The sequence below is a fragment of the Zophobas morio genome, unplaced genomic scaffold (genome assembly GCF_036711695.1).
Source record: "Zophobas morio isolate AGI-343-1 ecotype UQ-CSIRO unplaced genomic scaffold, CSIRO_AGI_Zmor_V1 ptg000008l, whole genome shotgun sequence".
NCBI lineage: Eukaryota > Metazoa > Arthropoda > Insecta > Coleoptera > Tenebrionidae > Zophobas > Zophobas morio.
The window spans coordinates 8,437,224-8,663,531 of record NW_026972113.1 but is presented as its reverse complement, the minus strand read 5'-3'; the positions used below and the strand labels follow the sequence as shown (position 1 = coordinate 8,663,531).

General features: G+C 32.8%; 3 protein-coding genes across 7 annotated transcripts; 2 read left to right on the top strand and 1 right to left on the bottom strand.

Moving 5' to 3' along the window:
* Positions 1-7,083: 7,083 nt before the first annotated feature.
* On the top strand, positions 7,084-213,226 carry Fas1 (Fasciclin 1). Of its 3 annotated transcripts, XM_064050637.1 has the most exons (13): positions 7,084-7,288; positions 192,322-192,466; positions 195,411-195,601; positions 200,440-200,570; positions 200,933-201,032; positions 201,518-201,698; positions 201,863-202,023; positions 202,228-202,296; positions 204,155-204,415; positions 205,125-205,336; positions 205,388-205,550; positions 205,603-205,777; positions 211,237-213,226. In XM_064050637.1, exons 1-13 carry the CDS (start codon positions 7,172-7,174, stop codon positions 211,425-211,427), a joined length of 2,097 nt encoding a protein of 698 aa, XP_063906707.1. In that variant the 5' UTR covers positions 7,084-7,171; the 3' UTR covers positions 211,428-213,226. The 3 variants fall into 3 exon arrangements, with proteins under 3 accessions (XP_063906707.1, XP_063906710.1, XP_063906711.1); XM_064050640.1 differs by lacking the exon at positions 202,228-202,296; XM_064050641.1 differs by lacking the exons at positions 202,228-202,296; positions 204,155-204,415.
* Positions 213,227-213,293: 67 nt separating this feature from the next.
* On the bottom strand, positions 213,294-216,069 carry LOC135124786 (uncharacterized). Its single transcript, XM_064050002.1, has 6 exons — positions 215,641-216,069; positions 215,417-215,592; positions 215,192-215,370; positions 214,677-215,145; positions 214,457-214,628; positions 213,294-214,410 (listed from the first exon to the last, which is right to left on the bottom strand). Exons 1-6 carry the CDS (start codon positions 216,007-216,009, stop codon positions 213,307-213,309), a joined length of 2,469 nt encoding a protein of 822 aa, XP_063906072.1. The 5' UTR covers positions 216,010-216,069; the 3' UTR covers positions 213,294-213,306.
* Positions 216,070-218,085: 2,016 nt separating this feature from the next.
* On the top strand, positions 218,086-222,428 carry LOC135125215 (PHD finger protein 14). Of its 3 annotated transcripts, XM_064050631.1 has the most exons (12): positions 218,086-218,268; positions 218,589-218,753; positions 218,805-218,935; positions 219,215-219,693; positions 220,256-220,530; positions 220,593-220,897; positions 220,946-221,069; positions 221,118-221,210; positions 221,290-221,840; positions 221,888-222,126; positions 222,177-222,285; positions 222,353-222,428. In XM_064050631.1, the coding sequence occupies exons 1-12, from the start codon at positions 218,214-218,216 to the stop codon at positions 222,362-222,364; spliced, it is 2,538 nt and encodes an 845-aa protein (XP_063906701.1). In that variant the 5' UTR covers positions 218,086-218,213; the 3' UTR covers positions 222,365-222,428. The 3 variants fall into 3 exon arrangements, with proteins under 3 accessions (XP_063906701.1, XP_063906699.1, XP_063906700.1); XM_064050629.1 differs by having other exon boundaries at positions 218,087-218,268; positions 220,946-221,210; XM_064050630.1 differs by lacking the exon at positions 218,086-218,268 and adding an exon at positions 218,368-218,454 and having other exon boundaries at positions 220,946-221,210.
* Positions 222,429-226,308: the final 3,880 nt, after the last annotated feature.

Here is a 226,308-nt window from a genome sequence, read left to right as displayed (position 1 = left end):
TCAGATTTTCGGACTGCATATTTTTCTTTTGCTAAATTTTCAGATGACCAAATTTTCAGGTTTCCCTGCTTGATTATAGTCAAGTTATGTCAAGTTTTCCGGCAACATGTTTCCAGATCAAAGGACCAAATTTTCAGATTTCTAGATTTTCATGTTTCCAACTTAAAATACTTCTAGGTTTCATGATGTTCGGATTTTTAAATTGCCAAGTCTTCAGGTTTCCATATTTGGAAGATAGTCAAATTAGGTCAGTTCAGGTCAGGTCAGATTTTCCAGGTTTCAAATTTTCTGTATTTTCAGATATTCAAAATCCCATATTTGTAGGTTTGGATATAGATTTTCCTGTTGACAGGTTTTCAGATTCTAGATTTTCAATTTTCCACGTTGAAATAATTCTAGATTTCATGATTTTCCGATTTTCAGATTGCCAAACTTCCAGATTTTCCAGGCTTCAACATTTCCGGATTTTCAGATTATGAAAATTCCAGATTTCCATTTTTGGATATAACCAAAGCAGGTCAGATTTTCCGATTGTATATTTTCCTATTGCCAGATTTTGAGGTGGCTAAATTTTAAAATTTTTCAGATTGTCAAAATTCCAGGTTTTTAGGTATGGATATGGCCAAATTAGGTCATATCTTCGAATTGTATATTTTCCTATTGCCAGACTTTCAGATTTCTATATTTTTAGTTTTCCAAGATTAAATAATAATTCTAGGTTTCATGATTTTCGGATTTTTAGACCACCAAATTTCCAGGTATCCATAAAAATCCCCGATTTCTATTTAGGTTTATTTATAGCCAAGTCAGGTCAGATTAGATCAGATCAGATTTTCGGACTGCATATCGTCCTGTTGCCAGATTTTCAGATGACGAAATTTTCAGTTTTCTAGATTTTGAGTTTTCCATGATTAAATAAGTCTAGGTTTTGTGGTTTTTTGGATTTTCAGACTGTCAAAATCCCAGATTTCTAGGTTTGGTCATGATCAAGCCAGGGAGCTTCAGATTGGCCGAACTGGAGTTTCCATAGTTGTATACAGTTAAAAACCTTAAAAATTCCAAAAATTCCAGAGATTTAAAATTATTAGGTCCTCGAGATTTATTGATCATAGAAAGTCCAAAGATTTTAGAATCTAAACGATTCTTAATCTTGGAGATCGTAGACACATTTGCGATCCTAAAGTGGTACAAATTGTCGGGATTGTAAAGATTCCGGAAATCCTAAAACGTTTATTATCCTAGATATTTAGACACCATAAAAAAATTCTAGGATTTTTAGACTAAAAAAATAAATATGGGACTGTTCATGTGTAATTAATACGGAAAACATTCCAGTGAAAAGCATTTTTGAATTCTATTTAGTTTTGGTTGAATTTCATACAATACATCCCTTTGTTGAATTATTATATAACAGGCTTAAATGAAAATACTAAACAAGTGCATTCCCATTCAATTTAAAAATTTCCTTTACAAAATATATGTAAAGCCCAATAAAACATTTTCGAACTGAATCGACTATTTTATTTTATTTTTTCTAAAATTCCTGCATTCCTCTCTTTCAACAATATAATTCAAACCATTCTATAAAACAAAAATTGCTCCAAAGTGAGTCCGCGATCTAGAATTTTAACGTACAAACATTTTAATTAATTTCAAACAGCTATGAATAACGGGTCAAGGATAATCCTAGTCGATTACTATCGACAGTGTCATTATTTCGTTAAAGAAGATAATACAGTACTTAATGACAGACGTAATTGTTATTTAGTGGAAAGAGACACGAATTTTTGGAAGCGATTAAACCGTATTTTACAGGAACAACTTGTGAAAGATGTTTACTCAGCAGGATTAATTTCCGGTGTGTAATATTTTTCTTCTGACGTATAAAATCTTCATACTACTACTTTTCACCAGTAAAATACGACGTTTTTCATAATCATAATGCTTCTTTTTTAACTAACAGGAGATTACATATTTGAAGCGGATATTGAACACAGGACCCACGTATCCATGAAATACGAAGATTGCAGTGTGAGAGTGACAAGTGCATATAAGTTTATGGAAGTCGAGAAATATAAAATATTTTCCATTATTGTGTGGCTGAGCGTGCGCTTGCAAAGAAAATGTTATAAATGCAATAGTCGAGAAGTGAATCCACACATGAATATTCACTCATGAACTTGAGCATAATTTTATAAAGAAAATATTATTCTCGATGTCGCATTACTCATGAATGCTTAATATAGAAAGTCGGATCTGTTGCAAAAGAATACATACAAAAGTTTACCTGAAACGGGGCTCACAAAGTTTTAACTCTAAGTACGTCTAATTTAATCCTATTAGAGAGTTCGTTAAAATAAACAAGAATTCGCATCATGAACTCGTTTACAAAAAATTATGTGCTGGTGGAAAAAACTGGAAAAATCCTCGTCACCCGGTCTTATTTTTTAAGGAGATTAAACAATTTCTACTATATTGCACGATATTGAAGTTTTTGCGATAATGGGGATCCTCAAAAAACTCAAGGTGGATTCATAAACCACAAGTATAAATGTATGTGATTTTATAAAATGTAAATAGCGTTTACAACGCAAAATTTGTGCTGTATTAGAAACTTTTCGATGTCGTGTTTTCATTTTAGTTTTCTCCGTTTTTCAGTTTCCCGACTTCCAAATTTTCCAGTTTTCGATTTTTCAGTTTCTCAAGTTTCAACTTTTCGATTTTTCAATTTTTCTTCCGAATTTATAATTTCTCGTTTATTCAAATTTTCAATCTTTGATTCTTCATTTCCTCGATTGTACAATTTTTAAATTTTTCAGTTTTGCAATTTTTGGATTTCGCAATTATCGGATTTTCCGATTTCTTTAATGTTCAATTTTTCGATTTCATAATATTTCGTTTTTTCCATGTTGCAATTTTTCGATTTATAATTTCTCAATTTTTATTCTTTTGAATTTTCAGTTTTTAGATTTTTCGAAGTTTTCATTTTTTCATTTTTGATTTTTCAATTTCAAAATGTTGCAGTTTTTTTCATTTTTTGATTCGAAAAACAGAAAAAAAAATTGAAATTGCAAAATCGAAAAATCATAAAAAAATCATATCATATAAAAAATAAAATTCCCGAAATCAAGTCTTATAATTTTTTGAAAAATCTGGATGTATTTACCTTCAACCGATTTTTCATTTTCTCAACTTTCAAATTTTTAGATTTACAATTTTCCAATTTTGCAATTTTTTATATTACAAATTTCCATTTTTGATTTTTCAGTTTCAGTTTTTAGTTTTTTGATTTTTCAATTTTTGAAGTTCTTAATTTTTATTTTTCATTTTTGCGCAGTTTTTAAATTTTTCAATATCTCGTTTTTTCGATTTTGCATTTTTTCGCTGTTTCAATTTTTTGTTCCTTCATTTATTCAAGTTCCTGATTTCCAATTTTTAAATTTTCAAAAATTTTCATTTTATACTTTTTGGTTTTTTCATTTTTCATTTTTGGGTATTACAATTTTTCATTTTTCGATTTTTCAATTTCTCAGTTTTTGATTTTTCAATTTTTCAATTTTTCGCTCCAATTTTTCAAGTTCTTGATTTGTATTTTTCGTTTTCGCGATTTTTTTAATTTTCATTTTCTCAATTTTATATCACAATTTGTTTTTTTTCAATTTCCTTTGTTTTTTCAATGTCTCTTTAGATTTTATAATTTTCTTTTATTCAATTTATTAAATCTTCGATCGTAATCTTTCATTCCCTGGATTTTCCAGTTTTTAAATTTTTCAGTATTTCGTCTTTTCGATATTGCATTATTTGGATTTTTGAGTTTCTCAATTTTAAATTTTTCGATGTTCCAATTTTTTGTTTCTTCATTTTTTCAAGTTCTTGTTTTCCAGTTTTTATTTTTTTAAAAGCTTTCATTCTATACTTTTTCGTTTTTCCATTTTGATTTTTCAGTTTCAAAATGTTGCAGTTTTTTTCATTTTTTGATTCGAAAAAAAGAAAAAAAATAGAAACTGCATAATCGAAAAATCATAAAAAAATCATATATAAAAAATAAAATTCCCGAAATCAAGTCTTATAATTTTTTGAAAAATCTGGATGTATTTACGTTCAACCGATTTTTCATTTTCTCGGCTTCCAATTTTCGTATTTTTTTTTATTTTTAGATTTGCAATTTTCCAATTTTGCAATTTTTTATATTACAAATTTCCATTTTTGATTTTTCAGTTTCAGTTTTTAGTTTTTTGATTTTTCAATTTTTGAAGTTCTTAATTTTTATTTTTCATTTTCGCGCAGTTTTAAAATTTTTCAATATCTCGTTTTTTCGATTTTGCACTTTTTCGCTGTTTCAATTTTTTGTTTCTTCATTTTTTCAAGTTTTTGAATTCCAGTTTTTAGATTTTTAAAAATTTTCATTATATACTTCTTGGTTTTTCCATTTTTCATTTTTCGGTATTACAATTTTTCATTTTTCGATTTTTCAATTTCTCAGTTTTTGATTTTTCGATTTTTCAATTTTTTGTTTCTTCATTTTTTCAAGTTCTTGTTTTCCAGTTTTTAGTTTTTTAAAAGCTTTCATTCTATACTTTTTCGTTTTTCCATTTTGATTTTTCAGTTTCAAAATGTTGCAGTTTTTTTCATTTTTTGATTCGAAAAACAGAAAAAAAATAGAAATTGCAAAATCGAAAAATCATAAAAAAATCAAATCATATAAAAAATAAAATTCCCGAAATCAAGTCTTATAATTTTTTGAAAAATCTGGATGTATTTACCTTCAACTGATTTTTCATTTTCTCAACTTCCAATTTTCGTATTTTTTTTAATTTTTAGATTTGCAATTTTCCAATTTTGCAATTTTTTATATTACAATAAATTTCCATTTTTCGATTTTTTCGTTTCAGTTTTTAGTTTTTTGATTTTTCAATTTTTTGTTCCTTCATTTATTCAAGTTCTTGATTTCCAATTTTTAGATTTTTAAATATTTTCATTTTATAATTTTTGGTTTTTTCATTTTTCATTTTTCTAATTCAAGAATGTTCATGAAAAATTATGAAAAAATCATCATAAAAAAATAAAATTCGAGATATCAAGTCTTATAATTTGTTGAAAAATCTGGAGATATTTACTTTCGAACAATTTTTGATATCACAATTTATCGTGTTTCCATTTTCTTGGAGTTCACAATTTTTTGATATCACAATTACTTTTCGTTTTTGGTTTTCTTTAATGTTTCCAATTTTTCATTTTTTCGACTTCAATGTTTTTTGATTTTTCGTTTCTTCATTTTTTCGGTTTCAATTTCTTAACTTTGTAATTTTTCGGTATTACAATTTTTCATTTCGATGTTTCAATCTTTTTTCATTTTGTAAAATTTTCAATTTTACAATTTTGCAAATTTTCATTTTTTTATTCGAAAAGTCGAAAAATCGAAATATTGAAAAGTCAAAAATGAAAAATTGGAAAAAACTGAAAAAATGAAAAATTGAAATAGTGGAAAATCGAGAAACCTAAAATCGAAAAAATTAAAGAGTCGAAAAATTGGAGAACTCAAAAATTGTGAAATAGAAAAATTATGGAACTGTCAAAACTGTAAAGCTGAAAAACTGGAACATGAAAAATCGAAAAATTAAAAATTGAAAAATTGAATAAATTTAAAAATTTTAAAAATGGAAACATTCTAAAAATGTAAAATTGAAAATGAAAATTTGTATTCAGGTATCATTATTATTACATATTTAAAATGAAAAGTTAGAGAAAATTTAGGTCTAAAATTGTAAAAAACGAAGAACTGAAAACCTAAAAATTGCAAATCGAAAAACTGGAAAATGCAATACATTGAAAAAAAGAAAAATGATAAAATGATAAAATTAAAAAAATTTGAAATTGAAAATTAAAGACAATAAGAAAACTGAAAGGAAAAACTGCAAATCGAACGATTGAAGAAATAAAAAATTGCAAAATTCAAAAATTGTAAAATTGAAGAAACAAAAAATTATAAAATCTGAACATTTAGAAAGCGGAAAATTGTAAAAATAAAAACTGAAAAATGGAGAAATTTTAAATCGAAAAATTTCAAAACCTAAAAATTGAAAATTTCAAAAATTGGAAAACTGAAAAACTGAAAAATTGAAAATCGAAAAATTGAAGAAACAAAAAAAATAAAATTGAAAAATTTAAGCAAAAAAATTTTTAGATCACTGATTTCGACTTTATAGAGGTTATCAGAAATCAAAAATCGCTCTTTTTTATAGTTTTCCCAAGAAGCGGGATTTGTTGGGCTGTAGGGAATTCTCTCGAAAAAACCTTCGACCAATTTTTGTATGTTGCATTTGAATAATAATATTTATATACAATAATTAGCAGTATAAAACAATATTTGAACAATGAAATGAAAAACTCATTTATTTATACTGTTTGGCTTTGCTATTCCATAAAATTAAATTAAATATTTGGTTGTAAAATGGAGCTTTCAGGTTTGTGTATAAATTTTATTACGAAACGTTGGAAAGTAATCATTCGTTATAAAATTCGCGTATAATTTATTAAAATTGTAACTGGAAAGTAGATTTGAAAGCACTAGAACTTTCATACAGAATTTGTTCACTGTTTCAGCTTTTATTAGGTACTATGAATAGTAAAATCTAGGAGTGTACTCTGATCTAATCTGCTTCGTACTACAATACCAATTAACGATTCGTTTACATAAAAAATCTAGGTCCTCAACTTCTCACAGCATCGGTCGATACTATTCCGGAGTACGCCCGGACCCTCTTCACTGAGTCCTCCCGGACCCGACCATCACCTTCTTTCCTCACCCATACCCAGCTCAAAACCCCCAAACCGACCAAATCCCCATCCTGGGTGTTCCAAAACGCATTAACTCCCAACCCCGCCACTGAAAAGTGCATATCCCCCTCTAGATGCACACTGCAAGCAAAAAAACCGTCGAAATCTCCTCCTCCGGGCGCTGCAGCCGCCAACCCGGAATTTCCGGACTCTTCCTGCTTACCTTACGTCGCTACGTTGCGCTTGCGTCCCGTCCGGCGCGCAATTCCAAACTTTGGAGGGGATATCCGTGCAACTCCAGTCTTCTCCGACTTCTTGCAGAGGAAAGACCGTTCCGACCCGACCGATCCTCCTCGTTTTCCGACGCTCCATGAGTCAATGAGGTGTTAGTGCAATGCAAAAACCGGCGATGTTTTTCGCGGTCCGGGCCTGCTTTTTGGCGGCCGTCATCGCAGGGACGCTGGCCGGCACCATCGAGGAGAAAATCCGAAACGATCCCGATCTGTCAGAGGTAAAGTTTGTTTATGCGTGTTGTTGATGGTCAAGGTTAGCTGGTTGGATGGGTTGGGTGTTGCGTTGGGTTAAGGACGTACAGGAAAAATCAGTGAATGGGGACGGTTTTTGTGGTAGTACTGGGTGTTGCGGGTGGGAGCAGGGTGTGAAAGCGATTAGTGATGGGTTTGTATGGGTAAGAGTTGTGGTTTTTAAATGAATGGTGGCTAGTACTGGTAGTACCATTGTGGTAATAGTGTTGTTGGCGAGGAAATCGTTACTGCAGCGGTGAAAAATTAATGCGATATGATCTTGATGGATTATATCGTGTAGAACATGTAAATAATAGGCTTATGTGGCTGCTGGTGGGTTTGTTATTTCAGTCATATTACTGAAATAATACGAGACAAAGACATTTCTACCTTAAAATACCAGTTGTGGAATTGCCATTTTCGAATTTCAAGTCAAATATCAAGTCATCAAATTTGACTACCATTTCATACAAGGATACTGCTAATAATAATAATAGAAATCTAAAATCTCACTTATTTATGAAATCATTAATTTAGTTTTTGGTTTTTTATTCTTTAATGGCACGAGTGTGATCGTAATTTATAACAACCCTGTTCGATTTATTTTCATGGACACTAGCCGCCATTTTGGATATGCACCCTACAAACTGTGTCAACACATATTACGTGACTGCCCGATTTTAAGTGGGGGATAATTTTGTTTCCCTTATTTTATTCAAAAACTGCCATTTTTATGTCTTATTATTAAAAGAAAAACACTCGTTTTCCTGTTTGAAGTCAAATCGTCAAATATGTATTTTACAATTTTGATTTTTTTCCAAAAATCTGGTTGTCTAGGGTAATAAATAAATGCAGATTCAGAATTTACAGAAAATTTAAAGAACTACAATGCAAAATTTTGAGATAAGATCATTAAGACAAACTTTGGTTAAATTTGGTAGTTTTTGAGGTTATATGTCCAACAAAATCGCCAACAGAAGATAAGGAATTCTAAAAAATAAAAAAGATATTTCCAAAACATAAACAAACTTCATTTGAATATTATAGAGTATATAATTGGGAAAAAAGTCGTCTAGTGTGCCATGAAATTTATTTTCAAAATAGCGATGTTAATATTAACGTCATTTTTTATTATTAAATTTCAAAGGTTGCTGGACGATTTTTTTTCTCGATCGTATGGTACGAGTAGTTCATGATTTTTGGGAATAACTTTCATGGTGAGATGAATAAATCAATTTTAGGCATTCTAAAGCACTAAAATAGGGGTCTCTAGGGACCTTAGATATATTTTTATTTTTAATTTAAAGTACCATGTGATCGAAAAAAAATCATCTGGTATGCCATGAAATTTATTTTTAAAATAATTGTGTTGGTATTAACTGTCAAAGCGTACAAGGAATGCCAACGTAATGTTTTCAATATTAAATTTCAATAATTGCTAGATGATTTTTTTTCTCGATCATGTGGTAGTTATTTTTTTTTAATGATATTAACTTTCATAGGGAGGGGAGTAAATAAATTTTGGACACTACAATCAACCGTCAAACAGAAAACGGAACGCGTTGTGTTGCCAACTTTTTTTTTAACACTAAATTTCATGATTGCTAGATGATTTGTTTTCTCAATCATGTGGTAGTTGGCGATTTTTAGGAATGACGTAAACTTTCATAGAGGATGAAGAAATAAATTCTAGACATTCTACAATTTTTATTGTTGAAAATTTGACTAGATTATTATACAATATGTTAAAAAAAAAAGATCTAGTTTGCCATGGAATTAATTTTTAAAATAATTATGTTGGTATTAACTGTCAAACCGTACAAGGAATGCCAATGTAGTTTTTTCAACATAAAATTTCAGTCGTTGCTAGACGATTTTTTAATGTCCTAAATATTACTGCATTATTAAACTAGAATAAGGGTGTAGAGGTACCTTAGATATATTTTTATGTTGGCTTTAATAACAACAAATTTTTAACAAATAAATTTCATAGCATACTAGACGATTTTTTTTCTCAATCATATGGTTATCAATTTTTTTTTTTTTTAATAATAAATTTTCATGATTATACGAATAAATAAATTTTAGACACTCTGCAATTTTTTAATATTCGAAATACTACTGCATTATTAAACTAGAATGGGGGTGTAAAGGTACCCTAGTTATATTTTTATTTTAACTTTATAATGGCAAAAAATCGAAAAAAAAATCAACTAGTTTGCCATGAAATTTACTTTTAAAATAACTGTGGTGGTATTAAATGTCAAACAGAAAAAGGAACGTGTTGTTGTTGCCAATACAATTTTTTAACATTAACTTCCTGGTTGCTAACAAGTTTTTTGTCTTTATGATTTTTAAAAATGAGGTAATAAATGATGAAAAAATAAATTTTACGCATTCTGCAATTTCTTTTGATGTTAAAAATATGATTACGTTATTATTAAACTAAAATGGGGTTGTAAAGGTACCATACATATAGTTTCATTTTTATGATACCATATGAAAAAAAAGTGATTTGGTATGCCACGAAATTGGTTTTTAAAATAATTTATGGTATTAACTGTCAAACCAAACAAGGAATGCCAACGTAATTTTTTTCAACATTAAATTTCAATGGTTGTTAGACAATTTTTTTTCTACATTAAAATAGGGGTGTATACATATATTTTTACCTTTAATTTATAACACTATACGATAGAAAAATCGTCTAGTAGGCCATGAAATTTATTTTGAAGTAATGTTTCAATGCAAAGAAATTGTAGATGTTGCCAATATCATTATTTTACAAATAAATTTCATAGTTCACTAGACATGTTTTCTTCGATCATACGGTACTAACGCAAGAATAGTGTTTCAAGCAAACTGTAACCATATAATGTTAATTAATAATAAATTAATTCTCTAATCGAAAATTGGCCAAGCTGACTAATGTATAAAATTATACACAAATATATATTTTGGGAAGGGTACAGCATATTTACTGACCCAGAGAGATAACAACCGAGCACAAACAACTAACTGGTCCAAGTTATCAGACACCACAGCGGAATTTAACGATGCAAATTTTCAGCATATTTATTTAGATTCTGCAATAAATTTTCATAGACTGTAGTCGACTAATTTCTCTGGGCGTAAACTAATTAATATTCTTTTCATCAACAAAATCTCTGCAGTTTGACCTACATTTTGAAGTCTCGACATCGTAATAAAGAGTTCCATTTGGCTAATTATGCGTGTCACGAACTGGGAAAATTTAAATAAAAATACAATTTTAACAATTACTCTGTGTCTAGTCTGACGAAAAAAATTTCATCGAACGTATGAAACTGCGAACTTTTTAATAATAAAAAATAAAAATTCTGCGAACACCGAAATGTCAGTGACTTCGTCACTTTGATGTATCACCTTCAACGTTCTAATTTTGTTTTCTAAAAACAGACGCCTTCGAACACTGCATATATATTTATGTTTTGTATTAGATTATGTTGTAACAACCATCCACGTTTTTCAGAAAATGTAATTTACTATTGCTATTTGTCATTTCATCATCGTCTATGGAAATTGAAAATCGATGTAATTAAAATGTTGTTTATTATTGAACGAATAATGCTCGTCAGTATTTAAATTTCATGTTAGAGCTAATAACGAATGTTTGTTTATCGATAATGGTAAAGTTTATTAATATTACAATACACAATCCCGCATTATTGAACTTTGAGAACGTCATTTGACCCATATTTTAATATTAAACGTGAATTAAATAACGTTGGATTAAAAAAAAGTCAAAATTCAACTAAAATTAATACTTAGTCTTCAAGTTGGCAAGTGAAGCGACCTCGAGCATGAAAACTCGCTGCACCTCCATCAAGACCTCATAAAATCGGCACCTGTGCAAGGTGCATTGTAAACCTCCAACAATAAATTTCTCCTGCCGGTGTTCCCAGCACTGAAACACGTAATGCTTCTGTGAGTAAGAGCGGATCTCCACTCGACAGATTCGACGGTATAAACACCGCATCTTCCGGTATATTCCTAACAGTACTATAATGACACACTACCGAATAATTCGTGATCGGAATAATGGAAAACAACAGAAAAAATCCGAACAAAACTGAATAATAGCTTTTAGCACCATTAAATTTGTCCGCTCGATCCACACCTCCGGCAAAAATGAGCACTCGACAAACAAATAAACCTCGTTTGAAATTCTAGTTTGCGGAAAAACAAAAACCGAACGCCATAAGAGGGTGCAAAAATTCGATTCGCACAAATATCGCAAGTCAGGGGTGCAGATTTAACTGTTCGAAGGCGCAGAATGTACTCCAAATCCACGGAATATGTGATGAGTAGGGGATGATGGAAAATGCAGAATATTGATGGCGAGGGTGCAAACGGAATTATGACTCGAAAGGGCGACGAAAATGAGGTTTGCTATTCGAAACGTGTGGGGTAATTACGGAGTTAAGCCGATGTCGGTGGTTTTAATGGTGTTACAAGACGGGAAAGCTATACAGGGTGCTCGCCTAACGAGGTAACAAATTTTACGTGATGAAAGATCATCATAAAAACAACGCAATTTTAACACTTAAGTGTGGTGGAGCACCAGCTTGTTTGCTATTCCCTTCAATAGATTTTATTTTATCAAGTTCCTGCTTTTCAGAAGCATAATTTCAATGGCAAACTTGGTTTCAATAGAGCGTTATTGTTTCAGAAAAACCGAACTATTAAGAACTTTCATTAGTTCTTCATTGTTTTAAATAAAAACTTCAAGTAAAACTAACCCGGAATTTCACAGATTCGTATTTTAAGAGAGTTTCAATTAAAATTCTCGCTCTAGTTCTGGAATAATAAGAGATGAGTTGAGTTAAGAAACACTAGGGTCGATGCTGAGCTTTGAACTAATTATGTAAATACTGGCACGGAAAAATCCGTCTGAAGGATTTTTACAGTGCCCAGAGCGGTGACTTGATGCTTTCAAAAAAGTTAAAAAATACATTCATATGTTTGGATCAATTGTTAATCTGTGTCCTATCATGGTCCGTCCAGACCAAATATAGATAAGTGTGTTTTCCTAATGCGCTCGAATCAGACAGTGGCGGGGCATGGGTGATTAGAGTGTATTACACTAGTGAATTCAGAAAAACAAGTTCTAAAAATTCTGAAAAAATATATAACGTCATTAAAAAAAATAAATTAGAGGATGTCAAAAGTCATTTATCCTGTCGAAATAACCCTCGACCAATTTTTTCAGAATAATTAATCTTCACAGGGACGTCTGTAGGATTATTATAATAAAACAAACTTAAAACTGCATGATGCTAAAAAGGACTGTTAAAAATGCGAGCGCAGCGAGCCCGTTTAGGTGTCATTAAAAATTACTTGTCAGTGTCCATGAGATCTAAATTATTAATAACAGAATTTTTTATTTTCAAAAAAAGGTGAATCCTAAAAATATTGAGGAGACTCTAGCAATCTAAACGTGCTCGTGGCGCTCGCATTTAAGGTTGTGTTTCTACTTCCCGAGTTTGAACTAAGGAAGGGTTGTAATAGAGTCCATCGGGAAGTTTTATCGTAAAATTAATATAAAATAACATACTCATCCACATGCAGTTTATGAATCCGTGTTAAGTTTTTACTCTAGGCATATAGATTTTTGTTAAAAAAAAATTAAAATTGTATAACAGCATTTTACAATTTAACTTTGAAATTGCAAAACCGAATACTCCGAAACCGTTTTTTCAGAATCCCTCATTGAAATATAGCTATTTTTAAAAATTTCAAAAAGTTCTAATTTCACTCCGAATATTTGGAAAATATTGCTCCGTGACCCTAAACGCGCTATATTTTTGAAATCAACACGTCAAGACCTATAATGCCGAATTTTTTGAGAATTTTTAGACGATTTTTTCAAAAATGAAATTTATGCAAATTTCGACCCATTTTCGACGATTTTCCAAATTTAACTAAATACATTATCTTGTTGATTTCGGGCCCCAGAAGTCACTTGAGGCCTCATTTCTTCGATAACTCCAACCGTTTTTCCAGAATCGCCCATGTTACCTTAATTGCAATGAATGGTATTATTATTACCATTATTATTTTTAATCAGCAACTTCAAAATTTCAAAATGTAAAAGTGAAACATTCAAAAGTTGGAAAATTGAAAAACTGAAAAATTTAAAAATGAAAACTCGAAAAATTGAAGAAACAAAAAAAATAAAAAGGTAAAAAATTGCAAAAGGAATAATTGAAGGAACGAAAAATTCAAAAAACACAAAATTATAAAATCCATTGACTGAAAAATCGAAACATTGTAAAAATATAGAAAATAAAAAACCGAAATGAAAAATTGCAAATAGAAAATTTTAGAAAAAAGAAAAATTAAAGCGAAAAATTGAAAAATTAAACATTGAAACATTGAAAAGTCGGATAAATGCAAAAATTTAAAATCCAATAATTATAAATAATAGTTTAAAAAACTAAAAAAACACGCTTTTATTGCTAATCGAACTAAAAACTAGAAAATAATTTTTAATGACAGAGTTTAATATTACAGTAGTAGAAGATCAAACAATCAATCATAATAAATCACCTCAAATTAAAATTATAATAAAATTTAAGTTATTAACAGAATAATTCAATTCAGAGTAAAAAGCGTGGGGTGCTTGATATTTTAAATATTACAATCATTCTATTGGCAACTATCTATGAGAGGATAGTTATGAACCGCAGTAAAATGCACCCCACGCTTTTTACTCTGAATTGAATTATTCTGTTAATAACTTAAATTTTATTATAATTTTAATTTGAGGTGATTTATTATGATTGATTGTTTGATCTTCTACTACTGTAATATTAAACTCTGTCATTAAAAATTATTTTCTAGTTTTTAGTTCGATTAGCAATAAAAGCGTGTTTTTTTAGTTTTTTAAACTATTATTTATTTTTCATTTTTTAGTCTGCGACAAATTCATAAATTGGGGAATTAATTACTTATTTAGATTTTTCTAGAAAGAACCACTCAGTGGTCTCCGTAGGATCGAGGATCCTGGCGGTCCTAATAAGGATAATGGGAAACTGTTATCAAATTATTGCATTGTCATCGATCCTTGAGACGTGTGCAAAGTTTCAAGATGATCAGACTTTTAGAAACCGATGAAAATTAAGCTCAAAGATTCCGTTACATACATACAACCCAAGCTAATAAAAGCGTGATAAAAATAGTAAAATTGAAAGTGAAAAATTTTAAAAATTATTGTCATTATTTATTTAACATGAAAACTAGAATAATTTTCAATACAAAAATTGACGAAACGAAAAACTAAAAAATCATGAAACTGCAAAATCTAAAATTGAAAAACCGAAAAATTCCAAATCGAAGAATTTTGGAAGTTTTTCCAGAATCGCCCATTGAAATATCGAAATTTTAAAAATTCCAAAAAATTCCGATTTCACACCGAATTTTACAAAAATATTGGTCCGTGATCCTAGACGCTGCATTTTTGGAATCAGCACCTCAAGATCTACAACCCTGAATTTTTTGAGAATTTTTAGACGATTTTTTCAAAAATGAAATTTATGCAAATTTCGACCCATTTTCGACGATTTTTTTAAATTTAACTGGATATATCGCAGTTTTAAAAAATTTAAAAAAATCGGATTTCACACCGAATTTTACCAAAATATTGGTCCATGATCCTAAAGACGCTATATTTTTGGAATCAGCACCTCAAGATCTCACACTGAATTTTTTGAGAATCTTTGGACCATTTTTTCAAAAATGAAATTTTCCACAACGCAAATTTCAACGCATTTTCGACGATTTTCCAAATTTTACTAAATACATTATCTTGTAGATTTCGGGTCAGAAGTCACTTCAGGCCTCATTTCTGGGATAACTCCAACCGTTTTTCCAGAATCGCCCATTTTACCTTAATTGCAATAAATGGTATTATTACCATTATTATTTTCAAACTGCAACTTCAAAATTTCAAAATTTAAAAATGAAAACTCGAAAAATTGAAACAAAAAAAATTAAAACGAGAAAAATTGCAAATCGAAAAATTGAAGGAATGAAAAATTCAAAAAGCACAAAATTATAAAATCGATAGACTGAAAAATCGAAACATTGTAAAAATAAAGAAAATAAAAAATTGCAAATAGAAAATTTTAGAAAAAAGAAAAATTAAAGCGAAAAATTGAAAAATTAAAAATGGAAACATTGAAAAATCGGACGGTTAAATGCAAAAAATTTAAAATCCAATAATTAGAATAGTAAAATTGAAAGTGAAAAATTTTAAAAATTATCGCCATTATTTATTTAAAATGAAAACTAGAAAAATTCTCAATACAAAAATTGGCGAAACGAGACACTGAAAAATCATGAAACTGAAAAATCTAAAATTGAAAAACCGAAAAATTGCAAATAGAAGAATTTTCCACGTTTTTCCAGAATCTCTCATTGAAATATAGCAATTTTTAAAAACTTCAAAAAATTCGAATTTCACAGTGACTTTTTTGAAAATATTGCTGCGTAACTCTAAATACGCTATATTTTTGGAATCGGCACGTCAAGATCTATAACCTTGAATTTTTGAGAATTTTCAGACGACTTTCAAAAATGAACTTTATGCAAATTTCGACCTATTTTCGACGATTTTTGAAATTTAACTGGATACATTTTTTAAAATTTTCAAAAAAAATCGGATTTCACACCGAATTTTATGAAAATATTGGTCCATGATCCTAAAGACGCTATATTTTTGGAATCAGCACCGCAAGATCTATAACACTGAATTTTTTGAGAATCTTTGGACGACTTTTTCAAAAATGAAATTTTCCACAACGCAAATTTCGGCGCATTTTCGACGATTTTCCAAATTTAACTAAATACATTATCTTGTAGATTTCGGGTCCTAGAAGTCACTTCAGGCCTCATTTCTTCGACAACTCCAACCGTTTTTCCAGAATCGCCCATGTTACCTTAATTGCAATGAATGGTATTATTATTACCATTATTATTTTTAAACAGCAACTTAAAAATTTCAAAATCTAAAAGTGAAACATCCAAAAGTTGGAAAATTGAAAAACTGAAAAATTTAAAAATGAAAACTCGAAAAATTGAAGAAACAAAAAAAATAAAAAGGCAAAAAATAGCAAAAAGAAAAATTGAAGGACCGAAAAATTCAAAAACCACAAAATAAAGAAAAAAAATTGCAAATAGAAAATTTTAGAAAAAAGAAAAATTAAAGCAAAAAATTGAAAAATTAAAAATGGAAACATTGAAAAATCGGACGGTTAAATGCAAAAATTTAAAATCCAATAATTAAAATAGTACAATTGAAAGTGAAAAATTTTAAAAATTATTGTCATTTATTTCAAATGAAAACTAGAAAAATGTTCAATACAAAAATTGACGAAACGAGAAACTGAAAAATCATGAAACTGAAAAATCTAAAATTGAAAAACCGAAAAATTGCAAATCGAAGAATTTTCGACGTTTTTCCAGAATCGTCCATTGAAATATCGACATTTTTAAAAATCACAAAAAATTCGGATTTCACACCGAATTTTTCGAAAATATTGATCCTAGACGCTGCATTTTTGGAATCAGCACCTCAAGGTCTACAACCCTGAATTTTTTGAGAATTTTTAGACGACTTTTTTAAAAATGAAGTTTTTAGAATTTATACAGGGTGAAATCAGAAACTGCAAAACTGAATGTTGTGAAATCTTGCCGACGTTTTAAATTTATCGTAAGCATGCTAAATTTGTAATCAAAATCTGTTTATCCCCTCCAAAAAATTGATGACGTCGTCACAACATTTTGCCGAATGAATTCTAAAAAACTAAAATTAGTTACGTTTTCCGTTTAAATTGACCGTTTAATTGCAATAGAACGCAATCGAGTGGAATAATCCCGTCTAATTTTAAGAAAACATCAAAGGACTGCGTTATTATTCAACAGCGATCAATATATTTAACCCCCTTGTGGCGATTTTTCGATTAAAAACCGCGGTTCTGGACAATAAAAACACCAATTTAGCGTCAAAGCGCGCCTAATCACGTTACTAGAAATTTCGATAAAAGTTATAATTAGCTCGAAAACTAATCACCTTTGTTCGTTTACATTGACATTATCACCACGTTAAAGCTGTCACAGTGATTTCATGACTTCTGTTGACTCACATTCTTTGTCACCGTAATCGCATTAAACACACCTAATGATCCACTTCAAGCCAGTTTTTCGAATTCCATGCACAAAAACCGTAACAGCTTTTGTCCCAAACCGCCTCCCTGTCGCACTTAAAACAATACTCATCCGTGACATCAGCGCATCTCCAATAATAATAATTGAAACGAATAAGATAACCTTGAAATTGTTTTTATAAAACCCATTTTTCTCGGCTCGAACCGAATTGAACAACAAACAGAAAAAAATAATTCCCCACTTGACTAACTCATCTCGTAATTGGATTTCGAGCACGCTTCCTGCAATTCTTTTGAGAATGGAAATTTAAAAATGTTGCCTTTGAAAGCAGGGCTGGAAATCGAAGTTCATTAAATCGTAAAGATGGGAGATGGACACACCCAAGCCGGGTTTTGTTGACCCCGGTGGCGGTCGATTCGGCTCCGTTGGGCATGGGTGAGTCAGCTGGGTCACTTACCACCTGTCACGGCAAAAAGCGGAAGGTGGTCACAGACGACACGTCAGACAGTCGTTACAATTTACAATAGATATTTCAGTTTTAAATGATAGGGGTACGGAAATCGAGCTTTATTAACGACTTCGTGACGTCATCAATTTTTCGCCAGGATTAATAATTAATTTTATGCCGCAGCTTTTTTGTGTTTTCTTTTTCATTTGTTAGTTTGTTCACCGTTTCGTGACATCGACTTTAATATCTTTGCAGTGCGTTTCAGCGTTGCCAACCTAATATGGATTCAGTTCACGACCTTTCGCGACGGTACAACACCCGACTTTACTTTTTTATTTTTAGATCATCGATTGGGGATGAGTTTCACGCCAGAGGGTTGCGTGTTCCCACCCTGAATTAGGGTAATTGAAAATTATTTGTATTGCTTGTAGAGTATCGGGATTAAATCGATTCAGCGGTAGAAAAAATAAAAATGTGAGTTAAACGGGGAATTGTGAGTTTTCGCCCCTAAGTGTGTTTGTTAAATACGGGTTCAAATTGCACACAGAGTGAGTATTTGAGTAACGTATAGTTTAATTAAACTTTACCCGCAGTCGTAAACATAACTTAAAACGTCCATTAGTAATGCAAGAAAGTTTCTAATTTAATATAGTGCGACTTATGTTTTTGCAACAAAAAAAGGACGAATTGCCACTTTCATGTTTTCTAGACGTTTCATGGCCTCTAGAGCACGAAAAAACTGGTCTCCCGTTTCCGTCTGTCTGTGGTCTGTATCAGTTTTCAATAGAAACATAATCTCCGAAACTACTGGACCCATTGTTGTCAAATTTTGTATGTATATAAGGAATATGGATGGTAAAATATCATTCAAAATTTGGCTAATCAACTCCACCACCAGTGGGATGACAACATTTTGAAATTTGACTTTGAAACTGCAAAACCGAATGCTCTGAAATCTTGAAAACATTTTAAGGTTCCCGTTTTTAGAATTACTTACACAGGGTGATTCAAAAATTTTATGAATGAGGTAGTTTATTGTGGTGATTAAATCAAGAACCACTCACTCCATTTTCCCTAAAATTTCCGAATACAGCACTGTTATTATTAGTATTAAGGGTTATTATAAAAAAATTAATTTTATAATTTTTCAAAAAATCTGGATATAAGTATTTACTTTCCTTTGTTTTCGATTTTACAATTTTTCTTCCGACTTTATAATTTTTCCCTTATTCAATTTTTCATTTCTTCGCTTTTACAGTTTTTTAAATTTAGTTTTAAAATTTTTGGATTAAACAATTATTCGATTTCTTTAATTGTCAGTATTTGGTTTCACAATATTTAATCTTTAATTTATGCAATCAATTTTTAATCTTTCGATTTTTCAAAGTTTCCATTTTATATTTTTTCTTTTTTGATTTTTCAATTTCTATATTTTGCAATTTTTCCATTTTTTTGATTCGAAAAGTTGAAAAAGTGAAAATCGAAAAACTGAAAAAAAACGAGAAATTGCAAAATCGAAAAATCATAAAAAAATCGTATCATAAAAAAATAATCAAGTCTTATAATTTTTTGAAAAATCTGGATTTATGTGCCTTCAACCAGTTTTTGATATCATCGTTTTTGATTTTCTTCAATTTTTTTCAACTTTCCAAATTATTCACTTTCCCGAGTTGTGATTTTTCAATTTGGAATTTTTAAATTTTTCAAATTTTCGTTTCCTCAATTTTTCAGGTTCTTGATTTTTATTTTTCATTTTCCCGATTTTATATCACAATTTTTAGTTATTTCATTTTTCGTTTTTTTTATTTTTAAAAATTTTCCATTTTTAATGTTTTGTTTCAAAATTTTTCCTTTTTTCGACTTTAATTTTTTGAATTTTGCAATTTTTCGATATTACAATTTTTCATTTCGATTTTCCAGTTTCTCAATTTTTAGTATTTCGATTTTTCAATTTTTCGTTTCTTCGTTTTTCCAATTTCTTGATTTTTATTACACATTTTCCCGATTTTTTAAATTTTTTATTTCACAATTTTTCGTTAGCTTAATTTTTTCAAAATTTCTTTCTATATTATTTTTTTTTCTTGATTTCCAATTTTTAGATTTTTCAAAGTTTTCATTATATGTATTTTTTTGTAATTTCATTTTTGATTTTTCATTTTTATAATTATGCGATTTTGCATTTTTTTGATTCGAAAAGTTGAAAAATTAAAAATCAAAAATCTAAAAAGTTGCCAAAAATTGAGAAATCGGAAAACTGTAAAAAATGAAAAATTGCAAAATCGAAAAATCAAAAAAATAATATCACAATTTTTCGCTTTTGATTTTCTTCAATTTGTTCAACTTTTCATTTTCTCCACATTTCATGTTTCGATTTCATAATTTTTCGTTTTTTCAATTCTATTTTTTTCAGTTTTTCAGTTTCCTCGCTTCCAAATTATTCAATTTTAGAGTTGTAATTTTGCAGTTTTGAAATTTTCCCGTTTTTCGATTTTTCAGTGTCCGAATTTTTAATTTTTCGATTTTTCAAATTTTCGTTTCCTCAATTTTTCAGGTTCTTGATTTTTATTTTTCATTTTCCCGATTTTATATCACAATTTTTAGTTTTTTTCATTTTTCGTTTTTTTTATTTTTAAAATTTATCCATTTTTCAATGTTTTGTTTCAAAATTTTTCGTTTTTTCGACTTTAATTTTTTCAATTTTGCGATTTTTCGATATTACAATGTTTCACTTTTCGTTTTTCCAGTTTCTCAAGTTTTAGTATTTCGATTTTTCAATTTTTCGTCTCTTCATTTTTTCAAGTTCTTGATTTTTATTGCAAATTTTCCAGATTTTTTGAATTTTTATATCACAATTTTTCGTTTTTCTCATTTGCTTAATTTGTTCAAAATTTCTTTCGATTTTATTTTTTTTTTCTTGATTTCCAATTTTTAGATTTTTCAGTTTTCATTACATGTATTTTTTTTGTAATTTAATTTCTGATTTTTCATTTTTATAATTGTTTTCCATTTTTTTGATTCGAAAAGTTGAAGAATTAAAAAATCGAAAAATTAAAAATCAAAAATCGAAAAAATCGCCAAATATTGAGAAATTGAAAAACTGTAAAAAATGAAAAATTGCAAAATCGAAAAATCATAAAAAAATTAAATATCACAATTTTTCGTTTTTGATTTTCTTCAATTTGTTCAACTTTAACTTTTCATTTTCACGATATTTCATGTTTCGATTTCATAATTTTTCGTTTTTTCAATTCCAATTTTTTCAGTTTTTCAGTTTCCCGCCTCCAAATTATTCAATTTTCGAGTTGTAATTTAGCATTTTTGCAATTTTTCATTTTTTAGTTTCCGAATTTTTTATTTTTCGATTTTTCAAATTTTTGTGTCCTCAATTTTTTAAGTTTTTGATTTTTATTTTTCATTTTCCCGATTTTATATCGTAATCTTGAGTTTTTCATTTCCTTTATTTTTTCAATGTTCCTTTGGATTTTATGTTTCCTTTATTCAATAATTTTTCAGATCTTCAATCCTCGATTTTTCAATTTCCCGATTTTCCCGTTTTTTAATTTTTTAATTTTGCCATTTTTGAATTTCCAATTAACTAATTTATCTTTCGATTTTTCTATTTTTTTTGTAATTTCATTTTTGATTTTTATTATTTTGCAATTTTTCCATTTTTTTGATTCGAAAAGTTGAAAAATTGAAAAATTATAGAATCGTCAAAATTGTAGTCGAATAACTTATAACACTTATGGAAAAATTAAAAAATTAAATATCGAGAAATTAAAAAATGGAAAAATTCTAAAAATCGTAAAATTGAAAAAGTGAAACATTTTAAAAATTACAATTAGTATTACATATATATTTAAAATGAAAACTAGAAAAATTGCAAATCAAAATTGGAGAAACGAAAAATTGAAAAATCAAGAAATTGAAAAATCTAAAATTGAGAAAACGAAAAATAAAAAAATTAAAAGTTGGAAAATCGAAAAATTGAAAACTGAAAAATTGCACATCGAAAAATTGAAAAAGGCAAAAATTGACAAATTTCACATTGGAAAAAAGAAAAATGATAAAATCAGGATATTGAAAAAGCGAAAAATTCCAAACATGAAAAACTGAAAAACTGGACAATTAAAAATTGAAAAGTCGTGAAATTGCAAATCAAAAAAATGCAAAACCTAAAAAATGTAGCATTCAAAAATTTGAAAATCGAAGAATTGAAGAAACGAAAAGCTAAAAATATCGAAATTGTAAAAACAGAAAATAAACAACTGAAACGAAAAATTGGAAATCGAAAATTTTAAGAAATGAAAATCTGAAGTCGAATAAATGAAAAAGTTTTAGTGTTCATTACATATTGAAAATTAGAAAAATTACAAATCAAAAATGAAAGAAACAAAAAATTAAAAAATCATGAAACCGAAAAATCTAAAATTGAAAAAACGAAGAATGAAAAATCTAAAAAAAAAAATGAAAAATTGAATACCGAAAAATTGCAAATTGAAAATTGAGGAAAAGAAATTTTGAAAAAAATTAAAATTGAAAAAACAAAAAATTACAAAATTGAAATATTGAAAACTCGATAAACTCCAACAGAAAGACTGCAAAACCTAAAAATTAAAAAATTTGAATAATCGAAAAACTGTAAAAAATGAAAAATGCAAAATCGAAAAATCATAAAAAAATTTAAATATCACAATTTTTCGTTTTTGATTTTCTTCAGTTTGTTCAACTTTTCATTTTCTCGACATTTCATGTTTCGATTTCATAATTTTTCGTTTTTTCAATTCTAATTTTTTCAGTTTTTCAGTTTCCCCGCTTCCAAATTATTCAATTTTCGAGTTGTAATTTTGCAGTTTTGAAATTTTCCCATTTTTCGATTTTTGAAATTTTTGTTTCCTCAATTTTTTAAGTTTTTGATTTTTATTTTTCATTTTCCCTATTTTATATCGTAATTTTGAGTTTTTCATTTCCTTTAATAATAATATTATTTTTTCAATGTTTCTTTGGATTTTATAATGTTTCCTTTATTCAATAATTTTTCAGATCTTGATTTTTCAATTAACCTATTTTCCGATTTCTATAATATTGAATATTTCGATTGTACAATATTTTGTTTTTTAAATCTCTCAATTTTTTATCTTTCGATTTTTCATTTTTTTGATCTTGATTTCCAATTTTTAGATTTTTCAAAGTTTCTATTTTTTTGTAATTCAATTTTTGATTTTTGATTTTAATTAATTTGCAATTTATCCAAGAAATTGGAGAAAATACAAAAATCAAAAAATTTCAAATGGAAGAACTGAAGAAATAAAAAATTGAAATAGTGAAAAACTAAAAATCGGGAAACTTAAAAATTGAAAAAAAGTAATGAATCGAAAAATTGGAAAGAAGAAAAAACGAATCGAATTGAAATATTGGAAAACCCAAAAATTTTAAAATCGAAAAATTATAGAATCGTCAAAATTGTAGTCGAATAACTTATAACACTTACGGAAAAATTAAAAAATTAAATATCGAGTAATTGAAAAATGGAAAAATTCTAAAATCGTAAAATTGAAAAAGTGAAACATTTTAAAAATTATAATTAGTACTACATAGTACATATACATTTAAAATGAAAACTAGAAAAACATGCAAATCAAAACTGGAGAAACGAAAAATTGATACATCAAGAAACTAAAAAATCTAAAATTGAGAAAACGAAAAATAAAAATCGGAAAATTGAAAACTGAAAAATTGCACATCGAAAAATTGAAAACTCGTGGAATTGCAAATAAAAAAATTGCAAAATCTTAAAAATGAAACATTAAAAAATTGGAAGATCGAAAAATTGAAGAAGCGAAAAATTAAAAATATTGAAACTGTGAAAACAGAAAATAAAAACCGAAACGAAAATTTTAAGAAATGATAAACAGAAGCTTAAAATTGAAAAATTAAAGATCGAAAAATTGAAAAGTTGAATCAATCAAGTTATTACATATTTAAAATGAAAATTACAAAAATTACAAATCTAAAATGAAAGAAACGAAAAATTGAAAAATCATGAAACCGAAAAATAAAAAATATAAAAGGAACAAAATGAAAATTGAATACCGAAAAATTGTAAATTGAAAAATTGAAAAGTCCAAAATTGAAAATTTTCACATTAAAAAAAGAAAAATTATAAAATCAGAACATTGAAAAACCGAAAATTTGAAGAAATAATCCATAATTTTCAACCGAAACGAAAAATTGAAAAGTTAAAAATGGAAAATTCGTGAACTCCAAAGCGAAAAATTGTAAAATCTAAAAATTGAATTATCCAAAAGTTGGAAAATCTGAAATCTTTAAATATGAAAATTTTGCAAATCGAAAAATTGAAAAAACGAAAAATTGAATAAAGTTTATTGATCATCATTCAACTGGCAAATCGCCCACATAGAACATATAGTATAAAACGTATAAAAAATTGTAAACTTAAAAAATAAAAATCTGAAACGAAAATTTGACGAATCGAAAGATTGAAAAATTGGGGAAAAGAAAATTTGAAAAAAATTAAAATTAAAAAAAACAAAAAAATTACAAAATTGAAATATTGAAAACTCGATAAACGCCAACAGAAAAACTGCAAAACCAAAAATTAAAAAATTCGAAAAATCTAAAAACTGAAAACCTATAAAAAAAAGAATGAAAAATTGAAGAATTGAGAAATTCAAGTCAAAAAGGAACGAAGTTTAGTCGAAATTCGACCAATTTTTACATTGAAGTATTAACATAATCGAAGCAGAAATCGCAATAATTTCCAAATTTCCCTCCACCTGTATTACAGTTACCAATGTTACCATTAACACCCCCTAGATCAGAATTTATCGGCGACAAGATTTAAACTTTAATCGCATCAAGGCCGCTATTTCAATGTACACAGCCTAGTTTCCTGTGTACCAGTGAATTGTTCAAATGGAATTTAATGGCTCAGTATAATTTCGGACTCACCAGAGCAAATAACTACGTCAAGAGAAATTACGACCGTTTTTGAGTCAAACATTCGTCCTGCAAGGTTGGTAGAATTTTTCGGTCCATTTCGGTGTCTCTCCAATTATAGAACCGATTTGTGGGTCGTCCAGGAAGTGATGAACGCCCTGTATAATTCGACTTGGCGATGACGTCTTCGCTCTTTGACGAGGGTTAGGGGTTATTGGATTGGGCGAAAATTGGGTTCAACATGATGTAGGATCCTGATGTTATTTTGTTTGACCTTGGAGTGATCCTGGAGGAATGGCTTTGTCTATCCCGGGAAAAGTAAGACGGGTCGGGGAGTCATATCTCGAACTAGAGTTAAAATTAAGTTTTGCAAGGGTTTTCTCCGGTTTGAGTGTTTGTGTGCTTTGTTTCAAGTAAAGAAATATTAGTCTAGGATAAGTTCTACACTTGGGATTTTTGCTTTGTGTTGAGATAAGCTCAGAGATTTCCTCTTGTAATGGAAGTGTGTTGTTTTAAGTTCTCGTGTGTTTTAGGGCGGACGCGCCTTCGCTCAATTGTTTATTTATATAGTTTTTATTCTAAAGCACGGCTAACATTAATGGAGATCTTGGCTCTGATTGGTGAAGTCAAGGTCAGTTTTCAGCCGGTGCGCTTTTTCCGAGCTTATTATTTTTCGAGTCAAAGCCACGAACTTCCTTGGGTCTTAGTTTTTAATTAAATTAGTAAAATCCGCAAATAAAACAACCACTACCTTTGTGGATCCCTCCTGAGCACCTGGGGTTCGGGTTTTTCTCCTAATTAAATTAACCAAACGAGACTCTAAGACTTCGTTTGTGAAGCTAGATCGGCTGTTGAACCTTAATTACTAATTGCTTGCTCGACCAAAGCTTTATTAATAGAGTAGTCACTCTATTAGTAAAGACGTCAGCCTCAAGGTACATTTTACCTCCGAAATACCCGCATCTCCTGTTATAAACAGACCCCGGTTTGTTTCTTTGAATAACAATCCCAGAAGAGGTTACGTCTAAGATACTAAAGCTAGATGAAATTGGATTTAATAAAGACGTTGTGTACATGCATTTAGGTTTTATTTATGTTCGCTTCTAGCGTCAACACAACAGCAAATGAGCACTGTAAACCTGTTACTAGACCATTACTGTAAATAATCCCCTAAATGGGGTGACTTTGACGACCATAATTGTGGTAATTTGGAATCAGGTTTTATTGCTTTGTGTCACTGAGCATTCATTGTACTAAAGGGATTTGATGTGTCTGAGAAAAGGCGTTGCCATTTTATGACTTCTTAAAGTCTGTACGCGGATTATGACAGTCGATAACGAAACACGTTTTTTCTATTTCAGACAAAAACTCAGTATTCACTTCTGGTACACCCTATACATGCATGTGGTGTTAATTACGATAATAATTAGCCCGGCTAGGCATATCATGTTCATAAATACTAAATTCGAACCATAGTTCATGTTTCTTGTTGCATTATTTAGCGTTTACTGTTGTTTCTGTTTTGTAATTCCCTAGTAAATATAGATTGGGGCCCTAATTTAACTGGATTCAAAGCGTAGGTAGTATTAACTCAATTTAATGCAAACTTAAACGAGTGTAATTACTATGTACGTGTAAATTATTCAAACTATCATCTTTATTGTTCAGACTTTACGCCTTAACGTATTATCTTGTGTACAGGATGTGTGTATGGTGTTTCATCTCAAATGGTGGATCAAATTAATCAAAATTACCATTAAACATGTTAGGTAGCAGAGCGTCGACAAAGCTAATTCTATTTAGAAATGTAAATCGGCGCTTGACACTAGATTTTGCTGAAAATCTGTGCAAGTTTTATATTTAGGTGCGAAATTTGTATCAAGTTGCATAAAAAAACGACTGCTCTGCGAATTTTACTTTTTGTTGTAATTCCTAATAAGAAAAAAATCATAGAGCTTGTTTTTCTGATTCATAATGTTTATACCCTAAACACCCGATTCCGCCACTGCCTTTGTTTCGAATGCATTATGTTATGTTTTGAATTTTTATTACACAGATAATCTCCGGAACTATAACGCGTTGGGGAAATTTCAGTTTTTTTATTATCCAATTCTTTAATTTCTCGGTTTTCAATTTTTGGATTCTTCAGTGTTTCAATTTTTGACGTTTCTAATTTTTCGATTTTTCAATTTTTCGATTTAATCGATTTTTTGGTTTTTCGACTTTTCGATTTCCCGAATTTTTGATTTCTCGATTTCTCCGTTATTCAATTTTTCGATTTTTCAGAGTTCGTGATTTCTCGATTTTTCAATTTTTCTATTTCTCAGTTTTTCGATGTTTCAGTTTTGGGGTTTTTCAATTTTTCGATTCTTCAATTTTTCTTCGGTTTTTGCAATTATTCGATATATAAGTTTTGCAATTATTCGATATATAAGTTTTGAGATTTTTAATTATATAATCTTTCCATTTTTCGATTTCAATCTTTCTATTTTTTACTTTTTTGATTTTTCAATTTTTCGATATTCCGACTTCCGATTTCTCGATTTTTCAAATTTTCGAATTCTCAATTTTTCAAAGTTTCAGTTTTGGATTTTTCAATTTTACGATTCTTCAATTTGTCTTCGGTTTTTGCAATTATTCGGTATGTAAATAAGTTTTGGAATTTTTCATTATTTATATTTTTAATTTTTCAGCTTCAATTTTTCGATATTTTACTTTTTCGATTTTTTTACTTCTTGATTTCTAAATTTTTCGACCTTCTGATTTTTGATTTCTAGATTTTTTCTTTTTCGATTTTTAAATTTCAGAATTTCCAGTTTTTCGATTTTTTGGATTCTTTAATTTTTCGATTCTTCAAATTTTCGATTCTCGATTTTTTCATTTTTCGCTTTTTCAATTTCCGAAGTTTCAGTTTTCGGATTCTTCAATTTTTCGAGTTTTAAATTTTTGGATTTTTGAATTTTTCAATTTTTTTTAGATTTTTCGGCTTCTCAATTCCTCTATTAATCGATTTTTTGGTTTTTCGACTTTTTTTTTCTGATCTTCCCGAATTTTCAGTTTTTTAATCACAACTTTTTTCGATTTTTGCGGTTTTTTTATTTTGCAACTTTTCGATTTTTTCAATTTTTGATTTTCCGACTTCTCGATTTCTCAATTTAAGTTTTGGAATTTTTTGATTCCATTTTTAAATTTTTCGACTTCAATCTTTCGATTTTTCGACTTATTGATTCTTAAGATTTTTTATTTTTCGATTTCTCGATCGATGTTTTGATTTTTCGATTCTTCCATTTTCCGATTTTTGAATTTGTCGATTTTTGAAATTTTGGATTTATCGACTTTTCGATGTTTGAATTTTTTGTTTCTTACATTTTAAACTTTTCAATTTTAAAATTTTTCTATTTTTTGATGCTTCAATTTTTCAATTTTTCGAGATTTTAATTTTTCAATTTTAGATTTTCGATTTCGCGATGTTTGATTTTTCAATTTTTCAGTTTTCCGATTTTTTAATAAATTTCCACTTTTTCAATTAATAATTTTCGATTTTGGGCTATTGCGATTTCTCAATTTTCCGATTTTTCAACTTCTCGACTTTTCGATTTCCCGATGTTTCAGTTTTTCAATGGGTCGAAGTTTCCATTTTCGGTTTTTCGATTTTCCGACTTTTTGGCTTGTCGATTTTCCAATTATTTTTGGCTTATCGATTTTTCAATTTCCCAATTTTTCGTCGCGTCTGTTTTGGAATTTTTCAGTTTTTCGATTATTCCATTTTCCGATTTTAAATTTTTTAAAATTTTAAATTTTTCGACTTTCCGGCTTTTCGATTTTTGAATTTTTTGATTCTTTAATTTTAAAACTTTCAACTTTTCAGTTTGTCGATTTTTTGGATGCTTCGATTTTTCTGTTTTTCGCTTCTTCAAGTTTTCGGTATTTTAATTTTTCAATTTTTCAGCTCTTGGATGTTTCTATTTTTTAATTTTATTCGATTTCTTGCCATCTCGGTTTTTCGATTCATAAAATTTTTCGACTTTTCGAATTTTACATTTCTCAATTTTTCAAGTTTTAGGTTTCTTAATTTTTCAACATTTCAATTTTGGGAATTTTTCAGTTTTTAGATTTTGAAATTTTTCGATTTTTGATGTTTAAAATTTTTGATTTTTCGATTAATCAATTTTTCGATTGCTCGATTTTTCAGTTCTTCGATATTTCTATTTTCAATTTTTCGATTTTTTGATTTTTCAGTTTTTCTAGTTTCCGAAGTTTCGATTTCCCGGTTTTTCGATTTCCGCTTTCGGCTATTAGATTTTCCAATTTTTTATTGTTCCGATTTTTCAATTTTTCGATTTCCCAATTTTTTGTCATTTCAATTTCGCAATTTTTCAGTTTTTTGATTCTTCCATTTTCCGATTTAAAATTTTTCGTTTTTTTAAATTTTGGATTCATAGACTTTTCGACTTTTTGATGTTTGAATTTTTCGATTTTTAAGTTTTAAATCTTTCAATTTTTCAATTTTTCTCTTTTTGGATGCTTCGATTTTTGAATTTTTCGATATTTAAATTTTTCAATTTTAGGTTGTCGATTTCGCGATTTTTGACTTTTCAATATTTCAGTTCTCGATATTTTGATTTTTCAAGCTTTCGATTTGTCAATTTTTCAACATTTCAATTTTGGGAATTTTTCAGTTTCTAGATTTTTCAATTGTTCGATTTTTCGATGTTTCGATTTTACGACTATTCGGATTTCGATTTTTCCGTTTTTCGGTTCTTCGATGTTTCAAGTTTTTGATTTTTCGATTAATCAATTTTTCGATTTCTCGATTTTTCAGTTCTTGGATATTTCAGTTAGATTTTCAAATTTTTCATTGTTTCGATTTTTGAATTTTTCGATTTCCCAAATTTTTGTTAGTTCAATTTTGCAATTTTTCAATTTTTCGATTTTTCCATTTTCCGATTTTTGAATTTTTCGATTTTTAAAATTCTGGATTTATCGACTTTTCGATGTTTGAATTTTTTGATTTTTAAATTTTAAAACTTTCAATTTTAAAATTTTTCAATTTTTTGATGCTTTAATTTTTCAGTTTTTCGAGATTTTAATTTTTCAAGTTTTCGATTTCTTAATTTTTCCACATTTCAATTTTGGGAATTTTTCAATTTCTAGATCCATCGATTTTTCAATTCCTCAATGTTTAAAATTTTTGATTTTTCGATTATTCAAATTTTAGATTTTAAAACTTTTCTGTTTTTCGATTTTCCAATTTTTCATTTTATTGATTTCTCAATTTCTGGACCTCTTCATATTCCGATCTTTCAGTTTTCCGGTCGTTTGATTTCTTGGTATTTCGATTTTTCGAAAAGCATTTTTCCCCTGGGTTGTCTGCCTTAAATATATTTCAATTGTCTGCACTTGTACTGGTTTTGTGGACTGGTCTTCAGTTCGATCGAAATAAAAAAAATAATGTGAATCTTGTAACAAGTGTATTTTCATAAAATAATGCGTTCGAATCATAGACGGTGGCGGAGCATAGGTGATTAAAGCACGATACATTAATGAACTCAGAAAAACAAAGTCTACAAGATTGTGCCGACGTCATTGCCCTTCTTGTCATCCATCAAACACGAAAATGTACACTAACAAGAAATCGATATGAATAACTAAATCAGATGCAATATAATAGATAAAAATGACAGTTAACTCTAAATATAGATAAATCATAGCACGCGATATGTTTGAGGACCTAGAACTAAGAGATGAATGAATAAATGAATTCTACATGACAATGAAAATATTCACGAGCGAGTAAAACCGTAAAGCTAAAAATACAACACACAAAGAGCGATATTTGTAAAAGATGTTAATCTCTCAAAGAGAACTTCAAATGGGACGTCGTTGGTACCAAATCCCCAATTAGTTGAACACAGTACGATAATTAACATTATGTAATTTAGATCTTCTACATTAAAAAAAAAGAATGTGATCAAGTCAGCGTTAGAAACGTGTGTGTGAACTGCATGCAGCTGATAATTGCCCGTTTTTCCTAGTAGCCTTTTCCATGCTCTCTCCATTCGGCATTTCTGTGTATCGTCCCAGCCGATAGAAAATCTGTTCTCTTTCGATTACAAAAGGTCGTATCATTCGGCCAGCAATCTCAGACAATCGCTCGCAATCACTTTAAATGCTTTCAGAGTTGCCTTAGGAATTCGCCACTCTGGATATTTGTATTTAAATGGACGATTAGCCGCTTCTTTTCATTTTCCGGATCCCCAGTTAAAAGTATTAAAAGCTGCGAATGCGTTTTTTAAACAAATCGATCGACTTGCAAGAAGCCATGAGGAGTAATACATCATCATCAATGTACCATTAGACAAGACGTCGCAGTTTTCAACTTTTTCGCCAGGTTATGATTGACTAAGCCGGCGTCGATCAATCATCACAACGAAATAAAAAATAGTGGTGTTCATTAATTTCCGCCGAACTCAACAACGTTTTGTTATTGAGAGAGTGATTTTTCTCATGTGTTCCTAATTACGCGTTCGGGCCTTTCCGCTTTCACCGATCCCGCTCTATTCAACCCGACTTTTCCTTCTTTGTAATCATATCAATCAAAAAACAGAAATTATGGTGCGCTATATCTAGAACCCCAAATGAGATACGCCCGATGATAACGCGCATTATGCGAATCCACGCTTTGTATTTACTTCGTCCGGAAGTTGAACCCACTTTCATCAACAGTCACTGAGCATTAGCTTTCACAATGGTAACAGAGGTAGTATTTTGTGTAAAATAATCCACGGATTTAGCTTAAGCGCATTTGCTCGAGGGGATGGAGTTTTGTCATCGGAACAATAGTTTTTTATGCGAATTTAGGGGCTGTTTCTTGTTTGTGCCACACGTATCGTCTACAATTTGTGAGAGATTGACTTTTTTAGATCTACACATGTGCCGGCTGCGCGCAATTAGACTAGGAGGAAAAGTCTCGGAAGAGTTTTCTAATATGGGCAACATGACGCCGCTATACAATTTTACTGGAGCTTTATTAATGATAATGGGGGCCACCGGACTGGAGAATGCGAAATTACGAGGTGGCGTGGAGAGTGTGCGGTGTGAGTCACATGAGAAATTAAAAGAGTGTGTATAAGCTGATTGGAAAATGACGAGTCTAATTAACGAATTTGAAAAATTAGACGGAGTTGATGTCAAAGGAAATGCCGTGAGGAGTAGCTGTTTGTGGTTGCTAAAATTCAAGGATAAGCTTCAAGAAAAAATTTGGTTTAAATCCTGGAATCAGATTTCAGTTTATTTAATTCCTCTTTGTGGACGTCGGGTTTTGTTGATAACATAAACTAAGCCGCGGGCTCCCGTTTCGTTGCAAAAAAAATTAAACCTCTATAAAGCAAAAACCATAACACCCCCTTAGATTTTTTGACTAGAATTTTTCGATTTGCCATGTTTTGAGAATCCAAGTTAAAATGTTTCAGTTTTTCGATTTTCCAACTTTTGAATTTTTCTATTTTTCGTTTCTTCTATCTTTAAGTTTTCATTTCTTCAAATTCTCGAATTGCAATTTTTCGTTTTGGTTTTATTTCCCCCATTTTTACAATTTTTTGTTTTTTCAATTTCAATTTTAATTTCTCCAATTTTTCGTTTCTTCAACTGTTCGATTTGCAATTTTTCAGTTTTTCAGTTCTCCGATATTACTATTTTTCAAATTTTTTGAATTTTAAATTTAGTTTTTGATGTTCCAATTTCTCGATTTTTCGTATTTCGACTAGCTTTGGATTTTTCGGTTTTTCAATTTTTCGTTATTTAAGATTTTTGGATTGATTTTACAGTTTTTCAATTTTTCCCATTCATTTTTTCGATGTTCCGATTTAAAAATTTTTGGATTTCCCAATTTTTATCATTATTTTAGTTTTAATTTCTCGATTTTTCTGTTTTTCGATTCTTCTATTTCTCGATTTTTCAATTTTTCGTTTTGGTTTTATTTCCCTCATTAATACAATTTTTGTTTTTTCAATTTCAATTTCTCCAATTTTTCGTTTCTTCAATTGTTCGATTTGCAATTTTTCAGTTTTTCAGTTCTTCGGTATTCCTATTTTTCAACAATTGGAATTTTTAAGTTTTTAATTTTTCAGTTTGATTTTTCATTTTTTCGACTTCCTGATTTTTCATTCGATTTATTGACATTCCGCTTTTTCGATTTTTTCAGTTCTTCGAATTTTAGGCATTTAGAGTTCTCGATTTTTGAAGATTTCGATTTTTTAATTTTTCCGTTCTCCGATGTTACTATTCTTCAAATTTTTGAATTTTAAATTCAGTTTTTGATGTTCCAATTTCTCGATTTTTCGACTAGCTTTGGATTTTTCGGTTTTTCAATTTTTCGTTATTCAAGAATTTTGGTTGTTCTCTTTTACAGTTTTGTCGATTTTTCGTTTTCTGAATTTTTCGGTTTTTTGACTTTTCAATTTCTCCATTCATTTTTTCGATGCTCCGATTTTAAAATTTTTGGATTTCCCAATTTTTCATCATTTTAGTTTTAGAAATTTTCAATTTCTCGATTTTTCTGTTTTTCGATTCTATTTACCGATTTTTCAATTTTGCGATTTTTTAAATTTTGGATTTTTCGATTTCTCCGTCTTTCGATTTTAAAATTTTAGATCTTACGATTTTTCAATTTTTCGATATTTTAATTTTACAATTTTTTTAAATTTTCGATTTCCTATTTTTTCAATTTTTCAGTTTGATTTTTCAAATTTTCGACTTAGCGATATTTTATTCGATTTCTTGACATCCCGGTTTTCGATTTTTCTAATTCTTCGAATTTTAGATTTTTAGAATTCTCAATTTTTGAAGATTTCGATTTCTTAATTTTCCAGCATTTCAATTTTGGAAATTCTTCGGTTTTTTAATTCTTCGATGTTTAAATTTTTCAGTTTTTCGAACTTTTGATTTTTTCAATTTTAATTTTTTTCAATTTTCGTTTCTTCACGATTTTCCGTTTTTCTTGTTTCGATTTTTTAAATTTTGGATTTTTCGATTTCTCCGTCTTTCGATTTTAAAATTTTAGATCTTACGATTTTTAAATTTTTCGATATTTTACTTTTACAATTTTTTTAAATTTTCGATTTCTCATTTTTTCAGTTTTTCAGTTTTTCGATATTTCTATTTGTCAAATTTTTAAAATTTTAATTTTCCAGTTTGATTTTTCAAATTTTCGACTTTGCGATATTTTATTCGATTTCTTGACATCCCGGTTTTTCGATTTTTCTAATTCTTCGAATTTTAGATTTTTAGAATTCTCAATTTTTGAAGATTTCGATTTCTTAATTTTCCAGCATTTCAATTTTGGAAATTCTTCGGTTTTTTAATTCTTCGATGTTTAAATTTTTCAGTGTTTCGATTTTCCAACTTTTGATTTTTTCAATTTTAATTTTTTTCAGTTTTCGTTTCTTCACGATTTTCCGTTTTTCTTGTTTCTTCAATTTCCAGATTTTGCAATTTTTCTATTTAATATTTCTCGAGTTTTTAATTTTTAAATTTTCAATTCGTCGAATCTCTAATTTTTCATTTCTTCAAATTGTCGAATTGCAATTTTTCGTTTTGGCTTTATATATTTTCCTCATTTTTACAATTTTTTGTTTTTCGATTTCCAATTTTTCATTTTTTTGTTTCTTCAACTTACTCAACTTGCTCGACTTTTCGTTTTTAAATTTTCAGTTTTTGATTTGCCGAATTTTTCAATTTTTAGGTTTTCCAATTTTTCATGTCTTTCGTTATTGCAATTTTTCGATTTTTCAATTTTTCATATCTTCAAATATTCGATTTGTAATTTTTCGTTCCGGTTTTTTATTTTCTTTAATTTTGCAATTTTCCATTCTTCAGTGTTCCAATTTTATAATTTTTTGTTTTTTCAATTTTTCGATATGCAATTTTTTTGTTTCTTCAGTTGTACGACATGAAACTCTTTAAATTTTCATTTCTGAATTTTTCAATTTTCGATTTTTAAATGTTCTGATTTTATAGTTATTCTTGTTTCAATGTGAAAATTTCCAAGTTATAAATTTTAAAATTTTTCGATTTGCAATTTTTGGTTTTGAATTCTTCGATTTTTCAACTTGAGTGGATTTCAATCTCAAATTTAGTAGTTTTCATTTTAAAAATGTAATAATTATAGTTTCATAAATTTTTCACTTCTTCAATTTTACGATTTTAGAATTTTTCAAATTTTCAGTTATTGGATTTTAAAAGTTTTTCAATTATTCGATATTTAATTTTTCAATTTTTGGATCATTCAATGTTACAGATCCTATAATTTTTCGATTTTACAATTTTCGGTTTTTCCAATTTTCCGATTCACTAAATTTAATTTTATCGATTTTTGAGTTTCTCGATTTTTAACTATTCAAAGTTTAAATTTTTTGTTTCTTCAATTCTTCGATTTGTTCATTTTTTCAGTTTTTCGATTTTTAAATTACATATTTGCAATTTTTTTGTTTCTCGATTTTTCGTTTCCTCAAATTTTGATTTAAGGTTTTTCTAGTTTTCATTTTAAATATCTAAATAATAATTATAATAAAAAAAAAAATCACTTATTCTATCTTTGGATTTTCAATTTTTTAATAATGTCTTGATACTTTATTTTTTAATTTTTCGATCTTTCCGTATTACGGTTTTTCCACTTTACAATTTTGACGATTCTATAATTCTTCGATTTCACAATTTTTGTGTTTTCCAATTCTTCGATTTCTTTTTCCAGTTTTTCGATTTTTAAGTTTCTCGATTTTTAGTTCTTGAGTGTTTCATCGGTTCTTTAATTTGCGTTTTTTCGATTTTTAAATTTTTTCAAACATTTTAATTTTCCGATTTTTCAACTTTCGAATCGAAAAAATGGAAAAATCACAAAATTCTAAAATTGAAAACGAAAAAGTATAAAATGAAAACTTTGAAAAATCTCATAATTGGAAATTCAGAACTAAAATTAAGGCATCGTAAGATTAAAAATTGAGAAACTTAAAAATCGAAAAAGTGCAAAATCGAAAAAACGAAATATGTATTGTAAAATCGAAATATTGAAAATTAAAGAAATCGGAAAATCGGATAATTGGAAATCCAAAAATTGAAAAATCAAGAAACTGAAAAATCAGAGATTGAAAATTTGAATAATTGAATAAACAAGAAATTCGAAATCGAAAGAATTATTGAAAAATAAAGGGAATGAAAAAACGAAAAACTGTGATATCAAAAAATTCAAAATTGAAAAACTGCAAATCGAAAGATTGGACAAATGAAAAACTGAAAAATTTGGAAGTCAAGAAATTAAAAATTTATAAAATTAAAGTTGAAACAACGAATAATTATGAAACCGAAACATTGAAAAATGGAAAAACAGAAAAATCTAAAATTAAAATATCGAAAAATTGACGAATTTAGAAATTCCTAAAAATGGAAAAATTAATTAATAAAAAAATTAATAAATCGTTAAATCGAAGAACTAAAAAATGTCAGATTTAAAAAAACGAACAATTGATAAAACGAGATCTCGAGAAATCTAAAAATCTAAAATTTAAAAAGTTTAAGAATCGAAAAATTGAAAAATCCGAGAAATCGATAAATTCCAAAACTAATTTCTAGAACAATTATTGGTAAACGGAAATTTCAAAAATCGAACCATCAAAAACACGGAAAATCGAAAAATTGAAAAATTTATGTTAAAAAAACGAAAATGTAAAATTTTAAAAATTAAAATACCAAGAAATTGAAGGATCCAAAAATTTAAAAATCCCAAAATTCAAATACCGAAATTTGCAAAATTTGAAATCGAAATGTCGAAAAATCGAAAAATCAAAAATGTGAGGAATAAAAAAATTGAAAAACTGAAAAACTGAAAATCGAATAATATAGAGAAATCGAGAAGCCTAAACATCGAAAAATTAAGAATTCGGAAACTGAAAAATCGAAAAATGAAAAATTATAATATCAAAAAATTTCAAAATTGAAAAATTACAAATCGAAAAATTAAAGAAATGAAAAGCTGAAAAATTTGGAAGTCGAGAAAAAACCAGTGAAAAAATTACAGTCGTAAGAACGAAAAATTATGAAACCGAAAAATTGAAAAAATTTAAAAAATAAGAAAAGTGATATAACTAAAAATTGTGATATCAAAAAATTTGTTGAAAGAAAGATTGATAAAATAAAGAAAATGAAAAAACGGAACATTGTCATATAAAATCGAGGAAATAAAAAGTAAAAGATCGGGAAAAGAAGAAGAGAATTAAAACAAAAACAAGAATTTGAAAAATCGAAAAATTAAAAATTCAGAAACTGAAAAATTGAAGAAATGAATAATCGAAAAATTTGGAAGTCCTGAAATTGCAAAATTGAAAAAATTAAAGTTGAAAAAACGAAAAACTATGAAATCGAAACATTGAAAAATGGAAAAATTGAAAAATACAGAAAATGAAAAAACGAAAAATTGTGATTTAAAAAAAAAAATGGTGTAAAGTAGATGAATCGAGATTTTTCGAAAAATCATAAGATTAATAATAAATTTTGATTAACGATTTTCCATGATTACGATAACCTTAAAAATGTTGTTATACAATTTTGATTTTTTTTTTTTCAAAAATCTGGTATCTAGGGTCTAAGAGTATTTTATTTTATAAAAATAAAAAAATATCATTGTAAATTTTGGAGTTTGATTAGCCAAATTTTAATTAATATTTTACATTTATTCTTAATACACATACAAAATTTGACAACAGTTGGTCTAGTGGTTTCCGAGATTGTGTGTCTAATAAAAATTAACACAGATGACAGATAGATAGTCAAACTTTTTCCGTACTCTACAGGTCATGAAACGTCGAGCAAACATAAAAATATCCAGTCGTCCAAGTAAAAACACACAAATAAAAAGTCTAATCCCATGCATGTAGCTTTCACAAACATTGTAAACCCACCATAAAAAAATTAATCCGGCATCCTTTACAACGATGCTTAGATTATAAAAAGCATGCATTATCCCTAACCTCTACATCGATAAAACCCCTATAAAAATTACTGAAACATCAGCACAAACTACATTTAACGTACGTCGTAACCCTCCCGTTAACCATCTCGCACGTTTATTGCAAACCACAGCGGCGTCTCAAACGTCTGAATTATAAATCTCGAAATTATATCAAGGCCATTTTCGGGTTTTAGTGAACGAGGGTCAGAACTCGAATAGTCCGTTTTAATAATTTAAGATGTAATTTTTCGAAGCGATTAGTCCTTAATGGAACGTAATCGTCTTGTTCATAATCCAAATTGAAAGCTGAACCCTTGAAATAGAGTGTGTTTAATTACTACAATAAAATTAACTTCGCCATTCATCCGACGCTTTAGCAGCAATTGTACTTCTTTTGGATGACTTAATTAAATAATATGTAATAAAAGATGAAAGAAAATTTATTACGTGGAGCGTAATATCCAGAGTCTGGAGAGTAATAACTGTGGGTCATTATTTGCTAACACAGTCTGCTGTGAAGTTCGGAGCGAGGAGGCGGTCTGCGACGTATTTTTCTAGTGGATGGGTTTTTATCGACGGTTGGAGTTAGTGCCATTTATGCTTAACAGTTTTATAGATATGGTGTACTTTCCTTGGTCTTATCTCATCTTTTATTAAGCACTAAATTTAATTAAGGGAGTATTATATCGATGTACTGTGATGATTAAACTTGCTACTTGTGCTTTGCACAGATTTTTTTATTTACTCATACATAAGAAACCAAACTGAAGTACTAATGCTATGAAATAACATGCTTCTATACTTGTGGTTTATGAATACGCTTTGATTTTCTACTAATACACAATAGCAAGCTATTTCAACATTTAAGTGACACTCGAAATATTGCACACTAATTTTTGGTAAACTAATTATGATAAAAATCAAGGCGGATTCATCAACCACAAGTACACAACTAAAATTTAAATAGGACTTATACACCCACGTCCGAACCTAGTAAACCCAATAATAATCAATCGTAAAATTCAGTTTAATCATCCTCCTAATGATCTCAAGTCTCCGATAAACGATCAGATTTTTTAGGCGGTTTGTTTACAGTCCCACTTGTAATTCATCACCATTAACCATCGCTTCCAGTCCGAGCCTCCCGCCCACCTTCTTGCTCCCGTCCAAGTGAAACTTTATGAACCAGAAATAATTTCCCATTAACTCAATAATAAACGAATTCCGCAAGCATCCCTAATTCGCCTTTCCACTTACCCCACGTTCCCACTTTGTTTACGATTTACAATTTTGTGATTACGCGAATTTCGGGCCCATTTAATGTCCGAGCACGTTTGGGATTGTCAAATAAAACAGTGCGATGTCGTTTGTGGCGTTTTATAACGGCCACTATGAAATCAACGGCCCCAAGACCGCGATTTTTGAGTGAAGAACACAGGGAAATGGGAAATCAATTGGCCACTGGGAGGCTATTAAGGGACTTAATCGATATGACCTGGATTGCGTCTTTTGTTGCGAAACGGTCCGATATAAAAGTCTTATTGGTGATTTGATTTCATGGGGATGTGCTTATTAAATTTCGGCCTGGAACTTGGCGCTATTGACACATCCGGGCTCCCTAGGGACTTGTGTTCGCCGTAATTAGGCGCTACGTTGCTAGACAATGGCTGAAGCGAATTCGAATTATTTATTGGGGGAAAAGTGCTACCAGAAATGGAATCTTCAAGATTGCTAGATGCTGTATCGGGAAAATCGCGGTCGTGGAGTTGGGGAGTTATGATTTTTTTAGCGGTTGGGTGATTGATTGAGCTGGCTCGACTGTAAATGAAAAGTTTGATTTTATTAAGTTGCTAGTATTGGACTGAGAGGAATGTTCGAACAAGGAACTGTCCAGATTTTTTACTTCCTAAGCGATTATGTTTTCTCGACGTTTCACGAAACTACTGGACCGATTGTGGTCAAATTTTATATAGGTATGTATTAGGAATATTTATATTAGTATTATGATTCTATAATTGTGGCTTATGCACTCATAGGCTTTAGAATTACGTATACAGTCTGACTCAAAAAAACAAAAAAAATTAAACATGTATTTATCCAAAATGACATACGTGTCCTTGTAAAAAAATCTCACAATTTTGAAATGAAAAAACTCAATTGAAACAAACCTGTAGCATGCTTCTTTACATTTACTTTATTTTTATTCATATATATCTTTATTTAAACTTATAAAAAAATAAAACTCGATAAATCTGGATTTACCTACATTCGACCAATTTTTTGGTTTGAAAATTTTTCGCCATTTCATTTGTTTTCAATTTTTCAATTTTTCAATTTCTCCATAGTACGATTTTCATTTTTTCTATTTTTCAGTTTCTCCAATTTTTATTTTTCGATTTCTCAACTTTTTAAAGTTCTTGATTTGTATATTCCATTTTCTCGATTTTTTTAGTTTTCATTTTCTCGATTTTATATCACACTTTTCCGTTTTCCCCTTTCCTTTATTTTTTCAATGTTTCTTTCAATTTTTTAATTTTTCGCTTAATCCGTTTTTCAATTTTTGATTTTCCAATTTTTCAATTGTATAATTTTTGAATTTCGCAATTATTATCCGATTTTCCGATTCTTTAATTTTCAATATTTCGATTGTAGTTCCTTTTTCGTTTTTGTACCTTTTGATTTTGAAGTTTCTCAATTTTTTTTTTTCAATTTTTCCAGTTTTTGTTTTAATTTTTCAATTTCTTGATTTGCAATTTTTTTCAGTTTTCATTTTATACTTTTTCGTAATTTCATTTTTGATTTTTTGTTTTTACAATTTTGCAACTTTTCCATTTTTTTAATTCGAAAAGTTGGAAAACTGAAAAATCGAAAAACTGAAAAATTGGAAAAAATTGAAGAATTGAAATGTTGAAAAACTAAAAATCTAGAAACTTAAAACTCAAAAAAAAAAATTGAATCGAAAAATCGAAAAATTGAAAAATTTGCAAATCGAAAAACGAAAAATTATAAAATCCAGAAGTTGAAAAACCTTAACATTGAAATCTGAAAAATTACAGATGAAAAATTGAGCATACAATTTTTCGTTTTCTCATTTCCTTTATTTTTTACTGTTTCTCTCAATTTTATAATCTTTCTCTTATTCAACTTTTAAATTTTCAAATTTTGTTTTTCCAGTTTTTAAATATTTCAATTTTTCAAAATTTGAATTTTTCTATTATCGTCCGATTTTCTGGTTTCTTTAATTTTCAATATTTTGATTTTACAATATTTCGTTTTTTCGATTTTGCACTTTTTGATTTTGAAGCTTCTCAATTTTTATTCTTTTAGTTTTTTGTTACTTAAGTTTTTCAAGTTCTTGGTTTCCAATTTTTAGATTTTTCAGTTTTCATTTTATACTAAGTACTCTCTAATTTTATTTTTGATATTTAATTTTACGATTTCCATTTTTTTAATTCGAAAAGTTGAAAAACTGAATAATCGGAGAACCAAAAAATCGAGAAATTGCAAAATCGAAAAAATTGCAAATCTAAGAACTGGAGAAACGAAACATTTAAACATTAAAAAACTAAAAATCCAGAAACTTTAAAATCGAAAAAAATTGAAGAGTCGAAAAATGAGAAAGAAGAAAAAACTAATCGAATTTGAAAACCCAAAAATTTTAAACTCGAAAAACTGTAATATTGAAAGATCAAAATCAAATTTTGATTTTCCAGTTTTTAAATTTTTCGATTTTGCATTTTTTGATTCCTAATTTTTATTCATTCAGTTTTTCTTTTCTTCAATTTTTCAAGTTCTTGACTTCCAATTTTTAGATTTTTGAGTTTTCATTTTATATTATTTCGTAATTTCATTTTTCGTCTTTTAACAAATTTTTTCAATTTTTCAATTTATCCATGGTACGATTTTTCATTCTTCGATTTTTCAGTTTCTCCATTTTTTATTTTGCGATTTCTCAATTTTTGGTTTCCTCAACTGTTTAAAGTTTTTGAATTTATAATTTTTCGTTTAATCAGTTTTTCAATTTTTGAAGTTCGAATTTTTAAATTTTTCAGTTTTTGAATTCCTCAATTATTATCCGATTTTCCGATTCTTCAATTTTCAATATTTCGATTTTAGTTCCTTTTTCGTTTTTGTGCCTTTTGATTTTGAAGTTTCTCAATTTTTTTTCTTTCATTTTTCCATTCTTTGTTTTAATTTTTCAAGTTCTTGATTTGGAATTTTTTTCAGTTTTCATTTTATACTTTTTCGTAATTTCATTTTTGATTTTTTATTTTTACAATTTTGCAACTTTTCCATTTTTTAATTCGAAAAGGTGGAAAACTGAAAAATCGAAAATCTAAAAAGTTGGAAAAAATTGCAGAATTGAAATGTTGAAAAACTTAAAATCGAGAAACTTAAAACTCAAAAAAAAATTGAATCGAAAAATCGAGAAATTGAAAAATTTGCAAATCGAAAAAACGAAAAATTAAAAAATCCAGAAGTTGAAAACCCTAAACATTGAAAACTGAAATATTGCAAATGGAAAAATTTATTTTTTACTGCTTCTTTCCATTGTATAATTTTTCAATTTTTCAAATTTTGAATTTTTCAATCAACCGATTTTCTGGTTTCTTTAATTTATAATATTTCGGCTTTTCGATTTTGCACTTTTAGATTTTGAAGATTCATTTTATTTATACCAAGTACTTTCTAATTTTATTTTTTATACTTAATTTTACGATTTCCATTTTTTTTATTCGAAAAGTTGAAAAACTGAAAAATCGGAAAACCAAAAAAACGAGAAATTGCAAAATCGAAAAAATTAAAAATCAAAAAATTGCAAATCGAAGAACTGAAGAAACGAAACATTCAAATATTGAAAAATTAAAAATCCAGAAATTTTAAAATCGAAAAATTTAATGAGTCGAAAAATGGGAAAGAAGAAAAAACGAATCGAATTTGAAAACCCAAGAATTTTAAACTCGAAAAACTGTAATACTGAAAGATCAAAATCAAATTTTGATTTTCCAGTTTTTAAATTTTTCGATTTTGCACTTTTTGATTCTCAATTTTTATTCATTCAGTTTTTCTTTTCTTCAATTTTTCAAGTTCTTGATTTCCAATTTTTAGATTTTTCAGTTTTCATTTTATGTTATTTCGTAATTTCATTTTTCATTTTTCGTTTTTGTACCTTTTGATTTTGAAGTTTCTCAATTTTTTTCTTTCAATTTTTTCCATTTTTTGTTTTAATTTTTCAATTTCTTGATTTGCAATTTTTTCAGTTTTCATTTTATACTTTTTCGTAATTTCATTTTTGATGTTTTTTTTTTACAATTTTGCAACTTTTCCATTTTTTTAATTCGAACAATTGAAAAACTGAAAAATTGGAAAAAATTGAAGATTTGAAATGTTGAAAAGGTAAAAATCGAGAAACTTAAAACTCAAAAAAAATTTAATCGAAAAATTGAAAAATCGAGAAATTGAATAATTTGCAAATCGAAAAAACGAAAAATTAAAAAATCCAGAAGTTGAAAACCCTAAACATTGAAAACTGAAAAATTGCAAATGGAAAAAATTATTTTTTACTATTTCTTACCATTTTATAATTTTTCTCTTATTCAATTTTTAAATTTTCAATTATTGATGTTCCAGTTTTTAAATTTTTCAGTTTTTCAATCATGCGATTTTCTGGTTTCTTTAATTTTCAATATTTTGATTTTACAATATTTCGGTTTTTCGATTCTGCACTTTTAGATTTTGAAGTTTCTCAATTTTTATTCTTTAAATTTTTCTTTTCGTCAGTTTTTCAAATTCTTGATTTCCAATTTTTAGATTTTTCAGTTTTCATTTCATACTAAGTACTTTCTAATTTTATTTTTTATATTTAATTTTACGATTTTAATTTTTTTTATTCGAAAAGTTGAAAAACTGAAAAATCGGAAAACCAAAAAAACGAGAAATTGCAAAATCGAAAAAATTAAAAATAAAAAAATTGCAAATCGAAGAAGTGAAGAAACGAAACATTCAAATATTGAAAAATTAAAAATCTAGAAATTTTAAAATCGAAAAATTTAATGAGTCGAAAAATGGGAAAGAAGAAAAAACGAATCGAATTTGAAAACCCAAGAATTTTAAACTCGAAAAACTGTAATACTGAAAGATCAAAATCAAATTTTGATTTTCCAGTTTTTAAATTTTTCGATTTTGCACTTTTTGATTCTCAATTTTTATTCATTCAGTTTTTCTTTTCTTCAATTTTTCAAGTTCTTGATTTCCAATTTTTAGATTTTTCAGTTTTCATTTTATATTATTTCGTAATTTCATTTTTCATTTTTCGTTTTTACAATTTTGCAGTTTTTTTCATTTTTTTGATTCGAAAATTTAAAAAAATTAAAAATCGAAATAACTAAGAAATTGGAAAAAACTGAGAAATTGAAAAATTAAAAAACGAGAAATTGCAAAATCGATAAAATGAAAAACCGAAAAATTGCAAATCGAAGAATTGAAGCAACGAAAACATTGAAATATTGAAAAATTAAAAATCGAGAAACTTAAAAATAATAAAAAATTAATCGAAAAATTTTAAAGAAGAAGAAACGAATCGAATTGGAAAGCCCAAAAATTTTAAACTCGAAAAACTGTAATATTGAAAGATCGAAAAATTGAATATCGAGAACTTGAATAATGGGCTAATTGAAAAAAATTTAAAATCCAATAACTGGAAAATGGAAAAATTCTAAAATCGTAAAATTAAAAAGTGATTTTTTTTTAAATTATAGTAATTGCAATTGCAATATTATTAACATATTTAAAATGAAAGCTAGAGAAATTCCAAATTAAAAATTGAAGAAAAATTAAAAAATCTAAAGTTGAAAATCCCAAAAATTGAGAATTGAAATATTTGCAAATGGAAAATTGAAAATACAAAAATTGAAAAATTTCACAATAGAAAAAAGAAAAATTATGAAAATCAGAACATTGAAAAACCGAAAAATTGAAAAAATAAATAAAAATCGAAAAATTGAAAAAATGGAAAACTGTAAAGTCAAAAAAAAATCTAAAAATTGAAATATCCAAAAGTTGGGAAATTGAAAAACTGAAAATATGTAAATGGAAACTCGAAGAGTTACAACATAATAATGACAAATTTGACGAAACAAAAAAAATCAAAACTGAAAAATAGAGGAAACGAAATTCTAAAAACAAAAATAATAAAATTGGAACTTTGAAAATGGAACAAATTATAAAAATAAAGAGAATAAAAACAGAAACGAAAAATTGCAAATCGAAAATTTGAACGAATGAAAAATTAATGAATCGAGAAATTTTAAATCGAAAAACTGCAAAATCTAAAAATTAGGTAATTGAAAAACTGAAAAATTTAAGCTTGGAAAATCTAAAAATTCCAAATCGAAAAACTGAGGAAACAAAAAAAATGAAAAACTAAAGAATTGAAAAACTCAAGTCAAAAAAGTTGCCGAAGTGTTATTTACACTAGTTTTGACTTTATCAGGAAACAAAAATCGCAAGAAAATGTTATAATCTTTGAGGGAAAGTTCTGTCAAAACTACTTTTTTCGCCCTCAACACCACGTGGTGTATAACAGCTAGAGCTTACTAGTTTCGGAGTCATCCAATTATATTATGAGGATTAAACATGTTATGAGCCGCAACTCTGAAATTAAGCAAAGATTGAATATTAGAGCAACCGCGTACTAACCATATTACAACTCCTCTTCTAATTAATTAAGAGGGAAACGATGATAGGTCTTACACAAACGGTGAGTTCACTTATATTACTGGAAGTGATTCTTGATAATAGAGTTCATCGGCGGTTCGCTCTTCCCTCTTAAATAATAATCCCCAGACGGGAACTAACGAAGCAGAAAAATTATAATTGCTTTTTTGGTCCGCTATTTTTACCACACTTTGTGATCGAGCCGTACCGCTACTGTGCTTGACAGCACACTGACGAAGATTGGCATTATGCAGGTTAAATCTATGTGTAAGCTAATCTTCAAATAATATCGTAGAATTGAAATGGAACTGACACAATTTCAGCAGAAATTCGCTTCAGCATGAAAACTAAACCGGTTCGTAATGATATAATAGCGTGTTGATCGGCGGTTCAATGGAGAAACAACATGTGTCTTAAATGGGAGCCTTGATCAATAGTTTTTTTTATTTTAATGCGAGTAGTAAAAATGAGCTGAAATATACGTAATTACAAAATAAAGAATAAAAATTCTTTTACATATTTCGTTGAAATAACGCAGGGTTTTTAAAAGTAGTCCATTAGTGAGAACTGTTGAGAGCTCTAAAACCTCTCCATTTTGTACCGGCAAAAAGCAGCTTCCATCAAAACAGAATCAAACAAGTTTAAAATGCACTAACTCGCTCCTAATCACCTCCTTCCGCAAAAACGGCTCCGAATAAAATGCCGTAATACGTGGCGCAGCTGAAATGGGGTTTATCAGCTTGATGGATTACCGAAGGTGTGGTTTTACCTTATTTTACTTTACGGTCGGCTGGTCTCGCAGATTTCCCATCTGCCATTTGTGAAGCTCGTGCAGTTTTCATGACCATTTATAACTCACAGCTATATGGTTTCATCAAGTGAAAAACCCGGATGCTCCTCACTTCCGCGCGGATTATTATTTTCGGAAAATCGTACGGATAGCACTTTATCATTGAAATACGCCGCCCTTTTACGTCCATCAGTTACGAAATGAAAACGTGCCCCGAAGGGTTACACAAGAATTTAAATTATTCAAGGAAACAACGCAGGACAGTTCCTTTGGTGGTGAAAGAGGGAAAGAAGGAAGACGGGGATGAGGCGGTTTAATCTCTTCCAAATTTGGGGGTTTTAGGGGAATTAGCACGTTTTATTTGTTGGTGAAAGCTGCAGCGGAACAATTCGGTGAGCATTTAATTAAACAAACTGCCGAATTAACGGTATGAATTTTATCGCTGGGGAGCCGCGGATATGATGGGCCCTAATGGAAAGTGGACATGTTTACGAGAATATTATTTGGTCGGGAATTTAACAAAATAATTTTCTGTTGGGGGCCTTTTCCGGTTTTTTAATCTACTTTCTACTGGTATACGAATACTCGGTTTCATACTTCTCGCCGTTTCGTACCTTCTACGATATGAAAAAGTAGGTTTTCCGTTTCCGTTTGTCTCTATCCTTTGCGAAAATCTGGATACCTAGGGAGAAAGTTCAAGACGGATTCATAAACCACAAGTACAGAAGCATGTCATCCTCTCGATATTCCTAACGTACATATAAAATTTGACAATAATAGACCCGGTAGTTTCGGAGATTGCGTCAAATGGAGTGCAGCGAGCATGTTTAGACTGCGTTCCTGTGATTTGAATAATCACAAATATACCGGACGTAATAATTTAACATAATTCGATGTAAATTCGAAGGTCGTAGAAAAAATTTGCGTGCTACGCTTGCTAAAAGTTCATATTACACGCGCGATCATTACTTCCATAAAATTACAAAAATATATTAACTTCGTAATTCATATCGTCACAGCAGGCTGTAGATTCTGATTAAACCGAACGCCAGCAGAGATAGTTCCTTTTAATTACCCTTAATTTTTATTAATTTCGTGGCCCTACATTATACAAACTTCTCCCATTTAAGCTTAATTGCAACTGATGAAGAAATGTGTTCTTCGGTGAGGTCAAAGCTATCCAAGAATCACCCTTGATAATTTAATCGTTTCAACACTCAGGGCGGCCACCAGTAATTATAGCAGGATTAACCCAAGACGAACCGTTTCATTTTTACGACTTCGTTCAGGATCAATGAATCCTATATCTATAAATAAGTGTCCATTTCGATTCGAACGAAAAATTGCGCTTTTAGTATGTATGAAGCGGCACATTAATATCTCAGGTCAGTTTTGGAGTAAGCGGCACGCTTTTTGCACATTTTTATTTCTCAATAAATCGTTCTAATTATGCTCGTTTGTTCCAGGTGAGTTGACAACTGCGCATTGAAACCAAATCCAGGTAATAACTAACGCTAAAACCAACCCCTCTTAAAATCGAATTACAGCCTCATTTGCAGAATTCGTGATTGATCATGTTGCACGGAACCGTGGCGATAAATCACACAGCTGCATATCAAAATCGATTTCATTACGGTCTTATTAAAAATTCAATTAGTTTGGGCAAAATAAATCAAAAAAAGTAATTTGACACATGACAAATTGACTTAATCGGGTGTCATTTTAAACGGTTTTACTGCAGACACCGGGATCAGATTCACTTTAGGTCGAACTCAAACTGGAAATTGCTTTCATGAAACTAATATCCAGGACAGCCCGGGGTTGAAAATAAAAAAATTATTTCGGAAATGCCCAATGCGGGAGCTTTTTGCTTATCGCGAGGAAATATTTTTGTCTTAGTTTACCGCTATAAAATCGATGTTGTTTTTGTGGATTTCTCTTATTTATTTCAGCTGGGAAAACAGTTGCTCTGGCTAAATGGAATTTTTATCTTGTGAAAACAAAGCTTTGGATGTACGTGCAATTCGCGCGGTTGTAGTCCGGCGTTTGATAAAGTTACTTTTTTGCTGGGGTACAATAAATAAGTTTGCGATATAGCTAAAAATGCCCCGACCTCGAAAAACTACCCTCTTTGCAGAGTCAATTCTGATTCAAATCAAAGCCGACACATGCTAATCAAAGTCAAAACGCGCACTCCTCTTGTGAAGTCACTCATGCAAAATGTCATCACGACCACCGAATGCCCCATAACACGCTTGTAAAACTGCATTAACACCTCTTCAGCTTATTTTTCAATCTGCGTAGACCCACAGCCTCTTGTTACACGGCTGTTTTGCCAGCTATTGTCATGTTAAAATAGGGTTGACAAATTCTGAAGGGAACATGTGTCGATGTTGACAACGTTACTAGGACACTGCAGTGACTAAGTGGTAGGTACATTGTGTAATGAATGTGAAATATATTTGTATTCTTGGGGGGTTGCCACCCTTCTGTTTGACGATTACGCACCCTTCCGACCGGTGCGCTGTTGAAATGCTACCGTTATCTAGGAAAAAGGGTTGCACGATACTTTACGTGCTGGGGTCGATGGTGCATGTCGATTTAATCGGTTTTAAAGCAACTGTGCGATGACTAATGGGAAAGTGCCATAATAACAAAACTCATTTGAATATGAGGTTTTAATGTTGGTATAGTTGGATATAGTTTGATGAATATTCAAATTGGATAATTCATTGACAGAATTTGAATGAAAAATGTATTAGATTCCTTGAGCCAGCACTTTTTCTATATTACCACATACTCGTACCGCACACGAGAGCTGTGTAATAAATTCAAGACATATTTTTGGTGTCACTACGTTTTTCAAAAAAATTAAGAAAATTAAATTACTACTAATTTTTGCTTTTTGAAATTAATTTGACACAATTAGATTAAGTAAATCTCTAAAAAGCGAGCGCAGCGAGCATGTATAGGTTTTATTGCACTGACTTTTTAATAGTCACGAATATACCAAAAGTTTTTTTTTTCTAGAATGACAATAAAACCACTCTAATCATAAAATCGATAATCTAACTTCCCACGGACATTTTCTGCAACATCTGAACGTGCTCGCTTCGCTCACATTACAGCATACGAGAGTTGTTTATTAAATTCTAGGCTTATATTTTTAAGTTAAGTTAAGACTATTTCTGGCAAATGATATACGCTCGAAGAAAACAGAGGGCGGGTGGGCGGGGCTACTACTTGCTTTAGATAAGACTGAACATTATTAAAAGTAGTCATTGAAATAAAGAGGGGGTAGGTGGGTGGGGCTATTGCTTGCTTATAATTTAGAAAAAAGGCAAAGTCAACTCCGCCCACCTTTTTTCTCGATGTTATTGACTTATTTTATTTACTGTAAAATGGGAATTGAATTCTATTTTGACAAGTGGTAGTATCTAAGATTTAAAACAAAGTAAAAAGTGGTGGTTAAATTTTCACCAAATTTCATTTTTTTTTCGAAAAATTGTTTTTAATTTTTAGATTTTTCAAATTTTGATTTTCAATTTTTCTAGTTCTCATTTTAAATATGAAATGATAATAATAATTTTTAAAATATTTCACTTTTTCAATTTTACGATCTTAGAATTTTTCCATTTTTTTTCCACAGAGTTGTTTACTAAATTCTAGGCTTATATTTTTGGTGTAATCTGAAAAACACCACTCTTATGTCTTCTACGAAGGCTTTTCAAAAAAATAACAAAATCAAAGTACTACCACTTTAGTAACTAGTACTTGTTAAGTTAAGACTAATTTTGGCAAATGATATACCTTCGAAGAAAATAGAGGGCGGGTGGGCGGGGCTACTACTTGCTAAGATAAGACTGAACAATATTAAGAGTAGTCACTGAAATAAAGAGGGGGTAGGTGGGTGGGGCTATTGCTTGCTTATAATTTAGAAAAAAGACAAAGTCAGCTCCGCCCACCTTCTTTCTCGATGTCATTGACTTATTTTATTTACTGTAAAATACGAATTGAATTCTATTTTGACAAGTGGTAGTATCTAAGATTTAAAACAAAGTAAAAAGTGGTGGTTAAATTTTCACCAAATTTCATTTTTTTTTTTCGAAAAATTGTTTTTAATTTTTAGATTTTTCAACTTTTGATTTTCAATTTTTCTAGTTCTCATTTTAAATATGAAATGATAATAATAATTTTTAAAATATTTCACTTTTTCAATTTTACGATCTTAGAAAGTTTCCATTTTTTTCCACAGTCCTTTACTAAATTCTGGCTTATATTTTTGGTGCAATCTGAAAAACACCACTCTTATTTCTTCTATGAAGGCTTTTCAAAAAAATTACAAAATCAAATTACTACCACTTTAGTAAATAGTACTTGTTAAGTTAAGACTAATTTTGGCAAATGATGTACCCTCGAAGAAAATAGAGGGCGGGTGGGCGGGGCTACTACTTGCTAAGATAAGACTGAACAATATTAAGAGTAGTCACTAAAAATAAAGAGGGAGTAGGTGGGTGGGGCTATTGTTTGATTATAATTTAGAAAAAAGGCAAAGTCAGCTCCGCCCACCTTTTTTCTCGATGTCATTGACTTATTTTATTTTCTGTAAAATGTGAATTGAATTCTATTTTGACAAGTGGTAGAATCTAAGATTTAAAACTAAGTAAAAAGTGGTGGTTAAATTTTCACCAAATTTCATTTTTTTTTTCGAAAAATTGTTTTTAATTTTTAGATTTTTCAAATTGTGATTTTCAATTTTTCTAGTTCTCATTTTAAATATGAAATGATAATAATAATTTTTAAAATATTTCACTTTTTCAATTTTACGATCTTAGAATTTTTCCATTTTTTCCACAGAGTTGTTTACTAAATTCTAGGCTTATATTTTTGGTGTAATCTGAAAAACACCACTCTTATGTCTTCTACGAAGGCTTTTCAAAAAAATAACAAAATCAAAGTACTACCACTTTAGTAACTAGTACTTGTTAAGTTAAGACTAATTTTGGCAAATGATATACCTTCGAAGAAAATAGAGGGCGGGTGGGCGGGGCTACTACTTGCTAAGATAAGACTGAACAATATTAAGAGTAGTCACTGAAATAAAGAGGGGGTAGGTGGGTGGGGCTATTGCTTGCTTATAATTTAGAAAAAAGACAAAGTCAGCTCCGCCCACCTTCTTTCTCGATGTCATTGACTTATTTTATTTACTGTAAAATACGAATTGAATTCTATTTTGACAAGTGGTAGTATCTAAGATTTAAAACAAAGTAAAAAGTGGTGGTTAAATTTTCACCAAATTTCATTTTTTTTTTCGAAAAATTGTTTTTAATTTTTAGATTTTTCAACTTTTGATTTTCAATTTTTCTAGTTCTCATTTTAAATATGAAATGATAATAATAATTTTTAAAATATTTCACTTTTTCAATTTTACGATCTTAGAAAGTTTCCATTTTTTTCCACAGTCCTTTACTAAATTCTGGCTTATATTTTTGGTGCAATCTGAAAAACACCACTCTTATGTCTTCTATGAAGGCTTTTCAAAAAAATTACAAAATCAAATTACTACCACTTTAGTAAATAGTACTTGTTAAGTTAAGACTAATTTTGGCAAATGATGTACCCTCGAAGAAAATAGAGGGCGGGTGGGCGGGGCTACTACTTGCTAAGATAAGACTGAACAATATTAAGAGTAGTCACTAAAAATAAAGAGGGATAAGGTGGGTGGGGCTATTGTTTGATCATAATTTAGAAAAAAAGGCAAAGTCAGCTCCGCCCACCTTTTTTCTGGATGTCATTGACTTATTTTATTTTCTGTAAAATGTGAATTGAATTCTATTTTGACAAGTGGTAGAATCTAAGATTTAAAACTAAGTAAAAAGTGGTGGTTAAATTTTCACCAAATTTAATTTTTTTTTTCGAAAAATTGTTTTTAATTTTTAGATTTTTCAAATTGTGATTTTCAATTTTTCTAGTTCTCATTTTAAATATGAAATGATAATAATAATTTTTAAAATATTTCACTTTTTCAATTTTACGATCTTAGAATTTTTGCATTTTTTTCCACAGAGTTGTTTACTAAATTCTCATATTTTTGGTGTAATCTGAAAAACACCACTCTTATGTCTTCTATGAAGGCTTTTCAAAAAAATAACAAAATCAAATTACTACCACTTTTGTAACTAGTACTTGTTAAGTAAAGACTAATTCTGGCAAATGATATATCCTCGAATAAAATAGAGGGCGGGTGGGCGGGGCTATTACTTGCTAAGATAAGACTGAACAATATTGAGAGTAGTCACTGAAATAAAGAGGGGGTAGGTGCGTGGGGCTATTACTTGCTTATAATTTAGAAAAAAGGCAAAGTCAACTCCGCCCACCTTTTTTCTCGATGTCATTGACTTATTTTATTTACTGTAAAATGGGAATTGAATTATATTTCGACAAGTGGTAGAATCTAAGATTTAAAACAAAGTAAAAAGTGGTGGTTAAATTTTCACCAAATTTAATTTTTTTTTTCGAAAAATTGTTTTTAATTTTTAGATTTTTCAACTTTTGATTTTCAATTTTTCTAGTTCTCATTTTAAATATGAAATGATAATAATAATTTTTAAAATATTTCACTTTTTCAATTTTACGATCTTAGAATTTTTCCATTTTTTCCACAGAGTTGTTTACTAAATTCTAGGCTTATATTTTTGGTGTAATCTGAAAAACACCACTCTGATGTCTTCTATGAAGGTTTTTAAAAAAAAATAACAAAATTAACTACCATTTCCTAGTTTTTGAAATTAATTTGACTGACCGATCAGGTTAAGTCAAATCTGGACGAGGCAAGTTCTTCCATCCATGGATCAAGTTAACATCTAAAATGCGAGCGCAGCGAGCACGTTTAGATTTTATTGCACTGGTTTAATAACCACAAATATTTCAGAAGTTTGCTTTACTAGAATAATAACAAAAACCATTTTAATTATAAAACTGATAATCTAGTTTCCCGATCACATTTTCTGCAACACCTGAACGTGCTCGCTGCGCTCGCATTATGATCTACTAGCAGATAATGGGTGTTCAATTAAAAACGTCATCAACTTGACTTGATATTTTGTAAACATTGTGAAGTATGTCTACAATTAACCTCAAATTTAATCGATGACAGCTGACAACGCGGAAATGTCAATTAGAGTAGTATGAATCAATAAAACACATGCGTTTTTCTCTACGTTCGCTTCTTTCAAAAAAGCAACCCCAACTAATTTTTACTTTTTTTTTAATTAACTTGACGGAACTATCAACAACAGCTTAACACATAATAAATGATTTTATAATATAATAAAAAAAATAATAAATTGTCGTTGCTTCTAAAAACGTGCCGAGTTCCCTCTAACTAAGAATAACTTTATAACTTTCCTGAAAAGTTTTCTAAAGTCAGTTGCGACATTTTTGGGGATATTCTTTCCATTGTAAATATGTAGTGTGTGTGTATAAATTTTCTGACTGCTCACGGTTTTATTGATTCCATTTTACCATATTCGTACTCTTTGAAATGCTTTAATAAACCGACGTTATTAAAATTTCAGCTTTATTTTTAACGTGTTTAGAATTGTGTTTTAACAAATTAATTTTTCCCGAGAAAATTTCCTACTTCGTGTAAAAAACATCTATTAAATTCGTGATTAAGAATTGTGAAAAGCAAACAATTACGCTTCCGCAAACAAAGGTTACTTTTTTTCTAAAGTTTGTTGTTATTATTCGTGAGTATTGAAGCACTTCCAATTTTCTCGAGTTCATTTTTTGTAAATCCAAATATTGTTCAATGAAACAATTTCTTATCTGTGGAGTTATACATAGATTTTTTTCAACGTATAATTCTATAAATATTTTTTACCTGCTCTTAATTTAGCGATTGCCGATACCTAACTTTTGTAATACATTATTTCATGGAAACTGAATTCTGCGGACGCTTTTAAAGCATTATTAACATGGCCTAAAGCAAAAATAATCCGCTAATGGGTTGATATTACATGAACAAAAGAGTTATCTGAATATGAAATATTATCGGTAGAACTTTTCAATCATCTAGTTCGATAATGTATGGCAGTAATCAGGTAAACCGATTAATACAACTCCTTTTGATGTATAAATGTATGTATACTTGGTAAAATCTATGACGTCACAGCAAGATCCAACCAATTCGGGATACGTGGTAAAAAATGCGAATTATGCTAATAAATTCCGCGTTCAGACACATAAAAATCCCCCACTGAAGAAATATGAAACCAACGACCCACACATCTGTCCACATATTTGCGGAGTTTAAACTCGCCCGTTTTTCAAACGCGTTCCGCTGATAATTGGACATACCCCAGCGTACGCCCTTTCGGCAGAATTGATAACGAAATAGGTTGAGCAATCACATAACGCTTGGCAAGTGCTCATAATTAGAAATCTATCACAGAGCTGCAGATTCGCTCGCAACAACAAAGGAAACCGAGATCTCATTTCAAATCCAATTAAAATTTTTTATTTGCGAATCTACCAACAGATATTTCGGGCAATTGTGGTAACTTTTCGGGTCACTTTCAACAAACTCGCGTTTCACAGCCACCAAATCCGATTCCTTTTATCTGAAATATTAAAAAAGCGGCAGCGAACATTCTTCTTCTGTGTGCTGTGTTTTGCTTAAAATGCGAACTGATACGTGTCCTCTGGAACCTCCAATATTTCACGAGTTATGAATGACGCAGTTTTATGAAAAGTGTATGCCGGAGTCGTTACTATGCCGGCGTCGGATTGCCGCTATTTTAAAAACATTTTTTATTTTTCACGAAATTTGTTGTCGAACTGAATTCCTAAAAATGGGTTTTCCATTTTTTTCATATCATTCGCCAAGTGCGCGAAGTAAAGCAGACCTAAGTTTGACCCCTGCGGCCACAATACGCAGGTTTGCGCTCCATGGATTTATAAACTCTTTGAGGGATGATTGGATTATCGAAAAATACAAAAAAATAATAACATGCTTTCTGTTTTCCTCGTGTTGTGTTTATTCTAAATAATGGGCTTCCAGGTCTGGAATATTGAGGAACGGGAACACTAACCAATTGAAAGGTAAAAATATCGACAACCTCTCCATATCTTTATCTTGTTTACAATACGATTTCCTCTCCAAACTTTTCCTTCGAACGCATTTCAGCAAATCAACAGAATTTCAGTCGAGGAAGGACATGACCCTTTTTAGCGTCCGAGGAAAGTTGAAACAATAAAGGAAAAAGCCCAAGGATACCTCAGGGGTCCAGTTTCTGACATTTATCCCCGCCGCTCGATAAGCAGGTTTATTAAGTCGGTCTGAGAAATATTTGAATTCGTATAATGTTAAGCAGACACGTGAATTCGAGATAGGGGTTGGAGATAAGTTTACGAATACGGAGTGCGTGGGCGGGGGATTTATTTAGGGAATATTAAAAAATGCGGGGTTGAATGGATTTAATAAATTTGAGAGCAGATATCAACGAAATTGTAGGGATATCCAGGCTGCAAAGCAAGTCAGTCGTGAAGAAAGAGGGTGTTTTTATGTAATGAAATTTGTTTGGGGTTGGACGATGGAATAGGTATTGTGCATTGATTGTGTTGGCAATATTTGATTGTGACTTGTGTGCTTTACAAGAGGTCACCGACCACCACCAAATGGGACGCTTTTAACTCGAAAGTAGTGTTTGTGGGATAGGATGTAACACATAAATCCGTATTCAGCTGAACTTATTTTATGGATGGTTTTATTGGTACTCGAAAAAGAGAGTTTTTGTGACAGATCCAATAACGGTGACATGTACAAGTTGAGAAACATCCAAAAGCATGTGTGGCAGGATATTGCTTTACGAACAAACGATTTCAAGCTGGTACACAGATTCTGGTTAATGTTCGTCGAATCTGTCAACAAAATATTGCTCGAAAGTAAGAAGAATATATAGAGCTTCCCTGGATTCTAAAGCACAACAATGACACGTTGACAAAAAAATTCGTATCCACTTATTAAAATTGGTTACTTAATAAAATGGCACCACTACACTTGAAGCTTTCGCAAGTGAGTCAGAACCCCCACTATATAACTACAAAGCCTCCAAGGCAAAACTGTGTTCAACAAATCTGACTAACCTCTTTATAATAATGTAATTTTAAATAATATTAATTCAATGGCGTTTAGGTTAAATTTTTCCAAAAATACAGTATTTTTAATTTTTTAGAATAATTCACTGTCAACCATTTATAATTATTATTATTTTTTAAATTCATGATTTGGGTACTTTTTTGAACTCTTCAAAATTAATTTTAGTAAATGTTAAAAAAGAATTTTAATGTTATTTTCCTTTGAATAAATGAAAAAACTTCTTATTTTTCCGTAAGGCAAAATGATATCGAACGAAAGAAACTCAAAACGTATTCTCGTGTTACCGTTCCAGGTCATTCCGCAAATAATCCTCAAACATAATGTTTATAAAAAGTACGTAATTTCCATTAAACAATATCCTGTTTCTCTAACTTTTAATTAAACTGGAAACGACGTTTGTTATTTTCTGGAAATTCTAGGAAGTGCCGTTACATTCCATTCAGAACAAGTAATAGTTATCTAGTGGGAGTTCTGGCTCACTTGGTTCTGTGCATTCGGGGTTGCATTCTGTCGGGAAAATTTGGAGTAAGCCTGTACACGAATTCAGATTTTCCCGCAACAAATGTGGGTTAAAACCCCCAGCATATAACTATCATTCGCTGTCACACCTTCCATGGCCCAGGGTAGAAGGGACCACAGCTATTTAAGGGCTGCTCTCCTTCTAGTCAAGCGGATCACGCAGAGAGATGCAATTCCACTCCACCCGAGGCAAGAGGATTAAGAAGGCTTACGAATTGCACTTACTGTCACTGCCGCGATTACGCCGACTGACGCAATTTCTTCTACGAGGAGCGGATCACTTCGGGAGCCGCAATTCGACTCTACCAGTGACAAGAAGACTCCCGAGGAACGAACTTATCCCCTGACGTTCATCAATCCCTATTGACTTGTACTCGTACATAAAGAAAAGTTTAAAAAATTGGTCGAAAGTTATTTCGACAGAACTTCCCTCGTTTCTGAAGTATAGTCGAACTTCACATTGCTTCTCTGAAAAATGATAAAATTTGATTTTGCGGAATTTGACTTTTTCGTGATATTCCCTATGGAGTAAAAACAATATGGGAGGTACTATTCACAGTGTAATAGAAAAAAAGAAGTTTTCACCTCCTTAAAGAAGGTAGTTGGGACCCCCGAGAAGGTTTCACAATCTTAAAAGAGACAATTGGGACCCTCGAGAAGGTTTCACATTATTAAAAAAGACACTTGGCGCCTCGGGAAGGTTTTATATTCTTAAAAAAGACAGTCGGGATCCTTGAGAAGGTTTGACATTAAAAAAAAAGACAGTTGGGACCCCTGACGTTTCATATTCTAAAAAAAAAACATTTGGTGCTCCCGAGAAGGTTTCACATTTTTAAAAAACATCGAAAAATTGGAAAATCGAAAAATTGAAAAGCTGAAAAGTCGAAAACTCCAAGAATCCAGAAGTCGAAACATCGAAAAATTGAAAAACTGAAACATCCAGAAACGAAACATTGAAAAATCGAGCAACGAAAAGGAAAATAGTAAAAATTGAAAAAATAAAGTTAACAAAAGTCTATACATCGAAAAGCAGAGAAGTTGAACAATGGAAAAATCAAAACATCGAATTCTCAATAAATGGAGAAATTGAAAGATTGAAAAATCGTAATACCGAAAATCGGAAGATAGAAAAACTGAAAAATATAAAACCGAGGAATCAAAACTGAAAGTTTGAAAATTCGAAAAACTGAAAAATAGAAATATCAACGAACTGAAGAATCGGGATATCAAAAATTCTACAATTTTAAAAATTGGGTAAAAAAAATAATCGAAAAACTGAAAAATTTAAAATTTAAAAAAACGAAAAATTGAAAAATCGACAAATCGGAAAACTGTAGAATCGAAAAACTGAAAAATCTAGAAATTGAAAAATTCCAATCTCAAATGATTATAAATTGGGAAATTGAAGAATTGAAAAATTGGAACCACCAAAAATTGGAAAATCAAAAAATTGAAAAGCCCAAAAGTTGAAAACTCGAAGAACTGAGAGGTCACAACATTGAAAAAAAAACTGAAACATCGACAAACTTAACATCAAAAGATCAAGAAACCGAAAAGTAAAAGAGTAAAAATTGAAAAATCTAAAATTTAAAAATCGAATAATTTAAAAAAGGAGAAATTAAAAAAAATCGGGAAATTGAAGAATCGAAAAATTGAAAAAAACAAAAACTGGAAAATCTAAAAATTGAGAAGCCGAAAAGTCGAAAGTTTGAAGAATCGAAAAATTGTAGAATCGAAAAATTTTAAAATCCCTAAACTGAAATTCCGAAAAACTGAAAAATCGAAGAAAAATTGAAACACAGGAAAGTCCCAAAACTGAAACATCGATTAATCGAAAATTTAGAAACGTCAAAAATTGAAAATAGTAAAATCCAAACGTCGGAAAATTGAGAAATCGAAAAATAAAAAAATCCAGAACTCGAAAATTTGAACAATCGGGAAATGGAATAAAATATAAAAAAATAATCGAAAAAACCCAAAACTGAAACATAGAAAAACTCAGAAATGAAAAAATTGGGAAATCGAGTAATCGAAAGGTCGAAAAATCAAAGTCAAAAAACCAAAAATTTAAAAAAGACACTTTGGGACCCCCTAGAAAGTTTCACATTCGTAAAAAAAAGACATTTGGCGCCCCCGAGAAGGTTTTACATTTTTAAAAAAGACAGTTGGGACCCCTGAGAAGATTTCATTTTCTAAAAAAAAAACATTTGGTGCTCCCGAGAAGGTTTTACATTTTTAAAAAACATCCAAAAAATTGGAAAATCGAGCAATTGAAAAGCTGAAAAGTCGAAAACTCCAATAATCCAGAAGTCGAAACATCGAAAAATTGAAAAACTGAAACATCGAGAAACGAAACATTGAAAAATCGAGCAACGAAAAGGAAAATAGTAAAAATTGAAAAAATAAAGTTAACAAAAGTCTATACATCGAAAAACAGAGAAGTTGAACAATGGAAAAATCAAAACATCGAATTCTCGATAAATGGAGAAATTGAAAGATTGAAAAATCAAAATACCAAAAATCGGAAGATAGAAAAACTGAAAAATATAAAACCGAGGAATCAAAACTGGAAGTTTGAAAATTCGAAAAACTGAAAAGTAGAAATATCAACGAACTGAAGAATCGGGATATCAAAAAATCTACAATTTTAAAAATTGGAAAAAAAATATTCGAAAAACTGAAAAATTTAAAATTTAAAAAATCGAAAAATTGAAAAATCGAGAAATCGGAAAACTGTAAAATCGAAAAACTGAAAAATCTAGAAATTGAAAAAATCCAATCTCAAATGATTATAAATTGGGAAATTGAAGAATTGAAAAATTGGAACCACCAAAAATTGGAAAATCAAAAAATTGAAAAGCCCAAAAGTTGAAAACTCGTAGAACTGAGAGGTCACAACTTTGAAAAAAACTGAAACATCGACAAACGGAATATCAAAAGATCAATAAACCGAAAAGTAAAAGAGTAAAAATTGAAAAATCTAAAATTTAAAAATCGAATAATTTAAAAAACGAGAAATTAAAAATCCAAAAGCCGAATAATCGAAAAACCCGAAATTTAAGAAAATTGAAAATATGAAAAATCGGGAAATTGAAGAATCGAAAAACTCAAAAAACAGAAACTGGAAAATCTAAAAATTGAAAAGCCGAAAAGTCGAAAGTTTGAAGAATCGAAAAATTTTAAAATCCCTACACTGAAACACCGAAAAATTGAAAAATCGAAGAAAAATTGAAACACTCGAAAGTCCCAAACCTGAAACATCGATTAATCGAAAATTTAGAAACGTCAAAAATTGAAAATAGTAAAATCCAAACGTCGGAAAATTGAGAAATCGAAAAATAAAAAAATCCAGAACTCGAAAATTTGAACAATCGGGAAATGGAATAAAATATAAAAAAATAATCGAAAAAACCCAAAACTGAAACATAGAAAAACTCAGAAATGAAAAAATTGGGAAATCGAGTAATCGAAAGGTCGAAAAATCAAAGTCAAAAAACCAAAAATTTAAAAAAGACACTTTGGGACCCCCTAGAAAGTTTCACATTCGTAAAAAAAAGACATTTGGCGCCCCCGAGAAGGTTTTACATTTTTAAAAAAGACAGTTGGGACCCCTGAGAAGATTTCATTTTCTAAAAAAAAAACATTTGGTGCTCCCGAGAAGGTTTTACATTTTTAAAAAACATCCAAAAAATTGGAAAATCGAGCAATTGAAAAGCTGAAAAGTCGAAAACTCCAATAATCCAGAAGTCGAAACATCGAAAAATTGAAAAACTGAAACATCGAGAAACGAAACATTGAAAAATCGAGCAACGAAAAGGAAAATAGTAAAAATTGAAAAAATAAAGTTAACAAAAGTCTATACATCGAAAAACAGAGAAGTTGAACAATGGAAAAATCAAAACATCGAATTCTCGATAAATGGAGAAATTGAAAGATTGAAAAATCAAAATACCAAAAATCGGAAGATAGAAAAACTGAAAAATATAAAACCGAGGAATCAAAACTGGAAGTTTGAAAATTCGAAAAACTGAAAAATAGAAATATCAACGAACTGAAGAATCGGGATATCAAAAATTCTACAATTTTAAAAATTGGGTAAAAAAAATAATCGAAAAACTGAAAAATTTAAAATTTAAAAAAACGAAAAATTGAAAAATCGAGAAATCGGAAAACTGTAGAATCGAAAAACTGAAAAATCTAGAAATTGAAAAATTCCAATCTCAAATGATTATAAATGGAAAATTGAAGAATTGAAAAATTGGAACCACCAAAAATTGGAAAATCAAAAAATTGAAAAGCCCAAAAGTTGAAAACTCGAAGAACTGAGTGGTCACAACATTGAAAAAAAAAACTGAAACATCGACAAACGGAACATCAAAAGATCAAGAAACCGAAAAGTAAAAGAGTAAAAATTGAAAAATCCAAAATTTAAAAATCGAAAAATTTAAAAAACGAGAAATTAAAGATCCAAAAGCCGAATAATTGAAAAAACCGAAATTTAAGAAAATTGAAAATATGAAGAATCGAAGAACTGAAAAAAACAAAAACTGGAAAATCTAAAAATTGAAAAGCTGAAAAGTCGAAAGTTTGAAGAATCGAAAAATTGTAGAATTGAAGAATTTTAAAATCCCTACACTGAAATACCGAAAAATTGAACAATGAAGAAAAATTGAAACACTGGAAAGTCTCAAAACTGAAACATTGAAAAAAAAAAACTGACAAACGGAACATCAAAAGATCAAGAAACCGAAAAGTAAAAATTGAAAAATCTAAAATTTAAAAATCGAAAAATTTAAAAAACGAGAAATTAAAAATCCAAAAGCCGAATAATCGAAAAACCCGAATTTAAGAAAATTGAAAATATGAAGAATCGAAAAACTGAAAAAACAAAAACTGGAAAATCTAAAAATTGAAAAGCCGAAAAGTCGAAAGTTTGAAGAATCGAAAAATTTTAAAATCCCTACACTGAAATACCGAAAAATTGAAAAATCGAAGAAAAATTGAAACACTGAAAAGTTCCAAAACTGAAACATCGATTAATCGAAAATTTAGAAACGTCAAAAATTGAAAATAGTAAAATTCAAACGTCGGAAGATTGAGAAATCCAAAAATAAAAAAATCCAAAACTCGAAAATTTGAAGAATCGAGAAATGAAATAAAATATAAAAAAATAATCGAAAAATCCCAAAACTGAAACATAGACAAACTCAGAAATGAAAAAATTGGATAATCGAGTAATCGAAAGGTCGAAAAATCAAAGTCAAAAAACCAAAAACTTAAAAAAGACACTTTGGGACCCCCTAGAAAGTTTCACATTCTTAAAAAAAAAACATTTGGCGCCCTCGAGAAGGTTTTACATTTTTAAAAAAGACAGTTGGGACCCTCGAGGTTTCATATTCTAAAAAAACAACATTTGGTGCTCCCGAGAAGGTTTTACATTTTCAAAAAACATCCAAAAATTGGAAAATCGAAAAATTGAAAAGCTGAAAAGTCGAAAACTCGAAGAATCCAGAAGTCGAAACATCGAAAAATTGAAAAACTGAAACATCGAGAAACGAAACATGGAAAAATCGAGCAAGGAAAAGGAAAATAGTAAAAATTGAAAAAATAAAGTTAACAAAAGTCTATACATCGAAAAACAGAGAAGTTGAACAATGGAAAAATCAAAACATCGAATTCTCGATAAATGGAGAAATTGAAAGATTGAAAAATCGAAATACTGAAAATCGAAATATTGAAAATCGGAAGATAGAAAAACTGAAAAATATAATACCGAGGAATCAAAACTGGTTTGAAAATTCGAAAAACTGAAAAATAGAAATATCAACGAACTGAAAAATCGGGATATCAAAAAATCTACAATTTTAAAAATTGGAATAAAAAAAACGAAAAACTGAAAAATTTAAAATTTAAATAATCGAAAAATTGAAAAATCGAGAAATCGGAAAACTGTAGAATCGAAAAACTGAAAAATCTAGAAATTGAAAAATTCCAATCCCAAATGATTATAAATTGGGAAATTGAAGAATTGAAAAATTGGAAAATCAAAAAATTAAAAAGCCCAAAAGTTGAAAACTCGAAGAACTGAGAGGTCACAACATTGAAAAAAAACTGAAACATCGACAAACGGAACATCAAAAAATCAAGAAACCGAAAAGTAAAAGAATAAAAATTGAAAATTCTAAAATTTAAAAATCGAAAAATTTAAAAACGAGAAATTAAAAATCCAAAAGACGAATAATCGAAAAACCCGAAATTTAAGAAAATTGAAAATATGAAGAATCGAAAAACTGAAAAAAACAAAAACTGGAAAATCTAAAAATTGAAAAGCCGAAAAGTCGGAAGTTTGAAGAATCGAAAAATTGTAGAATCGAAAAATTTTAAAATCCCTACACTGAAATACCGAAAAATTAAAAAATCGAAGAAACATTGAAACACTGGAAAGTCCCAAAACTGAAACATCGATTAATCGAAAATTTAGAAACGTCAAAAATTGAAAATAGTAAAACTCAAACGTCGGAAAATTGAGGAATCGATAAATAAAAAAATCCAGAACTCGAAAATTTGAAGAATCGGGAAATGAAATAAAAAAAAAATAATCGAAAAATCCCAAAACTCAAACATAGACAAAGTCAGAAATGAAAAAATTGGGAAATCGAGTAATCGAAAGCTCGAAAAATCAAAGTCAAAAAACCAAAAACTTAAAAAAGACACTTTGGGACCCCTATAAAGTTTCACATTCTTAAAAAAAAAAACATTTGGCGCCCCCGAGAAGATTTTACATTTTTAAAAAAGACAGCTGGGACCCCTGAGAAGGTTTCACATTAAAAAAAAAATACATTAGGGGCTCCCGAGAAGGTTTTACATTTATAAAAAACACAGTTGGGACCCCCGATAAGGTTTCACATTAAATAAAAAGGCATTTGGGGCTCCCGAAAAGGTTTTACATTTTTAAAAAACACAGTTGGAACCCCCGAGAAGGTTTCACATTCTTAAAAAAATACATTTGGGGCTCCCGAGGTTTTCGATTTTTAAAAAAGTCAGTTGGGGCTCCCGAGAAGGGTTCACATTTAAAAAAACACAGTTAGGACCCCTGAGAAGGTTTCACATTAAAAAAAAGCGACATTTGGGGCTCCAGAGAATTTCGGTTCACTTCACTCAAGATCATCTAGCTTTGCAAATAAGCACGAATTCAAATTTTCTCGGCAAAATGTGAGCTAGAACCCCCACTACATAACCACTAGAAGAGGATATAATTCCGTAAGTAAGTCTGGTAAGAAAACCTCTAAGGCAACTGCACAATGATTAACCAAACTTTAATTAGTGCGGTGTTGTGGGGATAATAACGTGTTGCAATAATTATTTCTTTTCTACTGTGTCAAGTTAATTTTTTGTCGAATGATTCCAACAGGTCTTAAGTTTGTTTTGCTGTGACGTTTTTATTATTGCAGCATCATCATACTCGTCATGTTGCTAGGTGGTTGCTTCGTTGCTATGTAAAAATCAATTTAGTGAGTAAACAGAGCTTTTTATTAGGACTAATTAATTTTGTAATATAATATGAACGTCAGAGAAGTGTCAATTCAACTCGGGAGTGGAGGCGGATAAGAACTTGAACTAGAAACATGTGTTTGTACAGTACATAGTATTTTACTGCCACTCTGAAAATTAAATCTTCGAAATAGTGGTGTACGTGTTTTTTATATTGTCAAATGTAACAGTAGCTCTTTCAAAAAGTTCGAAGGGCTAACACCCATCAGACAACATGATAAAGGGCTCATAATATATGGTGCGAAACGGCGAGGGTAAAGTTGAGTTATCAAAGGGTTGATTTTTTTATAGCTAATTGATGTGGATGCATACAAATAAATAATTGAGCTAAAACACCACACCAGCTCTTTCAAAGGGCTGATAATATGAGGTGCGAAACGGCCAGGGTAAGGATGATGTGCAATGAGTTGTCAAAGGGACTGAAACTTTTTTACAATCACTTTTTCGAGCGCGAAGTCCTAAATTATACACAGGTCATGTTTTTCGAAGGTCCCCGGCAAGTATTCTTGTGGAATCGAAAATTGACGTTGTAAAACATGAATTCGCATATGGTGAGATCAGAAATAGCTAATAATGTGTTAAATAATTCTGTTTTGTCAGTTATTTTGCTGCGAATAAATATTTTAATCTCCGGGAGAAAATTCAATTCTTCGTGAGATTTTTCCAAAGTCTAGTGGATGATTTAAATCCCGATAACCTCATCCTCATCCCTTCGAGTAGACGTATTATCCTAACTTTATCGGCAATATCCGCGTTTAATTTCAGCCGGTGAACTTAATGCGCCAACAAGAGCCGCCACATGCTTCTAATTTTCGCTCTCGCACTAAATAATGGCATTAATTAGTCCAATTAGTAAACTCTCCGGCGTCTGTCAGCACTCCAGGCTTGCATCCGATGCACTTCTCTTCGTCGGTGCGGCGGGGACAAGACCGTCTTCCCGCCGCCGAATTCCGAACCGTCCATAAACAAAACATTAATTGCGCATTGTTCCACTGAAACAATATTTGTGGATCCGTCTCTCGTGCTAATAGAAGCGGAAAAATCAACGAACTCGAGTGTATCATGACACGAGCTCAACGCTCTGTCACAGCGAGGATTCTTCCTTCCGTGATGATTCTATTGTTGCTGTAGAACAAATACCTAGATGGGAAGTGTTCCTCTTTCAATTATTAAATCGGATTTTATTTATGAGCGATACGTATTCAGGATCAGGTTTTTTCGTTTTATAACGTCGTATCTACATAATAGGGCGAGCACTTCATAGTTATGGGAGGGCGGAATGGTTGTATACTTTGTAGAAAGGACGCTTGGATACACATCATCATATCAATATTTTATACATGTATGAAGTGGCGAGAATATAAATGCGGACTTGTTTGCAATCAGGATATGGGCATTTTGCATTCGAATTTAGTCTGATGAGCTCTTTTCGTGGCTCTTGTGTGGTCTTGGGTAGGAAGGGCGAAATATGAAAATAAGGTCGGCGAGGATGACCCAGTTTTAAACTTGGCAGACTTTTTTCTAATGAGGATCTGCCAAATCGGTGTTATAAATTGTCTGCGTCAATGTAGTGATAAATGCGTTATTTAAATAGCTAAACTAGTACGACAAAGCAGTGGCGGTTGAAAAAAAACAATATTCAGTCCAAATATTTTGATAACTTTCACTTTTCTCGTCGCTTTAGAATAAAAGTAAAAAAATCATTAGCGTCCGGTTTGTGAAGGCGTTGTTCATTTAATTAGTTTAATTAGTCACCAAACTCAGTAAATCAAAGTTTCAAAACGAAACCTGAACGCGTCACTAATTATTTAACGAAACATTAAATTTTTTAGTTTGACCTTTGTAATTGCTTCTAAATTTATTAAAATATTCGACAAAAAAAAAGTTAAAATGTTGGCAACTTATCACTTTTTTAAACATTTTTTAATGCCGTTTTTAACTGTTAATTAATTTAAGAAACGGCTTCTGTAATTTTTTTGAAAATTCAAGAAGCGGTGTCACATTCCATTCAGAACAAGTAGTTGTATAGTGGGGGTTCTGGTTCACATTTTGGCGAGGAAATTTGTATTTCGACTCACTTCGGTCAAGCTCGATGCATTTTGCAAATTTTTCCGCTAAAAGGTCAACAGAATCCCACTATATAAAACAAAACCTGCTATTAACTAAATCGTAATTATGGCTCTAAAAAGTAATTCATTTCGAAATGCAATTTTTATTGTTCTCGGGCCGGCAATAATCTCAATAAACCATCGACGTGTTTCAGCAGCTACGCTGCGTCTAACGTCTTTAGTTCACGATGCGTGCATGGTTGCAATTTGCGGTGTTGTGGGGACAATAACGTGTTTATATCAATATCGTCTGCTTACTAGATCCTCGATGCAATCGAAAATTCGATGAATCAAATATTCCAAAATCGAAAACCGAAAAAGCGAAAAACCGAAAACTAGCAGTATCAAAAACTGGAGAAGTAAAAAAATTGAAAAATTGAAAAACTTAACGAAAAAATTGAAAAATCGAAAAGTAAATGAAGTGAAAATTCGAAAATCGAAAAATCGGAAACTGGAAGATCGATAAATTGAAAAATTGAAAAATCAAAAGACAAAAAAAACAAAATTCCAGAAACGAAAAATTAAAAATGAAAAATCAAAAATTCAATGAATAAAAAAAATCGATAAGTGAAAAATCGAGAATTCGAAAAAACAAAATCGAAATATCAAAAAATTCAAAAATTCGAAAAGTTGAAAATCGGAAGATTAAAAATTCCAACGATAAAAAAAAGAAAATTCTTCCGGAAAGATCAAAAATTAAAAAAATTGAAAATCAACAAATGGAAAAATCGGAAAGTAACAAAATTTAAAAATCTAACACTTGTCAAAGTAGAAATCGAATATCGGAAAACAGAGAAAATGAAAAGCAAAAAAATTATATTCTAAAAACTGAAGAATGGAACAATTGGAAAAACGAAAATTTGAAAAATCAAATATCTCAAAGACCGAAAAATGAAAAACCGAAAATTTCATTATTCGAAAACCTGAAAATTTAAAAAATTGGAAAACCGAAAATTCATGTTACCAAATATTGAAAAAATCTAAAATCGAAACATTAGAAATATAAAAAATGAAACATCGAGAATAAAAAGAACGTAAAAGCAAAAAAAACGGAAATTCCAGAAGCGAAAAATTGAAAATGAAAATAAAATTCCATGAATCAAAAAAAATTGGAGGAATCGGTAAGTAAAAAATCAAAAATTCGAAAGATAAAAAAACTGAAAAATCTCCCGGTGAGACAAAAGAAGCTGAAAAATCGATGAATGGAAAAATCGAGAAGTAAAAAAAAATGAAAATCTAAAATTCACCAAATCAAAAATCGAAAATCGAAAAATCGAAACTTCGTTAAACTGAAAAGTAAAAAAATATTAAATTCTAAAAACTAAAGAGTGGAAAAATTGGAAAAACAAAAAATTGAAAAATCAAATATCTCAAAGACTGAAAATCGAAATACCGAAAATTCCATGAATCCAATATTCGAATAAACGACAATTTCAAAAATTGGAAAACCGAAAATTGTACGACGCTAAATACATAATTTGAAAAATCTAAAATCAAAAATATAAAGAAGGGAAAATCGAACATAAAAGATCGTAAATCGGAAACTTCAAAAAAATCAAAAGAAATTGAAAATTCGAATATCGAAAAATCGGAAATTCGAAATAAATTAAAAAATCGAAAAATCGAAAGTTCGATGAACCAAATATTTGAAACATTTAAAATCGAAAAATTGAAAATCAAAAAATCGAAAAACTTAACTGAAAATTCGAAGATCGAAAAATCGAAAACTAAAAGACCGATGAATTGAAAAATGGAGAAATCGAAAATCGAAAAATTGGAAATTCGAAATAAATTAAAAAATCGCAAAATCGAAAGTTCGATGAATCAAATATTTGAAACATTTAAAATCGAAAAATTGAAAATCAAAAAATCGAAAACTGGGGAAATCAAAAAATGGAAAAGTAAAACAATTGAAAAATCGAAAAACTTAACAATGAAAAAGTTGAAAAATCGAAAAGTAAATGAACTGAAAATTCGAAAATCGAAAAATCGAAAACTCAAAGTCCGATGAAATGAAAAATGGAGAAATTGAAAAACTGAAAAATTGAAAAATGGAAAAACTGAAATATCAAAAAGCAAAAAAATCGAAAATTCCAGAAACGAAAAATTGAAAACGAAAATTCGATGAATAAAAAAATGGAGGAATCGATAAGAAAAAAAATCGAACATTCAAAATATCAAAACATTAAAAATTCGAAAAATAAAAAATCGACAAATCAAAAATTCGAAAGATTAAAAAATGAAAAATTTTCCGGAATGATGAAAAATATAAAAATTTGAAAAATGGAGGAACTGAAAAATCGTAAAGTAATAAAATTGAAAAATCTAAGATTCGGTAAATTAAAAATCAAAATTCGAAACATTGAAATTTCGGGAAACTGAAAAATAAAAAAGTCCATAAACTAAGAACTGAGGAAAGGAAAAATTGGAAAAACGAAAATTTGAAAAACCAAATAACTCAAAGACTGAAAATCGAAAAATCGAAAATTCGATGAATCCGATTTCGAAAAAATGAAAATTTCAAAAATTGGAAAACCGAAAATTCGATCATATCAAATATTCGAAAAATCAAAAAAATAAAAATGAAAAATCGAGAATAAAAAGAACGAAAAATCGAAAATATATGAAAAGATCGAAAAATCAAAAATTCAAAAGTCAGAATTTCGAAAAATCTAAGAGGGAAAATTCTTTCGGAAAGTCGAAAAACTGAAGCATCGAGAAATTGAAAAATCAAAAACTAGAGAAATCAAAAAATTGAAAAATCAAAACGTAAATGAATTGAAAATTCGAAAATTGAAAAATCTTAAACTCGAGTAAGCAAAAAATTTAGAAAACTGAAAAATTTAAAAATGGAAAAATTCAAATATAAAAAGCAAAAAAACGGAAATTCCAGAAACGAAAAATTTAAAATGAAAATCAAAAATTCCATGAATCAAAAAAATTGGAGGAATCAGTAAGTAAAAAATCGAAGATTCGAAAAATCAAAAATCGATAAATCAAAAATTCGAAAGATAAAAAAAACTGCAAAATCTTCCGGTGAGACAAAAAAACCTGAAAAATCGAGAAGTAAAAAAAACTGAAAATCTAAAATTCACCAAATAAAAAATCGAAAATCGAAAAATCGAAACTTCGTTAAACTGAAAAGTAAAAAAAAAAATAAAGTCTGTGGTAGCTCAGCGGTTTATTGATAATAAGCAAACAATACAAAGCAAAATATGGGTATGGGTTATCGAAGTGGTGGCAATTCTCGTCGGGGATGGTGGCGGCTCCTGGGACTCAGAGCGTCGTAGGGGATGACGGCGGCGATGTATGTAGCACAGGGCACCTGGACAGTGCGACCCTGGAGATGACGACGTCGGCGGTGCGGCACAGGAGACCTAGAGAATGCGACCCTGGAGATGACGACGTCGGCGATACGGCACAGGGGACCTAGAGAGTGCGACCCTGGAGATGACGACGTCGGCGATACGGCACAGGGGACCTAGAGAGTGCGACCCTGGAGATGACGACGTCGGCGATACGGCACAGGGGACCTAGAGAGTGCGACCCTGGAGATGACGACGTCGGCGATACGGCACAGGGGACCTAGAGAGTGCGACCCTGGAGATGACGACGTCGGCGATGCGGCACAGGGGACCTAGAGAGTGCGACCCTGGAGATGACGTCGTTGAAGCGGCGCAGGGGGACCGTAAAACAGTGCAGCCCTGGTGATGATCTCGAAGCGGCGCAGGGGACCGTAAAACAGTGCAGCCCTGGTGAAGATCTCGAAGCGGCGCAGGGGACCGTAAAACAGTGCAGCCCTGGTGATGATCTCGAAGCAGCGCAGGGGACCGTAACACAGTGCAGCCCTGGAAACGACCAGAAGGGGACCGAGACAGTGCAACCCTTAAGGTGGAGATGGTGGAGTTCCATCTACCTGGAAAGCGTCCGAGTTGCCCTTTTATAGGCAGGGTTGAGATGCGTGGGAGTACCTGCACAATGAAGTAGCTTCAGGTGGGGTGCGTTCCAGTGGGGGTGAGCTTGGTGGGGTTGATATCGGCGCTGCCGAGGACAGCGCCCTCGAGAGGGTACTAGCGGAGCGCTTTGAAAGCTCCGCTACAAGTCTAAAAACTGAAAAGTGGAAAAATTGGAAAAACGAGAAATTGAAAAATCAAATACTTATCTCAAAGACTGAAAAGCGAAATACCTAAAATTCCATGAATCCAATATCCGAAAAAATGACAATGTCAAAAATTGGAAAAACGAAAATTGTATGACACCAAATACATAATTAGAAAAATCTAAAATCAAAAATATAAAGAAAAGAAAATCGAACATAAAAGATCGTAAATCGCAAAGTTCAAAAATTGGAATATCGAGAAATCGAAAAATAAAAAAAAATGAAAATTCGAATATTGAAAAATCGAAAATTCGAAATAAATTAAATAATCGAAAAAGTTCAATGAACCAAATATTTGAAACATTTAAAATCGAAAAATTGAAAATTAAAAAATTAAAAACTTGAGAAATCAAAAAATGGAAAAATAAAACAATTGAAAAATCGAAAAACTTAAGAATGAAAAAACTGAAAAATCGAAAAGTAAATGAACTGAAAATTCGAAAACTCTATAAGAAAATTGAGAAATTGGAAAACTGAAAAATTGAAAAATTGAAATATCAAAAAGCAAAAAAATCGAAAATTCCAGAAACGAAAAACTGAAAACGAAAATTCGATGACTAAAAAAAAATGGAGGAATCGATAAGAAAAAAATCGAACATTCGAAAAATCAAAAATCAAACAAACATTCGAAAAATCAATCGGAATAATGAAAAATATAAAAATTTGAAAAATGGAGGAATTGAAAAATCATAAAGTATGTAATAAAATTGAAAAATCTAAGATTCGACAAATTAAAAATCAAAATTCGAAACATTGAAATTTCGGGAAACTAAAAACAAAAAAGTCTATAAACTAGGAACTGAGGAAAGGAAAAATTGGAAAAACGAAAATTTGAAAAATCAAATAACTCGACCGAAAATCGAAAAACCGAAAATTCGAGGAATACGATTTCGAAAAAATGAAAATTTCAAAAATTGGAAAACCGAAAATTCGATGATATCAAATATTCGAAAAATCAAAAAAATTAAAATGAAAAATGAGAATAAAAAGAACAAAAAACTGGAAGATCCAGAAATCGAAAAATCAAAAAAAAAATTGAAAATTCGTATATCCAAAAATCGAAAATTCGAAATAATTAAAAAATCTAAAAATCGAAAATCGAATAATCCGAAAATTAAGGATGTTGAAAAATCGAAAAATTGGAAGTCGAAAAATCCTTTCTATAATCACAGTTTTGAAAATCCTGTTTAAAATTTGTAAAATAAAATGCGTCTGTAGACGTGGTTTATTAATCCACTGTCTTTTTTTTATAAATATTTCACCTCAAAGGAATCGAATGTGATCTGATCTGACCTGAAATTGGATGCAAAAAATGTTTGAAATTTATATGAAAAATTTCACTTAATATAAAAATATAATGTGAATGTACGGTTGCCACTGACGCGTTTCATTATTACATTTACAAGCAATCGTTGCACGTAATTATGACTTATTGTTGCCACGCTACCATGCAGACAGAGGCAGCAAAAGAGAAAAAACTTTACAGGAGGAAGTTTCGTTTTAAATGTAACATAGGTGCGCTGAGACGTGATATGCGTTCCTAATTTAGACTTTCTCTCCTATGAATATGAAATAAATAAATTACAAACACACCTAAGAACTTCGTTATTTCCCACCATTTCTAAATTCAAGCGAGAAAATATAACCCAAAATAAAAAACCCCGTATAAATTATTAAACTTGAAAGCAAACTGTCACCTGTTTGGGTTGCAACTTAGCGTCGATTATTTACCAAATTAATTACTTCAGCAGCTGTCAAATCACGCTCTTCAATCTCTCCCCCAAAAAGCAAAATTTGGTCTAAATTCAATTATCCGAGTTTAGATTAATTTACATAGTTTACATTTCATGTTCAGTGCTAAATGATATCCTAACGGGCCCAAAGCGTATGTACGTAATAATTTTCATCAGGTGAGTGATTCTGAACAGAATCTCATTCAGCTGCACCGACGAATTTATCATTGAGAGAATCTCTGGCAATTTAAGCTTAAAGCGCTCCCTATTATGCAAACTCCCGACTACACTAATCCCGGTCCAACTAGCGAACTAAAAATTCCCCCCAAAAATTTTCCCCCAACGTCGCCTGCTTACGTATGTTGTCAACATTCGGGCGCAAATAGCTGAGTAAATGCGTCCCAGGAGACAAGCTTTGAAAAGTTTTTCCTGATATATAAGAGGATGCACTCAGCAGGAGCGAAGACGTGCTGTAGTTTTATAATTTTCCTGCGGTAACAACCCCCATGTTCAAAATCGCATTTAACGCTTTTTAACCGGCCCTGATTTAATGAAATTCTTTGTTTCGGACAAACGATGATAGATAGCCGTGTCGCATCACAAAATTCCCCCCTAACGAACCGCTGGAAATATATTTTCTTCGGCATAACCGCAGAATATGTTTTCATCATTATTGGATTTTACGTCGATGTGAAAAGTGGGGCCTGGCATTGTCGTTTAAAGGCTGCAAAGGGTGGGGTTTAAAGGTCAACGTTGTGGTACTTTGGCATTTAGGGCCGCCCTTGCACTGCTTTATTGCGGAGAAAATATGTGTAAGTAAGACGGGGATTATATGGATTATATCGGTATCAAATTATCAATATTGTTTGAAATGTGACTAGTTTCTGAGCAAATTTCAGGAATTGTGTGTTTAACTGTAGACAAAGCTTCGGCAACAAAGTTCCGTTAAGCGTAATTCTATCATTACGAAACTAGAATCCAACTGTATTCGTTCTATTGGCAATTCCATAAAGAGATAGTATTACATGTCTTGTAAATTCAAGTGATATCTCGATAGACTCATACTTCCTTAATCCGTTTCTAAATTGTATATTATGTAAGATCGTGATACGATTTCCACTAGAGTTTTCGTATTACAACTCCAGATTGCTACAAAAATGACGTTCTGAGTGTATATGAGAAAATACGGCACTGGAGGCTTATTCCGACATGTCTCTCCAAGATATTCGTAGACATTTTCCATTAGGAGATTACAGGTTTCAAAATAATGAACGGATCTGAGTGAATGAGGCATCTCTTGAGATTCCATGTCACGTGTATTGTTCTAGTGTACAATATGCGTAAAATATTTCATATTTAAAATTACCTCCATCACTTTTCGGTTCTGATTTTCGAGGTAGAATTCCGTGATATTCCAGGTATTGATTTCTTCCTAATGTCGCTCGCATTACAGGTAAACCCTCTCACATAATCCCCACGTAACACGGACTAAACTTTCAACAAGATGGAGCCACAGCTCACCCAAAAAATGCGAATATCCAATCAGAATTTTGCGGTGAACTCATTATAAATCGCTCGTCGGCTCCGCAAAATAAATCGCGATCTCCTCCATTCGTAAGGAATTCTAAAATTAAAACCATAATTTAAAGCGCGGACCATTTTAATAATAAATAATGCCATTAGAATGGTGGGTGAATCCGTGTTATTAATCCCGCTTTCTTTCCTTATTTTCACGATCCGAACAATGAAATGAATAATATGAAACGTCCGATCCTCAAATAGAATAAATTGTATAATCTACTCTACCACGGTTACTACCGGCTATTTTAAATGGTTTATTAACCGTGACAGCAGTGACGTGACTCAATCATTTTTGTAGTACATAGTTCATCTCTTCTTGCAACTTAGCATTTAATAGCAATGCTCTCATCCGTCAAGATCCGAAACGAATTGTTAAATCCCTAAAGAGGTGGAAAATCTAGATGTATGTGGATAACGTAAATGACTTCATGGTACAATGGGCATTTCGAAATATATTACGGAGGAGTAGGAGATGAAGCCACGGGAGAATAAAGCGGTGTGTACGTACGCAAAATGAGCTTGTTAGTGGCTGACAACCAACAATACGCATTTGCGTCATCAGCGATTACTGACGCTTCTTTCGTGGAAAGGTCCATTTTAGAGTTTAATTCACTACGACATTTCCACATGTGTAAACAAAGAAACGTAGTTTGGCGTAGTGGACAAGATTACAGCTCGATAAATACGAAAGGCGAGCTGTCTGTAAAAATAAATAAGGAAGTTTACAAATAATTGAAGAAATTGAGACAAGGATGAGTTGTGGAACTTATAATTGCATTTATTGACGGGATTGTGGAGGTTCCTTATGATTAATGATTTTATTTATCTTGTGGTGTCGGTCTGCTGTTTCCGTCTGGTTGTCTGTTGGCGTCTTACTACGTTACCGAAAAGATTATTTGTTTTAGGTGTATACATTAGTCCGTTTCCCCATCACAAGTCCAATGACGTCATTTCAAAATTGTGCTGAGTAATTGTGTGGTTTGATGACATACCTACACAATCGTTTATACTTACAGAAGAACACTCTGCACAAACATACAAAAAAAAAATTGGGACGGTAGACAGACGGACAGACAGACAGACAGACAGACAGACAGACTGAAACGGGAAACCAATCAAATTGCGGTAGTGTGCAGTACTGTCAACGTGAAGGAAAATTCTCTGAAGTAGGGGGGACATTTTTCTGGTTGACTAATTCCACGAAAATCAAATTTTGATAGAGGTAATGAGGTCCACTAATATTAAGCCATTTTAAGATAATTTTCAACGTTTAAATCAAGCAAATTTATTGCTATTTGTGTCAAAAACGGATTAGGTATTATAACTACAAGGTTTTACATTTTACCCTTTATTCTTAATATGTGTAGGCTTCTTTTCAATTGTGACTTTTTTATTCGTCGTGAACCGAGGGGCGGAGCTTAATTGCAAAATGCTTATTTCTCCACGAGAATCTACCACGTGAAACATGTTTTAAGGATCGTGTTGTTGAAGGAAAACTACGTATGTCAAGAAAAAAAGCCCCCAACATCAAATGTGTCGAATTTTTCATTCGTTGTCGGAGCGAGGGGCGGAGCTTAATTGTAAAATCAATATTTCCCGACAAAAATTTACCATTTTCAATATGTTTTTAACTGTTTTGTGAAAATGCGATTACGTGTCTACAGAAAAAAAAAGGCGAAACTTAAGCCCCGCCCCTCCTGACTCACCACGAATAAGGAAAAATCGTCACAATTGAGATTTTAGGGGGCTTATGTTTTTCAATTTTTTTTCTTTATACAATTAGTCTTCTTTTTACAACAAGAAACTGAAAACATGTTTAAAATGGTCAGTGTAGGAAAGTATCGATTTTGTAATTAGGCCCCGCCCCTCGGTCTGACAACGAATGAAAAATTCATCATAATCAGCTTGGGATTGATATGGTGGGGCTTAATTTTTGGCTCGCATTTTTCTTAATATATATGGTATTCTTTGAACAACACGATACTCAAAAACATGTTTTTTATTTCTTGTAGAGAAATAAGGATTTTGCAATTAAACTCATCCCCTTGGCTCACGACGAATAAAAATAATCATCACAATCGAGATAGGGCGGGTGGGCGGGGTACATATTTTGCCCTTTATTTCTTAATGTACATAGCCATCTTCTCACAACAAGAAACTTAAAACATGGTTAAAATGGTTTATCCAAGGAAATTTGGATTTTACAATTATGGGGCGGAGCTTAATTGCAAAATCGATATTTCCTTGTACAAATTTTCCATTTTAAACATGTTTTGTTGTGAAAAGAAGTGTACACATACTAAAACAAAAAGACAAAATGTAAGCCCGCCCGCCCGCCCTATCTCAGTTGTGACGATTTTTTTTATTTGCCGTGAACCAAGAAGGCGGAGCTAATGTGCAAAATGCTTATTTCTTTACAAGAAGTTAAAAACATGTTTTTGAGTATCGTGTTGTTGAAAGAATACTATGTATATCAAGAAAACAAGTCAAAATATAAACCCCGCCCACCCACCCCATCTCAATTGTCATGATTTTTTTATTGTTAGAAACTTAAAACACGTTTAAAATGGTAAACTTTTGTAGGGAAATATGGATTTTACAATTAGGCTTCGCCCCAAGGCAGGTATGGGTGGGGCTTAATATTTGGCTTTAATTTTTGCTTAATACACATAGTATTCTTTGAATAACACGATACTCAAAACAATGTCTTACATGGTAATTTCTTGTAGAGAAATAATAAGAATTTTGCATTTAAATTCAAATAATTTTTGCTCTCAACATTTAAAAAAAAATCATCACAATTGAGAAAGAGGGGATGGGCGGGGCTTATATTTTGCCTTTTTTTTTTCTTAATATACATAGCCATCTTTCCGCAACAAGAAACTTAAAACATGTTTAAAATGGTAAATTCTTGTAGTGGATCTTGCAATTAGGCCCCACCCCTCGATCTGACAACGAATGAAAAATTCATCATAATCGAGAATTGAGATCGGGGCGGGTATTTTTTTTTCTAAATAAACATAGTATCCTTTGAACGACACGATACTCAAAAACAAGTTTTTAATTTCTTGTAGAGAACTAAGAATTTTGCAGTTAAGCTTCGTCCCCTTTGCTTACGACGAATAAAAAAAATCATTACAAATAAGATAGGGCGGGTGGGCGGGGCTACATTTTGCCTTTTTTTCTTAGTATGTGTTGACTTATTTCGACAACAAGAAACTTAAAACATGTTTAAAGTGGTACATCTTTGTAGTAATCAACTTAAATCCTTCCACTGCTAACGTACGCAAGAAAATATGGATTTTGCAATTATGGGGCGGACCCTAATTGTAAAATCGATATTTTCTTTTACAAATTTTCCATTTTAAACATACTTTAAGTTTCATGTTATGAAAAGATGGCTATGTATATTAAAAAAAAGGCAAAATATAAGCCCCGCCCACCCGCCCTATCTCTATTGTGATGATTTTTTTTATTCGTCGTGAGGCAGGGGGGTGGAGCTTAACTGCAAAATCCTTATTTCTCTACGAGAAATTAAAAACATGTTTTTGAGTACTGTGTTATTAAAAAAATACTATGTATATTAAGAAAAAATTAAAGCTAAAGATTAAGCCCCACCCATACCTGCCCTGATCTAAATAGAAATGAAGTTGCAATTCGTTGGCCGACCTAGGGGAGGAGCCTAATTGCAAAATCCATATTTCTTTACAAAAATTTACCATTTTGAACGTGTTTTAAGTGTCTAATAATAAAAAAAATCATCACAATAGAGATGGGCTGAGTGGGCGGGGTTAATATTTTCCCTTTTCCTTTCTAAATGTAGAAATTATTCTTTGAGCAACACGATAGTCAAAAATATGTTTTTAATTTCTTGTAAAGAAATAAGTAATTTGCAGTTAAACTCCGCCTCTTTGGTTCATGGCGAATAAAAAAATCATTACAATAGAGACAGGGCGGGTGGGCGGGCTTACATTTTGTCTTTTTGTTTTAATGTGTAGGACTTCTTTCTTGAAAAAAAACGTGTTTAAAATGAAAAATTTGTGTAAGGAAATATCGATTTTGCAATTAGACTCCGCCCACCTACACTATTTCAATTTTTTATTCTTAGAAACTTAAAACAGTTTAAAATCGTAAATTTCTGTAAGGAAATATGGTTTCAAAATTTCATTACTATTCAGATTAGGGCAGGTATGAGTGGGACTTAATCTTTGTCTTTAATTTTTTCTTAATATACATGGTGTTCTTTGAATAACCCGATACTCAAAAACATATCATTCATGGTAATTTCTTGTACAGAAAGAGTAAGGATTTTGCAGTTAAGCTACGCCCTCAGGACAACGACGAATAACAAAAATCATCACAATTGGGATGGGGCGGGTGGGCGGGGCTTATATTTTGCCTGTTTTTCTTAATATACATAGCCATCTTTCCGCAACAAGAAACTTAAAACATGTTTAAAATGGTAAATTCTTGTAGTAGATCTTGCAATTAAGCCCCACCCCTCGATCTGACAACGAATGAAAAATTCATCACAATGGAGAATTGAGATCGGGGCGGGTATTTTTTTTTTTCTAAATAAACATAGTATCCTTTGAACGACACGACACTCAAAAACAAGTTTTTAATTTCTTGTAGAGAACTAAGAATTTTGCAGTTAAGCTTCGTCCCCTTTGCTTACGACGAATAAAAAAAATCATTACAAATAAGATAGGGCGGGTGGGCGGGGCTACATTTTGCCTTTTTTTCTTAGTATGTGTTGACTTATTTCGACAACAAGAAACTTAAAACACGTTTAAAGTGGTACATCTTTGTAGTAACTTAAATCCGTCCACTGCTAACGTACGTAATCTCTGTACTTAATTGTTTGACCATAGGAAACATAATTAATCAGTAAATGCTACTTAATTACCATACTTTATATTTGTGGTTTATGAATCCGAGTTGATTTTGACCCTAGACATCCAGAAAAAAAACAAAATTGTATAACATTTTACATTTTAATTTTGATACTTAAAAACCGATTGCTCTGAAACTTTTATTATGACTCCATAGTTGTGGCTTACTTTTCATTAATATTTTTTATAATTATTTATACGATATTAAACCAAGAAGTGCTCACGCAATTTTCCCGAAAATTTTATAACTTTAGACCAATTTTTTAAAATAGAACCTGAACGTGCTCGCTGCGCTCATATTCTAAGCTTCAATTATAAGATTAACTTTTTTTAGATACTAAAAATTCCCTCATTAATAATAATTTAGCTTATCAGAGGTACACGTAAATCTCGCTGCAGTCGCATTCTGAATGTTCTTTTTTACTTAATTTAGTGGCATAAAAATATTTACGAATGAACGGTCAACAAAGCTACTCGGTTTTCATTAGACTAAATCTCGAGATCTCCCTTTGAAGGTAAATTCCTCTGAAAAATCAACAAACATTTTCATAAAAATTTATCTTTCTACGGACAACAACAAATATTTTTTTAAATTACACCTGAAAGTTGTTGTTGCATTTTAAGCTGTAAACAGCCTCAGCGAAATTATTTGGGTTCAATTCTAAAAATAAATTTCCAGACTTAAAAAAGCACACTTTTTAGACAGTAAAAAATTCTCTTATTAATAATTTAGTTTCTCGGGGATACTGACGAGTAATTATTAATACCACCTAAATGTGCTCGCTGCGCTCGCATTGTCATTGCTCTTTTTTTTAAATAATGTGGTCTTATAAACATTTTCACGAGGGACTGTGAACCTAAATAGAGTCTCATGTTTTTTAAATATTTTAAATATATAATTCTTTTATACAAATATGTAAGGTATTAATTAATTTTTGATACAAGTTATCACCAAAGAAATCTGACCTGACCTGACCTGGCTGGACCTAAGTCTCCTTAAGAGTGATTTTCTCTTAAACTGCATTTGAAACCCGCAATCCCGGGTCTTCAATTTCGGGTCTTCCAACTTCCAAGGATCTCACTTAATTCGATGCACGAACTACGATAATTTTTCCAATCCTACCGACTGCGCCATTTTCGTTGGGACAAAGCAAAATGGTAATTTTTACGGTTATTGCATTTTCGTAGGTGACTGACCAGATGTTTGCAGTACATTATGATGAACTAATACAATTTTGAAAAACGACAATGCAAAATTTGGGGTCTTGTTTTGAAATAAGTTATAATTAGACAGCGGATTTCTGTCGGGCTACGTCACGATATAGGTGGGGACGCGCTGCATCGCCGGGACTCAGTAGCGGGTGATAGGTAATCACTGAATTTAATTCTCACTTGATTCCATAAATACAAATAACGATTTATTAATCAAACGGCTAAGTAAATGAGAACTGGAATTAACAGCAGAGTGCAACGAAACAGCGTTATTCTAATCTCAAATAAACGAAGTGCAGCCGGTAACTGCAATAAATTCCCATCCCGTACGAGCCGTACCGAGTTTGGCCTTGTCTAGCCCGACAGAAATCCGCTCTCTAGTTATAATACACGAAGACAGATTTCAAGTCGTCACGCCGAAAATTTGTGACCTGTTGACCCACATATGTGACAAAACGAGATTTCTTATCGCATTTCCATTGTTATTGACATCGTGTTTTGGTTCGGAGCGCACGTATATTTTTTATGCGAAAAACGAAATCACCGCAGGAAGGCTGTATATTTCATTAGAAAGGGATCAAGGTTAGTATTACTAGCAGCACAGGTCCTGCTGTCTTCTAAATAACGTAACAATGGTCTCTCTGCATGGGCAATAATCTCCGCTTCCGTTCACTGTTCAATGAACTAATTTATCAGAGCCATTCATAAAGCACCGGCTTGGTGCTCGACGACATTGCTGATTTAACAGTGGCCTGTTATGGAGATGGGTTCGTTATAGCGTTATTATTTTCCCTAAAACAAAACTATACATCATCGGCGGTAATCTCCACTGAACGTAACGATATTTAGTAGGAAGTTTTTCAATGGACCCAATCTACCCCTATTAATCACGCAGCTTTCAAACGAACACTGCAACTTTCAGGTGGTTATTTTACAAAACCTTCCATTAAAAAAATAAAAAGGTTGGCGTTTTCCAGTTGCGCGACCTCTTCTTTTCTGAGTTTAATTAATACAACAAAGAAATTAATTAGAGGCTTTTAATGTGCCGCCTAGGGGTTTGTTTGCAAACATTTTTTCTATGCTGGGTTGCGTTAGCTCCAAAGGCGAAGGAAATGCCGGTAGTAACCGTGGAAGCCGAGCTTCCAAATAAAGGTGAGAGAGAAATAAAAAATTGCAGTGTCTAGTTACCGCCCCGTTCTTTGCAACTTCATGAAGCTACTGTTAACAAGAAAGTAAGCCGAGCCTCGTCATACCCAACTTCAAAAAGTCTATTTAGTCACGTTTCAAGAAATAATTTCAATTCGAAGCAGCGCGGAATAAGAAGTCGTAAAAACTCGTCCCTTTTCTCATACCACGCAAATTTTGCCCCTTGAAAGGTAAATGTTAGTTTAACACACTACCTTTATTGCCTATCACACACTCACCCATGAAAATTTTATCGCCCCATTCGTAATTTCGTCCGGAATACAAAGGGGTACGGAACCATAAAGGAAAAAGCAGCCTACCGCCACTGACAAATATCTACTAAAATGAAACTTCCACAATTTATAAGGATCGAAGATGTTTAACATCAGCCGCAACTCGCAAACTTCGTCGAGATAAATTCGCAACAAAAATAAATTCAACTTCCGAACGATTTTCGAGCTGCAATTATTATTATTTCACCCTTTCTGAACGTGACACGTCGCTTTGTTAGTTTCATTCATTCAACAGAGTTCCCTTCAGCTGTCATCTCGTTGTAATTTGATTAATTTTTTGATGTATTCGTTTTGCCTGAAAGAAGATAAAGCACATGGACATGCTTTTTAAAATTCGTCCTCGATATTCTGACACAATTGCTTTTGTGATGCGGAGTTACGGTAATCCATCAAAAGCCACCATACACTATGTACATGGAGATCTGCAATCAGATCTGATGTTTCAGGACTGAAATTACCTAAGTAAAAATGATTTCGACAAACATTTAAAAACTCTTCACCAATGTAGTAATCCAACATTTCTTTATTTACTCATCGCCGTAAATTAATAAGGCAGCTCAGCAAATATTAATAATGCGTAGGACTTTAATTTCATTTTATTGCTGACGCTGTGTTTATTTTCATTCTTATTTAAGTGCTTGGTGGCGACGTTACCATTATAAAATGGGTTTTATAAAAAAAAGTTTATATTTATTTTCTGATTTGCTTTCGAATAATGATTTGATTAATTTGGCGCTTTTGTATGAAAGCTTCGGCTAAAAGAACAGCCAACTAGCTCTTTATGAATATTATAATATATAACGCGTCGAACTCGTTTCGTCCAGACGCACAAAATGAAATTTTCTGTACAAAATGCGCCAATTATCACAATTAAATCCTCAGACGGGTCCGCCATAATTCATAATTAACATGACACAGCAACAATCAAATTAAACGTTTTAAGTGAACAATATTAAATTGCTCGTTGAAAGCTCTCCATTCATCCAGCAGCAAATGAAATTTTAAACAAAGTATGAACAATCCAGCAACAATTTGATTAAATTCGAGCGATTCGGATATTTTTCGTCGAAAATGCGCTTTATGTTTAAATATGTCTCCTGGGGGTCATCAATCACTCCCTGTATTTTAATCACGATGTAGTTTGAACGCCGATGTCCTGCAGGATAATGTCGCTCCGGTTAGGATAATTAAAGCAAGTGACGCTGTATAGTTCGTCGAGTATCGTTCTATCAATTACCCGGCGTGCATTAACTTGTTCGTGTGGTCAAAAAGTGTCATTGTCAAGTGCGTTATAGCCAATATTTGCAGGAATTCGCTGTCTCCGGATAATGGAATTCCTGTTATTCGGGGGCAGTCCTTCCGCTTGACGGTGCACAGGAATTCCCAACCTTTTACGCTTCAATTGTCTAATTTTAATTGTGAATTTAACAGAAATGCGAAAATTCTCCAAGTGTGGTGGTCGTATGACGAATTTCGAACAAGTAGTTAGAGGTTAACCCCAGCCGAACGGATTGTGCTAAATTATCAGTCTGGTGGCTCGATGGACGAGTTTTCAGTCAACCGCAGCAGGTGTGGTTTTGATAGAATTAATATGATGCTGCGAGCCGGGGCTTAATGAATCACGGGTAAAAAGATCCGGCGAGGTAACAATTAATGTCGGAGTTTCCGCAGAAAACGGCAAAAAGATGACTTGAGTTACACATCAAACTTTAACTGAAATATAATATAAAGGTCTAGCTTGACGAGCTTTTGTTGTCAGATATCATTCAACCCTAAAGTCTGATTACTATCGTCTTAAAAACCCATTCAGGTGATTCTTCTTTACCCAGTTCAGATGAATAAAATCGATAACGTGATTACAGAGATAAGTAGATAGAGACGATATCCCTGAGGCAATTCCCCGAGAATCTATACTTCCAAACTGAATACATACCCGAGTCGTTTGACAAAACTTAAATAAAATATTACCCTGATTGATTTGATCAATACTCCATAAAACTGTCTGTTTTTGTTTCGTGCAACATCAAATTGCTGTTTAATGAAATGAAAGATTACATTTTCGATGGTCGTTCTGTCACAGACGGAATTTTCCAAGCAGCCATCAAGTTGTTGCTTATAAAGTGTGCATCACTTCTTTTTCCGCTGAAAACCCAAAACGCTGCTTCCAGATGGAATCAGATTTGATTTACGTAAAACATATCACAATTTTTCCGTTTGATTAGTTCAGAGAACGAGGACGTGGGCAGAGAAGGTACACAAAGAAACATAATAATAACAATAATAATTTGATTCATCGATAGTCCAGCTAGTTTACCATGCGAGTTGTGCAACGAAGTTTAACCAAGCCGCAATTAAGTTTTCTGTATCAACAAGTTCCGAAATAATCGTCGTTCCTTTTGTCTGACGAGACCACTTTGCACATCGCATCACTCAATCAACGTTCAGGCAAATACATAATCTAATATGGCCATTGCAAGATCAAATTGTCAATACTAATGGAAGCTCCAGCACAAACTACTGATGAAATTAGCGTGAGTCTATGAAGCTTTGCTGATGAGATTACATGCTCACTGGCTCGGAACGTCTGTACAACATCCGACAAGACCTTTTCAAGAGACATGTTTACACGTTCTGTTACTGATATGACTTTAATTGCATTGTGTTTATTACTGTGATGTTTGAATGGTTGCATTTAGATGTGTTCGAGTTGGGTTTATGTTAGTGTTTCCGCCTTAAAGAGGGACGGAATTTTTATTAAGTGTCGTTTTGTGTTGTGTCCTGTATCCAAAGTAACAATCAATATGTCCACCGCAGGTGGTTCTCCAATGGAAAGCAGGTGGTAATCACCAGAGCATGATCCCAAGTGTCGAGGGGTTGAGTTTTAAAGAGGATATGCAGTAATATCGCGGAAACGTAAACCAGTATTGGGAGGGATTTTTTTAATGCGTACAGGACTCCCAGGATATTTTATGGCAGGACGCGGTTCTTCTTAGCTTTATTGCTACATGTGAAAGCAAAAAAAAAAACACAGAAGCCGTGGCTATTTTTCTCTGTATGCTTAATGTTATGACATCTATATATTGCACGTTTTGCCATTTATTTCGATTACTTTCAACTCATTCACTTCGTGCTGGTGACATCTTTTTCAGTCTTTTAAATCTCATTTGATCGAATTCTGGCTCGCGTTATACTGTTGCTGCTCTTCCTCACATTCTGTTGTTCCATCAGCGACAAATTTCATTTTTTCTTGGTTCTACAAGTAGATCAGATCTAAAAATATCTCAATATTATTTTTATTCTCTAATTGTTTTAATTATTTTGTGCTTTTTCTCTTTCTCTCTCCTGCTCCTTCTAGCCAGCCTGCCCTATACCCTCCTCTAACCCCCCCCCCCCTACCTCTAACTCCTTCTCCTTATCGCTTTCCCTCTCTGTTTTCTTTTTCTGGTTATTCTTCCTCTCTATTAATCCTCCTGCTGTTTACTCCGTCATCAATTTTCCTTTCACATGTTTTCCGCTCGTTGTCTTCCCTCGTGATGTTCTTCTCGCTGTTTTCCTCATTGTTGCTCTTTCCGCGCTTTCGCTCCTTTTATTCCCCTCTCTTATCTTCCTCCTATCCCTCACCTTCAATCCGTCTCTTTTTCGTGTCTTTCTGCTTATAACTTCGTCTCCACCTTTCGTTGTTTCTTCATCTCGTCGTTTCTTTCTTTCGCTGTTTCACTCTTCTACTGTTTTTCTTATGGCGTTGATTCCTCTCGCTATTTTCCCTCATGCTTTTCTTCTTCTCACCGTTTTCCTTCCACCTTTCGTCGCTGTTTTTTTTTCTTGAGGTTTCTCCCAATTTACTCCCCCCCCTTTCTCTCTTAACTCCTTCTTATTCCACACTCTATCTTCTATTCCATCTTTATCGCTCTTTTTATGTATAATTCTCTTTCTCTTTTCGTCTGCCTATTTCTCTTTGTATTTTCTTCTCTGGCTCTTGGTTCCTGGCTTTCCCTCCATATATTTAGCTTACTTCCTCTTTTTCTATTTCTTTCCTCTTATTTTGCGTCGTCTCTCCTCACTATTTCTCCTTCTCGCGATTTCTCACATTCGTAGCTTCCTCTTTGCTTCGTTTTTCATCTAGTTGTTTTTCCTCTCTGCTTTCCCTTTCGCTCTTTATTCTACCACCGCTTTCCCCCTCGTGGTTTTTCCTTTCTCTTCACGCTGTTTTTCCTCTTGTTATTTTTCCTCATCTCTCTCCCTCCTTCTGAAAAAAAATCTGTCCCTGACTCTTTGTTCTTGGTTTCCCCTCATATATTGAGTTCCAGAGTTTTTTCTCTATTCTTCTCCCTTCTTATGATGCATTTGTCTCCCCCTTTCGTTGTTTTTTCATCTCGTGGTTTCTTCTCGTTGTTTCATCCTCCCACTGTTTTTCTTATGGATGTTTTTCCGCTCTCTGTTTTTCCTATTGTCGTTTTTTCTTCCAACATTTTCTTTCTCACCGTTTTCCCCCCCGGTTTTTCCTCTCTTTTCTCGTTGATTTTCCTCTCGCTATTTTCCCTCATGGTGTTCTTCTTGGCGCTGTTTTCCTTTCACGTTCCGTGGCAGTTTTTTCTCTTAAGGTTTTCTGCCCTTTTTTTATCAAGTTGTTCTTTTTTTCTGTTTTTGTTTCTCGCTGTTTTTCCTCTTGTTATTTTCCCTCAAATTGTTCTTGTTTATAATATCTTCCACTTTCTATCACCTTTCCCTCTCTACCCTTCTCTCTCCAATTGTCTCGTTCTCTATTCCGTTCTCTTTCCACCCCCCTCTCTCTCTCTGTCTCTACCTTTTCTGTCTTTATCGCTATTTTTATCGCATTTTACTTTTTACATTCTCTGTCCCTGACTCTTTGTTCTTGGTTTCCCTACATATATTGATTTCCTTTCCTTCTTTATCACCTTTATCTCTCTATTTTCCTCCCTTCTTACGGTGCATTCGTCTGTCTTCTTCTCTTCTCCTTGTTTTTCATCTGGTTGTTCTTCTTCTCGCTGTTTTTCCTTTCGCGCTTTGTCGCTGTTTTTTCTTTTGCGGTTTCTCCCATTTTCTCCCCCTCTTTTGTCTTTTAACTCCCTTCTATTCTACACTCTATTCCTCCTCTCTCTCCATTTTTCTTCTCCTCTTTCCTGCTCCCCCTCCATCGCTCAAATTATCTCTGTCTCTCTTTTGTTCTATCTTTTATTCCTTCTTTATCGCTCTTTTTGTCTATAATCCTGTTTCTCTTTTCGTTTGCCTGTTTCTCTTTGTATTTACTGTTTCTGACTTTCGATTTCTGGCTTTCCCAGCATATTTTTAGTATACTCTCCCTTTTTTCTATTTCTTTCCCCTCATTCTCATTCTGCCTTTGTCTCTCCCTCTCGGTGTTTATTCATCTTGTAGTGTCATTCTCTCTGTTTTTCTCATAGTTTTTCTCCCTCTCTGTTTTTCATCTTATAGTTGTTATCCTTTCGCCGTTTTTCCTTTCGCGCTTTGTCGTTGTTTTTCCTCTTGAGGTTCCTCCGTGATTTCTCCCATTCTCTCCCCCTCTCGTCTCTATTATCTCCATTCTATCTCACTTTCTACCCCCCTGTCTCCACTTGTATTCTTTATTCCGCTCCCTCTCCCTTTTTCTTTTCTGCCATTTATTCTTTCTGTGTATAATTCTCTCTTTCTCTCTTTTGGTCTGCCTTTTTCTCTGCATATTCTCTTAGTTCCTGGTTTTCCCTTCATACATTCAGTTCTTCCCCATCTTTATCTCTATATACTTACTTACTTACTTACTTGAGAGGTCGCCAGCTATGAGTGAGGGCGAACAAGAATGTTGCTCCGCATGTAAAGCGGATATAACCGATTTAAATAAAAGAATACAGTGCAGTGGTTTGTGTAATCATGTATTCCACATGGACTGCGCGAGTGTGAAAAAAGCAGAACTTAAGGTGTTAGATAACACTAACTTTAAATGGTTTTGTGATAATTGCTCAATTTTATCCACAAATATGATTGGGCTTCTTACATCAATAAAGAACACAGTGCTACACAACCAGGACCAAATCCTTCAACAAGGTAACATGATAAAAAAGCAGTCCTTGATTATTGAAAATCTTGTGCAAGAAGTGAACCGTTTAAAAGAAACAAAGATAAAAGACAACGATATCATTAGTTTTTCTACACATGTTTCGCGTTGCAATGAAAACAAGGATAAGAATCAGGAGGTGGATAAACATGACAGTGATTTCCAAAATGTGAAAAGTGGAGATGGGCGAAGGCCATTATCAAAGGTCAGTTGGTTACTACCAACAACATTGCAAGATAGGGAGCAGTCCCATGATGATTTAAAAAATATTTTCAATACTCGCAACGGTGGATTGAGTAAACAAACGCAAATTACAAAGGAAGACGAACGATCATCAGTCAAATATAGTTCAAATAGGGACCCTCAGACACAGGGTACAACTAAGTTGGCTGGGTCGATTGATAGTGAAGGATTTATGCTAGTAAAAAATAGGAAGCTAAAACGTACAAGTCAACAAACTGTTATTGGGACTGCAGAGGTTTCTACAGATGATAACTCGGGAATAAAAGGTCATGAACGAAAGGCCTGGATATATGTCGGAAGAGTAAGCATGGACTCAGATGACGTTAAATTAGCAAGATTTATTTGTCAGAAGATTCCAGGAGCTCGAAAACTTAGCGTCACCAAGCTTACGACAAGAGGAAACACATATGCCTATTGCGTCGGTATTGATTTTGAATACAAGGATCGTCTTTTTGAAGCTAGTTTCTGGCCGAAGGGTATTGTAGTGCGTAGATTTAATTTTAGTTTCAATAAAAAAAGTATGCCTTCACTTAATAGTGATTCTAACAATATGACTCAAAGGAATAAGGTAACTGATACTTTTGATGTTAAAGAAAATGATGTAAATTTTCACCAAGGGGCGATACCGAAAATATACAAATGATGCGTGGTAAGAAGTTTTATCTTAATTTATTCTACATGAATATGCAATGTATAAGAAATAAAATATTAGAGTTAGAGGCATTTTTGAAAGATTCTCAACCTATAGAAATATTATGTTGTAGTGAACATTGGTTAAATGACCTTGAATGTAATGATATGCAAATAGAAAACTACTCGATTGTGTCTAAATTTTGTAGAGTTCTTAAAACACATGGCGGTGTGAGCATTTACGTTAGGAATTCTTGTAGGGATATTTTTATACCAATAGATTTAAGCAAGTACAGTAGAGAAATCCATTGTGAATTTGCAGGAGTAAAAATCTTAAATGTGGTTATTGTATGTTTATATCGATCACCTGATGGTGATCTGAATATTTTTATTGAGAATCTAAATCTAATGTTATCCTATGTAATAAAAAATAATAATATAATTTTGATTGGAGATTTCAATGTTAACTTTGATAATAGCAGAAATAGTCAAACACAGCTAGTGGTAAATTGCCTTTCATCATTTAATTTAATACAAACTATATTTCAACCAACGAGAGTTAATTCGAACTTAGACAATATGTTCACAAATATGCATAAAAATTGTTACGAGACAGTAGTGTTTGATCCAGTTATCTCTGACCATAGCGGTATATGTGTTACATTTTCTTTACAAGAAACTGCAAACTTGATAAAAGGCAAAGTATCATGCAGACCAGTCACAAAGGCTGGCATGTATAATTTATACAACTCAATTGAAAGGGCTGATTGGTCTTTCATTGATGATATATCTTTGAACTGTAATGAGAAATTTAGTAAGTTCCATAATATCTTAGTTATGACGGTTCAGAATTCCTTTCCCATAAAAACATTACCTTATAACAATTTAAACAGACCGAAAATACAATGGTTTAACAATAATCTTAAAAATATGCGAGAGAAGTTACATTTTTTAAAAGAACTTTATAATTTAAACCTAATATCAAAACAAGAATTCAATAGTTACAGAAATAAATACCGTTCTGAGTTGGCTAAAGCAAAAAAAACAGCGCATGATAATTTTATATTAAAAGCTGACAACAAACATAAAGCAGCATGGGATATCATTAAACCCCAGTCAGTACAATTACCACCCACAAATGATTTGACATCCAATGATTTTATAGATTATTTTACTAATGCTCCGGGAAACATTGTAAAAGACTTGCCTCAATCAAATTTTGATCCCTGTAATTATATGTCAGTTGTTAATACTTCTCAGTTTAAGTTCAAGGAAATAACATTTAATGATCTCAGACAAATTATTTCTTTAATAAAAAATAGTAATAGTAAAGACGCCTATGATATAAATGGAAAAATGATAAAAGTTTTAACTAATGTAATCATAATTCCACTAACAAAGCTTATAAATCTATGCTTACGAGAATGTGTATATCCGGATGTTTTAAAACTCGGAAAAATAATTCCTGTTTTCAAAAAAGGTACGGATAATCTAAAAAATTATCGTCCAATATCCATAATTCCAACAATTAGTAAAATATTTGAAATAATTCTCAAAAATCAAATAAATAATTACTTTGAACAAAACATGTTATACTGTCATAATCAGTATGGATTTAGGAAGAACCACTCAACTACAATGGCAGTAAATAAAGTAGCGGAAATTGTGTTCAACGCATTTAGTAAGAAAGAACATGCCTATGCAATATGCCTTGATCTAACTAAAGCATTCGAATGTGTCGCACATGATTTACTGTTAAAAAAACTGGAACTTTATGGATTCGATAGTTCAAGTCTATTATTGTTAAAATCATATTTGACAAATCGGTACCAGTATGTAAATTATAAAAACGTAAACTCAACACGACAATTAATAAGATATGGTGTTCCTCAAGGTTCTGTCTTGGGTCCCATCCTATTCCTAATATTCATCAATGATTTACCAAGCAGTTCTTTCATGACGAACTTTATTTTGTTTGCAGACGACACGACACTAGCGGGTAGTAATCAGGATGTAAAGAAATTAATAAACGAAATTACTCAAGCAGAGAATGAAATCAATACTTGGTTCTTGTCCAATAAATTGTGTAGGAATGAGAGTAAGACTCAAAGACTATATTTTTCTTTACGAGAGCTGGATACTGTTGAGGAAACAATTAATATGCTAGGGATAATATTGGATAAAAAAATGACTTTTGAACAACATATTGTTAAGTTAAGCAAATCAGTATCAAAAAGAATCTACACACTTCGCAGGCTACGACTAGTTGTGTCTGAAAAAACATTAAGAGCAGCTTATTTTGGATATATTCATAACTGTTTATCATATGCAATTTTAGTATGGGGTCATTCTCATCATTTGTTAAAATTATTTGCTATACAAAGAAAATGTATTCGCATTATAGCCGGGTTAAATTATAGAGATGACTGTAGGGTATCATTTAAAAATTTATGTATTATGACACTACCATCAGTTTATATTTATGCTTGTCTTAGATATGTGAAAGCTAATCCAAATCAGTTTAGATCCCTGGACCATGAGCATCAAACAAGATATAAAGAATGGCTACAAACAGATTTTCAAAGATTAACGAGAACAAGAACAGCTCTACGGTATTATTGTATTACACTATTTAATGTACTTCCAGTGTCATTAAAAGAGTTACCTGAGAATGTATTTTGTAAGTTGTCAAAGAATTATTAATTAATAACGTTTTCTATTCTACATCTGAGTTTATTAAATATAAGTTTACGGACATGTGAAACATTTTTTGTAATGATTATCACGAAATATATTATTATTATTATTATTATTATTATTATTATTATATACTTTTCCCTTCTCATTGTGCCTTTGTCTCCCCCTTTCGTTGTTTTTTCATCTCGTGGTTTGTTCTCGTTGTTTCATCCTCCTACTGTTTTTCTTACGGATGTTTTTCCGCTCTCTGTTTTTCCTGTTGTCGTTTGTTTTTCCCTCTCACCGTTCCCCCCCCCCCCGTTTTCCCTCTCGTTATTTTCCCTCATGGTGTTCTTCTTGGCACTGTTTTCCTTTCACGTTCCGTGGCTGTTTTTTCTCTTGAGGTTTTCTGCCCCTTGTTTTTTATCTAGTTGTTCTTTTTTTCTGTTTTTGTTTCTCGCTGTTTATTCTATCACCGTTTTCCCCTCGTGGGTTTTCCTTTCTCTTCTCGCTGTTTTTCCTCTTGTTATTTTCCCTCATATTGTTCTTGTTTATAATATCTTCCGCTTTCTATCACCTTTCCCTCTCTACCCTTCTCTCTCCAATTGTCTCGTTCTCTATTCCGCTCTCTTTCCACCCCTCTCTCTCTCCCTCTGTCTCTCGCTTTTCTGTCTTTATCGCTATTTTTATAGCGTTTTACTTTTTATATTCTCTGTCCCTGACTCTTTGTTCTTGGTTTCCCTACATATATTGATTTCCTTTCCTTATCACCTTTATCTCTCTATTTTTCTCCCTTCTTACGGTGCATTCGTCTGTCTTCTTCGTTGTTTCTTCATCTCGTGGTTTCCATCTCTCGTGACTTCTCTTCTCCTTGTTTTTCATCTGGTTGTTCTTCTTCTCGCTGTTTTTCCTTTCGCGCTTTGTCGCTGTTTTTTCTTTTGCGGTTTCTACCATTTTCTCCCCTTCTTTTGTCTTTTAACTCCCTCCTATTCTACACTCTATCCCTCCTCTCTCTCCATTTCTCTTCTGCTCTATCCTGCTCCCTCTCCACCACTCAAATTATCTTTGTCTCTCTTTTGTTCTATCTTTTGTTTTATCTTTTATTCCTTCTGCATCCCTCTTTTTGTCTATAATCCCCTTTCTCTTTTCGTTTGCCTATTTCTCTTTGTATTTGCTGTTTCTGACTCTCGATTTCTGGCTTTCCCAGCATATATTTACCATACTCTCCTTTTTTTCTATTTCTTTCCCCTCATTCTGCCTTTGTCTCTCCCTCTCGGTGTTTCTTCATCTTGTAGTTTCATTCTCTCGCTATTCTTCTCATAGTTTTTCTCCCTCTCTGTTTTTCAACTTATAGTTTTCCCTCATGTTGTTATCCTTTCGCCGTTTTTCCTCTCGCGCTTTGTCGTTGTTTTTCCTCTTGAGGTTCCTCCGCAATTTCTCCCATTCTCTCCCCCTCTCGTCTATTATCTCCATTCTATCTCACTTTCCATCCCCCTGTCTCCAGTTGTATTCTTTATTCCGCTCCCTCTCCCTCCTTCTTTTCTGCCATTTATTCTTTCTGTGTATAATTCTCTCTTTCTCTCTTTTCGTCTGCCTTTTTCTCTGTATATTCTCTTAGTTCCTGGTTTTACCTTCATACATACATTCAGTTCCTCCCCATCTTTATCTCTCTATACTTTTCCCTTCTCATTGTGCCTTTGTCTTCCCCTTTCGTTGTTTTTTCATCTAGTGCTTTCTTCCTCTCGTGATTTCCTCCTCTTTTGTTTTTCCTTCAGCCGTTTTTTCTTTCACCATTTTCCCTCTTGCAGTTTTTCCACTCCTGGTTTTTCCTATATCTTCTCGCTGTTTTTCCTCTTGTTGTTTTCCCTCATGCTGTGTTTCCTCCCGCACTTTGTAGCTACTGTTCGTTTTGCGGTTTCTCCTATTTTCTTGCTTTTCTACTCTCTTATGTTCCTCCTATCCGTCACTTTCATCTCCAGATTCTATTTTATTCTCGTTCTTTTTTTCTTTCCGTGTTCTTTCCTTAGCGCTCTCTTTCCTTTCGACTCCTTTTTTCCCTTCGCACTCTTTCCTTTCCGCTCCTTTTTCCTATCGCGCTTTGGTTCTTTCACGTTCCGTCTTTTTCCGTGTGTTTCATTCTTCCTTTTTTCAATCTTTCTTTTTCATTTCTTCTCTGTCTCTCTTTTTCTCGCTAACTTGCTTTCTCCCGTTTCCTCTAGCTTCCGTTTTTCAGGGTTCATATCTCCTCTATCTGCCTCTCTATGCCTCTTTATCTTACATATTTAGTATTTTACACAAATTTTCCACTAAATACTTTTCCTTATCTCTTTCTTCGTAATTCGTTCCTCTTTTTCTTTTTTTTTTAGTTATGACATTTCTTTGTTCTTTATTTTTGGTGTTTTGTTCTATTTCTTATTTCCCAAGCGTAAGATAAGGAAGTATTGTTATAGAGAGCATCCAGTGAAAGGCTACTTTCATGTTTTCGGAACGTTTCTTGGCCTCTAGGGTGTGCAAAAATTGGTCTTTCATTACCGTCTGTCGGTCTGCCAAAAAATTGCAATGAAAAAATGAAGAATGCAGAAATTGGAAATTTGGATATAGAAAAATCGGAAATTCGAAAAATCAGAAATCGAAAAATGGTAAAATTAGATATCGAAAAATCTAAAATTCGAAAATCGAAAACTCGAGAAACCAAAAATTTCAAAACTTAGAGAAATAAAAAAATCGAAAAACTGAAGAATGGACAAATTGAAAAATCGAAAAACGGGAAAGTAAAAAAATTCAAATTTAAGTATCGAAAAATCGAAAATTCGAGAATTGAAAATACGAAAAATCAAAAATCTCAAAAATCGAAAATTTGATGAATAATATAATCGGACGAATTTATAAACTACACGTGTTGGAGTATGTTATTGTATACCATTTAAAACGCATTTACTATATGTATAATTTTGAGGTAAATTCATATATCAAAACTGATAAACTCCGGAAACTACTCGTCTGATTGTTGTCAAATTTTATACGTATTTTTAGAGTATCGTGTAGATGGTAAAAGTTTATGATTAGCATCCAGATTTTCGCAAAAAAAATACGGTTTTTTCCCGATTATTACCTTTTATTTGCATCGTAATTTTCATTTCGTTCGAAGTATTTTTCCATAAAACCACCAAAAAACGCTCGAGTGTATAAAAAGGCAATGAAAAATTCAAATTAACCATAAGAAAATGAACTAAAATAGGCTAACAGTCCGAAGAGAATTCTAAATGAATACATTGAGAAACAACACAGATGGCAGGATTTAATTTAAAAACGGAATGAAAAATGGATCCACAAACACAGAATGGGACAGACATTTGGCGTAAGGAAGAGAAAATATAAAAAAATATTATAAACCGTAGATGCTGTGTCAACAAAATGAATATTTATGTAAGTCCTAAAAAACACAGTAATAAATGGAGCTGAGAGAAATTACGTTAATTACGAGTTCAATTTTTTAATATGCCGAGATGTGTATGAAAATCTGCATATTTAAATGACTAGAAGCCGAGCAAATTCCTGTTGTTTACTTACTTGATAAAAATATTCGGCATTGTTCGGTGCCCTAGTTACCCCTTCGTTGACTCAGTTAATATAACATTTATTAGCTCGGTTTCACATCCCTCTTCCGAGGTTTTTTCTTTCGGTTAATTTAAACCAGTAATGGGATTTATGCTTGCGAGACCTCATTCGTCGTTTAATAAAATTAAAAAGTAATGCTTCGTCGTATAATAAACCCATTTATGAAAATGACGGAAGTGTCGGGGTCCGCTATATCTCACCAACGACAACTCCACAACTAATTAGTTTTTTCCGTCACACCTCCACCCTTTATTTCGGTCCATTATTACCCATAGTTGCAATAAACATCGAATTTCCCTCCGACTGAGCAATTAGCTTGCCACCCACATAACCAAAATCCATTTTATTCAAACCCGGAAATTTCCGATCGAACGAACAAAACTAAAAACTTTCCTTTGTTCCAGGTACGTGTTGCACCCTAATTAACCCGCCGAACCCGTAAGTATAAAATGTAGTTGTAAGCGATGACAAGCAATTAGTGGAGCAATCTGGAAAAGTTCCGTCTCGAGGGGGCGCCTTTCACTTCACGGAACTTCGAAGCATTATCAAAATAAAAGTTTAGAGGAATAAAGTTGCGAAGGGTCGCTCCCATATCATAAAAGAAACAAATTTCTGAAGGGACTTTAACAACCTTAAACTCGGCGGATACAGGTTTTATGATTGTTAGGGATTTTATTCCCTTTGGCGGATCCAGAACGATTTTGCTAATTCGCCTGCAGCGAACTTCCTGATTCTGTACCTTCATTATGCGTATGGTATTCGAAATGAAATCCCACGCAAAATATAACTAACACAATTTCCTCGGTAATAGTTCGGGCGTACACCGCGCTTTGTCAGCGTTATTGCGATTTTTAAAGTCAAACGGGAAAATGTGATCGAGTTTTTTAATTTGAAAAACGAAATAATTCGGTATTGTGGACGATATGTTGCTCATGTGCTCGCCGTCTCAATATTTCCCCCTTGAATTTATGTACATAATATGAAATCCAGATCGATCTGTGCGCTCTTCCCGACTCTATATCTGAACAGGAAAGCGGTTGGAGCTCGTTTCTCTGGCAGAATTCACGTAAATTACGGTATTATTTAGGTCGGCCGAAAGAAATCCGTCCAGGATTACCGTGTTTATCTCGGAGAGCGTGATAACAGTCATCATAAAGCTCCTTTTCCGATGGATAGGTATTGAGCGCTGGACTCAATCCAAGATTGGCGTTTCGAACCGAGAAATCCATTGATTTCGGTTGCGTGAAGTTTCTGAGACGGCGTGTCATCTCCACAAAGAGTTCGGATTAAGCTTACAAAGGGAATTGTGGAGGGCTGGGGTTGACAACGATTAAACGTGTTTGTTTTTTTTAATTAGGGGCCTGTTATGCGAATAAATGGCTTAATTCACCAAAGAGTATTTTATTTCAATTATTTTTAATTATTTTTTGTTGCGTATGTTTTCGTTTCAAATATAACCATTCGTTAAGCTCGAATGTAAATGTTGACGTGGATGTATTCGCGCGCGTCCTGTTTTTAATCGAACAGTTTTTCAGCTTTAATGTCACGTACACTAAATTATTTTAGTAGGACTATTTTTAGGTCCTGAGAGGAAGCTCCAAAATTTGTTAGTAAATATTTTTTCGATTTTATAAAATAAGATAATCCTTCACATGTGGTTTATGAATCTTTTCTTCGATTGTATCATTTTTTGTCATTACAGTTTTTTGTTTTTTCATTTTCTTAATTTTTTCAATTTTTTGATTTTTCGATTTTTCAATTTTTCGTTTCCTCATTTTTTCAAGTTCTTGAGTTTTCTTGTTTATTTTATATGTTTCTTTCGATCTTATAATATTTCATTTATTCTATTTTTCAAATTTTTAATCTTGGATTTTTCATTGGATTTGCCAATTATCCGATTTTCCGCTTTCTTTAATTTTCAATATTTCGATTTTACAATATTTCGTTTTTACGATTTTGCACTTTTTCAGTTTTTAAGTTTCTTCGATTTTCAAGTGCTTCATTTCCTGTTTTTATTTGATACTTTTTCATTTATTCACTTTTAATTTTTCAATTTTAGAATTTTTCAATTAAAAATCAAAAAACCAAAAAATTGGAAAAAACTGAAAAATTTTGAAAATCCAATAATTGAGAAATGGAAAAATTCTAAAATCGTAAAACTATTTTTTTTTATAATTATTATTCCACATTTAAAATGAAAACTAGAAAAATTCAATCAAAAATGAACGAAACGAAAAATTGAACATCTAAAAATGAAAAAACAAAAAATTAAAAATCTAACAGTCGAAAAACTGAAAAATTGCAAATTGAAATATTGAAAAATAAGGAAAATAAAAATCCAAAACAAAAAATTTCAAATCGAAAAATTGACAAAAAAGAGAGATTGAAAAATCGAAAACTCCTGAAATTGCAATTCGAAACATTGTGAAATCTAAAATTGAAACATTTAAAATGGGAAAATCGAAAACGTGAAATATTTAAAAATGAAAACTCGAACAGTTGTATGTCGTGAAGTTGTAGAAACAAAAAACTAAACCGAAAAAATTGAAATTGAAAAACTAAAAATTAAAAAAAAACTGAAAAAGTGTATAATTTAAAAAAAAATTGCAAATCGAAAATTTGAAGAAATGAAAAACTGAAGAATCGAAGAACTGAAAATCGAATAAATGAAAAAATTTTGAAATCCAATAATTGGAAAATTGAAAAATTATAAAATCATGAAATTGAAAACGGGAAGTTTTAAAAATTATTGTTAATACATATTTAAAATGAAATATAGAAAAATTGCAATTCAAAAGTGAAGAAACGAAAAATTGAAAACCATGAACTTGGAAAATTTAAAACTGAAAAACCCAAAAATTGAAAACTTTCACCTTGAATAAAAATCAGAAAATCAGAAAATTGAAAAATAAAAAAATAAAAAACCAAAATGAAAAATCGGAAAATTGAAAAATCGTGAAATCACAAACCAAAAAATTGCAAAATCTAAAAAATGGAACATCCAAAGGTTGGAAAAACAAAAAAGTGAAAAACTTAAAAATGAAAACTCGAAGAGCTACATACATACCGCAAAAACAAGAAGCAAAAAAAATGAAAAATTGAAAAATTAGAAATGCAAAAATTGAAACGAAAAATCGAAAAATTTAAACTCAAAAAAAAACAAAAAAGTTATAAAATCGGAACATTGAAAAATCGAAAAATTGTAAAAACAAAGAAAATAAAAAACCAAAACGAAAAATTTCAAACCAAAGTTTCACCATATAAAAAATTAAAAAATCGAAAAATTGGGACTCGAGAAATTTTAAATCGAAAATTTGCAAAATCTAAAAATTGAAAAATCAAATTGAAGAAACGGAAAATTGAAAAATCATGAAACTGAAAAACTATTAAAAATCTCACAATTGAAAAACAGAAAAATTGAAAACCGAAAAATTGAAAAAAATAAAAAACCGACATGAAAAATTTCAAATCGAAAAACTGAAGAAATGAGAAACTGGAAAATCGAAAACTGAAAAACTTAAAATACATTACGTATCGTAAAAAAAGAAGCAAAAAAATAAAAAATTGACAAATTAGAAATTGATAAATTGAAGAAACGAAAAATTGAAAAATTGAAGCTGAAAAAATAAAAAAATAATGAAAATGAGACATTAAAAAATCGAAAAATTGTAAAAAAAAACGCAAAATTTCAAACGAAATTTGAACAAATAAAAAATTAAAGATTCGAAAAATTAAAGACTCCAGAAATTTTAAATCGAAAAATTGCAAAATCTAAAAATTGAAGAAAAAATCAGAAAAAAACAAGAAATGGAAAATATAAAATTGACAAACTAAAAATTAAAAATCTAAAAACTGAAAAACACAAAATTGAAAACCGAAAAATTACAAATCGAAAAATTGAAATTTGAAAGCTCATGAAATTTCAATTTAAAAAAATCTAAAAATTGAAAAACTGAAAAATTGATAACCAAAAAATTACAAATCGAAAAATTGAAAAATCCAAAAATTGGAAATTATAGAATCGTCAAAATTGCAAAGTCGAAAAACTGTAAGTAACATTGAAGTTCGAAAAATTGAAAAATGAAATGTCCAGAAATACAAAACAATAAAAATCGTACAAATTAAAAAATGGAATAAATGAAAAAGTTTTGAAAATCCAATAATTGAGAAATGGAAAAATTCTAAAATCGTAAGACTATTTTTTTTTAATTATGTATAATTATTATTACATATTTAAAATGAAAACTAGAGAAATTGCAAATCAAAAATTGAAGAAACGAAAAATTGAACAATCTAAAAATGAAAAAACAAAAAATTAAAAATCTAACAGTTGAAAAACCGAAAAATTGCAAATTGAAATACTGAAAAATCCAAAATTTGAAAACTTTCACATTGAAAAAAAATAAAATTAGAACATCCAAAACTGGGAAATTGAAAAAATAAGGAAAATAAAAATCAAAACAAAAATATATATAAAAGGATAAAAAACCAAAATGAAAAATTTACACACATACATACATACATAGGACTTTATTCATGTTAAAATAATACATGATTAGGCGGAGTCTAGCCATAGGCTATTCCACTCAACCTTACAAAATAAATATTCAATGCAAAAACAATAAAATAATAAAATTAACTTAGAGATGCAATAGTTATGAAGAAAATAATAATATAAATATGTATATAATAACCACAACAAAAATATATAATTCACACAATAATTTAACAGTAAATATTAAATATTAAGAATTTAGATACAGGATATATATCTACAAATATGGGCGTCCCAGATAGCTAAATTTATGACGATTCCGAGTGCAACAGAATGTTTTTTATTTTTTTCCGAAAGCTGTTCACAGAAGTACAGTACAGCAATTCAGAATTAAACTTATTATAAGACTTAATAATGTTAAATGACAATGATTTACAAAAAATAGAGGTAAAAAATCTTGGCATTGACAACTGCTGAAGGTTCCTTAGTGGTATATTAGTATCTAAAATACTTTGTCTTGAGCGAAACTTCCTACGCAAGTACGGAGGTGATGGAGTTTTAAACAATCGATATACAAAAACTGCTAAATGATATTGAAATACTACGTCCAGCTTCATCCACCCAAGTTCACGAATTTTGGCTGACACATGGTCATATTTCCTCAACCCAAAAATAAAGCGGCAGCAGTTATTTTGAATTTTTTGAAGACGATTTTTGTCAACAAAATCAAGAAATGGATAGTATATTATAAAACAGTAGTTAATATGAGATAATACTAACGCTTCACACAATTTTTTCCTGAGTTTGAAGTTCAAAATTAAAAAATTTGAATAAAGCATTTTTAGCGCCAAATAACATTTTTTTATGACGTTCGAAACATGAGATTTAAATTTAAAATCATCATCAATAAAGAGACCTAAGTTCTTTACAGTTTGCAAAACAGGCAGCTTCTTATTTCCAATTCTAATATCTATATTATTAGCAATAGCCATTCGGAGTTTTTTAGGTGCAAAGCACATTAGTTTGCATTTATCAGCATTAAGTTTTAAATTGATTGAAGACGCAGCTTTAACAATATTCACAAGATCTTTATTTACATCATTACACACCTCCTCAACTAGGGAAGGCTGAAAATGAAGCAAAAGTTGCGTATCGTCAGCAAACGCTCTTTTTTTACTTGATGAAGGCATGCTTAGCAATTGGGCAGTATATATAATAAATAAGATGGGTCCTAAGATCGATCCCTGAGGGACACCCGATGTAATTAATGCTAATTCAGATTTTCCTGATTCAAGCACAACTTGTTGATAACGATTGGAAAGATATGATCTAAAAAAATTAGTGGTAATTAAATCAAAACCATAGTACTGCAATTTAGCACATAGTAGATCGTGATCCAGCGTATCAAAAGCCTTAGAGAAGTCTAGAAATGTAGCTACAGATGCATAGTTTTTATCAATGGAGTCTATACAGTCATCCACTGTGACTGCTAAAATAGAAGTTGTACTGAAGCCTGTACGAAAACCAGATTGATCTTCTGTTAGAATGCCCTCAGCAGAGATGTAATTATAAACCTGTTTATAAATAACTTTCTCAAGGATTTTTGATAACGCTGGAAGGATACTTATAGGCCGTAAATCAGATAACGATTTGACAACAGTTGATTTGGGAACAGGACGGACAAGGGCCATTTTCCAACTTTGTGGAAAAAAGCCAGTCTCTAAACAGCAATTGATAATGTGAACCATATGTTTACATATAACAGAGAAGCATAATTTAATCATCTGAAGGGTAATTCCATCATATCCTGACGCATTTGATTTTAGAGCAGAAATTATGTCTAAAATCTCACCTTCCGTAGTGAGCGAAAATTTGAAATTACTTCCATCCCGGTATTTTTTATTCAGAATTTCATTAGTTGCATCCATACAGTTATGTGGCGGAGTAAAAACTGAAGAAAAATAATCATTGATTTCACTGGGGCTAAATGAACATGTATCCGAAAATTTGTTAGAATGCTGGACATTAAGACGTTTGAGGGATGCCCACAAACCTTGTTTATTCATAGACTGAGCCTGAAAAGTGAGAAGAGCTCTTTTTTCTCGTCTAATTGCTGCTAATGTGAGATTTCTTAATTTTTTATAATAAGCCCAGTCGTCCACTGTTCGAGATTTTTTATATGAACTTAAAGCATTGTTGCGTAGTCTAATGAGTTCCTTGATTGAAGGCGTTAACCAAGGCGCATAAGGTTTCGTAACAACTGCTGTTTTTACAGGTGCATGCAAGTTAAATAATTCAGTGATGCATTCATTGAGATATTGGACCTTGTCATCAATACTGATTAAATAAAAAATGTTGTCAAACGGCGCTGAATGGAGATCAAGTAAGAACTGATCATAAATGAAATGTTTAAAATCACGATATGTAACAATTTTAGGCGAAATATTCGGGACATCAATTTTTAATGTGCAGTATGCTAATCTGTGGTCCGAAATTAGATCGGCATTAATTACACCACTTTCATATATAAAATCAGTACTATTAACAAATATGGGATCAATTAAAGTAGCAGATGTTGCAGTAACTCTTGTACTTTCAGTAATAATTTGTCTAAAATCATATGTGGTAAAACATTCTTGTAACCTGTTGTCAAAATGAAAATCGATATTCAGGTCACCAGTAATTATAATATTTTCATACTGAGGTGTCACATAGGACAGAAAATTGTCAAAGAACTCAGTGGTATCCTCTAACTTACATTTAGTTTTATAAAAAATACCTATAAGAAAACTTAATTTTTGAAGCTGAAGCTCAATACATAAAAGTTCAATGCCACTTATACCATTATAATCATGGAGCACCAATTTAGCTCTGATGTTGTTTTTTACATAGATTCCGATTCCCCCACCAGTCCCTTTTCGATCAGCCCTATAAAATTTATAATTATCCATATTGACCACTGAGGAAGGTATATGATCAGAAAGCCAAGTCTCCGTCACCGCTACCACATCAAAGTCATTGGAATATATTAAATTTTGAAATTCCGTAAATCCTGTAAACAGGGAACGTACATTCAAATGCGCTATACTCATTAGCTTAGAATTATTTTTATTTGAGCTACTGGCCATAGTCAATTTTAGATATTAAAATATTAAGCTGCTTCTTGTACATAGTGCACTGCTGCTTGTCCCCGCATACATGTTGTGTCGAAATTAACGAATTTTTGTTTTTTAAATTATACTCAGCGCAGTTGATACATTTATAAGACTCACTAGTACACTGTTTAGCTTCATGACTTAGAGAGCACTTGTAACATACTGACTCCTCATTTTTACAATCACGACTCATATGTCCATATCTTAAGCATTTAAAACATTTTAGTATCCTAAAGTTATCATTACATTTACATGAACGCCAACCTACAAAAACTTTACCCTTACTCACTAAGATATTACGAACTTGATAGCTTACTTGCATTACAACATTAAAACTTTTTTTAAATTTTATCCTAGTTATAATTTTAACATCACTGGTAATAAGGGTTTCATCAAGCTCATTAGATGTTACTATTTTTCTGATCAATCTTGCATCATCATATTCAAAGAAATCTAAATCAATACCTTTAATTATAACACGCGGACTCCACTTTTTGCTCTTCTCAACAGAATAAGCTTCACCCAACGTAGATTTAAGCTCTTGCATCAGCACGCTGCGGGACTCATCATCAGCACACTTTATAATCAACCCCGATTTTACAATTTTAGTAGACTCCACACGGGCGTTCAGAGCCCCAGGATCCACCTGACTTCTAATATTATTGAGGACGTCATTTTTACCTTCCTGACTTGCAGATGACCCACTTGGATGTTTAACTAAAATATCACATGATTGATTTTTTGCCACCTCACTATATGAACGCGACAATGCTGGCACTGTAGATAAGGAATTCGCTTTTTCAAGATTGGCAATTTTTTCTCTTTGCAGACTATTAACGTTTTGTAGCTCTCGTACTAATTCTTCTAACAATTTCACTTTATCTTCCACATCAGCACTGATCTGGGCACCACTTACATCACTAGCACTAGCACCATACTGATTCGGATTGCATAATTTACAAACCCAACTGTTTTTGTCGATGGTTATGATGTTATTTAGATTTTCAAAACATTTCACATGAACAAATGTCGAACAACTATTGCCATTACATCTAATTTTCAGCGCGTTTTTAGCTATATAGCATTTACAGATTTTACAATGCAAACCTTTTAGCGGATCGACTGGATTTGCATCCTCGTCGTCCGGCATCTTGATTGCAACTCAAGCAAATTTCAAACTGAAGAAATGAAAAATTGAAAAATCGTGAAATTGCAAACCGAAAAATTGCAAAATCTAAGAACTGAAACATCCAAAGGTTGGAAAATCAAAAAAGTGAAAAACTTAAAATTGAAAACTCGAAAAGCTACATACTTATCGCAAAAACAAGAAGCAAAATTACAAATTCAAAAATTGAAACGAAAAATCGAAAAATTTAAACCCAAAAAAAAAACAAAAAAAATATAAAATCGGAACATTGGAAGATCGAAAAATTGTAAAAACAAAGAAAATAAAAACCAAAACGAAAAATTGCAAACCAAAGTTTCAACAAATAAAAATTTAAAAAATCGACAAATTGGGCCTCGAGAAATTTTACATCGAAAATTTGCAAAATCTAAAAATTGAAAAATCAAATTGAAAAATCGAAAAATTGAAAAATCATGAAACTGAAAAATCTAAAATTGAAAAAATTAAAAATTAAAAAATACAAAATACAAATAAAAAATTGGAAATTGAAAAATTGAAGAAACGAAAAATCGAAAAATTGCAACTACAATAACAAAAAATTATGAAATTTAAAAATTGAAAAACAGAAAAATTGAAAAATCAAAAAATGAAAACTCGTGAAATTGCAATTTAATAAATTGCAAATTGAAAAAATGAAGAAACGAAAAAATCGAATTAAACATTTTCACCTTCAAAAATGAACATTATAAAATCAGAGCGTTGAAAAATCGAAAAACTGAAAACTGTAAAATTACAAATCGGGAAATTAAAAAATCCAAAAATTGAAGACTTTCCCCTTGAAAAAAAGAAAAATTAGAAAATCGGAACATTGAAATCCGAAACATTGAAAAAAAAAATCGAATGAAAATTTTCAAATCGAAAAATTGCAAAATCTAAAAACTGAAACATCCAAATGTTCGAAAATCGAAAAACTTAAAACACATTACATATCGTTAAATTCAAAAATTGAAGATACGAAAAATGGAAAAATTGAAACTCAAAAGACGAAAAAAAGTATAAAACCGGAACATTGAAAAATGGAAAAATTGTATAAACAAAGAAAATAAAAAACCAAAACCAAAAATTGCATACGTAAGTTTGAACAAATAAAAAATTAAAAAGTGGAAAAATTGAAAAAATCGAAAAATGTTAAAACGAAAATTTGTAAAATCTAAAACTTGAAAAAATCAACTTGAAGAAACGAAAAATTGAAAAATCATGAAACTGAAATATCTAAAACTCAAAAATCTAAAAATTGAGGAACAGAAAAATGGAAAAGCGAAAAATTACAAATTGAAAAATTGAAAAAACCAAAAATTGAAAACTTTCACCTTCAAAAAATGAAAGATTATAAAAAAACATTGAAAAATCGAAAAATTGAAAAAATAAACCGGAAAATTGCAAAATTGAAAAAATGAAGAAACGAAAAAATCGAAAAAATTGCAACTGATATAACAAAAAATTATAAAATCGAAAAACTGAAAATCAGAAAAATTCAAAACCGAAACATTGCAAATCGAAAAATTGAAAAATCCAAAAATTGAAAACTTTCACCTTGAAAAATTATAAAATCCGAACATTGAAAAATTCAAAAGTTGAAAAATTGACTAAAAATTTTAAACTTGCAGACTTAAAAAATTGCAAATCGAAAAACTGAAGAAAGAAAAAAAGGTGAAAAATCGATCGATTGGTTTACACTTTATAGAGGCTATACTTAATGAACTTAAAATAACAAAAAACTGTTACAATGTTTCAAAGAAGCGGGATTTGTTTGGGTGTAGCTCAGGGGCGAGAAAATTTATGTCGAAATAACCTCCGACCGATTTTTTTAATGAATCTAATCAGCAGCGATGGAGAAAATCCTCGTCGAGTTTAAATCGCATTAAAAAACATTAATGCTTGACAAAACTGGCCGTAAAAAGCTCGAGTTAGGTTTACCCAGAACACTCAAACTCGCAAACTTTATTGCCTCAGCAAACTATTGCAAACTAACCACGCAGAAACATCTCCAATTACTTTTTGCATTTAACCGAGTCGGTTGCATTTCTTCATCCATTTCCCCACTTCCATTTGTACGGAACTCGTACAAGACATCCAAATTAGCATTTCCAGTTTCCTTTTGAGCCGCTTTGCAAGTTCAGAATACGTTTTTGCAGCAAACTCTCCTAAATTCTAATCTCTCGGCCGACACGTAACCCGAAATTGCAAATTAATGCCAGAAAACAAGGCCAGTATTTCATCAAGCAGCGCGAACTTCTGCCTTGCCATCCTATAAAAATTTCATTTGAAAAATTCGTCTGCCCTAATAACCTCCGAAGTAGATATCGGGTAAAAATTTACATCCCAAAATGACTTCAATTTGTTCTGAGCTTGAATGAAATAAACATAGGAGGTCTGGGCAAAGCGCGACTCGTGCTAGCTCCAAATTTAAATTTACTCCCTCGGAACTGTAAACGTGATCAAAAATTCAAGATTAGCCAATTTACGGTCATCGGGTTCGGCTAGTTAAGAGTTTCGAGGCAACAAGAACGCAATAAAAATATCAGCCATTATTAAACCGAAATTCCCGGGGTAATCAACCGGTGCTCATCGTTACAACGAATGCCATCGCAATTATTACCTTTCCTAATCTTCGAGTCGGGATTCCGTGCTGAAATAAAATATTTACCGTGGAACACTGAGAAAATCTTTATTGCTCCCTTTTCTCGGACCGAATGTTTGTTTTTGCGAACTTGGAGCAGAAACAAACAAAATCGTATAAAGTAGTGGACGGTTGCACAAAGTTTCTACAATGACTCGAATTTCCGGTGCGGCCGTTCATACATTTTAATGTAATATAATATTAAATGTAAACAGATAAACGACGAGCGGCTTCCAAACTCAAATAAACTTTCGCGATGAAATATTTTCTACTCACTTACCTTGCGTCTCGAATGCGAAATATTTACTTTGAAGGGGCTCCAACGGAAAAATCGAATTCCGATTGTTTACGCCGAATGGAGAAAACGCAGCTTGGGCTGAGCGACCTGGAAAAATAATAACATGAAAAGGTTAAGGGATATAGGGAGATAAAGCGGAAAATGTGAGAACTAAGGCCCAGTTGTAATTTTATTCAGTTATTTTATGTTATAGTAGGAGAGAAAATGCCGGAGATTTTCGAGCAAATATCACACAATCTATACTTGGGGCTAGAGTGCCCGATTTGATTGCGTTCGATTCTGGAACATTCGGGAAGTTTGAGACGGCCAGTTAAATGCAACTCCACCGGAAACTAGGATGAGCAAACTGTGCCATTAATGTATTTGCTTAAGATAAAGTGCGCTAGCTACAGATTTAGTGACAAAAGTACTTTATACAGTCTGAATCATATTTAGAACATCACCACTTTTTATCTGTGAAAGATTTTTGAAAATGTATGTAGGTGTACGATTCCTCCAGGAAACTTCGGTACACATAGTAATGACACCGACGTGAAATGTTGAAGGTGTCCGATTCTCCAGGAAACTTCCAGAAACAGACTTAGAACGCATAAATTATAGGTTGTTTCATAAAAAAAAACTAATTTGTGTGTTGTGCCTTGAAAATAGAACACTCTGTATAGCTAAAAATAATTCTAGAGTATAATCCTTAAATAACCGTACAGTAAACGTCGACGTGTAATACAATTATTGCAAGCGTATATAATATAATATTATAGGTGTCGGATTCTTCCACGAAATATTCACCAATATGCCTGATAAAACTTTAAGTATTTTTTTCTATATTTTTTAACTTAAACAATAGGAAAACATACAGTTGGCGTCATTCGTTGAATAAAATTAAATTCTGAAAGGAAGCTTCCACATGCGTTAACCACACGGCGATGAAAATTCTAAAATGTCCAATTCCTCCAGGAAAACTTTCATAATTTCAGAATTCTAAAAGCATAGAATAAATTTGAGCTCTCCTCCACAAATTCGAATTTTTAGCGTTTCTAAATTGTTGGCTTTTTTGTTTTTCCGATTTCTTGATTGGTTTTTAAATTTTTTCAATTTTTCGATATTTCTGTTTTGGATTCTTCAATTTGTGCTTTTTCAATTTCGGGATTTTTCAATTTTCTGCTCCTTCATTTTCTTAATTTTTCAAAATTTCGTTTTCTCGATTTTTCATTTTTCTATTTCTCAATTTTCCGATATTTCAGTTTTACGACTTTCCAATTTTTGCGATTCTTTAAATTTTCGATTTTTAAAATTTCGAATTTTTCAACTTCCCAATTTTTGGGCTTCCAAGATTGTGGGCTTTTTTATTTCTCCGTTTTTCCATTGTTCCACTTTTCGATTTCCCGACTTTTAGATCTTTCCAATTTTGATTTTCCCATTTCTTGATTTCTCAAATTTTTAGTTCGATGATTTTTCAATTTTTCGGTTTTTCAATGTTTCGATTCGATAATTTTTTGATTTTTAAATTGTTCGATTTTTCAATTTTTCTGTTTCTGGCATTTTTAAGTTTTCGATTTTTTGAGTTTTCGTTTAATCAATTTTTCGATTTTACTACTTTCGGATTTTTCGATTTTTTAATTTTCCCATTTTTCGATTTCTAAATTTTTCGATATTTGAGTTTTGGGATTTTTCAATTTTTCGACTGTATTTTTCGACTACATTTTTCGATTTTTCAATTTTTGGCATTTCTAAATTTTCGATTTTTTCATTTCCCGACGTTTCGTAATTCTCGAATTCTCGATTTTGGAATGTTTGTACTTTAAATTTTCTTTATTTCTCGAGTTTTCGCTGTTTCTATTTCTGGATCTTCAACTTTAACTGTATTTTTCGATTTTTCTATTATTCGACTGCATTTTTCAATTTTTCAACTTTTGGCGTTTCTAAATTTTCGATATTTTGATTTCTCGAGTTTTCGAAATTCTCGAATTCTCGATTTTTATAATTTTGATTTTCCGATTTTTGAGTTTTTCCATTTTGGAATCTTTGTAATTTTTTGTATTTCTCGAGTTTTCGCTTTTTCGATCTCTAGATTTTCAATTTTTTGAGTTTTCAACTTTTCGGAAGATTTTTAAATTTTTTCGAATTTCAATGTTTCGAATTGTGGATATTTCGGAATTTTCAATTTTCGAAATTTCTCAATTCTCTGATACTTCAATTTTTAATTTACGGTTTTTCAGTTTTTCGATTTTTCAATTTTTGCGACTGTATTTTTCGATTTTGCTATTTTTCGACCGCATTTTTAGATTTTTCAATTTTTAGCTTTTCTAAATTTTTGATTTCTTGATTTTCCAATTTCTCGAATTCTTTATTTCTTGATTTTTTTAATTTCTTGGTTTTTAAATTTTTTCAATTTTTCGATGTCTGGGATTTTTCCATTTTTTGGTCCCTCATTTTCTCGATTTTTTCATTTTTCGATTTGTCAATTTTCCGATATTTCAGTTTTACAACTTTCCAGTTTTTCGATTATTAAGATTTCCGATTTTTCAATGTACCCATTTTTGGCTTTTCACAATTTTCGGTTTTTTAATTTCTCCGTTTTTCCATTGTTCGACTTTTCGATTTCTCGACTTTTAGATATTTCCAATTTTTGATTTTCCCATTTTTTGATTTCTGAAATTTTCAGTTTTAAGATGTTTCAATTTTTCGGTTTTACAATGTTTCGATTCGTCAATTTTTTGATTTTTAAATTGTTCGACTTTTCAATTTTTCCATTTTTTTGAGTTTTTAAATTTTCGATTTTTTGATTTTTCGTTTAATCAATTTTTCGATTTTTCTACTTTCGGATTTTTCGATTTTTTAATTTTCCCATTTTTCGATTTCTAAATTTATCGATATTTGAGTTTTGGGATTTTTCAATTTTTCGATTCTTCAGTTTTTCGATTTTTCACATTTTCGATTTCTCAATTTTCCGATACTTCAGTTTTTAATTTATGGTTTTTCAGTTTTTCGATTTTTCAATTTTTCAACTGTATTTTTCGATTTTTCAATTTTTGGCGTTTCCAAATTTTCGATTTTTTGATTTCCCGAGGTTTCGTATTTCTCGAATTCTCGATTTTCCTAATTTTGATTTTTCGATTTTTCAGCTTTTCGATTTTGGAATATTTGTAATTTATTTTTTTTTTATTTCTCGAGTTTTCACTTTTTCGATTTCTGGATTTTCAATTTTTTGACTGTATTTTTCGATTTTTCTATTATTCGACTGCATTTTTCAATTTTTCAATTTTTGGCGTTTCTAAATTTTCGATTTTTTGATTTCTCGATTTTTCGGAATTCTCGAACTCTCGATTTTCCTAATTTTGATTTTCCGATTTTTGAGTTTTTCGATTTTGGAATCTTTGTAATTTTTTTCTATTTCTCGAGTTTTCGCTTTTTCGATTTCTAGATTTTCAATTTTCGAAATTTCTTAATTCTCCGATACTTCAATTTTTAATTTACGTTTTTTGAGTTTTTCAATTTTTCAATTTTTTCGACTGTATTTTTTGATTTTTCTATTTTTCGACCGCATTTTTCGATTTTTCAATTTTTAGCTTTTCTAAACTTTTGATTTTTTGATTTTCCGATTTCTCGACTTCTTTATTTCTTGATTTTTTAATTTCTTGGTTTTTAAAATTTTTCAATTTTTCGATGTCTGGGATTTTTCCATTTTTTTGCTCGTTTTTTCAGATGTTCATTTTCTCGATTTTTTCATTTTTCGATTTCTCAATTTTCCGATATTTTAGTTTTAAACTTGTCAGTTTTTCGATTATTAAAATTTCCGATTTTTCAATGTACCCATTTTTGGCTTTTCAAAATTTTCGGTTTTTTAATTTCTCCGTTTTTCCATTGTTCGACTGTTCGATTTCTCGACTTTTAATTCATTCCAATTTTTGATTTCTTGAATTCCCGATGTTTTTGATTTCTCAAATTTTGAGTTTGAAGATGTTTCAATTTTTCGGTTTTTCAATGTTTCGATTCGTCAATTTTTTGATTTTGAAATTGTTCGACTTTTTGATTTTTTGATTTTCGATGTTCCAGTTGCAGAATTTTTCAATTTTTTGATTCTTCAATTTTTCTTCATTTTTCCAATTTTTCGAGATTTGAGTTTTGGGATTTTTCAATTTTCAATTTTCGATTTTTCACATTTTCGATTTCCCGATTTTTTCATTCTTCAATTTCTCAATTTTCCGATACTTCAGTTTTTAATTTACGGTTTTTCAATTGTTTGGTTTTTTAAATTTTTTCGACTACATTTTGCGATTTTTCAGTTTTTCAATTCTTGGCTTTTCTAAATTTTTTGATTTTTGGATTTGTCGATTTTTCTAATTTTGAGTTTCCGATTTTTCAGTTTTTCGATTTTTGATTCTTTGTAATTATTTTTTTATTTTTAGAGTTTTCGGAAGATTTTGAATTTTTTTCGGTTTTCAGTGTTTGGAATTGTCGATATTTCGAGTTTTCGATGTTTCAATTTTTTTAATTTTTCGATTTCTTGGCTTCTCGAATTTCCGATTTTTTATTCTTCAATCTTCGTACTTCACAATTTCTCAATTTTCCAATTTTTCGATACTTGAGTTTTGGAATTCTTCAATTTTCCGCTGTTTTCGTTTTCTCGACTTTTAAGATTTTTCGATTTTTGATTTTCTCGTTTTTCACTCGCTCGACTTTTCATCAATATTTCGGTTTCCTGACTTCATGATTTCTCAACTTAATTTTTCAATTCTTCCATATTTTAGTCTTGGCATTTTTCAGTTTTTCGATTCTTCAGTTTCTCGATTTTAAAATTTCTCGATTTTTCAATTTTTTGATTTCTCAATTTTCCAATGTTTCAGTTTTACGATTTTTCAAATTTCGATTTTTCAATGTTTCTATTTTTAATTTGTTTGATTTTTGATTTTTGGCGTTTCAAAATTTTCAATTTGATTTCTCGTCGATTCAGTTTTTCAATTTTTCGACTTTTGGATTTATCGAATTTTTAATTTTCCCGTTTTTCAATTTCTAATTTTTCCGTTGTTTCAGTTGCAGGATTTTTCAATTTTTCGTCGTTTTTTCCAATTTTTCGATATTCGAAATTGGGGATTTTTCAATTTTTCGCGTTTTCAGTTTTTCGATTTTTCACATTTTCGATTTCCCGATTTTTTTATTCTTCAATTTCTCAATTTTCCGATACTTCAGTTCTTAATTTACGGTTTTTCAATTTTTTGGATTTTAAAATTTTTTCGACTACATTTTGCGATTTTTCAGTTTTTCAATTCTTGGCTTTGCTAAATTTTCGATTTTTGGATTCGTCGATTGTTCTAATTTTGAGTTTCCGATTTTTCAGTTTTTCGATTTTTGAATCTTTGTAATTATTTTTTTTATTTTTCGAGGTTTCGATTTTTGGACTTCTAGATTTTCAATTTTTTGATTTTTCGACATTTCGGAAGATTTTGAAATTTTTTCGGTTTTCAGTGTTTGGAATTGTCGATATTTCGAGTTTTCGATTTTTCAATTTTTTTAATTTTCCCATTCCTTGGCTTCTCTAATTTTCAATTTTTTATTCTTCAATCTTCGTACTTCACAATTTCTCAATTTTCCAATTTTTCGATACTTGAGTTTTGGAATTCTTCAATTTTCCGCTGTTTTCGATTTCTCGACTTTTAAGATTTTTCGATTTTTGGTTTTATCGTTTTTCACTCGCTCGACTTTTCATCAATGTTTCGGTTTCCTGACTTCATGATTTCTCAACTTAATTTTTCAATTCTTCCATATTTTAGTCTTGGCATTTTTCAGTTTTTCGATTCTTCAGTTTCTCGATTTTAAAATTTCTCGATTTTTCAATTTTTTGATTTCTCAATTTTCCAATGTTTCAGTTTTACGATTTTTCAAATTTCGATTTTTCAATGTTTCTATTTTTAATTTGTTTGATTTTTGATTTTTGGCGTTTCAAAATTTTCAATTTGATTTCTCGTCTATTCAGTTTTTCAATTTTTCGACTTTTGGATTTATCGAATTTTTAATTTTCCCGTTTTTCAATTTCTAAATTTTCCGTTGTTTCAGTTGCAGGATTTTTCAATTTTTCGTCGTTTTTTCCAATTTTTCGTTATTCGAAATTTGGGATTTTTCAATTTTTCGCGTTTTCAGTTTTTCGATTTTTCACATTTTCGATTTCCCGATTTGTTTATTCTTCGATTTCTCAATTTTCCGATTCTTCAGTTTTTGATTTACGGTTTTTCAGTTTTTCGACTGCATTTTTCGATTTTTCAATTTTCCTAATTTCGATTTTCCTATTTTTTCAGTTTTTCCAATTTTGGATTTTTCAATATTTGAATTTTCGATTTTACAGTTCGATTTTGCGAATTCTCAAATTTTCGAATTTTGAATTTTTCGAAATTCAAATTTTCAGTATCTTTAATTTTACATTTTTCACTTTTTCCACATTTTTTGGTTTTTCGATTTTTAATTTTTTAATCTTCGTAAAAACCAAAAAGTGCTACCAAGTGTTGAGTCACGTGTCTGGAGACTACGAACTGAACTCTTGAACATTTGTCCTCTATTCGTTTTCCACGTCTGTAGGTTAAGTAAATAAAAATAAGTAGTTATTATGCTTTCACTGGAATCCATTTTGCTTAATATTCCAGAATATTGGATTATCGATTTTTATGCAAACCATTACATTTAAACTGAACTACGCTCAAAATAACGTTCAAATACTTCCTCGCTTTGTTTACTTTTCAGTCCAGTGACAGATAAACGGTCAGTTTAGTTTCACCCACTTTGAGAATAAAAAAACTCCGGGCCTTTTGTTCCGGTTTCTGTCTCTCTCCCGTGCTCGAAATTTCGGTTGGCACCCTTTCATTAATTAATTCAAAGACAAAGAAATTTCACTGGGATTTGGATCTGGAGCAGTTAATTAACTTAATTCCGGCATCATGACGGCAGTCGTAGCAATGCAGCCCTCGTATTTCGCCCCCTTTTTACTCCAGAATTTTGATACTTCTTGTATCGTGTTTTCCAAACCCAATGAAATCAATTAATTAGATTTGTTCGGTGGGGCTGAAAATCTCCGGCGCCTACACACCCCCAAAATTTTCATTGTCGAGTCGTATATTTACCGTTCCGACTGGCTTCGGTTACACACCTCGGTGAAGATTTCCGAAAAGCTAATAAAAAGTTAAAATTAACTCCCCAATGCATGTAAAATTGATTACGTATTTTTTCAAGTGCGCGAACTTTGCTCACATAAATTTATTATTCATTTAATTCGAGCCGAGTTGCCGTACCCCTTCGCGAGATTTATTAATGCCTTTATAAAACCCAAAGTTGCGTTAAATTTCTCTAGAAAATTAGAGAATTTAGAGTACACAAACAAGAACTCGGGGCGAATTCGATACAAATTAAACTTTAGACCCGACTTCTGTTCTCTTAGGGAATAAATTTCGGAATTAAACTTATCTAACTGGTCGCAGCTGTATTCCATATTAATAATTAGAGACGCACTGGGACCACCTAGGCCAGAATCGTTGTCGTCAAGTGTTGTTGCCGAAGCTACAATAAAAGCTTCCGACTGTTCCGAGATTGCTATTGCATTGACAGAAAATGTTGAGCTTAACTCTCTAATTGAAACTCGGAGGGCGAAATGACCACGTTGTAATTATGACGCGCCAGGGGTGGAGGTGTTGTAATGATGAATGCCGGATGTGGCCACCCCCGGATTCGCCATTTTGTGCTTTGGGGAGATGCTGGCCGGAAATTCAACAGGATGCGATGCTAAAATACCTGCTCGGAACTAGCACATAAAGCTGCATGCATTGTTTAATTACAAAACAGGAGAGAAGAGCAAACACACAAAATTATTATCTTATTAAGGCCCCACTGGCTGACGGAGGCACTTAGCACTCGGAAGATTGGGGCCCGACACTGCGACACTTTGTTACAAAAACAGTGCATGCCAAAGTCGATTAAACCAACTTATTACATATATGAAGCTGTCGTAGGTGTTCAGTTCTTCCAGGAAAACACCAGACACTCTTGTAAATATGGAAGATACTGTTGTTAGAATAATCGAAACTTTCATTCTGTGCTCAAAATCGACGTGAATAATAGCAACCGAATGCATTGTTTTAGCGAGTTTCTTTTGCGTGAGTGATCATAAATGCCATTATTTACACCCTATTGGCACGTTCGTATCGGTATACCCTATTAACAATCAACAATAGTCGTGGTTTAATCAAGTGAATTTCTAATTTCCCCGCAGCACTATGTTCAAATTGGTTGTTATTTACCTTTCCGTTTTAACAAAGTGCGAACCGCACTGATTTATTGTAACTTTTAAGCTTAGACGTTCTATTTCTGAAAGTGCTTGTTTCTGATTTTTTTAACGGAAATAGACAATAAATATACAGGTAAATTGTTATACACGTCACTGTTAGTATTTCATATTGAAGCTGAAGCTGGAGTTTCACAGTTTGTAAAGAACAAGGCTCAGATCCATACCATGTTCAAAAAGTGGAAGCTTTGGAGTTTGAAGTTTTTACATCTAGCATTTCTATCTAGGTCAACGATCTCAATTTTTTCTGGAATCTCTGAATTTCTAAAAGTTTCATCCCACTAGAACTTCTACAATTTCTAAAACTGCGAAAGATAAGACTAATTTTGGTAGATGACCCAATCTTCTAAGAAAAATGAGGGTGGGTGAGCGGGGCTAGTACCTGGTAAGAAAAGATCGATTTTGGCAAATGAGATGCCTTCCAGGAAAAGAGAGGGTGGGTGGGCGGGGCTAGTACCCACTAAAGTAAAACCGATTTTGGCAGATGAGATACCTTGTAAGAAAAGAGAGTGTGGGTGGGTGGGGTACTAGTAGCTGCTAAGATAAAACCGATTTTAGCAGGTACTAGCTCCGCCCACCCGCCGTCTATTTTCTTAGAGAGATCTCATTGGCCAAAATCAATTTTATCCTAGCAGATACTAGCCCCGCCCACCCACCCTCTCTTTTTTAAGAAGGTATGTCATCTGCCAACATCAGTTTTACTTTGGAGCTATTAGCTAGGATAACACTGATTTTGGCAAATGACATACTTTCTAAGAAAAAAGAGGGAAATCTAGTAGTTGGTAAGATAAGACTGATTTTGGCAGATGACCCAATCTTCTAAGAAAAATGAGGGTGGGTGGGCGGGGCTAGAACCTACTAAAGTAAAACCAATTTTGGCAGATGAGATACCTTGTAAGAAAAGAGAGGGTGGGTGGGTGGGGTACCAGTAGCTGCTAAGATAAAACCGATTTTAGCAGGAACTAGCTCCGCCTACCCGCCGTCTATTTTCTTAGAGAGAACTCATTTGCCAAAATCAATTTTATCCTAACAGGTACTAGCCCCGCCCACTCACCCTCTCTTCTTTTAAGAAGGTATGTCATCTGCCAAAATCTCTTTTATCTTAGCAGCTATTAGCTAGGATAAAACTGATTTTGGCAAATGACATACTTTCTAAAAAAAAGAGGGAAATCTAGTAGCTGATAAGATAAGACTGATTTTGGAGATGACCCAATCTTCTAAGAAAAATGAGGGTGGGTGGGCGGGGCTAGAACCTATTAAAGTAAAACCGATTTTGGCGGATGAGATACCTTGTAAGAAAAGAGAGGGTGGGTGGGTGGGGTACTAGTAGCTGCTAAGATAAAACCGATTTTAGCAGGTACTAGCTCCGCCCACGCGCCGTCTATTTTCTTAGAGAGATCTCATTGGCCAAAATCAATTTTATCCTAGCAGATACTAGCCCCGCCCACCCACCCTCTCTTTTTTAAGAAGGTATGTCATCTGACAAAATCAGTTTTACTTTGGAGCTATTAGCTAGGATAAAACTGATTTTTGCAAATGACATACTTTCTAAGAAAAGAGAGGGAAAGCTAGTAGCTGATAAGATAAGACTGATTTTGGTAGATGACCCAATCTTCTAAGAAAAATGAGGGTGGGTGGGCGGGGCTAGTACCTGCTAAGAAAAGATCGATTTTGGCAAATGAGATACCTTCCAAGAAAAGAGAGGGTGGGTGGGCGGGGCTAGTACCTACTAAAGTAAAACCGATTTTGGCAGATGAGATACCTTGTAAGAAAAGAGAGTGTGGGTGGGTGGGGTACTAGTAGCTGCTAAGAGAAAACCGATTTTAGCAGGTACTAGCTCCGCCCACCCGCCGTCTATTTTCTTAGAGAGAACTCATTTGCCAAAATCAATTTTATCCTAACAGGTACTAGCCCCGCCCACTCACCCTCTCTTCTTTTAAGAAGGTATGTCATCTGCCAAAATCTCTTTTATCTTAGCAGCTATTAGCTAGGATAAAACTGATTTTGGCAAATGACATACTTTCTAAGAAAAAAGAGGGAAATCTAGTAGCTGATAAGATAAGACTGATTTTGGAGATGACCCAATCTTCTAAGAAAAATGAGGGTGGGTGGGCGGGGCTAGAACCTACTAAAGTAAAACCGATTTTGGCGGATGAGATACCTTGTAAGAAAAGAGAGGGTGGGTGGGTGGGGTACTAGTAGCTGCTAAGATAAAACCGATTTTAGCAGGTACTAGCTCCGCCCACCCGCCGTCTATTTTCTTAGAGAGATCTCATTGGCCAAAATCAATTTTATCCTAGCAGATACTAGCCCCGCCCACCCACCCTCTCTTTTTTAAGAAGGTATGTCATCTGACAAAATCAGTTTTACTTTGGAGCTATTAGCTAGGATAAAACTGATTTTTGCAAATGACATACTTTCTAAGAAAAGAGAGGGAAAGCTAGTAGCTGAAAAGATAAGACTGATTTTGGTAGATGACCCAATCTTCTAAGAAAAATGAGGGTGGGTGGGCGGGGCTAGTACCTGCTAAGAAAAGATCGATTTTGGCAAATGAGATACCTTCCAAGAAAAGAGAGGGTGGGTGGGCGGGGCTAGTACCTACTAAAGTAAAACCGATTTTGGCAGATGAGATACCTTGTAAGAAAAGAGAGGGTGGGTGGGTGGGTTACTAGTAGCTGCTAAGATAAAACCGATTTTAGCAGGTACTAGCTCCGCCCACCCGCCGTCTATTTTCTTAGAGAGATCTCATTTACCAAAATCACTTTTATCCTAGCAGGTACTAGCCCCGCCCACCCACCCTCTCTTTTTTAAGAAGGTATGTCTTTTGCCAAAATCAGTTTTATCTTAGCAGCTATTAGCTAGGATAAAGCTGATTTTGGCAAATGACATACTTTCTAATAAAAGAGAGGGAAAGCTAGTAGCTGATAAAATAAGACTGATTTTGGCAGATGACTTCTTTATTTCTTGTTTTTTTAATTTCTTGGTTTTTAAAATTTTTCAATTTTTAGATGTCTGTTTGGGATTTGTCAATTTTTTGCTCCTTCATTTTCTCGATTTTTTCATTTTTCGATTTCTCAATTTTCCAATATTTCAGTTTTACAACTTTTCAGTTTTTCGATTATTAAAATTTCCGATTTTTCAATGTACCATTTTTGGCTTTTCAAAATTTTCGATTTTTTAATTTCCCCGTTTTTCCATTGTTCGACTTTTCCATTTCTCAACTTTTAGATCTTTCCAATTTTTGATTTTCCCATTTTTTGACTTCTCGAATTTCCGAGAATTTTGATTTCTCAAATTTTGAGTTTTAAGATGTTTCAATTTTTGGGTTTTTCAATGTTTCGATTCGTCAATTTGTCGATTTTTAAATTGTTCGACTTTTCGATTTATTGATTTCTCGTTTAATCAATTGTTCCATTTTTCGACTCTTCGATTTTTCTACTTTTGGATTTTTCGATTTTTTAATTTGCCCATTTTTCGATGTTCCAGTTGCAGGATTTTTCAATTTTTTGATTCTTCAACCCCCACCCACCCTCTCTTTTTTAAGAAGATATGTCATCCGCCAAAATCAGTTTTATCTTAGCAGCTATTAGCTAGGATAAAACTGATTTTGGCAAATGACATACTTTCTAAGAAAAGAGAGGGAAATCTAGTAGCTGATAAGATAAGACTGATTTTGGCAGATGACCCAATCTTCTAAGAAAAATGAGGGTGGGTGGGCGGGGCTAGTACCTGCTAAGAAAAGATCGACTTTGGCAAATGAGAGACCTTCCAAGAAAAGAGAGGGTGGGTGGGCGGGGATAGTACTTACTAAAGTAAAACCGATTTTGGCAGATGAGATACCTTGTAAGAAAAGAGAGGGTGGGTGGGTGGGGTACTAGTAGCTGCTAAGATAAAACCGATTTTAGCAGGTTTTCCGTCGCCCACCGGCCGTCTATTTTCTTAGAAAGATCCCATTTGCCAAAATCAATTTTATTCTAGCAGGTACTAGCCCCGCCCACCCACCCTCTCTTTTTTAAGAAGGTATGTCATCTGCCAAAATCAGTTTTATCTTAGCAGCTATTAGCTAGGATAAAACTGATTTTGGCAAATGACACTTTCTAAGAAAAGAGAGGGAAAGCTAGTAGCTGAAAAAATAAGACTGATTTTGGCAGATGACTTCTTTATTTCTTGATTTTTTAATTTCTTGGTTTTTAAAATTTTTCAATTTTTAGATGTCTGTCCATTTTTTGCTCCTTCATTTTCTCGATTTTTTCATTTTTCGATTTCTCAATTTTCCAATATTTCAGTTTTACAACTTTTCAGTTTTTCGATTATTAAAATTTCCGATTTTTCAATGTACCATTTTTGGCTTTTCAAAATTTTCGATTTTTTAATTTCTCCGTTTTTCCATTGTTCGACTTTTCCATTTCTCGACTTTTAGATCTTTCCAATTTTTGATTTTCCCATTTTTTGATTTCTCGAATTTCCGATGATTTTGATTTCTCAAATTTTGAATTTTAAGATGTTTCAATTTTTGAGTTTTTCTAAGTTTCGATTCGTCAATTTGTTGATTTTTAAATTGTTCGACTTTTCGATTTATTGATTTATCGTTTAATCAATTGTTCCATTTTTCGACTCTTCGATTTTTCTACTTTTGGATTTTTCGATTTTTTAATTTGCCCATTTTTCGATTTCTACATTTTTCGATGTTCCAGTTGCAGGATTTTTCAATTTTTCCTCATTTTCCCAATTTTTCGAGATTTGAGTTTTGGGATTTTTCAATTTTCAATTTTCGATTTTTCACATTTTCGATTTCCCGATTTTTTTATTCTTCAATTTCTCAATTTTCCGATACTTCAGTTTTTAATTTACGGTTTATCAATTTTTTGGATTTTAAAATTTTTTCGAGACTACATTTTGCGATTTTTCAGTTTTTCAATTCTTGGCTTTTCTAAAATAGTACCTACTAAAGTAAAATCGATTTTGGCAGATGAGATACCTTGTAAGAAAAGAGAGGGTGGGTGGGTGGGGTAGCAGGTACTAGCCCCGCCCACCCCCCGTCTATTTGCTTAGAGAAATCTCATTTGCCAAAATCAATTTTATCCTAGCAGGTACTAGCCCCGCCCACCCACCCTCTCTTCTTTAAGAAGGTATGTCATCTGCCAAAATCAGTTTTATCTTAGCAGCTATTAGGTAGGATAAAACTGATTTTGGCAAATGACTTACTTTCTAAGAAAAGAGAGGGAAAGCTAGTTGTTGATAAGATAAGACTGATTTTGGCAGATGAGCCAATCTTCTAAGAAAAATGAGGGTGGGTGGGCGGGGCTAGTACCTGCTAAGAAAAGATCGATTTTGGCAAGTGACATACCTTCTAAGAAAAGAGAGGGCCGGTAGGCGGGGCTAGTACCAGCTAAGATCAAACTGGTGAAAAGTCGACACGGATTGATGAATCACACATGCAGGAGTTTGAAATCCTATAAAATTAAATAAAAAGGGACAAATTAATAGTAATAAATAATAAAATGGTATGTTTCACTCCTCTCTTTTCTTAGAAAGTATCTCATTTGCCAAAATCGATCTTTTCTTAGCAGGTACTAGCCCCGCCCACCCACCCTCTCTTTTCTCCGAGAATATCTCATTTGTCAAAACCTGTCTTATCATAGCAGGTACTAGCCCGGATATCTGGATATCATTTATCACGAAAATTTCAGCAATCTCAAAAAAATCATCTTTCTGAATCTAAGGAACGTATAGAGTCTTTAAATTCTTTAGAATGAGTCTGTAGCATATCTGGAAATATTGAAATCGTTGGAATCTAGAGCTTTTTTGGAATCTGTAATTGTCGAGATTTCTAGATTTAAAAAATTTCCGTAGTATTTTTACTTTCTCTGGAATCTCAGTTATCACCTTAACCTTAAAAATCTTAAAACATCTCTAAAATATTTAGTGTTGCTTGCTGAAGCTAAAGTTGGAGTTTAAGTTTGTAGTACATCGTACATTAAAAGAACAAGGCTCAGATCCATACAAGTTCAAAAATTGCAAGCTTTCAAGTTTAAAAGTGTGGTATAATTGGCACGAGCAAATACGTGCTTAGTTTCAACTCGAATTATATGTGCTGTTCTGTCAAGCTAGTTTTATTCCTCACCAACCCTATTTCCAAGAAACTGAAATTAAATTAGAGCTCAACAGGCGAGTTAAGATTGGCATGGCTCTGACAGTCACTGCAACCAACTAAACACCAATTCTGCAGAGCACCATTGAAGTTTCCTCCGGACTTTGTTTTTATCTCACAAAAGCCGCACACACAATTTCATCTTTGGCTTTGTGGATGGCATTTCCAGGCGGATACGTCGGGTAATCGTGCCATGGCCGATTTCACAATAAAATGGTTATGAAGACCTCATAAAAGGGATCCTGGTGGGAATTAAAGTACACGCACCTTTCGTGGTCAATGGAAAAAGTGAAAAATTGCTTTCTGAGATAAACACAAGCCTGTACATCAATCCCCTTGACTATAACAAGTGTTAAAGAAGCGACCGGAACACACCGAAAACAGCGAGTTTCCGGCCAAACACCACTCTCACATTAAATTACACGCCTCCGGTAACAAGTCCACCTGCAGGAGGAATGTGAGGAGGATAGGTTGTTGCGGAGTAGAGAACTCGACCTCAATCCCAGTTGGGCTCATCAGTAAAACGCACACATGTCCCTTGGCTCCTATTTATTACAGTGCGTGTATGCCGTAAATAAGGATTATTATGGATTGTAGCGCGGCTCAAAATTTTATAGCGACCGAAGAATAATCAGTACGTGGTAATTAATATTTATATTTTGGCAGTGGATACACAAACAGATTTTGTGGGGTTTGGGCGGGCTAATACAATTACGATGTTTGGATTGGGTTTGATCGATGCAATATCGTGTTCGATGAATAATAATATAGAAAAGAGTTTCGGAGGCGATAGAAAATTATGAGACTGGGAAATGGAACGTTTTTGGGGATTACTTTGCCCTACCTGTGTTATATTGATCCGACTGTGTCCTTGCTTTCGTGAAATGCCAAGTAAAGCGGCTCTGTGTCCTACTTAATTATTTCGGTTTCTTATTCCCGTGAAAAATTATGCTGATGATATCCTGCTTTATAAATGGTGGAAATATTCACGGGATACAAGATTAGGTTGGGTAACGCCGGCTTGGTTTCTCAAGTTCGGGGAATTTATTACGGTTCTGGTTATATTTTTATACTCCTAATCAAAAACTAGTATGACATCAAACCTGGGAAAATAATAACACGAAAAAGAATATAGGACGATAAGCAATAAAAGGATTCCGCTGTTACACTATAATCCTAAAGACACATCTCTTAAATAGTTCAATCAATTTTAATCCAACTTAAGTCTTCGAGCAACTTGAAGAAGATTATGTGAGCTGTTTCTGAGATAATCAATTTATTGGTTATTTCTGTAAGGTCAACCGCACGTCATCTAGATAGTCGATTTAGAGCATTCTCCCAGAAACAGGCCATCTAATAGTTTGAGAAGCCATCTTGACACGATGTGCTAAACGTTTCATTTCCATGTTTGCGTCTGTCTGTCTGTCCGTCGTCAGTGTCACCATAAAGTAATACATAGTAAATGTGTTTTAAATTTCTATCTTGCAGTAAAAACCCAAGTTGTCTTTCAAAATTTATGATAATTTTTTGCGTTTTTTGCACATTAGCGCTGAAAATTAAGACAGGTGCCGCCATTAAAACATCCTCTCAAAAGACCTTTAAAACTTGCATTTTCGCCTACATTAAAATAGGTCTTAGCCCATAAATATTGCACAAAGGGCGTCTTTAGGATGCTTTTAACGGAGATAAACCAATAAAGCCGCGATAAAAAAAGCATCATAATAAACTTTTACTCCCTAAAGCCGGAAAGTAGTTGTACGTAACTGCCGGAACTGATTTTGTAAAAATCTATCGAGTGATGTTTCCTCCATTCATAATCGTAGTACCCTTCTGAGGACTACTGGAACAAGCCATCAAAACGTTTGTCACGTCAAACATCCGCAGCGCCCACCTTAAACTGCGCAAGTTTGTGTATTCATAAATTTCCCTGCAAAGTTTATTCAAAAAATATTTGTTTCCATCAATTCCCGCTATTTGAATCCATTTATTTTTACGCTGCGTTTTTCTTTACTTCCACTTCATATTCCTCTGTTATCACCACCCCGGCAATAATTTCTTTTATCCACCACACTCGTAAAGCACCTCCACATTTTCTCTTAATAACGAAACATAAAACCGGAACAAAAAAAGAGGGAAACTTCTTGAGATAGCGGCGCGACATTTCGTGGCGAAATATTTACCGTTCGCTTGAAATTATTGCCGGCTTATAAAGTGCCCCACTTAGACTTGCAATATTAAGCTGTTTATCATAGACGACATTCTTTTTCCCCGGCCTTTCCTCTAACACACTCGGAGTCAGCGCGCAAAAGCGAATCCCCCGAGGAAAATTTCGATGTAGAAAGTTGGTGATAGTTTTCGTCGTGGAGCCGGAGAGGGAGGTTAATCCTAATTGGAAACTGCGATCTTAAGAACCTTTTATCCTTGGGTGCATGTTTTCCGGCACGTCGTCCTTAAGTGACGACCTCATTTTGCTAATATTCATAAGCCAAGGAAAGGAAGATGATGGAAGTCGTTAAGTTCGATATTTAAAGCTAAATTGCTTTACATGGGCTTGCGACGTTGACAGTAAGGAGAGAATTTAAGAGATTAGTCGATCCGTCGAGAAGTTTCTGGATAGCAAACACGGAAAATTAGGTCTAGTTTACAACATAAACGCACTGTTTTACTTGCAACGTAGTCGTAACCGCTTGATTGTGTAATTGTTCACTCAGTGCACGTTGCTTTGCTCTTGTCGTTGCGCTGATTATGTCTTATTTTGTGGTAACGTAGCTTATATAACATGCAACAGCAAAACGACAAGTCATTTTCGCCTTTAAGCGTTTTGGAAGACGAAGACTGCCGCATAGAAAATATAAAGAGAATTGAAATCCACAGCGAACTTATAATTAAAATCGTTAGAATTTACAGCATTTTTTAGATTTCTAAAATGTCCGATATCTCGGAATCTCTGGAATTTTTAAAGTTCATTTCCTTTAAAATCCCTGGTATTGGTAAAATCAGTAAGATCCCTAAGTTTCAAGAATTTCAATAGTATTTTTACTTTCTATGGAATCTCAATTGTCTCAAAAATCTTAGGAATACCAAAAGGTTTTGGATTTTCAGGCATCAGTAAAATATTTAGAAATTTTGAAATATATTGCATCCTTGGAAACTTTAAAATACCTACAGTGTCTCAATTCTATGGAATAGCCTTGGAATATTCATAATCTGGAGGGTCTCAGGGTCTCTCTAATATTCAGGTCAGGTCAGGTCAGGTTAGTGTCTGTGATAAAATTTCGAGAATTTATAGAATATTTAGATATCTAAAATCTAGAATCTCTACTATCTCTGGAAGTTTTAAATCTCTAATATCCCTAAGGTTTCAAGGATTTCAAACATTTCTGGAATCTCTGAATCTCTAAAATTTCTGTCACTTTGGAGCTTCTACAGTCTCTAAAAATCCATGAATCTTTAAGATTCTGGAATTTTTTGAATTCCTATAATTTTTAGAACTTCAAAATTCTCAAAAATCTATGGGAGTCAGTTATCCCGAAAATTTCAGGAATCTCAAAATGCTTTGACATTTCTAGATATAGGAAAACTTTTGAGGCTTTAAGTTACTTATACTGGATCTGGAGCATGGCTGGAAACATTGAAATTGCTGAAATCTAGAGTTTCTTTCGAATTTGGAATTAGAATCCTTGGAATATGTATAACCTCTACGATGTCCAGGAAATCTAGTATCTCTGGAATCTCTAAGGTACTAGGACTCTAATTACTAAAGGATTTCTATGATCACAAATATGCCTAGAATCTCTACTATCTCTAGGACTTAAGAATTTTTAAGAGTCTGTAATTTTGCATTCTCTGGGATCCGTGGAGCATTCATAATTCTAAAATCTCTAATATCCCTAAGATTTCAAGGATCTCATATATATCTGGAATCTCTGAATCTCCAAAATTTCCATCCCTTTGGAGCTTCTTCAGCCTCTAAAATTCACGAATCTCTAAATATTTGGAATTTTTATAGTCTCTATAATTTTTTGACGTTCAAAATCTTAAAGAATCAATGGGTTATCCTGAAAATTTCAGGAATCTCAAAATGCTTTGACTCTTCTGGATCTAAGGAATATTTTGAGCCTTTAAATGACTTATACTGGATCTGTAGCATGGCTGGAAACATTGAAATAGCTGAAATCTAGAGTTTCTTTCGAATTTGAAATTAGAATCATTGGAATATGTATAACATCTACGATGTCCATGAAATCTAGTATCTCTGGAACCTCTAAGGTACCAGGACTCTAACTACTAAAGGATCTCTACGATCACAAATATGCCTAGAATCTCTAGTATCTCTAGGACTTAAGAATTTTTAAGAGTCTGTAATTTTGCATTCTCTGGGATCCGTGGAGCATTCATAATTCTAAAATCTCTAATATCCCTAAGATTTCAAGGATCTCAAATATATCTGGAATCTCTGAATCTCCACAATTTCCATCCCTTTGGAGCTTCTTCAGCTTCTAAAATTCACGAATCTCTAAATATTTGGAATTTTTATAGTCTCTATAATTTTTTGAAGTTCAAAATCATAAAGAATCAATGGGTTATCCTTAAAATTTCAGGAATCTCAAAATGCTTTGACTCTTCTGGATCTAAGGAATATTTTGACGCTTAAAATTACTTATAATGGATCTGGAGCATGGCTGGAAACATTGAAATTGCTGAAATCTAGAGTTTCTTTCGAATTTGGAATTATAATCCTTGGAATATGTATAACATCTACGATGTCCACGAAATCTAGTATCTCTGGGACCGCTAGGGTACTAGGACTCTAAATACTAAAGGATCTCTATGATTACAAATATGTCTAGAATATTTACTATCTCTAGGACTTAAGTATTTTTAAATCTCTGTAATTTTGGGCTCTCTGGGATCATTGGCGCATTCATAATCTCTAAAATCTCTGGATCTCCAAAATTTCCATCCCTTTGGAGCTTCTACAATTTCTAAAATCCATGAATCTCTAAATATCTGGAATTTTTGGAATATCTATAATTTTTAGAAGTTCAAAATTTTAAAGAATCAATGAGTGTCAGTTACCCTGAAAATTTCAAGAATCTCAAAATGCTTTGACATTTCTGGATCTAAGAAAACTTTTGAGCCTTTAAGTTATTTATACTGGATCTGGAGCCTGGCTGGAAACATTGAAATTGCTGAAATCTAGAGTTTCTTCCGAATTTGGAATTAGAATCTCTAGAATATGTATAACATCTACGATGTCCAGGAAATCTCTCATATCTCTGGAACCTCTAAGGTACTAGGACTCTAATTACTAAAGGATTTCTATGATCACAAATATGCTTAAAATCTCTACTATCTATAGGACTTAAGAATTTTTAAGACTCTGTAATTTTGGGCTCTCTGGGATCCTTGGAGCATTCATAATCTCTAAAATCTCTAATATCCCTAAGGTTTCAAGGATCTCAAATATTTCTGGAATCTCTGAATCTCCAAAAGTTCCATCTGTTTGGAACGTCTACAGTTCTAAAATCCATGAATCTCTAAATATGTTTAATTTTTGGAATCTCTATAATTTTTAGAATTTCGAAGTTCTCAATAATGTATGGTTATATAGTTATCCCGAAAATTTCAGGAATCTCAGAATCCTTTGACCTTTCTGCATTTAAGGAATATTTTAAGCCTTTAAATTACTTATACTACTAAATTATGTTTTTTTCGAATTTGAAATTAGAATCCTTGGAATATGTATAACATCTACGATGTCCATGAAATTTAGTATAAATATCTAAGGTACTAGGATACCTTTATAATCTCAGAGATTATTATACCATTTTTAGGACTTCTAAGTTCGAAAGGATCTCTGAACCTCTAAATATGTCTAGGATCTCTAGGATATCTAATGCTAAGAATGTCCCAAATCTCTGAATTTCTGAATTTTTGGACCTACTGTAATTTTTGAAGCTTTCGTATTCTCTAAAATCCCTGGGATCGCTAAATTGACTAAAATTTCGAAGTTTCAAAAACCTCAGTAGGATTTTTACTATCGCTAAAATCTCAATTATCACGATAATCTTAGGAATCTCGAAAAGCTTTGGGGTTTCTGGCAACTCTAAAATATTTAGGGGTTTTTAAAACATGTCCATCATTAGAAACTTTAAAACTTCTAAAGTCTACAAATTCTGTGGAATATTCTGGGAAAATTTATAATCTGTAGGGTTTCTATCATTACAGTGTCTCTGTGATACCTATTTTTTTGACCATTTCATGAGAACATCTGTACGATCTGTTGGACCTAGAATTTTTTTAATCTCTGGAATCTTTAGAGCGTCCATAATCTTTAAAATCTGTAGCATTTTTAGGCTCTGGAAATACTAAAATCGTTGGAATCTACACTTTCTTTGGAATCTATAACTAGAATCCTTGGAATATCCTCTAAGATCACTGAGATCGCTAAAATCACTAAGATCCCTAGGTTTCAACAATCTCAATAGTATTTTTACTTCTTCTAGAATCTCAGTTATCACGAGAATCTTAAAAATCTCAAAATCCTTAGGATCTTCTGGTATTTCTAAAGCATTTAAAAATTGTTTGGAATGTTTTCAAAAAATTATATAAATTCTAAGATCTCAAAAATCTTTGTACTTCCGATGCCTACTTCATACTAGAGCGTCCATTATTTCTAAAATCTCAAATTTTTTATCTGGAGTCTTTAAATTCCTTAGACTGGGTCTGTAGCACATCTGGAAATATTAAAATTGTTGGAATTTAGTGTTTCTTTGGAATTTGTATCTACAATCCTTGAAATATAACCCTCACCATCTTTATGGGCTCTGTTGTGTCTGGGATATCTAAGGCTCTATTATTTCTGATACGTTTAGAATCTCGGGAATTTATAGCATTTTTAGTATCTCTAAATTCTAAAGGATCTCTATGACCACGAAGATGTCTAGATCTCTACGACATCTAGGAGATAAAAATGTCCGAAATCTTTGAATCCGAGAGGACACTTTTGGAATCTTTATAATCCTTACAAACTTAAAATTCACCAGGATCTCTGGATATCATCTATCAGGAAAATTTCAACACTGAAATACTCCACTTTTCGCAGCATTTTCTCCCGGAAAATTAACTTTTAAAAACTGCAGTGACGCTTTGTAAAAGCATGCTTTTCTGCCTTCAAAGGATTCGAGAATTTAGATAAAAAATGAATTTTATTAAAATGTTAAGTGTACTGATCAAAGAAATAGCCACGAAACATGATAAACAGACAACTGACTAACACAACGACTAATAATCCGCCGAACTTGAGCCAAATTAATACCGAATTATAGTAGAATTCTGGCCTCACATTCTCTGCGGCAAACCAGTTGTAGGGCGACGAATTACATGCAGTAGGAGAACATGCTGTCGATTTGTTGTTGTAGCTCTTGCAACTTAATAAGATAAACAGCTCTGTGCCGAGCTGTAACTTACAAGTTATTAGCCTTTGACGAAACCGCTTTGATACATATTACCGATAACTATTTCCAAGATTTCGATCGGCGGCATTTGTACGACATTCGCCCCCAAATAATCCAGTACACGATAAATTTCCTCCCAATTACAATCCTCTTAAAAACCACCCCCAGTTGTGCTGATACCTGTCCTAAATCTCTCGCTAATAGCCAGCCTTACTGAATTTTATCAGTAATTATTTTTTTAATGAAGAAAATCTTTCTGCCACGTTTTCTGAGAACATAATTAGTTTTTGTCATGATGAAAACAGTTCTCCCTGCCAAATTTTCGTGTCGACACTCAGCTCATTAACGTTCTGCGAAAAACATGGCAAGATTTGCCATGACGCTGCAAGATTACAACTTTTCTAACGAAACATTTACCCACTTAGGTGACACAAAGGGCGAAGGTTTTGACTCTTACGTCTTGTTATCCCGCTAACTCTACCAAACGTGAATACATCGGATGTATTTTTAACTCACGTACTGAAAACGCCCCACTGTGTTTGTATACATTGCGATCTTTTCGCCCATTTCAATGTAGTCCTAAACCACTTGCGACGTCGCAATTTGTCGCAAATCGTTTTATCTCCAACTCACATTCTAATCCGATATTCGACTTGGAAAACTGGCTTGACGTCGAGATTAGATTACCATAAAATGTAGAAAAAGAGCTAGACGGTGCTCATTCATAATTCCGACATGTGGTATTCGGTCACGAAATAGGGCATAATATCATCTCTAGTTGCTTCAGAGGTTATCGAAGTCATACTCAACGGACCGGAAGCTCGCCCTTGGCCCTTCTTATCGCATCGTGCGGATACGAAGGGTTTACATGTCCAGGGAAAAAGCCTCTGCTTTGCCATGTTTATATTCATGTCGAGTTGCATTATGAAAGACGCCGTTTCGGGAATAAATTGTTTTCGTCTAGATGGTCGGAGCTGGATGAAATATTTAATAGTGGCAACATTGGCGAGTTTTTGCTTTATTCATTATTTCGGCTTCGGGAACTTTCTAAGAGGTTTCTAAATTTAGAGAGTGTGGAGTGAAACTACAAGTGTTTCGTTTTTTAACACGGCCTAAATTTGTAACCCTTCCAGTTTAATACAGATGAAGGTAGGAGACTATCTTGTCTGGAGGAGGCTTTGCAGGAAACTTTTGCAATAAATAATATTCTTGGAGAAGGACCAATAACCGTTATTAGCGTTCTTGTGACTAATAAATTTTTAGTTTTATTTGCTTTCGGACGAAATTGGAGAACTTCGTTTATTTCTGTTCGTAAAAGTCGGCTCCAAATATTCACAATAAGAAGCTTATTAGACACGGACTTAACTAGTAATATTCCTATTGACGGACTGAATGGGGGAAATCGATACTCTTGGAACTACAATGGGGGAAAAGTCCTGCACCAAAAGAACTAATCCTAAGAATTCCAAGTATAATTAAAACGTATTCCCTGGCAATTAAAAGATCAAAGGTTTGAATTTCCCCTTATTAAATTATTAAATTCCTGCCAAAATCAAAAGTATGACTAAAATTATCAACCCTGATGAATTTAAAATTTCATTTAAACCTGTACAGTTTTTTCACAAACAGCAGTTCAGTGAGATGACGTCGTCTAATTTTAGACCAATCTTTATTCTATACAAATTGTAAAATTAACTAAAGGTGCATTCATAAACCACAGATATAAACGCATATTTTTTAAAGATTTTAAATATGATTACTTACTAAAATTTTGGTTGTTGGTTTAGTAACCCTAAACTCCTGTGGACAGAAGGAAATGGAGGACCTACTTTTTCATGTTCTAGCAGCTATGAACCGCGTTTATTTATAATCTATAATTGCATACAATTTTAAGTACCGTGTATAGGGCAAAATTTAACTAGAGAACATCCTGCTCTCAGAATTACATTTCCTTCCCAAAATAACTAAGAACATTATCCGGTTATTTCTAGTTACGTTGTTGCATTGTAAGACAATTTTTGTCGTTGTTTCGAAACTAAACATGAAATCTACTTTGAGTCGAAATTATTATTATTCATCTTAATAGCATTAGTGGAACGCAAGACATTAATGTAGTTACTTCAACTAATAAAACTAACGAACCGGAAATTTCTGGCGCCCCTCCAAAAAAGACGATCAAATTAATGCAAACTGCAAGAATGCAATTTAAACGGAAGCGATATTGTTAGTTTCTCGTTAAGTACTCAGAACGTGAAGAAACTTTCCTAGACGGTAATATCATTTCTCGATAACTATATAATGTCAAGAAAACTGATCTGTATATTATAAAATTTTAGCTTAAAATAACTGCCATCGTCGAATTTACATAAATACGACTAAAAAACCCAATTTGAGCTGATATTTGTCAGAAAACAAAGTTATTTTATTTATGTTGAAAAAAAAAATCAGAGCTCGCCCGGCGCCTCCACCATTTTCAAGCGTACTTATATTTGTAAAATAAACATTTCCTCACGTCACTATCCATTTTTAGCCGGAGTATACAGACATAATATTGTAAAGAAAACGTTATGCTCACAACTCCTACGTTCTCATATCGAATCGATCTCGCGACTACTTCTTCATTACAACGAAGCAAAAGCAAACAGTAAAACCATTTATTTCTCATTTTTATTCATACGCGAAATATCGGCTCCGCGATCAAATTTGAACTTTCAGAACGCATTAAATAAAATCTTATTGAAAGGAGCCTCGTAAGCCGAAAGGTTTTCCGGCCTTTGCGGATTAGCTCCCGACTTTTTTTATGAATATAGGATAAGAAATTACGTGAATAGGTTGGAAATTCTAATGTCGATTTTTACCGAGGACATTAAGCGACCTTATCGGGCGTAAAACAATTTACAACCAACACTTCTGTGAAAATTTTCTAAACGTTTAAAGTTGGAAAGTTTCTCCCGGCCACGCTAAATCGCGCATAAAGCGGTTGATTTTCCATGACGTTTTACGCGTTGAAAACAGAAATATTTCGCCGAATAATTCGGACACAAAGCGTTTGAATTTTCGTTTGCGATTTGTTTTTCTGGAAGTCGAGAGGCCAACTCGTGTGGCATATTGCGGCGGCGTCCTGTCCCGCCTTTAAAATATTTTTGTATGCATAGACCACAAAACCCATTCCCTGATCAAACATCCAAACTTTTTTCTCCGTTTGTCACGTCCCTTTTTGCCGACTCGAAATTAACACAGGTAGACAAACAGCACGCAATGTACACACATTTCAGCCCCGGCGTACCCTAATGAAATTTTAGTTATGCACGTCCATTTGAATCAGCAAATAGCCGAACTTTTCACCCTCATTAAATTAATCCATAGCGGGTTAAACTGGCGCATAACTAAATCAGAGCGGTTTATACAGGAAGTCGAGGCCGTGTTCTAGAAACCGTAACAACCGCAGTCGATGCCGACTACACCCTCAGCACTACTAGAACAACCCTCCTGATTTTTCCAAATTCGATCAAAAATAACGCGACGACTCGCAAATAAACACGAGAGTGAAACCTTTAAAGTAAATTGAATTTTGTACGTGAGATTTGGCGATTAGTGAGGGTTATAATTTAGTAGTTTTCTTTGCGTTCGACTCTTTATTTCGCTTCGCTTAATTTATGGGAAAAGTCGACGGCTTAGCGAATAAACTCTTGTTACGACCGTCGCTAACAGCAGTTTATTACGAACCATTTATTAAAGTCTGATCGAGTTAGAAGAATTTGTTAAGAGATACTCGGGGGAAAGGTATTACGTTACCCGAGACGCGAGTTGATGTCGAAGTTTACAAAAATTTACGGGTTATGGGGCACCGCGGACGCGGAATGTCCCCCTTTAAGGGTAACTAGGGCACAATCGACACAAACACCACGATTTCGCGCCTTATTATTTATTAAACAAGTCGGAAAAACAATGTATCAAACACTCCATGCACAATATACATTTTTGATGAACATTTGGACTATAAATCTATTTTATACCATCGTTTCAATTTAATCTACATCCACAATAATTTGCTAATGGAAATCAACAGACCGAAGAGGTCGTTTGGCGGATTGGTGGCAGCAGTCGCTAATTACCAATTAAATAATGAATTTACACGCATAAAACAATACATTTGTGGTACTTTGCAACACCCTTTTCCACTATTTACATTCATATTTTAGACCCAATTACCGAAAACATCCTTGTGTTATAGTGAAGATGAGTCAAACGAGCGCAGCTTCGAATCCTGCACCTGACACTGTAGGTTTTCGTTCTTCACAACGCACACTGCAATACCTAAACCAAATTACCAATATTCAAAATTAAAAATCCCTTAATTCCATCATAAATGAAATCCCCAACCTCCAAGTTTAAACTAAATTAAGAGCACAAACATATATTTTTTATGCTTAATTTAGATCGTTTCGACTGTGAAAGACACGTTAGCCAACTGGACTAAAGCGCTAGACTCAAGCTCTAGTTCGGAAAACGAGCGCAGCTTCGAATCCTGCACCTGGCACTGTAGATTTTGGTCTTTCAAAATGTACACTGTGATTCCTAAACCAAATTACCAACATTTAAAATTCAAAATCCCTGAATTCCACACGCACACCTATCTATGACGTCAACGGCCACCACGGCGCCAGGTAAGACTAGGTAACTGTAGACGTATCACTTGAGTTAAAGCCGGGTTATGATTTTCCTCAAAATGCCTATGTAATAATCATTCACGATGCCATTGTAGAGTACACACCAATGTTGCAACCCACAAGAAAACGTATTTAAAGCCGTCCGCGTGTGCTATGAAATCATAAATAAACATATATACATTTATTTACGTCTCTGTTTACCACAAAATTTATTATTTAAAGTATATCAGTATGCGAATTTACACCCAAACAAAATTAGTAAACTCTCAATTTAACAAAAATTTAGAGGATATAAATATTTTTTATACCTAATTTAGATAGTTTCGTTTGTGAATGTCAGGTTAGCCAGTTGCACTAAAGCACTAAACTCAAGCTCTGATTCGGAAAACGAGCGCAGCTTCGAATCCTGCACCTGACACTGTAGGTTTGTGTTTTTCAACATGTGAAATTAAATTACCGATATCAAAAATTAAAAATCCCTGAATTCCACCATCTACATTCAAAATTTGAAATCCCTAACATGGCCTGAAATATTTTTAGTTAGTTAGTTTTAGATCATTTGTGAAAATCTGGTTGACCGAGTAGACTAAAGCGCAAGACTTTAACGCTGGTTCGGAAAATGAGCGCAGGTTCGAATCCTACACCTGACACTGTAGGATTTTGTTCTTCACAACGTACACTGCAATACCTAAACCAAATTACCAATATTCAAAATTAAAAATCCCTTAATTCCATCATCTGCATCCAAAATGAAATCCCCAACCTTTAAATTCAAAATAAATTTAAAGGACCTCCATTTATTTTTTATGCTTAATTTAGATCGGTTCGACTGTGAAAGTCACGTTAGCCAACTGGACTAAAGCGCTAGACTCAGCTCTAGTTCGGAAAACGAGCGCAGCTTCGAACCCTGCACCTGACACTGTAGATTTTGATCTTTCAAAATGTACACTGTAATTCATTTAAAATTCAAAATTCCTGAATTCCACCATCTGTACATATATTTATGTTTCTGTTCACAACAAAATTTGTTATATAAAGTATGATATCAGTATGCGAATTTATACCCAAACAAAATTATTAAACTCTCAATTTAACAAAAATTTAGAGGATATAAATATTTTTTATACCTAATTTAGATAGTTTCGTTTGTGAATGCCAAGTTAGCCAGTTGCACTAAAGCACTAAACGCAAGCTCTGATTCGGAAAACGAGCGCAGCTTCGAATCCTGCACCTGACACTGTAGGTTTGTGTTTTTCAACATGTGCACTGTGATACCTAAACCAAATTACCGATATCCAAAATTAAAAATCACTGAATTGCACCATCTACATTCAAAATTTGAAATCCTTAACATGGCCTGAAATATTTTTAGTTAGTTAGTTAGTTTTAGATCATTTCGACTGTGAAAATCTGGTTGACCGAGTAGACTAAAGCGCAAGACTTTAACGCTGGTTCGGAAAATGAGCGCAGGTTCGAATCCTACACCTGACACTGTAGGATTTTGTTCTTCACAACGTACACTGCAATACCTAAACCAAATTACCAATATTTAAAATTAAAAATCCCTTAATTCCATCATCTGCATCCAAAATGAAATCCCCAACCTTTAAATTCAAAATAAATTTAAAGGACCTCCATTTATTTTTTATACTTAATTTAGATCGGTTCGACTGTGAAAGTCACGTTAGCCAACTGGACTAAAGCGCTAGATTCAAGCTCTAGTTCGGAAAACGAGCGCAGCTTCGAATCCTGCACCTGACACTGTGGATTTTGATCTTTCAAAATGTATACTGTGATTCATTTAAAATTCAAAATCCCTGAATTCCACCATCTGTACATATATTTATGTTTCTGTTCACAACAAAATTTATTATTTAAAGTATGATATCAGTATGCGAATTTATACCCAAACAAAATTATTAAACTCTCAATTTAACAAAAATTTAGAGGATATAAATATTTTTTATACCTAATTTAGATAGTTTCGTTTGTGAATGCCAGGTTAGCCAGTTGCACAAAAGCGCTAAACTCAAGCTCTGATTCGGAAAACGAGCGCAGTTTCGAATCCTGCACCTGACATTGTAGGTTTGTGTTCTTCAAAATGTGCACTGTGATACCTAAACCAAATTACCGATATCCAAAATTAAAAATCCCTGAATTGCACCATCTACATTCAAAATTTGAAATCCCTAACATGTCCTCAAATATTTTTAGTTAGTTAGTTAGTTTTAGATAATTTCGACTGTGAAAATCTGGTTGACTGAGTAGACTAAAGCGCAAGACTTTAACGCTGGTTCGGAAAATGACCGCAGGTTCGAATCCTACACCTGACACTGTAAGTTTTTGTTCTTCACAAAGTACACTGCAATACCTAAACCAAATTACGAATATTCAAAATTAAAAATCCCTGAATTCCATCATCTGCATCCAAAATGAAATCCCCAACCTTTAAATTCAAAATAAATTTAAAGGACCTCCATTTATTTTTTATACTTAATTTAGATCGGTTCGACTGTGAAAGTCACGTTAGCCAACTGGACTAAAGCGCTGGACTCAAGCTCTAGTTCGGAAAACGAGCGTAGCTTCGAACCCTGCAACTGACACTGTAGATTTTGATCTTTCAAAATGTACACTGCGATTCATTTAAAATTCAAAATCCCTGAATTCCACCATCTGTACATATATTTATGTTTCTGTTCACAACAAAATTTATTATTTAAAGTATGATATCAGTATGCGAATTTATACCCAAACAAAATTATTAAACTCTCAATTTAACAAAAATTTAGAGGATATAAATATTTTTTGTACCTAATTTAGATAGTTTCGTTTGTGAATGCCAGGTTAGCCAGTTGCACTAAAGCGCTAAACTCAAGCTCTGATTCGGAAAACGAGCGCAGTTTCGAATCCTGCACCTGACACTGTAGATTTGTGTTCTTCAAAATGTGCACTGTGATACCTAAACCAAATTACCGATATCCAAAATTAAAAATACCTGAATTGCACCATCTACATTCAAAATTTGAAATCCCCAATATGTCCTCAAATATTTTTAGTTAGTTAGTTTTAGATCATTTCGACTGAAAATCCGAGCGCAGGTTCGAATCCTACACCTGACACTGTAGGTTTTTGTTCTTCAAAATATGATAAAAGTATAATATAAACACAAGTTAAAACATGATAATTTTGCTCTCTAAGTCAACTATAATTATATATTTTAAGTAGTAGTCTGCTCGATATATTCATTCTTTAGCCTTCCGATCTCCCCTTCGACGTACGCTATATACTGCCCCCTGACATTTTATACCCCACTAAAAAAACGTCACCCGTGTTGATCGAAGTAAGCTAAAAATAAAACCACTTTTACTTGGCTCGAGCATTTCGCAGACTATTCCTATTCCTAGAATCAATATTTCCTGGCTGGAATCAAGACAAAAACAGCCACGAGCAAATCAATAGTTACAAACATTCAAAAAACTCGTGTTTTTTAACGTAACACATGTTCCTAAAATTTTCCTCGCTACGAAACACAGTCCAGACTGAGTGAATTATATAAATTTAGTGTCTATCTGATGATGAGCAAAAACGGGTTAATAATACATAAACACGATTTCTGCCTGGGCACCAATTTTGCTAATGCGTTGCTAAATTAATTGCGCCATTACAGTTACGCGAATTTATTTGAAATTATTGTGTTGTTGTTGGCGAAATAATAAAATAGATAATCCCTCTTTGGCAAAATTGTAAAAATAATCTCCAATCAATCCCCATGAAAAGCAAATTCCACCAACACACATCAATTACGATTTTTTCCACCCCCTACTTGCCATAACACAAACACTCACCGCGACACTGACAAACGATTTTCTGGCTCAGATATCACGTCCAATACGTTTTCGCGTTATTTTTTCAAACAAATTACCGCAAATGAAAAAGCAATATTGTCTTTATTTTTCATGAAAACACTCGTTCCTCGCAGATTTATATCAGCTCGAGCTTAAGGATAAGCTTTTTTCTTATTCATCCCTAAGCTACTTCCGGCCACATTTTTCTCAAAATGTATTGTAAATATCATCTTCAAACCCATTACGCGTCGAGATAATAATTGCGTAAATTCTCTTTATCTTCTTTTAATGTCCGCATTCATTTTTTGCGAAGGGCGGGCGAATTTCGCCGAAAATATATCGCACGGAGACTGAAGTAAGTGGAATACTTTCTTTATTATTATAAAATACATGAAATTAAATTGTATTGGAAGCGCTAACCCGGCGCATCCACCATATTTTATTCCCGAGCCGTCTATTCATAATTTTCGGTATTAGTTTTTTGTCGAAAGCAATATGCACTTTTCTCGTGACGGTTTTAGTTTATATGTACAATTTACACGGTCGTAATATCTTCCTGGAGAGTAGACACAATATATTTTCATCCGTTCTGACAAAAATAAAAGCGCTAAAGTTTTATTACAGTGGGTGGAGCCTTTAGCCTGTCGCATTTAGTTTCGGTAAATGCGTCCTCGAATTCCACACAAAACCGTTTAATTCGGCTATTATTTTACCTTATTGTATAGGACCTTAGTATTTTTCATAGTTTGCTTTGTATTGCGGAAGTCGTGTGTCATCCCGTCGGCGCTACTACTTCACATCCGCGCTATGAAATTCCAATATAACTCTAGTGGTCCCCCTATCCATCCCGAAACACCTGTTTACAGCATCCTCGTTACAATAAAATTTTATTAAAGCGCCCGCCAAATTTTATTCCACTTGATACATCATCTCCTGTATATTGTTTTCCATACGTACTCGTCGAGTGGCTCTCGGTATATTCTTCCGCGTTCACGACTGGAACGAAATTCGTTTACCCGCGTCGGTATAATTTTAAAAGAGTAGGACATCGCATGCTGTCAACGTCAGCAAGAGGGCGACCTGGGTAAATCAATATGGAGGCAGTAGGCACATCGCCAACTCGGCTGGCTGGCGCCAAGCCGCCTGGCACCGCAACCCTTCTTGGCGCCCCAAAACGACGATCCACCCCAGTCGTTGTCCTGCAGATGCTTCGCCATCGATTGCGACTCCGCAGACCGTAATTATCTGACGAGGATTACACTTTGCGTCTTCGGCGAACGCGTTACAGGTATCGTAATGGATACTAAAGACGTTAAGAGGAGAGAAAACACGCCCTTTTTCGAGGAATGACATCGTCTGGAAGTTTTTCCAGGAGTTGTAGGTGACGTAGTATTAGTATTAAAAAGTGCGGCGCGAACTACAGGGTGGTTCTAATGTGTTGCACATTTAATTAGGTTTGAAATGGTCATAGCAGGTGGAACAGGACTTAATTGGAAAAGTCTGACAAAAATAGATAACAATAATAATTTAGATAATGCTCAGGCAATAAAAAGAACAATAATAAAAAACGCCTGAGTTTATTATTTCAATTTTGTCAAAAATCTATTGTGATAGTATCTACTGCATACTTTATTGCTAGTCAACACGCTAACCAAAAAAAATTGAAAAAACAAGCAGTTACATTTTATTTCATTTACAATAGCAAACTTGGCTAAAGCCGCCAATAAAAAGCAAAAATTCCTGAATTCATTATTCAATACAGGTATTTTCTATTGTGCGAAACTTCGCTGCAAACGAGTGAATATCACAGTTGGCAACTGAATATGTTGTATTGTGAAAATTTGCATGAATTTAATTCCCTATACGGGTCCTTGCCGCACTCCAAGCAGAAATCTCCAATACTAAACCGCTCCGATTTAAAACTTTCAACCCACCCTTTAAATTTATCATTACCCCCAACTTTCTTATCGCTCTGCGAAAATTTGTAGTTTTCCAAATAAATCGCGTTCCCCAAACACCGCCCCCTATCTACGTGCACATCTTCACGACAACTCTTATCACTCTTATCCAAAGCCTAAAAGCTTGAACTTTGTTTTCGATTGAAATTAATGGATATCGTCTTCGCTCCATTGAGCCATTTTTTCTTAATTAACCCCGGAATGTGTAAACATCGAACACCCCGTGTTTGTAGCGTAGGATTAATTTGGTGACCATAGCAACTAAAGTCGCGTCTAATTTTACTTTTCAAACGAACGCTGAGGTGGATCAATAAAACGCATTATTTTCCCACTTGCGGAAATATAATAGAGCTTGATTTTGAAGAAGTCGGAAGTTTTTTGTTACGCCGTTACAATGGAACACGATATTATCCGCAAGCAAGTAAAAGCGGGAAATAAAATTGTGAAAGGGTCAAGAAATAATAAATAAAGCAGCAAATTTTGCGGAATAATTGAATTTTGGACCGGAATTAAATCAATGAAAACAAACATGCGGAAATAAATGGTTTCAATATGCGTGGTGTGCATTAATAAAACCGTGTGCAATGCTGGAATTATGCAGGAGAGGATCAGTTGCAGTGTAAAATTATACTGTATTTATATTGTAGAAAAAATAGAATTAGAAAACAGTAAACAATTACAGAGATGGGAATTCTCACCCTAGTAGATAGAGACACGCTCTGAAGTAGGGTTAAAAGTCATCCAGTTCTTAGAAGTTCTAAAGAGGGCTTAAAAAGAATTCAAATCTGCTCCTAGAAGCAGGGAAATAGAGAGATGGGACACTGTTGGAATGTAGACACTCTTCAACTAACAGCAAGATCTCCGGTTTGAAAATTTACTTATAACACTAGGGGGAGTTGAATATGAAAAGAGGCACCGTTATAACTCAAACGACACTTTTTTATAGATTCCTATCCATACGAAACCAATCGAGTATTCTTTCCAAAACTATTTATAACACTAGAGAGCTTCAAGGAATCCAATGCTTCAAACCACAATGCAAATTCTTATGACGTTTTAAAGTTATGTTTCATCGAATTTGAAAAAAGGCGATGTTTTAACCCTAAACTGATGGAGTATCCAGTTTGAAAATTTACTTACAACACCACAGTTCTTCAATAAATCGAATGTTTCAAATCGCAATGCGGATTCTTGTACCGTTTTGAAGTTATGCTTCGTTGAATTTGAAAAAAAGCGTTGTTATAACTCTCAAGTGGACCCTTTTTATAAATGCTTGCCTATCCTGAACCGATCGAGTATCCGAGCTGAAAATTTACTTATAACACTAGGGGTCTTCAAGAAATCGAGTGCTTCAAACCTCAGTGCGAATTCTTGTGCCACTTTGAAATTATATTTCATTGAATTTGAAAAAAGGCGATGTTTTAACTCTCAAATGACCCTTTTTTGTGGATTTCTGTCCATTCTAAACCAATCGAGTATCCGGTCTGAAACTTTATTTATAACACTAACACAATGCGAAGTCATGTGCCGTTTTGTAGTTGTGTTTCGTTGATTTTGAAAAAAGGCAATGTTTCAATTCTCAAATGGCACTTTTTCATACTTTCCTGTCTATCCTAAACGGTTCGAGTATCCGATTTGAAAATCTGCTTATAACACTAAAAAGCTTCAGGGAATCTAATGCTTCAAACCGCTGTGCGAACTCTTATACCATTTTAAAGTTACTTTTCGTTGAATTTGAAAAAAGGCCCCAAATGAAACCTAAATCCGGTCTGAAAATTTGCTTGTAACACTAGAGAGCTTCAAGGAATCGAATGCTTCAAACCGCAGTGCGAATCCATTTTGAAGTTATGCTTCGTTGAGTTAAAAAAAACGATTGTTTAACTCTCAGATGGCACTTTTGTTATAGATTCCTGTCCATTCTATACAGATCAAGTATTCAGTCTGAAAATTTGCTTATAACACTAGAGGGCTTGAAAGAATCGAATGTTTGAAATCGCAGTGTGGATTCTTGTGGCATTTTGAAACTATGTTTCTTTGAATTTAACTCTCAAATAGCACTTTTTCATTGATTCATATCTAAAACAATCGAGTAACTAATGCGAAAATTTGCTTATAACACTAAAGAGCTTCATGGAACCGAATGTTTCAAACCGCAACATGAATTCCTGTGTCGTTTTGAAGTTTTGTTTCGTTGAATTTGAAAAAAAGCGTTGTTTTAACTCTCAAGTGGACTCTTTTGATAAATCCTTGCCTATCCTGAACCGATCGAGTATCCGAGCTGAAAATTTATTTATAACACTAGAGAGTTTCAAGGAATCCAATGCTTCAAACCACAATGCGAAATCATGTGCCGTTTTGTAGTTGTGTTTCGTTGATTTTGAAAAAAGGCAGTGTTTCAATTCTCAAATGGCACTTTTTTATATTTTCCTGTATATCCTAAACGGTTCGAGTATCCGATTTGAAAATTTGCTTATAACACTAGAAAGCTTCAGGGAATCTAATGTTTCAAACCGCTCTGCGAACTCTTATACCATTTTAAAGTTACTTTTCGTTGAATTTGAAAAAAGGCGATGATTTAATCCCCAAATGAAACCTAAATCCGGTCTGAAAATGTGCATATAATACTAGAGGACTTCAAAGAATCAAATGTTTCAAATCGCAGTGTGGATTCTTATGCCATTTTGAAGTCATGTTTCGTTTAATTTAGCTCTCAAGTGGCATTTTTCATTGATTCCTATTTAAACCAATCGAGTGACTGGTGTGAAAATTTGCTTGTATCACTAGAGAACTTCAAGGAATCGAATGCTTTTTTAACTCACAAATGGCACCTTTTAGATTCGTCTCCATATTAATCTTATCGAATACTTGATCTGAAAATTTATTTATAACACTAGAGTGCTTCATGGAACCGAATGCTTCAAACCGCAATGCGGAGTCTTATGTCGCTTTGAAGTTTTGTTTCGTGGAATTTGAAAAAAAGGATGTTCGATCTTTCAAGTGATTCTTTTAATGGATTTATGTCCATTCTATACCGATCGAGTATCCAGTTTGAAAATTTGTTTATAACACTAGAGGGCTTCAAAGAATCGAATGTTTCAAATTGCAGTGTGGATTCTTATGCCATTTTTAAGTTATGTTTCGTTTAATTTAACTCTCAAGTGGCATTTTTCATTAATTCCTATTTAAACCAACCGAATCACTGGTGTGAAAATTTGCTTGTAACACTAGAGAACTTCAAGGAATCGAATGCTTTTTTAACTCACAAATGGCACCTTTTAGATTCGACTCCATATTAACCTTATCGAGTACTTGATCTGAAAATTTATTTATAACACTGGAGTGCTTCATAGAACCGAATGCTTCAAACCGCAATGCGGGATTCTTATGTCGCTTTGAAGTTTTGTTTCGTTGAATTTAAAAAAAAAGACGGATGTTCGATCTTCCAAATGACTCTTTTAATCGATTTATGTCCATTCTAAACCGCTCGAGTATCCAGTATTGTTTATAACACTAGAGGGCTTCAAACAATCAAATGTTTCAAATCGCAGTGTGGATTCTTATGCCATTTTGAAGTCATGTTTCGTTTAATTTAACTCTCAAGTGGCATTTTTCATTGATTCCTCTTTAAACCAACCCAGTCACTGGTGTGAAAATTTGCTTGTAACACTAGAGAACTTCAAGGAATCGAATGCTTTTTTAACTCACAAATGGCACCTTTTAGATTCGACTCCATATTAACCTTATCGAGTACTTGATCTGAAAATTTATTTATAACACTGGAGTGCTTCATAGAACCGAATGCTTCAAACCGCAATGCGGATTCTTATGTCGCTTTGAAATTTTGTTTCGTTGAATTTGAAGAAAAAAGGATGTTCGATCTTTCAAGTGACTCTTTTAATGGATTTATGTCCATTCTAAACCGCTCGAGTATCCAGTTTGAAAATTTGTTTATAACACTAGAGGGCTTCAAAGAATCGAATGTTTCAAATTGCAGTGGGGATTCTTATGCCATTTTTAAGTTATGTTTCGTTTAATTTAACTCTCAAGTGGCATTTTTCATTGATTCCTATTTAAACCAACTTCAAGGAATCGAATACTTCAAACCGCAATGCGGATCCGTGTGCCGTTTTGAAGTTATATTTCGTTGGAAAAAGCGCTGTTTTAACTCCCAAAGAACACTTTTTGTAGATTTATGTCCACATTAAACTAATCGAGGACTCTAAAGTTGAACCTTTTCATAAATTTTTGCCTATTCTGAACAGATCGAGTATCCGGTCTGAAAAGTTACTTATAACACTAAATGTCTACAAGAAATCGAATGCTTCAAACCGTAGTGCGGATTTTTGTACCATTTTGAAGTTATGTTTCGTTGAATTTGAAAAAAGGGGGTGTTTTAACTCTCAAATGACTGTTTTTGATATATTTGTGTCCATTCTAAATCAATCGAGTATTCGAATATCCAGTCTGAAAATTTGCTTATAACACTAGAGAGCTTCAAGGATTCTAACGCTTTAAAGCGTTCTGAGGATTCTTGTGGCATTTTTTAACTCTCAAGTGGAACCTTTTCATAGATTCTTATCCATCCTAAACTGATCGAGTATCCGGTCTAAAATAGTATATTATTAGCCAAGGTTGCAGAGCCAAGCATTCTAGACCGAGCGCAAATTAGAACCCGAGACGCGCAGCGTCGAGGGCTCTAAGTGCGAGGTCTAGAAGTGGCTTTGCAACCGTGGTTAATATACTATTTTTTTCACTAGTAGAAACCATAAGACAATAAACTGAAAAATAAACGTTCAATTTTTTGACCCAACATGATTTTGTTTTGATTTCTAATCAAACTTGATCTAAATTTTCAACACAAAGAAAACCGTTTATACTTGTCGCTGAGTTAATCATTTTATCTTCTATTGTCTACCAACTACCATGCGTATACTCAAGTAATGTTTGTAGCACACATTTGTTCATTTTTTAAGAAATAATCACACCAAACATTGCGTACATAACCTCAATTTTTCTTTTTGAACCCGTGGTAGCAAAAGTTGAATTTGCTACCACTAAATGAGTCGACATTTGCATGCGTCCAGGCTGCTAGTGAAAAAATTTGTTTATGACACTAGAGAATTTGAAAATCTTGGGACTTAACACCCATCATGAAAATCTGAATCTCTTTTGGTCATGGACCATTGCCGAAAGGCTAATCCAGAGCAACTTCATCTTCAGGGTCCAGGATATTGATGTTCCCGTTGTAGTGACAAATCCCTCATATGAAGTGCTGATACCTCAACGAGGAAAATGGAATCGAAGTCATGACCCAAGGCGACTGGATTATCCACTATACCAACAGTTCGGTCTCCAGTAGGGGATCAGGGTCCGTCGTATACTCAAACGATGCACATTTTTTTTCACAGACAGCCAGACTTCACTGAGGGGTCTACAATCACAGGCACACATCGAAGCTTGTCTGGAACTGTCACAATCGAATACAGGATTTAGCGGAGCACAATAAGTTGTGCTCAGCTGGATACCTGGACACATAGGCCGTAGGGGAGATGAAAGGGCCAATGCTCCGGCAAAGCAGGGTTTTAAGGGCTTTGTCGATGCACAGATCTACCAGTACCTAAAACAGTGCACAAAATGCGCCATCCTCAAGAATTCTACTGACTTTGAAACATACGTTTTCGACCTACACTGGATACGTTAATTCCTGCCCTTGCATACGATCCCCTCATTTAAGCCAACGCAGACTTGGAACGAAAAGACGTGTTTGCTTAAACATTAAACTTAACTGGTACATAACATTTAACTTTAGACCTTGCAAGCTAAAACAATTCTTGCAGCAGTAAAATTATGCTGTTTCGAGGTAATATTTCGTGCTCCTAGCACTTCGACGATTGCGCAACATAAAAAAGTTTCAGGTTTCCGAAAATTTTCCATTTAAAAAAATTAAAACGTTTAAAATAAATAACTGAGCCGTTTGTCACTGTTTTACGTAACGACCCCAGTTCGCACTTCTTTCCGTTCATATTTTTTTCCAAAAATGTAACTAAATACCCTCCTCGTTTGCCTCCCTCGTTACCGTTTATTTCAATTACCTCGCTTCTCTTCAACAACCCTAAATAAGTAATGTTAATGTTTAAAGTTGATTATAAACAAGGGTGGGAAATAGCGACGCCAATCATCTGAGTGTTGTGACGGGAAGTAGGGGAATACGGCGCCGTCACTAGCGTCTGCCTGAATTACCCGCATATATTACACTGAATTTACCCTCGCCGTTCTTATATCAAGTCTCCATCTTTTTATCTACCCTCATGGTAGAGCTGAGTTTTCGTGGTAGTTAAATCCGCAATCGGGAGCACGGAAAGCTTTTTGCTGAGGGTATCAAAGGAGCGACGAGTACAAGGTAGTAGTTGCGGGAACAAAGGAACAGTAGTTGAAAAAATAGTGTGTGCAGCTTGTGTGTTACCTCGTTTAGTCGTTTGTGAATTACACGAGACGCACACGCTGTTTTTTTAACGTTAAAACAAACTCTTTTTATTTCCGTTTCCGGTTAAAAAGAAAATAAATAATCGTGCGAATCCAGTTTGTTCCTGTGATGGCCTTTTAAATTCCTACACCCTTTTGATGATATTGCCTAAAAGCTCTCAGACCCTACCCAATTTATCTAAATGTCAAAATGAAGTTGGATTTTACTTTTTGCGAGGTCGTGTAATGCGAACTCTATTTCCATTTGAGTCTGGGGAAGATCAAACCGCAACCGAATACCAATTGATACTTACGTAGAGCGCAAGATGACGTCACAGTGTTGACAGTATCGTCGATTAGCAAAACGCGCTCGCACTTCCGCAGTTTCTGAGTCATTCACTCAAAAATTTCACTCAACTTTGACCCTATCGCTTTGACAATTTCATTAAAACTGTAATGAACAGCGCTCAGGACAATCATCAATTCTTTGGAAACTCACACTCTAAAAGCAATAAAATCGCAACGACCATTTGTATTCAGCCCGATTTTCTTCTCTCTCCCCTATCTTTCTCGGTTCCGGCGTGCCCCATTCGCAATCTAAGCCAACCTTGATAATACAGGGTAAAAGCTCTCATGAATTAAATTTAGCCATCTATTTTTATCACAACTTGTCATCGTTTTATTAATTTGAAACATCTCGACGTTGTCAATTACCCAAATCATGAATTTTCCCCTGTCAACTCGCGCCTATTACTCAGGAAGACGAGAAAGAAAAAAGTTTATTTTTACTTTGGATCGATATGTGCTTTTTTACCGAGAGAGGACGACGAAGAGGTGGGGGGTAAGTCGGATTTCCGGCACGTGACCAGTTTCGATTTCACAAATTACGGATTAGGGGAAAGTGGGGTGAGTCAGATGTATGTATTAAACTTTTAGCCCGAGTGCATTGTGAAGCTTTATTGTGTACAATTCCTAACGTCGTTACTGTCCGGATTCATATATATATCATCGTTTTTATGGCTTTGGTTGCTAGATTGCGCCCGCTATGATTTCGTTTGAGGGTTGGAAACGAGTCTGGAGGGTGCAAATGGAAGAGAGATTAAAATATATAAATCTAGCGGGTAATTAGTAGTTTGTGAGGGTTTAAATTCCAACAAGATAGTGACCCACGCAATCGATACTTCCCCCAAATGTCAATACTTCCACCACCCATGAAAATTAAAACTTTGTCGCTAAGAGGAGTACCAACAATGATATTAATTCCCCCCCATAAGCCTTTATAGCGTTTGGAGCATTTCCTCCTTCCAAAGTATATCTTGTATCGAACTTTGCCCGTATATCACATCCACCGTTGGCACCAAATATTGATTTTCCGAAATTCCCAAGGAATAATAATCCTCGATGTTGGGCGCCGGCTGTCGTCATTAATTTATAGTTCCAAACAAGACCCTCTCTTGTAACATGTTCAATAAAGTATGACGTCTCAAACTATGATGAACTCCTCCCTTTTCACCCAGAAAAAATTCTACAGGGCAAAGGTTCCCAAGTTCGCGCGATCTGTTGATGAATGGCACCTCTTCAAATTATACGCAAACTTTGTCGATTAGTTCTTGTTGCCAAGAAATTCACCTCCCCTAGAAATAAACGACGGCGCAACCACCCTTTTAGCAAATTGCTTGCTATTCCATTTACTCATTAATTGCTGCACTAAATGCAAATTCGATTTCCTAATTAAATCGGCTAAGGATTAGCTGTGACCTGTTACCGACCCAACCTTTGACATATAGTGATAATAAAGGCTGTGCGGGACAGATATGCAAATTATATAAAACGAACTGACGATATTATGAATATGTAAGTTGATAAACTGGGAGGAGCTCGGAAAGTAGGGTGGCGATTATTACGACAAGAGGATAATTACTGAGGCACGAGTAGCTATTTTAGAACAGAAATGTGATAAAATCTGCGGAACGACTAATCAAAAAAAAAAGTCTGTGAGTGTTCAAGAAGTTCCAATTTGCGTCCAATTCCGCTATAAATACGTTGTGGTCACGTTCCAACAGCGTCGTTTCAGAAAACAAACACCAAGACCCGGTTTAGAGAAATCGAATTAAAGTTAATTCGCGATTAACGTTGCTAGGCAACGTGCATATTTTAATCAATCACGGGCTCATATTCTACGCTTTAATCCTGTTTAAATTAATCGAGGATTAAATATTTAATTCGCTTTCTATAAACAGCCCCGTAGCTACGGGGGGGCAAGAGGGGGCTGAGCCCCCCCTAGCAGTTGTGGTTGCCCCCCCTGGAAGACTTATACATTATAAATTTCAAATTAGTAATAAAATTTCAATATAATGCCAATTGCCGAAGCATATCAACTGGCCCCACCCGCCCCACCTTTATTTTCGTACAGGGTATATTATTTGGCAATATCACCTTACCGTTGATGTTGACCGTATAAAAAAATGAACATGTCACATTTTATTCCATAGCCTACTATGTAGGTACTTGAGAAAAGTCAAAAATATTATATGGATTTTCTACAAATTGAGCTTTTATTGAAATGGATAAAAAATCGACAAAAAATTCTGAGATGTAGATCTCGATGAGCTTAATCAAAAAACATAAGGTCTTGATGGTCCCAGACCAAGATTTTTCAAAAATTCGGTTCCAAAGTCGACATTTCAAAATTTCTCAAAAATTACATTTCTTTTGGAGGCTCTGGAAAAATTGTACGAATTTTCGAAAAAATAAAACCAAAAAAAAAAAACATTTGGAGATCGAAATCAATAAAAAGATCCCTTCTGCTAGTTTTCGAAAATGCGTGGGAAAAGTCAAATTTTTTTTTATAGATTTTCAAAAATTGAGCTTTTGTTGAAATTGGCTGAAAATCTACAAAAAATTCTGAGATGTAGATCTCAACGAGTTTAGTCAAAAAACATAAGGTCTTGCTGCTATTCGGTTTCCAAGTCGAATTTTTAAAATTTCTCAAAAATTATACTCCTATTTCTTTTGACGATTCTAGAAAAAATTTACAAATTTTCGATCAAATAAAACCAAAAACATCTGAAGATTGAAATAAATAAAAGAATGACTTTCGGTAATTTTTGTAAATGCTAAGAAAAGTCAAAATTTATTTAGTTTTCAAAAATTGAGCTTTTGTTAGAGTTGACAAAAAATTCTGAAATATAGATCTCGATGAGCTTAATCGAAAAACATGTTCATGCTCCCGGAGCAAAATTTACGAAATATTGGGTTCTACCTAAAATTTCTAAAAAATCTCAAAAGTGACTTAAAAAAAAATTATTTCTTTATGCGATTGTGGAAAAATTCGACGAAATATCAAAAAAATAAAACCAAAAATAACATCTGTAGATCGAAATCAATAAAGAGATCCCTTTTGCTAATTTTCGAAGATGCTTGGGAAAAGTCAAAAAATGTATATGGATTTTCAAAAATTGAGCTTTTGTTGAAATTAACAAAAAATCAACAAAAAATTCCGAGATGTAGATCTCGATGAGCTTAATCCAAAAACATAAGGTCTTGATGGTCCCAGACCAAGATTTTCGGAAAATTCGGTTTCAAAGTCGACATTTCAAAATTTCTCAAAAATTACATTTCTTTTGGCGGCTTTGGAAAAATTGTACAAATTTTCGAGAAAATAAAACCAAAAACAACATTTGGGGATCGAAATCGATAAAGAGATCCCTTTTGCTAATTTTCGAAAACGGTTGGGAAAAGTCATAAACATTTTATAGATTTTCAAAAATTTAGCTTTTGTTGAAGTTGACTAAAAATCCACAAAAAAATCTGAAATGTTGATCTCGACGAGCTCAATCAAAAAACACAAGGTCTAGATGGTCCCAGATCAAGATTTTCGAAACATTCGGTTTCAAAGTTCAAAAATTACATTTCGTTTGGCGATTGCTGAAAAATTTTACGACTTTTCAACCAAATAAAACCAAAAACAACATCTGGAGATCGAAATCAATAAAGAAATCCCTTTTGGTAATCTCGAACGTGCTTGAAAAAAGTCAAAAATTTGATACAGGTTTTCAAAAATTGCCGTATTTCTTCCGTCGATTCTGGAAAAATTGTAAGAATTTTCAAAAAAATTGAATCCAAAACGATTTTTGGAAATCGAGATGAACAAAGGAGTCTCTTTTGATAATTTTTAAAAATGCTTGGGAAAAGTCAAAAATTTTATATGGGTTTTCAAAAATTGAACTTTCGTAAAAGTTGACAAAAAATTGTGAAATATAGATTTGGACGAGCTTAAAAAAACATGACAGGTTCATGGTTGCGGATCAAAATTTTCGAAATACTCGGTTTCGAGCTCGAATTTTCAAAATTTCACAAAAATTACCATATTTCTTTTGGCGATTGTGGAAAAATTGTACGAATTTTCGAAAAAATAACCAAAAACAACATCTGGAGATCGAAATCAATAAAGGAATCCCTTTTGGTAATCTCGAACGTGCTTAAAAAAGAGTCAAAAATTTGATACAGGTTCTCAAAAATTGCCATATTTCTTCCGTCGATTCTGGAAAAATTGTAAGAATTTTCAAAAAAATTGAGTCCAAAACGATTTTTGGAAATCGAGATGAACAAAGGAGTCTCTTTTGATAATTTTTGAAAATGCTTGGGAAAAGTCAAAAATTTTATATTGGTTTTCAAAAATTGAACTTTCGTAAAAGTTGACAAAAAATTGTGAAATATAGATTTGGACGAGCTTAAAAAAACATGACAGGTTCATGGTTCCGGATCAAAATTTTCGAAATACTCGGTTTCGAGCTCGAATTTTCAAAATTTCTCAAAAATTACCATATTTCTTTTGGCGATTGTGGAAAAATTGTACGAATTTTCGAAAAAACAACCAAAAACAACATCTGGAGATCGAAATCAATAAAGGAATCCCTTTTGGTAATTTCGAATGTGCTTGAAAAAAGTCAAAAATTTGATACAGGTTCTCAAAAATTGCCATTTTTCTTCCGTCGATTCTGCAAAAAATGTAAGAATTTTCAAAAAAATTGAATCCAAAACGATTTTTGGAAGAAATCGAGATGAACAAAGGAATTCTTTTGGTAATTTTCGAAAATGCTTGGGAAAAGTCAAAAATGTTATATGGGTTTCCAAAAATTGAGCTTTTGTTAAACTTGACAAAAAATTCTGAAATACACATCTCGACGAGTTTAAAAAAACATGACGAGTTCATGGTTCCGTACCAAAATTTTCGAAATATTTGGTTTCGAAGTCGGATTTTTAAAATATGTACTAAACATGCAAAAAAATAAACTCAGACAAATTGGATGTTACCTATATGGTCACTACACAAATTTTTGGATGCAGTACAGCTGTCTGTGAATCTACATTCTCTGTTTAACCAGCATTTTAACCAAGTACCTTACTAATTTTTTGGACTTCGACAGGTTTTTACGAAAATTTAGCGTAAAAAATCTACGTTTCCAATTATTTTAATGTTCTTTCAAATATAAAAACTCAGAAAAAATAAAGTAGTTATCTGAGTGTATTATTAAAATATAAATATTTACATGAAGCCCCCTCTGTCGACAAACTTGCCCCCCTTGAATAAGTTTTCTAGCTACGGGGCTGTCTATAAATCACTTAGCCGTCCCCAATATTTCAGAAAAAGATCGCTATATGTTCTGTTAGTTGCGTTAGTATTAAAAATGACAATATATTTGAATGTTTCAAAAATTGTAGTTTAATTAAAAAAAATAAGTTCAAATTTGCACCTAATTTCACTATAAGCACTGTTTGTTCTGTTAAAAAAATAAAAATGTGACAGTATTTCATAGCTTATAGTTTTGTGAGGATCCCACGAGTACAAATTTGCGTCCAATTACGTCAACCTCGTTCCAGCTAGGGCGTACAAAATAATCACTAATTACTAGGTCATCGCTCAATACTCCAGCAACAAGCTCGCTATGTCCTGTTAGCAATAAAAATAAAAGTGTATTTCAGTGTTTCAAAACTTGTTTTTTTTTTCAGGTACGTACTGCAACCCCGACACAAAAACATCGGCTCGGTGAGTGCACTTGCATCTGTAAAACCGTGTCCCTCGTTGAAAACACTCATAAAATTGTCATCCCTTTCAACTGCTGATAACGAAATAATGGAATACAGACAATGTTGACTGTTGCTTTAATAAGCGAGCTTTATAAGCCCCATCAGGGAAATCTCGTATTTTTCGCAAATTTATGCGAGAAACTTTGTAGACACAAATCCTCGCAGATTTTTGATTTACAAACTTCGGGGTTTGCGCACGCAGGACGTCGTCATCGTGGCCATCCGACCCTCATAATCACTGACCCGGAAACTTTTCAAATGATTGATTAAGCAGGCGTGATTGTTGATCGACACCAATCACGAGGAGTGATTAATATGGAGAGAACGCACGACAAAAACGAAGATCGGGCTAATTTTATCGCGGTCGGAACCGAGATATTTAATTTTGTTAAGGCGTGGAGTTTTCTAACTCTTAATATTATTTCAAGTTTGAAATTTAATCGAAGAACGTAATTACGAAAGTTCTGCGGCCACTGCATTCTTGTTCGAGTGCGGTAATAGAAATTGAAAATTATTTTTCACGAGTGTTTTATTTGCTTGTAGGGGCGAGTTAATGGTCGGAAGTTCGGAATAAACTTGCAATTTTTTTTAATTTATCAGTTCTGGAATTTCGCTAAACCGTTAATTGCCTGCGTTATTCCGGAGTCGGTTTTAGTTTATTCCGGGGAATCTTCTCGTCGGTGATTTCTCCCTTGTGCAGACGACAAATTAAATGAATGTTGTGTATCGCGGAGCTTTCAGCTTGTGATCGAAAAAGCTTTATTGCTTCATTGGAACATCAATCAGTTTTTATAAACGAATCTAACCTTTGTTTGAGTCTTACTCCGGTCGTTTTCATTTATCTTCCAACGCTTGAAAATTCATCAATTGCGTCGCTTATTTTTCATCTTGAGCTGCTTTTTTATTCAAAATTGGACATCAGCACTTTGTAAATAAGCCCGTAGTCTTTTATTTGCAGCAGAGTGTCAACAACAAGTTAAATGTTGTCTACAAACTTTCATAAAGTTCTTAACAGCGAGACGTGCTTTAGACGCCGTTGTAACAAGAGTTGGTTCTTTGCGTTATTTTTCAAGCGGGGAGATTTCAAACCGGCCATTTTTTACTATTCTTTGCTTCAGTCTGGGTTAAAATATGCCGAGGCACGTTTGAAGGAGCTTAAAACATCAGGATTAAATGCAAAGAAAACGATCTTTATGATGCGGTTTTCACAGCCACAATTTATTATTTAGATAAATGAAAGACTTTTTACGATAGCGAACACTCGAGAATATTTCATTTAAGTTAAAAGGGGTTAAATTATAATAGTGATAATTTACTGTAGTCTTTACATGATGGATTTACTTAGTATAAACTAAAGTTCGTGATCTCAATAGATTATTAATCACTTGCTATCGATTTTCTTTGAAATTTATAATTGAAGTCGTCCGTTTGTTTTACTTCGAAGAAAATGTAAACGTTGTTTTTGTGTATGAAATTTTAATTTAATTATTAATTTAGGTCCGAAGGTACATACCGTGTGATTTTTTAACAATTGCTTCAAATATATGAATTCTTCAATTTTTAATTTTTTTGGTTTTTCTGTTTTTCGATTAGTTTTAGAGTTTTCAAGATTAAATTGCACTTTTTCGATTTAAAGTTTTCCGAGGTTTTAATTAAAAATTTTTCAATTTTCACTTCTTCAAATATTCCGTTTGCAGTTTTTCGTTTCAGTTTTTAGTTTCACGATTTTCACAATTTTTAGGTTTTTCAGTGCTTCGATTTTATAATGTTTTGGTTTTCAGTTTCAGTTTTTCGTTTGTTCAATTAGGTACTCATTTTTTTTTTGTTTCTTCAATTTTACGGTGTGTAGTTTCCATTACCTCTCTGAGTTTTCATTTTTAAATTTTCCAGTTTCCAAAGGCCGAAAATTTGAAAAATTGAACAAACGGAAAATTACATAAACGAAAAATTGTGATATGAAATCGAGAGAATGGAAATTATAAAATTGGGAAAATGAAAAACTAAAATCAAGAACTTGAAAAATTGAGGAAACGAGAAAATTAATCAAACCAGGAAAACGGATAATCGCGAAATCTAAAAATAGCACATTTGAAAAATTTAAAAATTGGAAAATCGAGGAATTGAAAAATCAAAGGTTGAAAAATTTGAAAAACTGAACCAAGGAGAAATTATAAAATCAAAAAATTGTGAGATAAAATCGAGAAAATGAAAATTAAAAAATCGGGAACTTGAAAAATTGAGGCCACGAAAAACTGAAAAGTCGAAAGATTAAAAATTCGAAATATTGTAAAATCGAAATATTGGAGATTAATGAAATCGGGAAATCGGATAATTGTGAAATCCAAAAATTGCGCAATTGAAAAATTTAAAATTTGGAAAATCGAGAAACCGAATTTTGAATTTTCGAATTTTTAATTTTTGGATCTTTCCTTTTTTCGATTTGCAATTTTTCGGTTTTCAATTTTTCAACGTTTAGATTTTTTAAGTTTGTACTTTTTCAATTTTAAATTTTTTTTCATCATTTTTCAATTTTTCGTTTGTTCAGTTTTTCAATTTGCCATTTTTCGTTTCAGTTTTTCAATGTTCTGATTTTACAATTTTTCAATTTTTGGATTTTTCAAATTTTCGATTGACAATTTTTCGATTTTTCAATTTTAGATTTTTTAATTTACCATTTTTCCAATTTTAGATTTTTCAGTTTCTCGATGTTTGGTTTTAATTTTTGTGTTTTTATTTTAAATATGTCATAATTAGTAATTACAGTTTAAAACATTTTTCTGTTTTCCAATTTTATGAATTTAGAATTTGTCCATTTTTCAATTTCTCAATATTTAATATTCAATTTTTGACTTCACAATTTTGACGAGTCTATAATTTTTCGATCTTCCATTCTTTCGATTTTGCAATTTTTCGTCGTTTCAGTTTATCGATTTTTCAACTTTTCGAATCAAAAAAAGGGAAAAATTGCAAAGGTGAAAAATTAAAAAATCAAAAATGCGTAAATGAATTGGTGGTATAAAACTTGTAGAGAACTTTGAAAAATTAAAATATTAAAAATTAACAACTTGAAAACTGAAGAAACGAAAAATAAAAAATTGGGGAACGTAAAAATCGAAAAAATACAAAATTTAAAACACTAAATTTATATAAAATAGAAACATTGAAAGTTAAAGAAATGTTAAAATCGGCTAACTGAAAATCCAAAAATTGCAAAATTGGAAATAGAAAATGAAAAATCAAAGATAGAAATTGAATAAACGAAAAATTATAAAATCGAAAGAACATCGAAAAAATCGGGATAATGGAAAACAAAAATCTGAAACTGGAAAAATTCCGGAAATGAAGAACTGAAAAATCGAAAAACTAAAAATTGACAACTCAAAATCGACAACTAAAAAATTGTAATATCGAAAAATTGCAAAACTGAAAAATTGTAAATTGAAAAATTTACCAAACGAACAATTGGAAAATTTGAAAGTCGAGAAATAATTGAAAAATTGAAAAATGGAAAAATTGAAAAATGAAAGAAAACGAAAAACGGACAATTGAGATTTTTTGAAAAATTATAAGATTTGATCCCTTATAAGTTAAAATAAAGTGTATAATACTAATAAAAACAGAACTCTATTGCCAAATTTTCGGAAAAATGCAAAATTATTTAATTAATAAAATAAATTGCGTCATCCATTAATTGTTTTGAGTCACCGTGTATAAGTAATTCTAAAAACTATGCTCGCATTGATAAACCACTATTATAAAGTCGTAATATTTTGCCAATTTCAGAGAGAATTTATGAGTTATAATTTTTAGATGACGTCATTGATTTTTTGCGAGGGGATAAAAGAATAAATTTTGAAGATGACGTTATCCTATTAGTGGTGGGGATGATCAGCCAGATTTTAGTTAGTATTTTACCATCTACGTGATATCTTACTTCACATATTTTTCAATTTTTCGATTTTTCAACTTTGAAAAATTTAAAAATGGAAATCAAGTTGAAAACTGAAGAAACGAACATTTCAGTAATCGAAAGAGAAACTTAAAAATCGAAAAATCAAATACCTTAAACGGAAATTGTGTTATAAAATCCTGAAAATGAAAAATAGAAACAAGAACCTGAAAACTTGAAGAAACGAAAAATTGACAAATCGAAAAATTAAAAATTGAAAAAAATAAAGAAAATGAAAGCACGAAAAATTGAAGGAAAAGGAAAAATAAAATATTGTGATATCAAGAATTTGGAAAACAGGAAAATGGGGTGACGCGTTCTTGATTTTAATCATAAATTGCCTCATTAATTAATTTTTTTGAGTCACCCTGTTTAACCTGTGTAATAAAAATTCGACAGACAGACAGACGGACGTCTCTCTTACGCTCAGGAAGTAAAAATGTACCGTTCTTGATTTAATTAAAAAAAACATTTTAGTAGCAAATCGCCCGATAGACTCGATTGCAAAAATGCAAAAAATTGTTACTTCTCAGAACGCTATGCCACAATTTAAATGCTAACTCAATCTATTAGAGAAGATCAACTTTTCGAAACCCATTTCTCTTTAGAACCTAGACTTTTGATTTAAAACGCTGAAAGCAATATCACCACTCTTAAAACCGTCGCATTTTAAATCTCTTAACCGAAAAAGCGGCCTTTGTACTTTCCAAAACAGTGAGATTTCCGCATCTCCGTTTATCTAAGAAGATCATGAAAAGATATTACTTTCCATCGCTTTGACAGCCAATCCGCGAACAGCCATTAAACGGAACCTTTTATATTTAATTCTTTACCACTTCATCAATGCATTTCTCAATCCCCGTAAATCCACGTCGAGATTTCCCTAGCATTAATCTCGAATTCGTACTTAAGTAATACCCTATTCGAGTAAGTTGTTCCTAAACATAAGAGAGCATCTCGTAGAGATTGCTCGCGCTAGGTAATTGTTGAATGTGAGTGAGCCACGGTAAATCCGTGTTGGATTATTCAGCACGAGGTATTAGGGGGATTTACTTAACGCAACCACAACATACTTTCTTTCCCCCACAAGATGTGTTCGGCAAATGACATCAATAATGCAAACGTCGCAGGACGTTCCTCCGAACATCACAAACTTTAAATTTGACACTAGCGAGCAATTCCGAAAAAGATTTATTTCCGGAGCGCCAAACTAGACGCATTGTGTCCTTTCCAGTCGTAAAACTTGATTGCCTGTAGTGTCTACTTCAAAAGAAGAGTAACAAAGCGGAAACTCACTTCGACGGGATGCACTTGCACTTCGTTCTACCGGTTACTTCTTTCGGCTTCAGTTTAGGTCCATCGAGGCACTCACCGACACAAAACTAGCTTTATTAAATGCGAATCCTCGAAATAAACAACAAAGACTTTGATGCGCCGCAATCCATCCTCATTTTCGCACGTATTCTAAAGCTTACAGTTCCATTTTTCCAAATTAGCAAACATCACCTTCCTGCTTGATTAACGAGCTTTTTTGCCGCTGTAGTGTTTTTACTACCTTTTACTTCGCTTTCATGTTTTTTGGACGTTTCATGACCTCTAGAGCACGAAAAAAGTGGTCTCCCGGTTCCGTCTGTCTGTCTGTATATATTTTTTTTAATTTTATAAAATAAGATACTTATGCAGTTGTGCTGTATGAATGAATGTTTTAAGGTTATTGTAATCGTGATAAATGGTTAATTAAAATTTAGTCATTTATCCCCTTCTAAAACACTGGTGACGTCATCTCAAAATTTTGCCAATCAATCCTATCTGAAATAGGCAAAATAGTATAACTCTGTTATTGTGGTGGATCAATGTGCGCATAGTTCTTAGAATGACTTATATAGGATGATCCAAAACAATTAAAGAATGAGGCAGTTTATTTTATTAAATAAGTAAGAACGACTCACTCTATTTTCCCGAAAATTTGGCAATACAGTACTTTTTTATTAGTATCACATTTTATTTTAACTTATAAGTTATCATAAAAAAATTAAATTCGCTAAATCAAATCTTACAATTTTTCGTAGATTACTTTGGACCAATTTTTCGTTTTTTCATTGTCTTTCCTTTTTCAATTTCTTCATTTTTCAATGAATTTTTAATTTAATTTTTTCAGTGTTACAGTTTTTCATTTTTCGATTTTGAATTCTTAATTTTGAATTTTTCGAATTTTCAGTTTTTCGTTGCTTCAATTTTTTAAGTTCCTGATTTTTGTTGTTCATTTTCCCGATTTTTTACTTTTCATTTTCTCAGTTTTATATCACAAATTTTCTATATTACAATTTTTCATTTTTCTATTCTGCGTTTCCAATTTTTAATTTTTCAATTTTTCCCTTTTTTTAATTCGAAAAGTTGAAGAATCGAAAAACTGAAACGACGAAATATTGAAACACTGAAAAATCGAAAAATTAATCAATCGAGAAATTGGAAAGAAGAAAAAACGAATCGAATGGAAAAAAGGAAAACCCAAAAATTGTAAAATCGAAAAATTATAGATTCGTCAAAATTTGTAAAGTCGAAAAATTTAAAAGTTAAATACTGAGAAATTAAAAAATTTAAAATCCAATAACTGAAAAATAGAAAAATTCTAAAATCGTAGAATTGAAGAAAAATGTTTTAAATTGTAATTACTTATTCTTACATATTTAAAATAAAAACAAAAAAATTAAAACCAAAAATTGAAGAAACGAAAAACTAACAAATCGGGAAACTGAAAAATCTAAATTCGGAAAAACGATAAATTAAAAAATCTAAAATTGAAAAATCGATAAATTAAAAACCGAAAACTTGTCAGTCGAAAAATTGAAAAACTGTAAAATCAGAACGTTGAAAATGGCAAATTGAAAAATTGAAGAAATGAAAAATTAAAAATTGAAAACATGTGAAATTGCAAAATCTAACAATTGAAACGTCCACAAGTTGGAAAAACGAAAAACCTTTTTTTTAAGAAAATTTAAAATTCGGAAATTCAAAATTCGAAACTTCAAAATTCGAAAATTCAAACTTCGAAAATTCAAAATTCGTACATTGAAAATTTGAAAACAGAAAATTCGAAAATTGAAAAATTAAAAATATTGAAAATTCGAACATTCAAAATTCGAAAATTCACAATTCGAAAATTGGAAATTCGAAAATTAGAAATTCGAAGATTGGAAATTCTAAAATTAGAAATTTCCTACTTAAAACTTCCAAACTTAAAAATTCAAACACTAACCATTGAGACACCAAAAGTTGGAAAAGCGAAAAACTGAAAAATTAAAAATTGCAAATCGAAAAATTGCAAAATCTATAAAATGGACACATCCAAAAGTTGGAAAGTCGAAAAATTGAAGAATTTAAAAACGAAAACTCAGTTGCATATATTAAATTGAAGGACCAAGGAAAATTAAAAACTGAAAAATTGCAAACGAAAAATTGGAATTGAAAAAGCAATAAATTAAAAAATCAGAGCTTTAAGACAGAAAAATTGTGAAAATCGAGAAGACAAAAAACTGAAATGAAAAATTAGAAACCCAAAATTTCACGAGTTTTCAATTCTAAAATTGAAAACTCGTGAAATTGCAAATGGAAAAATGTCAAAATCTACAAAATTGAGACATCCAAAAGTTCGAAAAACGAAAAACTGAAAAATTCAAAATCGTAAAATATAAAATGAAAAATTAAATTAAAAATTGAAAACTGGTGAAATTGCAAATCGAAAAATTTCAAAATCTACAAAATTGAGACATCCAAAAGTTGAAAAACCGAAAAACTGAAAAATTTAAAAACGAAAACTCAGAGAGTTGCATAATATTAAATTGAAAAACCAAGAAAAATTAAAAATTTGAAAAATTGCAATCGAAAAATTGAACAAACGAAAAATTCAAATTGGAAAACCAGTACTTTTTTATTAGAATTACACTTTATTTTAACGTACTTATAAGGGTTATCATAAAAAAATTAAATTCGCTAAATCAAATCTTATAATTTTTCGTGAATTACTTTCGACCAATTTTTCGTTGCTTCAATTTTTTAAATTTCTGATTTTTGTTGTTCATTTTAGCAATTTTTTACTTTTCATTTTCTCAGTTTTATATCACAGATTTTCTATATTACAATTTTTCATTTTTCGATTGAGAGTTTCCAATTTTTAATTTTTCGATTTTTCAATTTTTCCTTTTTTAATTCGAAAAATTGAAGAATCGAAAAACTGAAACGACGAAAAATTGCAACATGGAAAAAATGGAAAATCTAAAAATTACAAATCGCAGAACTGAATGAACGAAATATTGAAACACTGAAAAACTAAAAATCGAAAAAATTGGAAAGAAGAAAAAACGAATCGAATGAAAAGAAAGAAAACCCAAACATTATAAAATCGAAAAATTATAGACTCGTCAAAATTTGTAAAGTCGAAAAATTTTAAAATTAAATACTGAGAAATAAAAAAATTAAAAATCCAATAAATGGAAAAGTTTTAAAATCCAGTAACTGGAAAATAGAAAAATTCTAAAATCGTAAAATTGAAAAACAGAAAAACGAACGTTTGTATTCTTACATATTTAAAATAAAAGCACAAAAAAATTAAAACCAAAAATTGGAGAAACGAAAAACTAACGAATCGGGACACTGAAAAATGTAAAATTGGAAAAACGATAAATTAAAAAATCTAAAATTGAAAAATCGAAAAATTAGAAACCGAAAACTTGTCAGTCGAAAAATTGAAAAATCCAAAAATTTAAAAACTGTAAAATCAGAACATTGAAAAGCCGAAACGAAAAATGGCAAATTGAAAAATTGAAGAAATGAAAAATTAAAAATTGAAAACTTGTGAAATTGCAACTTGTGAAACGTCCACAAGTTGAAAAAACGAAACACCTTTTTTTTTAGAAAATTTAAAATTCGGAAATTCAAAATTCGAAAATTCAAAATTCAAAAATTTAAAATTCGAAAATTCAAAATTCGAAAATTCAAATTTCGAAAATTCACAATTCGAAAATAAGAAATTCGAAGATTGGAAATTCGAAAATAAGAAATTCCCTTCGAAACTGAAAAATTCAAAAATTAAACATTGAGACACCAAAAGTTGGAAAAGCGTAAAACCGAAAAATTAAAAATTGAAAACTGGTGAAATTGCAAATCGAAAAATTGCAAAATCAAAAAATGGAGACATCCAAAAGTTGGAAAGTCGAAAAATTGAAGAATTTAAAAACGAAAACTCAGTTGCATACATATATTAAATTGAAGGACCAAGGAAAATTAAAAATTGAAAAATTGCAAACGAAAAATTCAACAAACGAAAAATTGGAATTGAAAAAACAAAAAATAAAAAAATCAGGACTTTCAAAAACAGAAAAATTGTGAAAATCGAGAAAACAAAAAACTGAAATGAAAAATTGGAAACCCAAAATTTGAAGAAATGAAAGATTCGAAAATTCAAAATTCTAAAATTGAAAATTCGAAAATTAAAAAACTGAAAAATTCAAAATTGTAAAATTTAAAATTAAAAATTGAAAACTGGTGAAATTGCAAATCGAAAAATTTCAAAATCTAAAAAATTGAGACATCCAAAAGTTGAAAAATCGAAAAACTGAAAAATTTAAAAACGAAAACTCAGAGAGTTGCATAATATGAAATTGAAAAACCAAGAAAAATTAACAATTTGAATAGTTACAATCAAAAAATTGAACAAACGAAAAATTCAAATTGGAAAACCAAAAAGTTATAAAATCAGAGCATTGAAAAACAGAAAAATTGTGAAAATCGGGAAAACAAAAAACTGAAACGAAAAATTGCAAACCGAAAATTTGAAGAAATGAAAAATTCGAAAATTGAAAATTTGAAAATTAAGAATTGGAAAATTAAGAATTCGAAAAATGAAAATTCAAAAATTAAAAATTGAAAATCCGTGAATTACAAATCGAAAAATTGCGAAATCTAAAACTTGAGACATTCAAAACTTGGAAAACCAAAAAACTGAAAAATTAAAAGTTGGAAAATTAAAAATTGAAAAATTGCAATCGAAAAATTTAAATTAAAAAATCAAAAAATTATGAAATCATAGCAATGAAAAACAAAAAATTGTGAAAATCGAGAAAATAAAAAATTGAAGCAAAAAATTGCAAACCGAAAATTTGAAGAAATGAAAAATGAAAGAATCGTCAAATTGAAAAATTAAAAATTAAAAACTCGACAAACTTTAAATCGAAAAAGTGCAAAATCGAAAAATTCAAAAGTGTGAAAATTGAAAATTTTAATTATGAAAACTCAAATTAATCGAAAAACTGAAACAAAAAATATAAAATCGGAACGAATGGTTGAAAAATCGAAAATTTGTAAAAATGACGAAAACCGAAACGAAAATTTGAAGAATTGAAAAATTGCAAATTCTAAAAATTGAAGAAACAAGAAAATGAAAAACTGAAAAATCGCAAATCCAATATTTGAAAAAACCAAAAACTGAAAAAGTAATATTAAAAAATTATAAAATCGAAATTTTGAAAAATCGAATAATTGAAAAAATAAAGAAAATAAAAAACGTAAAAGAAAAATTGAAAAATTAAAAATTGAAAACTCAAGGAACTTGATCCAAAAAATTTGCTAAATCTAAAAACTGAAAAACTCAAAAGTTGGAAAATTGAAAAACCTGAAAAATTTAAACTTAAAAACCCGAAAATTCCAGATGGAAAAACTGATGAAACAAAAAATGAAAAATTGAAGACTTGAAAATTTCAAGTCAAAAATTCTGTGGAACTGTCACTTCATGAGCGAGGAAAGTTTTGTAGAAATAACCTTTGGCCAATTTTTTTCGTAGTATTTGATTTACTGGGTGCCGAAAAAGACCCGCCGCATGTTGAACACTACACCTTATCTTCGCATACTGCGCATTTATTTCAATCAAAAATTTACACTACACGAGTCCACGATGATATTAAATTAACTGATAGTACTTTTCGAGTGAGAAATTACAAAGTGTGAATAATAACTTAGGTAAAATCTATCCATGAGTTAAACCTAAATAAGTGAATTTCGGGCGCGTGTTTCATGCGAACATTACTATGACGATTTAAAGCTGGAGAAAACCACACTGCTCGTCAGAGGCAAGGGAAGTTCTGCCTTCTTTCGAAAGTTATCGATCTTGAGCTTTCGCAGCCAGACAAACCCTAAGATATCATCTTGCCGCTAGCCAAAGGCCATAAATGTGATGGGGGTCGGCGAAAAAGTGATGTCACATCCCAAAAGTCGGAAAAATCTGACCCTGCTGCATAAAATTATTATAAATCGCAACGCAACCCTCGTTAGCCCTGCACCCTGCTAACAATTCTTCCGTCTTTGTTTGCAGAACAAATCATCCAAAAACAACCTTGTACCTAGTAAAATTTCGTCTGAAATTTTAAGTTTAGACCGCGTCGTGGTAATCGATAAAGGGTTGAACGTTGGAGATACAAGGGACAAAGAACCACAATCAGGTGTACGATGATGGTGTTTTGTTCCCAGCTCTCCTATGGGAACATGTTTCAGGATCCTGACGTTTCTCGTTGGCGATGCTATATACGTCTGTTAAGTTAATGTACGTGAAACAAAGCAATTTCTCGCAGGAAGACAGTGGTTCATAATGTAATAGGAAGGGAGGAAATTAAGTATTCACTCGAAGAATGTTGTCTCGAGTCGAAACAATGGTGGTTTTTAAATTTCGTTATTTGAAGTGGAACCGATTTCGTCTTGGTGTACGGCGAACTGCTGATTCGGCTTTCACAATTAAATTTGAGCCGAAAATTAAATTACAACATTTTCCGACACTCGTATGGAATGTTAGTAAGGGTATAGCCGTCGCATAGAGCAAATTATTAATGGAAACCAAAATTAAATTGAACTCGAGGATTAGATTAATTATATTGGAGTAAGGCTACGAGCTTTTCGACTTTCCCGGCTTCACTGAATTAATGAATTTGACACTTTGGACGACACGTTTCGAAATAAATGGACGGTGACAGAGGCGTGTCTGAATTTGCACTGCTCGGGGAGAGTTTTATACAATTAGGGAATATTAGAAGTTACAATTTCGTTTATAATTGATGGAGCACGCCGTGACATTCAAATAAAATCAAAATTATATAAAAAAGTCGCTTTTTCCTTTCAGGCTGAAACGTCGCCGGAGTTGTGTTGGCGGTTTTTTCCCTCTTTACAATGTTATTACAAAGTGTAGAGGATCGATTGAATTTGTTTCGATTCAATTTGCTCGAGGTAAACCAGTCTACATAATATTCTTATTTGCAATTCAGACGATCTTTTAATCGCGTTGTTTAAAACAGCTCGAATAAATCATAAAAATATAATTTATTCCGGGTTTAACGGAACAGAATAAACAAAGTGTTCCTAAACATAGAAGATGCAAATATAAGGTAAATATAAAGTTTCAAAGAGATAGAATTTAGATATTTATCCTATGCGATATAAAGACGCTTGCAGCTGCACGGAGGCTTCCAGCGAAAACTTCTAACTAAAAGAAATATTTTTGAAAGGGTTTAACTTTTTTCAAAAAAAAAAAAAATCAGAAAAGTTTCGAACTACATTTTCTTGTAACATTCTGTTATATCGCTTTACTGATGAAAGATTTACAACAACGCAACAAAAATATTTGTATGTATAGGTATGCCAAAATGTCACGAAAATTAAAGTTGCAATAAAATTATACACTCCTGACAAAGGATTTATTAATTATTTTTCGGATAAAAAATAAAAAGAAATTGGTCAAAAATTCGAAAAATTGAAAAAATTAACATCGAGAAATCAAGACATCGAAAAATCCAAAAATCTAAAATTTAAAAATTTGAAAAATTAAATTAAAAAAATGATTAATTGGAAAATCGATATCTCGAAACATCAAAAGTTGAAAAATCAAAAAAATTCAAAGTTCAAAACATCGAAAAAATGAAAAGTGTCAACACTGAAATGTCCGAAATATTGGGAAATCAAAAAATCGATAAATTGAAACATTGAAAATTTGGAAAATCGAAAAATTGAAAAACTAAAACTTCAAACAACGAAACAGCAAAAAATCTAGAAATCGAAAAGTCGAGAAGTGGAAAAATTGACCAATTGAGATTTCGAAATTGCCCAAAATCTAAAAAACGGAAAGTTCAAAATTGAAAAATCGAAAAAGTTAAAATTAAAAAAAAATGAAAAAATCGAAAAATCCAAACATCGAAGTCTCGAGAAATCGAAAAATTTTAAAAATTGAAAAATTTGAAAAACCGAAAAATCTATAATCGATAAGTCGAAAAATCGAATGATCAAAAAATCGAAACATCAAAAAAGTGGAAAATCGTGAAATTAAAAAATTCCAAACTGAAATGAAGATGAATTGGGAAATCGTAAGGTCGATAATTCGGAATATCGAAAAATTGGAAAATTGAAAAATTGAAAAACTGGAACATCGCAGCACGAAACATCAAAAGATCGAAAAATAGAAAAATCGAGAAGTCCAAAATTGAACAACTGTGAAATCGAAGCAATCCAAAATCGGAAAATCGAAAAGTTGAAAATTTAAGAATCGAAATATTGAAAATCCCAAAACCGAAATATCGAGACAATGAAAAATCGAAAATAAATGAAAAAGTCGAAAAATTAAAAAATCGAGAAATCGAAAAATCGAAGTCGAAATATCGAAAATTTAAAAAACTGAAAAATCGAAAATTGGAAAACTGAAAATTGAGAAACAAAACAACAAAAGTTGGGGAAATCGATGAATCGAAAAGTTAAAAATTGAAAAATCGAAGAATTGAGAAACAAAAAAATCTAAAGCCGAAAAACCCAAAAATGGAAAGATCGAGAAATCGAACATCAAAAAATTGAAAAATCTAAAGCTTAAAAATTGGAAAAATTGAAAAATAGAAATATGGAGGAGCTAAAATATAGAGCAATAGAAAAATCTGAAATTTTAAACACTGAAAAGTCGCAACACTGAAATATCGAAAAACTGAAAAATCGAAAAAAAAATCCCAAAACTAAAACATTGAAAAACTGAGAAATCAAAATCCTGAAAATAAATAGAAAAATTGAAAAATCAATAATCCAAAAAATTGATTAATCGAGAAATTGAGAAATCGAAAATTTGGAAACGTCCAAAAATTGAAAAATTGAAAAATCGAAAAATTTGGAGATTGAAAAATTGGAGAATCGAAGAATTGAAAAATCCTAAAAACTAAAACATTGGAAAATTTAGAAAACGAAAATTCGAAAAACTGGGAAATACAAAAAATTGAATAATTGAGAAATCGAAGTAACCCAAAATCAAAAAATCAAAAAGTTGAAAATAGAAAAATTGAAATTAACAAATTAAAAAATCGAAAAACTGAACAATTGAAAAATTGAAAAATCGTAAAACTGAAAAATCGAAAAATTTAAAAATCAAAAAATTGAAATATCGAAAAACCAAATCTTCAAAATCGAAAAATTGAAACAAAAATCTATATAAAACCAAGAAGTCGAAAAATCGAATAAAAAAACTGAAATTTATTGGAAAATTGAGAAAACGAAAATTCGAAAAATTGGGAAATCCAAAAAATTGAACAACTGAGAAATCGAAGTAACCCAAAATCGAAAAATCAAAAAGTTGAAAATAGAAAAATTGAAATTAACAAATTAAAAAATCGAAAAACTGAACTATTGAAAAATTGAAAAATCGAAAAACTGAAAAGTCGGAAAATTTAAAAATCAAAAAATTGAAATATCGAAAAATCAAATCTTCAAAATCGAAAAATTGGAACAAAAATCTATATAAAACCAAGAAGTCGAAAAATCCAATAAAAAAACTGAAAATCAAAAATTTCAATATTCGAAAAATAAAAAAATAAAAATATCGGAGAACAAAAAATCAACTATTTTAAAAATCAAAAAACTGAAAAATCAAAATCCTGAAGATAAACAGAAAAATTGATTAATCGAGAAACCAAAAAATCGAAAATTTCCTAAAATTGAAAAATCCAAAAATTGAAAAATTGGAAATTCGCAGAATTGAAAAATTGTAAAACTAAACCATTGAAAAATTGAGAAAGCGAAAATTGAAAAAATTGAAAAATCGAGAAATCTAAAAGCCGAAAAATTGAGAAATCCAAAAAAATGAACAACTAAAAAATCGAATTGAACAATTGAAATTACCAAATTAAAAAGTCGAAAAACTGAACACTAGAAAAATTGAAAAATCGAAAAACTGAAAAATCGAAAAATTGAAAAATAAAATATCTGAAACCGAAAAGTTGAAAAATCGAGAAATCGAATAAAAACCCTGAAAAATCTAAAATTTGAAATTTGGAAAAACTGATAAATAGAAATATCGGAGAACAAAAAAGGAGAATTTAAAAAAATCAAAAAGCTGCAAAATCAAAATCCTGAAAATAATTTAGAAAAATTGAACAATCGACAAACCAAAAAATTGATTAATCGAGAAATTGAGAAATCGAAAAACCGAAAATTTGGAAACACCAAAAATTGAAAAATCGAAAAATTTAAAGATTTAAAAATTGGAAAATTGAGAAAGCGAAAATTGTAAAATCGTGAAATCTAAACCGAAAAATCGAAAATTCCACAAACTGAAAAATCGAAGTAACCCAAAATCGAAAAATTGAAAAGTTAAAAATTGAAAAATTGAAATTAACAAACTTAAAAAATCGAGAAACTGAACAATCGAATAATTGAAATATCGAAAAATCAAATCTTAAAAATGGAAAATTTGAAAAACAAAGAATTTAAAACCAAGAAGTCGAAAAATCGAGAATACGAATGAAAAACCTGAAAATCAAAAATTTGCAAATTCGAAAAAATGAAAAATAAAAATATCGAGGAACAAAAAAATCGAAAATTTTAAAAATCAAAAAACTAACAAATCAAAATCCTGAAGATAAATAGAGAAATCAAAAAACCGAAAATTTCAAAATGTCAAAAATTGAAAAATCAAAAAATTGAAAAATTGGGAATCGAAGAATAGAAAAATTGTAAAACTAAAACATTGAAAAATTGGGGAAGCGAAAATTGAAAAATCGAAAAATTGAGAAATCCACTTTGGAAATCGAATTAACCTAAAATCAAAAAATCGAAAATTTGAAAATAAAAAATTAAAAAATTGAAATTAACAAATTAAAAAATCGAGAAACTGATCAATCGAAAAATCGAAACATCGAAATTTTGATAAATCGAGAAATCGAAAAATTGAAAAATAAAATATCGAGAAATCGAAAAACTAAAAAATCTAAAATTTGAAAATTCGAAAACCTGAAAAATAGAAATATTGGGGAACAAAAACATCGAAAATTTAAAAAAATCAAAAAACTGCAAATTCAAAATTCTGAAAATAAATAGAAAAATCGAAAATTTGGAAACGCCAAACATTGAAAATTGGAAAATCGTAAAACCGAAACATTGGAAAATTGAAAATTAAGAAAGCAAAAACTAAAAGCCGAAAAACTGAGAAATCGAGAAATTGTTATAAATTCGGATTCAAAAACCAAAAGTTATGTTACTTTTTAATATTTAATTAACATTTATTGAACAAAATTATAAGATTACATTATCAATTCCTGGGGAAGAGGGGCATGAAACATTTTGATTAACGATTTACCGTGCTTTGGATAACCTGAAAACGATTTCAAAGCATCGATTTTGCAATTTCAAAGTTAAATTTTAAAGTTGTTGTACAATTTAATTAATTTGTGCATTCCCTAAATTAGTGTTAATTCCGTACTCGCGAATTGTGAAATTCCATGGCCAAATCTATTAATTTTTTTATAGACAACCCGTCGACATGAAATTAAAAGGGATGAATTATTAAGACATCAATTTTTGACGAAAATTGATAAACAGATCCAGTAATACGAAAAACAAAATTAGACTCAAATTGGAATAGTTTCCGAAGTTTTCGCATGCTTTTCACACATCGGTAGCATATCCCATGTTAAAAATCCAATTTTTTAATCACGAAATACAAAGTTAACACAACCATGTGACAATTTTTGTCATTCTCCACCCCTCCAGACGTAAAATCACCCCCCACGTCACCACCCCGACAAAACCTAATCTCGGCCAGCAAACGCAATTATCGAACATCTAATTAACTATCGTTTGTAGCTCACCTTTTTATCGCAAGACAAATTCCGCATTTCCATTTGCATTCCCTTAACCGTTTTCATCCTCACCAAATCCCTTTGTTTCATTATTAAACTAAGTAATTGCCACGTCAGGAAAACTCCAAATTAAAAATTACCCCATAAATTACACCACCCCTCAAATTTCTTCAGGTGGGCTCGTCGTTATTTTGCAAGCAATAAAGGAACCCCGGCTATAAATTTTTAATTTGTTCTTTTGATGGCTGATGCCTTCCCAAAGTTTCTCTAATTAAATTGCAAAATTTCACTTAAATGGTTGCTTCTATGCTTTCGCAAGTTCATAACGGCATATACGAGCCGCGGAATTCTGCCATGCGCATATTTATGGCAGCATTTGCTGGATTTTAATAAAGAACTGATGGGTTTTTGCGTTTCATTTAAATCTTGAAACCACTGAATAAACGGTTTTGTAGTTCTCGTTGCCATGCTCGGGGTGAATTAAATATAAATGGATATTTGGAGTCGCTGTTCATTAACATTACTAATTTGTGTTCGTGCTGTCTTTCTTAATTACTTATATAAAGAGGTTTCTTCGGGCTATGCTTATATATTAACTTATTATTTGTTTCGTGTGTTTCGGTTACCATAATTCTGTTATTTTTGACTTTACAATTACGGTGTTACTAACGAACCCATTCGCTCTGTCAATCAACACGTATTCACTGCACCCTCATTAAAACTAGATGGGTTCCTTTTTTTAAAAAGCAACCAATCGTCAATTCTTTTCAATACATAATCCCTCCGTTCTGGCTTTTCCATCGAAATTGGATTGGAAAAGTCAGTTGATATTGTATTTGCTGGCATGTAATTTGTTCCAGTGATTTTAATATGAAGGTGACGCTGTTTTAATATCGTCTGACGTTTCGGTTTATGATGTGAAGTTGTCGGAGTTTTTCGCTCGGTAGAAGATTTATTGCTGCTTACGGAAGATTTTATCTGCTTCGCTTTATTTCGCTCTCACCCCAGAAGCTACATACATGCTGAATTATTCAGGCTTGTTTATACTTTATCTTTGCTAAGTTTTCGTAAAGAGAGAATTTTCATCTCAACAAAAATAATGGACCTGGAAACATTAACATTATTTAGATTTTAAAAGTAAATAACTAGCATGACTGACGCGAATGCGACGCAAACCACTTATTAGTACAAGCAACAAGTTTATGCAGAAACATAATCGCGTTTCATAAAAGCTCAAAATTAGCTTAAAATAAAAATTCCTTTGTGTTTTTTTTTTTGAGAAAGCAGATGGATTCTCTCAACGACTTAATTTCAGGGGCAAATGATTTATGCGCGTTTTTTGTAAGATGAGGGATTTTATGGAAACTGAAACTTGCTGCGTTTGGAAAAACAGGATCAATAGCCATACGCCCAACGGACCGGAAAGCAAAATATAGAAAGCTCAAGTCGGAACACAAAGAAATAAAAAATTTTAATTGCGTTGCAACGAGCTTAAAGCAATTAAGCGCACTTTGGTGTAATTCTTAGCCACATTAATTTACTCAATCGCATTGTCTTTGCCTTTCTTTGATAAATCGCGTCGACTCTAACATAAAAAGCTCGGACACTAATGTTGAGTAATGGCCCTTCCCCTAAGAACAAAACAAAATAAAGTGGTCTGAAATTAACGACCCCCGCTGATTGGAGAGTGTTACTGTAAATTTCGCGTTTATCGGCGATCAATTTTTAAAGAGCTTGCGAGCTTTTATCAGGAAACTTTAAAATTGTCCATTTTGCTTGGACGGAACTAAACTTGGTGAAAGACTCGTGTCATTTTTCCACCTACGCAATAATTATTTATTTGAATAATGAACCCCGAGGGTGTTCATTCCCGAACTTTCAAAGTTTGAGAGCTTACGGAAGCTTTCTAAATAAGCCGATGACTTTGCCTCTCTAAAATATTGCCAACGCTTAAATTCCGATGGTTGCTTTTGTTCGCAATTTTAGGGAAGAATAGTTACAGAGACGGGATTATATTTGGGGGGATGATTTCAGGGATGGTGGCTTTTTTGTGATTATGAACAATAAGCTGCAAAAACGGTTCGCTGCATCGGGTGACAGGTACGGGTCTAATTACGTAATTTCATTCTCAGTAATTGCATACACCTACCCTCATAAATTTCCAGACCGGGATTTGGGAATTAAAATCTAATTTTGCTGTGTAGCTTCATTTTTAACGTAAAGTGGGACTGAAAAAACCACCTTATAATTATCAAGTCAAAAATCGATCGAACTTAGTCCGTTTTAAAAATAATAATTAAGTTCACAAACATTTGAAGCCTTAATAAACAGCTCGTTCCAGTTCTCATCTCATTTAATATTCTTTCGTTCTTTTATAAACTTGTCGCGGCTCGCAATATCTGTTTTCTGAAGAGTTATTAATTGTGCTCAGAAAACTCATCTAGAATTCAGATATAATCAAGTTTCTAAAGAGAGACTAGAAATTTCAACCAAGCAGAAATAGAAAAGGACTAATTATCGACTAAAACGCATCTAAATAGAAAAGTATTATGAATTGCCCCCAGGTTGGAATTCGCAGCACGTAGACAAAGTTTCCAGTAATAAAAGGGAGGTTTATTTGAAGTTTCGCAGCATCGAGTTTAAAATGGATGACTGAATACCGGCGCGAATAGAGCAGAACTTGATATTGGTTATTGTTGTATGATGATCTGTATTCTTGACCCATTTATTCCGACTGCCATCTGAGAAGAATCTAAAAAAGAACAAGAGTCAAGGATACCGGCAGTATTGATTTTCGCCATTTGTTAAATTTTATTTACTAACCAAATTCGTCCCGTCGGGTCTTCTAGCCCACATAATTTCCCGTGTAAACATAAATTTGCACCAACGCGGTTGTTTTAATTTTTCACAACGAAGCTTTTAGCTCCACTTTGTCACGACTTGAATCTCTCGGCTGTAGTAGAAACTTTCCACTTTAAAATTCATCATGTTAGTGCATTTACTGAATGTGGTATTTAAATGGTAAAATATTTTTTTGCACTGACAGATTCATATTTTCTCCCGCTGCTCTTATTTATGTTTCAATTTCGTGCCAGTGTTTTCTATTGGGGGCGGTAGATTTTCCCTGCGTACGTTCTGTTTAACTGAAAACTTCTGATTCGAAAAACTTGCTTCGGATTTCGCGAATCTACATCTCGTTCGTCCTAAAATTCGTATAAACTAAATTTCGCTAAGATTATGCGTAGGTACGTCGTAAATCAGGACACAGCTCTAGGAAACTTGACGGTCGACTATAATTTTTCTCATAATAGCAGTTCCGGAACTGCTTTTGAAAAGGAATGAATGTCTACATATCACGGGTGCTCAGGAGCGAAATTTGCATTGTAAATGTCTCGGAGAGTTATTGTGGGATTAAAAAAGTGTGTAATTTAGGGCGCGACTGGACGATGAAGACGTCAATAAGTTTATAGAGGGGAATAGGAACCCGTTCTGCGCTAATTTAGCGTCAAGGTGACTCACTAAGTGAAAACTTTATATCTCTACTTTTAACGGGTTGAAGTTCAGTGTGAACTCTGCGGCGCGAATTTTATGGTGGAAATTCACTTACTCGGTACTTGAATTCTACGTTTGGCATGTTCTGAATGTAAAATTTAATCTTACTGCACATTTATGCGATAATAAATCTATTATTTGAAGAGCATCAAGATATTCAGAAAGTAATTTCGAAGTTTCAGATTTTAAACATTGTTATAACTTCAGGTAATAACTTCGTAATCATATTTTCGGTCACAATTTACACCATTCAAACGATTCAACTGATAAGCAAGTAATAGAGTGAGTATCTAATCGCACAAGGGCGGCAAAAGCATGGAACCAATTAAACACCTTGAAAACTGCTTATCGCGACTCCTTGAAACTTTATATATTCCGGCTTTGGGGAATTTGAGATCTGAATTCTTTGAATAGGACTAGGGGTCAAATTTCGCTTTATAGAAAAGCATTTTCACATGCATGTGTTAGTTTTCCCGGTTTTTCAGTCTGCGTCTCTCAGTTAATTGTATGAGACAACTAATTTCCGAAACTACCGAACCGATCAATTTGTGTGTTACGTGTATATTTATAGGATTATCATCTAACTCTACGACGTCATCTCAAAGTATTAAAAATAATTTTAAAATATAGTCCAGCTTTGAATTTTTTTTTCTGTTTCTAATAATAATTAATGATATATTGAGGATCGCGCGCTTAACGACTCACCCTGTATATGTTATTTGATTTCCTAATTAAATATATGGGAATTAAGGGAATAAGTGAAGGGCTGGATAATGCGAGATTTTTCTTTTTAAAATTAACGAAAACATTAAAACTTTTTTCAAGATCATCAGTAATGTTTCAAGAAATATGAAAAAAATTCTTCCTCTGTATAACCGATTTAATTAAAATAACATTCTTCTCAAATTAGCTAGATTCGAATTTTGTTGCACATACATGTTTTTTTCTTTTCTAAATCTGACAGATAACTAAAAATAAAGTTTTACACTTTTTACCTCGAAATTGCTATAAAACTATTAAGTTTTGATTGAGTGAATGCTCAGAAATTGTAAAACTCATCAGCCGATGACGCCATTTCAAAAAATTATTAAATTATAGTCATTTCTATTGATGAGTTTATTATTGATGATGATAAGTCCAGCAATAATTCCATCAACTTCATTTCTGTTACGGAATCCAACGTCTTTGGAACCTAATATGACTAGTGGCTACGATAACATACACGGTTTCTATAAATGATTATATTATAGGGTCGCAGTAGGTCATGTAAACGTGCCGCCTCTCAGATTTAACTGTACGGAGATCCGTACTAAGTGCCCAAGGACGCATGACAAAGATCACACATGGACCACACACATGTGTATAACTGGTTGCCTAAACGCTTCACGATACGATAAGAAGAAACAAATTTATTGCGGTTAAACATCACACTAAAGTTGAAAATGTTGATCATTCTGTTCAAAGCACATGTTCACTCTCTTTTGAATTTCAAAAATGTTCTATAACATCCTTTCGTCAATACCTTGGACCTGTTGTTCAATTGTTCAATTCTGCTCAAGTCGTCTCAAATCTCCACGAGATGGTGTGGGCCTTTAACGATGTTTCTTGAATCATTAAATCACGGTATTTGGTCAGATATTCTTGCTTACAAGCGGTTACAGAATACACAAACTCTTCGTTTACGAAGTCCCATTGCGATAACAAGACATAACTATAAAGTCTTATTCAACAAAATAAACCATTTTCAGTCTTCGCTTCCTCGCACAAAAACAAAATTTTCGTAAGCAACCACTAAGAGTTCTGAAAATGACTGTTTTGTTGTTTTGGGCTTCGATCAACGAGAATTACTGTAAATCGCGCTTGAAAAACATTAAAATAATAAAAACGACGACCTTAAATGACAGGTGGCAACTGACATTAGACATTAATGTGACAAGTGAGAACTGTCATAATGATGCATAATTACGGGCATAATTTCAGCGAAGCGGGATTTTTTAAATCAATGGCCAACTGTGCCCTTAGAATCATTTATAAAAGCCCTGCACCACATGACTGTACCTCCGTTAATATTATTTTGAAAAATGCATCTTTTCCAGACGTCTGGAAATTATCTGTGATCTCAGAGAGAAATTTAATAGCAATTGATTTGCAATCTTTCAAAGGTTCTTGAGATGATTCTTCATAACTTTCTGTCATTTAATGTGTGCAATTAATTGCTTCCTTATTTTTCATCCTTATAGAGGATGTCTCATAAAAATTAATTAATGAAGTAATTTCTCAAGAAAATAGAAGCATACTGAGATTGTTTTTAGTATTGCAGAGCAGTTTTTAAAATTCATATACTTATTTTTATTCCTTTCAGAAAATTAATGACGTCACATTGAAAACATTCTCAAACTCTTTTTTCTATATTACGATGTTGCCTGTGTTAGCAAATTTGTTTGTCATTCACGGAAATTGTCTTCCTTTTCTACCCCTCTTTCTCTTTCTCTCTGTCATTTTCGCATTGTATTATCTGTGTTCAATTCTTTATTTTTGCCGTTCCCCCTATTCTCTCTGTTTTCGCCCCTCTCTTTGTCTCTTGGTCTCTCACTCTCACTTTTTCCGTCGTTATATTTTTTGGTTCATGCTGTTCTTCCTATGGCGCTTTGTCGCTATTTTTTTATTCTCTTTTGTCTCCCGCTTGTCCGCTCCGTTTTCACACTGCAAGATTTCTCCCTCTTTTGTTGTATCTTTTATTCCTTTTACGTCCTTTCTTCATATTGTCTGTCTCTGAATTTTTGTTCTTTTTTTTCCCGTTATATATTCAACTTCTATGTCTCCCGTCTCATTGTACCTTCGTCTCCTCCTCTTGTTGTATCTTCATCCCGTGGTTTCTTCCCCTCGTTTTTCCTTTTGCCGTTTCTCTTCTCGTCGTCTTTGCCTTATCATTTTTCCTCTCCCGCCTCACTGTTTTTCCTCTCGTTGTTTTCTTTCATGATGTTTTTCCTCTCGGGCTTTGTCGTTTGTTTTCTTCTCTCTTTTTTTGTCTTTTATTTTCTCTTTATCGTTCTCTTTTTGTTCTTTGTTCCTTTCCTTCTCTGCATATACACATCTTCCTGCCCCTCTCTCTGTTTCTCGCCTCTCATTTTGCTTTCGTCTTCCTCTTCCGCAGTTTCTGTATCTCGTAGTTTCATCCGTTCGTGGTTTTCTCTTGTTATATTTTTCTATTGACGGTTTCTCTTTCACCGTTTTTCGGTTCTCTTCATTTTTTTTTCTCTTTTTCTGTCTTTTTCCCTTTGTATTATCTGTCTCTGACTCTTTGTTATTAGCGTTCCCCTTATTCTCTGTTGTCTCCCTCTCATTATGTCTTCGTCTCTAACTCCCACTTTTTTCCTTCAGCCGTCTTTCTTCTCACATCTTTTACTTATACTTCGATCGTTATTTTTTTTCCGTCATGCGGTTCTTTCCCTCGACTTTTTCGCTGTCTTTGCTTTGGTGGTTTGTCCCATTTTCTGATCCTTCATTCTCTTTCATCTCCCGCTTATCCATCACTATCTATCCATTTCTCTCCATTTCTCTTTTCTCTATCCCGCTCCTCTTTCACCCCTCAAACTTTCTCTAGCGTTTGTTGTATCTTTTATTCTCTCTTTGGCCTCCATACAACTACTATTTCTACCGCCTCATTGTACCTTCACCTCCCCCTCACGCTCTTTCTTCATATCGTGATTCCTTCCTCGCGTTTTCCCTTTCGGCGTTTTTACCCCCACCGTTTTTCTTGTCGCCTCTCACGCTTTCTCACTGTTTTTTTGCGGTTTCTCCCTACTCTTTTCTCTCTTATCTACATCTATCCCTCTTTTTCCATTTCTCATATTCTCTATCTCGCTTCATATCCACCCCTCTTTTTTGTTTCGTCTTTTATTTTCTGTTTATCGCTGTCTTTGTCTATAATTCTCTTTGTATTATCTGTTTCTGATTCTTTGTCCCTTTCTTTCCCTGCATATACGAGTACTCAACTTCCTATCCGTCTCTCTGTTTCTCCTCTCTCATTGTGCTTTCGTATCCCACTTTCGCAGTTGTTATTTTTCCTATTGACGCTTTCTCTTTCATCGTTTTTTCTTTTTTCTCGCCTTTTCCTCTCGTTGTTTTTCCTTATACCTACTGTTCTTCTTCTCGCTGTTTTTCGTCTTACGGATTCTCCCATGTTTTCCTATATTTTTCCTTATATTCCTCCTATCACTCACTCTCTTCCCTACATTCTGTTTTCTCACTCTCTCACCCTTTTGCCCCTGCCTACCCTTTTCGTTTTCTTTCCCTTCCGCTCTCTTTCTCTTTCGCTTTCCGCTCCTTGTCCATATCTCTCTCCCGCACTTTCTGTTTTTGTTTCTTTCTTTTTTCTATTCCACTCTCTTTTCCCCTTTCTTTCACTTACTTCTCCACATTCAGTCTTTCTCATTCGCTCACCTTTTCTGTATTCTTTTCGCTCTCCGTCTTTTCGGTTTTCTCTCTTCTACTCACTTTCCTTCCCACTCCTGTCTCCCTCTCGCCCTCTTTTATATATCTTGACTTTTATTCTTGATCATTCCTCTTTTTCTTTTTTTAAGTATAATGTTCCTTGTTCTTTACGTTTGGTGTAGTTTTCGTCTATTTTTTCCATTTCCCCAGCAAAAGTTAAGGAAATATTGTAATAGGGTCCGTACAGCGAATGGCTACTTTCATGTTTTCTCAACGTTCATGACCTCTAGAATATGAAACAATAGGTCTCCCGTTTCCATCTATATGTCGTCTATGTAGATATTTATTCGACTACCAAGAATTTGATGGTCAAAATTTTTAATGATAAGCAACTTGTTCTAACAATTTTAAAAATGTACCAAAACATTAAAAAATTATGTTATCACCACCGGAAAATTTATGACATCATTTTTAAAGTAAATAAGTAAATAAATAGTAATCCGCTTATTTTTTATAATGAGAATCATTTGGATTTAATAATATTTTTTGTATTTGTGAAAAGAGATAATTGGATCCGATACACCACAATTTGTATTTTGTGTGGTAGGATTTGGATGTTTATAAAAATTTCAAGGCGGATTCATAAACCACAAGTACAGGAGTATGTTATTTTATAAATTGTAAGTGGTGTTTGTCAAGCTAAATTGTTAGCGAATATGATTATACACATTTTAGTTAGCGTTTTATCTATAAGACATTTCTAAAGTACATATAAAATTTGATAACAATTAGTCCGGTAGATTCCGAGATAATATGTCGATTAAAAATCGGCACAAGCAGACGAGAGATTTTTCGAACCATCCATAATATTATTATTATATACATATTTTCCAAATTAATATTTTGTGTCAGATTTTCTTCCCGAAAACAGTCCTGAACAGTTATGGGTTCTAGAGCCAGATAATGATCAAGTATTTACTTTAAAACTGAACACTGTCTTGCTAAAATCTTTCAGATATTTGGACAGATGGTTTGACAGTTTTTTAAAACAACTGAAATATCGGCTACTCAGCGATTTCAGCGTAATCAGATGATCACATTTTGTAGTTCGTGTTGGTACAAATTTGTGATATAGTAAATTTTGATAATCCTGATATTTGCTACGATTATGCAGCGAACAGATGGCTACATCGTCAAGGATAACCGCTTATTGATACATAAACTAGGGAGAAGTTAAAATCAGATAAATATCGACCAGGATATATATAATTCATAAATGGAGTCCCGATGTTTATTCGCACGGGGTATAAATTTTTGTTTCCTCTGTAATTCCACATATAAGGCCGTTCCTCCGTAATCTACTCTAATATATGTGAACTGGAAAGGTTAAACAATGGCATGTAATTTCCTGAAATAGGTTATGGCGTCTGTTGGAGAGGCGCGAGTTAATGGACAAATATCCGCCCTGGTGCTAACAAAACGACAAGGTTAGCTTAGACCATACGACTAATTTGTTTAAAACACTTGCTTCATGCTTTTCTCAAGAGATTAATCCGGCGCTAGCCCCACACACGATACGCCAAATCAAGCAGAATTGATGAACACGTACTTATACAATAATTCCGTTTGACGAAAAGGGTAATGCAATGACGCCCTCATTAGGTATTAATTTACATGGACGGGATTAACGCATCCCTGCTTCCATTAAAATTCATTGTAAAGGAAAATCGCGTTTTTTAAAAGCTAGCAATTGACAGCTTCTGTGAGAATTTTACAGTGTTCAGAAAAAAAGAACGGTATTATTTAACAAAAATTTGCGATCATGTTAAATTTAAACGAGTGTTGTCCTGTCGGGCGACAATGTGCAAATGAGTCTCTATTTTACATAATTTTTCGCAAATATTCATACCGCCGGACACACTATCCATATTTATAAACAAGCCACTAGCTTTGAAGCTTTTAGTTAGCTTGTACGAACAAGTTTGCTCAAGTTAATATTAATTATAAATCTAAAACCCATGAGGTTTTTGTATCTTATACGCGGAAAATTTTAATTAGCAAGCAGTGGAGGTAATTAGGCGATGCGACAACTGGAGCAACCTTAAACTTTCGGGTTACACAATAATTACGGACGTTATTAAGGACGAAGCCTGTATTCCGGGATCCAGGCAATTTCTACACTAATCAATTGAAAAACTTGACGGCGGCGACTTATTCAACGTAGATTTTCAGCAAACATTTTCCGTTGAACTGATTATTAGATCCACTCCTCTCAATTGGCTTTGAAGGATATTATTCACGCCAGCTCCTTTCAAACTTTATCGGAGTTCTTGTCGATAGCGAGGGAATTTATAAAGCTTCCTGCGTCAATTTAAAAACCGAAAGTTGTTATTTTTGAGAAAAATTACCATAAAGTCGATTCTTTTGTTATATTAATGAGTCAAAAGGTTTTATCATAATATCTGAAAACTTAAAAGGTCGCGCTAATATTCGGAGAATACACCTGGTTCAGATTATTTCATTTTCTTTCGCTCATTCTCACGAAAGTTTTTTTAATTCGCTTCTTGACTTTGTTTTTCGTTTTTCTGACCTACGTCTTTTTTCGTTCGTTTCGTTTGAAATAGTCTTTTTTTGTTGCAAAACATTGCTGCAGGTGTTTCGGTACTCAGTACCCTATCAGGCCATTGCCATTTTCTTGCTTTTTTTTTGTCTTGTTATTTTCTCCAATTGTCTACCGGTTTTTTCTTTCTTTTTTCATTTATCCGTGCGTTATATTGGAATCCTGAAAAAGTTTCTCTGTCTTTATTTACAAAAAATTCCTTTGTCTCAACGTTTCAGGATCCCTAGAAAATTAAAAAATACGTATTAGACCGAAAATCTCCGGAACTACTGGATTGATTGTTGTCAAATTTTATTCTGGAAGTATGGTAGAAATATCTTATATCAATTTGCCTTCCAACATATGTTATTAGCAGAACAGTGCTACAGATATTTCGGAATCAATACCTTTATCAAGTAGGCTAACTGTCATTACTATTTTCTTACTTTTCTTTATCTTGTTGTTTTTCCATTTTTCACTTTTTCGAATTTTCATTTTTTCGATTGTTCGATTTCTGAATTTTTTTATTATCCATATTTTCTATATTTTTTTCGATTTTTCGACTCTCTGATTTTTCGATTTTTCTTTCGGCTTCAAATTTTCCATTTTTTCAATTTTATTTTTTTTTATTTCTCTATTATTCGACTCTTCGATTTTTCTTTTTTTCCTTATTTTTCACATTTTTCGGTTTCGCGGTTTTTCGATTGCTATCATCTACGGTTTTTCTTCAGTTTTTCAATTTTTCAACTTTTCGATATGTCAAATTTTCTATTTTTCAGTTTTTCGATTCAATCGTTCCATTTTTCGAATTTTTCCGTTGCTCAATTCAATTTTCTGATTTTGTTGATTTTTCGGTTTTTCAATTTTTAGACTTTTGGATTTCTCAAAGATTTCTCAAATTTTTTACTTTTCGATTTTTCAATATTTCAATAGTTTGACTTTTCGATTTCTTGATTTTTGATTTTTCAACTTTTCGGTTTATCGATTTTTTAGTTCTTTAATTTTTTATTTTTCGAATTTTGTATTCTTCAATTTTTCGAATTTTTTATTTATAAATTTTTCAATTTTTCGGCGTTTCAATGTATCAAATCTTGCGTTTCTCGATTTTTCGATTGCTCGACGTTTCAACGTTTCAAATTTTCGACTTTTTGAATTTTTTGATTTTTCAGTTTCCCGATTGCTCGATTTCTTGATTTTTCAATTCTTAGATTTTTTAGATTTCTCAATTTTTTGACTTTTCGATTTTTCAACTTTTCGATTCGATTGTACGAGTTATCGAATTTTCACTTTCTCGATTTTCGATTATCAGTTTCCAGATTTTTCCGTAGCCCGATTTTTCGATTTTTCAATATTTCGACTTTTCAATTTCTTGATTTTTCATTTTTCCGATTAAATTTTTCGACTTTTCGCTTTTTCAATTCCTCGATTTTTCAATTTTTCGACATTTCAATTCTACATGTTTTTTTATTTTTAGATTTTTGATTTCTCGATTTTTTGATCCTTCAATTTTTCGATTTTTCGACGTTCCAATTTTTCAAATATTGGATTTCTATATTTTTCGAATGCTCGAATTTCCATCTTTTCGATTTTTCGATTTCTGCTTTCCAATTTTTCGACTTTTCAACATTTCAAATTTTCGACTTTTTGAATTCTTCGATTTTTCGAATTTTCAGTCTCCCGATTGCTCGATTCTTCGACTTTCCGATTTTTCAATTTCTTGATTTTTGTATTCTTAGACGTCGATTTTTCAATTTATCGACTTTTCGAATTCTCAATTTTTCAATCTTTCGACTTTTCGATTTTTCAATTTTTTTGCGATTGTAGGATTTATCGAATTTTCGCTTTCTCGATTTTCGATTTTCATTTTCCAGATTTTTCGTTAGCCCAATTTTTTAATTTCTTGATTCTTCGGTTTTTCAATGTTTACACTTTTCTATTTTTCAATTTTTAGACTTTTCGATTTTTCAGTTTTTCGATATTTCGACTTTTCGATTTCTTGATTTTTCAATTTTTCGATTTCTCGAATTTTCAATTAGATTTTTCGACTTTTCGCTTTTTCAATTTCTCGATTTTCCAATTTTTCGATTTCTCAAATCTACAATTTTTTTAAATTTTTGATTTCTCGATTTTTTTATTCTTCAATTTTCCCATTTTTCGACGTTTCAATTTATCAAATATTGAGTTCGATTTTTTAACATTTCAAATTTTCGACTTTTTGAATTTTTCGATTTTTCAAAGTTTTAGTTTCCCGATTTTTCGATTGCTCGATTGTTCGATTTTTCGATGTTTTCGATATTTAAAATTTTCGATTTTTCAATTTTTAGACTTCGTTTCCCAATTTTTCAAAATTTCGCTTTTCGATTTTCATTTTCCAGATTTTTCGGTAGCCCAATTTTTTAATTTCTTGATTTTTCGGTTTTTCAATGTTTACACTTTACGATTTTTCAGTATTTCGATGTTTCGACTTTTAGATTTCTTGATTTTTCAATTAGATTTTTCGACTTTTCGCTTTTTCAATTTCTCGATTTTTCGATTTTTCGATTTCTCAAATCTACAATTTTTTAATTTTTGATTTCTCGATTTTTTGTTCTTCAATTTTCCCATTTTTCGACGTTTCAATTTATCAAATATTGAGTTCGATTTTTTAACATTTCAAATTTTCGACTTTTTCAATTTTTCGGTTTTTCAAATTTTTTGTTTCCCGATTTTTCGATTTTTCGATTGCTCGATTGTTCGATTTTTCGATGTTTTCGATATTTAAAATTTTCGATTTTTCAATTTTTAGACTTCGTTTCCTAATTTTTCAAAATTTCGCTTTTCGATTTTCGATTTTCATTTTCCAGATTTTTCGGTAGCCCAATTTTTTAATTTCTTGATTTTTCGGTTTTTCAATGTTTACACTTTTCTATTTTTCAATTTTTAGACTTATCGATTTTTCAGTATTTCGATGTTCGACTTTTCGATTTCTTGATTTTTCAATTAGATTTTTCGACTTTTCGCTTTTTCAATTTCTCGATTTTCCAATTTTTCGATTTCTCAAATCTACAATTTTTTAATTTTTGATTTCTCGATTTTTTTGTTCTTCAATTTTCCCATTTTTCGACGTTTCAATTTATCAAATATTGAGTTCGATTTTTTAACAATTCAAATTTTCGACTTTTTCAATTTTTCGGTTTTTCAAATTTTTAGTTTCCCGATTTTTCGATTTTTCGATTGCTCGATTGTTCGATTTTTCGATGTTTTCGATATTTAAAATTTTCGATTTTTCAATTTTTAGACTTCGTTTCCTAATTTTTCAAAATTTCGCTTTTCGATTTTCGATTTTCATTTTCCAGATTTTTCGGTAGCCCAATTTTTTAATTTCTTGATTTTTCGGTTTTTCAATGTTTACACTTTTCTATTTTTCAATTTTTAGACTTATCGATTTTTCAGTATTTCGATGTTCGACTTTTCGATTTCTTGATTTTTCAATTAGATTTTTCGACTTTTCGCTTTTTCAATTTCTCGATTTTCCAATTTTTCGATTTCTCAAATCTACAATTTTTTAATTTTTGATTTCTCGATTTTTTTGTTCTTCAATTTTCCCATTTTTCGACGTTTCAATTTATCAAATATTGAGTTCGATTTTTTAACAATTCAAATTTTCGACTTTTTCAATTTTTCGGTTTTTCAAATTTTTAGTTTCCCGATTTTTCGATTTTTCGATTGCTCGATTGTTCGATTTTTCGATGCTTTCGATATTTAAAATTTCGGATTTTTCAATTTTTAGACTTCGTTTCCCAATTTTTCAAAATTTCGCTTTTCGATTTTCGATTTTCAATTTCCAGATTTTTCGGTAGCCCAATTTTTTAATTTCTTGATTTTTCGGTTTTTCAATGTTTACACTTTTCTATTTTTCAATTTTTAGACTTTTCGATTTTTCAATATTTCGATGTTTCGACTTTTCGATTTCTTGATTTTTCAATTAGATTTTTCGACTTTTCGCTCTTTCAATTTCTCGATTTTCCAATTTTTCGATTTCTCAAATCTACAATTTTCTAATTTTTGATTTCTCTATTTTTTTGTTCTTTAATTTTCCCATTTTTCGACGTTTCAATTTATCAAGTATTGAGTCCGATTTTTAACATTTCAAATTTTCGACTTTTTGAATTTTTAGATTTTTCAAATTTTCAGTTTCCCGATGTTTCGATTTTTCGATTGCTCGATTGTTCGATTTTTCGATTTTTCGACGTTTTCGATATTTAAAATTTTCGATTTTTCAATTTTTCTATTCAATTGTTCGATTTTTCTAAGTTTCGGTTTTTCAATTTCTCGATTTTTCAATTTTTAGTTAGACTTCCATTTCCCAATTTTTCAAAATTTCGATTTTTCGATTTCTCGATTTTTCAATTGTTCGATTTTTCAATTTCTCGTTTCTTCAACTTTTCGATTTCTCGATTCTTCGATTTTTTAATATTTGATTTTTAGATTTTTGATTCTCAAATCTACAATTTTTTAATTTTTGATTTCTCGATTTTTTTATTCTTCAATTTTCCCATTTTTCGACGTTTCAATTTATCAAATATTGAGTTCGATTTTTTAACATTTCAAATTTTCGACTTTTTGAATTTTTCGATTTTTCAAATTTTCAGTTTCCCGATTTTTCGATTTTTCGATTGCTCGATTGTTCGATTTTCCGATTTTTCGACGTTTTCGATATTTAAAATTTTCGATTTTTCAATTTTTCTATTCAACTGTTCGATTTTTCGAAGTTTCGGTTTTTCAATTTGTAGACTTCGATTTCTCAATTTTTCAAAATTTCGATTTTTCGATTTCTCGATTTTTCAATGTTTCTATTTCTTGACTCTTCAATTTTTTGATATTTGATTTTTATGTTTTTGATTTCTCGAGTTTTTTGATTTTTCGACCTTACGATTTTTCAAATATTGGGTTTCTTGATTTTTCGATTGTTCGAAAAAAATTCCATTTTTCAACATTTTAAATTTTTAATTATTTGAATTTTTCGATTTTTTGAATTTTTAGTTTCCCAATTTTTCGAATTTTCGATTACTCGATTTTCCGATTTCTTGATTTTTCGTTTTTTCAGTTTTTAAACTTTTTTATTTCTCAAATTTTCTGCTTCAATTTTCCACTATTTCGCTTTTTCAACTTTTCGATTTCTTGATTTTTCGATTTTTCAATCATTTGGTTTTTGATTTTCTCGATTTCTCGATTTTTCGGTTTTTCAATTTTTTGACTTTTCATTTTCTCGATCTTTCGATTATTCAACGTTTCAATGTTTCCAAATTTTGGTTCCTCGATTTCTCGGTTTCTCGATTTTGATTTTTCATTTTCTCCATTGTTCCGGTTTTCGATTCTTCTTCAATTCCATTCCTTCTATTTTTTTTCTATTTTTTCTTGTTTATCGCTTCTATTTTTTCTTTCTTTTTTCAATTATCCATACATTACAATGGAATCCTGAGCATGGTTTCTGTTTTAATTGACAAAAACTTCCTTGGTCTCGGTTTTTTATTTCCCGACATTTCATGACCCCTACAGCATAAAACAATAGGTCTCCCGTTTCCGTTCATCTGCCATCTGTGTTGACACTTATTAGACATGAAATCTCTCGAACTACTTGACTGATTGTTGTCAAATTTTATAAGTATTTTAGGAATATCGTGTAAATGGTAAAACGCTAATCAGAACTTGTCTAATCTTCCTCAACGACAATCTGGTGACGTCACTTCAAAACATTTCATGATAAATGCTATTTAAAATTTATGAAATGGTTAACATACAGCTGTACTTGGTTTATGAATCCGCCTTGATTTTGTTACCCTTGGCACCCATTTCTCTCACCAATGATACAACCCTAACTAAAATTTGTGTAATCTTCCTCTGCAGAAAAAGTATGACGTCATCTTAAAAATTGTTTTAACAAATGTCATTTGAAATTTACAATGTTGCCTAAGGTTAAACGCAGCTAATTGGACGAAAAATACGTATTCGTGTGATCCCTCGACAACATAATTCAAATCACCACCTATTTCCGTACTGTCAACCATAAAATTGATAATCTGCTTGTATCTGAGTTACACACGGATTAAAATCATAAAAGTCAACCTCCATCGACGGATTAAAAGCAGACTTATTCGGTTTTATTTGTTTACCGACGATACCGAAAATGTAAACACCGTTCCGGAATATCAGAATTTATCGGCATTATTAAACGCGATACGCACGACAATACTCCATCAAATTCCGAGCCAACGATCTCGTGCGTATGCCTTTAATGGAATATCAATGAAACCGTCTGGTCTTGCCGTCTCCAACAGACCTCCCTCCGGTCCCGTGTCATCCTCTGTCGTATTCTAATTTCGTAATTACAAATGTACTCAGCTTGCATTTAGTCATCGCTCAAGTGGTCCACGTCTTGTCTTAAGCATGTACTTCCGGCGCCCACTCCACAAGCCCTTGTCTTCTGACCCCGGCAGTCACTCCGGTCAACAATTCGTATAATTTACACAGCATGACCGAACCTAATAAACATTCAGCTGCCAGCCGGCTTTCCGTAACATTAATGCAATTGCGGACTAAGACATTGCATGTGTTCTCAAGTACCCGATCGACGTAATTGTCTTATTTATTTGCAAATTAATGCGGCTAGTCGGAAACGTCTAGCTCGCACCGATGACTGTTGTTTCGAAACGAAAATTGAGGATTATTGCAGATTCGAGTTATTAAATCGACGGGATGAATACTTTTCGACTGATGTAATTAAAAGGGAGATTAAGTGGAAAATATTGTTTGCTGCTGGATTGGGAGTTGTATTGTTCGCGTCTGAGCAAACACGTGTATTTCGACAAGAACGCAGGCGGAATTCGCTAAGGGCCCACGAGATGCTTTATTGATTATCTAGGGTTGCAGATTATACTTTTTTTAATCCAGTTGGATTTAATACAGTAGGTAATTAATGGCAGTTACGTCACTGAGTTACCTGGTGACGTCAGCCAACTAGGACCGAGTTTTTCGTAGAGCGGGAAATTCAAATTTCGATTAAGATAAAAATAAATTTTAACATCTGAATAGTCAAAATACACTCTGATGGTTTACGTATTTGCATAAATATCAGTCCGTGTGTTAAATTAACATTTACAGGGCATACATGTTGTTGGTCAGTGTGATAAAACAATATTTTCTTTATAAATAAACTCAAATTTCCCCAGTGGGGAGATTTGGAAAGTGTACCAATTACTGAAACGTGAAATATGTCATGATTCTGAATGCGCATAGTTTTAATTCAAACACATTTGCTCTATTAAATTGTAAAGTTCTGGCGAAATTAGCAATTTATACAACACAATACTAAAGATTTCCTTGAAAATCTTTATTTCTTGGTGGTTATTAAAGTAAAATAAATATAATTTAGCCCAAAATTAAATTTAAAATGCCTTCAGGGCGCTAATCATTTTTCATTTATTGGATTTTAAAAGTTTATTTTTCGATTGTCATTTTTCGTTTTTTGAGTTTTTCGATTTTTCAATTTTTTTTCGATTTTTAGTTCTTCGATCTTTAATTTTTCAATTTTTCAACTTTTCGAACCAAAGAATGGAAAAAATACAAAATTGTAAAACAGAAAAATCATAAATGAAAAAACGAAAAGGTATGAAAGATCAAGAACTTGAAAATTGAAGAAACGTAAAACTGAAAAATCCTCAATTTTGAATTGATCAAAAATTTCCGAAAAATCCAAAAAACCCAAGAAATGCAAGAAAAAGAATCAGGAAATCCAATAATTCAAAAATCGAAAACGTCCAAAACATTCAAAAAATCTATCAAGTCCAAGAAACACAAGTAATTCAAACAAAAATCAAACAATCCAATACTAAAAAAAATCCCAAAAAAAATAAAGTATCCAAAAAATACAAAAATTGGAAAATAAAAAAGCAAAAAATAACAATTAGACAAAAAATCGAAATAAATTGAATAAATCGGAAAACCCCAAGAAAATTCAATAAATCCAAAGAAATCCAAAAAAATCCGAAAGATAAACAAAAAAAATCCAAAAAGAATTCAAATGTTCAAAATTCAAGAATTAAAAAACAACCGAAAAATTGGAAGAATTAAAAAAATGCAAAAAATTGCAACAATTAAAAAAATATCCTAAATCCAAAAAATCCAAAAAATTGATAAAGTAAAATAAAGTGAAAGCAAGAAACCCAAAAATGCAAGAAACCCAACAAACTCATATTTTCAAATTTTCCAAAAAATTTATACAAAAAACAATGAATTTACAAAATTTAACAAAACAAAAATCCAAGAAACTCAAAAAACTCAGGAAATTCAATAATTCCAAAAATCTAAAAAAAAACACTCCAAAAAATACAAAAATTTGCACAAAAGCAAAAAATAACAACTATCCAAAAAATCGAAATAAATTGAATAAACCTAAAAACCCCAAGAAAATCCAATAAATCCAAAGAAGCCTAAAAAAATTCAAAAAAATCAAAAAAATCAAAAAACCCAAATAAATAAAAAAAAATAAAAAAACAGAAAATACCAAATAAAACTAAAAAACCCAACAAAATACCAAAGAATCAGCTAAAAACTTTAAAATTAAAAAAAAATAAAAACATTAAAAAATGCAAGACACAAAAAAACAAAAAAATTCAAAAGAAACAAAAATAAAAAAACCTCAAAAACACCAATCGAAAAAATTGGGAAATTTAAAAAAAACAAATAATTCCAAAAATTGCAAAACTTAAAAAAAATCCTGATTTCGAAGAATCAAAAAAAAATCCGGGCCGGCAGACAGACGGACAAACGGACAGACAGACGGAAATGGCAGACCTATTTCTTCGTCTTCTAGAGGTCATGAAAGATCGAGTCGACCGACGGACTCGATTACAATACTTCCTTTGCTTACGCTCGGGAAGTAAAAAATCCAGAAAATTTAAAAAGGAAAGTAAAATAAATTCCAAGAAACCCAAGAAATTAAAAAAAAAAACTCAGGAAATTCAATAACAACTATTCAAAAAATCGAAATAAATTGAATAAATCCGAAAACTCCATAAAATCCAAAAAAACTCCAAAGAAGTCCAAAAAATTCCAAATAAATCCAAAAAAATCCAAACAACTCCAAAAAAATCTAAAAAAAAATCCAAAAAAAACAACAAAATCGAAAAAAAAATAAAAAATAAAATCCAAAATATTCCAAAAAAATTGCAAAAATAAAAAAACAAATAATATCCCAAATACAAAAAATCAAATTTTAAAAACCTTTTCAACGTTCGAGTACTTAGAGTTTTCAGAGTCCTTAGAGTCTTAACTATCTTTGGAAAATTTGGATAAATATCTACACTCTTAAGATTCTGTAAACTTTTGAAATTTTGAGATTTAATTTTTTTTTAATTAATTAATTAAGTTTTTCCAGATGTTTCAGATTTTCCGGAGTACATATAATGACCAGAATTTCTACATTTTCCAAAATCCGGCTTCAGTTATACCAGAATTTTGAAATTCAACCTTTTCCAACATTTTCAAGATTTCTAGGTCCACCACATTTTTCCCACACTATCTAAATTTTTTCAGATTTTCTAAAATTTATAGATCTCAAGAGTCTAAATCTTTGGAATTTTTGGAATCTTTGCATTTTTACAGTGTCCAAGATTTACAAGATAATAATTTTGGTGTTCAAGCTTCAGTGATTTTAGGATTCATAGAAATCAAAGAAAGCATTTTTCCGATCTTTACGATTTTTAGGTCTTTAAGATTTTCGTTTGCTTTAAAGTCTTTGGAATTTTTGAAACCTTTGGCATTTTAAGAGTTCACGCAATTTTTACAAGATTTAAAATCTTTGGCTTTTTGGAATTTCCACTAGGAGTTTTATAAAACCTAAAATTTCTAGGATCCCCAGGTTCTTTAAAATTTTTAAGATTTTGTTGGATGTCTTTTATATTTTGAACATTGTTTAGAGTATGTACTTAGTTAATCAATACTTGTGGACAATTATTTTAGTGGGTGCTGACGTTCCATCAAGCGAAATTGGCAATTTATACAACATAATACTAAAGATTTCCTTGAAAATCTGTATTTCTCGGTGGTTATTAAAGTAAAATAAATATAATTTAGCCCAAAATTAAATTTAAAATGCCTTCAGGGCGCTTTACAACCCCGCTGATAATTTAATCAAGCAATTTTTGGATTTAAAACTCTCAAAAGCGGTAATTTCGCCACTAAATATATAATAAGACGCTAATTTTTCGTTTGTTTTTTTTTACGAACGGTTCCAGTTTTATTAGATGAAGCAAAAGTGAAACCAGTGTGATAAGAAACGGGGATTCCAAAAATATCAAATGAGTTTTCCCAATAATAAAAAATGTAGTGTATAGTTCTTGATTTGATCAATAAAGAAATGCCTATGAACGAGCGGATTGCACAGAGAGCTGCGATTCCATTCCACCCGAGACGAGAAGATTAACAGGATTATGAGGGCTTGTGAATTGCACCTACCTGCACTGCCGCGATTACGAGATAAAGAGATTCTAAACAATTGGTTTTAAATTAATCAAAGAGAGCTTCCTCTGGACAAGGACAAGGAAAACGACAAAAAAGGGCGACAAAGAGGCAACAAGAAATCGAAAAAAGCTCATAGAAAATCCAACAAAGGGACAAGAAGTTCACAAAAAAGGCGACAAACAATGCGAAAACAGGACCAAAAAATCCATAAAGAACGAGAAAAAATATACTAAAGAAGAGAACTAAAAAACCGCAAAGTAAAAGTAAAAATTAAAAAAGGCAACAAAACAACTGTTACAAAAAAGCGACAAAACATCTACACACACACAAAAAAGGCTGCAAAAACGGGGCAAAAATTAAAAAAAAAAACAAAAAGCTACTACAAGACGTGACAAAAAACTCAGAAAAAAAGACAATTTTAAGTCCCCAAAAAAGACGACAAAAACCCCGAAAGGGGGCAAAAAAAATCATGACAAACTCACAATTACGTCGAGTGGCGGAATTCCTTCTACGACGAGCGGATCGCACAGAGTACCGCAATTCCGCGGCACCCAGGCGAGACGATTAAGAGAGCTTCGAATTGCACTGACGGTCATTGGCACAATTAGGCCGAGTGACCCAATTCCTTCTACGACAAGCGGATCACACAGAGAGCCGCAATTCACCCACAAAAAGTGACAAAAAAGGGACAAACAACCGACAAAAAAATGCGAAAACAGAGGATAAAAAAAGATCATGAAAAAATGGGAAATGCGACTAAAAAGGGAGGATAGAACACGAGAAAAAATGTGACAAAAAAAGAACAAAAAAAGGTGACAACAAATCAACAAAAAAGCGACTTCAAAAAGTGATTAAAAAAACATGAAAAATTCAACAAAAAAGGGTGAGTATAAAAAGGTGACAAACGGGCAAAAATGACACAGAAACGAGTATTGTGTTATATTATTTTAGGAAATTTAAGTCAAATTTACAATGCAAAATTTTGAAGTGGCGTCATGAAATCTTTTTCATTTCATATTCTAACGGTCATGAACGTCAAGAAAGCATGAAAGTAACCAGTCGCCCGACGGACTCGATTACAATACTCTCTCAGCATACGCTCGGGAAATAAAAAAATCTTCTAGCTAGCAATAAACGTTACATAAAAAAAATCTCTAACGATAAACATATTACACGAAACGTTCGCTAATTACGTAACTAAATGTACGACAAATAGCAAACATCCAACATCAAACCACTATAACTTTTAAAGTATGTATAACACAAATACCCGCTCTGAAATACGACTCGACCATTATTATGTTGTGGTTTTGCCCGTTAACCATATTACGGGATAATTGGTGCTGCTGAAAAATTACAAACGCGGTATCGCTGTATGTGATCTGAATTCTTCCATGATTTAAAAGCGAGTGATGCTGTTTTCACTTGTATTCGCAGTTGGTCACATATTAAAAAAAAAACAGACATAAAGAGTCAGCAAAAATAAAAAATAATTTGTTTTTTATATTAAATAGAATTTCGACAAAAATTATATATTTTTTATTGTTTTTAAAATGTGAATTCTCTTTGAAAATACAACATATTTGTAATCATAATAAAAACACAAATCATCGAATTATTCATGCACTGAATTCTTTGTATGCTTACATGTTTGTAATTTCAGGTGGTTATTATTTTGTGTCGTTATTAAAATTAATTAATTAAATCACGTAATTCAATTCCAAACAAAAAGACCACATTGGGGCTTAGTCAAATGTAATAATTAACAATATATAAAATCCACAAACCAATCGATTTCCAATTTCTGCTTTTGCGCAACATCGTCAACATGGTCAATGTGAAATATTCTCAAACAACCAGACTTACGCACGGTCCTTCCGTTACCAGAATTCCACCCACTTGTAATATAAAACCGCTTAAAATTTTCGTTCCAATTTATTTTCATGTGAGGACGTAAAACCAAATCTAGGATGTCATTTTTTCGTAAAATCCTGCAGGATATGACATGCTATTCCATCTCGAGACAAAGTAAATCCTGCCAAAGTACCATGTACACATAAGACTCCTTACTTCCAGGGTCTGATACTTGCCTAATTTTATTTATACTGCACATAGTTTGCGCTGGAGAGTTTCCCAAAGTAGAGTGGAAAGTTTAAGCCCGGATCAGAAGTCGGTTGACATCGTGCCAAACTTGTCTGGATATCGTTCGATCGAGAAATACTCCATTTAGAATCCCATTTTTAATATTTCTAGATTCGTTAATACGCCCAGAAATTCTCAGATGCTTTAGTTGTGCGATTTCAACTATTTCGCATTTTTCACTCCACCGTACGACATTTTTCAGCCGAATTCAGTCGTTCTAACTGTTTATTTTTGTTCCAGTTCCTCGCACTCATGGAAAGGGCAGAAATTGCAAATGTCACGCTGCAATATAAGCAAGCCACGATATTCGCTCCGATAAACCAGGCATTCCAGACGTACGGTAAAACCGTAGAGGACCCAATTTCGCTGGTTCTCTACCACATGGGTAAGCCTATTTGTATGTTTTATGTTCGTACACGTGAAATTACAGCTTGAGTCTCCAGTGGCCAGGAGCGCTGTTTTTTTATTGTCAATACCGAGCCAAACTCCATTTAGAAAATGAGAATTCCCTGTAACGGAAAAAAATTGAAAATACCTGCCTGAATGCCTCGTATAAGTAATGATTCTGCCACTGAACTGGTTTGCAGTCGCAAAACGGGGACAAAGACAATTTAATCTCCATTTACGTAACCAGATGTCATGGGATCCGGACGCTGCCTTATCTCTGTGAAAATTGCTGGTTATGGCATTAAATGGAGCTAAATAGCATTTGCATCGATAAAAACGGGCGTTGTTCGAACGGTGGTTAATTTACCTTGCAACAGCGCACACACAAGGGATGATAATTATTCATGGATAGAGGCGCGATTTTTTCCATTGTACATATTACAAACGTTGGACACTGTATTGTGTTCGGAAACCCAAAATAGGGGGTTTTAAAATCCATAAATCTCGGATAATTACAGGCAAATATCTCTAATGAATAACCATGCGTTGCACATGCGAAAAATTTACAAACACAGCCGTAAATCGCAAAATAATTCGGTGCGAGGGATACGTTCTTGGTGACGTCACACGACAAAAACGAGCTCGTCACGAATTTATTTAGTTGAAATTGTTGGACGATTAATTAAATACCTAATCCAGCAAAGTTGACGGCGCGCCGTCACTATTTTAACCATCTGAAACCTATTCAAAGAATTTTCCAAAACGAGCTTGATTATTAATTAAACGTAGGTTCAGTGTGAGTAAATTTTGAAAACCCAAGCCGAAGGCTTTTTCAAGCTAATTAATTAGCAATCAATAAGCGCTGGACTCAAGGTTATCATCCCCTCTGGAGGTTTAAAACACACCCTGCGTAAGCCACCCCAGCACGTTTCCACAGGGGCATTATCGGAATTGGCGCCGCAGAAGCGATTCCTGCAATAATCATCATTGGCAATAACAGAAATGCCCGGCCGCATTTCACGCAATCCTCCCTCACCGAGTGCTGGTTGCCCCATTCTATTTGCAGGCCCTAATTAAATAAGGAGCTGCATCGCTTGCAGATATTGCCTAGATTCGGGCGAGAATAGCACTTTCAAAGGGTCAAGGGTTTGCGGCGGGCGCGCTAAATAATAAAAATATCGAGGTATATTAAGAATTCCAGCAATCCGCGAATCAACAAGTGGCGCTTTATTGCAGGCTGCACGTATGGCGCAGTCGGTAGGATGAAATTTTTAAATCGTCTCCGAATTTTACCTTTCGTTATCGAACTTCATTGCGATGAAAGAAAAACAGACGAATGTTATTTTTAAATAATATAAAGCGAGCAAATCTCCCAGAGCAGTTATTCGCCAGCGTCGCATATTTAATAAAGTCAGTTCGGCGGTTTCGTTCGCAGTAATTGGATAAAATGTAAAATTGAATAACTGAATTGAAAATGATTTAGGAGGCATTTTCCGGATTCTTCGAAGTCAAATTGTGGCGAAATATTCATGAGGGCACACATCTGCTACGAAAACATTGACTACAATAGAACGAAAAATTCTGCTGGGTCTAATTAACTTTGATAAGAGTTTAGACGTTGTTATTGGGGTTTTGAGCCGAATATGAAAAATTCCCGGGCTGCATATGTCTCGTGCAATTTAACTCATGTTCAGATAACGAATTTAGTTTAATGGAATTCTTGGAAAATATTTCAGGCTGAATGGCGAGATACTGTGAAAGTAATTTAGATATGAATAAAGTGATGCAGGGAAATGGAATAATAAATTGAAGGAAGGATTTTGAATCCACGTATTTCGCATAGAACGTCGGGAGACTCCCTTTGTTCCTATTTTAATTGTCAAACTTTTCCATTAAGCTTATTATTAACCTTCGCACTCATCTCTCATCTATCGCAGTATCTTATCTTTTCCAACTTCCCCCGGCTAAAAGCTAAGTGCAACCTATACCGATTCGAACAATTGTCTTAACCGTCCAAGTTGAACCGGGCGATCGTAATAGCCTGACGTTAACTGATTGAATTAAAGGGCATATCGCTGTTCCGAAAGACCCTCCCTCTGTGAAACAATATATAAGATAAAACAAAAACTGGATCCATTCAGATTAATGGAGCGTCGCATAAAAAGGCAATGAAAGGACGATAAAAGAAAGAACGAAGAGGAAGATATGACTGCGTCGGATGAAAGCGTTACATCTTGCATGAGCCATGCTTTAAATAATAAAACAACATAAAATGTCCATTTAGTTCAAAGCGTCCTCTATTAAAAATACAAATTTTCAATTTCTCACACCGATTCTTACCACTTTTGAAAACCCAAACAAAGCCACCTCATGAATAAAGACAGAGCCGATTTAATTATTCGTCTGCATAAATTCATAGCGTAAGGGAGGCATTGTTAAAGCTTCAACTGGTGGCCACTTGATCTATGAAACAATAAGCTCCCAACCCTCATAGGGGATGTTTTGTCCGCTTCGCTTTAATAAGTGATGAAATTCAAAGTTTTCCCACTATTACGTAGGCATGTGTCAAACGGACGGTTTTATTAATTGCGCGTTTAATGCAAGTTCAAGGAGTTTCCGGAAAACAAATGGCCCCGCCGGATTAATCCGGGCCCCGGATTTATGAAACTGACATTCGTATTAATTATTTATGAGAGCTGGGGAGCCTAATTGGCAGCTATTGATTTTGTTTTCGGACGAGTGGATTGTTACAGTTTTGGAGATTAATGGTTCGACTACAACTACGCCGAGACAACGCTACTAGTATCAAAACTCCCCTCGAAGCGCAGTTTAATCCGGCTCGAAGGACCACTCGAAAGCAATTTAATCCATATAACTGAAACAATCACTCCTCGACCCTTTCCTTCGCGCAAAGCTCCCACAATTAAACTCGCTTTTTGCAGCAAGCGTCCCCAAAAAAATCAACCAGCTGGGCTCTTCGTACACTTCCGTCTACTCCGAACTGACCGGGAATCCACCTTTATGGATCACGCATACCACTGGAAGCTACCATAACGACATCTACGTCAACAACGCCCGGCTGTTGGTCAGCCAATCCGACGTCGTCACGATCCACAAAGACACAAACTTGCAAGTAAGTACTGTCTCTCAATTTCCTGCTGCATTATTAACAAGCTCTCGATACGGTTAGCCCACGGGCGGAATTATTAATGATTCCGAAATGGTTAATTTTGGGTGACCGATAAATTTTGTTATACACTTGATAACAATAAAGCGTAGGTTAGGACCTAAGTTTGCTCCGTTTATAACGTCGAGGGTCATTTTGAACCCCTTTTATAGTCGCTAAGGTTCTGTTTACGGCTAGATACATATTGTTTGGAATTCATAGTTTAACTTTGTCTTGGAAGCTAAATATCAACCACGAACTAATCAATGAAAGCTGAGTGTGCACATTTTCCGCTCCATATATAGAATCAGCGAAACTTCCAAGTTTCTGTGTACGAGAACTACGGAGCAACACGGATACTAATTTGTCGTGACCTGATTGTTGATTTTGCCATTTAAATCATGTTTGTCACTGGTGGAAATTCTGGAAGGGTAGAGCTCGTTTGTGACTTTTCGAATGAAGGAAGCATTTCCAAACCGACAGATTTCTGGGGCGGGAAGCTCCGTTCTGACGATTTGACGCCTGGAATTCCTCGTGTCTGTGTTTATTGTCAGAAATTCTACAATGTGATACGGGAAAAGGGAGATAATTATGCAAGCAATTCGGATTTGAGTTGGTGGAATAAAATCACGAATATTTCGTAGCACGCCCTGCTGCAGGGAAAAATTGTATCGCAGAAAACAAATACAAGAAAAATCCAGTGATAACTAAACGGTTCAAGTATCCAGTCTGCAGATTCCAAGAGAGCTTCAAGGAATCCAATATTTCAAACTTCAGTGCGAATTCTTTTACCGTTTTTTGAAGTTATGTCCCGTTAAATTTGAAGAAAGGCTATTTTTAAAGTCAAAAATGACACCTTCCTGTATATTCCTCTCATCATACTAAACAGATTGACTATCCGGTCTGAAGATCTGCTAACGGAACAAGAAAGCTTCCAGGAAACAAGTGCTTCAAACTGCCGTGCGGACTTTTGTACCGTTTTGGAGTTATGTCCCGTTAAATTTGAAAAAAGGCTGTTTTAAGTCGAAAATGACACATTATATATTCGTCTCTCTATTCTAATTGGGTCGAGTATCCAATCTGGAATTTTGTTTCCAGAACTAGAAAGCTTCAGAGAATCGAAAGCTTGAGACCGCAATTCGTACTTTTGTGTCGTTTTGAAGTTATGTCCCGTTAAATTTGAATAAAGGCTATTTTCAAAGTCAAAAATGACACCTTCCTATATATTCCTCTCTTCATATTACACAGATCGACTATTCGGTCTGAAAATCTGTTTGTGGAACTAAAAAGCTTCAAGAAAAAGAGAGCTTCAGACTGCAATGCGGATTTATGCGCCGTTTTGAAGTTATGTCCCGTTAAATTTAAAGAAAGGCTATTTTTAAAGTCAAAAATGACACCTTCCTGTATACATCGCTTCATACTAAACAGATTGACTATCCGGTCTGAAGATCTGCTAACGGAACAAGAAAGCTTCCAGGAAACGAGTGCTTCAAACTGCCATGCGGACTTTTGTACCGTTTTGGAGTTATATCCCGTTAAATTTGAAAAAAGGCGGTTTTTAAGTCAAAAATTACACCATATATATTCTTCTCTCTATTCTAATTGCGTCGGGTATCCGATCTGGAATTTTGTTTCCAGAACTAGAAAGCTTCAGAGAATCGAAAACTTTAGACCGCAATTCGTACTTTTGTGCCGTTTTGAAGTTATGTCCCGTTAAATTTGAACAAAGGCTATTTTCAAAGTCAAAAATGACACCTTCCTATATATTCCTCTCTTCCTATTACACAGATCGACTATCCGGTCTGAAAATCTGCTTGTGGAACTAAAAAGCTTCAAGAAATCGAGAGGTTCAGACTGCATTGCGGATTTCTGTGCCGTTTTGAAGTTATGTCCCGTTAAATTTGAAGAAAGGCTATTTTTAAAGTCAAAAATGACACCTTCCTGTATATTCCTCGCTTCATACTAAACAGATTGACTATCCGGTCTGAAGATCTGCTAACGGAACAAGAAAGCTTCCAGGAAACGAGTGCTTCAAACTGTCATGAGGACGTTTGTACCGTTTTGGAGTTATGTCCCGTTGAATTTGAAAAAAGGCTGTTTTAAGTCGAAAATGACACCTTATATATTCGTCTCTCTATTCTAATTGGGTCGGGTATCCGATCTGGAATTTTGTTTCCAGAACTAGAAAGCTTCAGAGAATCGAGAGCTTTAGACCGCAATTCGTACTTTTGTGCCGTTTTGAAGTTATGTCCCGTTAAATTTGAACAAAAGCTATTTTCAAAGTCAAAAATGACACCTTCCTATATATTCCTCTCTTCATATTACACAGATCGACTATCCGGTCTGAAAATCTGCTTGTGGAACTAAAAAGCTTCAAGAAATCGAGAGCTTCAGACTGCAATGCGGATTTCTGTGCCGTTTTGAAGTTATGTCCCGTTAAATTTCAAGAAAGGCTATTTTTAAAGTCAAAAATGACACCTTCCTGTATATTCCTCTCTTCATACTAAACAGATTGACTATCCGGTCTGAAGATCTGCTAACGGAACAAGAAAGCTTCCAGGAAACGAGTGCTTCAAACTGCCATGCGGACTTTTGTACAGTTTTGGAGTTATGTCCCGTTAAATTTGAAAAAAGGCTGTTTTAAGTCGAAAATGACACCTTATATATTCGTCTCTCTTTTCTAATTGGGTCGAGTATCCGATCTGGAATTTTGTTTCCAGAACTAGAAAGCTTCAGAGAATCGAAAGCTTGAGACCGCAATTCGTACTTTTGTGCCGTTTTGAAGTTATGTCCCGTTAAATTTGAACAAAGGCTATTTTCAAAGTCAAAAATAACATCTTCCTATATATTCCTCTCTTCATACTAAACAGATTGACTATCCGGTCTGAAGATCTGCTAACGGAACAAGAAAGCTTCCAGGAAACGAGTGCGTTAAACCACTATGCGGATTTTTGGACGGTTTTTGAGTTATATCCTGTTAAATTTGAAAAAAGGTTGTTTTTAAGTCAAAAATTACACCATATATATTCTTCTCTCTATTCTAATTGCGTCGGGTATCCGATCTGGAATTTTGTTTCCAGAACTAGAAAGCTTCAGAGAATCGAAAGCTTTAAACCGCAATTCGTACTTTTGTGCCGTTTTGAAGTTATGTCCCGTTAAATTTGAACAAAGGCTATTTTCAAAGTCAAAAATAACATCTTCCTATATATTTCTCTCTTCATACTAAACAGATTGACTATCCGGTCTGAAGATCTGCTAACGGAACAAGAAAGCTTCCAGGAATCGAGTGCTTTAAACCACTATGCGGATTTTTGGACGGGTTTTGAGTTATGTCCTGTTAAATTTGAAAAAAGGTTGTTTTTAAGTCAAAAATTACACCATATATATTCTCCTCTCTATTCTAATTGCGTCGAGTATCCGATCTGGAATTTTGTTTCCAGAACTAGAAAGCTTCAGAGAATCGAAAGCTTTAAACCGCAATTCGTACTTTTGTGCCGTTTTGAAGTTATGTCCGGTTAAATTTGAACAAAGGCTATTTTCAAAGTCAAAAATAACATCTTCCTATATATTCCTCTCTTCATATTACACAGATCGTCTATCCGGTCTGAAAATCTGTTTGTGGGACAAGAAAGCTTCTAGAAATGGAGTGATTCAAACTGTAATGCGGATTTCTGTAGTGTTTTGGAGTTATGTCCCGTTAAATCTGAAGAAAGGCTGTTTTTTAAGTCGAAATGACACCTAAAGTATTTGCAAGTATTACGGTTCAAATAAAAAGGAATTTATATGAAAAATAACCTGCAAATGAAGAACAAACTATGAATTTAAAGGACTTATAAACGACGCAAAGTAAAGAAGATATAGCACTGGAGTAACAATTATTAAGAATTGTCAAAAAATATCATAGTTACCTAAAAAACACTTCTACATCAACTTTCCAGAAGGAATTAATGGGATTTTAAAATGGGTGTTTTCAGTATTCGTCATTTTTCGCCGAAAAGCCTGCCATTAATTATTTGGACGTCGATCACCGTCCCCAGCCTACCTTCCTTCACACTTTACAGTAACTGCGATCATACATACAAATTTATGTTCAGCAATTTTCCTATCCCGCATCTCGATATTCCCCGAAGCCGTAAAGAAACGTCGTTCAATGATGTTTTCCAGAAGCGAAGTCTATTAGAATCCTGAAATGTAATCCCCTCGACCCGATGTATTCAGAGTGACACACAGACAGAGCCCTCCATGCGAATCGTGCTCTATCCATCTCCCGTCAAAGACCATATTAACACGCACCCTTGAAGTCCCCCGGTCCTTCCGTCATTTCGCACCTCCAGGTCTTTGTGATAGAAAAAGCCGCGATTCCGCAGCGGCAGCACTTTATGCAAACCGTGGGAATTATAATCGTCCATCCCTCCCTAAAATAACACGACCACTTCCCCAAACCTGATAACGCAGACACATTTCCAACGCAAATCTCCATAAACCCGCCTCGACCTTTATAATTTTTAATATCCGACACAATTGCTCCATCATAATTCGATTAGGAGAAACGCAGGATTTTCAATCTAGCCGCAAACACAAAATCGAGAAAGTTTCTCACTGATTAAACCTCTTGACCGTTACTTCCATAGCTTATAATTCACGATTACGCGATACACGAGGTCCCGAGGGTTGCTCTCCACATTTTACGACACGCATTTCCTCTCGGAGTAGATTTAAAGTGGGCCTCGCGAGCCCTTCACGACTTATTCTACTACACTTTCCAACTGGAATGTCCTCAATCTTCTGCAAATGCTCGGTTTTAGATTCTACACAAGATCGACGAAGTCCTGGTGCCTACCACGGGGCCTAAGAATCTGGCGAAGATATACAACCCGACGGCGTTCGAATTCTTGCACTTTTACGAGTCGTTCATCGTCAACCCACACAGGCTAAGGTAAGACACCGAAAACGTTCAAATGCGGAACTTTTAATTCAGTTTTTTTCGAATTTTTCCAATTACCGATGACATTTGTGGTCATTGACCAAGTTGTTCATTATGGGGCTATATTTGACCCTGTCTGCTTTAAGCAACAACAAAACTGTAATTGTGGCAAAACAGACTCTGTATTTCCACATGTTTGATTGAAATGCAAGGATTTATGCCAGCCTTTGATGCAAAGTTTGCAACCGCAATATCAATTCGTTAACAGAAATTCATTATATTGTATGTAGCCGGTTTCTATATCAATAGCTTTCAATTTAGACAACAAAGTGAGCACATTCATCCACATATCACTGTTTAATACGAAATTTCAGAACTTTCCGCCAGAAAGTCGAGCAAACTAAGAAAGAAGACATCTTCAAAACAGAAGGAGGACACACATTTTTCATTCCTGTTGACGAAGGATTCGTTAAGGTAAATTTTCGTAAAAATACCACACCTTCTAATTTTAATTTAGCTTTTTATTATTATTATTTTTTTTTAATTAAACCTTGTCAAGAGGGCAATGTTACCATTTTTCCTGCTGATTAAGAGTGCGTCGATATTGTAGTAGGAGTTGTGACACGCCCTAAAGTCACTTTAACCGCCTTTTACGGGAGCGGTTACTCGGGCGCCAGTTCTCTCTCCGGAGAGAGATTTTTTTGTATATTTTGACATCCAGAAGGAACTTTCGGCCTCATTTCTTCAAAAACTCTTCCTAATCTTGTTCTGGGACCATAAACACGCTTTAATTTTCTCAGAATTTTTATGGATTAGGTAACTTTTTCACAAGTTCAATTCAATATTTCTCACTTAAATAAAAATTTCCAACCACCGTATTTGCCATATATTACCACATGGTACAAATTTCCGCTTGTCTTATTCTACCAACTGAAAAATTATAGAGCAAAAATTTCCAGAACGAACGTGCCGCCCTGATAGACGGTAAAATCATCGACGGTCACGTCATCCCAAAGAAGGTACTATTCACAGCCCCCACCAAAAAAGACGTTCCTTTCGAGACTCTTGCCAACGGTGACAACAACGTCAGAGTCGTCATTTCATTCACTCAAGAAAACAGAGGCCCTAACAATATAATAAGTAAGAATTGTGTGACAATGTAGCTCACTTTTGGCGCGAAATTTGAACACGCGCGCATGCGCGGCGGCTTGACCTAGTGCAGCTCACCGTCACAGCAAAGCGGGTCGCTGAGTTTGAATTTCCCGCCTGGTTACACCACTTTGGAATGAAAATGTGTTTTGTAGACTACGTGAAAAGCCACACCCTGCTGAGCGACGGACACCACCAGCAAGGAGTCGTTCTGTCCGAGATCGTCCAAGCCAACATACCCGTGAAAAACGGGGTCGTCCACCTCATCCAGCGACCCCTCATGGTAGTGGACAACAACGTCCGAGAGCTCCTAGAGGTAGGTCTCCACCGCCACCCCATTGTCGAACCAAACCGTGTTTTCTTTTAATTCACGCAGTTTTTCAGCTTTTTCACAAAATTTTTTTCAAAGGCAAAAATTTTTCATTCGGTGATTGTCGTACAAACCACACCACAATATACACATACATGAAAATGTCATTCGTTTGAGCAAAATTTCGTATTAATGTATTTTTTGAAACAGGAACAAATGGATTATATTTGCAACATTGGCTATAAAAAGAAGGAAGAAGTTGAAGACCCGTTTCTTCTTGTACGTGGAAAGATAATCTTAGCTAGAGCAGGTTTCAGTTCGTTAATACTTTTATTTATGTAAAAATTTGACAAGTTGCATCGCTTTGACTGTAGTTATAGTGTGCTCAAGTAATTTGATCACGAAAAATGTTGTGTGGATGCTTCCCAAAAGTGTAAATAATCGTAACCGATTTCGCTGTAAATTCCACCCAAGTATTTAGTGAAGCGTCATTTTGAGAGCGTACGCGTAGTGCCTTGCTAAACCTGTACATAAACCTATAAATAAAATGTAAATTTAATTGCGCCACGATAAATACTTCCACATTTAACACGACACACACCATACGCATCCCCATTACATTTAGACATAAATTAATCCCAATTTATGGGCGCAAGCACCAGTTAGGGGGTAGCTAACAACCGCGTGAATTATTCCGAGATTATTTCTATTTCTTTTTTTGTCTTGCTAGTGTAAGCTTCTTGTTCAAAGCATCGAAAGTGGAGTTTGCCGACTTGTAAATTTCGAAACTAGCGCAAACCTCACTTTCATCGATTCTGAACATGCTCTTTGTGTCGTCGTGCAACATTAATTCATCCGCTTATTTTCTGCTCATCTTTTTGGAAACTGCTGCAGAATAAGGTAACTTGGTGGTTTAGTAAATGTTTACACTCACTGTGAAACGTCGTATGCTTTTGTGAGCGTTTAGCAGCACGCTTTAATTTTTGTCCTTTGCAAATAAAACATGAAAGCGAGTGTTGGATGAAAGCGTAGAATATGTAGCTATAAGTGGAAAAGAGTCCGTACGTTCATAAGCATCACTGCTGTGACAATGACTTTCCACTTGAACGAAGAATGGGGCTTCCACTGGAATGCGACCTTTGTAATTTGCTGCGCCAGCTTCTACGTTTTCGAAAAACGCAAGATGTATCATTTTCGTCCTGTGCTGACACCAGGGACAACGAAAATTATACATCGACCAACACTACGAAAGTTGGCACACCGAAAATACACACGAAGGTGGTTCTAAGTGCACTTTTATCACACCGGTTTTCTTACATTTTCATATTTTGTTACGAATCGTACGCACGAAGCAGGTCAAATTTGCGCCCACTATACTCGTACCGTCACAAAAATGTATTAGACAAATTTCAAAAGCTTCTGCTTTGACTTTGAAAACCACATTTATTATTATTATTTTAACACTTTTTCTATTTGCTGCTTTGTCGGATTAAATTTTTGAAACGAGTTCGATCCACATCCTTTTGTAGCTAAACAAAAAGATTTAGTGAAATAATCGTATGGTGAAGTGTTTTTAAAAAATCCCCGTGACTCGAGGGGGAGTGTAAGAATCGTATCAAAATCCGTCAACTTTAATTGTCTAACAATCCGAACGCTATTAATTATTCGTGGGCTCGTAAGTTCTGAACACATAAGCGCCTTATCTTTCTCCATGTCAGTCAGTACAGGTAATTAAATCCTCGAATAGTAAACAAGCAAAGAAGCTTAAACGCGAAATAAACAATAAAATATTACATTACAGAAACCTCCTTCAGCATGAATGTTCATCAATGCATATTATATTATCCGTAAGACAATGAAAACTTCGGTGTGTATATTGGAAGCGATCGAACCGGCTTTTAGTGATGATAATACAGTAATTATAATTTCAAAAGCTTCTACTCGATTGGGTTGTCATGCATGTCTGTCATGCTTTTGTTACTGTGAATAGTGTACACACACGTGCATCTTTTGTCTTCTAGCCAATCACAATCCGGTCCTTGGGGACCCTTTGCTCATTGGTTGCTGCACGACCAATAGACAGACGATGCACGCGACTTACAATCATACATTTATACGATATTTTTCACATCATTAGGAAAAAGACGGTGGCATTCTAAGCAGTTTTGTGCGGGCTATTACTGACGCTGACTACAAAGAGTTCTTCAATACGCTAGAACGCTCCCATGACATTACGTTATTTGCGCCGTGCGACGCCGCCTGGCGGGATGACTATACCCTGAATAGTATCATCAGTAACAAGAACAAATTCAAGGACATTCTGAGGATGCACCTGATTACCGATACCCGCTTGTACGTCGACAAGATTATCAATATTGGCAACAGCAGGGACAAGAGGGTGAGTTGTGTGGGGTTGCTTTGGGAGGGTGTCACGTGTCCGACGATTCCAGCTGTCTCCAGATGTTATTTAATTAACCACAACGTATGAGCGTTCACGGGCTAATTACTGGTCACCATGATATGCTTGTTAGATTGTTAGTTGGTTAGCCATAATTATGCGCTTATTGCTGGGGAAGCTTTTGAAAATTTAATTCGGTCGACTTGATTTCACTAATCGTACGTTCTGAACAAGGTGATGCACCATCGGGTTACATATTATGCCTAAGCAATAGTGTTTCGTTTCAACTGTCAGCAGCTTAAGCGTGCACCGCGACCTGGATAACATCTGAGTTTAACTGTTACCACACTCACAACTTTTGGACACACAACGCCATCGCCATTCATTATTTTTTTTAAATTAAGTTGGAAAGCTATATTATCTTAAGTTGTAGGTAGCATTTTAGACTTAGATGTTGCAGCACTAGTCGAAATTTCTGAAAAAAAAAAATTGTGTGCAACGTGTCACAAAAACTCGTTTTTTGTTACACGTTCGAAATGCGAAGTCGTGCAAGGCTATGAAAGTCAGCTTATCTGAATGTTAAAAAGTTCGCTTTGTGCGATTTCAGCTCTAATCGGTAAGCCATAATAAATCCTTCCCACCCCTACAGACTTAGTGATTTAATAAACCATTTTTACGATTATGACAGTAATAACGTTTTCCTACTAAGGTGCACACACAAGACCCCACCACCGACCTCTACTTCAATGTGGTAACATCAGGGACTAATAGGACCGTAACTGTCGAAGGGGGTGGAGTTAATGCCACCGTAATTCAGCCAGACTTGGCAGCCACCAACGGTGTTATTCACATTATCGACAGAGTCCTGGGAGTCCCCTACACAACAGTATACGATAAATTGCTCACCGATTATTCACTCAAGTAAGTTATGACACTTCCTCGTCACCCAGGTCGTAAAAACCCATTTTACAGCAAAACGTTCCGATTGGGCAATCAAGGCGGATTCAACAACCAACTCACCGACACCACGAAAAAATTCACCTATTTCGTGCCTCGGAACGAGGCGTGGGACGAGGCCGGCGTCGACCACCCCTCCGCCGTCAAAAAACTATTCATGCCCCAGTACCACTACCACGTAAGTAGCATTTCAAATCCAACTTTGCCCTATTTACAAAAATCAAACCCAGGCTAATAACATCCTCGAGCGCCACCTCGTCATCTCCGACGAACCCTACACCATGGAACGCATCAAGCAGCTGACTTCCGAGCGGAACGAGGACATGTACGGCCCCCGGACCGAGATCAGCCTGCCAACCGTACGCGGGGAATTGTCGCTGTATGTGGAGGAGAGCAACGATCACAGTAAGTATCGCAAAATCTACACCGAGCTTCATCCGATCTGCATTCTTACGACTTTCTTTTTTCCACTACTAAGACGACCCCTCGAGTAATATAAGTAAGTTGAACGTCGCTGTCTTCACAGCTACTGGAGGAGTGCTTATGTCTCGTGTTCTCATTTTCAGTGCGAGCACTGTTTTGTCAAATACACCGCTTGGGCTTTTCGCTTTCGCGTGATGTAAACTGAAAATGAGGTCGAATGAAATCTGATACAGTGCACTGCGGCACGCTAATTGCAAATTTGCGATAGGTCGGTAGGAAACACTCAGCACCGGGATTGCAGTGAGGGTGTATAGAAGGTATAATTAAGGGGGAAGTTTTAATGAGGTGAAAGAAACTGGTACCCTCGTACGGAGTAAATGAGAACGTCACGTTCAAAATGTCTTCCTTTCGACTTGTCCCACTGAAGTGGTTTTTTACTTTTACGTTTTCTGTTCCCGTCTGTCTGTCTGTCCGTCTGTCTGCAGTCCCGATTTTTATTAGACAGGTAATCTCCGAAAGTACTAGACCAATTCTTGTCAAATTTTGTATTTATATTAAGAAAATGATATAGATGGTAAAACGCTAAGCAAAATTTGTCTAATCATCCCCACCAATAATGTAATGACGTCACCTCAAAATTTTCCTGAATATATCCTATCTAAAGTGTGTAAACTATGATCAGTTTATAGTTATAATTTATCATTGCATTCATATTTTTTTAATTTCCTTATTTTGTTGAATAAATCTGAATTACACAACTGAATAGTTTGAAAGTTTGCAGACGTTTTAAATCTATTGTAATCATGGTAAATTGTTAATCAAAATATATCTGTTTATTCCCCCCAAAAAATTGATGACGTCATCTCAAAATTTTGCCGAATAAATTCTGCCCAAACTGTGCAAAATATGATGAGTTTTTACTCGTGATTTATCATTGCATTGATATTTATTACATTTGACAGAATCTTAAATAATACGCAAAGAAACCGAAAACATATGAGATACTTAATGCAAGAAAGTATAAGAGAATTGACCAAATTCCGCGATATGATCGGGGAGAATCCGGAAGAATCCTTAAGTATCTGGGAGAAATACCACAGAATCCAAGAGATTTGAAAGAATCTGGGTGAATACACAAATATCCTAGAAAATCTGACAGAATCCGGAATAATCCAAGTGAATCAAAGAGAATCCGACCACATTCCGAGAGGACCGCAGAGAATCCGGAAGAATCCTTAAGAATCCGAGTGAATTAGAGAAAATAATTCGAAAGAATTCAAAATAATACGCTAAAGAATCTGAAAAATGCAAGAGAATCCGAGGGAATCGGAGATGCCAACGAATCCAAAAGAATACGAAAAGAATTCCAGAGAATATAAGAGAATTCGAAAGAATACAAGAGAATGGCCAAATTCCGGGAGGATAAGAGAAAATCCGGAAGAATCCTAGAGAATACGAGAGAATTCGAGAGTATGCGAAAGAAACCGGATGAATATGAAACAATCCGAAAAATCGGACAGAATCTGGAAGTATCCGCTGAATCACAGAGGATCCGAAAATAATTGCAGAGAAATATACACAATTCTGAATAATACAAAAGAATCCCAAAAGATTCAATCCCAAACAATACAAGAGAACCAAAAGAAAGAATACAAAAGAATATGAGAGAATGTGAAAGAATCCGGACGTTTCTGAAAGAATCCAAGAAAATCTGGTAGAATTTATAACTATCCAAGTGAACCAAAGAGAATCTGAAAAAAATAGCAGAGAATTGACAGAATCTTAAATAATATGCAAAGAATCAGAAAAAATATGAGAGAATACAAGAAAGTATAAGAGAATAGGACAAATTCCAAGAGAATCGGGGAGAATCCAGAAGAATCCTTAAGAATCGGGGTGAATGCAAAAATATCCTAGAAAATCTGACAGAACCCGGAAGAATCCGTGTGAATCAGAGAGAATCCAAAAATAATTCGTAGGAATTCAACAAGATCCCAAAGAATATAAAAGAATCCCGAAGAATGCAATGAAAGAATCCAACCAAATTCCTAGAGGACCGGAGAGAATCCGGAAGAATCCTTAAAAATCCAAAAAAATCTGACAGAATCCGGAAGAATGCGAGTGAATCAGGGAAAATAAGAAATTAATTCGAAAGAATTCAACATAATCGGAAATAATAGGCCAAAGAATCTAAAAAATACGACAGAATCCGAGGGAATCGGAGATCCGAACGAATCCGAAAGAATACGAAAAGAATTTCAGAGAATATGAGAGAATTCGAAAGAATACAAGAGAATGACCAAATTCCGAGAGGATAAGAGAGAATGCGGAAGAATTCTAGAAAATACGACGATTCGTGAGTATATGAAAGAATCCGAGAAAATCGGACAGAAGCTGGAAGTATCCGAGTGAATCACGGAGGCTCCGAAAATAATTGGAGAGAAATATTTAGATACAATTCTGAATAATACAAAAGAATTCAAAAAGATACAAGAGAATTCGAAAAAATCCTAAATCCGAGAGAATCCAGAAGAATACGAAAAAAATCCCAAAGAATACAAGAGAACCAAAAGAATACAAGAGAATATAAGAGAATATGAAAGAATCTAAGAAAATCTGATAGAATTTATAACTATCCGAGTGAACCAGAGAGAACCTGAAAACAATTGCAGAGAATTTGACAGAATCTTAAATAATACGCAAAGGATCCGAAAAAATATGAGAGAATACAAGAAAGTATAAGAGAATCGGCCAAATTCCCAGAGGATCGGGAAGAATCCGCAAGAATCCTTAAGAATCTGGGTGAATGCAAAAATATCCTAGAAAATCTGACAGAATCCGGAAGAATCCGTGTGAATCAGAGAGAATCCAAAAATAATTCTTAAGAATTCAACAGGATCCCACAGAATATAAAAGAATCCCGAAGAATGCAAGAGAATATGAGAGAATCCGACCAAATTCCGAGAGGACCGCAGAGAATCCTGAAGAATCCTTAAGAATCCGAGAAAATCTGACAGAATCCAGAAGAATCCGAAAATAATACGCTAAAGAATCTGAAAAAATACGAGAGAATTCGACGGAATCAGAGGTCCGAACGAATCCGAAAGAATACGAAAAAAATCCCAAAGAATACAAGAGAACCGAAAGAATACAAAATAATATGAGAGAATCTGGTAGAATTTAAAACTATCCGAGTGAACTAGAGAGAATCTGAAAACAATTGCAGAGAATTTGACAGAATACAATAAAGTATAAGAGAATCGGCCAAATTCTGAGAAGATCGAGAAGAATCTGGAAGAATACAAAAGAACCCGAGAGGAAACGAAAGAAACTGGCCAAATTCAGTCAAGGGCAAAGAGAATCCGGAAGAATACGAAGCATCCAAGAAGATACGAAGGGAACCGGCCAAATTCGTATAGGATCGGAGAGAATCCAGAAAAATCTTAAGAATTTGGGAGGCATATAATTTGAGAATCTGGATGAATGCGAAAGAATCCAAGGAATTTGACAAGAATCAGAGATAATCCTATAATAATTCGAAAGAATTCAACAGAATCCTAAAAAATACCCAAACAATCCGAGAAAATACGAAGAGAATCCTAAAAGAATCCCAAGGAATATAAGAGAATCCAGAAGAATACAAAAGAATATCAGAGAATCCGACTAAATTCCGAGAGGATAAGAGAGAATTCGAACAAATACGACAATTGGAGAGAATTTGACACTTAAATAAAATGCAAAGAATCCGAACGAATAGGACAGAATCCGAATAAATTCGTAATTCAAGAGAATTCGAAAGAACGAAAGAAAATATAAAAGAATCGACCAAATTTCGAGAGGATTGGGAAAATCCCAAAACAACGGAAAGAGTGTGCAGCAGAGTCCGAAAGAGTCTGAGTGAATAAGAGAATTTTAAAATAATTCCAAAGAAGTCGACATAATCCGAAATGATATACAAAGAGTCCAAAAGAATACGAGAAAATCCGAAAAAATCCAAGTCCCGAGAGTTTTCCAAAGAATACGAAGAGAATCTCAAAAGGATCGCAAAGAATACATGATAATATGAGACAATTCGACCAAATTCTGAAAGGATCGGAAAGAATCCGGAAGAATCCGAGAGATCTTGGAAGAATCTGCATGAATGCGAAAGAATCCAAGGAATTTGACAATAATCAGAGAGAATCCTATAATAATTCGGAAGAATTCAACAGAATCCGAAAAAATACGCAAACAATCCGAGAAAATACGAAGAGAATCCTAAAAGAATCCCAAGGAATATAAGAGAATCCAGAAGAATACAAAAGAATATCAGAGAATCCGACTAAATTCCGAGAGGATAAGAGAGAATTCGAACAAATGCGACAATTGGAGAGAATTTGACACTTAAATAAAATGCAAAGAATCCGAACGAATAGGACAGAATCCGAATAAATTCGTGATTCTAGAAAATTCGAAAGAACGAAAGAAAATATAAAAGAATCGACCAAATTTTGAGAGGATTGGGAAAGCAACGGAAAGAGTGTGCAGCAGAGTCCGAAAGAGTCTGAATGAATAAGAGAATTCTAAAATAATTCCAAAGAAGTCGACATAATCCGAAATAATATACAAAGAGTCCAAAAGAATACGAGAAAATCCGAAAGAATCCAAGTCCCGATAGTATCCGAAAGAGTACGAAGACAATCTAAAAAGGATCACAAAGAATACATGATAATATGAGACAATTCGGCCAAATTCTGAGAGGATCGAAAAGAATCCGAGAAAATCTAACAGAATCCGGAAGAATCCGAGTGAATCAGGGAGAATCCGAAAATAATTCAAACAAATTTAACAGAATGTAAATAATACGCCTCCTACCCACTCTTTATTTTCTTAGAGGGTATATCTTTTACCAAAATCAATCTTATCTTAACAAGTACTAGCCCCGCCCACCCGCCCTCTATTTTCTTACAGGTATGTCCTCTACCACAGTTAGTCTTTTCTTAGCAAGTACTAGCCCCTCCCACCCACCCTTTATTTTCTTAAAGGGTATGTCCATTACCAAAATCAATCTTACCTTAGCAAGTACTACACTGCACCAATTCAAGTTGATAACGTGTCCTTGCAAAAATTTTAATGAGGTCATCACAACTCGAAAATGCTGGATTGTACTTTCGATGTGAGGGAAGTTCTATCAAAACAATTTTTCTTCCTCATTTTGAATTGTCTCTTCCTTACGAAAGCGACACTCTGATTGGCTGCTTGTTTGCACCTCCATATGCATCCGCAGCAGCCAATCAGGCCACTGTTAGTTTACGCCGGTTCAAGTTTCGCCGGGTCAGGGCGTCAAATTTCGCCAACTCGACAGTGTCAACTTACTTTTAGCGCCTGAAGAGGTGCGATGTGCATGGAATTTCCCTCCTTATGAGCATTTGGATGTCTTATGTGTGTTTGATTTTTCGCAGCCTACATTATCCACTGGAAGGGCGAACGGATACCAGTTTTCCGGCCAAATGTCGCTTGCACCAACGGCGTGATCCACGTCATAGATGCACCTTTCTTGCAAGACGGGGATGTACAGGTTAGCAAGGCCGCCGCTCTGGATTTCGCGGGTCATTTGATGATGGTGATGGCTGCCAAATGGTTACTACTATAAACGCGTCCTTTAGTCATAAAACGTGGAAACTTAACGACGAAACCACCGATTTTGTGAAGGGTTGCAGTAGCAGGGAGTAGTTTTTTTTAATGTGGATGATTTCCATTTTCTTGTGTTGTTTATATTGAATGCTGCAATTCTCCACAGCGACGTCAACAATATATCATGACATGAACGACACGACTTTGACTACTCATAATCAATTCTTGCACCAAGACTCGATCCTAATTTTATCAAGTTGTAGGTATTGTTTACGATTTGTACATAAGTCAGTTTTTTATTAGTGAAATTATTTTTGCATTGTATATAAGTAGATTCTAAATTAGACTATTTTTAAAGATTTATATCGATTAAATTATTATGAATTTGGATGTGTCACAGGGGGGGCACTATCAGCGCGAACTTAACCGGTTTACTCGTTCAAATTTATCCTAAGGAGTTTGCTGGAATAGTGCACTTGTGCGCATGACTTCATTATCACGTATTACTGAAGATAAACTGAAGCATTTCAGGAGTTATTTAACAGATGTTCTATCAAAACATATACTATTAATAGATGTTGACAGATTTAAAGATTAAAAAACTTTAACCTATTTATTAAAAAAATTGCCTTCTCATTGAAATTATTTTAAGATGCTATTATTAATCTAAAAAGAAATTTGTTGAATTTGACTGAAAAAAATTGCGAATGTTTTATCTATGATATCTATCAGAGAACTTGTTTATATATACACTATATACGTGAAATCCTTTTGTAGTGCCCTTAAACTTATTACATTCCATAATAAACATTCTCACCACATAAAAACCCATGCTTTGCTTGCATTACCTACTGTAATAGAACTTGAACGGTTTATGTTATATGGTAACTATGTGTAATGTCTGATATTAGAATAAATTGCTTGTAACGCACGATCAACCAAATCTGACCTCACGACGAAAGTGTAAGAGTCCGAACTATATCGAATATCCACCATTGTTTTCAAGGCATACCGCGAGAACAAATTTTCTTGATCATGCGTCACACTAAATAAGTTATTGTAAATAAGTGTGTTTGTGTATAAATGTTCATATTTTTGACAGTAAATGTTTATAAATGTTAGATAATAAAATCTAGGCTAGATAGGTTTTCTTTAACTGCTTTTATGTAGTTTATAAGTAATTATAGATTGGGCACTGAAATGCTTCACATTTACGATACTTAATTGATACGTCGAGGGTTCAAACTTCTAAACACGTCATGTGCACAATTTTTTAAACATAATACTTCACATAGTCATTCGCATTTGAACTCTAGATGTATGAACATAGTTATCACAAACCAAAAATAGCCCGAATTTAATAAGTGTCTCCATATAATATGTAATAGATGTTCAAACATTTATGTTAACAAAAATAGTCCACTAAAAAGATAAATGTACACCCCACCAAAAAACAATGGTACCAAAGTAATCATCAGTATCTGTTATAGAAATCAACAAAATAATGTGTGTTCGATCAAATGTCCACCTGAAGAACTAGTCCAATATAAAATCTATATATACAAAAAATGAATGTAAACTCACTACAAAAGAAGTAACCAATATTCTGTGTACAGGGCATATAGAAAAGAAAAATAATAGCAATTTTGCAAAAAAAGCACTGCCACGACACTACTCAACATGTCTTAGTAGACTATTTATTTATTCTTCGCTTGACTTCACCCTTTCGACTCATTTCGTTTGTTTAGCGTTACCACTTCTATTGTAGCATTGTATAATTATGAGTTCTTTCCAATAAAGCGTTCAGTGCTCCAAGAATGTTGTTTTTGTGACGACTCAGATTCCTGCAGACGCTAGCGTTTCGCGGAAATGAAACTCCACATCAAACATTTAAAACTTTATTTCAACGGAAGACCTCCAAATAGATCAGTGTTCGATTTCCACCACACACTCTCGTTTAGATCTATCTCCGGGCCTTTATACCAGATTTGAAAACCATATTCTACAGCAAACGACAACAATTCAACCTCTGTGGGTAACAATTCAAAACTCAAAATCGACTTGAACGTAGAAGAATTCAGAATCAGATTTAACTTCTGAATCGCTTTAAAACAGTGCAGTGGTGCATTCCCTTCCACGTATAGTTTCTGCTCAGCAAAAATATCAACCAGTGGTAGCTTTAAAGTCATAACGTACATTCCACTGTTCTTGTGGAAGTTCGCGTAAAGTCTTTCTTTGAAGATGTAGTCCGAATTATAAAAGATTCTAGCTGTGGAATAGTTCATAGAAGTAATTTGGTGTACTAAGTGCAAGATATAACCATTTGAAGGACCTTCTACGTATGTAATAACAGAAGTGCCATCGTCTATGGAAAATCCAGAAATGAGGTCATTACATCTGTCGAACGCGATTAGACCTGTTCGTTTCTTCATTAGAAAATTAGGAATCAATAAAGGTGCACCGCCTAGAATACGATGGTTGTACAACATAATCGCCCCCAGAAACAGCTTAGCGACCTCTTTTTTGGACAGTATAACTAGGAGGCGTTTGTAGGTGCCACCAACATCTTTGACATAATACAAAGGAAATACGGGGATTAAGAACCGCGCCTCAAATTTGACGGTGGTGCCATTAAAAAGCATTACAGGACCGGACAGAGGCGAATCGGACACAACTCTGTCCATATTATTAAAATTCACTTCGTTCATAGTATAACGATCCATAAAAAAACACTCAGCCGCAAGTCTGGTCTGCGAAGGTAGTGACTCCAAAGTGTAGCACTGTCCTTTTTCCTTGAATAGGAAAAACGTGCTTGCCAAAGAGCTGAGGTCGAAGGTAGCTCCAGTTAAGTCAAAACTGGTTACAACTGAACCGCGATCGGTCGAACTTTTGCTTGATTTCGACTTCTTGGACTTTTTAGACTTCTTGTCTTTCTTGGTTTTCTTTTTACCTTTCTTCTTTCCACTCTTGTGACTTTGTGGTTGTTCTTTTACACCAATAATCTACACAGATGGGTGAATCATGACTACAAACAAACATGGAGGTTACCTTTGTCGTAACTCGTCGGGTTTCTAAGATCTCCAGAATGTTAATCCAAGGATAATCGGAGGTGATTATGAATCTAGATTCGTCGAAGTGGAGCGTGTTACCTATAGGTCTAAAAGAAGTCTTAAATTGTGTTATTCCAGGAACGTCACAACTGACGTAGACGTTTTTAAACCTAAAATGACATTAAAAAAGCTAGAAGTACTAAAGTAGTCAAACGCACCCTTTTGCTTTTAAATAATCTTCAGGCAAGTTGTTAATTTTCCGAATTTTTACCAACAAAGGGGACAGTTCTAGTTTCTGATCAGTAGTTAAAATGTTGTCACTACTCAGCAAGATATAAAGTTCGTCCAATCTAGTACCAGTGTTCTTCACTTGGTAAAGTGCTAACTCTGGATCAGATAGAAAAACGTGCGCAGGGATTTTAAAGTCCAGTTTCGCCGATACTTCCTTTGCGTTTTTTTTGCCACTTTTGGACTTACTTTTGTTACCTTTTTTACTAGTTTTGCCCTTTTTACTTTTCTTACTGCTCTTGCTCTTTTTACTACCACTCTTCCCACGTTTCTTCTTTCCTTTTTTGTCTGGCTTACCCCCTTTGGTTTTCCCATCGTCACAAAAATCCTTACAATGGATCTCCTGACCAAGTGACCTCTTTGTGACAATTTTGGCAATCTTGTGTGCATGGACGTTGTCTAGAATTTAGAGCTACTTTAACAGTTTTTGCCATACTGACCCTACCCATGTTGTACATCCACGTCACAATTTCACGATTAATCGGAAAAGTTAGCAACTTCTTCCAAATTAAATCCATCTGCTCTTCGTTCGATTTAGGTTTTTTGAGCAACACTTCAGGAAAGTACTCGTTGTTAGCATCGTCTTTGCGCAGATAGAAAACAGAAGTTTTGTCTGAGTGTGCCCTACGACGTTCCTAAATTTTCGTCTACACACATTTAGTTCGCTTACTTTTTTCCGACGTAGCTTTGCCCTATATTCACTTCCAACCTAATCTCCTGTTGGAGCAATTTTCGTATGTCTTCTGTAGTGAGCGGATTTAAATAGTGCTCCAGAAAGACCGGTACCCAAACAACCTCGTCCCTGACGACAGTTTTCAAACATTTAGTGCCATGTTTCGTAAAGATCTGTCAAGAAATCTGTCAGTAAAATTGCGAGACATTCAAAAATCGTACTTTTGCCACCGACTCCCAGCAAACCACATCCACCCCGTATTTGAATTTTTTACCAAACAAATCGTAGTCAATGTGAACGTAACTGATAGGATTTTCCACCGCGATTACAGCGTAAGTTTCGTCTTCTCCGTCCTCTTTTTTTTCCTTCATGTTTTGCGATTTTTTGCTTTTGCCCGATTTTGATTTGTTTTTGCTTTTCGATTTTAACTTAGGTTTGGTCTTGGTTTTAGTTTTTGATTTGCTTCCGATTTTCGATTTCGATTTTCCGCGCTTTTCCTTTTTGCCTTTTTTCCCAGGTTTGTGGGTCGGAATCGGGGCTACTTCTTTCAATTTAATTGCTAATAGGAATGATATCTTCAGGGTTATCATAATTTAAAAAAATCTAAACTACTCCCCCCAATGACGTCGGATTTAGGACTGTGCACTGTGACAGTCGAGTGTCAAGTCGGCACCAGACAGCGGGATTAGATAACAGTGAAATCAAAAGATGGCAATTTTAATACATGAGAATAAAATAAAGGCGGATTCATAAACCACAGGTATAGAAATATGTTATTAGAAAATTTAGATGGCATTTACTTCCCAAAATTTTGAGATGACGCCGTCAAATTGTTGGTGGGGACGATCAGACAAATTTTCATTCAGAATGACACCATAGATGAGAAAAAGGACCTACTTTTTCATGCTCTTGGGGTTCCGAAACGCCTATTACAAAATTCTTATATGAAATATCAAAAGGAACATTTATTTCCCGTTATAAAGAGCGATAATGACTCTTGGAGATTTCAATATGAGTCAAGTCAGGTTATGTCAGGTCAATATGAGATGTCAATATGAGCCAGGATAATCATTATCGCCTTAAAAGTCACGATTATCTTTGTCAATTTTTGAAAGGATGTCCCCCCAAAATAATAAAAACTAGGTAGTCTTATTCCTCGAAAAATTATAAAATTTGATTTTCGTAAATTTTATATTTTTATGATTATAATAAGTTAAATAAAATATAAATAATGCCACTCACAGTGTAAGAAAAAAAGGCCACATAAGCTATTGAATCCATTGGGTGTTCTGATTCGTTCCACTTATATTAGTATTAAAGATTGTTATTAATTTGGACTTTCTGCGAAAATAATGATGCCTACCCAAAAACATCAAGGCGGATTCATAAACAACAAGTACAGGAATGTTTATAAAATTACTTGATTTTCTATGATTCTTTCGGTTTCTGTCAAATTGTCTCAGATTCTCTTGGATTCTATCAGATTCTGAAGGATTATTTTGCATTTTCGCGTATTCTCTGAGTTTCTTCCGGATTCTTCCGAATTCTTTCCGATTCTCTTGGAATTTGATCGGATTCTCTCATATTCTTTCGGTTCTCTTGCAGATTTTTTCGGATTTTTTCGCATTCTTTCGGATTCACTCGTATCTCACATTCTTGCGAATTATTTTCGGATTCTTTCGGATTTTCTGGAAGTCTACAAAATGCCGAAATATGTTAATTTAGTTTTTGGATTCACTGGAATTTTTCTGGATTTCTTCAGTTCTTTGAGTTTTTTGCATTTTTCCCCTTCATCCGATTCTTTACATTTTTTGAATTCCTTCTGTTCGTTCTGTTCTTTGAGTTTCTTGAATTTCCTAGGCGTCTTAGTTTTGGTTGAATTATCGTATTCTCTCGAATTCTTTCATATTCTTCAATTCTTCTCGAATTTAGTCGGACTCTCTCATATTCCCTCGTATTCTTTCATATTCTCTTGGACCCCGGATTTTTTCGAATTCTCTTGGAACTCGGGTTTTTTCGGATTCTCTTGAATTCTTTTCGAATTACCATAATTACTAACCAACTGACCTATGTTATTTTATAAAATTTAAATGGCGTGTTCCAAGTACAAATTGAAGGTGACGTCATTAAAGTTGTTGGTGGGGATTTTTTGTTAGCGTTTTATCAACCACAAGATATTCCTAACATACATATAGGTGTCATCTTGTTTGTTTAAATTTAATTAATAATATAAATTTAAATAAAGAAAATGTTTCCTTTAATCTGAGTCACGTTTTTTTAACGTACTTATAGTCAGTTGCAAGCCTTCTAAAAGAGTATGTATAATGCGAAGCATCGTATTCTAGATTAGATAACCCACAATACGTCAACATCAATATCCCTATGCACTTTGTGTTGCATACCCATCAATGCACAATTTTGCAACAAAATTCCCAATATTTCGACAAAACTCCCACACTGAATATTTTTCGTCGCAAATAAATAAATCCGTTTTCAAAAACCGTAAAAATTTTCATACGAAAACGCCAACCCCTAAAAAATTCCCTCGCGAAAAGTTCGTTTCGCAAACCCGCCGCTTTAAACCCTCACACTCGTGCGTTCATCCCCCGAAAATCCAGCTTTCCCCGTTTTCCTCCCACGAGAAAACAAGAAAAAAAAGTACCAACGCTCATGCCCGGTGTGGCATTTCCGGGAGTTCGCAAATCCCAGCTGTACCTCTGGCGAATTTAAGATGTAGAAGCAATTGGTCCACTCTTTTGGGTACCTCGACCAGAAGGTCCACCTGTCCGCGACCATGAGCAGCCTTTTAGAAAAAGCCGAAGACATCGATTTCGTCACGAAAACGGCAAGTAAGTAAGCCCCCGAACCCCAGGAACGCAAAATTCACACGAAATTTCCCGGTCACATTTCGAAAATCGATAAAGCTCGTGTACCGGTCGAGTGACGCGTAAAAGTGAGGTTATGTCGCGGTATCCATGTTAAATAATTTTTTAAATAAATTAATAACGTCAAAAGCGGGACGAAAATGAGCTCGGGTACGTATCTGGAGCGGTTTTCGCCGCCGATTTTACACGTATTTGCGGATTTCGGTAACGCTGGAGTTACAACTTTGCACTTTTACGCTAATCGATAATTTTCAATTGCGGTACTAAAATGGATTTTTTAACAGTTGAAAGGGACCCGAATAAGCGGAGAGTGAAGCCCGTGGAGACGCAAGCGTCGATCTTGGATTTTGATCTCGAAGAGGAGAGTTCAGATGATTCTGATTTCAGAATCGAGGACCATCCAGAAGTCAGCGACGACGACGACGATTCTGGAAAGAGCAACGACGAAGGTAAGGCGAAATTCGTGCAAAAATGGGCTGATTGCTGATTCGGTCTTTCAGATGACCACAGCACTGAAGAAGAAGAATCCGAAGGATCTGATCTCGATGAACTCAAAAACTTAAATCTACCCAATGGAGATGGGTTGTCCGTCACAGATGTCATCCAAAGGGCGAATTTGCAGCTAAGTGCAGTAAGTTTTGTGGCTCAAAAACACGCTCCTGAACTGCCACATCATTATTGATTTTGAGATATTTTATTCATGGTAGCTCTGAGAACAACCCATCTATTATTAATATTTTTCCAATACTTGTAATTTTAAGTATTTTAAACACAGACACGGGTAGTTGTACTTGTACTTGTGTGCTATAAACACTAAAAAATGGCAGCTGAAAATTTCATTGTGAGTAAACTTAGTTTTAAGTCCTTCTAAAACACAAGTCAGTGTATTTCAAATGGAATTAATTTATAGTTCAATGAAAAGGACGCCCAAATCCTCATCTGCAGCGGCTGTCTGGGCGACCAAAGCGACGGCATCAACGAAATCGTCGAATGCGACAACTGCGGGGTCACCGTACACGAGGCCTGCTATGGGGTTTCGGACTCCGCGAGCCTCGCCAGCACCGATTCGCTATCGCCGACAGCCCCCTGGTTTTGCGAAGCGTGCAAAGCCGGCGTGATGGACCCCATCTGCGAACTGTGCCCCAATTCAGGGGGCATTTTTAAAGAAACCGACGTGGGTAAATGGATTCATCTGGTTTGCGCTCTCTATGTGCCCGGAGTGGCTTTTGGAGAAGTGGATAAACTAACAAGCGTGACTTTATTCGAAATGCCGTACAGCAAATGGGGGGCGAAGAGCTGCAGCCTGTGCCAGGATGACCGGTTTGCGCGGACTGGAGTATGCATTGGGTGCGACGCCGGCATGTGCAAAACGTATTTCCATGTCACGTGGTAGGTGTTTGGGGCCCCGAAACCCGTTTGAAACCCGTTTTTGGGGGTCTATTTCGTCCATTTTGAAATTGAAAATGGCGCGGTTTTAAAAATTACCAGAGATATCACACAGTTTTTAAAAATACATTACTAACGCGATTTATATGTGGACTTACCTCGTTTTGGCGGTATTCAGGTGAAATGCGCCCCAGGTAAATCGCGAAAATCGATTTTAACACCAAATTCGAAAAGAAACGCGAACTACAGCACTCCGAAACTGGTGCTCGTTGCCAACTACAACTTTGTAAAGCGAAATGTTACTAAAGTGGCAATGGTGACTTTTGTTAAATACGACGAATATTAGCAAAATTTGAATAAATCTTAGTTCTGCGTCATTTACAGGCAGTTGGAAATAAATTTGTCGTGTTTACTTTTTCAATTTATGTCGTGGTTTCATATTTTTGATTTTGTTTGGTTAGGCCATTAATTGTGGAAGTGTCTCGAGTGCCACTAACGGTGATCTAATTAGGTGTGACCGGTATTTTTAATTGTCAAAAAATATAATTTCTTTATTTTGTCTCAGTGCGCAACGCGAAGGATTCTTGTCCGAAGCTCATTCGGAAGAAGTCGACCAAGCCGATCCCTTTTACGCACACTGCAAACTTCACTCCGACAAAACCTTAGTCAAACGACGTAAAAAAAATTACCTGGCGTTGCAACTACGAACTCATTATAGAAGACTTCAGTTTGAAAAAGAGGGGCATAAAGACACCCCCGAACAAGTTCGAATCGCACGAAAGTTGGATAAACAGAAAATACATTTTCTGAATCACAAATCTCTCAAGCCGCCACCTTGGGGTACCGTTGCAACTAATACAAATTTGGAATATCTGTATTTGTTTTCTGTATTTGTTTTTTAGTACCGACTCAAAAAATGCCGCGTCTTCTCACAACTAGCGCTTCCGCTTGTCGTAAATTGCTCCGCAAAGCGGGGTTGATGGGCATCAACACTATGGTGTTGGAAATGCAAGAAGCGCAAACCGCCGCCTTGGTGGACGTGCGGAAAAAGTGGCACATTCCTCCGGCTTTCACGGTGGAGTTTATTGCGTACTATTTGGACCGTAACGATCGGGTAAAAGGGATGAAGGACACTCTAGAGAAGCTACTTTTAAGCAACAAGGAGTTGTTGGAGGAACAACAGGACTTGAGGGTGAAGTACGACGAGGTAAGTTTTTGATTTACCCCGTCACAAGAAACATTAATTCGGTTTAAGCTGTTGAAAATTAGTACAGAAGAAAACAAAAAGAACCTCAACTTGAAACAAACTATTCATAAGTACCATTCGGCGATTTTGAGTGCTTGCCCCACGAAAAATCTGCCGAATATCGAGGATTTAGGTAAGCCACCAGTTACAAGAACAACTCAACCTATGATGGTTCCAACAGCCGCCGCTCTAAAAATGGGAGTTGGTTTCCCGTTGAATAATATAATTCCAGCTGGAAGAACCGACAGAGTTCTTAGCAGTCACGCCAAACAAGGTATGTAAACACTAATATTGGTGTAATTTCACCCGTATAGCAACTACCACCACCACGACTAAGTCTTGTTGTTCTAAAGATTCCCTAATGTTGAACGAATGCGGGATTTGCCGGCAAAAACGCGATCAGCACCTCCTCACCAAGTGCGACACTTGTTACTTGTACTATCACTTGAACTGCTTAAATCCACCTCTAACCCGTCTACCTAAAAAATCGAAACTGTACGGATGGCAGTGTTCCGAGTGTGACAAAACTTCCGATTCGGAGATCGAGGAAGTTAAAACTCCGCGACGGAGTAAGAGTAGGTACAGCCGTGAGGCTCGTTCAGACCCAGAAATGTCTACCCCCAAACTCAAAATTAAACCGGTCGAGCCAGAGAAACCCAAGCAGGACGAGAATCAAGATACTCTAACTGAAGTTGTAGTGACACACACTGGCGAAATGAACGGCTTTCAAATGAAAGAGAGTAAAGGGCATGTGTCGAAGTCGGGGAAGAAACGAAGAAGGGAGAAGCACAAGAATCGCTACTCCCCGGAGTTGGGGTCGCCGATGAAGGAACACAAGAGGAAGAGGAAGAAGAAGAGCTTTGATTTGGATGAGCCGATGCCACATCCGAGAATCACCATAAAGGTAATAGTACAAACTGGTCAAAAAAAAATTGAGTTTTTTGTATGTAGATCAAACCCATTCCGTTGCCAGCGGGCGAAGTGGCGTCAGAATCGAATCCTCAGTGTTTCTATGTACCGAACGACGAGGATGACAACGGTCCACCCCCAATTTCGCTCAAAGTTATTACATTACCAGAGAAAGAAAAAACTCCACCGCTGAGAACCACTCCAAAAGAAAAACCCGTGGAGAGTAGCAGCGAAGCTTGCGATGTCTGCCACACCGCCACTTTGGCTAATAATGCAGTGAGGTGCGTTTGGTTGTGGGTCAAATTGGCGTGGTTTTTAGATTAAATTTCAGATGTGACGACTGCCAGAAAGTTTACCATTTCACTTGTTTGGATCCTCCGTTGAAGAAAAGTCCGAAAAAGAGGGGGTATTCGTGGCATTGCGCCGATTGTGATCCAACGGTGAGTTAGAGCCAGCTTTGAATCAAAATATTTTCGATTTGAATGATTTTAATAACATTTTTTTCAGGGCTCCGAATAATTCTTTAGTTACATTAAATGTAAGCATTTGTACTCATCGTAATAAAAATAAAATATTTTAACTACGAGTTTATTTACTAAAATTATGAATGCAGTGTTGTGATTGGTGGAACTGTGGCGATCGACAACCAATCACACGTACGATTGCAATGAGCCGACCTTTCACTATGTCATTGATAAGAATGGAGAGGACTGGTACAGTCGCACGCAAATGTTTTGAGCCTCTGGGCGGATCATTTTTGCCGGTCGTCACCGAAGGAGGCGGTCCAAATCGTCCAAGGGCAGAATTTGTAGGTAGGCTCAAACTACAACGAAATTTACGTGTTGACCAAATTCTTACCCTGAATTAGTTTTAATTTTATAAATACCCTATCTAAAATGTTCAGAATATGATGAGTCTATACTTGTGATTTACCATTCCATTAATATTTTTTGGATTTGTTTATACATACAGGGTGACTCAAAAAAAAAATGACTGAGTCAATTTATTTTATTGAAGAAATCAAGAATTGCTCTAATAACATCGAGAATATGCTCAAAATCACACTAATATTAGGTGTAATTGTGCCGACCATAGTTATAAAATTCACATTAAAGTAAGTCACGGACATTTTTTGAAGTGTACTACATTTCAAAAAGCTAAAAAAATGTTCAGTTTATAAACTTCTTAATTTTGGTTTAAAGTTTATCAATCATATTTGACGCTTTATTTTATCCGCTCCATTTGTTTTTCTTTACTGCGGTCTCTCTTGGGTCGAGGTGTAACATCGGACCGAACGTTCCGATTACTTCCGACATCTTTTCGCTGACAAATTTAATCTTTGCATACTTCAGCGTAGTTAGTGAACTCGTTGTGACCACTGAAATATACAAAGAGTAAATTTTGAAATGGAACGAAAGTCGAAGAATACTTTCAAAGCCACGATCAAAATGTATTTGCTTATCTTCGCCAAAAAATGCATGACGTCATCGTAAAATTTGATATGATGAGTCTATACCTGTGATTTATCATTGCAATAATATTTTTTAGATTTACTTCTACAGCCTGTCTCAAAAAAAGGTCACTTCGATTTTCGATTTTTCGTTTTTTCGACCAACAGTTTCATCGAATTAGATTTTTCAGTTTCCATTTTTCTATCAACTTTTAGATTTTATTACTTCCTAATTTTCTGATTTTTCAAATTTGCGGTATTTTGATTTTTCGAGTTTTCAGTTTTTTCGTGTTTCGATTTTTTAATTTTTCGTTTTTTTGATTTTTCGATGTTTCGATTTTTTAATTTGCCATTCTTTCAATTTTCGATTTTTCGTTTTTACATTTTTAGATTTTTTGATTTTTCTGTTCGTCAGTTTTTAGACTTTGCAATTTTTTTGCATTTTTCGATTATATTTTACTTTCCGATTTTTTTGATTTTTGAATTCTCGATTTTACGTTTTTAATTCTTCGATTTCCGATTTTTCAATTTTCCGGTTTTTTAATTCTTCTATTCCCGATTTTTCGATTTTCCATTAATCATAAAATTTTTCGATTTTTCGGTTGTTTTATTTTTCGACCTTCGATTTTTCAACTTTCGATTATTCGATTTTCCATTTTCTGATTTTACGATTTTTTGATTTGCGATTTTTCTGTTTGTTTCAGTTTTTATGGTTCTGCAATTTGCAGCTTTTAGATTTCAATTTTATTACTTTCCGATTTTCCACTTTTCGATTTTTTGATTTTTTTTCGATTTTCATTTTTTCGATTTTTTGATTTTTCAGTTTTTAGGCCTTGCAATTTTTTTACTTTTCGCTTTTTCGAGTAGTTGTTTCATCGAATTTTCGATTTTTCGAGTTTTCGATTTTCGGTTTTTCCATTTTCCGATTTTCGATTTTTCGATTTTCCATGTTTAGATATTTTTCGATTTTTTTTATTTTTCGATTGTTCTGTTCGTCAGTTTTGAGACTTTGCAGTTTTTACTTTTTCACTTTTCTATTATTTTAGTTTCGGATTATTCGATTTTTGAATTTTTGGTTTTTTTTTTCGTTTTTCAATTTCCGATTTTTTAATTTTTCGATTTTTCGGTTTTTTAATTTGTCGATTCTCGATATTCCGATTTTCGATTTTTCGATTTTCCAATCTTCGATTTTTCAATTACCAATTTTCGATTTTCCACTTTTTGATTTTACGATTTTTCGATTTTTCTGTTCGTCAGTTTTTAGGCTTTGCAATTTGTTTACTTTTCGATTTTTCGATTATTTTACTTTCCAGTTTTTTGATTTTTCAATTGTCGATTTTTAGAGTTTTCAATATTATGAATTTTCGAATTTTCGGTTTTCCTATTTTTCGATTTTTGATTTTTCCATTTTTCGGTTTTTTGATTTTTCAATTCTCGGTTTTTCAATCTTGCGAGTTTTCAATTTTTCAGATTTGTGATTTTCCAGTTTTTTGATCGACCTACGTATTAGATTCCTTGAATTTTCGATTTTCGGTTTTTCCATTTTTAGATTTTTGATTTTCCAGTTTTGCATTTTCAGATTTTCTGTTTTTCGTATATCTGATTTATCAAATTTTCGATTTTTCGGATTTTCGATTTTTCGATACTTCGGTTTTTAGACTTCAATTTTCTTTCTTTTAAATTTTTCGATATTCTATTTTCCGCTTTTCATAATTTTCGATTTTCAGTTTTCAGACTTTCGATGATTAGAATTTTGGATTTTTCAGTTTTATGATTTTTCGATTTTTAGAAAATTTTAGTAGTCGAATTTTCGATTTTTCAATTCATCGATTTTTCTATGTTCAATTTTTCAATTTAAATTTTGCGATTTTCAATTTGTCCATTGTCGATTTTTAGAATTTTCGGTTTTTCAATTTTTCCATTCTCAACTGTTAGATTTCAATTTTGTTACTTTCCGATTTTTTGGTTTTCGATATTCCAATTTTCAAAATTTCCAAGTTTCTTTATTCAGATTTTCCATTTTCCACTTTTTCGATATTAGATTTTTCGAATTTTTGTTTTTCCAATTTTTTGCTTTTTCGATTTTTCTGTTCCTTTCAGTTTTTAGGCTTTGCAATTTTTTTTTACTTTATATATTTTGATTATGTTAATTTCCGATTTTTTTTTATTTTTGTTTTTGATTTTTTTAATTTTCGATTTTAGAAATTTTTGACTTTTCGATTTTTTGGTTTTCCCGTTTTTCAATTTTCGATTTTTCGATTTTTGAGATTTGTGAATTTCGACTTTTCGATCGACCTAGGTATTTGATTCATTGAATTTTCGATTTTTTGATTAGCCATTTTTAGATTTTCGATTTTTACGATTTGTATTTTTCGATTTTCTGTTTTTTGCATTAGTGAATTTCAGTTTTTCCGATTTTTGATTTTGCGCATATTTGATGAATCAAATTTTCGAAAAAGTTACCATGCTTACAAAAACTTAAAAACATCTACAATATTTCAAAGTATTCAGTTTTGCTATTCTTGATTTCTTCAATAAAATAAATTGACTCAGTCATTAACTTTTTTGAGACACCCTGTATAACCAAATCTAAAAAATATTAATGCAGTGATAAATCACAAGTATAAAACTCATCATATTTTATACATTTAAGGTAGGATTTATTCTGCAAAATTTTGAGGTGACGTCATAAATTTTTTAGAGGGGATAAGCAAATATATTTTAATTAAAAATGTATCATGTTTATCATGATTTTAAAACATCTGCAAGATTTCAAAGTATTCGATTTTGCAAATTCAAAATTAAATTGCAAAATATTGTTTTATAATTTTGATTTTTTTTTTTTCCAAAAATCTGGACGTTTTGGATAAAAACTCAACACGGAGTCATAAACTACATGTGTAGGACTATGTTACTGTATACAATTTAAAACCCATTTACTATGCATAAATTTGAAGTGACGTCATCACATTATTGGTGGGGATGACTAGACAAATTTAATAATTTTTGCGAC

Bases quoted from the DNA above. Each gene is read 5' to 3' on its own strand.
- Fas1 (XM_064050637.1), top strand. From the start codon at position 7,172: ATGCAAAAACCGGCGATGTTTTTCGCGGTCCGGGCCTGCTTTTTGGCG. The intron at 7,289-192,321 runs GTAAAGTTTGTT...TTTTTGTTCCAG, and splicing joins ACGATCCCGATCTGTCAGAG to TTCCTCGCACTCATGGAAAG. The intron at 202,024-202,227 runs GTAGGTCTCCAC...TTTTTGAAACAG, and splicing joins ACGTCCGAGAGCTCCTAGAG to GAACAAATGGATTATATTTG.
- LOC135125215 (XM_064050629.1), top strand. From the start codon at position 218,214: ATGAGCAGCCTTTTAGAAAAAGCCGAAGACATCGATTTCGTCACGAAA. The intron at 219,694-220,255 runs GTAGGTGTTTGG...ATTTTGTCTCAG, and splicing joins ACGTATTTCCATGTCACGTG to TGCGCAACGCGAAGGATTCT. The intron at 220,531-220,592 runs GTACCGTTGCAA...TTTGTTTTTTAG, and splicing joins TCTCAAGCCGCCACCTTGGG to TACCGACTCAAAAAATGCCG.
- LOC135124786 (XM_064050002.1), bottom strand. From the start codon at position 216,009: ATGATAACCCTGAAGATATCATTCCTATTAGCAATTAAATTGAAAGAA. The intron at 215,371-215,416 runs GTAAGCGAACTA...GGAACGTCGTAG, and splicing joins CAAAGCTACGTCGGAAAAAA to GGCACACTCAGACAAAACTT. The intron at 215,146-215,191 runs GTAGGGTCAGTA...TCTAAATTCTAG, and splicing joins GACGTGGATGTACAACATGG to ACAACGTCCATGCACACAAG.